General features: G+C 39.2%; 31 protein-coding genes, 2 long non-coding RNA genes and 1 gene segment (V, D, J or C); 28 read left to right on the top strand and 6 right to left on the bottom strand.

Moving 5' to 3' along the window:
• Positions 1-7,110: 7,110 nt before the first annotated feature.
• On the top strand, positions 7,111-11,013 carry LOC109992838 (uncharacterized). The gene is made up of 6 exons (XM_020645608.3): positions 7,111-7,214; positions 7,340-7,657; positions 7,775-8,119; positions 8,195-8,326; positions 10,342-10,388; positions 10,477-11,013. Exons 1-6 carry the CDS (start codon positions 7,172-7,174, stop codon positions 10,597-10,599), a joined length of 1,008 nt encoding a protein of 335 aa, XP_020501264.2. The 5' UTR covers positions 7,111-7,171; the 3' UTR covers positions 10,600-11,013.
• Positions 11,014-15,739: 4,726 nt separating this feature from the next.
• Positions 15,740-17,408, top strand: LOC136177380 (immunoglobulin kappa light chain-like). The gene is made up of 5 exons (XM_065950487.1): positions 15,740-15,926; positions 16,031-16,726; positions 16,846-16,977; positions 17,058-17,101; positions 17,188-17,408. The coding sequence occupies exons 1-5, from the start codon at positions 15,887-15,889 to the stop codon at positions 17,311-17,313; spliced, it is 1,038 nt and encodes a 345-aa protein (XP_065806559.1). The 5' UTR covers positions 15,740-15,886; the 3' UTR covers positions 17,314-17,408.
• A 3,117-nt stretch (positions 17,409-20,525) lies between these two features.
• LOC109992837 (immunoglobulin kappa light chain) lies at positions 20,526-24,218 on the top strand. Its single transcript, XM_020645607.3, has 5 exons — positions 20,526-20,656; positions 20,781-21,476; positions 21,759-21,875; positions 22,440-22,477; positions 23,943-24,218. The coding sequence occupies exons 1-5, from the start codon at positions 20,602-20,604 to the stop codon at positions 24,063-24,065; spliced, it is 1,029 nt and encodes a 342-aa protein (XP_020501263.2). The 5' UTR covers positions 20,526-20,601; the 3' UTR covers positions 24,066-24,218.
• A 2,865-nt stretch (positions 24,219-27,083) lies between these two features.
• LOC109992814 (uncharacterized) lies at positions 27,084-30,709 on the top strand. Its single transcript, XM_020645581.3, has 5 exons — positions 27,084-27,163; positions 27,284-27,985; positions 28,297-28,422; positions 28,505-28,545; positions 29,934-30,709. Exons 1-5 carry the CDS (start codon positions 27,106-27,108, stop codon positions 30,051-30,053), a joined length of 1,047 nt encoding a protein of 348 aa, XP_020501237.2. The 5' UTR covers positions 27,084-27,105; the 3' UTR covers positions 30,054-30,709.
• Positions 30,710-33,438: 2,729 nt separating this feature from the next.
• LOC109992853 (uncharacterized) lies at positions 33,439-36,944 on the top strand. The gene is made up of 5 exons (XM_020645627.3): positions 33,439-33,531; positions 33,645-34,328; positions 35,884-36,009; positions 36,100-36,143; positions 36,262-36,944. The coding sequence occupies exons 1-5, from the start codon at positions 33,477-33,479 to the stop codon at positions 36,379-36,381; spliced, it is 1,029 nt and encodes a 342-aa protein (XP_020501283.2). The 5' UTR covers positions 33,439-33,476; the 3' UTR covers positions 36,382-36,944.
• Positions 36,945-38,542: 1,598 nt separating this feature from the next.
• Positions 38,543-41,670, top strand: LOC109992856 (uncharacterized). The gene is made up of 5 exons (XM_065950549.1): positions 38,543-38,638; positions 38,751-39,443; positions 41,008-41,133; positions 41,224-41,267; positions 41,386-41,670. The coding sequence occupies exons 1-5, from the start codon at positions 38,584-38,586 to the stop codon at positions 41,503-41,505; spliced, it is 1,038 nt and encodes a 345-aa protein (XP_065806621.1). The 5' UTR covers positions 38,543-38,583; the 3' UTR covers positions 41,506-41,670.
• Positions 41,671-44,233: 2,563 nt separating this feature from the next.
• On the top strand, positions 44,234-47,023 carry LOC136177398 (uncharacterized). The gene is made up of 4 exons (XM_065950543.1): positions 44,234-44,781; positions 46,347-46,472; positions 46,563-46,606; positions 46,725-47,023. Exons 1-4 carry the CDS (start codon positions 44,364-44,366, stop codon positions 46,851-46,853), a joined length of 717 nt encoding a protein of 238 aa, XP_065806615.1. The 5' UTR covers positions 44,234-44,363; the 3' UTR covers positions 46,854-47,023.
• Positions 47,024-49,256: 2,233 nt separating this feature from the next.
• Positions 49,257-53,427, top strand: LOC109992857 (uncharacterized). The gene is made up of 5 exons (XM_020645629.3): positions 49,257-49,318; positions 49,429-50,118; positions 51,808-51,933; positions 52,024-52,067; positions 52,186-53,427. The coding sequence occupies exons 1-5, from the start codon at positions 49,264-49,266 to the stop codon at positions 52,303-52,305; spliced, it is 1,035 nt and encodes a 344-aa protein (XP_020501285.2). The 5' UTR covers positions 49,257-49,263; the 3' UTR covers positions 52,306-53,427.
• A 4,260-nt stretch (positions 53,428-57,687) lies between these two features.
• LOC109992847 (uncharacterized) lies at positions 57,688-60,154 on the top strand. The gene is made up of 5 exons (XM_020645618.3): positions 57,688-57,747; positions 57,865-58,557; positions 59,090-59,215; positions 59,306-59,349; positions 59,468-60,154. Exons 1-5 carry the CDS (start codon positions 57,693-57,695, stop codon positions 59,585-59,587), a joined length of 1,038 nt encoding a protein of 345 aa, XP_020501274.2. The 5' UTR covers positions 57,688-57,692; the 3' UTR covers positions 59,588-60,154.
• Positions 60,155-62,482: 2,328 nt separating this feature from the next.
• LOC109992817 (uncharacterized) lies at positions 62,483-63,271 on the top strand. The gene is made up of 3 exons (XR_002278351.3): positions 62,483-62,614; positions 62,705-62,748; positions 62,867-63,271. It is a non-coding gene; the product is annotated as an uncharacterized lncRNA (long non-coding RNA).
• Positions 63,272-64,801: 1,530 nt separating this feature from the next.
• On the top strand, positions 64,802-103,647 carry LOC109992858 (immunoglobulin kappa light chain-like). Of its 3 annotated transcripts, none has more exons than XM_065950739.1 (5): positions 64,802-64,862; positions 65,002-65,709; positions 65,879-65,983; positions 103,041-103,084; positions 103,185-103,647. In XM_065950739.1, exons 1-5 carry the CDS (start codon positions 64,808-64,810, stop codon positions 103,296-103,298), a joined length of 1,026 nt encoding a protein of 341 aa, XP_065806811.1. In that variant the 5' UTR covers positions 64,802-64,807; the 3' UTR covers positions 103,299-103,647. The 3 variants fall into 3 exon arrangements, with proteins under 3 accessions (XP_065806811.1, XP_065806812.1, XP_020501232.2); XM_065950740.1 differs by lacking the exons at positions 103,041-103,084; positions 103,185-103,647 and adding exons at positions 66,190-66,227; positions 66,317-66,768; XM_020645576.3 differs by lacking the exons at positions 64,802-64,862; positions 65,002-65,709; positions 65,879-65,983 and adding exons at positions 101,133-101,195; positions 101,344-102,045; positions 102,848-102,961.
• On the top strand, positions 69,192-72,554 carry LOC109992862 (immunoglobulin lambda variable 2-14-like). The segment is given in 5 exon segments: positions 69,192-69,368; positions 70,954-71,295; positions 71,450-71,575; positions 72,202-72,233; positions 72,333-72,554. Coding segments are annotated over 5 exon segments (663 nt in total).
• LOC109992807 (uncharacterized) lies at positions 75,229-83,760 on the top strand. The gene is made up of 10 exons (XM_020645574.3): positions 75,229-75,335; positions 75,473-76,159; positions 76,300-76,385; positions 76,505-76,548; positions 76,647-76,794; positions 80,858-81,047; positions 81,185-81,871; positions 83,224-83,340; positions 83,426-83,448; positions 83,541-83,760. The coding sequence occupies exons 1-10, from the start codon at positions 75,281-75,283 to the stop codon at positions 83,658-83,660; spliced, it is 2,157 nt and encodes a 718-aa protein (XP_020501230.3). The 5' UTR covers positions 75,229-75,280; the 3' UTR covers positions 83,661-83,760.
• On the bottom strand, positions 84,949-88,637 carry LOC109992832 (uncharacterized). Of its 2 annotated transcripts, none has more exons than XM_020645605.3 (6): positions 87,228-88,637; positions 86,834-87,157; positions 86,390-86,725; positions 86,205-86,243; positions 86,079-86,122; positions 84,949-85,956 (listed from the first exon to the last, which is right to left on the bottom strand). In XM_020645605.3, the coding sequence occupies exons 1-6, from the start codon at positions 87,268-87,270 to the stop codon at positions 85,837-85,839; spliced, it is 906 nt and encodes a 301-aa protein (XP_020501261.1). In that variant the 5' UTR covers positions 87,271-88,637; the 3' UTR covers positions 84,949-85,836. The 2 variants fall into 2 exon arrangements, with proteins under 2 accessions (XP_020501261.1, XP_020501260.1); XM_020645604.3 differs by having other exon boundaries at positions 86,205-86,312; positions 87,228-88,634.
• Positions 91,436-94,408, bottom strand: LOC109992842 (V-set and immunoglobulin domain-containing protein 1). Of its 2 annotated transcripts, none has more exons than XM_020645612.3 (5): positions 94,258-94,408; positions 93,431-94,126; positions 93,210-93,335; positions 92,619-92,662; positions 91,436-92,320 (listed from the first exon to the last, which is right to left on the bottom strand). In XM_020645612.3, the coding sequence occupies exons 1-5, from the start codon at positions 94,310-94,312 to the stop codon at positions 92,201-92,203; spliced, it is 1,041 nt and encodes a 346-aa protein (XP_020501268.2). In that variant the 5' UTR covers positions 94,313-94,408; the 3' UTR covers positions 91,436-92,200. The 2 variants fall into 2 exon arrangements, with proteins under 2 accessions (XP_020501268.2, XP_020501269.2); XM_020645613.3 differs by having other exon boundaries at positions 93,431-94,123; positions 94,258-94,351.
• LOC109992812 (uncharacterized) lies at positions 96,627-98,282 on the bottom strand. The gene is made up of 5 exons (XM_020645578.3): positions 98,158-98,282; positions 97,359-98,042; positions 97,076-97,207; positions 96,938-96,975; positions 96,627-96,857 (listed from the first exon to the last, which is right to left on the bottom strand). The coding sequence occupies exons 1-5, from the start codon at positions 98,198-98,200 to the stop codon at positions 96,738-96,740; spliced, it is 1,017 nt and encodes a 338-aa protein (XP_020501234.2). The 5' UTR covers positions 98,201-98,282; the 3' UTR covers positions 96,627-96,737.
• A 4,642-nt stretch (positions 103,648-108,289) lies between the features above and the next one.
• Positions 108,290-110,590, top strand: LOC109992824 (uncharacterized). Its single transcript, XM_020645592.3, has 5 exons — positions 108,290-108,520; positions 108,656-109,357; positions 109,443-109,559; positions 109,638-109,681; positions 109,985-110,590. Exons 1-5 carry the CDS (start codon positions 108,478-108,480, stop codon positions 110,099-110,101), a joined length of 1,023 nt encoding a protein of 340 aa, XP_020501248.2. The 5' UTR covers positions 108,290-108,477; the 3' UTR covers positions 110,102-110,590.
• Positions 110,591-115,831: 5,241 nt separating this feature from the next.
• LOC109992825 (immunoglobulin kappa light chain-like) lies at positions 115,832-118,025 on the top strand. Of its 3 annotated transcripts, none has more exons than XM_065950800.1 (5): positions 115,832-115,893; positions 116,042-116,743; positions 116,859-116,984; positions 117,074-117,117; positions 117,210-118,025. In XM_065950800.1, exons 1-5 carry the CDS (start codon positions 115,851-115,853, stop codon positions 117,312-117,314), a joined length of 1,020 nt encoding a protein of 339 aa, XP_065806872.1. In that variant the 5' UTR covers positions 115,832-115,850; the 3' UTR covers positions 117,315-118,025. The 3 variants fall into 3 exon arrangements, with proteins under 3 accessions (XP_065806872.1, XP_065806871.1, XP_065806870.1); XM_065950799.1 differs by having other exon boundaries at positions 117,074-117,123; XM_065950798.1 differs by having other exon boundaries at positions 117,074-118,025.
• Positions 118,026-120,743: 2,718 nt separating this feature from the next.
• LOC136177470 (immunoglobulin kappa light chain-like) lies at positions 120,744-123,759 on the top strand. The gene is made up of 5 exons (XM_065950803.1): positions 120,744-120,803; positions 120,943-121,644; positions 122,966-123,079; positions 123,159-123,202; positions 123,303-123,759. Exons 1-5 carry the CDS (start codon positions 120,749-120,751, stop codon positions 123,414-123,416), a joined length of 1,029 nt encoding a protein of 342 aa, XP_065806875.1. The 5' UTR covers positions 120,744-120,748; the 3' UTR covers positions 123,417-123,759.
• A 3,718-nt stretch (positions 123,760-127,477) lies between these two features.
• On the top strand, positions 127,478-129,941 carry LOC136176970 (uncharacterized). 2 transcript variants are annotated; one of them, XM_065950802.1, is made up of 5 exons: positions 127,478-127,899; positions 127,995-128,696; positions 128,812-128,937; positions 129,027-129,070; positions 129,163-129,941. In XM_065950802.1, the coding sequence occupies exons 1-5, from the start codon at positions 127,857-127,859 to the stop codon at positions 129,265-129,267; spliced, it is 1,020 nt and encodes a 339-aa protein (XP_065806874.1). In that variant the 5' UTR covers positions 127,478-127,856; the 3' UTR covers positions 129,268-129,941. The 2 variants fall into 2 exon arrangements, with proteins under 2 accessions (XP_065806874.1, XP_065806873.1); XM_065950801.1 differs by having other exon boundaries at positions 129,027-129,298.
• A 2,092-nt stretch (positions 129,942-132,033) lies between these two features.
• On the top strand, positions 132,034-134,720 carry LOC109992821 (immunoglobulin kappa light chain-like). Its single transcript, XM_020645590.3, has 5 exons — positions 132,034-132,093; positions 132,232-132,933; positions 133,019-133,135; positions 133,223-133,266; positions 134,131-134,720. The coding sequence occupies exons 1-5, from the start codon at positions 132,039-132,041 to the stop codon at positions 134,245-134,247; spliced, it is 1,035 nt and encodes a 344-aa protein (XP_020501246.2). The 5' UTR covers positions 132,034-132,038; the 3' UTR covers positions 134,248-134,720.
• A 3,923-nt stretch (positions 134,721-138,643) lies between these two features.
• On the top strand, positions 138,644-141,895 carry LOC136177508 (immunoglobulin kappa light chain-like). Its single transcript, XM_065950918.1, has 5 exons — positions 138,644-139,850; positions 139,990-140,688; positions 140,804-140,929; positions 141,019-141,062; positions 141,155-141,895. Exons 1-5 carry the CDS (start codon positions 139,808-139,810, stop codon positions 141,257-141,259), a joined length of 1,017 nt encoding a protein of 338 aa, XP_065806990.1. The 5' UTR covers positions 138,644-139,807; the 3' UTR covers positions 141,260-141,895.
• Positions 141,896-144,256: 2,361 nt separating this feature from the next.
• LOC109992823 (immunoglobulin kappa light chain-like) lies at positions 144,257-147,242 on the top strand. The gene is made up of 5 exons (XM_020645591.3): positions 144,257-144,316; positions 144,456-145,157; positions 145,243-145,359; positions 145,447-145,490; positions 146,354-147,242. Exons 1-5 carry the CDS (start codon positions 144,262-144,264, stop codon positions 146,468-146,470), a joined length of 1,035 nt encoding a protein of 344 aa, XP_020501247.2. The 5' UTR covers positions 144,257-144,261; the 3' UTR covers positions 146,471-147,242.
• Positions 147,243-155,744: 8,502 nt separating this feature from the next.
• LOC109992826 (uncharacterized) lies at positions 155,745-158,110 on the top strand. Of its 3 annotated transcripts, none has more exons than XM_029279639.2 (5): positions 155,746-155,984; positions 156,118-156,819; positions 156,937-157,062; positions 157,152-157,201; positions 157,288-158,110. In XM_029279639.2, the coding sequence occupies exons 1-5, from the start codon at positions 155,942-155,944 to the stop codon at positions 157,390-157,392; spliced, it is 1,026 nt and encodes a 341-aa protein (XP_029135472.2). In that variant the 5' UTR covers positions 155,746-155,941; the 3' UTR covers positions 157,393-158,110. The 3 variants fall into 3 exon arrangements, with proteins under 3 accessions (XP_065806997.1, XP_029135472.2, XP_020501250.2); XM_020645594.3 differs by having other exon boundaries at positions 155,749-155,984; positions 157,152-157,195; XM_065950925.1 differs by having other exon boundaries at positions 155,745-155,984; positions 157,152-158,110.
• A 2,052-nt stretch (positions 158,111-160,162) lies between these two features.
• On the top strand, positions 160,163-161,158 carry LOC136177553 (immunoglobulin kappa light chain-like). The gene is made up of 2 exons (XM_065951014.1): positions 160,163-160,222; positions 160,372-161,158. The coding sequence occupies exons 1-2, from the start codon at positions 160,168-160,170 to the stop codon at positions 161,088-161,090; spliced, it is 774 nt and encodes a 257-aa protein (XP_065807086.1). The 5' UTR covers positions 160,163-160,167; the 3' UTR covers positions 161,091-161,158.
• Positions 161,159-164,586: 3,428 nt separating this feature from the next.
• LOC109992833 (polymeric immunoglobulin receptor) lies at positions 164,587-167,753 on the top strand. The gene is made up of 5 exons (XM_065951013.1): positions 164,587-164,721; positions 164,871-165,572; positions 165,696-165,821; positions 165,915-165,946; positions 167,082-167,753. Exons 1-5 carry the CDS (start codon positions 164,610-164,612, stop codon positions 167,202-167,204), a joined length of 1,095 nt encoding a protein of 364 aa, XP_065807085.1. The 5' UTR covers positions 164,587-164,609; the 3' UTR covers positions 167,205-167,753.
• A 4,966-nt stretch (positions 167,754-172,719) lies between these two features.
• Positions 172,720-176,427, top strand: LOC136177324 (uncharacterized). The gene is made up of 5 exons (XM_065950096.1): positions 172,720-172,892; positions 173,053-173,754; positions 173,869-173,994; positions 174,089-174,120; positions 175,184-176,427. Exons 1-5 carry the CDS (start codon positions 172,781-172,783, stop codon positions 175,301-175,303), a joined length of 1,092 nt encoding a protein of 363 aa, XP_065806168.1. The 5' UTR covers positions 172,720-172,780; the 3' UTR covers positions 175,304-176,427.
• Positions 176,428-182,420: 5,993 nt separating this feature from the next.
• LOC109992834 (MAM domain-containing glycosylphosphatidylinositol anchor protein 1-like) lies at positions 182,421-186,265 on the top strand. Its single transcript, XM_065950950.1, has 5 exons — positions 182,421-182,787; positions 182,922-183,623; positions 183,753-183,878; positions 183,974-184,005; positions 185,067-186,265. The coding sequence occupies exons 1-5, from the start codon at positions 182,733-182,735 to the stop codon at positions 185,184-185,186; spliced, it is 1,035 nt and encodes a 344-aa protein (XP_065807022.1). The 5' UTR covers positions 182,421-182,732; the 3' UTR covers positions 185,187-186,265.
• A 1,286-nt stretch (positions 186,266-187,551) lies between these two features.
• Positions 187,552-192,757, top strand: LOC109992836 (uncharacterized). The gene is made up of 6 exons (XM_065950949.1): positions 187,552-187,619; positions 187,708-188,052; positions 188,968-189,309; positions 191,602-191,724; positions 191,825-191,856; positions 191,969-192,757. The coding sequence occupies exons 1-6, from the start codon at positions 187,577-187,579 to the stop codon at positions 192,143-192,145; spliced, it is 1,062 nt and encodes a 353-aa protein (XP_065807021.1). The 5' UTR covers positions 187,552-187,576; the 3' UTR covers positions 192,146-192,757.
• Positions 192,758-199,180: 6,423 nt separating this feature from the next.
• Positions 199,181-202,040, bottom strand: LOC109992844 (uncharacterized). Its single transcript, XM_020645615.3, has 3 exons — positions 201,901-202,040; positions 201,442-201,807; positions 199,181-200,127 (listed from the first exon to the last, which is right to left on the bottom strand). The coding sequence occupies exons 1-3, from the start codon at positions 201,929-201,931 to the stop codon at positions 199,667-199,669; spliced, it is 858 nt and encodes a 285-aa protein (XP_020501271.1). The 5' UTR covers positions 201,932-202,040; the 3' UTR covers positions 199,181-199,666.
• A 3,745-nt stretch (positions 202,041-205,785) lies between these two features.
• Positions 205,786-208,434, bottom strand: LOC109992810 (uncharacterized). Its single transcript, XM_029279659.2, has 6 exons — positions 208,373-208,434; positions 207,861-208,202; positions 207,422-207,472; positions 207,175-207,282; positions 207,004-207,038; positions 205,786-206,017 (listed from the first exon to the last, which is right to left on the bottom strand). The coding sequence occupies exons 1-6, from the start codon at positions 208,413-208,415 to the stop codon at positions 205,916-205,918; spliced, it is 681 nt and encodes a 226-aa protein (XP_029135492.2). The 5' UTR covers positions 208,416-208,434; the 3' UTR covers positions 205,786-205,915.
• Positions 208,435-217,872: 9,438 nt separating this feature from the next.
• On the bottom strand, positions 217,873-219,391 carry LOC109992816 (uncharacterized). The gene is made up of 3 exons (XR_002278350.3): positions 219,284-219,391; positions 219,129-219,163; positions 217,873-218,806 (listed from the first exon to the last, which is right to left on the bottom strand). It is a non-coding gene; the product is annotated as an uncharacterized lncRNA (long non-coding RNA).
• Positions 219,392-220,109: 718 nt separating this feature from the next.
• LOC114917174 (uncharacterized) lies at positions 220,110-223,303 on the top strand. The gene is made up of 6 exons (XM_065950264.1): positions 220,110-220,128; positions 221,021-221,362; positions 221,755-221,805; positions 221,946-222,053; positions 222,160-222,194; positions 222,883-223,303. Exons 1-6 carry the CDS (start codon positions 220,110-220,112, stop codon positions 222,982-222,984), a joined length of 657 nt encoding a protein of 218 aa, XP_065806336.1. The 3' UTR covers positions 222,985-223,303.
• An 11,119-nt stretch (positions 223,304-234,422) lies between these two features.
• Positions 234,423-236,756, top strand: LOC110002639 (uncharacterized). Its single transcript, XM_065950542.1, has 6 exons — positions 234,423-234,546; positions 234,717-235,058; positions 235,457-235,507; positions 235,648-235,755; positions 235,862-235,896; positions 236,581-236,756. Exons 1-6 carry the CDS (start codon positions 234,504-234,506, stop codon positions 236,680-236,682), a joined length of 681 nt encoding a protein of 226 aa, XP_065806614.1. The 5' UTR covers positions 234,423-234,503; the 3' UTR covers positions 236,683-236,756.
• The last annotated feature ends 9,997 nt before the right edge of the window (positions 236,757-246,753 follow it).

Here is a 246,753-nt window from a genome sequence, read left to right as displayed (position 1 = left end):
GAGATTGTTGAAAAATTAAATGATATAATCCAAACAGTGTTTCACATCACATGCTGCTGTTTGTAGAAATGCTGAGAAGTCTAACTCTGTGTTTGACCCTTTTTTTTTTGTATCACTGCAGGGTATAAAGTTACAGTCTATGTTCCAATCCATCATGTCTGTGTGTAGTATAGGTTTATACTGACACCTGCTGGTCATTTGTGTGTCTAACACACCTGGTTTCTCAAATGTTGCCGAGCAGTCTCATCATTTGTGGACACAATGCAAATTTAGGAGCAAAACATTTCTGGTTATTGTATGTTTAGATTGGAGGTAAAGACCCATAAAAGATTAGATTAGCTTTATTGATTCCCTGTGGTGTGAAATTCACTGGTTACAGCTGTTCACAAGAAGAGAACAATTACATAAAGCAAACAAGTTGTGAAAAAAATAGAAGAATACTGGGGGCAAAAAGGGATTTAGAAAATGACATAAATAATAATAGTGAAGATAATAATGAAGACTACGAATGTGACCACCATGGAATCGCTACACAGGAGTAAATGCAGAGTAAGTAATGCACATATGATGAGCAAGCAAAGGTCATAAAGTGTCATACACTCACTTCTGCTTTACGTTCAACATACCCTGACTGCTGTTGCAGTAGCAGTTTGGGCGTGTGTGAACATGAGGGTGTAATATGTGTGGGCATGCTTCAACACAGTGACAGATACTAACATTTATCCTTCTGTTATATATAAAGGTAGAACTCACAGTTAGTCATCAGCCTTAATGCCAATATTGTCCCTTAAGACAATGAGTTTATGTGATAGTCTTTAGCAAATACAACACTTTAAATTTATCGTTCATTCATTCAAAGTTGATTTAAAATCAAGAAACCATTGAGGGCTCGATTCAGTGATGTTGAGAGTCCAATTCAAACAAATACATGACAAAAAACATAGAAAAAGTTGATATATTATAAATAAGGGGGAGACTTGGCTTTTAAATAAATTATCAATCTATTTTTTAGTAATGCCTACATACATACATCTATGTGTCTAACACTGGTGTGATAGTAAGTGCATACACATAGGGCTACATGCAATCACACCATCACTTTAAAGGGATACTTCACACATTCGCATTAAGCTTAGTATCACCAGAAACTTGGTAGTATTTTTGAATGGTTGTGCATCCCGCCCCATTATCCCCTGAGACAGGAAAGCTCCGTATTTCTTGTCTGAAAAGGAGCCTCCGATGACGCAAAAATCGTAATTTTGCGTCATCAGAGGCAATACACATTCTGTGACATGCATGGCTACAGTTACCAGTACGTTGGGGCCCTCCTGTGTTTCTGTTAATCCTCCATTTTTTTTTACTAGGATCTGTGTTTCAGACACTTTTCAAAGACAACAGCCTTCTTTGTGATGATTGGTTAACACATCTGGGTGAGAAAAAACGACAACAGGAGTTCCCCAAGTCTCTGTTCTCGGAATCTTAAGCTTTTGACAGCAAGTCGTTGAAGATGTCTCACACATCCCTTTTCTTGCTCACTCACTCACAACTGCTGCTGCCATCATCTGGGGCTGTCATTGGGAAATCAGCTGTCTCATCAGCTGGTCTCATCCAACCAATAGCACAGTGTATCTCTCCCTCTTATGATTAAGCAACTGGAGCAGCTTGAATCAAAGGCCTGAACAACACAACTTGCATTGAGCAGTACTAATCGTCCAAACCTTTAACATGCTCGGCTAGCACACGCTGCTCAGGCAGGCAGCGTGAATCAGTGATTTGCATCCTTCTCTACGTCCACATTGTATCAGTGTTTTATCTCCAAAGACAAATTTCAATTAGCAATAATGGTTTAAAAAGTTTTCATTTCAACAAGTTGGGAGAATGTGTTTGCAAGTAAATTATTATAAGAAAATATCCACTAGCAATGTATAAGCAGTGGTGACAATGTACAGTATAGTGGAATGCTCAAGAACAATGTTTCCATCAACAAACTGCCCCAGATCATCTTGGGTCTACTTCCTGTACCTGTTTAGAGTCTAAGCAGGGGGAAAACAGTCTTTTTAAATGTATTTACACATATACAGTGGTGTAGTGTAGGGTATACATAGTATACCCACTTATTTTTCAGTCTCCATAGGGTACACCAACTTCTAAATCTCCTCTGATTTACACCATTGATTGATTTACAATAAGTAATAGTCTTCTACTTTTTTCCCCTGATGGTGAAGGGATGACTCTCCATACTCCGTCTCTAATTGTAGTAAACTAGTACACACAAACTAAGTATTTAGGAGTATTCTTACATGACACTGTTTGTAACAGTGGCTGTCTATCCTCTGCTGGATGTGCCATCATTTGGGGGAAAATTAAGAGTATACCCACTTCCTTAGGGCACCATTGCACATACATGAAACATAATTCCACCTGTGTTAGCTGTTGTACTTCACTGAGACTCTGTCATTTTATATCCTGATTAAACTGTTTCTAGTGAGTTGTTTTTCTTCTTAATTTTAATCAATTTGGACCCAAGTTTGGATAAAGTTTTAACTCACAATACTATTTACTAATATATATACTAAATGGTCTTTGCTTGTGCTTAGCTGAGCCAAACACATATCAGCCCTGAGCAGGCCGTGCATAAATAACCTTTCTACTGATATGGTCCTCCAAGGTACAAAGATGACTTAACCCATATGAACCCACGGTGACACAGGTGTCCCAGACTATTTAAATTTCTAAATAAACTAAATAAAGTTCCTTACACAGCTTTATCCTTTAGTTTATTGAATGAAGTCCCTGAGTGACACATGCTGAACATCCCATTTCCAAGATGGCTGTGTGTTAGGTCAACACATGGGACAAAACTAGTACATTTTAAAAGCTTGTATTTGTTACTAAAGGTAAGATTCAAGCCATTTAACCATTTTAATGCTTAAATAACAGGTCCTATAATACATTGAACCTGTTCTGACCACATTTCTTGAATAAATTGACAAAAAACAAATCACAAAATTATCGTTGGGACATATGTCACATCGGGCCTTAAACCTGAAAATAGTCTTGTAAAACCTTGTGTAATACGTATGTCACAAGAAGACAAAAGTTAAAATGATAAGACAAAATGTGCTCAGTTAATGAAGCTGATCTCATGATATTCAATTCAGCTGCACCCCCTTGTGGTCGGACTATGAACTCTTGACTTCAAGCTCTTATTATACAGTATGTACTCCGCACTTCATTTAACTTGCTACTGAAATCCCTCATTTAATCCTGTGATGCTTTAAGGTGTTTTTATGTGCTGTCCTGTATATGTTTGTTTGTATTGTGTTTAATGTGCAAGGCAAATTCACCCTAGGGGCAATAAAGGTTTCATTTATTCAGTCATTTTTAAAGAGTTCATATTATCCCCTTACATTTTCAAACAGTCCCCCTGTGGTCTAAATGGAATATCTGTGCTGTGCTTTGGTCAAAATATAACATGAATCAAGCACCAGAGGAGGTTTGTGACCCTGTATAAACCAGCTCTCTCTGAACGCTCTGTTTTGGTGTGTGTGTCTCTTTAAATGCAATGACCCCCTCCTGAGTTTTTCCCGTAGACATCACTCCTCTGTAGTGAAAAAAAAAATGGCGGACCTGCACAAAAGTTTAGCTCTAGGCTGGGGGTGGAGTCCATGGGTGAAGATATCAGGGGAGGGGATTATTTTACCAGGATCCAACTTGTGACATCACAAGGAGAGCACATTTGAAACGGAGCATTTTTCTGTGTTGTAAGACTCATGCAGACCACAAAGGACTGGATGGGTTTATTTCACATTTTGTGGGCCAGTAGACACTCAGGTTACCCAAATATATGTTAAAAAAAAATTACAGTGGATTTTTTCATAATATGTCCCCTTTAATATCGTTCAATTGAAAGGATATTGAATCAAATGTAAACATTACACAAATGTCAAACTTAATAAAAACGGATAATAAAATATTTTTTTCCTATTAATAAATAAAACAATAATCGAAAACCCTTTTTCAGTGATATTTCATTATTTATTTTTTTCTGTACTTTGAATAACTAGAGCAGGGGTGTCAAAGTTCTATTGGGTCGGGGGCCGGATTTGTTCAAATGAGACCTCAAGTGGGCTGGACTAATTTTGCAGACATCACTATAACTCAACACATGGATACATAGGCTAATGTATGATTAGAAAAAAAGACAAAAAAAGGTACTTGTATAGAAAACTGCATGTTAACGCATAAAATGTAAATGTACATTAAGCAGAGGGGTCAACTGTCATTGCAAACTGCATGTTGGCACGTGGAAATATTTAAATGTACCACATAACAGAAGAAAACATCAATAATTATGTTTTGTTTGAGATTATTATATTATGTTTTAATATTGCTGTTCAAGGTTATACAAACTTTGACTCAGGTTATTCTACCTGCCCTGGGATCAGTGCATTACAGAGAGAGAGAGAGAGACAGAGAGAGAGACTTTAGATCTGTATGTCAGGCCACAGCACAGTTTGCACTCGTTAAGGTTCATTACAGATAAAACCTGCTCACATGAATAAGTTATCACAAACAAACAGAGTGTCTTTGATACAAGACCGAAGTCATCTTTGGGTATTTTAGTGTAAGGCATTATAAAATGATAACATGTTTCCAAACCAACAGACTTGAATTGATCCTTCAGCACAGCAGTCTGATCTGCTCCGTGTGGAGTGTACGTTTTTCAACTAAGTAGACTCAGTTAAACGACATTTCATATGAGTCTGGCTGTCCGTTCTTCTCCGTGTCCGCACTATCGTGATCTAACTCTGTCACTGACTTTTTATGTGCCATGAATCTGTGCAATCTCCGTGCGCAATTCGAGAAAGTATTTTAGCTCTGCTCCGCGGTTAAACCAGCGGACCTCTGTATGATCTGGCAGCCTGTGCGTGATATCGTTTTTGGATAAGAATAAAATGTTCAGTAATAGTTATATTTTTACAGTCTGGTGAAAGCTGGTGATAAAGGCGTAACAGCAGTCTACTGCATTTAGAAGTGATGTCACGCTGAAACTTTTAGGTGATCAATACAACACGTTCACCTCTGGGTGACCTAAAAATGAACTATCTGTAATTAAAATCAGTTAATATTCATTTTAATTTACTGTTTTTACAATAAGAGGTAAAACTAGTCGGGAGATGCATCAGGCTCAACGCCGGTGTCCGCAACCTACACTTAGTGTGGATGTGTGGAGACGGTCTGGGCCATTACGCATGGCGGAGAGGATTGTTTTTTATTTGCACGAGCTGCTCTTTGTGGCTCACTCCATAGGAAGCTTTGTTATTATCAGCCAAACTTTAGTTTTATATCAGTCAAGACAGGAGAAACTGGTAAGAAGTGTGGACAGAACTGAAGACCGTCATGATGCGCGCGCAGTGCAGCGGTGTGCCTGTTACGTTAAGTCCCGTAGCTTTGATGAAATTCTGGCAACTTGTGAGTTCCTTCGATCTCTCTTGAAAACCTGTATTCTGTGTCACCTCTCTGAGGTGTTCAGTCTGTTTGCTGATTAGCGTAATGCAGGAGCAGCTCGTGGCGCGCGGCCACTCGTCTTTTTGATGATACTCCCTGCTGAGAAGATAGTTCAAAGTGCCCCGTTTCATTAATATTTGTGTCATGATATCAACCTTTACGTTGCTCATCATACATAGGTTTTAATACAATTTGGGGAAAATACGTATTACAAATATTTAATTTATAAAAAATCTCAAAATATTTTTCAATACATTTCCTCCTCCTCCATCCCTGAACTAGGGCAGTTCAGAGATGAACTGGCAGTTATTTCTGGAGATGACAGTAAAAGTCAAATGAGTCGGATTCAGAAACTAGTGAAGTAAGTGATTAAGATCCAGTAGATTCCCAAAGTGGGGGTCGGGATGCCTTCCAAAAAAACAAATACAAATTAAAAATTGTATATTTTACCCATCATTGTTTTCTATCTTCTGACTACTCAAAGCACTTTTACTGTGCAGGTCACACCTACACATTCACACACTGATTGTGGAGGCTGCTTTGTAAAGTGTCCATCAGTAATAAACTGATCAATTCATAAACGCATAAAAACACCACCGACCAAGCAGCGGAAGCAACTTGGGGTTAAGTGTCTTACCCGATGACACATCACACATGTGGCTGCAGGAGCAGTGGCTCTGCTCTACACTCACTCAAACACTAAATGTGGCCTTACCGTGTTCCTCTGACCTCATTGCTGCATATTTGAGCAGGTACAAGCAGGTCGCAGGAGAGCAACCTCGAGTCATATCCTCCGTCTTCAGAAGTGCTCAGAACAGCTTCCATAACCGGTTTAAAATCAAACCCCCGACCTTCTTTTCTCATTGAAAGATGACCGGCTCTACCATCTGAGCCACTCAGAAAAATACTTTTACCGACACAAAAAAAAGGTGACCTGTACTACAAACGAGAGCCCGACCGATTAATCAGCCAGCTGATAATATCTGCTGATATTAGCATATCCAGTGACTAACGGTTTCGACTAATTTTATCGCAGATATGCACCGATATTAGTCAAATAGCTTTCATTGTATTAGACTAGCAGTTCTCTTTCACCAGCAGAGGGTGCTATATGCATTACAACAAGCATCATCACTCAGAGTGTTAAGCGGTGATCCACGTACATGTGCAGTTAATTTCCAGTCGAGTGATGATCTTGTCTTCATTATAACTCTTTTCCACAAGTGTTTAATAACTTCCCTTGAGGAATGAACACTATAAATGTGTTTATTTAACTCTACAGATCGAACATAGATCTGAGAAAGATAACGGCGAACATATCGATCTGATTTTTTGTTTTTCCCTCCTCCATATCGATGACGGTATCGGCCTCAAAAATCACATATCGGTCTGGCCCTACTACAAGCAAAAAATAGTTTCACCATGAGTCACCAACAAATCTATAAGAAAACAAATTAAATGATCCAAGAGTCTTGTTGTGTTGAATACACTATCTCAGCATAAAGTAGCAAATCAGGGCATCTCACTTCCTCTAGTGTGAGCATTGACACCCACCTATTTGCACCCACTGGGTCAGTTACTGACAGTTTTCCGCTGCAGATGTAACTTCAGTCTTTGACCTCATTTCTTCTGGAAGAGTGTGAACAACCAAGAGTGGAGGATGCTCAAGTTGTACATGCTGTTTGTTCTTCTTCACAGAGCAGGTACGTCTCAAGTTTGTTTCTTCATGCAGAAAAAGGATTACATGTAGTGTACTTTATGAGTTTTCTGGAACTTTTAAATGTGTCAATTGGTATTTACATTTTTTTTGTTCCCTCTGTTTTTTCAGCTTGTACTCTGCTCTACGCTCACCCTGGACAGAATGTGACCTTAAGGTGCTCCTTTGACCCCAGCGCCTCATATTTGAGCTGGTACAAGCAGGTCGCAGGAGAGGAACCTCAAATAATATCCTCCTTCTTCAAAAGTTCCAAGAACAGCTTCCACAACCAGTTCCGAAACGACAAGCGCCTTTCGGTTCAAACTGGGGCCGAGTTCTACAATCTGCTCATCTTTCACGTGCAGGACTCAGATTCAGCGATGTATTACTGCGGACGCACCGTCATAGCAACCACTGAATTCTATAAAGGAATATTTTTGGTACTAAAAGGTACTTTCACTCATGTTCTAAAAAGTTTTGAACATCTTTTCCATGAATTATTGTGTTTGATTTTCCATGTCATGACCCATTCTATGCTTTTTTTTTTTTTAAAAATTTCATTTCAAGAGTCTGGTCACAAGTCTTACATTCTGCAGCCGGCGTCCGACTCAGTGAAGCCAGGAGGCTCTGTGAACCTGAGCTGTGCGGTGCGCACCGGGACCTGTGATGGAGAGCACAATGTGTACTGGTTCAAGAAGGACTCAAAAAACTCCCCGCTGGGAATCATGTACATCAACCCACACAGCAGCAGTCGGTGTGGTCGGGACCCCGGGGATGAGCCTCCTGAACACAGATGTGTGTACAGCTTATCCAAAAGGAACGTCGGCACGTCCGAGGCCGGGACGTACTACTGTGCCGTGGCTCACTGTGGAGATATTTTGTTCGGGGATGGAACCAGACTGGACGTTGAAAGTGAGTGCCAGACTTTTATAAAATATCTATAAAACATTTTCCTCACAGGGTTCATTATTTTGAATATTTTCACAGGGAAAGACGATGACCTCTCCACCGCCTTGATGTATTGCGTGGCTGCAGCTCTACTTGTGTCTGTAATCTTGAACATAATCCTCCTCTGTATCCTGTGCAAAATGTTCTGGAGGAAACTTCTTTACTCTGGAGGTAAAATGAACTTTTATTTATCAGTGGAAAAAAATATTTTCCAGTTCTGTATGAGAAGAAAGAGTAACTTACAATCTTACAAAAACAATTCTTAGTTATCACATTAGCTGCTTATTACATGTGAGATATGTCTTTGACAATTCTCTACCTCTTTATAATCAAGGTGAATAGTAAAGGTCATAGAAAATTATGATGAATGAATAAAACATTTACACCTCCTAGGGAAATTTGACTTGCACAAAAACATGCAAGAGAAATGACGTTGGCAACTGTACAGGACAGCACATCAATCAATCTATAGCCCGAATTTGTAACAAATGTAATCTCAAGACTTTACAAAAAGCAGGTAAAAGATCGTACTCGTTGATATATTATGCAACAACAGAGCAGGATAGGAGCTCAAGGGGCAGCGGCAGTCTAAACCTTCACTGCCGTCTCTTTTTACCTCCAAACTGAGGCTTGTCCCCTCTTTTTGTCTGAGGAAATCTTTATCAATCAAACATGATATTTAAAAGAAAAATTAAAGCCAGTTTGTTTAAGATATCTGATGAACTGTGTTGATTAGGTTTGTTGTTCTGTTTTGTGTTGACGTTTGTGATCTGCTTTGAATGGTATAAAGTGATTTGTTACTGAGGACTTACTCGTGGGCCGTCATTGGCTGTATGCCCCCTGTCAATTTATTTTAATTTAAATTAAAAATTGGTTTTGAATGATGTGTTTTCTTAATGAATGTGTTGTGAAAGAGGGACAGATTCTAGACCAGAATTCTGGTCTCTTTTCATTCAAGATTCATTTCAGATGTTATATTTCTATGTAATTGTTTGGTCACTGAATGGAATAGATTTACTATTAAAATAGACCTATAGCAGCATAACTAGGAGCTGGTCCATACATGCACCAACTCTAATTATAAGCTTTATCACAATAGGTATGTAAACAAGAAACAAATTAATTAATGAAAAAAATAAAAAAGCATCATTGAAGCACGACATGATTAAATGTAAGGGATGTCAACTAGTAGGCTCCTTTAAAACCACCTCAGCTGACCAAAGTGTTTTACAGACAAGACGTCAAAACGACAGGTGACAGGAATATTCATTATGTAAATAATTAGATTATGCTATACAAGCAAGAGTTCATTTGTAAAAACAAATAAATGCCATTCTGGAAAACAGTGCCCTTACAGTATAGATTAGCACTTTGAATAGAGCTTTTTTTTTAAATCCAAAATCTGTTCTGGTGCAAAAACTCAAACTGTCTTCTACTCGGTTAAAGACACACAATGTCAGTCTAAGTCATATTACCTGAAAGTGTTATGATGTTTTCTTAAACTGAGTTATCTGCTTTTGCAAATGAGCTTTTCTATTGTAAAATTAATAACAATTAAATTGACTTAGGGGATAGGATTAAATGAGTCATAACTTCTTCTTACTCCTTTTCGGGCATGTAAGAGCGAATGAAGGACGTTGACTTTTCTTTATTTGTTTTGATAACAGCTATTCTTTTTTTTATATTTGAGAAATAAAGAAATAATATATTTTTTATAATACATTTTATTTGTAATGCACTTTACATTTTAGCAAATCTCAAAGTGCTAGAGAGTAGAAAAAAAAAACAAAAAAACGTCATCAATAATAATAAACCATGGGAATAAAAATGTAATGAGTTAGCGCCTCTGATGAGGGGAGGAAATCAATTCCACCAGAGAAGGTACGTTCACCTCTGAGTTTCCGCTGAGCCCAGACCTGACAGATCATGTCGGGGTGTAAGGGGTTAAAAGTTCTGATAGAAGGTGGATAGACCTCACAGTGACTTAAGTAAAGTAGTAAGTTCAATAAAGTGCAAAGTTAATACAGTTTTATGAGAGATTATTGAGAGGCTGAATGCATTTTTCTTTCCAGATATACTTTAAGATCTCTGTGAAATATTTCTATCATTACTAATTTCTCAAGATAAACGGCTGCTAATTGTTTTATTTGAATAAAAACTACAATGATCTTTTTCTATAAATGTAGGGCTGCAGCACCAGTCCACTGTCCAAGACTTCACCGCTGACAATCAGGTAGGAAGACACAGCACATATTTAAATAAGTTTAACCTCTAATAATTCATCTTTCCTTCTTTTTTAATGTGCACTTTGTATCCTGCAGAATCCAGACTTGGATACTTTGCAGTACGTTGCTCTGGACCTCAAAAAGGGGCACAACAAGAGCCGGAGACTGAGGAGCCCAGAGGAGGAGACGGTCTACTCTGCAGTGAGAAAGTCTACGTAAAGTGAAGTTTTCTGTTTTATTAGAATCAAAGTGTGTCCAGTTATAACCCCTGCTGCTCTCCTTCTACGCCCTGCTACTTCAGTTTTTCTTATATCTTTATAATATGATCCAGATTTATGCTCCTTACACATTTGATAACATTAAATCCTGCGTTTACTCCACATCTATGTAAATAGTATATTCCTACAAGTATATAATAAATACCATTTCTATAAATAATATGTCTCTTTCATCTTAGAATAGCACCTCATGTCTCAGTCTTTTAAAGCTGCAATGCTTATTTCAGCTGCAGACCTTTATGAAATAATATGAGCAGAATATAGACTCCTTTATTTATCCTATTAATACTATCCTTATGTGATGTGTGTGAGTTCACTTCCAAAATGTGTAATATGTTTTATATTTGATTAGCTAAATAGACGGGGGAACTTGTATTCACAAAAAATACAGGTTGGAGTTGTGTCTCTGGAGGAGAGCGGAGGCTTCAGGATAGCGGAGATGTGGCCTAACAGCAGTTTGTTTTGGTTTCATGCAGGTGCTCAATGGCGACATCTACTGGATCAAAAAACATTTAATTTTTTTATGAAAGTTTTAATTATTTTATTATCAATATTAAACATAAATGTTGCCATTTGATTCATTGTACCAGAGTAAGCTCACAAAAATGCCAAAAAAGTCACGGTACACACACACTTAAAACCACAGCAGCTGAAGAATTGTAATTTGTATTCTGGGCTGTAGGCGAAGCATTTCTGATTCCTACATTTCCCATAATGCAACCTTGATGACATCATCCGGATCATTTTTTTTTTGTTGAAAATATTTCAGAAGACGCCCAGCTGTTAAAGGCATTCTCTATGTGTAAATTTGGTGGACTGACCCTTTAAATTCACCATCAGGCCTTTCTCTTAACTCTGCTGTGTGCAGTTCACCTTGTGGTCAGCAGGGAGCAGCAGTCCACCTACAGATATCACACAGGTGTTAGATCATGAACGTTTTAAATAACTGTATGCTGGTTGTATATTTAAAGAAAGGACTAAAGCCACTGTTACCGCTAGACAGTGAGGACCACACAGATTAGTTATTGATAGTAAAGTCCCGTAGAGCATCAATACAGTAGATCATTTTAGCTTCATGGCAGTTCCACCCACAGTGTGATGTGTAGATGTACTATTGTGGTTGACATATAAACAGATCTCATCTCTAACCTATTTTCAGAGCTCAGTTGGTACCATGAGAGAAATAGCTTGTGTCATTATGTGATCCTATCATGTTCCCTCAATCACTGTGGTAAAATGTAAATATGAATGTAGCTGCTTTGAGATGTTTTTACCACATTAAGTAATTAATTAGCCTTATATTGCTTTGGAAAAAAAAGACAAAAATGGACGTTTGCACTTCCTCAGATTAAACCCTCGACCTCTACCACTACAGTAAACAATGAAAGTTGACGAGTTGTTTGATTCACGCGTTTTGCTCGACTTCTGTGTTGTTTCTCCGAAATGCTCTTAATGAAAGATGTACTTTTAAGAAAGTAAAAAAAAAAAAGAAAACTCTCATCTGAGTTCCTGCTTTGGTCAAGCTCGCCCACGTTCAGTTCAGGTGTTTTTTTTCGCCCTCCCCTTCGCCTGACAGGATGTCTGTGTGGTTTTATAGTGTTTGTTTCAGTTGCTTCTCAACAACAACTCTGTTGTTTCACAGGCATACTAATGTGCTTTATATAGTCTTACACTTATAGCAAGTTAAAGATAAACAACCTACACTGACTCATAGTTTGTGACTTGAAGCAGTCGTAGTGTTGAAGGAGGAAGGGCATCTTTTGATTTATTCAGATCACTTTTAATAGAAATAATTCCGCAATAATCTGAGTTATTTTTCAACGCTTAACTGACCTGATGTACTTCCAATTCCAGGCATAAAACAATGTGCTGCCACATCATGTCCAATGAGGATCTAAGGTAGCACCTCCTGATGTGTTTGACTTATTCCTAACAGTTATGATTGACAAACCGAGTTAAACAGCAAAGACAGCTTCTGTCAAAGACATCCCAAAAATACCAAACCCCCACCATCAAGATATCCTTTCAATTGGAGGTGCTAGACTCAAAATTATGGGACTGATAAAAGATGGAAAGACAGTTTCTCATTTTGTAACCCACGGCAGATGCAATTTTTATCCATCTCCACTGACTCTCAATAGAGAGTGTGCACACAAAGCTAACAGTTTTAAAAAGGTGATTACAAGCAGTAGAGTAAGGTTTATCTGCTGATATAAAATTAAATGCTAAACATTAGCAGAAAGACAACAGATATTAATACACCAGGACAAACTGGCCTTCACAATCTAGAAATAATTATTTTTGCAAAATCAGCTCCAAATCACAATTTTCTATATTTGAGTAGTTTGCAGTAAACTTGTTGTCGCTCCGCGTGGCTCTGCAGCCCAACACCTACAGTAGGTGAAATTACTTGCCACTGTAGCTACTGTACTTTCATCTTTTAAAGCCATTGGGTATTGTTTCACAAGATGTGCCAGTGACTTAATTAAAGTGCCGTCTGATAAGAAGCATGTCAAATTTTTACAGACACAAGAAAGAGCTCAGTGACGGAGCTCCAAATATCAGTGCAGACGCCAAAGAATTCAGTTTAACAAGCAGCCGTGTCTGCAACTCGTCAAAACCACAGTAAACAACTCTTCTGAATATAGCACGATCCAGGAAGTACAGATGAGAAGGCTGATGCTGAGACTTCTGTTCTTTTACGTGCATAGAGACCGCAAAGATCAAAACACTTTTAAAGTCACACACAGAAGCTTGTTTCTGCTCGGTAAAGGTCTGCAGTGTGGCTAACATTGCTTTAGAGTCTGTTAGGCCCAACACAAGTATATGATCTTTTGAATTCTTTCAAGCTTGTGTAACACAAACAAGTCACACTCCCTTAGATTAACTAATGTTTCAAATTGCACAACCACATAAAAATGACATGAATGCAACAAATAAAGTAAATATCTGTGTATGGTTTTAAACATTTCCTGCAGTTTTCTCTCATCTGTCCATCTTGAATGGTGTGCTTGTGAAGGGGTTGAGGGGTATAGGAGCCCTCTGGTTTTATCTCCAAAAGAAATCCACATTGACTTATTGTCTTTGCCTCAACCATGACCTTTCCTTAACCTAACCAAACAAGTGTCAGAGCCCCAATCTAATCAAACCACAAATGTCCCACGCAGTTAACTACTCATAGGGAAGGTTTATGCACCACCACTACAGGGCAGATTCTTGTTTACAATGATGCAATGAAGGGAAAAACCATGCAGCAACCTCTGGTCTTGAAAAATGAAGCTGATGCGGAAGTGAAAAATCCCCTAGTTCATCGAGTGTCCATTTGAGTCTGGCTGCAGAAGCACCAGAAGTCGCACACACATCCCCATTCAAAAAAGCTTGTTTTAACAGCAGAAATAAACATGTTTACAGCCTCTTTCCAAAACAAAAATGTCTTATTAGCTCATGGCACACAGTGTACGGGGGGTGGTCCGTTTCTTTATAACTCATCTGTTTTGATTTGATGAAGGATAAGAGTTATTCACAATAAGGCACTTGGTGTGATAGACAGGTGGGCGTAGTGTAATGGTTTGTCAGAGAGGCTTAAACCTGCCTCAGCTCCAGCTCTTAGTCAGTCGTTATGTTGACTGAAAGTTTAGGTGAGACAGAATTTCCAGCATGGCGCCCACCTTAATGGGACCCTCAAGACCACTGCAGTAACAGAGGGGTGACATCACTCTGACTTCATCCATTAATTACAGTCTCTGGGAACAACTCAGATTCTTTCAGGGAAGGTTGACCTGATGTGAGCGAGCCAGGTTGATATTGATAATGAGCCGTTTATCAAGCACAATAACTGAAACGATTCATCTCAGCAGACTCATTCGGTTTTTGGTTGGCCTTCTTCCACTTTTTCGACATTCGCTGATCCACAACTATGGATAAAGTGTGGTCAAAATTCCATGAACAGCCCATGCTCAAGCTGTCTCCACATTTTTATCTATAATTTCCTTTTTTTTAATTTTTGGGACTATACAGTTAAAGCTGACTAAAACCTATAGCCAATCCTCTCCGTCGTCATGCTATGTGTGCTCAAAAGTCGCCTTAGACCGTGAGAGATTTTCACTTTTTACAGTCGGGGTCCTGTTTGTTGGAATCTGTCACAGTGTGGCGTTCTGTATTAGTCATATTGTTTCTCTCTACACACTTTAGGAACAAAACTGTTTTATCTCTCATTGTCATCATGCCGTGTGTCTGTTAAGATTTCTAAAATCTTTGTGTTTATCTCAGGCTTGAGAGAGCATGTGTTATTCCAGCTTAATGCATCTGAAACAACTTACTATTCCCTTTCTGTGGACTTCACCATTTAAATGCACAATATTTAAATCCCGCCACCAGGGGGCTCTTCAAGCAAAATGACAGAAAGATGACATCAAGGCTGGCGGGGAATCAAGAAAAAAACGAACTCCGACCGAAGGCTGTAGTCGAGATGGACAGACGAAACCCACCGAGGAAGAGAATATGTTTACAGACGATGTTTCCAAGTATAATTTACGTGACGTTTTTATCACAGCAGCACATACAGCAACAGTACGGCAGCTTTTAGTTGCAGCTCCCGCTTCCTTTAGCAGCGGTCTTTGACTTAACATCTGGTGTTTTCTTGGCAACGATAAACATTCTTTCTGTCATGGCGGCTCATTACAAGACACACCCTGTTACAACTGTAAAAAAAAGGATTTCTCTGGTTTTTATAGCTGTTGGAAAAACCTGAGGTAAATACTCACAACAAATATATATAACATGGGTTTAGTAAATTTTTAGTTAGTTTAGATATTTTAATGTAAACATTGTAATAAAATTCTACATATTGTACCTTTAAACACACACGTCCCCACAAGTACACATCCTAATCCAATGAATAATTACAATGCGTACACAAATCTGGCCAAGATAATGACAAACTTGTGTCATGGCAATGGAGGGCTGTATGTTTGCCAAATAGAAGAAAAACCTTCTGAAGACAACAAACACTGACATGCAGTTTCTTCTACACCTCCGTTCAAAAGTGGACTTGCAGCTGTAGAACAAAGTTGTGGCACTTACTGTCGTCACCTGATGAGACTCCTCTTTCATAAAAGAACAAATCGGTAGTCTGCTTCTATGTCTGACCAATCACAAACAGCCCTCGTCTTCTATAAGAGTCAGGTGCTGCCATCAACTCAAAGAAAAGAAACTGGAGCACTGCAGCGATGGTGCCACACATTTTTCTGCTGCTTCTTGGTGGAATGTGTAAGTACCTTTTTATATTTTTTGACTGTCCTGAAAAGACGTCTGAGTGAAATGTTTTAGGTTTTCTAAGGATGTATGATATGACTTTTTTCATTTCTTTGCAGGTAAGGTGGCAGCAGATATGAAGATCCCAGGTATTAATCAGGACAGTGGGGTTAAAACAGCTAGAATCGGGGGGGATGTGACTTTACACTGCTCATTTAAGAACGATGCTGTCAACTTCATTTCTTGGTACCAGCAAAGTTTGGGAGGCAAACCTGTCATCATTGCAACACGGATGAAGCTCAACACACAAGCCACCATCTCCCCTGCGTATAAAGAACGGTTTCAAGTTGATGTAGGAGTTGAAGACGGAATCAACCATCTCATGATCAAAGACATTCGACTGTCGGATTCAGCGACGTACTACTGTGGGATTTTAGAATTCAACGCCATTGAATTTGGAAAAGGGGTGTTTCTCCATGTCAAATCATCATCGTCCAACACCCAAGCTGTCGTCCATCAGCCAGCTTTGGAGCCACTCCAGGTGGGAGATTCTGTGAATTTGAGCTGTACGGTTTACGCTGAACAATGTGCTGAGCAGCAGAGCTTCTACTGGTTCAGACATGGCGCTGCTCAGCCTTCAATCATGTATCACAGTGCGGGTCAGTGCAAGTTTGACTCTGAATCTCAAGTGAGAAACTGCACTTTAAACCTACCTATAAAGGCTGCGAGCTCCTCTGATGCAGGGATGTACTATTGTGCTCTGGCTTCATGTGGGGAGGTTGTGTTTGGGAATGGAACGCAAGTGGAGGTTCGAGGTAGGTTATAATATCCAATAGGGCTTATGATAGTATGACTTAGTAATTATTGCTACATGTATCTGCACCTTGATACAAAGAAGGAATATACAATATAGTTTTCTCTTTCTCTTCGACAGGAGGTTCTGCCAAAGTCCCTTCTCTCCTGGTGTCTTGCCTGAGCGTAGTATTGGCAGGTTCCATTATCGTGCTCCTCACTTTGGCTGTCATCATTTACAAGTTGAACAAAAAGTCATGTTCTCTCTGCAAAGGTGTGATGATATCTTTCTTAAAACATTTCACACTGTCCTGCAATCATCTTGCTTTGTCATTCATGTTCTTTGATTTGCAGGGACAGATCGTCATCTGACAGTTTCTGCAGCCTCTGACACCACGGTAAGTGAAATAAATCCCTTATTGCAGTCTTATTCACAACTACTTTTCACCTCTGTACTATGTCTGACTTCTTTTGTCATTACCAGGGACAAGATGTGGATATTCTCCACTATGCAGCTCTGAGTCTGAACAGAACCAGTGAGCGACATCGCCAAGAAGAGAGCACAGAGGCCCACTGTGTATACTCCAGAGTTAAGAGCAGAAAAGTGTAAAGGACTCATCACTTCTTTCCTCAAGGTCACTTAAATCCACTCAATGTACAATGGCAAATAAATTGCAATAAAATACTTTTTCCTTTGTCAATGTATTTGCAGTATTCTCACTTAAAGGGTGCCTCTTGAAGGTATAACAGTCAAAGGGCTCATCGTGTCCGTACATAAAGTTTGATACTGGGTACAAATTTAGACAAGCAGTCTGTGAAGTATGAAAATCCCCTGCTATCTATAAATATCTTCTGCAATCAGAAACCTAGCACAGGTTCTTTCTTTCAACTTGCAATAGTCTCTCGTCGGTTACCTCTCACACTTGTGGTGAAGGTGGTGTGAGGTACTGAGTGCAAGTTTCCATTGGTGGAAACATGAGTCCTTGCAGAGTTTGAACAAAGGAAGGCCGGCCTGCAGCTTACAGGCCACAGCATCTCACACCTCTACAAACTGTGTGTGAAAGTATGAGTCTTAGATGGAGCAAACAGGCTGTGCACACAAAGTGTAACCTTTAGCAGGTAGGCTATTATCACGGCATTATAGTTACTCAAATTAAGTTAAATCGCTTTTACTTACCTCTGTCGCCAACAGACCACACTGAACTGGTCACCCATGCAAAGAAAGTTAGACGACCAAAATTTAATTTGGTGATTTGTTACCATTTCCTTTTTACATTTTTCAGTTCCCTAAAACACAACTCGAGTTGAGCTTTTTAAGAATCTCATCATAATGACAGGTCCACAGCTTTCACTCCTCTCCCAACAAGAGGACATTGTGGTTCCTAAATGTAATCAAGTCACATTGATCAGAACATACAGGAGTATTGATCAAGCACTTCAAAAAACCAACCGTGTTATTGTGTGGTTTAAAAACAGAGGGTTGCATTAGTTTTTGAGGGAAAGGGTCAAGGCAGGATGGAAGAACAATGGATCGAATGAGGTTGAAATCTCTCTGGAGCCGTGACCCTGAGGTCAAGGTTAAAAAGTAAATGTAAGTGCACGGTCACACTGGTCATCTGTACCGTGCTGCTACCCAAGCACAATTGCCCCCCTGCAGCACCATTCCCACGCTGGCCAGCATGGCCCGCAGTCACACTACACAGGACTATCCGTGCCTAAGCACGATTACCTCTTGTACATAACGTCGTAATACAACACATGCACGCTTTATGTTATTATGAAGCGTGCTCAGTTTACAAACAGGCAGACGAGAGAGAGAGAGAGAGAGAGAGAGAGAGAGAGAGAGAGAGAGAGAGAGAGAGAGAGAGAGAGAGAGAGAGAGAGAGAAGGTCTTTTGGTGTATTTAAGGGCCCCTTTGCTTACAAAACAGAGACTTCAATAGTTCTAATATGTATTAAACTTTAAGGCGCTAACCTTGAATGTATCGGTCTAATGCAGGGTTGAGTTTCCATTGCAAATATCAACCTAGCTGCATACAGACAGGACATGTTCTAGGAGTGGCAGTGTGCTAAGAAACACAAGCATGGTGACAAGACCTGCTCATTGTTGTCCAACTTATCTGCCTGATAGCAAGGGCCACACTCAACGCTTTGATAAGGCTTTCATCATTTACAAGTTGTTTACTGTAAATGCACTCTTTGTTCCCTTAAGCCCAAGGGTGTAACTATGTTTTGTTTTTTTAGTCACTGTGTGGTCGGCAAGTCAAAGACTAGCTCTCGGTAGGCTAACCTTTGTTCATGCGGCCCCGCAGCTCTTTTTGTCTGAGTGGTTTCAAACAGGAAGCGTCTGCAGTGTTTTCATGCGAAGCAGCCCAGCAGTTTCTCTCCAGTGCCCAGACGATGACAAGAACATAAGAGGAAACAATTTGAACAATAAAGGTTAAACATTGAGCTGTGAACATCTAGGCTCTTTAACAAATGTTCTTTTACCATCAAACTCTTGAAAGCTAGCTACTTTAGCACTGAGTTGGCCTTGAACTGTTAAACAAAATCCTCTTTATTAAACATAAAACAACACATATGCATTCAACTATTCTAATATGTTTCCCAAAATTGCTCAAGCAACACATTTACAGTTAAAGATTGTTGGATATCCCAAAGACCTGCCATACTGGGGAATGATTAGCTAAAGTTGGTGTTAGCCTAAATATGTTTTCATGCCTTCATATTATAACCTGATAATTCAGCCTTGCAGACAGTTAAGACAACACACTAAGTGTTTCATTTACTGTTGTATGAACCAAAAAACTCACCCTGATCTGTTTTTTTAAGGGAGGGAAATGTGATATTAGAAACATCACAGGTTACTTCTGTTAACTACATAATCTAAGTGTATCAATAATAACCACAATAGCAAAAGTAATTGCTGTCTTCTTTCTGTTGTGATTTAGTACTTATTTTGTTCATCTTTAATCTCTCTGGTTCTGTCTCACTCACTGTAAGTCTGTACACTGTCACTGACTAAATCTCTCTCAATAATCAGGAATATTGGGGCACTGTGGCGTAGTGGTTAGTGCTTAATGGTGGTTCTTTGGTCAGTACGGAGGCTATAGTCATCCAGGTGGGCGGCCCGGGTTCAATTCTGACCTGTGGCAAAAGGAGCCACGTGTCATTCCCCACTCTCTCTCTCACCAATTTCCAACTCTATCCACAGTGCTATCTTGACAATGAACGCACTAAATGCCCAAAATTAAATCTAAAAAAATTTATAATAATCTGGAATATTCTACACCATCATCAGTAGATGACAATTAATAGGGTGCTCCAATATCCTTGCTGTTGCTGTTGTTGATTTTTTTAAAGGCTGTAGAGACCATTTTGACTTGAGGTTTATTTTGGGTCTTTTTGTGCTTTTATTCTAGACAGGACAGTGGATATCGTCTAAAATCAGGGACAGAGAGAGAGAGAGAGAGAGAGAGAGAGTGGGGAAGGAGATGGGGGGAAAGGAGCCACAGTTGGGATTTACAACTCCTTACACTTGGCACTAACCACTTGACGCCTCCAACATTTTACATACCTGAACCACACTAACAGAACACTAATAAGTTACTGTCGCTTTTGGCTTTATTCCCTCCAGTTGATCATAGCAGTGTTAAAGGTCATTCATCAATACAACCACGTCAGGTTGTAGAGTAAAACAATAAAACCAGATAAAGAATGTTGTCTCTATAAATAGCTAAACTAAACAATGCATTCCAATGCAGCCCTGAATGTGTTTTCATCGTTTCAGATCAAATATTGGGGTGGCCCTTCTGACTAGCCAATCAAACGTAGTCCTCCCTTCTTCTTCACTTCAAAGTACCTAGATTCTTTTCATTCGACGCAGCAAACTCCACACGATGACACCCCTGAGCTTAGCATTGTATCTGACTTATCTGTACTTTGGAGACTTGGGTGAGTTGTTTGTTGTAAAGGTTTTTATATGCAATACCTCACATATAATAATTATAAATGTTGAATTTCATCATCATGATGAATCTATCTCTTATTTTTGGATCTCTTTCCTCCTTTCTTTCAGCTCAGACGACTGATCTGAAATCGTCCATATATGTGCGTCAAGAGAGCGGTGTTATACCAGCTAATGTGGGTGATAATGTGACACTGAGATGTTTCTATGAAGGTCATGCAGTAATGTTTTTCTGGTACAAACAAAGTCTGGGAGAGAAACCAAAGCCCATGACTGTCTTCTATCGACATCAGACAAGTGGAAACTTCCTTAATGAATTCAAGAACAATGATCGTCTCAGATTGGTCACAGGAGCTGGTGAAAATCACTTGACAATCAGGAATTTAGTAATTTCTGACTCCGCTACCTACTACTGTACAGGGAGCTTTGAAAACGATTTTGAATTTGTAGAGGGCACTACTGTTAGTGTAAAGGGTTCAGATTTGAGGATCCCAGCGATAGTCCATCAGTCAGAATCTGAGAACATTCAGCCAGGAGGCTCTGGGGCTCTGAGCTGTTCAATCAACACTGGAACCTGTGATGGAGAACACAGTGTGTACTGGTTCAAAACCTCTGAAGGATCTCATCCAGGACTCTTTTACACCCATGGAGGCAGGAATGATCAGAGGGAATCTAACACACAACTACACAGCTGCTTCTACAACTTGCCAGTGGAAAAACAGAATTTTTCTCATGATGGGACTTACTGCGCTGTTGCCACATGTGGACACATTCTGTTTGGAAATAAGACACAATTGGACTCTGCAAGCAAGTACAAAGATTGCAAGTTGCAAGAAATTACTGTAAATATATCATTTCCAGGTTTTGCATACATCTAGAAATACCAGCTAAAGGCACAGCTTTGCCAATTGCAAACCATATACTGTGCTGTTGTATCTTGTGTGGAGACATACTGTTAAGGGATGAGGAATGGATGTACATGGAGCATAAGAATCTTTAAAGGGGATGTTTTATAATTACTTCCGTTCTGATTGCTACCTCTGTCAGGCTCTAAAGTTGCCCAATGCCTCCTTTCTTCTGAATCTGCAGATGGAATTGTCCTGGAGGATTTCTTAATTGGAGCTTTGGCATTCAGCATGACACTGGTCATCATACTGGGGTATGCAACTTATACAACGTACAGAAGTAACCGCAGCCATTGCACAGGTAGGCTAACTGTCATACTGTTGGTAGTATTATCAACCTATGCTTTTGTCAAGGCAACACCATGTTTTAATGCCTGCCATAGGCTCGAAGACTTTGCAAGAACGTAAAGACTTTTAAAAGACCAACGTCTTGACGCCCACTCACATTTACAGACAATGTGTCAGTAACTCAAAGACTTTCTAGTTGAACTAAATCAAGACAAGATTATCAAACTCAAGATATTCCATGATGATGTTGAGCCGTAACATACCACCTGTTTCATTTAAAGTTTATTTAAACAGGAAAAGCTCTGAGTTTAATATTTTTCAAATGAGTGTCCTGGCTAAGACTGGAATTAGCACATTAAAAAGTTACATGCCTACAAAACATTAAAAAAACTACAAAACCCAGGTAAAAAGACCTTGTGTCACAGAGCAGAAAGTCATTATTTAAAGCATCCAGAACCTTATGCATGGTGCTCTAATACCTTCAATCTGTTTTTGAAATGTAGATTGAATCAGTGACGTATTTTCCTCACACTATGCAAAGTAAATGTATGGTTTTATTTATTTTTTCTTAAACCAGACTCGAGGACTTCAAATGGCTTGACTTCAAATGCAGTGGTGAGTTTTTTTTTTCCTTATCAATGTCTTCAACAAAATAAGTTCAAGAGCTAGTCTGCAAAGTTAAAAAAAAATGGCCCAATTCAGAACAATCGTTTTTAGTTAAACTGCTTACACTGGCATGTCTTCTTACCTGGGGTAGCTGTGGCTCAGTGGTAGATTTAGTCGTCTTTCAATTAAAATGTTGGTGGTTTGATCTCAACTCCCGTAGTCCAAATGTCCAAGTGGCCTGCGACAAGACACTGAACGCTATAACCCTATAAATTGGCATAGCCAGCGGCCTTTTAATGTGTAATACTGATGGACACTTAATATAGTGACCTCTAACATAATGGTGGGAATGTGGTGTGAATGGGTGAATGTGACGTGTAGTGGAAGTGCACTTTGAGTGGTCAGAAGACCAGAACAGTGCTATATAAGTACTGTCCCTTTACCTCTAACCTGCAAGTAGTGCACCCAGAACCTGAACGCTCAAGAACTGGAGTTTCTGGTTGTACTTTGCACTTCTGTTCTGTTCAGGACCAAAACCTTTTAGTTATTCATCATTAAATGTTAAAATGGTAAATGGACTTGAGCGTGTACAGCACATTTCTAGTCTTCTGACTACTAAAAGCGTTTTTACATCGCAGGTAACACCTACACATTAACACCCATTCACACACTGATGGAAGAGGCTGCTATATGAAGTGTCCATCAGAAGAAACCAATCACATTAATACACATTAATAAATTGCCGATGAAGCAGGGGGAGTAACTTGGGGTTAAGTTTCTTGCTTAAGGACACATTGGACATGTGGCTGCAGGAGATGGGGGTCAAAGCCCAGACATTCTGGTTGAGAGACAACCGACTTGCCTTTAATAATCTCTAAGATGTTCAGTTTAGTTTATTTGCACATTTTTTGAAAGAAGAGTCAAACAGAAAATTAAAACAAATGTGCAGGTGAGGTAGAATCTCATGAGGACTTATCTCAAAACCTCACCTTAAGAGATTAAACATGAAGACATGAATGATATATATGAGAATGCCAGTCCTTTTTTTGTGTGTGTAACCATGTGATGTTTTAGATGCTGTAAATCTGATGGAGCCTTTGTGTTTGTCTGTTTCTTTTGGGTTTTTATTCATTTATGTCAATTGTCTATTTTTAGTTATTGTAGATATGTTGTGGAATGTTTGTGTAGTGTGAAAAGAATAATATATAATGAATCTGTAAACTGTATTCTCACAATATAATCTGCGGACCCCAGGGAGAATAGCTTCTTGCTATGTTGAAGCTAATAGGGATCCAAATAAAACAAACAAACAAACGTTCTTATTGTTAACTTGTTCATTCAGTAAAAATGGCCTTTCGCAAAACCAAAAATATTCTACCTTATAAGTGCTGTTATATTAGTCTGGGTTAAAAGGCCCATTTTTTACCGGTAATGTAATACAATATTGATTAATGTTGTCATTTTTTAATACCAGGATTTCCAAGACACAGACGGCATCCATTACTCTGTTCTGAGGGTACAAAAGGTCAACAACAGACCAACAAGACATGAGTGTGACACCCTAAGCGAATGTGTGTACTCCAGTGTGAGGCAGTAGAGCTGCACATTATGACTTTGTAAACTGTAAATATGTAAGAACATGTTTAAATGAATGTGTTTATCAAGATATATAATGTAAATTTTTCTGTCAGGTGTTGCCTTGATTCACTGAATATAAAGTTCTGCCTTTCAATAAACTTGTATAAAAGAGCCTCCAGCAGCCAGGTTTTTTTTTCCATTGTGAAAGCATTTTGTTTTCCACCCTCAACATAACTGTAGTGTGCAATCTACAGACACACAACCGTAATCTACAACCTACAACAATCCAATCAACTCTCTGGTTCTCTAGTGTCAGTTTCTGGCACTTAGAGAGTTTTCATTGTAAAATAAAAAGAAGAAACATAAAAAAAACAGTACCAATGGTGGGCCTCCTGCAAAGCCCTTCAGACTTGAGTGAGAATTTGGCCGATGTTTACAGGCCACACCTATCTGCTCCATAGCCCCCTCTGAGTGATGCTTTGCTGAAATAATGACTCATGCTCATAGATACTTAGATGTCAAGTGGAAACATGTTAGAAGATGGACATATTGTCAAATTGTGTGGAATTTGTAGTTCAGGTGTGAGTATTTCCTTATACAATAATTAAACCCAGCATCTATTTGCTATTTGCTCCCAATTTGGAACTAAAGATGGAATTTATTCATAAAATTAGTCACAGAAAGAGACTAAAGCTATAGAAAAGAACAAGATAACGTGAGACCACCAAACTCAACAGAAAGTGAAACTCAGTCGTGGCATCAAAAGCAAATGAGAACTTGAATAAAACATCTTAGCAGCCATCAGGAAGCTAGACTGCTCACATTTATTGCACGAGGGTTATGGTCAGCAAAGCTCCCCAAACATCATGCAATAATTGAAACAATGGGACTAAGTAAGGCCAGCCTTTTCATAGCACAGTTGCAACACTAGCATTACCTTGAAACACATCGTGAACATGGTGGGAAAAAAAGGTGTCCACTTAAATCCATATTTGCAGGTGTATGTTATGTTGGTGATATCGTCATTTTTGTTTGGTTCTTTGAGATGTAATCTACTGGATCTATCTGATGATGTAAACCTACAAATCTTGTTCAGAATAAATGAAAAGGTCGGTCACAAAAAAGGTGTCCATCTCTAGTGTAGTTATTAGCTTTTTCCAACCACTTACCAAGTATTCCAATGTGACACTTTGTGCCAACAGAACACCACAGACCCAGAGATTTAGCTATCTTTTTATAGAGTCTCTGTATTTGTAAGTCTTCAATTCAACTACTTGGTCAGGCATCTCTTCAAGGCCCCCATCACACTCTTTGTCTGTGGTTTCAGACAGGAAGTTAGCAGTGTTTTCATGCACAGCAGCTCCACGGTTGAACTTGAATGTCTCAGTCAAATTTGTAAAAGATATTGATAAAATAAAAGCCAAGTGATCATCCCATTCAAAACTCCCATTCAAAAATTTCCATTGAATCTGACAAAGACATTCATGGTTCCTAGAAGATAAACTCTGTTGTCTTTGGTGATCCCCACGACTAAAAATTCTATCACATAGGATTAAATCTAGGAATCAGGTTTTTCAAAAGAAAGCCTTCAGAATACTGCAGGGCTACCAGGAGAGGGCTGTTTTCCAGGGCTGAGAGAAGAGGTTTCAATGGATAACGTAGAGGCTTTAAGCTGTCTCGTGAATTTCTTAGTTTCATATCAGGAGATTTGCAGAACAAGCCGTTTAGTGCGCCCCACTAGATCTGCATATTGTGTGTGTGTGTTATTTTTTTTTATTATTGACCGGACTCTCTGTGCATTTCCTTGTCTGACTTCCTGTTCGGGTTGTTATATTCTATCCAGCTTGACACGTGCCTGCATTGACTCGGTGGAAAATGGAATCACAGCATATCTGAAACGGAGCAGAGCGTAGTGGCGCTGGTGGCACGCTCCGGAAACAGACCAAGACACTCACTGTGGAAACACAATCATTGACTAGAGTGGCAGCGAACGGCGGTGTTGATCTGACACTTTTCCCATGTGGGAAGCATTCAGCCAGGAGTTTTAAAAGGGGATTAGCATAATAGGTCACTGGTTTAAACATAGAACATTGTTGAGGGCGGCTGTGGCTCAGTTGGTAGAGTCACCGCCTTTCAACCGGAAGGTCAAGGGTCGAGGGTTCGATCCCCAGCTGGGCAACATGTCCAATGTGTCCTTGGGCAAGACACTTAACCCTGAATTGCTCCCGCTGCTTCAGTGGCAGTGTATGAATGGCATTAGTTACTTCTGATGGATGATACTACATAGCGATCATCACTACCATCAGTGTGTGAATGGGTGGGTGTGACATGTGGTGTAAAAGTGCTTTGAGTAGTCGGAAGACTAGGAAAGCGCTATATAAGCTCAAGTCCATTGACCATATTGTTAAATAAAATAAGGCTTCTTGTGCATTTAAGTCCAAGCATTAGCTCGGAAACAGGCAAAAATTAATAAGTTAATATATACAAATGTGCCTATTCCTGTCATTTTTTTCTGTTGCTGTTTATAAAAAGCGAGTGACTTAAGTTGAGCAATTAGACCAGTGTTTCTCAAAATTGGGTCTCCGAGCCATTTTCAGTGGGTCACTAATACATGCCTGTAAAATATAGAGTCAAAAAGTCCATGAAGCGCTTTTTCAACATCTGTGTTTTGCTCCGTCTCATTGTTCTGTCACATGTTTTGTACCGTCTGAGGTCCAAACTGCACAATTTTTCATTGAAAAAATCTGATTGGTTAAAACAAAATCTGGAATTCGGGTCCCGTTTTTTCATGAAGGAGTTGGTGGTGGGTCCCGAGGACAGACCAGTTGAGAACCACTGATTTAGACTGTCCCATTTGATTGTGTTCATGCTGTGTGATTTGAAACATCAGTCATGTTATGGGAGTTGAGTCTCTTTAAGTGACTTTCTTCTCGAGAATGAATGAATGGAGGGGGCCGTGACCATGGGTTGTCACTTCTTGTTAGCCAATCACAGACAGTCCTCTCCTGTAAGAGTCAAGGACATTTGAGGTTATCTTCATTCATCAAGACAGTTTGATCATGATGACATCTCTGAGGTTAGCTTTATACCTGACTGCTTTTTGCCTGTGGAGAATAGGTAAGTCAAATTTATTCTGGATGTATTTCTTTCCAGCGAATGTATATTCAGTGATCATTTTCAATCACTAAGATAAACTTCCATATTACATATATCCCTTTTTGTCTTCTTTATTTACAGCTCTGACAACTGGTGTCAAAATGTCCTTTAATGTACGCCAAGAGAGAAGTTTTGTGATGGCTGACGTCGGTGACAGCGTGACTTTACAATGTTTCTTTGAGGGTGATGTGGCAGCAATGATTTTCTGGTACAAACAGGCTCTGGGACAGAAGCCGAGGCTCATCTCTAGTTTCTATAAACACAATTCAAATGGCACTTTTAGTGAAGAGTTCAAGGGCAATTCACGCTTCACATTGAAGACTAAAGATGGGAACAACCACTTGAAAATCACAAATTTGATCACTTTGGATTCAGCCACCTATTACTGTGTAAGTAGCTATGCATACAGTTTTCAATTTGCAGATGGAACTACTCTTAGTGTGAAAGGTACTGGTTGGAACATCACAGTGATGGTCCGTCAGTCAGAACCTGAGACCATCCAGCCAGGAGGCTCTGTGACTCTAAACTGTACAGTCCACACTGGGACCTGTGATGGAGAACACAGTGTTTACTGGTTCAAAAACTCTGAAGAATCTCATCCAGGACTCATTTACACCCACGGAGACAGTAATGATCAGTGTGTTAGAAAACCCATTACAAACACTTGTGTCTACAACTTGCCAATGAAGAACCTGAATCTTTCTCATGCTGGGACTTACTACTGCGCTGTTGCCACATGTGGACACATTCTGTTTGGAAACGGGACCAAGCTGGACTTAGCCAGTAAGTACAAAGTTGAAACTATTACTTACTCCAGATACTACCAGATGTTACCTAAATCCGGAAATCAATAAATTACCTGACAATATTTGGTTTCCACTCAAACACGGGGGCATTTTAAACTAGCCTATGGTTCCAATGGCCAGTTCCCTAACCAAATTTGGTATTTCTTTGCTCATATCCACCAACATCTTGATCAATATTGAGAAATCTGCAAATATCCGGAATAAAAAATATTATGGCTAAATATAGCCAGTATAAATCTGTTAATCCTACTAAAATGCTTCCTATTGTCTCATGCATACTTTCTGCAGATGTTGAAAACACTCTTGACTCTCTTGTGTTTTTCTTGAGTGGATGTTTGGCATTCACCACCATCCTGGTTGTCGCACTGATTATCTATGTATGCAAGATGAGCAAAAGAAGCAGCCAATGTTCAGGTAAGTGTTTCTGTTTCTGTCCAACAACTTGGGTTTGCTGAAGATTTCTTTTAAATAAAGAGCCTTTCCTATTTCATGACAGAGTCTCAAAGAGTGTCAGCCTCCACTACAGCAACGGCAGAGGTAAATATAATCTGTTAAAATTACTGTTGATTTAACTGAGTTAGCTTGACAGTTTTATGTACCGGTCATAACAGCTGAATTGTGTTTTCCTTATGGTTAAATAAAATTAATTTTGGGGCATCAAAACACTTAGAGCAAAACTCACAAAACAGGCAGAGGGGTTGATATTTTCACTCACTTCTAAGGCACAAAACATGGTGGTGCTTTAATAGTCAACATTATTATTTAACAAATATCTTGAAAACACCCGGGCGCTGAATCAAAAATCTTAGTTGCAAGTATTCTATATTTCAGCTACTCTTCTAAAAATGTAAAAAAAAAACCTTTGACCAAAGGAACCATACCTAAATTCTTGGAAAATTTCTATTCATCTTTTGGATTATACCAAACAAACCAGGTGTTACATGATGTGTATTTGTCATGAACCATGAAGAAATGGACAACATGATTTGTTGCGACAAGTCATAACTCCTCATTTCCGCCGCGGGGCCGTCAGCGCCATGGCTTTGCTTTGTTGGGCAGCGCGCCCTGCCCCACTGGTTCCCTGTCTGATGGACCAAAGTATGTGGGAATTGGAGTTAGACGAATACGCCTGAGTGGAGAAAAAAAGAAATTACCCAAGGCAATATCCACACCCAAATCCAGGTGGCGGTAATGCTTTGTTTGCCAAATTGCTATTAAACAACAAACTCAGAAGAAGAAGCAGACACAATAAAACACAAGAAGAAAAAGAGTAAGATGACAGCCAATCTAGAAGACCTAGACAAAAGAAAACCAGTGTCCAACAACTTATACCTGCTGTTTCTTTTTTTAAACTCCAGATATGAAGGCAGAGAGGGTCAAAGTCATGACCAAGGTTATACATATTTTAGGCTTTGCACCCATATGCAGAAGTAGAGGACATTGGCCTCAAGTGTTTATTGAAAGTACTCAATCCTCGTTACAATATCCCACCCTGTGCTCCCATAAGTCAGTAAGCGGTCCCTGCCCTTCACTGCTGTACACAAGCAGTGAGTGAGCATGAATGAACACAGTGTTGTTGCACTAACGACAGATGGATGGACTTCCTGTGACACTTAAAGCTATCCCACAGCAACTGCACACTTCATCAACACTGTGACCTCTGTGTACTGTGACGCCCCTACCAGACAGATTCATAGTGACCAAATGTAGTCATGTGAAATGCAACTTCACTGAGAGTCATCAGATACATTATAAGTTAAAGCATTAATATACCTCAACAGAGCATTGCATAATAGTGATGTAAACTTTGAATCGCTTAAAAAATAATCAAAAGGTTTTACTTTTTGGAAATTAAATGAGGCAAAAAAAAAAAAAGCTGAAAATCTGCATGTAACTTCTCTAGTTGGTGTGTTTTCTGTTGCTAGGGTGACCAAGAAGCAGACAACCTCCATTATGCTGCCCTGAGTGGTCACAAGGCCAGCAGATCAAGGAAAGAGAGGGATGATACCTGGAGTGAATGTGTGTACTCTGGTGTCAGGCAGTAGGACGGAACATGTTTTGGTCAATGAAATAAAATGTTCAGGGGATTAAACGAGGTAGTTATGTGAAAGCCATATTTAAATGTAAAAACTGATGAATGTAACACTGTGTGTATCTTGGAACAACTTGAGCTAGCTTGTGAAACCATTGAACAGCTGTTTTGTGTTTTTCTAGGGCTGTCAGCATTATCTAGTTAATCCTGATTAATAAGGTCTAAAATTAATTAAATGTTTTTTAATTTGTTGATGATATTTTGTCCCTTTAGCACACCATGGATATGTCTCTGCAGTGCCCCGTGTAGTTACAGTGATGGAAAAGAATGTCACTAGTGTGAATAATGGAATTTCAAACATCCGATTAAAGCTGCGATTAAAAAGTTGAATCGTTTTGTCGACAGCCCTAGCTTTTTGTATAATAGTTGGTGAAGACGGCATCACTGAGAGTGCTGGACTGCTAAAAACATGTTAACCATTTTATTTGAGCAAGCAAAACCTTTACCTAAACCTTTATTTGCATTCCTGTTTATGCTTAAGCATCCCCGTAGATAAATATATTGAATTTACTTGAAGATGTTTCCTTCATATCTCTTAAGCCTTTTTTTCTTCAAAGTATTTTTTTTATTGATGATGAAAGCGGTCTGAAATAAAATAATAAAATAATACTTTTTGTTTTTTGTCTCTTTTTTTAAGAAATAATTTGTTCCCTACCAAAGCAACACTGGTTTATATTTACGGTCCATCCATCCATTGTCTTTACCACTTTTCCTGTTTGGGGTCGCGGGGCGGGGCTGGAGCCAATCTCAGCTGTCATTGGGCGGGGGGCATGGTACACCCTGTACCCAGTCAATCACAGGGCTGACATATAGAGACAGACAACCAGCCACACTCAAATGCAGAACTACGGGCAATTTAGTGTCACCAGTTAACCTAACGAGCATGTCTTTGGACTGTGGGAGGAAGCCAGAGTACCCAGAGAGAACCCACTCTCGCATGCATGGGGAGAACATGCAAACTTCACATGTGTGACAGGAATTTGAAACAGGAACCTCCTTGCTGTGAGGCAACAGCGCTAACCAGCGCACCACAGTGCAGCCCATAAATGATGGTATATAAACATCGCACAAAAGGTGAGGAAATTTGGTAAATTTGTTTGGTAGATTATTTCTTTGTTGTAACAATGCTTCTTGGCAATAAATCTTATACCGTTGGAAAGCCTGTTTATTTCCCTTCTAAATGGTGCCACATTTGTAAGTTACATGCAATTGTGAGATGAGCAGCAGAGCTTAGTATGTGGGTTGCGCCCATGAAAAACTTTTGAAAAACAACTGCTGTTGACTCTTGTTTGCTGTTGTTTAGTGGATTGGATGATTGAAGTCTGAAGAAACAAGACATATTAGCAATTGAACAATTTATTCATCTAACAAACAGGAGCCTCGTTAGCATGTGGAAGAACCTTACACAGCCAGAACAGCCTGGCACCTCCTCCTCGTGCTGGTCACCAGCCTGGTCACACACTGCTGTGGGGTGGCATCCCATTCTTCAACCAACATTTGTCTTAAGTCAGCCAATGTGCTTGTGTTGGTCACTCTAGCAAGAGCTGATCCCACAAGTGGTCAATGGGGTTGTGGTCTGGACTGAAGGCCATTCCCTCCTCTCTACTCCCAAATTCTGGAGGTAGTCTCTGATAAACCCTGCTCTGTTTGGCAGAGACAGGAATAGTCTCCTGCTGTAAGGAGCCTATGTGACATTATCTAGATATTTTTAGGAGTCCTTATGTGAAAACGACGTTGGTTGATGGAACACGCCCCCTCTGTAAAATTAAAGAGCTCATTCTAAGGTTACAAATAAAAAACAATGCTTATTGCTAAGTGATAATACGATACATTTAAAATCTTACATGCCAATTACTGCCAATACTTTCACCAGGAGACCCCCCTCCCCAGGATATAGCATTCAGTTCACTTCATTGTTTAGTTGCAGTTTAACTGCTTGTGCCTGTGTCTGCTTTGGAAACGTATTTTAATGTGTATATGTCAGTGCTATTGCCCCTTATCGTTTCTGGCAGGATGTGGAGGTGTTAGAACTTAAGCAGATATCAGACCAGAAAAGTCCCTTGTAATGCATCAACACATGTAGAGCTGTGTTTGTGTGGGCTGGGGTTTGAAAGCCCCACTGACGATAGAATCAGATCTAAAAGATTTGACAGAGTTAAGTCGTATCAGATGCCAAAACAATGCACAATTATTTAAAATATTAAATGACTTGTTCACTAGGATGTGCTGGTTGTGTTTCAAAAGGTACAAAGAGCCAAAGTACATGTAATCATGGTAGGGAACTTCTGTGTTGCCTTTAAGGCAATTTTCATCTATGACCTCTTTGTTTGGGTCATATGTGAGCCAAGAGGCCAAACTGAAGATAGGTTACATCTTGACATATTCAAATGAATTCAATTCAAACAACTTTATTAATCCTTTGTGGGGCAATTGGTTTTTAGCAGCTTTTACAATTACATAAATATTAGGTTTTAAACAAACAAATTACAAAACATTTTCAGGATTTCAGTGGTTACTTCCAACTACATCTACCAGTTTGAGCCTAATATGAATCTGTAATGACGCATTAGTCGCTAAAATGGCCATTGTTATAGAAGTGACATACAAAGAATCTGACTTATGGCTAATTTAGGACATAATTTGTTACCCCAAAGGTAAATGGTTAAAATATAAATTGTTTGAGCTTGTATAGTGCTTATCTAGCTCGCTACCCATTCACACCCTGATGGCAGTGGTTGCTATGTAAAGTGACCATCAGAAGTAACTAATCCCATTCATACACATTCATATGCTGCCGACTAAGCAGGGAGAGCAACTTGGGGTTGAGTGTGTGGCCTCAGACGCCTTAGGCTACAAGGTTAACTGTTGCAATAGACACGGCTGTATGGGAATGCAAATTAAAAGTATATCTCCGTGCAACAAAAACAAAAAATGCAAAGAATGAGAAGCTGGTCGTATAGTTCAGTAAAAAAAGTTAAATGACCTACAAATTTAAGAATGCTAAGGCATGGAGTAAAACCACCCTCCGATCAAAGAAGGAGTAAGCACTAGAGCAACATGATGTCAGATACAAATACCTAAATATAGTGTAGATATATAAGTATACATTTGTATACTATCTCACCCTTGGTTGAAATTGGACACAGGTGAGCTCTTTCACCTACTATCACTGGGTGAAGGCAGCATCTGGCTGAACACAGGAAAAAGAGAGAGAGCAAACCCACAGCACAACAACCAGGAACAGTGAGCATGTGAGTATACAGTATTTCCTATATCTTAACATGCTATTTCTTTTCGGCCAATCAAACGCAGCCTGGTCTGTGAAGAGGGGAGAAACTGCCAGTTCACTGTCATTCAGAACGACAATTTGAACACGATGACATCTCCAACAGTTATTGTCTACCTGACATGTCTGGTCCTGGGGGAAATTGGTGAGTTGTTTTTTATTGTTCGTTTTTTTTTTTACTTCCATATAATTTATGAGGTTTTCAATGTAAAATTCCATGCATTTTTAACAAATGGTAACTTTGTCATTTCATTTCAGCATGGACAGTTTCTCAAAAATTGTCTCCATCAATTCGTCATGAGAGACGAGAAGCTGGGGAGAGCTTAACTTTAACATGTGACTTCAAAGGCGATCAGTCTTCCACACGAGTTTATTGGTACAAGCAAACAATCGGAGATAAATTAAGGCTTGTCTCTGAATTCTACAAATACGGAGGAACTTATCATTCTGAATTTAAAGACAATCCCCGCTTCACACTGGACGCTCAAAATGGTAAAAATCTCCTAACCATCTCAGATTTGAACATGTCAGACTCAGCTACTTACCACTGCATAAGTTGTAATTACTGCAAATTAGACATTCTAGAAACTGTGATTGTCAGTGTAAAAGGTCCAGGAGTGAACATCCCAGCTGTGGTCCATCAGACTGCATCAGAGACCATCGAGCCAGGAGGCTCTGTGACTCTGAGCTGTACAGTCCACCCTGGGACCTGTAATGGAGAACACAGTGTTTACTGGTTCAAAAACTCTCACCCAGGATTCATTTACACCCATGGAGGCAAGAATGATCAGTGTGTGAGGAAAGCTAACTCACAAACAAACACCTGTACCTACAACTTGCCAATGAAGAATCTAAATATTTCTAATACTGGGACGTACTACTGCGCTGTCGCTTCATGTGGACACATTCTGTTTGGAAACGGGACCAAGCTGGACTCTGGAGGTAAGTTACTCTTTATCACAAGTCGTCTTATTTGAAAAAAGTGGTGACATGTTGATTTTATTCATCAGGGGACAATGTTCAATGACATGAACATTTATAGGAAGAAAAATGAAAATAAAGTTTCACTAGATTTAGCTAGTCGCTAATTTCCATCTGTAGTCCCACAAAAATGTGACGCAAGACACACTGTTCAATAAAACCAGACCCAACAAAGGACAGTTATTAAAAAATGACAAAGTATATAGAAAATGTTCAATTGAACAGTGACCATGATGCTTAAACATGTTTATATTTCATGAAAACTACAAGTATTCAGTGCAGAAGTAAAAGTTGCTGCATTCATTTTACAATAACTGTATGTCACAGCTATCACTGATCACTGCCGACAAGACTGATTGCTCAAACTCTTTTTTTTTTTAGGGGGGGGGTGCGCGCTTTTTGCCTTTAGTCGATCTGACAGGAAACCCGAGGAGAGAGATTGAGTAATGAAATGCGGCACAGTAGCCGCAGGTTGGACTTGAACCCGGGTCACCCTCTTGAGCCTCTATGAGGTGCGACCAAACCACTAGCCCATCTGCGCCCCCTAATTCCTTTTTTAACGTTGCTGCAAAAACTGTGATGGTTTGCGATATCTTTTCAGATCATGTGGGAGGTTTATTCCATTCTTTTATGACCTTATATGAAAAGGCTGACTTAGAGAGGGCAGAACTTCCTTAAAGAAGATGTTTGTCTTATTAAATCAGTAGAAATGACTGGTCAACATCATCATACTCAAATGTCTAAAAACTGTTCTTCACTGTTGGGTCAAAGGCTTTACAGTCTTTGGTTTATGCAACAACAACAAAAAAGATGAAGTGAATTAGGATGTTCAAGTATTCTGAGAAAACATTATGCAGGGTACATCATTGTAGAAATAAAGCCTCGGCTAGGCAACATATCTACCATCAATAACTATCAATTATCTCTTTGACGTAAATCTGGATTCTGTAGCTCATCAAACGTACAACATGGGGTTGTGTTGTCCAGTCCTATAAATGTCCAGTTGTCTTTGGAGGGATTCTATTCTGGTTAATAAAGTGGAGTTTAGAATCAGCCTATGTAAGTGTAGAGTGCATCTTGGGGTCATTATGTTGCCATGTATGGAGGCCACAGTCCACCAAGCAGACAACCGACGGGTTCGCCTTCAACCTATGGCCCTCCACCGAATGTCATTTCTCACTCTCTCTTCCCTGTTTACGACTCTATCGACTGTCCTCATCAAGAATAAAGTCAAAAAAGCCCAAAAAGAAATCTTAGAGTACATCTTTGCATAAGATATGGATTGTGGACTTCCCATCCCAGCATTTCCCATTATCTCTTGACATTGGAGGGGGGGGGGGGCAAGGTGGAGCTTACGCCCGTTGAGTTGCACAATTTTAATGTTGGGAGAAATGGTGGGAAAATCTTTTCATCCAAGGTTATCTCATATGATGCATGACAACTGCCTAATCAAACCAGTCATGAACACTGATATAAAACTCAAAGCTCTGTGTGTCATGTCTGACTTTACCGACAGATGGCCTGAACTCTCCTGCCTTGGTGTATTTATTGAGTGGAGCTTTGATATTTGCGACCATCCTGATAGTCGTCATGGCCTTCTTACTGTACAAGATGAACAAAAGAAACCGTCTCCTATCTCAAGGTATGGTAGCTAACACTGCTTATATCTTCCTTCCTATGTCCAATAAATATTCATCTTTTATTTATGAGTGTTTTTCTGTTTCACGATCAGAGGCTCAAGCAAGATTTTCTGCTCCTGCCATAAGAAACCATGAGGTGAGACTTTTCTTCGTCTGTTGAATTACCATTTAAAAACATTTTTATTGCATCTCTTGACATGGTTTAAACCTTTCTTAAGGTCCTAACTGTGATAGACTTGTTCATATTTCTACAGGGTCACAGAGAAGCAGACAACCTCTTCTATGCCACTCTTAACGTTAATATGCCCAACACATCGAGAAGACAGAGAAACACAACCAAAGACGAGTGTGTGTACTCCAGCGTGAAGCAGTAGAAGTCAATTGTTTCTTTGTTACTATTTCAGCTTGACTTGGTTTTGTATTGTATTTTAGAAGACTTGTAAACTTTGTGAATCAAATGTCTTTGAATGTTTAATTTCTTTCGCCCTTAACTGTATGTTTTTTTAAATCAATTTTAAGTGATAAAGTATGAACAAGCATCATTCTCTGATTTAATTTTTTTTTACCAAGGTACCCTTTTTTTACCCAGCTAAACAGGTTAATTTGGGGGCTTTTATGCATTTATTTAGTGGACAGGAGAGTGGACAGAGTAAGAAATCGGGGAGCGACATGAATGACATTCAGAAAAGGAGCTAGAGGTTTTACTCCAAACTGTTACTCCCCTCCTAGAGGACTATACCCTCTGTACATGAAGCATGCAACCTAGCTGTTCGGCAAACCGTTGCTTCTTACCTAAGCAGCAACCATCAGTGTGAAAATAGAAGTCAGTGCAGAATTGCAGAAACCTGCAGTTCCTCCAGTGTCCACTGGAGGCTGGCTGCAGGAGCCCCTAAAGTCACAAACACAACCATGTCAACAAATAAAGAAATAAACATGATTACAGTCTGGTTCAATAAATGAAATTGGTCTGAATGGCTTGTCTTTAATGGCACACACTGTACCGGGGGGGATTCTTTTCATAACTCATGTGTTTTAGGAGTTATGAAGTGTAAGACACAAATTGTTTCAGCAGGTGTCACCTTTGGGTTCAGGTCAAACTCTTTACAGGGTGTCACAAGAGCAAAAACATTTGACAATTTGGACAATTGTTGGAATCTTGCAAAGCGTGTATATTAATAAATTAGCCCATCTATGTAGCTCCTCAGTGGCTTTAAGTTCAGGCTTAGCCGCTATAATGTGTATGGCTGACCTGATTGAGAAGAGCCGACTGTACAAGTGGGCTTGTGATTTCAAACATTTTGTAGGCTATATATTTTTTAAGTAAAAAAAAAAATATCATACCTAGCGACGGGGTCAACCTCACCTCCTCATTAAGATAACAGTTTCAGTCCCTTCCTCGCTTAGAGTTGCTCTGAGAATGTTCCTAAATCACCCCTAATGCTTCTCCTCTAGAGGTGTCCTCCAGTATCACACTATAGCATAGCCAAGTGTGTGAATAATGCATTTATGACACAGCTGGTTGTGTATGGGAATGCAAATTAAAAAGAAAGTATATTTCTGTCCAACATAAAACACGCTTCTTTTTTAAAAAGCAAAGAAAGAGAAGTTGGTCTATCGTTCAATAAAAAAATCACCCTCCGATCTAAGGAGTAAGCACTAGTGCAACATGATGTCAGATACTCCAAGATGACAATGCTCACCTCCACAGAGCAGGGTTTGTATGAGACTACCTCCAGAATTTGGGAGTGGAGAGGATGGAATGGCCTACCTGCAGTTCTGACCTCAAGCCCATTGAACACTTGTGGGATCAGCTCTTGCTAGAGTGACCAACACAAGCACATTGGCTGACTTAAGACAAATGGTGGTTGGAGAATGGGATGCCACCCCACAGCAGTGTGTGACCAGGCTGGTGACCAGCACGAGGAGGAGGTGCCAGGCTGTTCTGGCTGTGTAAGGTTCTTCCACACGCTAACGAGGCTCCTGTTTGTTAAGTGAATAAATTGTTAAATTGCCAATATGTCTTGTTTCTTCAGACTTCAATCATCCAATCCACTAAACAACAGCAAACAAGAGTCAACAGCAGAATGAGCTGTTTGGCATTGGCAGAGAAGATTTGTCAAGCATTTCATGGGCGCAACCCACATACTAAGCTCTGCTGCTCATCTCACAATTGCATGTAACTTACAAATGTGGCACCATTTAAAATGGAAATAAACAGGCTTGCCAACAGTATAAGATTTATTGCCAAGAAGCATTGTTACAACAAAGAAATATTCTACCAAACACAAATCTCCTTACTTTTTGTGCGATGTAAGTTTATGTATTTTCTTTAGTTATCTTGCTCACAGGTGAGCTCTTTCACCTACTATCACTGGGTGAAGGCAGCATCTGGCTGAACACAGGAAAGAGAGAGAGCAAACCCACAGCACAACAACCAGGAACAGTGAGCATGTGAGTATACAGTATTTCCTATATCTTAACATGCTATTTCTTTTCGGCCAATCAAAAGCAGCCTGGTCTGTGAAGAGGGGAGAAACTGCCAGTTCACTGTCATTCAGAACGACAATTTGAACACGATGACATCTCCAACAGTTATTGTCTACCTGACATGTCTGGTCCTGGGTGAAGTTGGTGAGTTGTTTTTTACTGTTCATTTTTTTTTTACTTCCATATAATTTATGAGGTTTTCAATGTAAAATTCCATGCATTTTTAACAAATGGTAACTTTGTCATTTCATTTCAGCATGGACAGTTTCTCAAAAATTGTCTCCATCAGTTCGTCATGAGAGACGAGAAGCTGGGGAGAGCTTAACTTTAACATGTGACTTCAAAGATGATTATTCTTCCACCTCAAACGTTTATTGGTACAAGCAAACAATCGGAGAGAAATTAAGGCTTGTCTCTGAATTCTACAAATACGGAGGAGCTAATAGTTCTCATGGTGAATTTAAAGACAATCCCCGCTTCACACTGAATGCTCAAAATGGTCAATATCACCTAACCATCTCAGATTTGAACATGTCAGACTCAGCTACTTACCACTGCATAAGCTGTTTTTCATGCGCATTAAAAATTCAGGAAACCGTGATTGTCAGTGTAACAGGTCCCGGAGTGAACATCCCAGCTGTGGTCCATCAGACTGCATCAGAGACCATCGAGCCAGGAGGCTCTGTGACTCTGAGCTGTACAGTCGACCCTGGGACCTGTGATGGAGAACACAGTGTTTACTGGTTCAAAAACTCTCACCCAGGATTCATTTACACCCATGGAGGCAAGAATGATCAGTGTGTGAGGAAAGCTAACTCACAAACAAACACCTGTACCTACAACTTGCCAATGATGAACCTAAATATTTCTAATACTGGGACGTACTACTGCGCTGTCGCTTCATGTGGACACATTCTATTTGGAAACGGGACCAAGCTGGACCCTGGAGGTAAGTTACTCTTTATCACAAGTCGTCTTATTTGAAAAAAGTGGTGACATGTTGATTTTATTCATCAGGGGACAATGTTCAATGACATGAACATTTATAGGAAGAAAAATGAAAATAAAGTTTCACTAGATTTAGCTAGTCGCTAATTTCCATCTGTAGTCCCACAAAAATGTGACGCAAGACACACTGTTCAATAAAACCAGACCCAACAAAGGACAGTTATTAAAAAATGACAAAGTATATAGAAAATGTTCAATTGAACAGTGACCATGATGCTTAAACATGTTTATATTTCATGAAAACTACAAGCATTCAGTGCAGAAGTAAAAGTTGCTACATTCATTTTACAATAACTGTATGTCACAGCTATCACTGATCACTGCCGACAAGACTGATAGCTCAAACTCTTTTTTTTTTGGGGGGGGGGGGGGGGGGTGCGCGCTTCTTGCCTTTAGTCGATCTGACAGGAAACCCGAGGAGAGAGATTGAGTAATGAAATGCGGCACAGTAGCCGCAGGTTGGACTTGAACCCGGGCCACCCTCTTGAGCCTCTATGAGGTGCGACCAAACCACTCGCCCATCTGCGCCCCCTAATTCCTTTTTTAACGTTGCTGCAAAAACTGTGATGGTTTGCGATATCTTTTCAGATCATGTGGGAGGTTTATTCCATTCTTTTATGACCTTATATGAAAAGGCTGACTTAGAGAGGGCAGAACTTCCTTAAAGAAGATGTTTGTCTTATTAAATCAGTAGAAATGACTGGTCAACATCATCATACTCAAATGTCTAAAAACTGTTCTTCACTGTTGGGTCAAAGGCTTTACAGTCTTTGGTTTATGCAACAACAACAAAAAAGATGAAGTGAATTAGGATGTTCAAGCATTCTGAGAAAACATTATGCAGGGTACATCATTGTAGAAATAAAGCCTCGGCTAGGCAACATATCTACCATCAATAATTATCAATTATCTCTTTGACGTAAATCTGGATTCTGTAGCTCATCAAACGTACAACATGGGGTTGTGTTGTCCAGTCCTATAAATGTCCAGTTGTCTTTGGAGGGATTCTATTCTGGTTAATAAAGTGGAGTTTAGAATCAGCCTATGTAAGTGTAGAGTGCATCTTGGGGTCATTATGTTGCCATGTATGGAGGCCACAGTCCACCAAGCAGACAGCCGACGGGTTCGCCTTCAACCTATGGCCCTCCACCGAATGTCATTTCTCACTCTCTCTTCCCTGTTTACGACTCTATCGACTGTCCTCATCAAGAATAAAGTCAAAAAAGCCCAAAAAGAAATCTTAGAGTACATCTTTGCATAAGATATGGATTGTGGACTTCCCATCCCAGCATTTCCCATGATCTCTTGACATCGGAGGGGGGGGCGGGGGCAAGGTGGAGCTTACGCCCGTTGAGTTGCACAATTTTAATGTTGGGAGAAATGGTGGGAAAATCTTTTCATCCAAGGTTATCTCATATGATGCATGATAACTGCCTAATCAAACCAAACATGAACACTGATATAAAACTCAAAGCTCTGTGTGTCATGTCTGACTTTACCGACAGATGGCCTGAACTCTCCTGCCTTGGTGTATTTATTGAGTGGAGCTTTAATATTTGCGACCATCCTGATAGTCGTCATGGCCTTCTTACTGTACAAGATGAACAAAAGAAACCGTCTCCTATCTCAAGGTATGGTAGCTAACACTGCTTATATCTTCCTTCCTATGTCCAATAAATATTCATCTTTTATTTATGAGTGTTTTTCTGTTTCACGATCAGAGGCTCAAGCAAGATTTTCTGCTCCTGCCATAAGAAACCATGAGGTGAGACTTTTCTTTGTCTGTTGAATTACCATTCAAAAACATTTTTATTGCATCTCTTGACATGGTTTAAACCTTTCTTAAGGTCCTAACTGTGATAGACTTGTTCATATTTCTACAGGGTCACAGAGAAGCAGACAACCTCTTCTATGCCACTCTTAACGTTAATAGGCCCAACACATCGAGAAGACAGAGAAACACAACCAAAGACGAGTGTGTGTACTCCAGCGTAAAGCAGTAGAAGTCAATTGTTTCTTTGTTACTATTTCAGCTTGACTTGGTTTTGTATTGTATTTTTGAAGACTTGTAAACTTTGTGAATCAAATGTCTTTGAATGTTTAATTTCTTTCGCCCTTAACTGTATGTTTTTTAAAATCAATTTTATGTGATAAAGATTGAACAAGCATCATTCTCTAATTTTTTTTTTTTTTTTACCAAAGTACCCTTTTTACCCAGCTAAAAAGGTTAATTTGGGGGCTTTTATGCATTTATTTAGTGGACAGAGTCGGAAATCAGGGAGCCACATGAATGACATTCAAAAAAGGAGCTAGAGGTTTTACTCCAAACCTTTATTCTCCACCTTGAGGACTATACCCTCTGTACATGTGGCCTTTAACCTAACTGTTCGGCAAAACGTTGCTACTTACCTAAGCAGCAACCATCGGTGTTGAAATAGAAGTCAATGCGGAATTGCAAAAACCTGCAGTTCCTCCAGTGTCCACTGGAGGCTGGCTGCAGGAGCCCCTAAACATACACAACCATGTCAACAATGTAAATAAATAAACATGATTACAGTCTGGTTCAATAAATGAAAGTGGTCTGAATGGCTTGTCTTTAATGGCACACACTGTACCGGGGGGGATTCTTTTCATAACTCATGTGTTTTAGGAGTTATGAAGTGTAAGACACAAATTGTTTCAGCAGGTGTCACCTTTGGGTTCAGGTCAAACTCTTTACAGGGTGTCACAAGAGCAAAAACATTTGACAATTTGGGCAATTGTTGGAATCTTGCAAAGCGTGTATATTAATAAATTAGCCCATCTATGTAGCTCCTCAGTGGCTTTAAGTTCAGGCTTAGCCGCTATAATGTGTATGGCTGACATGATTGAGAAGAGCCGACTGTACAAGTGGGCTTGTGATTTCAAACATTTTGTAGGCTATATAATTTGAAAGTAAAAAAAAAATATATCATACCTAGCGACGGGGTCAACCTCACCTCCTCATTAAGATAACAGTTTCAGTCCCTTCCTCGCTTAGAGTTGCTCTGAGAATGTTCCTAAATCACTCGTAATGCTTGGATTTTTTGCGCTTAAGTTAGCTGCTATTAAAGAGGATTCTCTGTTTATGAATACGGGCCGGGCTCTTTGCCTGGAGTGACACCCTTTTCATTATTGATGTTACTAATATCTTAGTTTTGCCATCAGAATTAAGTTAAAAGTATCCCCTATGTGTTGCCATATTTGTAGTTTTCATGCGTCATCGACTAGCACTTTCATCCAGACTGAGCTCTCCGGTCTGCCCTCTAGAGGTGTCCTCCAGTATCACACTATAGCATAGCCATGTGTGTAAATAATGCATTTATGACACAGCTGGTTGTGTAAGGGAATGCAAATTAAAAAGAAAGTATATTTCTGTCCAACATAAAACACGCTTCTTTTTTAAAAAAGCAAAGAAAGAGAGAAGTTGGTCTATCGTTCAGTTAAGAAATCACCCTCCGATTTAAGAAAGAGTAAGCACTAGTGCAACATGATGTCAGATACTCCAAGATGACAATGCTCACCTCCACAGAGCAGGGTTTGTATGAGACTACCTCCAGAATTTGGGAGTGGAGAAGATGGAATGGCCTACCTGCAGTCCTGACCTTAAGCCCATTGACCACTTGTGGGATCAGCTCTTGCTAGAGTGACCAACACAAGCACATTGGCTGACTTACGCCAAATGTTGGTTGAAGAATGGGATGCCACCCCACAGCAGTGTGTGACCAGGCTGGTGACCAGCACGAGGAGGAGGTGCCAGGCTGTTCTGGCTGTGTAAGGTTCTTCCACACGCTAACGAGGCTCCTGTTTGTTCAATGAATAAATTGTTAAATTGCCAATATGTCTTGTTTCTTCAGACTTCAATCATCCAATCCACTAACCAACACCACCAAGAGTCAACAGCAGAATGAGCTGCTTGGCATTGGCAGAGAAGATTTGTCAAGTTTTTCATGGGCGCAACCCACATACTAAGCTCTGCTGCTCATCTCACAATTGCATGTAACTTACAAATGTGGCACCATTTAAAATGGAAATAAACAGGCTTTCCAACAGTACACGATTTATTGCCAAGAAGCATTGTTACAAAAAAGAAATAATCTACCAAACACAAATCTCCTTACTTTTTGTGCGATGTAAGTTAATGTATTTTCTTTAGTTATCTTGCTCACAGGTGAGCTCTTTCACCTACTATCACTGGGTGAAGGCAGCATCTGGCTGAACACAGTAAAGAGAGAGAGCAAACCCACAGCACAACAACCAGGAACAGTGAGCATGTGAGTATACAGTATTTCCTATATCTTAACATGCTATTTATTTTTGGCCAATCAAACGCAGCCTGGTCTGTGAAGAGGGGAGAAACTGCCAGTTCACTGTCATTCAGAATGACAATTTGAACACGATGACATCTCCAACAGTTATTGTCTACCTGACATGTTTGGTCCTGGGTGAAGTTGGTGAGTTGTTTTTTATTGTTCTTTTTTTTTTTTTACTTCCATATAATTTATGAGGTTTTCAATGTAAAATTCCATGCATTTTTAACAAATGGTAACTTTGTCATTTCATTTCAGCATGGACAGTTTCTCAAAAATTGTCTCCATCAGTTCGTCATGAGAGACGAGAAGCTGGGGAGAGCTTGACTTTAACATGTGACTTCAAAGATGATTATTCTTCCACCTCAAACGTTTATTGGTACAAGCAAACAATCGGAGAGAAATTAAGGCTTGTCTCTGAATTCTACAAATACGGAGGAGCTATTCGTTCTGATGGTGATTTTAAAGACAATCCCCGCTTCACACTGAATGCTCAAAATGGTCAATATAACCTAACCATCTCAGATTTGAATATGTCAGACTCAGCTACTTACCACTGCATAAGCTGTTTTTCATGTGCATTAAAAATTCAGGAAACCGTGATTGTCAGTGTAAAAGGTCCAGGAGTGAACATCCCAGCTGTGGTCCATCAGACTGCATCAGAGACCATCGAGCCAGGAGGCTCTGTGACTCTGAGCTGTACAGTCCACCCTGGGACCTGTGATGGAGAACACAGTGTTTACTGGTTCAAAAACTCTCACCCAGGATTCATTTACACCCATGGAGGCAAGAATGATCAGTGCGTGAGGAAAGCTAACTCACAAACAAACACCTGTACCTACAACTTGCCAATGAAGAACCTAAATATTTCTAATACTGGGACGTACTACTGCGCTGTCGCTTCATGTGGACACATTCTATTTGGAAACGGGACCAAGCTGGACTCTGGAGGTAAGTTACTCTTTATCACAAGTCGTCTTATTTGAAAAAAGTGGTGACATGTTGATTTTATTCATCAGGGGACAATGTTCAATGACATGAACATTTATAGGAAGAAAAATGAAAATAAAGTTTCACTAGATTTAGCTAGTCGCTAATTTCCATCTGTAGTCCCACAAAAATGTGACGCAAGACACACTGTTCAATAAAACCAGACCCAACAAAGGACAGTTATTAAAAAATGACAAAGTATATAGAAAATGTTCAATTGAACAGTGACCATGATGCTTAAACATGTTTATATTTCATGAAAACTACAAGTATTCAGTGCAGAAGTAAAAGTTGCTACATTCATTTTACAATAACTGTATGTCACAGCTATCACTGATCACTGCCGACAAGACTGATAGCTCAAACTCTTTTTTTTTTTTTGGGGGGGGGGGGGGGGGGGGGGTGCGCGCTTCTTGCCTTTAGTCGATCTGACAGGAAACCCGAGGAGAGAGATTGAGTAATGAAATGCGGCACAGTAGCCGCAGGTTGGACTTGAACCCGGGCCACCCTCTTGAGCCTCTATGAGTTGCGACCAAACCACTCGCCCATCTGCGCCCCCTAATTCCATTTTTCACGTTGCTGCAAAAACTGTGATGGTTTGCGATATCTTTTCAGATCATGTGGGAGGTTTATTCCATTCTTTTATGACCTTATATGAAAAGGCTGACTTAGAGAGGGCAGAACTTCCTTAAAGAAGATGTTTGTCTTATTAAATCAGTAGAAATGACTGGTCAACATCATCATACTCAAATGTCTAAAAACTGTTCTTCACTGTTGGGTCAAAGGCTTTACAGTCTTTGGTTTATGCAACAACAACAAAAAAGATGAAGTGAATTAGGATGTTCAAGCATTCTGAGAAAACATTATGCAGGGTACATCATTGTAGAAATAAAGCCTCGGCTAGGCAACATATCTACCATCAATAATTATCAATTATCTCTTTGACGTAAATCTGGATTCTGTAGCTCATCAAACGTACAACATGGGGTTGTGTTGTCCAGTCCTATAAATGTCCAGTTGTCTTTGGAGGGATTCTATTCTGGTTAATAAAGTGGAGTTTAGAATCAGCCTATGTAAGTGTAGAGTGCATCTTGGGGTCATTATGTTGCCATGTATGGAGGCCACAGTCCACCAAGCAGACAGCCGACGGGTTCGCCTTCAACCTATGGCCCTCCACCGAATGTCATTTCTCACTCTCTCTTCCCTGTTTACGACTCTATCGACTGTCCTCATCAAGAATAAAGTCAAAAAAGCCCAAAAAGAAATCTTAGAGTACATCTTTGCATAAGATATGGATTGTGGACTTCCCATCCCAGCATTTCCCATGATCTCTTCATATCAGGGGGGGGGGACAAGGTGAAGCTTACGCCTGTTGAGTTGCGCAATTTTAATGTCGGGGAAATGGTGGGAAAATCTTTTCATCCAAGGTTATCTCATATGATGCATGACAACTGCCTAATCAAACCAGTCATGAACACTGATATAAAACTCAAAGCTCTGTGTGTCATGTCTGACTTTACCGACAGATGGCCTGAACTCTCCTGCCTTGGTGTATTTCTTGAGTGGAGCTTTGATATTTGCGACCATCCTGATAGTCATCATGGCCTTCTTACTGTACAAGATGAACAAAAGAAACCGTCTCCTATCTCAAGGTATGGCAGCTAACACTGCTTATATCTTCCTTCCTATGTCCAATAAATATTCAACTTTTATTTATGAGTGTTTTTCTGTTTCACGATCAGAGGCTCAAGCAAGATTTTCTGCTCCTGCCATAAGAAACCATGAGGTGAGACTTTTCTTTGTCTGTTGAATTACCATTCAAAAACATTTTTATTGCATCTCTTGACATGGTTTAAACCTTTCTTAAGGTCCTAACTGTGATAGACTTGTTCATATTTCTACAGGGTCACAGAGAAGCAGACAACCTCTTCTATGCCACTCTTAACGTTAATATGCCCAACACATCGAGAAGACAGAGAAACACAACCAAAGATTGTGTGAGTGAGTGTGTGTACTCCAGCGTAAAGCAGTAGAAGTCAATTGTTTCTTTGTTACTATTTCAGCTTGACTTGGTTTTGTATTGTATTTTTGAAGACTTGTAAACTTTGTGAATCAAATGTCTTTGAATGTTTAATTTCTTTCGCCCTTAACTGTATGTTTTTTTAAATCAATTTTATGTGATAAAGATTGAACAAGCATCATTCTCTAATTAATTTTTTTTTACCAAAGTACCCTTTTTACCCAGCTAAAAAGGTTAATTTGGGGGCTTTTATGCATTTATTTAGTGGACAGAGTCGGAAATCAGGGAGCCACATGAATGACATTCAAAAAAGGAGCTAGAGGTTTTACTCCAAACCTTTATTCTCCACCTTGAGGACTATACCCTCTGTACATGTGGCCTTTAACCTAGCTGTTCGGCAAAACGTTGCTACTTACCTAAGCAGCAACCATCGGTGTTGAAATAGAAGTCAATGCGGAATTGCAAAAACCTGCAGTTCCTCCAGTGTCCACTGGAGGCTGGCTGCAGGAGCCCCTAAACATACACAACCATGTCAACAATGTAAATAAATAAACATGATTACAGTCTGGTTCAATAAATGAAAGTGGTCTGAATGGCTTGTCTTTAATGGCACACACTGTACCGGGGGGGATTCTTTTCATAACTCATGTGTTTTAGGAGTATGAAGTGTAAGACACAAATTGTTTCAGCAGGTGTCACCTTTGGGTTCAGGTCAAACTCTTTACAGGGTGTCACAAGAGCGAAAACATTTGACAATTTGGGCAATTGTTGGAATCTTGCAAAGCGTGTATATTAATAAATTAGCCCATCTATGTAGCTCCTCAGTGGCTTTAAGTTCAGGCTTAGCCGCTATAATGTGTATGGCTGACATGATTGAGAAGAGCCGACTGTACAAGTGGGCTTGTGATTTCAAACATTTTGTAGGCTATATAATTTGAAAGTAAAAAAAAAATATATCATACCTAGCGACGGGGTCAACCTCACCTCCTCATTAAGATAACAGTTTCAGTCCCTTCCTCGCTTAGAGTTGCTCTGAGAATGTTCCTAAATCACTCGTAATGCTTGGATTTTTTGCGCTTAAGTTAGCTGCTATTAAAGAGGATTCTCTGTTTATGAATACGGGCCGGGCTCTTTGCCTGGAGTGACACCCTTTTCATTATTGATGTTACTAATATCTTAGTTTTGCCATCAGAATTAAGTTAAAAGTATCCCCTATGTGTTGCCATATTTGTAGTTTTCATGCGTCATCGACTAGCACTTTCATCCAGACTGAGCTCTCCGGTCTGCCCTCTAGAGGTGTCCTCCAGTATCACACTATAGCATAGCCATGTGTGTAAATAATGCATTTATGACACAGCTGGTTGTGTAAGGGAATGCAAATTAAAAAGAAAGTATATTTCTGTCCAACATAAAACACGCTTCTTTTTTAAAAAAGCAAAGAAAGAGAGAAGTTGGTCTATCGTTCAGTTAAGAAATCACCCTCCGATTTAAGAAAGAGTAAGCACTAGTGCAACATGATGTCAGATACTCCAAGATGACAATGCTCACCTCCACAGAGCAGGGTTTGTATGAGACTACCTCCAGAATTTGGGAGTGGAGAAGATGGAATGGCCTACCTGCAGTCCTGACCTCAACCCCATTGAACACTTGTGGGATCAGCTCTTGCTAGAGTGACCAACACAAGCACATTGGCTGACTTACGCCAAATGTTGGTTGAAGAATGGGATGCCACCCCACAGCAGTGTGTGACCAGGCTGGTGACCAGCACGAGGAGGAGGTGCCAGGCTGTTCTGGCTGTGTAAGGTTCTTCCACACGCTAATGAGGCTCCTGTTTGTTAAATGAATAAATTGTTAAATTGCCAATATGTCTTGTTTCTTCAGACTTCAATCATCCAATCCACTAACCAACACCACCAAGAGTCAACAGCAGAATGAGCTGCTTGGCATTGGCAGAGAAGATTTGTCAAGTTTTTCATGGGCGCAACCCACATACTAAGCTCTGCTGCTCATCTCACAATTGCATGTAACTTACAAATGTGGCACCATTTAAAATGGAAATAAACAGGCTTTCCAACAGTATAAGATTTATTGCCAAGAAGCATTGTTACAAAAAAGAAATATTCTACCAAACACAAATCTCCTTACTTTTTGTGCGATGTAAGTTAATGTATTTTCTTTAGTTATCTTGCTCACAGGTGAGCTCTTTCACCTACTATCACTGGGTGAAGGCAGCATCTGGCTGAACACAGTAAAGAGAGAGAGCAAACCCACAGCACAACAACCAGGAACAGTGAGCATGTGAGTATACAGTATTTCCTATATCTTAACATGCTATTTCTTTTTGGCCAATCAAACGCAGCCTGGTCTGTGAAGAGGGGAGAAACTGCCAGTTCACTGTCATTCAGAATGACAATTTGAACACGATGACATCTCCAACAGTTATTGTCTACCTGACATGTCTGGTCCTGGGGGAAATTGGTGAGTTGTTTTAATTGCTCAAAATTGTTTTACTTCCATATAATTTATGAGGTTTTCAATGTAAAATTCCATGTATTTTATCAAATGGTAACTTTGTCATTTCATTTCAGCATGGACAGTTTCTCCAAAATTGTCTCCATCAGTTCGTCATGAGAGACGAGAAGCTGGGGAGAGCTTAACTTTAACATGTGACTTCAAAGGCGATCAGTCTTCCACACGAGTTTATTGGTACAAGCAAACAATCGGAGATAAATTAAGGCTTGTCTCTGAATTCTACAAATATGTAGGAGCTATTCGTTCTGATGGTGAATTTAAAGACAATCCCCGCTTCACACTGGACGCTCAAAATGGTCAATATAACCTAACCATCTCAGATTTGAACATGTCAGACTCAGCTACTTACCACTGCATAAGCTGTTTTTCCCGCGCATTAAAAATTCAGGAAACCGTGATTGTCAGTGTAACAGGTCCAGGAGTGAACATCCCAGCTGTGGTCCATCAGACTGCATCAGAGACCATCGAGCCAGGAGGCTCTGTGACTCTGAACTGTACAGTCCACCCTGGGACCTGTAATGGAGAACACAGTGTTTACTGGTTCAAAAACTCTCACCCAGGATTCATTTACACCCATGGAGGCAAGAATGATCAGTGTGTGAGGAAAGCTAACTCACAAACAAACACCTGTACCTACAACTTGCCAATGAAGAACCTAAATATTTCTAATACTGGGACGTACTACTGCGCTGTCGCTTCATGTGGACACATTCTGTTTGGAAACGGGACCAAGCTGGACTCTGGAGGTAAGTTACTCTTTATCACAAGTCGTCTTATTTGAAAAAAGTGGTGACATGTTGATTTTATTCATCAGGGGACAATGTTCAATGACATGAACATTTATAGGAAGAAAAATGAAAATAAAGTTTCACTAGATTTAGCTAGTCGCTAATTTCCATCTGTAGTCCCACAAAAATGTGACGCAAGACACACTGTTCAATAAAACCAGACCCAACAAAGGACAGTTATTAAAAAATGACAAAGTATATAGAAAATGTTCAATTGAACAGTGACCATGATGCTTAAACATGTTTATATTTCATGAAAACTACAAGCATTCAGTGCAGAAGTAAAAGTTGCTACATTCATTTTACAATAACTGTATGTCACAGCTATCACTGATCACTGCCGACAAGATTGATTGCTCAAACTCTTTTTTTTTTTTTTGGGGGGGGGTGCGCGCTTCTTGCCTTTAGTCGATCTGACAGGAAACCTGGGGAGAGAGATTGAGTAATGAAATGCGGCACAGTAGCCGCAGGTTGGACTTGAACCCGGGCCACCCTCTTGAGCCTCTATGAGGTGCGACCACACTGCTAGCCCATCTGCGCCCCCTAATTCCTTCTTTTTTTTTTTAAAGATTTATTTTTGGTCTTTTTGTGCCTTTTTTTATTTGAGAGATAGGACAGTGGATAGTGTCAGAAATGGGGGAGAGAGGAGTGGGGAACGACACGCAGGAAAGGAGCAAGAGGTCAGATTTGAACCTCAGCCGCCTGCTTGGAAGACGACAGCTTCCATAGAAGGGGTGCGCGCACTAACCACTGTGCCACCAGTTTCCTTTTTTGACGTTGCTGCAAAAACTGTGATGGTTTGCAATATCTTTTCAGATCATGTGGGAGGTTTATTCCATTCTTTGATGACCTTATATGAAAAGGCTGACTTAGAGAGGGCAGAACTTCCTTAAAGAAGATGTTTGTCTTATTAAATCAGTAGAAATGACTGGTCAACATCATCATACTCAAATGTCTAAAAACTGTTCTTCACTGTTGGGTCAAAAGCTTTACAGGGTACATGATTGTAGAAATAAAGCCTCGGCTAGGCAACATATCTACAACCAATGATTACCAATTATCTCTTTGATGTAAATCTGGATTCTGTAGCTCATCAAACGTACAACATGGGGTTGTGTTGTCCATTACTATAAATGTCCAGTTGTCTTTCGAAGGATTCTATTCTGGTCAAAAACGTGGAGTTTAGAATCAGCCTATGTAAGTGTAGAGTGCATCTTGGGGTCATTATGTTGCCATGTATGGAGGCCACAGTCCACCAAGCAGACAGCCGCCGGGTTCGCCTTCAACCTATGGCCCTCCACCGAATGTCATTTCTCACTCTCTCTTCCCTGTTTACGACTCTACCGACTGTCCTCATCAAGAATAAAGTCAAAAAAGCCCAAAAAGAAATCTTAGAGTACATCTTTGCCTAAGTGATGGATTGTGGACTTCCCATCCCAGCATTTCCCATTATCTCTTGACATCGGAGGGGGACAAGGTGAAGCTTACGCCCGTTGAGTTGCGCAATTTTAATCTCAGGGAAATGGTGGGAAAATCTTTTCATCCAAGGTTATCTCATATGATGCATGACAACTGTCTAATCAAACCAAACATGAACACTGATATAAAACTCAAAGCTCTGTGTGTCATGTCTGACTTTACCGACAGATGGCCTGAACTCTCCTGCCTTGGTGTATTTCTTGAGTGGAGCTTTGATATTTGCGACCATCCTGATAGTCATCATGGCCTTCTTACTGTACAAGATGAACAAAAGAAACCGTCTCCTATCTCAAGGTATGGCAGCTAACACTGCTTATATCTTCCTTCCTATGTCCAATAAATATTCATCTTTTATTTATGAGTGTTTTTCTGTTTCACGATCAGAGGCTCAAGCAAGATTTTCTGCTCCTGCCATAAGAAACCATGAGGTGAGACTTTTCTTTGTCTGTTGAATTACTATTCAAAAACATTTTTATTGCATCTCTTGACATGGTTTAAACCTTTCTTAAGGTCCTAACTGTGATAGACTTGTTCATATTTCTACAGGGTCACAGAGAAGCAGACAACCTCTTCTATGCCACTGTTAACGTTAATCTGCCCAACACATCGAGAAGACAGAGAAACACAACCAAAGACGAGTGTGTGTACTCCAGCGTAAAGCAGTAGAAGTCAATTGTTTCTTTGTTACTATTTCAGCTTGGCTTGGTTTTGTATTGTATTTTAGAAGACTTGTAAACTTTGTGAATCAAATGTCTTTGAATGTTTAATTTCTTTCGCCCTTAACTGTATGTTTTTTTAAATCAATTTTAAGTGATTAAGTATGAACAAGCATCATTCTCTGATTTAATTTTTTTTTACCAAAGTACCCTTTTTTTACCCAGCTAAACAGGTTAATTTGGGGGCTTTTATGCATTTATTTAGTGGACAGGAGAGTGGACAGAGTAAGAAATCGGGGAGCGATATGAATAACATTCAGAAAAGGAGCTAGAGGTTTTACTCCAAACTGTTACTCCCCTCCTAGAGGACTATACCCTCTGTACATGAAGCATGCAACCTAGCTGTTCGGCAAACCGTTGCTTCTTACCTAAGCAGCAGCCGTCAGTGTTGAAGTAGGAGTCAATGTGGAATTGCAGAAACCTGCAGTTCCTCCAGTGTCCACTGGAGGCTGGCTGCAGGAGCCCCTAAAGTCACAAACACAACCATGTCAACAAATAAAGAAATAAACATGATTACAGTCTGGTTCAATAAATGAAAGTGGTCTGAATGGCTTGTCTTTAATGGCACACACTGTACCGGGGGGGATTCTTTTCATAACTCATGTGTTTTAGGAGTTATGAAGTGTAAGACACAAATTGTTTCAGCAGGTGTCACCTTTGGGTTCAGGTCAAACTCTTTACAGGGTGTCACAAGAGCAAAAACATTTGACAATTTGGACAATTGTTGGAATCTTGCAAAGCGTGTATATTAATAAATTAGCCCATCTATGTAGCTCCTCAGTGGCTTTAAGTTCAGGCTTAGCCGCTATAATGTGGCAAAATATGCTAGTTTCCTGCATGCCCCGGAGTAGCGCCGGAAGATTGGATGGATGGGTAGGACTTGAAAGCACAGAACAGATCAGTTGGAATTTTAAGAGGATGAAGAAAGCCGACTTGATTAGGTGTTGAGGCTCCCTGAGCAGCTGCCCGAGTGAGCAGTAGGAGCAGAAGCAGATAAAACTTTTAGATGTATTCCTATTGCAATTAATGCTCTTAGTATTGTTTTAACATACAGTAATACTTTCCTTTCTCTAGTATTCTGTCAGGTTGTGTTGCAATGTCGTATGTCATTATCTGCTATGCTCTTGTACGATGCTGTAAATCAAATGTCCCTTTCAGTGATAATAAAAGGTCAGAACTGAACACAACTGGAGTCAGGTTTGTGTGAAAAAGTGAAGGAAGGGTAGAGTAAAGGATAATGGGATGTAAGGATGTATGTGCACAGGAATTTTGTGAAGCCTGCGGACACATGGATGAAAGCTGTAAGTAGCTTGAGGGATCGGACACAGAGGGAGCAGACACAGTGGGTGATACAACCTGTCCCCCACCAGGGGGAGTTCGGCTGGAGGTAGTGGGGAAAGCAGGAAGCACGGGATCCTTGGTTGTTGCCGGTTTGTTTATGGATGTAGAGTAGAGGTGGAAAAGACTGGCTTTATTGTCATTGCTGTGAAATGGAAGCCCTTCATTTTTGAGCATCATCGGAGGCGAAAGATGGTCTAGTCCCTGATGCCGGACTCTATTTTATAACGTGGAACCGGCACGCAGCACCGTGATGGGCAGCCAGCTTCTGCATATGCACTGTGATAGCGCGAGGAGAGGGTTGGATCCGGGTGCTGTGGCTATGCCTTCTTCGGTTTGGGTGTCCCGCTGACGGTGGAGATGAGGCCCGGGATCCGCTGGGAGTTGGTGAGATTACGTTCGGGGAGTTTGAATGGAGAAGGCGGTGCACGCACCACGGGCTGCATACGGCTCTGCTATGACGCTGGATCTGTGTCTGACTGCTGCTCCGTGGGTGGACGATAACCGGTTTGGAACAGCTCGTCATGCAGGTATTTATCAGCGTCGTGCAACTGATGTTTGGGATCCGTGGTAAGTAGGCTATTTTGTTTTTTAATGTGGTCAGCATGTATGCGTGATGCGGGGTCCGTCTACCTGTCGTCGAAGAACTGAGACAAACATTGTGGAATGGGATGGCTCAGTATAAGTCGGCTTGTCAGGTGATTGGAGGTGTGGCTTGGGCGTAGTCCTGCTCCTGAACCTAAGTTAATATACATTAACTCCATTAAATGAATAAATTGTTAAATTAACAATATGTCTGGTTTCTTCAAACTTCAATCACACTGTAATAAATGATTCTGTAGTCATGTACATTTTACTTAATATATCTGATCAAATTTATTAAATATAAATGCGTCCTTGATTTTGTGGCAATTGTTTAAGTAACTTTCATACAAAAATGTTTGAGATAGAATCTGCTTATTTTGGTTACATTAAATATAATCTATGTTTATGTAATTCTAACTCAAGAGAATTTTGAATGACTCCAACTCAATAGAATTAGTCAGTGTTTAATTGACAAGCACTTCCTGTTATTTTGCACCTTTTTTCTTCTTTTGAATTCAGCAGGCTATCATCTGGTCACAAGACATAAAGAAAGTGCGGACAAATGGTGACCCCTTCCCTCCATTTAACTCATCAATTTAATTTGGTTGACAAAGGTAAGGAGAGTTATTTTATACTGTAATGTTAATGACAACTTGTGGGTGTATGCTACGTTACAAAAACGAAATTAGCAAGCAAAGTAATACAGAGAGAGAGAGAGACACAGTAGCGGCAGAAAGGTAAATTATGCATGTTATGTTAGGCTATAGTGTGATGGTATTAAGCAACGATATCAGAAAGATATCACAAGTATTTACACTGAGAAAACCACAAGCTTGTAAACGTTCAACATGGCGAGCGCGGAGCTAGTTTTCTCATTCAGCAGCTAAAGGGTACGATAAAATGTGTCGAATAATGCGAGGAAAGAAATTGGCAATGACCACGCTCCATTAAAAAACACAAAATTTATCACAAGCAAGAGCTGTTAGCCCAGAGCTGCTAAATCATGCATTGACTGTGACTGTGTCTGTGATATTTGTGCAAGCAGTTATCCCAACAAGGCCTCACGCATTACTTTTTTTTCACGTGCTGAAAAGCATAAATTGCTCCTCTTTATTTAATCCCCTCTAATTTACTGTATTTTCTCACTCGCTGCTTGCTGACACCGTGCTGTCACTAGCAGGCTACACTACATTTTTATAGTTTCCCTCTGTTCATTCTATTATTGTTTATGCAAAGAAGATGTCTTACTTTTTTTTTAAACTATGCATTAACTACTTAATAATTAGAGCTACTTACTTACTTTTTAGATACGTTGATAAGGTAATTCAAAGTGACTTTGTGAATGTTGTTAAAAACTATACTTTTGTCATACATGAAACATGCAGGATAAAGTAATCCTAGGAGGTTAACCCACTACATTAAGAATATATATTCACTCGTGGAAGTTTAGTTTTGATGTGCAAACACTTTTCATAGGCTGAACTGGGTTCTTTCTCTCTGCCTTTGCTAGTTGTGATAAAAAATATCTATTGATTTTATTCAATGTAAAAATGTAACTTAATTATTATTTTTTTACAAATCCATCTTCCTTGTTGAGTAAAATGCAACATTGATGGTTAAGACTAAATAAGTCTTATCCAAATTCTAATTTAAAATGAGATGCAATGTTTTTCATCAAACTCATTGGGCATATTATGAGCATTAGGACAAGAATTTCTACATTTCAGCTAGAATTCATGTTTATAATAGAACTAAAGAGACAAAGAGATCACTTCCAGAAGAAGTCTAAAAATCAAATTAGAACTTTTACTAGCCCTTCAATACAAGCTATAGTACACATGTAATTGAGATGGTGATGTTTTTATATTCAAATAGGAGCAAAGGCACATCTATTGTTTACATTTTTCTGTATTATCTTCTAGGTGTCTCCAGATGAGATGGCGGTGTAAAATCTGTGGATTCATAGCGACGACAAGGGGTGATCTTCTGACCCATTACAGACTACAGCACAGGACATATGAAATTGGAAATTCGGTACCTTGTCTTGTTCATGATTGTTCTGCTTATCTAGAGCTTAAGAAATGAACATTTGAAAGTGCCAGGTTTGAATGTAAGTACCAATTTGGGCACTGAAATGCAATTTCTGTTGTGATCATCAGATTCGTTGTTTATACCAGGACCACAACAGGTCTTCTGGGAGTCTCATTTGAGACAGGCATTTTATTTATTTGTAAATTAAAGTTGTGAGAACAGTTTACATAAGTCCTAATGTTTCCTGGAATACTTTGCAATAGACCCTTGTGTTTTTACAAAAAAAAGGGTTCAACTGCAGCATCTTCTGGATGCTGCTTGAAATGCTGTACCTTTAATAAAGTCTGATAAAAAGTGTTACTTTTGTCAAGCATTAAATGTCATTGTATCTTACTTAAGTAATATTTATTCTGTATTTTCTGATCGACCAATTCTAATCTCACACTGAAATGTAGGTCATAACACAAACATGTATGTAATTCCCAAGAAATGATTATATTTACATTTTAATTAATTTTATTAAGGAAATTTAAAAAAATGCACTGACTATAAAGATTAGTATTACTCAATTATATATCATTTATATATTGAATTTAATTATTTATATCAGTACCTTTTACTAATTTAGACATTTCTCTTATTGATATCTACTTAATATTTTTGTTTAAATTTGAGTAATTTGTTTTTGTGCTTTATTTGAATCTAATCAATTCAAACAGGTAATTCTTAAGGGTCTGATTTGAGTTATATTAACTCAACTTTAAATATAGTTAGATTTAATTAATAATATTGCGTGCAATCTGTTGCCTCAATTTTATTGAGTAGTTATGGTGTATCTTTTTACAGTGCATCCAATCCACTAAACAACAGCAAACAAGAGTCAACAGCAGAATGAGCTGCTTGGCATTGGCAGAGAAGATTTGTCAAGTTTTTCATGGGCGCAACCCACATACTAAGCTCTGCTGCTCATCTCACAATTGCATGTAACTTACAAATGTGGCACCATTTAAAATGGAAATAAACAGGCTTTCCAACAGTACACGATTTATTGCCAAGAAGCATTGTTACAAAAAAGAAATAATCTACCAAACACAAATCTCCTTACTTTTTGTGCGATGTAAGTTAATGTATTTTCTTTAGTTATCTTGCTCACAGGTGAGCTCTTTCACCTACTATCACTGGGTGAAGGCAGCATCTGGCTGAACACAGGAAAGAGAGAGAGCAAACCCACAACACAACAACCAGGAACAGTGAGCATGTGAGTATACAGTATTTCCTATAGCTTAACATGCTATTTCTTTTTGGCCAATCAAACGCAGCCTGGTCTGTGAAGAGGGGAGAAACTGCCAGTACTCTATCATTCAGAACGACAATTTGAACACGATGACATCTCCAACAGTTGTTGTCTACCTGACATATTTGGCCCTGGGGGAAATTGGTGAGTTGTTTTTATTGCTCAAATTTTTATTTATTAATAATTCTAATTTATGAGGTAATTTATGATGTAAAATTCCATGCATTTTTAACAAATGGTAACTTTGTCATTTCATTTCAGCATGGACAGTTTCTCTAAAATTGTCTCCATCAGTTCGTCATGAGAGACGAGAAGCTGGGGAGAGCTTAACTTTAACATGTGACTTCAAAGATGATTATTCTTCCACCTCAAACGTTTATTGGTACAAGCAAACAATCGGAGAGAAATTAAGCCTTGTCTCTGAATTCACCAAATACGGAGGAGCTAATAGTTCTCATGGTGAATTTAAAGACAATCCCCGCTTCACGCTGGATGCTCAAAATGGTCAATATCACCTAACCATCTCAGATTTGAACATATCAGACTCAGCTACTTACCACTGCATAAGCTGTTTTTACTGTGCATTAAAAATTCAGGAAACCGTGATTGTCAGTGTAAAAGGTCCAGGAGTGAACATCCCAGCTGTGGTCCATCAGACTGCATCAGTGACCATCAAGCCAGGAGGCTCTGTGACTCTGAGCTGTACAGTCCACCCTGGGACCTGTGATGGAGAACACAGTGTTTACTGGTTCAAAAACTCTCATCCAGGATTCATTTACACCCATGGAGGCGGGAATGATCAGTGTGTGAGGAAAGCTAACTCACAAACAAACACTTGTACCTACAACTTGCTTATGAAAAACCTAAATATTTCTAATATTGGGACGTACTACTGCGCTGTCGCTTCATGCGGACACATTCTGTTTGGAAACGGGACCAAGCTGGACTCTGGAGGTAAGTTACTCTTTATTACAAGTCGTCTGATTTAAAAAAAAAGTGGTAAAAACTTGATGCATCATTCATTTTATTAATCAGGGGAGAGCGTGCAATGGCATTGAACGTTTTAAGAAAGAACAGATTGTTGCACCAGAATTATCGAGTTGCTAATTTTCATCTGTGGTCCCACATAAAAGTGACGCAAGCCACACTGTACAATAAAATCACACCCAATAAAAAGCACAGTGGATTTAGTAGAAAACTGGGGGGGGATTGGGGTATGACATGCGGGACAGTATCCAAAGTCTGGACGTCAACCTACAGGACCACAGCTTCCGTACATGTGGCATGCACACTTACCGCTAAGCTACCAGCACCCCCAAAGTGTTTTATTTCATGAATGTAAAGATTTAATGTCGGGGGAAATGGGAGGTAAATCTTTTCATCCAAGGTTATCTCATATGATGCATGATAACTGCCTAATCAAACCAAACATGAACACTGATATAAAACTCAAAGCTCTGTGTGTCATGTCTGACTTTACCGACAGATGGCCTGAACTCTCCTGCCTTGGTGTATTTCTTGAGTGGAGCTTTGATATTTGCGACCATCCTGATAGTCGTCATGGCCTTCTTACTGTACAAGATGAACAAAAGAAACCGTCTCCTATCTCAAGGTATGGTAGCTAACACTGCTTATATCTTCCTTCCTATGTCCAATAAATATTCAATTTGTATTTATGAGTGTTTTTCTGTTTCACGATCAGAGGCTCAAGCAAGATTTTCTGCTCCTGCCATAAGAAACCATGAGGTGAGACTTTTCTTTGTCTGTTGAATTACCATTCAAAAACATTTTCATTGCATCTCTTGACATGGTTTAAACCTTTCTTAAGGTCCTAACTGTGATAGACTTGTTCATATTTCTACAGGGTCACAGAGAAGCAGACAACCTCTTCTATGCCACTCTTAACGTTAATAGGCCCAACACATCGAGAAGACAGAGAAACACAACCAAAGACGAGTGTGTGTACTCCAGCGTAAAGCAGTAGAAGTCAAATGTTTCTTTGTTACTATTTCAGCTTGACTTGGTTTTGTATTGTATTTTTGAAGACTTGTAATAATAATAATAATAGACTTTTTGTGGCATGGACATCACAGATACATTGGACGAACCAGATGCATTGTTTAAGTGTTTTAGCAAGCATGCTAGTTCTCAACATCTGTCCACAGGAGGCTTTTGAAAATTTTGTGAATCAAAGGTCTGCATTAATTTAGTGGACAGGACAGTGGACAGAGTAGAAAATCGGGGAGCGAGAATGAATAACATGCAGGAAAGGAACCACAGGTTTTACTCCAAACCTGTATTCCCCACCTCGAGGACTATATCCTCTGTACATGTGGCATGCAACCTAGTTGCTGGGCGAACTCCTGCCTCTTACCTAAGCGGAAACCTTTGGTGTTGAAATAGAAGCCAATGCAGAATTTCAAAAACCTGCAGTTCCTCCAGTGTCCACTTGAGGCTGACTGCAGGAGCCCCTGAAGTCACATGCACAACCATGTCAACAATGTAAACAAACATGATTACAGTCTGGTTCAATAAATGAAAGTGGTCTGAATGGCTTGTCTTTAATGGCACACACTGTACCGGGGGGGATTCTTTTCATAACTCATGTGTTTTAGGAGTTATGAAGTGTAAGACACAAATTGTTTCAGCAGGTGTCACCTTTGGGTTCAGGTCATACTCTTTACAGGGTGTCACAAGAGCAAAAACATTTGACAATTTGGACAATTGTTGGAATCTTGCAAAGCGTGTATATTAATAAATTAGCCCATCTATGTAGCTCCTCAGTGGCAAGAAGAAGAGCCAACTGTACAAGTGGGCTTGTGATTTCAAACATTTTGTAGGCTATATCATTTTAAAGTAAAATATATATAACATACCTAGCGACGGGGTCAACCTCACCTCCTCATTAAGATAACAGTTTCAGTCCCTTCCTCGCTTAGAGTTGCTCTGAGAATGTTCCTAAATCACTCGTAATGCTTGGATTTTTTAAGCTAAGTTAGGAGCTCTTAAAGAGGATTCTCTGTTTATGAATACGGGCCGGGCTCTTTGCCTGGAGTGATACCCTTTTGATTCTTGATGTTACTAATATCTTCTTTTTAAAAAAGCAAATAAAGAGAAGCTGGTCTATCGTTCAGTAAAAAATCACCTTCCGGGGGCGCTGGTGGCACAGTGGTTAGAGCGTGCGCCCCATGTGTGGAGGCTATGGTTCTCCAAGCAGGCGGCCCAGGTTCGACGCCGACCTGTGGCTCCTTTCCCGCAAATCATTCCCTTCTCTCTTTCTCATTAATTTACAACTCTATCCACTGTCCTATCTCTCTAATAAAGACACAAAAATGCCCAAAAATAAATCTTAAAAAAAATAAAAAAATAAAAATCACCCTCCGATCTAAGGAGTAAGCACTAGTGCAACATGATGTCAGATACTCCAAGTTGACAACGCTCACCTCCACAGAGCAGGGTTTGTCAGAGACTACCTCCAGAATTTGGGAGTGGAGAGGATGGAATGGCCTACCTGCAGTCCTGACCTCAAGCCCATTGAACACTTGGGGGATCAGCTTTGCTGACTTACGACAAATGGTGGTTGAAGAATGGGATACCATCCCACAGCAGTGTGTGACCAGGCTGTTGTGGCTGTGTATGGTTCTTCCACACGCTACTAAGACTCCTGTTTGTTTCAGTAGCAAGGACCACGCCACAACCAAATATGTTTTAGATATTTAATGATAGATCACGGCCCCCAAAAGAGTCAGATGGAGCTGATCTGAGCGTGAGCCTGATGCAGATCATTAGTAGGAGTGATATGCCTGAGATGACCAGGGTCCAAGGACTTGGATGGTTTGGTCGAGATGCCTAGACTGGCTGCTGTGCGCGCTGCGCTGATGCAGATGCAGATGAAGGGGAAGAACAGTGTTCGGAGGTGATGCCTGAGAGTGCAGGACCTGGTGAAAATGTTTCTGGAACCAGAAAGGATTGCTGTTTCCTGTCTCAGTGACGGAGAGCGGTTTGTGGGGTACGCGCTGCCTACCTAATGTTGATATGATTTATCAGAAGCTCATGTGGGCTGAGACAGGAGTCGAGGCCAAAGATGTAGAGGGGAAGGAAGTTCCGGGCTGATCTGTTTTACTTTGACAGAGTGTGAATACGAGAGAATCTGAAGCATGCATGGCGATGTCAGATAGCTTGGAATGGTGGGGTAGATTGAAGACGGGTGAAGGGGAGGAGAAGAGTGATTTGCTATATTAATTTGCTGTTGGTGGTGACGCCCCAGAAAGAACCTGAGCCAAGGGTGATACCTTGAACTTGATGGCGGTACCAGACTGTGAGTTTCTCTTCAGAACGAGAGACGCCAGTTCTGAGAAGGCTTATGTGAGGGTGGTGGAGTGATGACGTTGAGAAGAAAATCATTAAGGAGGTGAAGCAAACATGGGATGTTAGGAATTGTTGATCGGGATTCAACTAAACTTCTGAAACTGAGTCGAAGATTTTTGGACTGCGCCTGCTTTTGCGGCCGAAGGTGAGGCGAACGGCGAAATATGCTAGTTTCCTGCATGCCCCAGAGTTGCGCCGGAAGATTGGATGGATGGGTAGGACTTGAAAGCACAGAACAGATCAGTTGGAATTTTAAGAGGATGAAGAAAGCCGACTTGATTAGGTGTTGAGGCTCCCTGAGCAGCTGCCCGAGTGAGCAGTAGGAGCAGAAGCAGATAAAACTTTTAGATGTATTCCTATTGCTCTTAGTGTGTCCGTACAAAGTTTTAATGTCGGGGGAAATGGTGGGAAAATCTTTTCATCCAAGGTTATCTCATATGAACTGCCTAATCAAACCAAACATGAACACTGATATAAAACTCAAAGCTCTGTGTGTCATGTCTGACTTTACCGACAGATGGCCTGAACTCTCCTGCCTTGGTGTATTTCTTGAGTGGAGCTTTGATATTTGCGACCATCCTGATAGTCATCATGGCCTTCTTACTGTACAAGATGAACAAAAGAAACCGTCTCCTATCTCAAGGTATGGTAGCTAACACTGCTTATATCTTCCTTCCTATGTCCAATAAATATTCATCTTTTATTTATGAGTGTTTTTCTGTTTCACGATCAGAGGCTCAAGCAAGATTTTCTGCTCCTGCCATAAGAAACCATGAGGTGAGATTTTTCTTTGTCTGTTGAATTACCATTCAAAAACATTTTTATTGCATCTCTTGACATGGTTTAAACCTTTCTTAAGGTCCTAACTGTGATAGACTTGTTCATATTTCTACAGGGTCACAGAGAAGCAGACAACCTCTTCTATGCCACTCTTAACGTTAATAGGCCCAACACATCGAGAAGACAGAGAAACACAACCAAAGACGAGTGTGTGTACTCCAGCGTGAAGCAGTAGAAGTCAAATGTTTCTTTGTTACTATTTCAGCTTGACTTGGTTTTGTATTGTATTTTAGAAGACTTGTAAACTTTGTGAATCAAATGTCTTTGAATGTTTAATTTCTTTCGCCCTTAACTGTATGTTTTTTAAAATTAATTTTAAGTGATTAAGATTGAACAAGCATCATTCTCTGAATATGTTTAATTTGTTTTTCCCTTAACTGTATGTGCTTTGTTTTTTTTACCAAAGTACCTTTTTTTACCCAGCTAAAAAGCTTAATTTGGGGGCTTTTATGCATTTATTTGATGGACAGGACAGCGGAGTAGGAAATCGGGGAGCGAGAATGGATAACTGCAGGAGCCCCTGAAGTCACATAGATACCCATGTCAACACATAAAAAAATAAACATGATTATAGTCTGGTTCAATGAATGAAATTGGTCTGAATGGCTTGTCTTTAATGGCACACACTGTACCGGGGATTAATTATTTGACAAGAGTCAAAAATATTCTTCATGTCGGGTTTGGAGAACATTTATCTATTTCCTCCTCAGCTTGAGAAACTCTTAAGTCTGTTAAAAGTCCTCCTCACTACTCTTAACAGTTTTACACCTTAGGAGCTCTCTCACACTTTGTGAATAACTTTTATCTTTACAAGGATCTAGTCCTACCTTTGAGAGGAAATTATTAGAAAAAGTCCTGATTCTAATAATTGTTTTAGGATTTTGTCACTTGGAGCAGCTCTTAGTACTTATGAGGCTTTGTGAATACGGCCAATGGATTTTTAGCTTAGGAGTGATTCAGAGCTCCCTGAGAGGATTTAATTCTCAGTTTGTAAATACGGGCCAGGCTCTTTGCCCGGAGTTAGGTTGACCGAAACTTAGGTTTAGACAGAATTTCCACCATGGTGACCACCATTGACGGGCTTCCAAAGCCCCCTGCAGTAACAGATGGGTGACATTACTCAGGGCTTCATCCATAAATATTTACAGTCTTTGCTAAATACTTTATTTTACATGTTAACATCTAAGTCTTGTCATGAAAAGGCTAATCGTGTTTTCTGTTTTCCCCCTCTCTTCCTGTTCTTTAATCATTGTGATTTTCATTGGCTCTGCTTTTTCGCTATGCACAGCACATGTTCAGCTGGATTTACATGTTTATCCTAAATAAACTTAATTGATTGATATTGACACCTTTTTAGATTAGGTGTAACTACACTGGCCGTGTATTGTACTGACTCTAATACACAGCTGCTCTAAATCTAATACAGATGAACATCTGCTGCTGCTCTGCCTTTTGCTGAGAAGCAGATTTTCATCAGGTGTTGAAGTAACACAGCCTCTACAGAGCACACTTAAAGGTTTCATCACTGCGGTTAAGAAGAAAAAACGTGGAAAGAATATTATGCAACCATTACCCTCTGACCTGTTGACTTTTTCACCCACATACAAGTGTTAGTATGTCTTTCAGAGCACCAACGTTTGCGGTTTTTAGCAGGATGCGGGTGTGCTTGTAAGACGAAATCCTACTTATCTAACTATTAAACTAAAAAACTCAGAATTTATATTGATAAAAAATAGAAAAATGGAAAAAAAAGAACCAGAAACCGGTGTGCCTTTTTTCTTGACCTCATTATATTATATTCAAAGGTAATCTCTTAACATATGAACCTTTTCTAAATAAAAAAAAAAGAAAATGGCACTGTATGCGGCAGAGACCGTGAAGTTTCCTGAGTAGGACATTTTGCTGCGTCACTTCCGCTGACCAATCAGGCATTATCTTGTCTCCTACATGTAGCGACACCCATCAAGGTCCTTTCATTTCACACCTGAGTGGCACAATGACATCGGCAGCGCTTGCTATCCGTCTAACATGTTTGTTACTGGGGGAAATCGGTGAGTTGTGATGTTGTGACTTCTGTCTTGAAGTGTATAATCATTGAGTATTCAAATGTGTTCAATATGTGTTCAGGTTATGCTGACTTTTGTCTCATTACATTACATCTACATCACTTTGTGTTTCCTCTCATTTCAGTTTGGACGACTGCTGTAAATCTGTCGTCATCTGTTGGTGAAGAGAGTGGTTTTGTATCTGTACAATCTGGGCAGAGCTTGATCCTGAAATGTTTCTATGAAGGTAACGTTGCTGCAAGGATTTATTGGTATAAACAGGTGCTGGGACAGAAACCGAGGCTCATCTCTACATTCTACTTGTTCGATAGAAATGGCACTTTTCACGGTGCATTCAAAGGAAATCAACGCTTCTCACTTGATACTCAAAATGGTAAAAACCATTTGACAATCGCAGATCTGCGTGTTTCGGACTCAGCTACGTATTACTGCATAAACTGCTACTTGTCTGCATTGGAAATCTTGGAGAGCACTATTGTCAGTGTGCAGGGTTCAGGTTTAAACGTCCCAGCTGTGGTCCATCAGTTGGAGTCTGAGACCAACCAGCCAGGAGGTTCTGTGAGTCTGAACTGTACAGTCCACACTGGGACCTGTGATGGAGAACGCAGTGTTTACTGGTTCAGAAACTCTGAAGAATCTCATCCAGGACTAATTTACACTCAGGGAGGCGGGAATGATCAGTGTGAGAGGAACGTTAACTCACAAACACACACCTGTGCTTACAACTTGCCAATGAAGAATCTCAATCTTTCTCATATTGGAACCTACTACTGTGCTGTCGCTTCATGTGGACACATTCTGTTTGGAAACGGGACCAAGCTGGACCTTGAAGGTATGTTACTCTTTATCACAAGTTGTCTTATTTGAGAAAAGTGGTAATAATTTTATTAATCAGGGGACAGTGTGTAACTTATATGAAAGGAACTCTTTGTGCTTAAACAAATTTAGCAGAGAAAAGAGAACCCATACAACATCTGTGTTTCTCCTGTCTGTATCTGCAGACTCTTCTTTCTGGATGGTGGCTGTGACATTGACCTCCATGCTCTCTGCTTTACTGGCCTTCACAGTCTGCATGATGAAGAAGAGGAACAGCAGACACTCTCCAGGTAGGACTGTTTATTCTTCAAATCTTATCTTATTACTGTATATATGTGTATTAGTAATTTGAGTGTTTATTGCATGGCCTTGCGGAACAGTTGTTATATTTCACTGCACATCTGTATGAGCATGTGACAAATAAAAATCTTGAATCTTGAATATTTCCTTTGCACAGCTTTTAATTTGAATACAATATTCTTTGTGTCTCAATCAGAGTCTGAAAATTCAGCTTCATCCACCGCCAGAGCAGAGGTAAACAAAAATAGCTCACATTTAAATGACTATTGAATTACAGCTGCACATTTACTGCATTATTGCATCGTTGTCTATTTTGTCACTAGGATTACCAGAACACACACCACCTCTATTATGCTGCTCTCAACCTGACAAGATCAAGAGCACAGAGGGATCCAACCTGGAGTGAATGTGTGTACCACGGCTTAAGGAAGTAAAAACTGCACGGGTTACATTTCTAAAGTGAGACAGATTTTCTAACCGCCCATTAAAGAGTTAATGTAAATTTGGATCTGTGTGGAAAAATGTAAAGGAGAGAGTTTTTCTGAAATGAAGCAGGTTAAACATCCTCTGAAATTATCAAAATAATCTTGTTTTTTGTACATGTGAATTTCTTGTGAATAATGTTTACAATATAGAAAATAATTACTGTGAGTGTAATACTTTTCATTGAAACCCTATAGAACCTTGTTGTAAACTCTATTATTTGTATTTCTTTGTTATGTAAGTTTTATTTCTTAAATGATCCAATAAACTTGATCAAAACTAAATCACTGAATTTGAAACAACACGTGTGTGTATATTTAATCCAGATGTTACTTTGGGGCTTTGATTGCTCATTTTATTTATCAGAGAATATCGCTCTGCTTATCTGTACTAATCACAAGTCAGGAGTAAAACTGAGTTGGTCTAAAGCCAAAGTAAAGTGAAATAGAAAAGTTTTTTCACAGAAGGAAAAAGATTAGGTTTGTATTGGTCTAGCTACGCTTATATTAAGTGCTGAGTCTATTTTTGAGCCCACTGGCAGAACCTGTCACACTGAAAAGAGCAGATCAACCTGGACAGGAAGTCAGGCACAAGAAACGCATACAGCATTCCGGTCAGTTTAAAAATAAAACACCATAGCGGCGCTGGTGGCACATTGGTTAGTGTGGGCGCCCCATGTATGGAGGCTATGGTCCTCCAAGCGGGCGGCTCAGGTTCAAATGCCACCTGTGGCTCCTTTCCCGCATCTCATATCCCACTCTCTCTCTCTCCCTAATTTCTGACTCTATCCACTGTCCTATCTCTCCTTTAAAGGCACAAAAAGCCCAAAGATAAATCTTAAATAAATTTAAAAAAGATTAAACACCATATACAGACTGCCAATCATATAACCCTAGAGGTGTCCATGACTAAGGATTTACATAGTTGAATTGGTCTACGTTTCTTGTAGCCAGTGAAATTCTGAACACATAGATATGCTGCTTTAATCAATAAGTTGCATCCCATAATAGACTGAGTCATGAGTTTTTCAGATCATTATTACTACAAATCTCCCTACTGAACTCCGGCTTTAACTCAGGGTCATGTGAGTAGGTGACATTTCCTTTAAAAACAATTTGGCCAAGAGGAACGAGGCCCACACAGCATGATGTCACTCACCTGTCTGAAACCCCTGTGAGCTTAGCTGACCTCTACAGTACCTTCATCTACTACAGATCTCTGCAGATCTGGCTCTCAGCCTGAAACTCCAGAGAGTGGGCCCAAATCAGCCGGCAGCCACATTATTGACTTTTGAAACAGGAAGCTTAACAAGCTGCCTCTCAGCTGATTATAGACCATGATAACATTTACTTTACTCTTTTATATCAGTCAGACAAGTCTTCTTCATCCTAGAAGCATGCAACATCATGCTGAGTGTGACAGCACCCCAGCTCCTGCAGCCACATTGAAAATCAGACGTTGAAGACGCGTATAAAATGTACTAAAACTGAAATATCCAATAGTTAAGAAGGTTAAGAAAACAAAACAATTAAATACGTACACTAATGTTAACAATTTATTACAGAGGTTAAACGGTTTAAAAATACATCATCTTAAATGTCCAAAAGGTAGAAATGGCCTTGGTACAGTATATCGACGTGAGCTTATTCTTTAGTCTTCTGACTACTGAAAGCGTTTGGGGAGCTGGGGATTGAACCCCCGACCTTCCGGTTGAGATAACGACTCCACCAGCTGAGCCACAGCTGCCTTGTAACATGGAAAAGTGCATTTATGTCAATCGGTTATTGTGATTTGTTCCAGAACTTTCCCACTTCTGACTCGAGGAACATGTAACAGTCTTTTTTTTTTGAAGATCGTTTCTGATTTTCAAAAGCAAACATTTAAGAGTTGAAGAAGTCTTGAGAGGTGAGATGGTAATATCACTGTAAGCACTTTGTATTGAAAAAAAGATGCCAATGAATGTCACATCTCTCTTAGAGAGAGGACCAAGCCACCTTTCTATACAATACAATAATATGTCATATGAATCACCACTCATTAACCTTAATAGTGTTTATGGTTTTTAATGTTTGTACAGAGCAAAGTTAACCAGCGTCAAACATGTGGTTTGTTAGACTTTGTGTCTGTTCCAAGTTATTCTAGACATCACATCCTAGTTTAGATGGGTCCATGGGCAGTTCTAGGCAGGGGCCAACAGGGGCCAGTGTCCCAGTAATACTGAGCTTGGTCCCCCCTGTGGCCACCCCTACAAAAGGATATATATATATATATTAAAGCGATCATCTTTGTCTATTTTTCACCTGGGTTTAATGTTCCCCTCTGACAAAACAACTGGCCCCAGTTTGGCCCCCTCAGTAAAAGTGGTCTAGAACCGCCACTGGGTGGGTCAATATGACCCTGGCATCAATAACGTATTTTCAATATATATGCAGAGCCTTATGGAGATTTAGGCAGAATTGGCATAGCAGGGACACAACATCAACAACTTTCTGTTACTCCATATCTCTGCTTCGGAGCATTCTTGTAGGCCTATATACAAACTTTCTTCAACTTAAGCCATATGACTCTACTGAATCATTGCATGTGTGAAGTCAATTCTTAGTAATTTCCTCAACAGTGCACACACACACCCGGCCAATAAAGCTGACTGACATTTTTGACTTTAGCCGTGTAAGGATCTGTACGTGAGCAACAGAAGCCAGCGCAACGCTGCTGATAACCACAAAGCTGCTTTCCTCATATGCTGCAAGTTGAGAATGGTGGACCAATTAGGTCAGACAGTGTGGCCGCATTCAGTACAAGTTGTGTATTTGTTAAGTCAGAGCTGCTGAGGAGAAGACGCAGACAGGATGATGCTGTACTCTGTGAATGTTTGCCTTCTCTGGACTCTGTGTGAGTAATAAAAACACACTCATGTAATCTTTACAATCTCCTACTTCAGCTCTTTATATACCCTGTGTGTGTGTGTGTGTGTGTGTGTGTGTGTGTGTGTGTGTGTGTGTGTGTGTCAGGTGTGGCGCAGTTAAGCGACATCTTTCAGCCTGTGTCTTTCCAAACTGTGACGCTCGGAGATTCAGCCACTGTTGAGTGTCACATGAAGAGTGAAATGCTCAGAAGAGTGTGGTACAAACTGACAACAGGGAAGAAACTTCAGCATGTGGCAACATTCAACCCCAAATATAATCTCAGTACATTAGTCAATCAATTTGAACGCCGTCATTCAGTCAAATTCAACAGTGTCAGCAGTAATCTGAGTATATCCGCAGCGACCTGGGAAGACACCGGGACATACTTCTGTGGCGTTTTGACCTCAAACGATATTCAGTTTGGATCAGGAACCTTTTTGATGCTGAAAGGTATCATTTTATTATTCATTCAGAAAGCATTCCAGGGTACTTTGAGTGAAAGTTAACGCAAACCTCATATGAAAAAAAGAGTTGGGAAGTTGTGTGAAATGTAAATAGATACAGAATGTGATGATTTGCAAAACACTGAGAACACATTTCAATTGAAAATAGCATAAAGAGAACTTATCCAATGTTGAAACTGAGAAATTAAAAATTCGATGCCAGCAATACATTGAAAAAATAAAATTGTGACAGGGTCACGTCAAATACTCTTTTTGTATTAACAGTCTTTGTTAGCGTTTGTGGAACCAAGGAGACCAATTTCTGTCATTTTGAAAGTAGAATGTTGTCCCACCGTTGCTGAATGAAGGATTTCAGCTGCTTTAACTGTTCAGGGTTAATGCACCCCCATACCATCACAGAGGCTGGCTTTTGAACTGAGCACTGATAGCAAGCTCGATGGTCCCTCTCCTCTTTAGCCCGGAGGAATCTGAGAAAGTCAGATTTTGACTCATCTGACCTCAGGATAGTTTTCCACTTTGCTTGGGTTCATCTTAAATGACCTCGGGTGCAGAAAAGGCAGTCATCTGTGGATTAGGTTTCGATGCAGACAATGGCTTCTGGAAGTGTTCCTACCACTGCAATTATGTCGATTACAGAACTGTGTCTGTTCTCAATGCAGGGCCCAAAGATCAGGGCCACCCAATATAGTATTTTAATGCTATTTCTCCTACATACAGAGATTTCTCAGATTCTCAGAAATGTTTTAATGATTGTATGTATTGTAGATGGTACAACCCCCAGGTTCTTTACAATTTTACATTGAGAAAACTTTTGAGGATTGTTAAATTATGCTTTATACCCGATCAAATTATCTACCTGTTGGCAGATAACCTTATCTACAGTAGATGTTCCAACAGGAGTTGTTTTAAGCATTTCTCAATTTTTCCAGTGTTTTTCTGCCAATTTTTTTTAAACATGTCAGCATTTTTTCAATTAGAATGTGGGTTTCAATGTTTTACTAATCATCAGATTCTGTTTTTATATACATTTTAACAAACGTGACAACCTTCTTTGAATCTGGGGTTGTATAATGCTGCCGATTAAAATGGTCTGATTTGTTTCTCAAGGTGAGAACATGATGAGTGACTCTATTGTCCAGCACCCAGAGTCTCTGTCAGCCCAGCCTGGAGACTCTGTGACTCTCAGCTGTTCTGTTCACACCACCCACTGTGCAGCAGAATACACTGGTGTCATGTGGCTGAGAAACGCTCCTCATTCTGCTCCACAAACGATTCACCCATCCGGACAAAAGAACCAGATCTGCAGGAGGACTGAGAGTGGAAACGCTACCTGTGTGTACAACCTCGTCATGAGGAACCTCAGCTACGAGGATGATGGGACGTACTTCTGTGTTGCAACTGCATGTGAACAAACATTGTTTGGCAATGGAACCAAACTGGATTTGTGGGGTAGGTGACTTTTTATTAAATGTTTGTATCTCATTAATTATGGTTACTAGTGATGATTACTGCTTTTTTTTTTTACACACTTGTGCGTTTCTTTGGATCAAAGCACCTGCCAAAAAAATGACATTTAACATTTGTCTAATGTCTGTATTTACAGAGGACATGGAACAACGCTCTGAAGTTAAATCTAGTATCATATTTTTGGTTCTAATCACTGCCCTGGCTGTTTTAGTGACCTTCTTCGTGTGTGTGATCATCAAGAAAATCTGCAATCAATGTAGAGGTAACTTTAAAAAAAAGTAAAGTACATTTGGTATTTTCTGTACAAGGTCTGAATAGAAGACAGGTTTTTTTACCCTTGAAAAACACCTGAAAAAGTCAGGTTGTGTTACATTTTGGCTTTAGACTTTTGAATGCCAATATACACAACAATAGACAGAGCGAGTATAGTGAGTGTAGCGCTCACGACTGAGGTGTGTTGTCACTCACTGCTGCACCGACACACAGTGATTGTCCAGAACAAAGTGACTCAAAAGTAGGTCCAGTGAAGGAGTTGTGAAGCCAATTATCACAACATAGCATTCTGTCCATAGATGACCCCCCCTCTCTTTGGCCCTGCCGCAGGAAAAACATTACTCTGTGGATGATAAAGAATTTGTGACAATTTAATAAGATACAAGATATTGAAAATATGATATTGAACAGGTGTTAAAAACAACAACCTAACTAATTTAATTCCATTTGTTCTTGCATTACAACTATGTAAAAAAAAAAATGTCTCTCCTTTTGCTTTTAACTTGTCTTCAAATAGGGGTGTCCTCTTCCAATCAGTGTTTTCTTATATTCGGGCCAATAATGTATATTGTTTGTTCAGTTGACTATACTTACTCTGTTGTCTCTGTTTTTCAGAACTTTTCAATCCAAACAACACCAGCGCTGAGGTATTTGCTTTTGATGAACATTTCTCTGACAATTAAGATTACACAATGGGATTTTACCATCATATACAGTTTTTACATCCTAGTTCTTCTCCTGTGCAGAGTCTCAGAGATGACGATGTTGTCCAACGTGGAGCGGTAAGAGAGAACCAAATCATCAGATCAAAAGGAAGAAGAGACGACACCTGGAGTGAATGTGTGTACTTTGGTGTAACGCAGTAAAGCTGGGCATGTTTTCATTTCAATTCCTGAAATACAATGACATGGTGACAAAGTGTCAGTGTGAATACTTTCCCTGCAATAAAGCCACTGAACAAGCTTCTCCAATAACGTGCCATGGTGTACATTCATTTCTGCAATCGTTGTGACAACAGGCGCTGAAGTTACCTCTGTGGTTTTTGTTCTGCTTATCTTATGAGCTGATTTCCTGATTGCAAAATGAGTGTCTGAAAAAAGAAAAGACAGTTTGTAGGAGGGGAAACCCTGATTTTATAGAAGTAAAAATACATTTGTAGTGAGATAAAAAAATTCTTGTCGCTGCAAATGCATCTCCACAGACGAGTCGCATTCTTTTCTCGTGGCTTTCGAGAGCTCGATCATTTGAGGCTCTGCCTGACAATTTACACCTAAAATGTTTAAAGTGGAGCTGTTTTAACTACTATAATCATTATTTCACTTTATTTTATTTCATTTAATTTTTTGCATTGTACTGAGCAACACAAACTGGGTATAGATAAAAATGTAGCAACACCTGAATAACATTTGCTAACATGAGCCAGCAAGTAACTCTCTTTCTCCCTCTCTCATGTCATGTTCCATACTTACTTGCCCTGTATCTGTCTGTGGAACTTCCACCAGCTCATCTCTCTGTCCCTCATCATCACATGTGGCCCTACCATGCTGAGGCTGCACAACTGTCTGGCTAGCCTCAACACTCTCTTCTTCACTCATGCTGCTAACTTCTTAGATGCTGCTGCTAACGTCAACTTGTGCCTCAGTGCTGCTGCCGGCTGTGCTGCTGAACATTTCAGTGAGCTTGCGACATTTAGCGGCTTCACTTTCTAAATGTCGCATTTTTTCCCCTCGCCTTCTCAGCCCTAGCCCTAACCCTTTTCTCTACTACTACCAAAGATCGTCTTCGCTGCTACTACTTCTTTTTCTTCTTCTTCTTCTTCTTTTTAATTAGCTGGTGGGCATGGGCGGCTGCCGGCTGGCATCCAACTTAAAGACGCATTGTTGCCACCTACCGGACTGGAGTGTGAAACAGTAGATTAGCAGGAAAAAATAAATAAATGGTGATGACTGCGTGGCGGCCGCCGGCCGTCCTGGAGTACCGGCCGTTCTGTGATTCTCCAGAACACACAGATGGCCAGTCCGCCCCTGGTTTTAATTGTAAATGTTCTTGATTTTTGCAGATACTCTCAAAGAAACTAATATAGGAGAAATATAAAACTTTGTAAAACTTTACATGCAGTTTGGCCAAGTACCAAAAACATTTTGCAGCATCATTTAGAAACAACTTTTTATTTGTTCAAATGCATTTCTTCAAATTAGTTCAGAGTGGAAGTTAAGCACATTATCAGAAGTCACTCCCAGATTACCCTGTGGTGGTTCCAAACCGGAGGGAAGTGCCATTCAGTGGATTATCAAGTCATAATTGATGTCGTACATTTGCTACTTATGACTAAGACTTCATAAAATAGGTTAAAATGTGATGCTCCTTATAGCTAATGTGCATCAAATGGTGTTTTCACAAAAACACTAAAGTCCTAAAAGATTTCCACAACTTTCATGGTGCGCTTCAGGTGTGATTCTAAACAGTTATTTTTATCATCTGGACTTTACTCGCAGTTTTTCGTACTAGCCCGTTTTTTGAAATATTGTGTGAAGTCAGGGTGAACCGATGTATGCATGCAGCAGGAAGTTATCAGGAATACGAGTGCCACTGCATACGAGTGGATGATGTTATCGACAAACATCATGCGTGTAGTGAACAGCTGGTTCATCCTCTGCATGCACGTACGTACCACTCCACTAACTTGTTCCTTTTGGTATTTTCATGACTTCTTCTAGGCAGAGATGTGGGCTGAGGGTGAAGCCTATCAGTGTTTGACTCCGGTTCTCACTCCTGTGGTGAATAAGGTGTGACCAATGTGAGCAGGCTTCTGCAGGCCAACACTTCAGTCCACGCTTAAACAGGAAGAATAGCATGTGGCCTCCAAGCCATAGCCTGCACCAGCTCAGACATGAGACAAGAACAAAGATGAGGCGTTTCTTTAAGTACTGTGTGTAACTTCCCCTAATGAACATCATGGATGTTTATCCACAGATAGCAGTTTTACATTTTTTAGATCCAACTGATTTGTTGGCTCTTTTTTTTTGCCTATTTTAATTTTGTTGCAATTTAAATAAGATTAGATTTTCCAAGCTCCAGTAAAATGAAAGCGTTTATATTATCACTAACATGTCTTTTCTGAGGTAAAAACCAGCAACAGCATAAAGATTGGCTATTTCAATATCGTCATCTTTAAAGTCTTAAACAGCTTGCCTGGGGTACGTGTCAGTCCGGGCATCGTAAGGCATGAAATGCTTTGTCCACCATTTGCGGGTCAAAACAACCCAGAAATGGTGGACAAAGCAAAAGAGTCCGAGGCTATAATGACAAATGCCTTTCTATTAATGCTATGCTTTACTGGATGTATTCAGATTGGAAACAAATGTGTGGAAAAGATGGTTCCTGCATGATGGACTCCTGCTGTCTTCCCACATCAGTTTAACCAAAAGAGATGGAAACAGCCAGAATACCTAAAAATGTGGTATTTCCCAAAGAACCTTCTTATTCAGGAAACATAATCCAAAGCAAATGTTTGTTATGTTGTTTTTGTCCTTCTCAAGTACCAGCATTACCCATCCACGCTGTACTGAACATGTGCTCACTGTTTCCAAAAAAAGACAGTCAACCTGATTGGCTGATCAAATTCAAAGTCTCCTCTGTGAAGAGTAAAGAAGGTGTAGAGATTTCAGTCATTCATCACAGCAATCGCAGCACGATGGCACCTCCAATCTTTGCTTTTTATTTCACATGCCTTTTCATGGCCAATGTTGGTAAGTTGTTCACTATTTTATATGACTTTACAACAAACATGTTTTTTTTAGTTTAATGCATTATGTCATACAAGTCGTTGCAAAAGACAGGAAACATTTAAGAATTTATTTTCTTTTTGTCTTCCTTTTCTCCTCAGATTTTTCGACAACTTCCAAAAGTTCATTTTTACATTTTCTAACCGTCAGTGTTGGAGAAAGTGTGACCTTGCCGTGCGCCTGTCAAGATGAAACCGCTGTGATGTTTTACTGGTATAAGCGAACTTTGGGACAGATACCCCAGCTGATGACTACATTCTATAAGCATAATGATCTTGTCACCTTTCATGACAAATTTAAGAACAACCCACGTTTCTCATTTGATCCTAAAATCAGTAAATATGCCTTGAAGATTTTGGATTTTGGAATTTCCGATTCAGCAACTTACTTCTGCATTGGGAGTGATTTATATAACTTTGAATTTTGTCAGAGTACAACTGTCAGTACAAAGGATTTAGATATCCAAGCCATTATCCATCAGTCAGTGTCTGAGACCACCACCAAACCAGGAGACATGACTCTGACCTGTACAGTCCACCCTGGGACCTGTGATGGAGAACACAATGTTTACTGGTTCAAAAACTCTGAAGAATCACATCCAGGACTCATTTACACCCATGGAGGCAGGAATGATCAGTGTGAGAGGAACCCCACTCCACAAACACACAGTTGTGTCTACAATTTGCCAATGACCAACCTAAATCTTTCTCATGCTGGGACCTACTACTGTGCTGTTGCATCATGTGGACACATTCTGTTTGGAAACGGGACCAAGCTGGACTTTCACAGTAAGCGACTTTATGTGAAGTACTCTCATTTCTACGACAACCAAACTTAAACTGTTGTGTTATGCACAAATCATACATTTATTTGAGTTGACGTACCTAACAAATGAATGGAATTGTGTGTCTCCTGTTTGTGTTCGCAGATGACGTGGACATTATTCTGAAAAAATACTTCAATCTTGTTTTTTTGGTACTGAACACCATCCTGGTTGTCATACTTACAGTCCTTGTGAGTGTGATCATTAAGACAAAGTGTGACCAATGCACAGGTAACATGGTAAACTGTTGGTATTACCATTGTGTGTTCACTTTACATAGAATATACTTATTGTTTTTTTTGTTTTTCAGAAGCTGGTGCAGAACCTTCCACTCCCATCACAACCACTGCAGAGGTATTTACTGTTTGGATACAAAAAAATATAATTACAATATAACTTCAATGTGTTGATTTGACAATACCATATAGTAATGTACTGCTTCTAATGTGCAGAGCTTCCAAGATAAAGATAATGTGCAACATGCGGCTTTCAACGGTTCAAAAACGAAGAGAGATGGCACCTGGAGTGAGTGTGTGTACTTGTACGCAAAGCAGGAAAGTTGAGCATGATTTATTTCAGTCTCTGAATAACATGACTTTGTAAATGTATATTTTAAAGTCCAATTATCATTTTCCTCTTCTTTTCAATAGTTGTATTAGTTTTGAATTTGAATACGTCTTTTCTTTAACCACTTTTGTCAACATTATAACATGTTGTTATGATCAATGTAAAAACTTCACCTGCAATAAACCAACTGAACAAGCTTCTCCAACATGTCATGGTTCACTTCAATTTCTGCACTTTTGGTTACAAAATGCACAAAAGTTACTAACAAGGTTTTTGCTCTTTTACTCAAATATGACTCTGCGTCAGCCCGTTGTTTGCAAACTGTTGGCAATGGAGTATCTTTATGTGTATTCAACTGTTGCCATAAGGTCAATAGTCCATGGCTTAAAGGCTACATTATAGAGGTTAATTTATGACGTGTTAGTTGAGATCGGTTAGTAAGGTTCAAAATAAAGATATCTAACTTAAAGATCAGCAAAGAAAGGCGGGTTGGTGTGTATATTCATGGGTCGGGTTGCTGGTTTTCATTTTTGTTTGGACTGTTTTGGCATAAAAATATGTAAATAAAAATGATTTATTTTTTTAAATGGTAATGCCTAATTCAAAGAAGCTAATACTGGAAAACACTAGATATGATTTAGATTTAAATATAAATATGTGACCTAGTTTTCCCACATCCCTTTAAAACATGCATGATTTTTCAATGTTGCACAAGTATACAAGACATTTCTTGAAATTTGTTGTACATATTGACTTAGATGACGTGTCTTGATCTGAGGTAAAGCCCAAAATACCTACAGTATATGGTGTTCCAAGACCGATGCAGGGGATTCCTTTGGTTCATAATTGATGTTTTACTTTTGCCTCTTAAGTGTTTCTTATAGATAGATAGAGTAACTTTATTGATCCCAAAACTGGGAAATAGTGGTGTTACAGCAGCAGGTTAAAATGCGTTCTTCAATGTGTATGAAAGATCTGCAGTCTGACTAGGAAAACATGGTGTCCGGCTGTGCAGCTACTAAGAAATCTCATTGGTTTAAAAAAGGCTTTTTCTTTTTCATGTAACACTTGTAGTGTTTCTTCTTGGTTATCGCCCATGTGTATTTAACCTCTGATAATTGTGCCACTGTTCCAAATTGGATTAGATGATGAATCAGTCATGCTTCTAAGGCACTGAAAAAGTTATTCTTAAAAGTGCAATTTTCATTTTCATGAAGTTTTCTATTTGTGCCTTGAAAATGTCACAAAATAACTTTCTAAGTTGGTGCCATATTTAATATATTGTAGTATCTTTCTGCTGACATTTATTGCATGAAGGTATAAGTGCCCCACAAATCATTGAGATAGACATTTAGAGATATGACAAAGCAACAAGCTCACTGGCATTGTGAAGTTTGAACAGTAGAAGGTGGAAGGAAATAAAAAGTTATTATCCTATGTTCATAGATATAGCATCCTTAATTTCCCCAATTCAATTTGAAGCATCAAAAGGGATATGAAGACATCAAATATCACATTTATATAAACAGCATTGTGTGCAGGCATAAAGTGAGCAAAAATCCCCTCTGGTCTATTTAAACCTTCTTTTAAGCTGAGGGGAGGCTGAGGGTGCAGCCTTCATAAGTGTGAGCTTTCAGTGTGTGACTGTTGTTCTGACTCCTGAGATGAAAAAGGTGTGAGCATGCTGTGACAAAGACTCTGCAGGCGGAAGCTTCAGCCCCATTTTAAATTCAGAGAGAAAAGCCTGTGGCCTCCAAGCCACAGCCTGCAGCAGCTCAGCCTGAAGCAAAGAACAAACACAAGACATCTCTATAAGGCAGCAGTGTAAAATACAGCAAAGTACTGTATTTATGAACATCTGTCTCAAATGTTGAGTCTTAATTCGTCATGTGATGCATTTAACGCCATGATTGATAGCTCCATTGATAAACGCACACCCTAAGTGTTTTATCAGTAAGTTGAATGTGAAATGTAATACCTTGAAGGGTCAATAGGCTCCTACAGTTGTTCCCTACTGTGTAGACTTTAGCCTTTTTCATATGCACTCATGAAAATTCAAAAAACATTGGAAGGCAGCCCTTTCTGACTTGCTTGTTTGCACATGCACCTAACAGCAGGAGGCTGGGAGGGCGGGGGGGGGGGTCTGAGGAGAAGAATTGATGGATGAACAACAAATTGTAAATGGTTGAAGAAGCAACAAAAGTCTGACGCTACTGTATAATGAGAATTTTTGTTTTATATCCAAGTATATCAGTGCTTCGTAGTTCGACATATTCAAAGTATCAACTAAAGAGCGGAGAAGAACATAATGGTGAACAGAAAACATAATGGTGAACAGAAAACACAATGAAGCACTTTCAATACGTGCACGGACAATGAACTGGACAGACTCATGCATGTATGGATTCTTTGTAATGTAGAGGACAAAATAACATGGGATTAAAATTCATTAAAATAAATGAATGCACTATTCTTTTTCTTTTCTTCTTAATAATAAGAAACCACTTCTCTTTTCTTGCTTTTAGAGGTTTTACATGCTGCGGTGGACTTCTAAGTGCTCTGAAGTGCTAGCCACCTCTACAAAACTACAAATCTGTCGTCATGATCCAAGTGTAGAAAAATGAAACACTTAACATCAACCAAAAGACAAAAGAGTCTCCTGCTTGAAGAATCTGAGACAACGTCTCTGCAGCAGCTCTTCACATTTAAAAGCCTCTGAAGCGTCCGTCACTTCCTGTCACTTCCTGTCACTTCCTGTCACTTGTCACTTCCTGTCCTTGTGAACACTAGAGGTGGGGGAAAAAAATAGGTACAGCATTAGTATCGCGATATTTTGCGTGTTGATATTATATCGTCTCATGGTCGCCAAGTATCAATATTTTTTTTAGAATAATAGCAAAAATGCTTTTATTACTAAAGGGGTTGCACAACTCATTTTGAACAAGTTGCATTATTAAAAGTTCCTGCAGTCATACAGTCATCTATACATGTTTGTGTTCAGTGAAGTTAAATTAGACTGACATACTATCAGTTCAGATTGGGAGGTACATGCATCCTCTTACGGGGTTTGACTTTAATCTCAGTGGGCTTGACTCTCATTGTGTAGAAATAAAAAGACTAAAGTGGGATCAATAGACTGAGAATGTTTTCTTACTTGAAAAAACAGTTCTTGATTTAGTTAAATTTTGTGGACATGATAAGCAGTTAAAAAAGTTAAATCCCAATATATTGCATCACAATCAGCATATCGCAAAATATTTAGAATCGCAATGAATCCTTATGACTCAAGTATCGTGATAATATCGTATCCTGGGGCCTTTGCTGAGTACCCTGCAAACTTGACCGTGCATATTGTAGATCCATCAAACTCTCTATTTCCAGTTTGGCACAACTATGTAGCCATTTACCTGTGAAGCAATCAAGCAGTAAAAGTGTAAATATTCCTAAATGAGTATATGAACTGATTTCTATAACTGGCAATGTTCAGTAGAAACAGCTACTTTATGGTGAGGATATTAAAAACTTAAAGGGGATATATTATAATAATCCACTTCTACAGTGTTTTTCAACATATATTTGGGTAACCTGAGTGTCTACTGACCCACAAAATGTGAAATAAACCCATACAGTCCTTTTTTTGTGGTCTGCATAAGTCTTACAACACAGAGGAAAATGCTCCGTTTCAAATTTGCTCAACTTGTGATGTCACAGTGGGATTCTGGTAAAAAATTACCCTCCCCTCCCCTGATATCTCCACCCATGGACTCCACCCCCAGCCTAGAACAAAACTTTTGCAAAGGTCTGTCATTTTTATTCTTGCTACAGAGGAGTGATGTCTACCGCAAAAACTCAGGGCGGGCTCATTGCATTTAAAGAGACACACACACCAAAACGGAGAGTTCTGAGAGAGCTGGTTTATACAGGGTCACAAACCTCCTCTGGTGCTTGATTCATGTTATATTTTGACCAAACCACAGCACAGATGTTTCATTTAGACCACAGGGGACTGTTTGAAAAGGTGGAAAAGGGGGATAATATGTCCTCTTTAAGACAATGTTCAGGAGCTATATAATTTTTGTTCATCATTGCCATTCAGGGGGTACGAAACATGTTTACAGTGTTTCCAAAAAAAGACAGTCAACCTGATTGGCTGATCAAATTCAAAGTCTCCTCTGTGAAGAGTAAAGAAGGTGTAGAGATTTCAGTCATTCATCACAGCAATCGCAGCACGATGGCACCTCCAATCTTTGCTTTTTATTTCACATGCCTTTTCATGGCCAATGTTGGTAAGTTGTTCACTATTTTATATGACTTTACAACAAACATGTTTTTTTTAGTTTAATGCATTATGTCATACAAGTCGTTGCAAAAGACAGGAAACATTTAAGAATTTATTTTCTTTTTGTCTTCCTTTTCTCCTCAGCTTTTTCGACAACTTCCAAAAGTTCATTTTTACATTTTCAAACCGTCAGTGTTGGAGAAAGTGTGACCTTGCCGTGCGCCTGTCAAGATGAAACCGCTGTGATGTTTTACTGGTATAAGCAAACTTTGGGACAGATACCCCAGCTGATGACTACATTCTATAAGCATAATGATCTTGTCATCTTTCATGACAAATTTAAGAACAACTCACGTTTCTCATTTGATCCTAAAATCAGTAAATATACCTTGAAGATTTTGGATTTTGGAATTTCCGATTCAGCGACTTACTTCTGCATTGGGAGTGATTTATATAACTTTGAATTTTGTCAGAGTACAACTGTCAGTGCAAAGGATTTAGATATCCAAGCCATTATCCATCAGTCAGTGTCTGAGACCACCACCAAACCAGGAGACATGACTCTGACCTGTACAGTCCACCCTGGGACCTGTGATGGAGAACACAATGTTTACTGGTTCAAAAACTCTGAAGAATCACATCCAGGACTCATTTACACCCATGGAGGCAGGAATGATCAGTGTGAGAGGAACCCCACTCCACAAACACACAGTTGTGTCTACAATTTGCCAATGACCAACCTAAATCTTTCTCATGCTGGGACCTACTACTGTGCTGTTGCATCATGTGGACACATTCTGTTTGGAGATGGAACCAAGCTGGAATTAAAGGGTATGATTCTCTCTTTCATAATTTGTCTTTTAGAAAAGAAATGGTGACAGATCATTTGAGGAGGGGAGTCTCTTATCAAAATAATAGAAAATACTGGTCAAAATCATCATGACTTTAGTATTACGAAGCTGTAATAATCCTTGCATCACTCCACTGCTGAGTCAAAATGTAAACGTTGCAGCTATTTGTGCATTACAGCATTCTGAGTAAACCAGATCAGGGGGATATCTTTGTATTGATTACGCTTGTATTTGGTACTGTCAACACTATTTCTATTTTCTGCTAAGTATCATGTCTCCTCAACAGACCTCATGGAAGCATGGAAAAAGTTTCCAAGAAAACAGAAAAACTGTATTTTGTAGTATACCAACTTACACGGGAAATTAAATTGGCAGATTTGTTTGACCCTATCTTACAATTTTCAGTTAGTCAGAGGGATTTTTCTGGTCATTTATCTAGGGATGTGGCATCTGCCTATGGCCTTCATCCACCCATTGTGTCGCACAGACACCTCAACATTTTCAAAAAGAAATGCCCCCACAGGACCCACATGGGAAAAGTGATTAATTGCTGTCAAAATTAACATCAATTTCTAATTTTTCACCAATATTTAATGTTTTTTGTATTTTTTATTAAAATCCAAAAAGGATAACCCTTAGCGTAGCGTTTTACCAAAAGACCTCCGATAAACTACCTAGAAAGTGTGTTATCAGGATTTTTGTAAATATGTGCAAATCCAATTTTTACATTCTCAGAGCAGATAAAGCCATGCGCCGCTCTAGGAGTCCAAACCCCAGTGTGGGAACCAATGGTATAGAGTATGTTTTTTTCCTTGTTATATATTGATGTCAGGGGTGAATAAAGATGATAGTTTATCCCCTATGTTGTTTTGCAATAACTTAAAAATGTTGGTGTATGAAAGTAAAACTTTTAAATGTGTGGGTATGGAAGAGAAATGATAAGCATCTCTTGTTATGCAGATGACACCGCTCTATTCATTCTGAAATCTTCTGTTGCTTTTACCACTCTGCTGATTTTTTCCTGTATCTGTCCTGTGTGAGTTTTTTGTTACAATCTAATCCTGCTTTCTTTGAAAGTTGAACATATCACTCACTAGGAACCTATGCCATGGGAAATAAAAAAGGAATATTGTGCAGAGAATCAAGCACTAATTAATTATGTCGATTTTGCTAAATTTTGCTCTTTTTTTGGGTCATATACTGTCGAAGCGTAGCTATTAATTTCAGTCCATCTTTTTAACCAGCTTCAAACTCTTCACAGGAGCTTTAATGGACAAACAGGCCAAAAACACGTCCGTCTGTTAATGTGTTCTTGTGTTTCACTGTTTTCAGGTGACCCTCCTGTCTTGGTGTACATCCTGAGCACAGCTTTGACATTCACCACCATCCTCGTTGCTTTGTTGGCCTTTTCTTTGTACAAGATGAAAAGCAGAAACTGCATGTGTCCAGGTAACTAATGCTCTTGAAGCTTACATCATGTTGGGGTGCATATTGCTACGGAATAAAAGGAGTTTAATTTTGTCTTTCACAACAGAAGACTCTAGTCCAGCTACAACGGTAAGTATCCTACACTATTAAATAATCAAACAAAATATGTCACTTTTGTGCTGTACATTTCATCGTGAAGACATTTTTTTTCTTGTTATCAGTTACGTGAAGACGCAGACAACCTACACTATGCTGCCTTGAGTGTTCATAGGGCCAACAGATCAAGAAGACAAAGGGAAGACAATATGAATGAATGTGTGTACACAGGTGTACGGCAGTGACGCTGGCCTGGTTTCTTTAGATTTTACATTCTAGCAAGACGGATGTTGTTGCAGGTCCCTGAAGATCAACAAGTTCAATAAATATGAAGGATGATATGAACTGTTTTATGTTTTTATTACTTTTTGCAACACCCCGCCAATTCTGTTTCTCAAGGAGCTTCCATAATTCTGACCCATTCTCGGTTATTGTCATCATACACAGGGAGTGAGTACAAGTATGTTTTATAAGGCCAAAGTCATCAGAGAACATTATTTGAAGGATTTGTATTGTATATGCTGCAACAGACTCGAGATTGACCTCATTACACCAGACAGTAAAGACATATAAGGCCCCACCGTTTCTTTGTCTCTGTGGTTTCAGACAGGATGTCTTGAATTCTTCTCTGAAATGAGCCACTGAACAAAACCTATGCAGGTCTTTGTAAGAAGTTACATAAGATGTGCTTCTTTTCCTTTCTGCAGAGATGACACAATTTACAGGTCTTGCATTGTCAATGGGCATCTGTCAAGATTATCTTTCGAAACATAAAAAAAAAATCAAGATTTGCTTGGGAGTTTTGGAAGGGGGGAATATCTAATTATCTTGTAGTTTGTACCCTGATTTTCTGCATGTTGAAGTAAGTCTTACTTTCTGAAGAGTATGCAACTGGTAGTTAAAGAGTCTGCCTCCCTCCTATCATGATTATATTATCATGCAGAACATCATAAAAAAGCGGCCAGTGCTTTGTAATGCTGTTGTTAGAAAACTTTAAATAAAGCTTTGGGGTTTTCATCAAGCGGCAATCTCTAGTGTTGAAAAACACTAGAGAAAAATGAAGCCGAGTGCAAAATTCTAGGTTGGTTGAATGCTGGGGAGTGAGGAGTGGGTGTTGGGGGTTGGGGGGATGGACAACTCATGCATTTTGTGAAGTATAAGCGTTATTCACAATACGGCATGTGGCTGATCTGATTGACAGGTGGGCGTGGTGTAGAGGTTTGTCAAGAGGCTTAAACCCGCCTCAGCTTTAGGTCTAAGTCTGTCGTTAGGTTGACTGAAAGATAGGCTGAGACAGGATTTCCTTCATGACCACCGCCATCGATGAGACTCCAAAGCCCCCTGCAGTAACAGAGGGCGACTTCACTTCTATTACCTAACTGTAACACGATAAAATCACACAACATTTCTACCAATCACTCACCTCATGAACTGATTGAGGTCAGCTACATTCTTTGATAAACATGGTGCGATTGTTCTGATGTGAGTAAAAGCTTCAGTTACAAACAGATTAAACACACACTTTTTTCCAGCTCAAAGTGCTGTCAGCCATTTTTTATTTGGTCAATAATTTTCTAAAATACATGAAAAAATACATACATGATTTGGTCAAAAAAAAGACCATTATTACCACGGACATCATCCTAAAAACAAAACAGTGTGCTGACTGCTCTTTTGTAATCTTCCAACCACTCAAAGGGCTTTTACAAAACATCCCTCAACATACTCACCCATTCACATAAATGTCCATACACTGATGGCAAAGGCTGCTACATAAAGTGCCCATCACTACTTATCACATTGATTGTCTTGCCCAAGGACTCTTTAGGCATGTAGACTGGAAGATCTGTGAATCAACCGCCAACCGTTCCACTAAGAGACGTCCAACTCTTCCCCTGATCTCATCTTCTAATAAAATTGACAAATTTAAAAATGAATGTCCTCTCCCCGTGCTGAGCTCTGACAATAAGACAAGATTTATTTTATCAATGTCAAACAAATACAAATGCACCTCAAATAAAAAACAAGATGTTGATCAAAGAAGCAGGACACATCTCTCAAATGCTCCTTCTTTAGGCTTTTCTGTAATAACTAAATAACTAATAAATAACGACTTTGCCCTGAACACCTTAACATTCAAAACATGATCTGAATGTAATGATTTGGACTTATAACATTTTTTGAGAACCAGAGTTTGAGAGGGGATGTCTGCCAGCTCCGTGTCCGGCTCTAGTTCATATGCTAGAAACAAGGCAACATTGTAGAGATATCCTGCTTCAGACTGTACACAGAAAAACTGAATCCTATTGAATTTTGGCAGCAGACCACAGAAATTAAAAAAGCATACCTGAAAAATTCACAAATGGCTGTGAGAAAATTGCTCACCAAAGAAGACGTATCAACTTAAATATAAATCAAATTCTAATGCTTCACACTTTCATACACAGCTTCACTCCAGGTTGGATCCCTCTGGCGTCTTGTTCTGTCGGTCAGGTTGACACTTAAAGCGGCATAGTAGAGGTTGAATTTGTTTTGGTAACCCTGGCAACATATGACAATCCATATTAGCATTTTGTCATCAACATATATCCAGTCAATTATGTATCTCTGTGTGTAAAGAGACTGATTCGGTGCTTAATTAACAATGAACTGTTTATAATCACCTCTGCGTCTGTCATGGATGGAGCAGAAATTGTTGCTTGAGACTCTAGTTGTGAAAAAAATAAGAAGTTTCATTTTTTTGAACGCTCATGTTCAGTGCTAACAAGCTATAAAAAATCACCAGCTACCTGTTGATTGGCAGCTGTTTCTCTTTTTCATGAAGCACGCTGAGAGAGCAATTAAAACAGCCAGGAGGGTTGTGAATGTCAAAGTTCCAATTAAGAATTTCCCCTCATCTGCTGAGAGAAATCGTTGCTTATAGCATGTTTAATAAAGAGTCAAGACCGGCTCTAAAATGGAAAAAGTGACTTACTTATAATTTGCAGCTTGGCGCCGTTGCCAAACAGAATGCGTCCACATGCGACCACAGCGCAGTAGTAGGTCCCAGCATGAGAACGATTCAGGCTGGTCATCTGCAAATTGTAGACACAAGTGAGCGATTGTGACATAGGTTTGCTCTCACACTTGTCATTCCTGCCTCCATTGGCATAAATGAGTCCTGGATTAGATTCTTCAGAGTTTTTAAACCAGTAAACATTGTGTTCTCCATCACAGGTCCCAGTGTGGACTGTACAGCTCAGAGTCACAGCGTCTCCTTGCTTTACAGGGTCGGACGCCGGCTGCCGGATGAAAGACAAGGCACTAGAATCTGAAATCAGACATGTTAGGTTTTCAAGGACAATCAAAGAGGAATGTGCAACAAATTTAGCAATCGCAACGTAAATCGTCCACATTAAAAAAAAAACATGGAAGATACCTTTTAAAACCAAAAATATCCCCTCATGAAATTCAATGGTTGTTATGCTGGTTTGTCCACAGTAGTACATAGCCGAATCCGATTCCTGCACATTGGATATGATCAGATGGTAGAATCCTTCTCCCGTCTGAGCTGAAAACCGATTCTTGTCTTTAAACTGGTTGAAGAAACCAATAGCATCACGTGAGTGTTTGTAGAAGGAGGACATTATTTGAGGTTTCTCCCCTGCCACCTGCTTGTACCAAGACATGTATTTTGCACTAGAGGTGAAGACGCACGGTAAAGTCACATGTTGTCCGGGGTCAGCGTACAGCAGAGCTCCATCTGAAAGACAAAGAGGTTCATTAAAGAACATGAACTGACAGATTAAGAAAGTAATAATGCAGTGACTTACAGGCTGTGTGGAGAGCAAAAAAGAGCAGATAAAACATGAACATCCTTCACTCTCTGCTGTGAAGACTTTGATGGTGCTTTTGGTATTGGGGTCATAAAGAAAGTCTTCTCCTCCGGCGGAAAAATGTTTGTACCTGACCCAGATGGACCGCTTTTTTGTGTCACTTCTCGCACAAAAGGGAAGTGAGAAGTTGTGTGGTTTATTTTTAGTGTGTTTTAGCCTTTTGGACTTGGTTTCACGATATTTAGCTATGCTCTCTGGTAATTGCAAGTCGGGCTTATAAGTATGCAAAATGACATATTTACTTAAAAGCTTGTATTCAAACTCAATAAATAAAATGATTTTGTGTATGCACTATTGCCTATCAACCATCTCTTAACTATAGCTTCCCCAACTTAAAGCCTCTTCCCACGGCTCTGAATGAGGTGAATTAATGTACCTGGCAAGTTGGAGGTATAACTTATCCAAAATGGCTTATGAGCAGCCGGCTCCTCAGGGCATTTACTGCAGGTCTTTGTCAGCCATCCTTTGTGCTCCTTTTAGAGTCAGGTGGTTTACAAACCAAATTTGAAATTAATTTCTGTGTCATGCAACTTCTTTGAATGATCCAACATTAGTAAGCTACTAGTTGACATGTCTGTGTAACGTACATTGACCATGATGCTTAGGGTTATTTTATTATGAATATTTCAAATTCGTTATTATTAGTTCCCTCAATTTATTCAAGCATGTACATTTTTTGTACATACAAAGAATATTCTAAAAATATACCTTACCAATATACATTTTATTTCTTTTACATCTGGAAAATAGTGTGTGATACCTGCCTTTTCCAACACAGCAGCACCCCTACCTCCCATGGATATGACCTCATTGCCACATCATGGATTACATGTTAAAAAATGTAATCAACCTGCAGTACTTGAACTAGTGTAGTACTCAAAATCCCAAGACCGGTTTTGAAACCACTTTTTAAAGGTTTTATTCTTGTCTCTGAATCAAAAGCATTTTTACTTTGTCTTGTCTCGGTCTAAGAGCACTCTGGTCTTGGGTATGTCTTCTTTTTTTGCATATTGTAGTGTCTTTAGCTTCAAAAACACTTGAGTCTGTAATTCCCTTAATGTGATGACATCATCAAGGTTGCATTTTCAGACTTTGGAAGGTTTTACAGAAGAGTTACACGTCTGTTTTCACAGGCTGAGCATTTATATCTTTATAGAGAGTTAACTAAACTTTATAAACCTGGTGGGCTGCTCTTTATAAATCATCAACAGGGCCTTTCTCTTCAGCTTGGTGCATGCACTTCAACTCTTGTTCAGTAGGGGACAGTAGTCAACCTGCTACTGAAACTCTTCTCACATTTTCAGTCCACACCTCTAAGGCAGAAGAGGGGGTGGAGGTGAGAGTGAAGCCCGGAGAGGGGCGCTCAGAGCTGGACACGGAGCTGGCAGACATCCCCTCTCAAACTCTGGTTCTCAAAAAATGTTATAAGTCCAAATCATTACATTCAGATCATGTTTTGAATGTTAAGGTGTTCAGGGCAAAGTCGTTATTTATTAGTTATTTAGTTATTACAGAAAAGCCTAAAGAAGGAGCATTTGAGAGATGTGTCCTGCTTCTTTGATCAACATCTTGTTTTTTATTTGAGGTGCATTTGTATTTGTTTGACATTGATAAAATAAATCTTGTCTTATTGTCAGAGCTCAGCACGGGGAGAGGACATTCAAGTATGCACAAATCTTTCAGCACCCACAGCTCCCCATCCCTCATGTGTAACAATCCTGTTGTTAATGTCACAGATAAAAACCTTGTTTCAGCTGTACATGAAAATAATCAAGTGGTGAACTTCTGAATGAAGGTTGAGTTTTTAGCTTGACATTAAAGTTGCTATTCTTAAATGCTCACAAAGACAAAGATGTGTTTTCAAGTTCTTCAGCCAAATGAAGAAAAAAAAAGAAACTCGCTCCACCTTGGTCAAGCTTGCTCTCGTCAACTTCAACCCATGTGGTTTTGTCGCCCTCATCTCTCTCTCTCTCTCTCCCCCTGACAGGATGTCTTTGTGGTTTTGATAGTTTTCGATGCTGTTGTTTGTTTCAACTGTTGGTAAAAAAAAAAAAACCTCTGCTTCTCAACCATCATTCCCCTGTACTCACGTGAATGTCTTTGAATAGGTAAAAAACCCCCACAAAATCCAGCTTTTCATCACATCACATAAAAAAACATTTGATAAAGCTGACTTGAAGCTGTCATGAGATATAGAGAAAGGTGGAGGAGAAGACTTAAGACAAAGTACATGTGACCGAGCTCTTCCTTCTGTTCATCGCTTCTGATTGGTCGAACGACGCACACAATGACACAGTGTTCAATCAATGCATGGTGTGCATGTGGCCGATCACTGAGCATCAAATATCATCTCTTTACTCTGCCGTCTTTATTCTGTTGTCTATCACATAAAAGAGCAGGCGATCTCTTGACTAGTACCATGTGGCTCTGTGGTTTACAGGCAGCATAGGTGCTGTACTGGGAGCATTATTAGATTGTCCATTGAGATGTACTTCCCCTGAAATCTTAAGTAATAGAGTGCCGATTTGCCCCTTGCTCCCTGATGATGCAACATGAGGTGACATCTGGGAGCTAGTTCAGACAGTCAACTCGAGAATTACAAACTAGACATGCCTCATTCTCAACAATCACACAACAACGCCTCCTTCCATTAGCTGTCTTTTTAGGCTGCATGATTTCTGCCCTCTTCCTCTGCTCTTTCGTTGCCAGACCTGCACCATACTGCACTCTCGCTCAGCCCCACCACCACCCCAGCATCCACCTGTAGGCTCTGACTGGGGGTGGGGGGTGGGTTAAGATGTCATCTCAACACGCCTCAACTTCCTGCATGTACATTAAAACTGTGAGGAGTGATTAGGTCGGAACATAAACTACGTTCTGCTGCTGAAAATAAGCGATACAAACGTGGGCTGTCTGACTGAAATGAGTATATTTCAACAAGGCACGTCACATCTGAACACCGGCTCATAGAGCTGACTCATTCACAAGATCAATACATAAATTAAAACTTAAGTCGACAACTTCTGCATCAGAGTGTGCAAAAAAACATCAGAATATCCTGACTGCTGTTGACTTGTTGGAGTCATATGAGGATTCCCAGTCTTCTTTTGGTGTTTTGCAGAGTCAAGTTTTGACTTTCTGCCCTCATCCTGGACACCACCAAGTGAGTCTTGACCACCTTGTCTCCTGTGAGGGCTGAATCACCCTAAAGCAAAACGTGTGTTACTTCTGACAAGATGAATGTTAACTTGACTCCTCCTCTGACTGCTCAAGGCACTTGAAGATGAATCTGCTGTCCGGTGTGGTGCTCTGATCCTCGCACACACAGCTCTGACCTTTTTTTATTCAGTAATCTCAAACAAATGTAACTACACACTTGACCCTCTGGACCTGAGAGGTTTTGGGAAGCAGAGCATTGCACTGCACCCCAAATGTAGAGATTTTGAGTAAAAAAAAACATAATTATGTGCATATGCACAAATATTACAATGTCGCTAGTTTTTACTCAAGCTGTTAACAACAACTTTACACTATTTGAGCCTCCTTTCTTTCATCTTCAAATGATATATGTAAGAGAGATTATCTGAGATTGCAGTTGTGCGAGAAAACGCAGCAAACACTTGTTGTTTTTTCTGACAGACAGAACAGATGAGCGGAAAAGTGTTTGACCAAAGTTTACTGTGAACTTCAAACTCTGACGTCTGAGCACACGGGAGCCAAGAAAAAAAAACGTCCTTTGTGTTTGTTTGTGGTGTCCAATCCTCATTTCACAGAAGGACGGCCCTTTTTACTTTCAGCTATGCAGCATGGAGTCTGCAGCTCTTGTCGCCATGATGTCTCTGAGCATGCTGCCACGCTGAGTGTCATGTCTAAATAAAACACGATGTAGTTTCAATGACATATTGATCGTGTTTGCCCGACTTTGAAACAGTGTTGCTGACACTTTGATGGAAGAGCACAGAGGTGTTTGTGCATTTAGCAGAATGATCTTTCTTCCTGTTTATTTGCCTCTTCAAGTACCAGAGCCCACAAAGACCACACACAGGCTTCAGTTTGTGTGGTTTATGTGTTTGTGCACTGTTGAACATGAGTGTAGTGAGAGTGGAAATATAACACCTAGATCACATGAATGAACAGTTAACGGCTTAACGGTAGAAAAAGAAAGTGTTTTATTTGATCTATGCTGAGTGAATCTTCACTTCAAGTGCACATCATTACATTTACACATACAGTCCAATGACTACTGAAGCGGCAGCCTCCGGGGGTGAAAACTGAAGCCTAGTAACTGCAGTTCCTCGAGTGTCCACTTGAGGCTGTGTCTAAAAAAGGCAGAGAATCTCCACTTGGTCTAATGTTAAAAAGCCCATTTTTTTTACAACAGATATAAACATGATTACAGCCTAGTTAAAGAAAGAGTTTTGGGATGGTGTTTTTCAAAACTCATGCGATTTAATTTAAAGGAAGAGTGTGCGACAGTTTACACCTAAAAGGAGCAGAAATCCAGTAAACCCTGTGTAAATGTTTCTCTGAGTCATGACTGTCTTCAATGAATGAGAAGTGTGAGTCCTGCTGGCTGTGTTGTTGTCTCCTCCCCTTGTGTATAAAATCTGTTTTAGTCAACGACTAGAGAAAAGAAGAATAACATACTCACTGATTATTCTGAACGTCAAGTAGGCCTAAGCGTTTTTAGATCACGGTCATTCTGTCTCAATTTGCAAGAAATGTGAAGCTACAGTCTAACTAAAGCTTGCTAACATTAGCATGCTAACACAACAGTGCAGGCCACGGGCAATTGCAGCTAAGCCAAGAACAATTATGTCCGCTGATTGGGCTTAGTGGTGTTTAATTATGGTGCATTCTAATTGATAACTCCTTCATGTGAACGCGAGGAGAGAGGGGTTGCTATGGTTTTACTGCCTGACACCAGAATAAACACATTCACTCGAGCTGTCGTCCCTCTGTCTTGTTGATCTGTTGGCCTTGTTCCTCCTTAAGGCAGCATAATGGAGGTTCTCTGAATCCTGGCCACCCTGGTTATAATATAAAATAGAATTATTGGCTTTATATTGTCTTATAGCTTAAACAGACAAGTAACCACATGTGTGAACTTGAATTAAAGTCACAGCTGCACCTCTGAGATGGAAGTGATGTGTTTAGCTGAGGTTTACTAAGAGAGGTGTTTCCTCACCTTTAGAGGTTGTACTGAATGTAAATGAAGAGCTGTACAAAATGGCACAACAGGGCTATACATGATACATTGAAAGAGGTATACTTGTTTATTCCAAACTAATTTTTCAACTGTTTAAGTCAATAGGGAAACATACACACCTCTGCGTTGGGATCCAATGCAGCTGAGGTTCTTGCTTCAGGGCCTGGATGTAAATAAACAAATTATTTTCATTTAATTTGGACTGAATGTCATTGCATTGTGCTTTCTTTTCAGTGTTTTGACTTATGATTAAACAAACCAGAGGATAAATTTATGGAAGCCCTTGTGATCATACATCCATACATTTTATTTTACTCTGTTTTACCATGATAAGAAGTAAATTTTGGTTGCTTTCTCGAGACATCGACTTATTCATCCCGTTATTTGGGATAAACATGCTCGGTTTTACAACAGTATGAAGTTAATTTCTCAAGAGCTTGAGACAACAGTTGATATTAAGTCGTTAAGCAAAGCTATGTTTCTATAAATGGCCTTCCCAAGAAAAAATAACAGTTGTGTTTGTATCTAATTTCTACATTCAATCACGTTCTACATTGATGCAAAACTGTTTAAAATCAAATAATGGCACAGCCATATGATTGGGCTGTTTGGGCACTTTTTTCAGTCTTCTGTTGGTTGACAAAATGGATTGTATAAATTTTTATTTCCTGAACACAGAAACAGATTTAAACAACATCAGTGTGGCCTACCTGTGCATTTGTGGCTGGTCGCCTTGTATGTTGTAAATGCCTTGTAAGCCAGCAAAACAGCAAGGATGGTAGTAAGAGCCAAAGCTGCACTCAATATATACACCAAGACGAGATTGTCTACACCATCTGCAGATTAACATAAAGAGATTTTAAAGATTTCTTATTTCTTTTCATCAAATATAAAGCACTCCGCAACAATGCTTTGTCCAAAACTTCCTTACCTTCTATGTCCACCGTGGTCCCGTTTCCAAACCGAATGCGTCCACATGAAGAAACAGCGCAGTAGTAGGTCCCAGCAAGAGAACGGGTCAGGTTCTTCATTGGCAAGTTGTAAACGCAGGTGTTTGTATCTGTGTCGGGGTTCCTCTCACACTGATCATTCTGGCCTCCACGGGTGAAAATGAGTCCTGGATTTGTTTTTTCTGAGTTTTTGAACCAGTAAACACTGTGTTCTCCATCACAGGTCCCAGTGTGGACTGTACAGGTCAGAGTCAAAGAGTCTCCTGGCTGGATGGTCTCAGATGCGGACTGGTGGATGAACAATGGGACGTTCAAATCTGAAGTCTTGACGTGGACAATAATGCCCTCCATAAATTCGTACACATAGGAATAGCCACTCATGCAGTGGTAAGTAGCCGAGTCTGAGATTTGCACATCTGTGATCCTCACATTATATTTCCCAGGGCTAGTTTCCAGTTCAATGCGTTGATCATTCTTAAATTCACCAATCAGAGAGCCACTTTTGTCATGCTTATAGAACTTAGACACCAGCTCTGGTTTCTGACCCAGACTTTGTTTATACCAGAAAAACATTAACGCCAAGCTGTCTTCATGGAAGCATTCCAAGGTCACGTCTTCACCAACACTGACCGACAGGAAACGTGAATGCGAGGACGATTCCAGGGTAATCGCATCTGCTAAGGAGAAAATGGAGACAAAGCAAATGTATAACTCTCCTGGGTGAATATGTTAAGAAACAAAAGCATTGCAGAACATATCAAAGATAAAGAAAATTAGATAAAATGCACTTGAAAACAACATAACTTACCCATCCTCCCCATGAGAAGACACGTCACATACAGAGCAAACTTAGCTGCTGTCATTGTTGAAGTTGATGTGGTTACTTGAGAGAACTCTATCTGTTGTCTCCTTTTTATAGACGAGACTTTGTTTGATTGGACAGTCACGATTGGTCACATGGCAAGTGACCAAAGTACAGTGTTCATTTTGGTCTATGTGAATGAACTGGAATTTAAATCAAATCAGAATTTGGACGAATGACTCACTCAGAGAGGCAATTAATCTAGATTTACTGAGTACATTGCTCATGTTACAGCTAGTTTAGTTTGCACATGAAATGACATAGAAGAAACTTCTTGAATATCTCAAGACGACAATTAAAAACTGAAAGTGTGTGAAGAGGAGGGACTAGTGAATCAGGAGCTTGATTCACTAAGAATGGATTGCAGTCACAAAAAGCATAAAGCTTTATTTGAATTTTTTTTTCAATTGTGCTTTTTTTTGCATAGAAAGGAGGCCGTTTTTTGTGACTTTGTGTCTTTTTAATACATTTGTACAGGTTTAGCAGGCGCAAATGCCCCACAATCCTTTTGTCAGTCTTACCCTTAACTTGATTTACACATGGTCCGTCAGGCACTCTAGTCAATGATTATGTTTCCACAGCGAGCGCTGCAGTCCGTCTCCGGATCTTGCCAGCAGCGCAACTACGCTCTATTTTCTACTAGTCCATCTTGTAATGAGCATGCTGCAAGCACGTGTGAAGCTAGACAAAATAGAACAACCCGGGCAGGAAGTCAGGCATGCAAACGCACAGAGCGTTCAGTCAATTTCAAAATAAAACACAATATACAGACTCAGGATTGTATTTTTCGTCACTTTATTAACATAACGTTAAAACAGGCACTGAATGTCCAACTAATCATTCTCAGAAAGACAAAGTAACATGTTGTTTGCATATTTTTCTCTTAAATCCAGCCTGATCTTGAAGTTCTTGTAGTTCTTACACTTGGCAACAAACACAGTGTAGCAGTAAGTGTTGTTGCTTTTTTCCTTCTTTCACAGTGTGCATATTCAGATTCAGACTTTGCGCCATGTGGTTGAGACCAAGATAGAATGTTTGTTAAAGGGCCTTTTCACATAGACCTCTGATCTCCTAATGGGGCGGCTGTGACTCAGTTTGTAGAGTCAGTTGTCTCTTAACCAGAAGGTTGAGGGTTTGATCCCCAGCTCCTGCAGCTACATGTCTGATGTGTCCTTGGGCAAGACACTGAACTGCAAACTGCTCCTGCTGCATCATTGGTGGCATATGCATGTGAATGAATGTGTATGAATGGAAAAAGTTATTTCTGATGGTCACTTTACATAGCAACTTCTGCCATCAGTGTGTGAATGGGTGTGAATGTGTAGGTGTGACATGCGGTGTAAAACTGTTTGAGTAGTCAGATGATTACAAAGCGCTATACAAGCTCAAGTTCATTTAGCATGTACTGCTTAATGGTAGCATGTGTTTAATCATGTTTTCTTTATATTGATAATATAATAAAGAAGATATTTAGTGCCTGACTAACACAGATGAAAATGTATGTTTGTCTAGAGGAGACGGATGTGTCAAGTACACAGTAGACTAACTTTCTGTTAGTACAGTATACTGTTTTTATGTATTTAATTATGCACATGTTTTTCATCATGTAATCCAAAAAGAAAACTTATTTTTGACTAAAAAGAGCTTCCCAGGGGATTCAAATAGTCAGTATACAGCTTAGCTAATAAAAGAAAGCCAATAAAAAATACATAAATAGCTGTAGCGTAGTAGATAGTGTAATAGCCACTCTTTTCTACTGAATGAAAACTTCACAGACCATGTTCACAGAAGCCTGGAGGTAAACATGGTTCTGTGAGAGATGTAGGTAGGTCTCCCCAACTCAATAATTGTATTCTTGCTTCTTTGTTTTTACAAATCATCAATTGCAAAAAAAAAGCTGCCTGCTTTTAGTTGAGTGCTGTGTCTGATGGTGTGCAGAGTGTCGTTTTATTTCAAAGCCTTGCTTTTTTTTTTCACGACGCTATGTGAGAACAGCTTTGCAGAGGTGCTACATGTTGAGGCCTGAGAGCCACAGGCCGGCCTTCCTGTGCTCAAGCCCTGCAAGGGCTCGTGTTTCCTCCAATGGAAACTTAGTGTTTTACCACCTTCACCACATGCGTGAGAGGTATCTGTTGAGAGCTGGCTGGAGAGTGAAAGAAAACAACCTGTGCGCATGAAGGTGGTTTAGGAAGTTATTTATAGATCACAGGGGGTTTCATAAGCATGCTTTGTCTATATTTGTGTCCAGGCTCATACTCTATGTACAGAAATGATCACCCAACTGTCATTTTTTCAATAAAATCACTACAAACACATCACTCTAAATATTGTTTATTTTCTTCAACTGAATTTTCTGTTACATTTAGTCATGTGAAATGACTGACAGATTAGTTAAAAGGGATAAAACGTAAAGACAAAGTCCTTTTTCACTCTCTTCTCACTCTGGAGTAAACACAGTCTGCCGTCACGTTGTCCTTTTGGCGATGTCGCTTAGTCGTTCTGTTCAGACTCAGAGCTGCATAGTGGAGATGGTCTGCATCACGGCTCTGGTAATGACAAAGCGGGAAAAGACAACGTGAGAGATATCACCCCAAAAAGTAGCTTGTGAATTTTGCTGTTGGCTTACATTTAATTCACCTCCCGTGGCCTCAGAAGCTGCAGAACCTGCAAGATGAGAAACAGTTCCTGTAAATCAAAGTGCGTAACGGATCGAGAAAAGGCCAACACAAAACAGTTCTTGGCAATTTTATTCTAAAAATCTTACCTTTGCAGGTGGAGCATGACTTGTTCTTCAACTTTTGCATGATCACAGTCAAGACAAGTAGCACGATGATGAAAACTGCCAATGCCACACTCAAGAAATACGCAAGGAGAGAGGGGACGTTGGCTGAATCTCCTAAAATGCAGTCAAGAAAAAACAAGTCTCACATCACCATCTGTATTTGATCTGATGGATATAAGATAAACACGGGCTACAAATTAGATTTTTTGTATTTGTACAGAATGAGGAAAAACAAAAGCTTGCATTATAAGCTGTAAGAACTCACCTCCAATCTGTACTCTTGTTCCATTTCCAAAGACAACCTCCCCACATGAAGCCAGAGCACAGTAGTACATCCCTGCATCAGAGGAGCTCACAGACTTTAATGGGAGGTTTAAAGTGCAGTTTCTCATGTGAGACCCTGGGTCTTTAATACACTCCCCTGCATTGTGATATATAATTGCAGGCTGAGCTGCACCATGTCTGAACCAGTAGAAGCTCTGCTGCTCAGCACATGATTCAGCGTGCACTGTACAGCTCAAATTCACAGAATCTCCCACCCGGAGTGGCCCTAACGCTGACTGATGGACGACAGTTTTGGCTTTGGATGATGATGATTTGACATGTAGAAAGACTCCTTTCCCAAATTCAACTGTGTTGTATTCTAAAATCCCACAGTAGTATATCGCTGAATCTGACAAGAGAACGTCTCTGATTACAAGATTGTTGACGCCTCCTTGTCCTGCCACTTTAAACCTCTCTTTGTACGCTGGAGAGATGGAAGCTTCTTTTTTGTGCTTCATCAGAGTTGATATGATGACAGGTTTGTCTCCCAAGTGCTGTTGGTACCAAGTAAAGAAAGTCACAGCATCATTTTCACACGAGCAGGGCAGAGTCACATTCTTCCCGAGTGTTGCTGTTATCACCCCGCTGCCCTGTTTTACATCAGACGTAGCTGCTGAAAGCTGATCTGTAAGGAAATTAATACATATTCACTCAAATTGAATTAAAGAACCTCATCCCTCTCACTCACAATATAACTTTTGTACATAGATTCAGGAAATAAAGTCTTAAAGTATACTCACAGATTTCACTGAGAAGGAACAGAAAAATGTGAAGTGGCATCATCGCTGGAGCCTTGCGGTCGGTGGCTGCACTGTGTTCTGACTGACGCTCTCAACTTTTTTAGCATGAGATGAAGGCTTCTTCGTGATTGGCTTATGGTTTGGTTTAGACTCAGACGAGTGATTCATCCTTTTGTAAAAGGCAGAATCTGATCAGGTGACCAGAGGTGATGGGTGAGTCTCTTTGGTTACATCATTTCTGTTTGTTTGTGAATTGGAGGACAGTGGATGTGATATGTTTCTACACAATGCGAGGGAAATTCAACTCACAGGTGATTCCCTCAATCAGGAGAAACTTGCTCTGCTCTTCAGTGATGACAGTGAAGTTTTTCATTGCCAGTCAGTTGAAGATGTGCTCATTTGATTATTTAAAGGATGTAGAAAGAGATGTGTGTTTTTGGGGGAATGTGTGTTTAAATGGTGTGGGGTTGGTAGAAAGGAAGGGTGTTGGATGGATGCAGAGCAACAGAAGACGGCTTATTATTCATCAATAGACTGTATAAATCTTTCTGCAACCATGACATCAATATGTTTGTTACCTTCTCTTTGCGGCTGTGGCTCAGCATTAGAGTCAGTCGTCTCTGAACGGAAGGTCAGGGATTTGACCCATAGCTCCTGCAGCCACATGTCCGATGTGTCCTTTGGCAAAACTAACCCTAAGTTTCTCCCGCAGCATATGAGTGTGTATGAATGGACGAGTTAAAACTGATGGTCACTTAACACAGCCTCTGCCATCAGTGTGTGAATGTGTGTCAATCAATCTTTATTTGTAAAGCGCTAACAGTTTATTTGAGGAAGTATAATTCAGGGTGTGAATGTGTAAATGAACTTGAGCTTGTGTAGCGCTTTTCTTGTCTTCTGACTACTCAAAGCACTGTTACACCGCAGGTCAAACCCACACATTCACACACTGATGGTAGAGGCTGCTGTGTAGTGAGACCATCAAAAGTAACTAATCCCATTCAGACACATTCTTACGTGGGAGCAACTCGGGGTTAAGTGTCTTGCCCAAAAACACATCGGCTGCAGGAGCTGGGGATTGAACCCCCGACCTTCCGGTCGAGAGACGATGACTCTACCAACTGAGCCCACAGGTGTGAACAGTGGTGTAAAAGCGCTTTGAGTAGTCAGATGACTAGAACAGTTCAAATCCATTTACCATTTGCCATGTCTTAAAGCATCAAGCTCCAGCATTTGGTCATTGTCTTTTCTCTTTTTTTTAACCAAAAGGGACATTATTTGGAGACAGGGTTGATGCTAATCACTACGTACCCATCACAGGAAGCCATGGACACATACCCTGATTCATCATCCATTTTTATCCAATCTCAATCCATCTGACATAATCTGACAACGATCAGAGGTCGCGTTAACCGAATATTCTCCGTCTTTGACAGAATTTTTTGAACGACGACGGGAAAATCTGAGGGCTGTCTGTCATTTTGACGGATTAGAATCACCGAGTGTCAACCACTCCTTTCTAATTCTCACACAGCACTGTCATTAACCACATATAAAGCACCTGTCGTAGAACTGCCAGTCCAGTTGGTGGAGAGTGTGCATAATTAATTAGTTATTGTTTTGTTCTGTAGGCTCTCTGACCTCACGTGGTTGACATCGTTGTCTAGCCAGTGTTGCAAACTGGGAGACTTTCTCGCTAAATCTGGTGACTTTTTATGTTAAAAGCTACTAGCAGTCAGTCTCACAGTAGCGTCACGCAGCAGTCCCAGCTGCAGTCAGAGCAGAGAGGAGTCTAGCGGCTGGTTGTTTTCAATTTTTAAAAAATCAGAGAATTGAAAAAGACCAAGTACTTTGAGTTTTCTGTTGTATCTTTCATCACACTGATTTACACAAGTCTTAAGGCGGAAGTTCTTCATGGTTAAGCTATACAGTTCATGCACGAGCACAAACACGCAGGTACACAACGCTGACAGACTGTTTTGTCTATATCTGACTAAAGTGACTCAAAAAGACAGTAAAGCAGCTCTCATGATCTCTGTGTTGTTGTGCAATATACGGACGCGGACCGGACAGCACGTTCCTTTTTTTAAACTCAAGTCCGTCTGTCTTGTAAACAAAACACACTTCATGATAACATAAAGCCATGCATGAGCTGTATTACGACGTTATGTACAAGCAGTAACCATGCTCAGGCCTCGTTATTCCTGGAGCAGTGTGAGTGCAGGCCAGTGGGGGAATGGGGAGGGGGAGGGGGGGCAATCGTGCTTAGGCACAGTACTGCGCATCTTTGCTAGTGAGTTCGTCCTAAAATTGTTCAGCAAATTTAACGTAACATGTGATCGACTTGTTTCTAAAATCAAATGCTAAAATAAATTGTTAATAAATAAATAGGCAATGTCTCATTATTATAAAAATATAAGAAATGAAAAAGACGGATCATTATAGATTATGGCGGTAAGATTAAAGCTGAAGCTTTCTGGTTCATTACATCATTACATACCCCTGAATCTCGCCCAGTAATCTGTTTCTGGTGAGTCTCTCTTTCTCTGTAAATAGTAATTTTTTTCCGTCTAACTTCAGTGGTAAGTGGCCAAAAATATCACAGATTTTCTATCGATTCACGTCATTTGACTTAACCTTGTATATGCTGGATTAACCTTTAAACCATTTTATAAAGTTGACAACCCTAATGAAAATCAGTCCATCACTTAAATTTGAAAAAGATTAGACACTACTGCACATAATTACTGTATTCTCTATAAACCCAATTTGAATTATGCTAGGAAAAGGAAGAGCCGTTGTATTCTTCAAACAACTCTCCCCAAACCAAACTATTAAGTTTAGGTGGCAGTGAATATGTGATCTTGTTTCCTGAGTAGGACGTACAGCGTCACACCAGGCTGACCAATCAAACGCAGTCTTGTTATTTGAGAGTGGAGAAGGTACTGAGAGTCTTTTCATTCAATACAGGAACTCCAACACGTCGACATCTACAATGTTTGTCTGCTTTTTGATTCATTTGTTCTTTGGGGAAATGGGTAAGTTTTTCTAAGACTGCACTTTTTATGCTTCAGCTTTTAGCAAATTTCTTAGTTTTCTTTAGATCATTTTTTGAAAACAGCGTTTTCACAGCGTTCCGTCATATTGAACTGATTTTCTATCTGTTTTCTCTTTTACTGACTTAAGCTCAGCTGACTTATCAGGAATCATCCATCTCTATTCATCAAGAGAGACGTTTTGTCTCAGCTGAAGTTGGACACACTGTGACACTGCAATGTTTTTATGAAGGTGAAGATGCAGCATGGCTTTACTGGTATAAACAAAGTCTGGGTCAGACACCAAGGCTTATTTCTACATTCTTTGTGTATGATACAAGAATAACTTTCCAGGATGGATTTAATGACAAATCACGTTTCACACTCAACACTAAGAACAAAACAAATCACTTGATAATTTTGAATTTGAAAGTTTCAGACTCAGCTACTTACTACTGCGCAAGTAGCTTTAAATTTGTATTACATTTCATGGAGGGCACTATAGTCAGTGTAAAGGACTCAGGTTGGAACGTCCCAGCTTTAGTCCATCAGTCAGCATCTGAGACCATCCAGCCAGGAGGCTCTGTGACTCTGAACTGTACAGTCCCCACTGGGACCTGTGACGGGGAACACAGTGTTTACTGGTTCAAAAACTCTGAAGAATCTCACTCAGGACTCATTTACACCCAAGGAGACAGGAATAGTTCATGTCCGAGGAAACCCAACCAACAAAGCTGTGACTACAACTTACCAATAAAGAGCATCGATCACTCTCATGCTGGGACTTACTACTGCGCTGTCGCTTCATGTGGACACATTCTGTTTGGAAATGGGACCAAGCTGGACTTTGAAGGTATCAACATTTTTTTAAGACATAAGAAAGGAACTCATTGTTCAACCCATTATTCTTACAGTCCAAATTATTACAATTTACTGACCTAGTCCAACTAAAAACACACAGATATTGTTTAAAGAGAGGATTAAATCTTCTTTCTCGCAACATTCAAGAATTGTTTTGTGACAGAGATGGGGGTTATGAATTAAGAGGGCTTTTAGACTTTAAGACACGTAGTATACGCACTACACAGAAAAGTTTTTGTTTGTCCATTTCTGGTGTATGGAATAATCTGAGTGAAGAGCTGAAGCAATGTAGTACTACAATTCAAAAATACATTTAAAGAAATTGTTTTCATGAGGTACAGGGAGGATGAGGAATGGTAATCACAATCACTGGGGTGTGTTTGTGATTATTCATTTACTTTTTGGTTTAGTTCATGAGTTTGCAGGTATTGTATTCGTAATATTGGTGATGGTACACTGTACATAGTTCTATTATGGTGATGGGAATATGCTTTATTGGTGTAATTAATTAGATAATGGCATACAAGTAATTATTTCTATATTATATTATATTATATACTATTGTATAATTATTACCTATTAAATTGAGTTAAAAGGGGTAGGATTAGATAAGATAATGTGCTTTCTTATGTTTATTTATTTTATTTGACATATTTTTTAATTAAAGCATTTATTTATTTGTTTTGTTTTTTTACAAATTCGAAATAAAGTAATTAATCAATTGTTTGTTAATAAACAAAGTTAGCAGAGAAAAGAGAAAGAATGCAACATCTGTGTTTCTCCTGTCTGTACAGTATCTGCAGACTCTTTCTTCTGGAGGGGAGCTGTGACATTGACCTCCATGCTCTCTGCTTTACTGGCCTTCACAGTCTGCATGATGAAGAAGAGGAACAGCAGCCGCTCTCCAGGTAGGACTGTTTATTGAAGGCTCATATTACATTTGCACAACTTTTAATTGAAATACTGTTTTCTTTGTGTCCCAACCAGAGTCTGAAAACTGCTTCTCAGCTTCATCTACCACCAGGGCAGAGGTGAGCTCACCTATTCAATTACCACTTCATATGTATTATTTCATCAATATTGTCTTAATTGTATGAAATTGATTATATGAAAAATATATTTTGTCACTAGGGTTACCGAGAAAAACTCCACCTCTATTATCCCGCTGTCAACCTGACCGACAGATCAAGAGCACAGAGTGATCCAACCTGGAGTGAATGTGTGTACCACGGCTTAAGGAGCTAAAAGTACACCTGTTACATTTGTGCTTTTAAAGTGAGACACTTTTTCTATCGGTTGGGTCTCCAGGAAATGTAACAGATTTTTTTTTTTCCAAACTGAAGAAGGTAAAACATCATCTGAAATGATTTAATTTTCTTTTATTATACATATTCATTTCTTGTGAGTAAGAAATTCATTCTTGCATATTATTAGCCATATTTTGAAGTTCCATTATTTGATGCTGTAGAAGCTTTTAAGGACTTGTTTTAAACTGTATTATTTGTTTGTACTTTTTTAGATTTTAACTAGACCAATATCATGAATGTAAATTGTATGACATAAATGATCCAATAAACTGCTAATTAAAATGGAATCACTTTAAAGTTGAAAAAAAGAAAGTGTTTGCAGTCAGAGAAAGAAGTTGACTTCACATACATCATTTAGTTAGTGCAAAAAAATTTGATAGAATTATATTTTTAGATAGAAAATAGAAATATATATATATAACTTTGTATTGGATATTACAGTTCTGTAAAATGTTTAGCTTCAAGTTCAGCTTATGGACCAAAACATCATCCTCAGAGGTGAATCGCTGTGTTTGGGTTATCCACGGGTGTTTGTTTCAGGTTGGTTAATGTATTTGTAGCAGAGAGCTCCTGACGTGCTCATTGATAAATGTATTAGCTCACTAGCGTTAGCCGCAGTCAGCTCACATGCTACCTTTATCTATTCAGCGTTAATCAGCAGTGTATGTCTTAGATCATGGCTTGGGCCCAAAACATCCAGCCCAAAACAACCTCAGCTCATGCCCAAGGTAGGGCTTCAGGTGTGGGTACATTGAAAGAAAACACTGCACTCAGCGTCTTCTCCAGAGCGCTCAGGTATTTTTAGCCTCAGGTCGCTACTGAGACATCTTGGCCTGTACTGTTCAGAAAGGCCCCATCTGGCCACTCTTACAAAAAAATTCTAATTTCTATTGCATAGAGCCCTTGTTTTGCAAATAATAGCAAAGTACCAGATGTGGGGAGAGAACCTGGGGATGTACTCAATGCTGACAGTTTAGAAATGAATCCTCATTGACTTCGGCAGGTTGAACACTATCAACATTTGCAGGAGGTGCATGCTTTGTTTTCGTGATGTAGCTGATTGTCAACAACATTGATTTGGTGGACTTGAGACGTAGCATGAGAGGAGCTACTGCAGATAACTTGTCATTTTATATGATAGTTGAACTTTTATGGGTTTTTTTTTGTCTCTATGCGAGCAGCTACTGTTGTTTTCAGCAGGAAGTGGAAGTGGTCCGCCCTCTCATAGAAGCCCCTTAAGTCAAAGACCACAAAGCATCTAAAAACAGAGGAGTTTTTTTAACAACTAATTTGATCTTGAGTCAGAGGTGCCAACAGTAACAACACTATGAATGCAAATGTATACAACACTTAAGAAAAATTAATCAAAACAATGAGTAGAATACATTGGTTACAGAAGGCAGTTTGAAAAAGGACATTTAAAATTAGACATTAGCGTTAGTGGTAACAGTTCACCCAATCAGAAAAGATTTAATGTATTTTATCTTTAAAACTCAGATTTCCCAAATCATAAGCTTCCACTATCACAACTGGTATCAAGCAATTCAGGCTGTATTACACTCAGCTGTTTGTTGACACTTGGTCAACATTTCAGGCCAAATGCCAATGTGTTGACAAAATCTAAATATTTTTAATTATTATGATAAATGCTTAACATTACTGACCCTGTTTTGACTGTTCTAAATAATGAAACCTACATGTTGCTGTTATCTGATGGACATAACAATCAATCCATCCAAAAGTTTAGAGAATAATTAGACACTAGTGTTGCATGTTATACCAACATTTTTGTACTGACACTGTAGGCAGGGGAGTCAAGCAGTCGTGCGCCACTCATTCATTCACATTATACAGTGTGAGCCTCAGCCATGAGAGAGAAGCATTGCCTCTGCCTCAAAAGATCCACTACCCACAACAACAGTGAGTCAGGGTGATGGTGAACCTAAGGATTTATCAAACCTGTATGTGAAAGATGCTATGACCGAGTACCATACCCACGAGCTAAAACTTCAAGCCTCACCAAGCACCTTAGGCTTCTCCTTGTAGTACAGAACACGAACGATTAGCACATTATAGCTAGCTAACCCACAAGTAGGATGGTGATGAGCTGCTATATTATGTTATCTGTGATATGTAACGTTAGCGTGTCAGGATGGTGTTAGTATCACCCTCATCCTGCACCATAAATAGCATGTCAAGCTTATCAGAACCTGCTAGTTCCAAATGATACATATTATTAAGCTACAGTTATTCAGGGATACAGTTAGCCCTACGCTAAATTACATAGGGCTATTAGCTAACCTTACATGTCACTTTTACTACGGTGGCTCATTAACGTCAGGCTGAACGGCCAGGAAAAAGGCAAACTCCAACCGTGAACTAAGCAAATGAAACAATGCCCAAAGTGAAGCTAGTGTTCCTGGTTTAAAACAAAGAGAATGATTGGGTTGCTGGAGCAACATTTCAGGTGAAATGGCTTTTTTATAGATTCATAAATTCTATTATATTTATTAAATAATAAATGGGCAATGTGCAGGGCAGGTTGATAATACATACATTTATTAACAATGTCCCAATTAATATAACCACCAATCAGAAATTGGCCCTGATATATATGAAATAAAAATGAGACATTGAAGATATCTTTGAAAAAGTATTTTGTACATTATTTTGTGAGTAGGGTTTTCTGGCCGACTTCACCAACTACCAAGGTGCACGGAGGATGAAAGGTTTGAAGAGGTCAAAAGGGCTCCAGCAACACTTGAAGTATAAAGATCAACTTTATTAACTACATAATACTGTAAATAATAATATAATCCATAATTTTAATCTATATACTGCAAGTAATACTGGAGCTTTTTGACCTCTTCACTCTTTTGTGAGTTCATAGATAGTAAATATTTAAGGATTAGGCCTGAAGACATCACCCATCTGTTCCTGCAGGGGGCTTTGGAGTCCCATCGGTGGCAGTCTCCATGCTGGAAATGCTGTCTCATCCTAACTTTCAGTCAACCTAATGTTAGGCTGAGAACTGGAGCTATGGCGAGTTTTAAGCCTCTTGACACACTTCTGCACCGCACCCTCCAGTCAATCAGGTCAGCTACATACCTTTTTGTGAATAACGCTTAGCTTTCATGAAATCAAAATTAATTAATTATAAATGAATTCATCCCCCATACAACGTGTGACAATGGAGACATGAGTTAAACAGGCCTATTTTGTTTATACCGGGCTGTAAATATCTTTCTGCTGTAAAAACAGGCATTTTTGAATTGGTGTGTATTTGACTTCCGGTGCTTCTTCAGCCAGCCTCAAGTGGACACTCGAAGAACTGCAGCTTTGGCATTTTTCAACACCGGAGGTTACAACTTGTGTGAGTCTCATGGTTTTGCAAAAACACACTGGATTTGTCCATATAAATATATTATACTTACTATATATATATCCTTTAATTATTTGTCTTGATAAATATGAAATAAATATGAAATGACAAAAACTTCATTGTTAATGTAATTTTTACACTTCAGGTTGTTAAAGGGATACTTCACCCATTGAAACATGAATCTGTATTGACATTGGGTCATATATGTAGAAATGTGAAATCCTTTTTGAAGTTGGTGCCTTCTTGGCCGAGAAAAGGCAGAAAGTGTCTGTTTGGCTCATGTGGATGAGAGACACCAAATCCCAGAATGCACAGCACCGCAGGCCACTCCCACTAAGGTCAGGTTTACAGACATATTTACTTCAACACATAAGGCCGTTTACACAACTGATTCTGAGATTTCTTCAAGAAGGAATTAGCATCTTGGAAATTCCTGGCAGAAAACAGACTCTATGTCTGTGTCCATAGGCAAACAGTGAGAGGACCGACACTACCAGTCCGCCCCAGCTCGAGCCGGCCCTAGCTCCTCGTCCTCACAGCCGCGGACATGCAGGCGGCCAGCAATATAGTAATATAGCGGCGAGACGGTTGCTGCTGACTGGCCGGTTTTGTTTCTCGGCTGCTGTGAATAGCGGCAGCCAGCAGCCGAAGCACAAGACCGGCCTGTCGCAGCAGCCGTCTTGCCGCTATATTTATATTTTGTCGCCATTATCACCTTTCTCCATAGAGCCTATTAGCATATCAGGCCTTATGTCTCAGCTGCTGAGCTGGCAGCGGCCGGCGGCGGCCGGCAATACAGCAATATAGCCGCAAGACGGTTGCTGCCGACAGGCCGGTTTTGTTTCTCGGCTGCTGTGGTCAGCGGCGGAAGCATCAAAAACACAAGACCGGCCTGTCGCAGCAGCCGTCTCGCCACTATATGTATATTTTTTCGCCATTATCAGCTTTCTCCATAGAGCCTGTTAGCATAGCTTCCAAGCAATATGGCGGACGTTAAGTTTTGATTCTGGGAGTGAGTTCCCACCCACTGATCTGTGATTGGTCTGGAGCTTCAGTGGTCGAAAATATGAAGAATTAGCGTTGTAGTTTCACCCCGATAACCGCAACAGCTTCCAGTGACGCAAAATGATGCGTCACTGGTATGCAATTTTGCGTCACTGGTAGCTCCTTTTCAGACTTAGAAATACACAGATTTCCCATCTCAGGGGAAAATGAGGGCGGGATGCACGACCATAAAAAACCATCAAAAATACTACCAGGTTTCTAAATACAAAGCTTAATGCAAATGGGTGAAGTATCCCTTTAATAAACTTTGAATTCCAAGTTTTACCAACCTAATGTGTACATCTTTCTGATTCATTAGGTATAGAGTATCAAACCAGTAAAGCTTCAGTTTCAAGTATCGTTTCAGTAACAAGTATCATGACAATGAACTTGTAATCGGAATAAAAAATGTTGTATCAAGACAACACTACTGTACAACATTACTGTTAACAGACTATAAATATTTGTGAATATCCTACCAAGATAAAGAACGGTTATTTCCTTCATAAAACTCTCCCCAAACCAAACTATTAAGTATAGGTGTCAGTGAATATGTGATCTTGTTTCCTGAGTAGGATGTACAGCGTCACACCAGGCTGACCAATCAAACGCAGTCTTGTTATTTAAGAGTGGAGAAGGTACTGAGATTATTTTCATTCAATACAGGAACTCCAACACGTCGACATCTACAATGTTTGTCTGCTTTTTGATTCATTTGTTCTTTGGGGGAATGGGTAAGTTTTTCTAAGACTGCACTTTTTATACTTCAGCTTTTAACAAATTTCTTTGGATCATTTTTTGACACGATTTCACAGAGTTCCGTCATATTGAACTGATTTTCTATCTGTTTTCTCTTTAACTGACTTCAGCTCAGCTGACTTATCAGGAATCATCCGTCTCTATTCATCAAGAGAGACGTTTTGTCTCAGTTGAAGTTGGACACACTGTGAGTCTGCAATGTTTTTATGAAGGTGGTGATTCAGCATGTCTTTACTGGTATAAACAAAGTCTGGGTCAGACACCAAGGCTTATTTCTACATTCTACGTGTATGATACAAAAATAACTTTCCAGGATGAATTTTCTGACGAATCACGTTTCAAACTCCACACTGAAAACAAAACAATTCACTTGACCATTTTGAATTTGAAAGTTTCAGACTCAGCTACTTACTACTGTGCATGTAGCTATAAATATGTATTCAATTTCACGGAGGGCACTATAGTCAGTGTAAAGGACTCAGGTTGGAACGTCCTAGCTTTAGTCCATCAGTCAGCATCTGAGACCACCAAGCATGGAGATGCTGTGACCCTGAGCTGTACAGTCCTCACTGGGACCTGTGATGGAGAACACAGTGTTTACTGGTTCAGAAACTCTGAAGAATCTCACTCAGGACTCATTTACACCCAAGGAGACAGGAATAGTTCATGTCCGAGGAAACCCAACCAACAAAGCTGTGAATACAACTTACCAATAAAGAGCGTCGATCACTCTCATGCTGGGACTTACTACTGTGCTGTCGCTTCATGTGGACACATTCTGTTTGGAAATGGGACCAAGGTGATCATCACAGGTGCGTTACTATTTTAGAAGGGGTTGTCTTTTTATTTCTAAGAATAATTCTGCCTTTTAAAACTCTCATGTCTGACTCTCTACAGATGTAGAGCATCTGGTGTATATCTTGAGTGGAGCTTTGACTTTTACCATCATCTTGATTTTATTGTTGGCCGTCATTACGTGCTTGATCTACAAGAGAAACAACTGCAAGTGTAAAGGTACTGTCACTGTGTTTCTTTCTTGTTGACTCATTTGATACATTTCAATAGTAAAGGAACTTTTTCATTCTTTTCTAGAATCTGGTGCAAGAATTTCAGCTCCCTCCACAGCAGATGAACAGGTACTTTGTGATTAGATTAACTTTTCTGCCAATTTAAACATTTTGAAAACAAGTTACATATGCAGTCACGCAGTGGGTGATGTGGCTCCACTTATAGTTATAATGGTGCATGTCTGTGACTAAGCTTTAGTCTCTCTCTGCACTTATTTCCTACCTGTATATGAGTTGGAAGCTGCCCACTTTTAAAATTAAAATAAATTAATAATAATGGTTTTTATACACTGATTCTTAAGGTTATTTTTTACTCTGAGATGCTCTTTGGTGATTTGCTGATATTTACTAAGACTCATATCTTATTACCAGGGTGACCACAATGACGAAGACATCCATTATGCAGCATTGAGGGGACACAGAGTCAACAGATCCAGAAGACCACGAAACACTGAGGATGAATGTGTGTACTCGGGTATAAAACAGTAGACAAAGTGATTAGTAATTATGTTATAAATGAGCCTTTTAGACATCGTGGTCATCTTAATAGTATCTTTTTGGATTGGTAAACAGAGCCCATTTCGATTAGGCCAGATCGGCAGGTCAATCCGTGTCAGTCCAGAACATAGGACTCTGTAGTCGGGGACTTCAGAGCAGATACCATCTTTACATTTCATATGAGGCTATTTATTTATTTTGTACTTTATTGTCATATTTCTTTATTTCTTTTGGATTTTTATTTAAACATCTTTTCATTTTTATTTCATTTTGTTTTTTTTATCAGTGATGTGATGGTTTTTTAGTGATTTTAAAATAATAAATTTTTACGTCTCTTATTCTCTTAGTCATGAGGCTTTTGATGTCTTGTGTGAAGCTCTTGTGTGAATTGCCTTGTTGCTGAAATGTGCTATTTAAATAAACCTGACTTGACTTTAGATGCTGTAGTTCTCTTTTCAGACCTTCCTATTTCATGGATACTTGCATAATAAATATTGTACACACAGCCCCAATAGCTTGATGACTTTCTGTCTTTTGAGACTTTACCTTTACAAGCTTAAGATCAACTATTTTGTTGTTTTCAAGGTTCATCATCGTGTAGCTTCATAATTCTGCAGTAACGATAGTGACATCATCCCAAAGCCGGCTGTCGTCTGTGAACTTCTGCACACACTGTTAAACTGTTAGACTGTTAAACAGTGCTGCAGCGTTATATCCAAACAGTAAAAATACAGGCTAGTGCACACTAAATGTCCTTTTCATTTATGAAGGGGAAGTTCAAGAGGGAAGCAGTGGGGATCTGGGCACTTTTACCTTATAAAAAGCAAATATATTTTTTCATAATTTTCCAAATTCTTGACCTGATCTAATAAAATGTTCCAAATCAGTGATCTGATCCAATGAAACACAGCATTCAGGAAAAATAAATGAAAAAAAAATGAAATTAGGAAGAAGAGAAAAACAATCAGTAACATTGGTAATGTTATTTTAGGTAGGCTAAATACAGTATTTCAAAAAGCAGTCATCATTTGTGTAATTGTAACAGAATCTGACTCTGTAAAAATTTATTTTATTTGGTGAAGAGAGCTAATGACTTGTTTAGGACTCAAAATTCAAAGGTTAGCAGTTGTGACTCGACTTGAGGCTTGCTTGTCATTACTTTGGACTTCACTCCGGACTAGAGGTCAAAGACTTGAGACTAACTTGTGACTTGCAAAACAATGACTTTGACCCACCTCTGGTGTTAAGTAAATTAAGTTATTGAATATTTTTAAACTATTCACCTGGTGAGTCTGTCCTCGTGTCTCCATCCAATGCAGTGCTCTGTTTAAGGTCCGGAAGTACTTCACATATGATTTACTTTTATTCCCTTTTTTATCTGTCTGACTTTTCTTTCAACAATATGCAAATTCACAAAAATAATGTCTGTTGATCTATGTTCTGTTTGTGGTTAATGACTGGTCCAAAAACATTCTGGCATGCCTCCTGAAGGTGTTGTATTTCAACATATGTAGAGTAATAGCTGTGCAGATCTGCTCATACAGAAGAGCACATGTTAGTGTTTGGAGAAAACCAAGTTTCTTCTGTTATGTAATACATGGAGTATATTCAATATCATTTCTATCTGAATGAAGTACGCCCCTGTAAAATATACACCATGCAGATATCTGTACATTTCTGACAGGTGTACTGCATCTGATTGGCTGGCTCTGCCATTTCCTGGTAAATCTACTGGAAGTTTGGACATTGAGGATGTAAAGGCCCCAACACACCAAGCAGACGGTAAAGAACTAGTGGCGACGAAGGCCGTCTGTGGTGTCGCTTTGCATTGCCTCACATCTTAGCCAAAAAGTTGCACTTAAAAAAAAGTTTATTTATACAGTATAATGATGATAATAATAATAATAATAATAATAATAATAATAAATAATAATAATAATAAAGTTTATTTATATAGCACTTTTCGCAGGCCAAAAAGTTGCACTTGAATAAAGTTTATTTATATAATAATAATCATAAATAATAATAACAAAGTTTATTTATATAGCACTTTTCACAGACAAAGGTCACAAAGTGCTTTACATCAACAAAAAAACAACAACAGCATGCATACAATAAAAGAATAAAAAATAAAAAATGAGTACATCGTGGACGACATTATAAAATCCTGCTATAACCAGGAACAATAATTGGCACAATAAAACATAGATGAGAAGGTACACTGGGTGGACCTGATTACCCATAGGTCTGTCTAAACATTAACATTTTTAAAAAAAATGTAAAAGACTCAACAGAGTCAGAAAGACGTAGGGAGATGGGTAGAGAATTCCAAAGGATTGGTGCTATGGACTGAAACCCACGATCCCCACGAGTCTTAAAATGTGTCTGCGGGACAGACAGCAGGTGTTTGACCTTAGTGAACGGGTGGGTGAATACGGGTGAATGAGTTCTGACAGATAATCTGGGGCCTGACCGTGAATGGCTCTGAAGGTGAGAATGAGAATTGTAAACTTAATCCTATATGCCACAGGAAGCCAGTGCAGTGTTTTCAGTATCGGAGTGATGTGAGACCGTTTGTTTGACCTGGTGAGTAATCGAGCAGCAGCATTCTGGATTGATTGGAGACGGTTTAGGGCGGATGTGCTAAGTGAGGTGAAAACAGCATTACAATAATCGATACGAGAGGAGACAAAGGCGTGCAAAATAGTCTCAAGTTCTGCCAAAGACACTAATGTTCTCAGCTTACTGGTATTTCTTAAATGAAAAAAGCATGATTTGGTTAGCTGTTGGCTGTCTAGTGATAATGAAGAATAAATTACTCCCAGATTACAGAGGTTGGTGCGAACAGCAGAGGAGAGGGGCCCAATGTATTGCATGATTGTTGAAACATACTTGTCTTGGGCTTGTTTTTTCTGCATTTAATTGTAGGAAATGATCAGTTGCCCAGTCGTTGATAGCATTTATACAGTCTAGGAGCCTGGACAACGTAGAGGCTTCGCTAGGTTTAAATGAAAATTGCACATGGATGATATGCAATATTAAAACTTTGTATAATCTTTCCTAGGGGAAGTAGATAGAGAGAGAACAACAGAGGTCCCAGGACTGAGCCTTGCAGGATTCCACACAATAAAGGAGAGGAGTCAGACATAAACTCACCAACAGAGACAGTGAAGGTCCTTTCACTTAGATACGAAGAGAACTAGTCCAGGGCTGTACCTGATAATCCCACCCAGTCGAGTAGTTTCTTTGTGAGATTAGGGTGGTCAACCGTATCAAAGGCGGAGCTGAGGTCAAGAAGAACCATCACTGAAAAATCACCTCCATCAGCAGACATTAAAATATCATTGGAGACCCTCAATAGAGAGGTTTCAGTGGAATGCCCTTTCCGGAACCCTGACACAGAGTCCAACACAGCAGTGAGTTGATGGGGCCACAACCTTTTCCAATATTTTGGACATAAATGGCAATTTTGAAATTGCCCTTTAGTTCATAGACAGTGCTGGGTCTAAATTGTATTTCTTTAAGATGGGCTGAATCGTTGCATGTTTAAAATAAGTAGGAAAACATCCTGTAAGCAATAAGGAATTTACAATGGATAAAACAGCAGGACCAATAGTAGGTAAAAGTTTTAAAAACAGTGAAGGTGGCAAGACATTCAAGGAGCTATTAGTCAGCTTTGTTTTCTTTGTCAAATCCATGAGATCCTCCAAGCTAACAAGGTGGAAGGAGACCAAGACAGTAGGGGTAGCAGAGGAGCTGTCTCTAGGTGGGTGAGAGTTCAGCTGCATATTGGACCTTATAGCCAATACCTTATCAACAAAGAAAGAGAGGAACTTTTTACAGTCATCAGTTGAACAGCATGGTAAGGTGGATGGAGATGGTGAGACAATATTGTTGATTGTGTCAAATAAAACTTTTGGATTTCTTCTAGAGGAAGAGATTAAAGTGCCAAAGTAAGCAGTTCTGATTTCCTGTATCGCTTCATTAAAGGAATGCCGCAAATCTTTGAGATAAAGCCGATGTACCTCTAGTCCAGTGGATTTCCATAGTCGTTCAGACTTGCGACATTGCTGTCTCAGGCAGCGGACAGAAATGTTAGGAATGGCCTTAGTCCTCGCCTTTAAAGCTGCCACTGTGTCCAATAACGTGCCACAATGAAGATTAAAAGATTGCAATAAAAGGTCAGTATTGTTTAGGTGTGAATAACAATACCAATCATATTGTGCTAAGAACTGATCAGCTGTATTTGTTGTAATGATGCGGGAGTGAAAGGTTCTTACAACACTGGGAGGATCAATGGTTATACAAAGATCAAAGAAAATACTTCTGTGGTCACTGATCAGCAAATCTTCACATCGGACATGGTTGACATCTATCCCTAGAGAAAAAACCATGTCCAAGGTGTGGCCTTTTATGTCCGTGGGGCCTACAACATGTTGCTTGAGGTTAAAAGAATCTATAATATTGAGAAATTAACATATATTAACAATGTCCCAATTAATATAACCACCAATCAGAAATTGGCCCTGATATATATGAAATAAAAATGAGACATTGAAGATATCTTTGAAAAAGTATTTTGTACATTATTTTGTGAGTAGGGTTTTCTGGCCAACTTCACCAACTACCAAGGTGCACGGAGGATGAAAGGTTTGAAGAGGTCAAAAGGGCTCCAGCAACACTTGAAGTATAAAGATCAACTTCATTAACTATATAATACTGTAAATAATAATATAATCCATCATTTTAATCTATATACCATAAGTAATACTGGAGCTTTTTGACCTCCTCACTCTTTTGTGAGTTCATAGATAGTAAATATTTAAGGATTAGGCCTGAAGATGTCACCCATCTGTTCCTGCAGGGGGCTTTGGAGTCCCATCGGTGGCGGTTTCCATGCTGGAAATGCTGTCTCATGAATTGAATTAATTATAAATGAATTCCCCCCCGTACAACGTGTGACAATGGAGACATGAGTTAAACAGACCTATTTTGTTTATACCGGGCTGTAAATATCTTTCTGCTGTAAAAACAGGCGTTTTTGAATTGGTGTGTATGTGACTTCCGGTGCTTCTGCAGCCAGCCTCAAGTAGACACTAAGAACTGCAGCTTTGGCATTTTTCAAAACCGGAGGTTGCGGCTCTTGCGAGTCCTATGGTTTTTCAAAAACACACTGGATTTGTCCAGATAAATGTATCATACTAACTATATGAATATCCTTTAATTATTTGCCCTGATAAATATGAAATAAATATTCAACGACAAAAAACTTAATTGTTAATGTATTTTTTACCCTTCAGGTTGTTAATAAACTTTGAATTCCAAGTTTTAGCAACCTATTGTGGAGATCCTATTATAGATTCATAAGGTATCAAGTATCAAACCAGTAAAGCTTCAGTTTCAAGTATAGTTTCAGTAACGAGTATCTTGACAATGATCTTGTTATCGGAATAAAAAATGTTGTATCATGACAACACTACTGTACAACATTACTGTTAACAGACTATAAATATTTGTAAATATCCTACCAAGATAAAGAACGGTTATTTCCTTCATAAAACTCTCCCCAAACCAAACTACAAAGTATAGGTGTCAGTGAACATGTGATTTTGTTTCCTGAGTAGAGCAAATGATGTCACACCAGGCTGACCAATCAAACGCAGTCTTGTTATTTGAGAGTGGAGAAGGTACTGAGAGTCTTTTCATTCAATACAGGAACTCCAACACGTCGACATCTACAATGTTTGTCTGCTTTTTGATTCATTTGTTCTTTGGGGAAATGGGTAAGTTTTTCTAAGACTGCACTTTTTATGCTGCAGCTTTTAGCAAATTTCTTAGTTTTCTTTAGATCATTTTTTGAAAACAGCGTTTTCACAGCGTTCCGTCATATTGAACTGATTTTCTATCTGTTTTCTCTTTTACTGACTTAAGCTCAGCTGACTTATCAGGAATCTTCCGTCTCTATTCATCAAGAGAGACGTTTTGTTTCAGCTGAAGTTGGACACACTGTGACACTGCAATGTTTTTATGAAGGTGAAGATTCAGCATGGCTTTACTGGTATAAACAAAGTCTGGGTCAGACACCAAGGCTTATTTCTACATTCTTTGTGTATGATACAAGAATAACTTTCCAGGATGGATTTAATGACAAATCACGTTTCACACTCAACACTAAGAACAAAACAAATCACTTGATAATTTTGAATTTGAAAGTTTCAGACTCAGCTACTTACTACTGCGCAAGTAGCTTTAAATTTGTATTAAATTTCACGGAGGGCACTATAGTCAGTGTAAAGGACTCAGGTTGGAACGTCCCAACTTTAGTCCATCAGTCAGCATCTGAGACCATCCAGCCAGGAGGCTCTGTGACTCTGAACTGTATAGTCCACACTGGGACCTGTGACGGAGAACACAGTGTTTACTGGTTCAAAAACTCTGAAGAGTCTTACCAGGAAATCATTTACACCCACGGAGACAGTAATGATCAGTGTGAGAAGAATACAAAAACAGACAGCTGTGTCTACAACTTGCCAATGAAGAACCTGAATCTTTCTGATGCTGGGACCTACTACTGCGCTGTTGCTTCATGTGGACGCATTCTGTTTGGAAACGGGACCAAGCTGGACTTTGAAGGTGGGTAACAGCTTGAGACATTTGAGGTGTAGTTATCTGTAAGTCTTCAGGAAAAATGCACAAACTTAGAAATTAAAACCTGAAATCTCTGTTTCCGATGTCTGTCTCTCTGCAGATAACGTGGACTCTCTTGCCTTAGTGTATTTCTTGACCGGAGCTTTGACAGCCACCACCATCCTGGTTGTTGCGCTGGCTTTCTCAATATACAAGACAATCAAGGGAAACATCTGCCAATGTAGAGGTAAGTGTTACTTTCTTTATTTTGTCACCTATTTTATTGACAGAATTTAGCTTTAAAATAATGGAACATTTTCTGCGTTTCACATCCAGAGTCTCAACCAGAATTGTCTGCTCCATCCACTGGAGACGACGAGGTAAATGTAATGTCTGTTCACCTTCTTGACATGTTCATAATTTCTGTAAAGGACTATATAGTGATTTCATTTTCAAATTTCTATATTGCTAGGGCAACCTCCACTATGCTGCTTTAAGTGTTCATCAGCCTGAACGGTCGAGAAGACAGAGACACATCGAAACGGGTGATTGCGTGTACTCCGGTGTGAAGCGCTAGGAATGTGCTTTTCACGCCTATATTACCATATTTAGAAATAAATGATCTTGTCTAAAATTGAAGTGTTTACAAAGGTGTTTTAAAGCAGTGAACAATTTTACCCATAATCACAGTGATTATATTTTGTAATTAAAAACAATGTGCACCAAGTGGAAATACATTTTAATTTGTTGACTGTATTCATTATTTTTTTTAATTACTTTCATAATTAAACTGAGTTTTAGTTACATGATTTATATAGATAATTAATTGCTGCCAAACTGGGTCATTAACACATGCCTTCTTATTGGGGAAACATGTGATCTCTGGTTTTAATAATTGAAATGTCACCATTGTCTCAAGGACACATCTAGAAAGATTTACCTTCTATACTGTCAATCACATCTCGGTCATTGATCTAGTTATTCTGTGTTTTGGATGGAGGTTAAAGACGAGCAAAGGCAAAAACAGACGTCTCGGACATTGAGAGTCATTTGTAAAAAAAAAAGACAACTTTTAAGTCATGTGAATTTTATGATGAGACTTAAGTGTTTTCAGTGCGTTAAACCTGACAACATCTATACTGAAAATACTGTTTAATATAATCAACCTATCAATTCATTTGATGTACAAGAAAGTTTTTGTGGAGTAATTTGGGTTTTTATTTTCATTAGAAACAAACTGAAATCTTTGAACTTTTTTTTTAACTTTTACAATAAAGCCATTCCATTAAGAAACCAGATTTCTCTGTTTATTCTTTCCAAAAAAAAAGCTGTTCTTACACGGTGATGTCCATGAATACAAGCTAGTGGTACTGTTCCTTTTTTATTAACATTGTATTGTCTTTGTTATTTGTCAGTTGTTAATTCAATTCAATTCAGTTCAAAAAACTTTATTTGTCCCCAGGGGGCAATTCAAAGGCACACAGAGCAGTAAATTAACAACAGTGCAGGTAGACGAAACATTTTAACCTAAATATAAAGTGTCAAATGTGTGTAATGTGACCATGTTTACTGGAAAAGTGTGTCATATCATACACATCACAACGCAGGAGAAACTTACAAAGACAACTTTAACTGATGAGTGATAAAGAATAAGATTAGTTAAATTTTTTTCACTTTTTTAAAAAGCTGATTTGTTGTGTTTTTGGGCATGAAGGACATCAGATCCTGAAAAAGTGGCCTTGGCAGTGACTGAGTGAGTACTGTGGTTAAGATAACATTTCAGAGCCCCCCTGGGATCTTGCGTTGGGGGACATGAGTTAGTTAAACAGGACAGATTCTTGTTAAATAGTCTGATTTGAAAAGACTCCTTCTACATCTACCTCAGCATCAACATGAAAATATTATAACCACCTTCTTTGTGTAAACCCAACTACACTTGATGCTGAAGGAAATAATCATCATGACGACTCAGAGGAGTAATGAGGCCAACAGGATAAAGCCCTGATGGGTTCTAGACACTGGTGGTGGTGCTGGTGAAGAGGAAAACAGGAAGTGACAAGTAGTGGGTTTTTGAGGCAGTATCTGAACTCTGCTGAGCTGGAATGGAGGGGACTGGGGCGGAGGAGGGTCGAAGCGAATGCAAAAACATTTTTTTGACTGCAGCACGATGATTAGTTGAGAGAGATTGTGGCAGAATCTGGTTGGTTAGTTACTTGATTTAAAAATTTATTTTTATTTATTCATTTTTCTGCACCACCAGAAGGTACCTCCCAACAACCATGGCATTTTGAAAAATGTGTATATTCTTTTATCATACAATGTGAAGCTGTGGCTACACAGGTTTTACAAGTCATCGCCTTGACTCCTGCGCCCTCGTCAGAGGCCCTGACGACTCCTGCACCCTCATCAGAGGCCCTGACGACTCCTGCACCCTCGTCAGAGGCCCTGACAACTACTGCGTCCTCGCCAGAGGTACTGCTGACTCCTGCGCTCTCGTCAGAGGCCCAGCTGACTCCTGCATCCTCGTCAGAGGCCCTGCTGACCCCTGTGCTCTCGTCAGAGGCCCAGCTGACTCCTGTTTCCTCGTCTGAGGCCCTGACGACTCCTGCACTCTTGTTTGAGGTCCTGGCGACTCCTGCCCCCTCGTCGGAGGTTCTGGTGATTCCAGTGCCGTCTGCCCGTTCGGTCGGCCTCCTAGCCGTCCACCTGAACTTTCCGGGCTATGTGCCCTGCCTCCAGGCCGTCTGCCTGATGGTTCGTGTTGTCAGTTCATTATCGTATGTCGAATGTTGTTTGTCAGTATTGTAGTTCAGAGTAGTTGTCCGTCAATGTCAGAGTTTCCTTGTTTTCCTTTTTTTGATTTTGTTATTGTTTTGCATTTTGCATCTAGCCTTTTTGTTAAAATAAATAGTTTTTGTTAAGCATCTGCACTTGGGTCCAGTGTGTTATCAATCCTTGACAGGTTGGATGCATACAGAGAGGAACATTTAAGTGTTTCAAAGTGCATTGTGGTAATGTAATTTAACCCAGATGCTGGTACTGTGGAAGGTTACTATATGCCTGTTAAAGGGAAGATTCACAGCAATGGATTGCTTTGTAAGGTTTTGTCTGAAGATAAAGGCTAGGCAACACTTTCTTGCGCGGAGCAAGACTGCATCCTATCTGAAATGCCCTTTATTGTCTATTGGCAATATTGGTACTAATGGTACCAATGTAGCATGTCCTTTATCTGAGCTACTTTTAGATCTCATAGACCTAACAGTCTACCCTTTTTCTTTGTCTGTAGTTTCTGCCTCTTTTAGTGGAAATAGCTTTGTGGTTTTTCTGTCTCTTTAGATGAAGACCTCTAAAACACCCAAAAAGTCACTGCAGCATGTCTGAAGCTGAAAATACTAATTCAAAATATCACAGTGAAACAAAGAAAACTGGGATCACATTTACAGAGGGTGTCTATAAAAAAATAGATTAAAAGTGAAAAAACAGTCTTCACCTTTGCTATGCTTTTAGTTTCTTCCTCTTTAGGTGGAAAACGCTTTGTGGTTTTACCAAAAAGATGTTGCAAGACTATGCCACATATAAGAAACCTCACATCCTCACCCTTGCGTACAGCGTCAATTTGTTCTTGAAAATTGCAGAAAATCTTATAATCTTTGTTCTTTGTATTTCTTTACTTATCCTTTTTAATTACATTAAATACATTTAATTCAGTCTCTTCCACAACGGAGGTCTAGCGATGACGCAATTTTAGAATAGCTTTGGCACAAAGACATGCAAATCTCTCAAATAACTGAGCAATAATGTCATTGTTTGTTCGCTTTAAATCCAATATTTTTAAATACCCTTGGCAAAATAAGATCCCAATTTTATTTGTTTCCCTGCTGTATTTCAAAGAAGAACATTCTGCAGAAATGTATTGTGTCACTTCTCACTGGCCAATCAAATTGTGTCCTCCCTCTTAAAAGGGAAGAGACCACTAAGGTGTGTTTCATTCGACACAGTAGTTTGAACACCATGACACCTCTCATGATTGCGTTCTTCCTCGAATGTCTGTTCTTGGGGGAGATAGGTGAGTTATGTTTTAGAATTGTGTCTTTAAGACTGTCTGGTTACTTTTCATAGCATTTACTCAAAAGTTGTTTTATGTGCAGATTAAGAACATTTTGACAGTGTGAAATCATTTCAGCATTTTGTTTTTCTCATTTTAGCTCAGACATCGGATCCAAAACCGTTGATAAAAGTGCGCCAAGAGAGTGGACTCATATCAGCTAATGTTGGTGAGGAGGTCACTTTGAGTTGTTTCTGTGAAGATGAATTTGCATCAAAGTATTACTGGTACAAGCAAACTCTGGGACAGAAACCAGAGCTCATCTCTATGTCCTACAAATATGAAACAAATGTAAACTTTCACGGTGAATTCCAGAATAATTCACGCTTCACACTGGATAATACAAATGGTCGTAATCACTTAAGGATCACAGACGTGCGCATTACAGACACAGCTACTTACTACTGTGCACGTAGCAGTTTGTCCTTGTTTGAATTTATGGAGGGTACCACTCTCAGTGTAAAAGGCTCAGGTTTGAACTTTCAATTGTTGATCAATCAATCAGCATCTGAGACCACCAAGCATGGAGATGCTGTGACCCTGAGCTGTACGGTCCACACTGGGACCTGTGATGGAGAACACAGTGTTTACTGGTTCAGAAACTCTGAAGAATCTCACTCAGGACTCATTTACACCCAAGGAGACAGGAATAGTTCATGTCCGAGGAAACCCAACCAACAAAGCTGTGAGTACAACTTACCAATAAAGAGCGTCGATCACTCTCATGCTGGGACTTACTACTGCGCTGTCGCTTCATGTGGACACATTCTGTTTGGAAACGGGACCAAGCTGGACTTTGAAGGTATCAACACTTTTTGAAGGCATAATAATGGAACTCATTGTTCAACCCATTATTCTTACAGTCCAAATTATTACAATTTATTGACCTAGTCCAACTAAAAACTGCACAGATATTGTTTAAAGAGAGGATTAAATCTTCTTTCTCCCAACATTCAGGAATTGTTTTGTGACAGAGATGGGGGTTATGAATTAAGGGGGCTTTTAGACTTTAAGACACGTAGTATACGCACAACACTGAAAAGTTTTTGTTTGTCCATTTCTGGTGTAAAACTGTGGAATAATCTGAGTGAAGAGCTGAAGCAATTTAGTACTGTCATACAATTCAAAAATACATTTAAAGAAATAGTTTTCATGAGGTACAGGGAGGATGAGGAAGGGTAATCACCATCACTGGGGTGTGTTTGCGATTATTCATTTACTTTTTTGTTTAGTTTATTAGTTTGCAGGTTTTGTATTCATAATATTGGTGATGGTACACTGTACATTGTTACGACCAGTTAGTTTCGGACACATAAACAGAGGGGTTGATTGGTAATGAGGTTTATTGTGGCAAATGGAGATGATGATGGGTTAAAGATTCCAGAAGTTAGCAGAGGGAAGGGGACGAAGGCTGACCAGACCAGAGTAGGGGTGTGAGTGTGGCTGAGCAGTTCTGAGTCCAGAGAGCAGGTTGAGGCAGAAGGCTGAGCAGGAAGACAGGTGGGTGATTAGTGATCCTGAAGCAAAGGAAAAACAAACAGGGTGAGACTCAAAAAAACAAAACAAGCACAAAAAGATTAATTCAAAAGGTTCTTTTCAAAATCTTAATTTTGCCAGAGCCGCCGTCTACCGCAGTAGTTGAAACAACGATCTGGCGATGAGTGGATGGAGATCCGGGGTATATATACTGCTGAGTTGATGAGGAGAGGGATAGCTGGTGTGCAGGTGAAAGCAGGTGAAAGGAATGAACCCCAATCAGGGGGGGGCAGAGTGAGAGGGCCATGACATACATAGTTCTATTATGGTGATGGGAATATGCTTTATTGGTGTAATTAATTAGATAATGGCATACAAGTAATTATTTCTATATTGTATTATATTATATACTATTGTATAATTATTACCTATTAAATTGAGTTAAAAGGGGTAGGATTAGATAAGATAATGTGCTTTCTTATGTTTATTTATTTTATTTGACATATCTTTTAATTAAAATAATTTATTTATTTGTTTTGTTTTTTTACAAGTTCGAAATAAAGAAATTAATCAATTGTTTGTTAATAAACAAACTTAGCAGAGAAAAGAGAAAGAATGCAACATCTGTGTTTCTCCTGTCTGTACAGTATCTGCAGACTCTTTCTTCTGGAGGGGAGCTGTGACATTGACCTCCATGCTCTCTGCTTTACTGGCCTTCACAGTCTGTATGATGAAGAAGAGGAACAGCAGCCGCTCTCCAGGTAGGACTGTTTATTGAAGGCTCATATTGCATTTGCACAACTTTTAATTGAAATACTGTTTTCTTTGTGTCCCAACCAGAGTCTGAAAACTGCTTCTCAGCTTCATCTACCACCAGGGCAGAGGTGAGCTCACCTATTCAATTACCACTTCATATGTATTATTTCATCAATATTGTCTTAATTGTATGAAATTGATTATATGAAAAATATATTTTGTCACTAGGGTTACCGAGAAAAACTCCACCTCTATTATCCCGCTGTCAACCTGACCGACAGCTCAAGAGCACAGAGTGATCCAACCTGGAGTGAATGTGTGTACCACGGCTTACGGAGCTAAAAGTACACCTGTTACATTTGTGCTTTTAAAGTGAGACACTTTTTCTATCGGTTGGGTCTCCAAGAAATGTAACAGAAATATTTTTTTCCAAACTGAAGAAGGTAAAACATCATCTGAAATTATTTAATTTTCTTTTATTATACATATTCATTTCTTGTGAGTAAGAAATTCATTCTTGCATATTATTAGACATATTTTGAAGTTCCATTATTTGACGCTGTAGAAGCTTTTAAGGACTTGTTTTAAACTGTATTATTTGTTTGTACTTTTTTTAGATTTTAACTAGACCAATATCATGAATGTAAATTGTATGACATAAATGACCCAATAAATTGCTAATTAAAATGGAATCACTTTAAAGTTGAAAAAAAGTGCAGTCAGAGAAAGAAGTTGACTTCACATACATCATTTAGTTAGTGCAAAATATTTGATAGAATTATATTTTTAAATAGAAGATAGAAATATAACTTTGTATTGGATATTACAGTTCTGTAAAATGTTTAGCTTCAGGTTCAGCTTATGGACCAAAACATCATCCTCAGAGGTGAATCGCTGTGTTTGGGTTATCCACGGGTGTTTGTTTCAGGTTGGTAAATGTTTTTGTAGTAGAGAGCTCCTGACGTGCTCATTGATAGATGTATTAGCTCACTAGCGTTAGCCGCAGTCAGCTCACATGCTACCTTTATCTACTCAGCGTTAATCAGCAGTGTATGTCTTAGATCATGGCTCGGGCCCAAAACAACCTCAGCTCATGCCCAAGGTAGGGCTTCAGGTGTGGGTACATTGAAAGAAAACACTGCACTCAGCGTCTTCTCCAGAGCGCTCAGGTATTTTTAGCCTCAGGTCGCTACTGAGACATCTTGGCCTGTACTGTTCAGAAAAATTCTAATTTCTATTGCATAGAGCCCTTGTTTTGCAAATAATAGCAAAGTACCAGATGTGGGGAGAGAACATGGGGATGTACTCAATGCTGACAGTTTAGAAATTAATCCTCATTGACTTCGGCAGGTTGAACACTATCAACATTTGCAGGAGGTGCATGCTTTGTTTTTGTGATGTAGCTGATTGTCAACAACATTGATTTGGTGGACTTGAGACGTAGCATGAGAGGAGCTACTGCAGATAACTTGTCATTTTATATGATAATTGAACTTTTATGGGTTTTTTTTGTCTCTATGCGAGCAGCTACTGTTGTTTTCAGCAGGAAGTGGAAGTGGTCCGCCCTCTCATAGAAGCCCCTTAAGTCAAAGACCACAAAGCATCCAAAAACAGAGGAGCTTTTTTAACAACTAATTTGATCTTGAGTCAGAGGTGCCAACAGTAACAACACTATGAATGCAAATGTATACAACACTTAAGAAAAATTAATCAAAACAATGAGTAGAATACATTGGTTACAGAAGGCAGTTTGAATTAGCACATTATAGCTAGCTAACCCACAAGTAGGATGGTGATGAGCTGCTATATTATGTTATCTGTGATATGTAATGTTAGCGTGTCAGGATGGTGTTAGTATCACCCTCATCCTGCACCATAAATAGCATGTCAAGCTTATCAGAACCTGCTAGTTCCAAATGATACATATTATTAAGCTACAGTTATTCAGGGATACAGTTAGCCCTATGCCAAATTACATAGGGCTATTAGCTAACGTTACATGTCACTTCTACTACGGTGGCTCATTAACGTCAGGCTGAACGGCCAGGAAAAAGGCAAACTCCAACCGTGAACTAAGCAAATGAAACAATGCCCAAAGTGAAGCTAGTGTTCCTGGTTTAAAACAAAGAGAATGATTGGGTTGCTGGAGCAACATTTCAGGTGAAATGGCTTTTTTTTAGATTCATAAATTCTATTATATTTATTAAATAATAAATGGGCAATGTGCAGGGCAGGTCGATAATACATACATTTATGAACAATGTTCCACTTAATATAACTATTAAAGATATTGAAGATATCTTTGAAAAAGTATTTTGTACATTATTTTGTGAGTAGGGTTTTCTGGCCAACTTCACCAACTACCAAGGTGCACGGAGGATGAAAGGTTTGAAGAGGTCAAAAGGGCTCCAGCAACACTTGTCGTAAAAAGATCAACTTTATTAACTATATAATACTGTAAATAATAATATAATCCATAATTTTAATCTATATACTGCAAGTAATACTGGAGCTTTTTGACCTCTTTACTCTTTTGTGAGTTCATAGATAGTAAATATTTAAGGATTAGGCCTGAAGACATCACCCATCTGTTCCTGCAGGGGGCTTTGGAGTCCCATGGGTGGCGGTCTCCATGCTGGAAATGCTGTCTCATCCTAACTTTCAGTCAACCTAATGTTAGGTTGGTTGAGCTGGAGCTATGGCAGGTTTTAAGCCTCTTGACACACTTCTGCACCGCACCCTCCAGTCAATCAGGTCAGCTACATACCTTTTTGTGAATAACGCTTAGCTTTCATGAAATCAAAATTAATTAATTATAAATGAATTCACCCCCCGTACAGCGTGTGCCGATGGAGACATGAGTTAAACAGACATATTTTGTTTTTGTACTGGGCTGTAAACATCTTATATTTCTGCTGTAAAAACAGGCATTTTTGAATTGGTGTGTATTTGACTTCCGGTGCTTCTTCAGCCAGCCTCAAGTGGACACTCTAAGAACTGCAACTTTGGCATTTTTCAACACCGGAGGTTACAACTTGTTTGAGTCTCATGGTTTTGCAAAAACACACTGGATTTGTCCATATAAATATATTATACTTACTATATATATATCCTTTAATTATTTGTGAATAAATAATAATAATAAATATTAAATAAATATGAAATAAATATGAAATAAATATGAAACGACAAAAACTTAATTGTTAATGTAATTTTTACACTTCAGGTTGTTAAAGGGATACTTCACCCATTGAAACATGAATCTGTATTGACATTGGGTCATATATGTAGTAGATATGTGAAACACATTTTGAAGTTGGTGCCTTCTTGGCCGAGAAAAGGCAGAAAGTGTCTTTTTGGCTCATGTTGATGAGAGACACCAAATCCCAGAATGCACAGCACCGCAGGCCACTCCCACTAAGGTCAGGTTTACAGACATATTTACTTCAACACATAAGGCCGTTTACACAACTGATTCTGAGATTTCTTCAAGAAGGAATTAGCATCTTGGAAATTCCTGGCAGAAAACAGACTACGTCTGTGTCCATAGGCAAACAGTGAGAGCAATGACACTACCAGTCAGCCCCAGCTCGAGCCGGCCCCGGCTCCTCGTCCTCACAGCCGCGGACATGCAGGCGGCCAACAATATAGCAATATAGCGGCAAGACGGTTGCTGCCGACAGGCTGGTTTTGTTTCTCGGCTGATGTGGGTAGCGGCGGCCAGCGGCCGAAGCAGCCAAAGCACAAGACCAGCCTGTCGCAGCAGCCGTCTCGCCACTATAATTATATTTTTTCGCCATTATCAGCTTTCTCCATAGAGCCTGTTAGCATATCAGGCCTCATGTCTCAGCTGCTGAGCTGGCAGTGGCCGGCCGGCGGCCAGCAATATAGCAATATAGCGGCGAGACGGTTGCTGCCGACAAGCCGGTTTTGTTTCTCGGCTGCTGTGGTCAGCGGTGGCCAGCGGCCAAAGCATCAAAAACACAAGACCGGCCTGTCGCAGCAGCCGTCTCGCCGCTATATTTATATTTTTTTGCCATTATCAGCTTTCTCCATAGAGCCTGTTAACATAGCTTCCAAGCAATATGGCAGATGTTAAGTTTCGATTCTGGGAGTGAGTTCCCACCCACTGATCTGTGATTGGTCTGGAGCTTCAGTGGTCGAAAATATGAGGAACTAGAGTTGTAGTTTCACCCTGCTAACCGCAACAGCTCCTTTTCAGACTTAGAAATACAAAGATTTCCCATCTCAGGGGAAAATGAGGGCGGGTTGCACGAACATAAAAAACCATCAAAAATACTACCAGGTTTCTAAATACAAAGCTTAATGCAAATGGGTGAAGTATCCCTTTAATAAACTTTGAATTCCACGTTTTACCAACCTAATGTGTACATCTTTCTGATTCATTAGGTATAGAGTATCAAACCAGTAAAGCTTCAGTTTCAAGTATCGTTTCAGTAACAAGTATCATGACAATGAACTTGTTATCGGAATAAAAAATGTTGTATCATGACAACACTACTGTACAACATTACTGTTAACAGACTATAAATATTTGTGAATATCCTACCAAGATAAAGAACGGTTATTTCCTTCATAAAACTCTCCCCAAACCAAACTATTAAGTATAGGTGTCAGTGAATATGTGATCTTGTTTCCTGAGTAGGATGTACAGCGTCACACCAGGCTGACCAATCAAACGCAGTCTTGTTATTTAAGAGTGGAGAAGGTACTGAGATTATTTTCATTCAATACAGGAACTCCAACACGTCGACATCTACAATGTTTGTCTGCTTTTTGATTCATTTGTTCTTTGGGGGAATGGGTAAGTTTTTCTAAGACTGCACTTTTTATACTTCAGTTTTTAGTTCTGTCAGATTGAACTGATTTTGCGTCTGTTTTCTCTTTAACTGACTTCAGCTCAGCTGACTTATCAGGAATCTTCCGTCTCTATTCATCAAGAGAGACGTTTTGTCTCAGCTGAAGTTGGACACACTGTGACACTGCAATGTTTTTATAAAGGTGAAGATTCAGCATGGCTTTACTGGTATAAACAAAGTCTGGGTCAGACACCAAGGCTTATTTCTACATTCTACGTGTATGATACAAAAATAACTTTCCAGGATGAATTTAATGACAAATCACGGTTCACACTCCACACTGAAAACAAAACAAATCACTTGATAATTTTGAATTTGAAAGTTTCAGACTCAGCTACTTACTACTGCGCATGTAGCTATAAATATGTATTACATTTCACGGAGGGCACTATAGTCAGTGTAAAGGACTCAGGTTGGAATGTCCCAGCTTCAGTCCATCAGTCTGCATCTGAGACCATCCAGCCAGGAGGCTCTGTGACTCTGAACTGTACAGTCCCCACTGGGACCTGTGATGGGGAACACAGTGTTTACTGGTTCAAAAACTCTGAAGAGTCTCACCAGGAAATCATTTACACCCACGGAGACAGTAATGATCAGTGTGAGAAGAATACAAAAACAGATACCTGTGTCTACATCTTGCCAATGAAGAACCTGAATATTTCTGATGCTGGGACCTACTACTGCGCTGTCGCTTCATGTGGACGCATTCTGTTTGGAAACGGGACCAAACTGGACTTTGAAGGTGGGTCACAACTTGAGTCATTTGAGGAGTAGTTATCTTTAATTCTTAAGGAAAAATGCACAAACTTAGAGATGAAAACCTGAAATCTCTGTTTCCGATGTCTGTCTCTCTGCAGATAACGTAGACTCTCTTGCCTTAGTGTATTTCTTGATTGGAGCTTTGACAATCACCACCATCCTGGTTGTTGCGCTGGCTTTCTCAATATACAAGACAATCAAGGGAAACATCTGCCAATGTAGAGGTAAGTGTTACTTTCTTTATTTTTTCACCTATTTTATTGACAGAATTAAGCTTTAGAATAAAGGAACATTTTCTGTGTTTCACATCCAGAGTCTCAACCAGGATTATCTGCTCCATCCACTGGAGACGACGAGGTAAATGTAATGTCTGTTCACATTCTTGACATGTTCATAATTTCTGTAAAGGACTATATAGTGATTTCATTTTCAAATTTCTACATTGCTAGGGCAACCTTCACTATGCTGCTTTAAGTGTTCGTCAGCCTGAACGGTCGAGAAGACAGAGACACATCGAAACGGGTGATTGCGTGTACTCCGGTGTGAAGCGCTAGGAATGTGCTTTTCACACCTATATTTAATTATCTAAAAATAAATTGTCTTATCTAAAGTTGCAGTGTTTACCTTTAAAGCAGTGAACAATTTTACCCATAATCACAGTGATTTTAGTTTGTAAATAAAAACAATGTGCACCAAGTTGAAATACATTTTATTTTTTTGACTGTATTTATTCATTTTCCAAATTACTTTCATAATTAAACTGAGTTTTAGTTACATGATTTATATAGATAATTAATTGCTGCCAAACTGGGTCATTAACACATGCCTTCTTATTGGGGAAACATGTGATCTCTGGTTTTAATAATTGAAATGTCACCATTGTCTCAAGGACACATCTAGAAAGATTTACCTTCTATACTGTCAATCACATCTCGGTCATTGATCTAGTTATTCTGTGTTTTGGATGGAGGTTAAAGACGAGCAAAGGCAAAAACAGACGTCTCGGACATTGAGAGTCATTTGTAAAAAAAAAAGACAACTTTTAAGTCATGTGAATTTTATGATGAGACTTAAGTGTTTTCAGTGCCTGACAACATCTATGCTGAAAATACTGTTGAGGATAATCAACCAAACAATTCATTTGATGTACAAGAAAGTTTTTGTGGAGTAATTTGGGTTTTTAATTTTCATTAGAAAATAAACTGAAATCTTTTAACTTTTTTTTTTAACTTTTACAATAAAGCCATTCCATTAAGAAACCAGATTTCTCTGTCTATTCTTTATTTAAAAAAAAGCTGTTCTTACACGGTGATGTCCATGAAGTAATACAAGTAAGTGGTACTGTTCCTTTTTTATTAGCATTGTATTGTCTTTGTTTTTTGTCAGTTGTTAATGTGACCATGTTTACTGGAAAAGTGTGTCATATCATACACATCACAACGCAGGAGAAACTTACAAAGACAACTTTAACTGATGAGTGATATACAGTAAGATTAGTTAAAGTTCTTCTTCATTTTGTTTTTAAAAGCTGATTTGTTGTGTTTTTGGGCATGAAGGACATCAGATCCTGAAAAAGTGGCCTTGGCAGTGAAGACCTAGAAATATTTCCAATAAACAAGCTGCAGTGCTGTGGATAAGATAACATTTCAGAGCCCCCCTTGGCTCTTGCGTTGGGGGACATAAGTTAGTTAAACAGGACAGATTCTTGCTAAATAGTCTGATTTGAAAAGACTCCTTCCACATCTACCTCAGCATCAACATGAAAATATTATAACCACCTTCTTTGTGTAAACCAACAACACTTGATGCTGAAGGAAATAATCATCATGACGACTTCATGTACTCAGAGGGGTAATGAGGCCAACAGGATAAAGCCCTGATGGAGTCTAGACACTGGTGGTGGTGCTGGTGAAGAGGAATAGAGGAAGTGAAGAATAGTGGGTTTTTGAGACAGTATCTGAACTCTGCTGAGTTGGAATGGAGGGGACTGGGGCGGAGTCACAGCGAATGCAAAAATACAATTTTGACTGCAGCAGGATGATTGGTTGAGAGAGATTGTGGCAGAATCTGGTTGGTTAGTTACTTAAAGAATAAATGCCCATAATGATCACCAGAGCAGGGTGACAGAGGAAGTAGTAGAGGTAGTGGTTAAATTGAATGAAGAGATGAATGAATGTGTGAGAGAATAAGCACAGTCTTCCTGGTTGAACTTATACTCAACATGTTAGAACAAACTAGATGGCACCTGGATTAATGAATGGTTTTATTTATATTTATTCAGTTTTTCAAAGTGCATTGCGGTAATGGCATTTAACCCAGATGCTGGTACTGTTGAAGGTTACTATATGCCTGTTAAAGGGAAGAGTCACAGCAATGCATTGCTTTGTAAGGTTTTATCTGAAGATAAAGGCTAGGCAATACACTCTTGCACGGAGCAACACTGCATCCAATCTGGAAGGCCTGTTATTGTCTATTGGCACTATTTGTACTAATGGTACCAATGTAGCATGTCCTTTATCTGAGCTACTTTTAGATCTCATAGACCTAACAGTCTACCCTTTTTCTTTGTCTTTAGTTTCTGCCTCTTTTAGTGGAAATAGCTTTGTGGTTTTTCTGTCTCTTGAGATGAAGACCACTAAAACACCCCAAAAGTCACTGCAGCATGTCTGAAGCTGAAAATACTAATTTAAAATATCACAGTGAAACAAAGAAAACAGGGATCACATTTACAGAGGGTGTCTATAAAAAAATAGATTAAAAGTGAAAAAACAGTCTTCACCTATGCTATGCTTTTAGTTTCTTCCTCTTTAGGTGGAAAACGCTTTGTGGTTTTCTGTCATGCTTCTTTAGCTGAAGACCAAGTTAACACCACAAAGATGTTGCAAGACTATGCCACAAATAAGAAACCTCACATCCTCACTCTTGCGTACAGCGTCAATTTGTTCTTGAAAATTGCAGAAAATCTCATAATCTTTGTTCTTTGTATTTCTTTACTTATCCTTTTTAATTACATCAAATACATTTCATTCAGTCTCTTCCACAACGGAGGTCTAGCGATGACGCAATTTTAGAATAGCTTTGGCACAAAGACATGCAAATAACTGAGCAATAATGTCATTGTTTGTTCGCTTTAAATCCAATATTTTTAAATACCCTTGGCAAAATAAGATCCCAATTTTATTTGTTTCCCTGCTGTATTTAAAAGAAGAACATTCTGCAGAAATGTACTGTGTCACTTCTCACTGGCCAATCAAATTGTGTCCTCCCTCTTAAAAGGGAAGAGACCACTAAGTTGTGTTTCATTCGACACAGTCGTTTGAACACCATGACACCTCTCATGATTGCGTTCTTCCTCGAATGTCTGTTCTTGGGGGAGATGGGTGAGTTATGTTTTAGAATTGTGTCTTTAAGACTGTTTGGTTACTTTTCATGGCATTTACTCAAAGTTGTTTTATGTGCAGATTAAGAACATTTTGACAGTGTGAAATCATTTCAGCATTTTGTTTTTCTCATTTTAGCTCAGACATCGGATCCAAAACCGTTGATAAAAGGGCGCCAAGAGAGTGGATTCATATCAGCTAATGTTGGTGAGGAGGTCACTTTGAGTTGTTTCTATGAAGGTGATATTGCATCAAAGTATTACTGGTACAAGCAAACTCTGGGACAGAAACCAGAGCTCATCTCTATGTCCTACAAATATAAAACAAATGTAAACTTTCACAGTGAATTCCAGAATAATTCACGCTTCACACTGGAAAATACAAATGATCGTAATCACTTAAGGATCACAGACGTGCGCATTACAGACACAGCTACTTACTACTGTGCACATAGCCGTTCATATGAGATTGAATTTATGGAGGGCACTACTCTCAGTGTAAAAGGCTCAGGTTTGAACTTTCAATTGTTGATCAATCAGTCAGCATCTGAGACCACCAAGCCTGGAGATGCTGTGACCCTGAGCTGTACGGTCCACACTGGCACCTGTGATGGAGAACACAATGTTTACTGGTTCAGAAACTCTGAAGAATCTCACTCAGGACTCATTTACACCCAAGGAGACAGGAATAGTTCATGTCCGAGGAAACCCAACCAACAAAGCTGTGAATACAACTTACCAATAAAGAGCGTCGATCACTCTCATGCTGGGACTTACTACTGCGCTGTCGCTTCATGTGGACACATTCTGTTTGGAAACGGGACCAAGGTGATCATCACAGGTGCGTTACTATTTTAGAAGGGGTTGTCTTTTTATTTCTAAGAATAATTCAGCTTTTTAAAACTCTCATGTCTTACTCTTTACAGATGTAGAGCATCTGGTGTATATCTTGAGTGGAGCTTTGACTTTTACCATCACCTTGATTTTATTGTTGGCCGTCATTACGTGCGTGATCTACAAGAGAAACAACTGCAAGTGTAAAGGTACTGTCACCGCGTTTCTTTCTTGTTGACAGTGTTTACTCACTTGATACAGTTTGATAGTAAAGGAACTTTTTCATTCTTTTCTAGAATCTGGTGCAATAATTTCAGCTCCCTCCACAACAGATGAACAGGTACTTTGTGATTAGATTAACTTAATCTTAACCAATTTAAACATTTTGAAAACAAGTTACATAAATCTAGGATATAAGTCGATCTGGTATATAAGACATGGTCTGTTTTGGGGGTCTCCCAGAGGGAAAAAAATGTTTTCCATTGTGCGCAGTGAAGTCCACAACTTACTGTTTCTGTGCAGCTGAGTAGATCTTTCTAGTACCATCTGTTTTCACCAGGTGGAGTTTGCAATCCTGCTAGTTGACCTCTCATCCTACTGTAACATTGATAGTTGGGAAGTAAGGACCAGCAGCACTCAACCAATTTGCCAAGCGTTGTGCTTCCCACCTTTGATGGTCACATGTTGTCTTAAATTGAAGAGCCTTTTGAATCAAACTGGCATCTAGCAAACTAGGCTTATTCACTCAACTGTTTACCACTGTTTTCTTTAAGTGTATGGTCATGACCCTAATGAGGGAGTAAAGTTGTTAAGAAGTGTTGCCAGGGACGCTGATTGTCCAGCGGTTAGGTTGCTCCCCATCTACAGAGGTTACAGACCTCTAAGTAGGCACCCCTGGTTCAAGTCCGACCTTTCCCCGCATGTCATTCCCCAATCTCATAAATTTTCATATTTTCAATCATATCGGGTCACGCAGTGGGTGATGTGGCTCCACTTATAGTTATAATGGTGCATGTCTGTGACTAAGCTTTAGTCTCTCTCTGCACTTATTTCCTACCTGTATATGAGTTGGAAGCTGCCCACTTTCAAAATTAAAAAAAAAAAATAATAATGGTTTTTATACACTGATTCTTAAGGTTATTTTTTACTCTGAGATGCTCTTTTGTGATTTGCTGATATTTACTAAGACTCATCTTATTACCAGGGTGACCACAATGAGGAAGACATCCATTACGCAGCGTTGAGGGGAAACAGGGTCAACAGATCCAGAAGACCACGAAACACTGAGGATGAATGTGTGTACTCGGGTATAAAACAGTAGACAAAGTGATTAGTAATTATGTTATAAATGAGCCTTTTAGACATAGTGGTCATCTTAATAGTATATTTTTGGATTGGTAAACAGCGCCCATTTCGAATAGGCCAGATCGGCAGGTCAGTCCAGAAAATAGGACTCTATAGTCAGGGACTTCAGAGCAGATACCATCTTTACATTTCATATGAGGCTATTTATTTATTTTGTACTTTATTGTCATATTTCTTTTGGATCTTTATTTAAACATCTTTTACGTCTCTTATTCTCTTAGTCATGAGGCTTTTGATGTCTTGTGTGAAGCTCTTGTGTGAATTGCCTTGTTGCTGAAATGTGCTATTTAAATAAACTTGACTTGTCTTTAGATGCTGTAGTTCTCTTTTCAGACCTTCCTATTCCATGGATACTTGTATAATAAATATTGTACACACAGCCCCAATAGCTTGTTGACTTTCTGTCTTTTGAGACTTTACCTTTACAAGCTTAAGATCAACTATGTTGTTGTTTTCAAGGTTCATCATCGTGTCGTAAAAAATAGCCAGGACCAGTAAAAATATAGGATAGTGCATGCTAAATGCCCTTTTCATTTATGAAGGGGAAGTTCCAGAGGGGAGCAGTGGGGGTCTGGGCACTATAACCTTATATAAAAAAAGTAAAGGAGAGCAAATATATTTTTTGTGATTTTTTTCAAAATTCTTGACCTGATCTAATAAAATGTTCCAAATCAGTGATCTGATCCAATGAAACACAGCATTCAGGAAAAATAAATGAAAAAAAAATCAAATTAGAAAGAAGAGAAAAACAATCAGTAACACTGGTATTGTTATTTTAGGTAGGCTAAATACAGTATTTCAAAAAGCAGTCATCATTTGTGTAATTGTAACAGAATCTTACTCTGTAAAAATGGCTTTTATTTGGTGAAGAGAGCTAATGACTTGTTTAGGACTCAAAATTCAAAGGTTAGTACTTGTGACTCGGCTTGAGACTTGCCTTTCATTACTTTGGACTTCACTCCGGACTAGAGGTCAAAGACTTGAGACTAACTTGTGACTTGCAAAACAATGACTTTGACCCACCTCTGGTGTTAAGTAAATTAAGTTATTGAATATTTTTAAACTATTCACCTGGTGAGTCTGTCCTCGTGTCTCCATCCAATGCAGTGCTCTGTTTAAGGTCCGGAAGTACTTCACATATGATTTACTTTTATTCCCTTTTTTCTCTGTCTGACTTTTCTTTCAACAATATGCAAATTCACAAAAATAATGTCTGTTGATCTACTCCTGAAGGTGTTGTATTTCAACATATGTAGAGTAATAGCTGTGCAGATCTGCTCATAAAGAGCACATGTTAGTGTTTAGAGAAAACCAAGTTTCTTCTGTTATGTAATACATGGAGTATATTCAATATCATTTCTATCTGAATGAAGTACGCCCCTGTAAAATATACACCATGCAGATATCTGTACATTTCTGACAGGTGTACTGCATCTGATTGGCTGGCTCTGCCATTTCCTGGTAAACCTACTGGAAGTTTGGACATTGATGATGTAAAGGCCCCGACACACCAAGCAGACAGCAGTGGCGACGAGGCCCCCTGTGGTGTCGCCTTGCATTGCCTCACATCTTAGCCAAAAAGCTGCACTTGAATAAAGTTTATTTATACGATAATAATAATAATAAAAAAGTTTATTTATATAGCACTTTTCGCATACAAAGATCTTTACATCAACAAAAAACAACAGCATACATACAATAAAATAATAATTTAAAAAAATGAGTACGTCATGGACGACATTATAAAATCCTGCTATAACCAGGAACAATAATTGGCACAATAAAACATAGATGAGTAGGTACACTGGGTGGACCTGATTTCACAAAGGTTTGTCTAAACATTAACATTTTTAATTGTTTTTTAAAAGACTCAACAGAGTCAGAAAGACGTAGGGAGATGGGTAGAGAATTCCAAAGGATTGGTGCTATGGACTGAAACCCACGATCCCTACGAGTCAATGTATCTGCGGGACAGACAGCAGGTGTAGGGTGTTTGACCTTAGTGAACGGGTGGGTGAATACGGGTGAATGAGTTCTGACAGATAATCTGGGGCCTGACCGTGAATGGCTCTGAAGGTGAGAATGATAATTTTAAACTTAATCCTATATGCCACAGGGAGCCAGTGCAGTGTTTTCAGTATCGGAGTGATGTGAGACCGTTTGTTTGACCTGGTGAGTAATCGAGCAGCAGCATTCTGGATTGATTGGAGACGGTTTAGGGTGGATGTGCTAAGTGAGGTGAAAACAGCATTACAATAATCGATACGAGAGGAGACAAAGGCGTGCAAAATCATCTCAAGTTCTGCCAAAGACACTAATGTTCTCAGCTTACTGGTATTTCTTAAATGAAAAAAGCATGATTTGGTTAGCTGTTTAACATGGCTGTCTAGTGATAATGAAGAATAAATTACTCCCAGATTACAGAGGTTGGTGCAAACCGCAGAGGAGAGGGGCCCAATGTATTGCATAATTGTTGAAACATACTTGTCTTGGGCAATAACTAGGACTTCTGTTTTTTCTGCATTTAATTGTAGGAAATGATCAGTTGCCCAGTCGTTGATAGCATTTATACAGTCTAGGAGCCTGGACAATGTAAAGGCTTCGCTAGGTTTAAATGAAAATTGCACATGGATGATATGCAATATTAAAACTTTGTATAATCTTTCCTAGGGGAAGCAGATAGAGAGAGAACAACAGAGGTCCCAGGACTGAGCCTTGCAGGATTCCACACAATAAAGGAGAGGAGTCAGACATAAACTCACCAACAGAGACAGTGAAGGTCCTTTCACTTAAATACGAAGAGAACCAGTCCAGGGCTGTACCTGATAATCCCACCCAGTCGAGTAGTTTCTTTGTGAGATTAGGGTGGTCAACCGTATCAAAGGCGGAGCTGAGGTCAAGAAGAACCATCACTGAAAAACCACCTCCATCAGCAGACATTAAAATATCTTTGGAGACCCTCAATAGAGCGGTTTCAGTGGAAAGCCCTTTCCGGAACCCTGACTGGAATTTGTCATAGATGTTATGTTCCTCCAACACAGCAGTGAGTTGATTGGCCACAACCTTTTCCAATATTTTGGACATAAATGGCAATTTTAAAATTGCCCTTTAGTTCATAGGCATTGCTCGGTCTAAATTTGGTTTCTTTAAGACGGGCTGAATCGTTGCATGTTTAAAATAAGTAGGTAAACATCCTGTAAGCAATGAGGAATTTACAATGGATAAAACAGCAGGACCAATAGTAGGTAAAAGTTTTAAAAACAGTGAAGGTGGCAAGACATTCAAGGAGCTATTAGTCAGCTTTGTTTTCTTTGTCAAATCCATGAGATCCTCAAAGCTAACAAGGTGGAAGGAGACCAAGACAGGGGTAGCAGAGGAGCTGTCTCTAGGCGGGTGAGAGTTTGGCTGCATATTGGACCTTATAGCCAATACCTTATCAACAAAGAAAGAGAGGAACTTTTTGCAGTCATCAGTTGAACAGCATGGTAAGGTGGATGGAGATGGTGAGACAATATTGTTGATTGTGTCAAATAAAACTTTTGGATTCCTTCTTGAGGAAGAGATTAAAGTGCCAAAGTAAGCAGTTCTGATTTCCTGTACCGCTTCATTAAAGGAATGCCGCAAATCTTTGAGATAAAGCCGATGTACCTCTAGTCCAGTGGATTTCCATAGTCGTTCAGACTTGCGACATTGGCAGCGGACAGAATTGGTCATCCATGGGGAAATGTTAGGAATGGCCTTAGTCCTAGTCTTTAAAGCTGCCACTATGTCCAATAACGTGCCACAATGAAGATTAAAAGATTGCAATAAAAGGTCAGTATTGTTTAGGTGTGAATAACAATCCCAATCATATTGTGCTAAGAACTGATCAGCTGTATTTGTTGTAATGATGCGGGAGTGAAAGGTTCTTACAACACTGGGAGGATCAATGGTTATACAAAGATCAAAGAAAATACTTCTGTGGTCACTGATCAGTAAATCTTCACATCGGACATGGTTGACATCTGTCCCTAGAGAAAAAACCATGTCCAATGTGTGGCCTTTTATGTGCGTGGGGCCAACAACATGTTGCTTGAGGTTAAAAGAATCTGTAATATTGAGAAATTCTTAACATATGTTAACAATGTCCCAATTAATATAACCCCCAATCAGAAATTGGCCCTGATATATATGAAATAAAAATGAGACATTGAAGATATCTTTGAAAAAGTATTTTGTACATTATTTTGTGAGTAGGGTTTTCTGGCCGACTTCACCAACTACCAAGGTGCACGGAGGATGAAAGGTTTGAAGAGGTCAAAAGGGCTCCAGCAACACTTGAAGTATAAAGATCAACTTTATTAACTATATAATACTGTAAATAATAATATAATCCATCATTTTAATCTATATACCATAAGTAATACTGGAGCTTTTTGACCTCCTCACTCTTTTGTGAGTTAAGAGATAGTAAATATTTAAGGATTAGGCCTGAAGACATCACCCATCTGTTCCTGCAGGGGGCTTTGGAGTCCCATCGGTGGCGGTCTCCATGCTGGAAATGCTGTCTCATCCTAACTTTCAGTCAACCTAATGTTAGGCTGAGAGCTGGAGCTATGGCGAGTTTTAAGCCTCTTGACACACTTCTGCACCGCACCCTCCAGTCAATCAGGTCAGCTACATACCTTTTTGTGAATAACGCTTAGCTTTCATGAAATCAAAATTAATTAATTATAATTGAATTCGCCCCCCATACAACGTGTGACAATGGAGACATGAGTTAAACAGACCTATTTTGTTAATACCGGGCTGTAAATATCTTATATTTCTGCTGTAAAAACAGGCGTTTTTGAATTGGTGTGTATGTGACTTCCGGTGCTTCTGCAGCCAGCCTCAAGTGGACACTCTAAGAACTGCAACTTTGGTATTTTTCAACACTCGTGCGACTTCTATGGTTTTGCAAAAACACACTGGATTTGTCCAGATAAATATATTATACTTACTATATGAATATCCTTTCATTATTTGCCCTGATAAATGTGAAATCAATATTCAACGACAAAAAACTTAACTGTTAATGTATTTTTTACACTTCAGGTTGTTAATAAACTTTGAATTCCAAGTTTTAGCAACCTATTGTGGAGATCCTATTATAGATTCATTAGGTGTCGAGTATCAAACCAGTAAAGCTTCAGTTTCAAGTATAGTTTCAGTAACGAGTATCTTGACAATGAACTTGTTATCGGAATAAAAAATGTTGTATCATGACAACACTACTGTACAACATTACTGTTAACAGACTATAAATATTTGTAAATATCCTACCAAGATAAAGAACGGTTATTTCCTTCATAAAACTCTTCCCAAACCAAACTACAAAGTATAGGTGTCAGTGAACATGTGATTTTGTTTCCTGAGTAGAGCAAATGATGTCACACCAGGCTGACCAATCAAACGCAGTCTTGTAATTTAAGAGTGGAGAAGGTACTGAGAGTCTTTTCATTCAATACAGGAACTCCAACACGTCGACATCTACAATGTTTGTCTGCTTTTTGATTCATTTGTTCTTTGGGGGAATGGGTAAGTTTTGACTGCACTTTTCATGCTTCAGCTTTGAGCAAATTTCTTAGTTTTCTTTGGATCATTTTTTGACACGATTTCACAGAGTTCTGTCATATTGAACTGATTTTCTATCTGTTTTCTCTTTAACTGACTTCAGCTCAGCTGACTTATCAGGAATCATCCGTCTCTATTCATCAAGAGAGACGTTTTGTCTCAGCTGAAGTTGGACACACTGTGACACTGCAATGTTTTTATGAAGGTGAAGACTCAGCATGGCTTTACTGGTATAAACAAAGTCTGGGTCAGACACCAAGACTTATTTCTACATTCTACGGGTATGATACAAGAATAACTTTCCAGGATGGATTTAATGACAAATCACGGTTCACACTCCACACTAAAAACAAATCAAATCACTTGATAATTTTGAATTTGAAAGTTTCAGACTCAGCTACTTACTACTGCGCATGTAGCTATAAATATGTATTACATTTCACGGAGGGCACTATAGTCAGTGTAAAGGACTCAGGTTGGAATGTCCCAGTAGTCCATCAGTCTGCATCTGAGACCATCCAGCCAGGAGGCTCTGTGACTCTGAACTGTATAGTCCACACTGGGACCTGTGACGGGGAACACAGTGTTTACTGGTTCAAAAACTCTGAAGAGTCTCACCAGGAAATCATTTACACCCACGGAGACAGTAATGATCAGTGTGAGAAGAATACAAAAACAGACAGCTGTGTCTACATCTTGCCAATGAAGAACCTGAATCTTTCTGATGCTGGGACCTACTACTGCGCTGTTGCTTCATGTGGACGCATTCTGTTTGGAAACGGGACCAAGCTGGACCTTGAAAGTGGGTAACAGCTTGAGACATTTGAGGTGTAGTTATCTGTAAGTCTTCAGGAAAAATGCATAAACTTAGAGATGAAAACCTTAAATCTCTGTTTCCGATGTCTGTCTCTCTGCAGATAACGTGGACTCTCTTGCCCTAGTGTATTTCTTGACCGGAGCTTTGACATTCACCACCATCCTGGTTGTTGCGCTGGCTTTCTCAATATACAAGAAAATCAAGGGAAACATCTGCCAATGTAGAGGTAAGTGTTACTTTCTTTATTTTTTCACCTATTTTATTGACAGAATTAAGCTTTAGAATAAAGGAACATTTTCTGTGTTTCACATCCAGAGTCTCAACCAGAATTGTCTGCTCCATCCACTGGAGACGACGAGGTAAATGTAATGTCTGTTCACCTTCTTGACATGTTCATAATTTCTGTAAAGGACTATATAGTGATTTCATTTTCAAATTTCTATATTGCTAGGGCAACCTCCACTGTGCTGCTTTAAGTGTTCATCAGCCTGAACGGTCGAGAAGACAGAGACACATCAAAACGGGTGATTGCGTGTACTCAGGTGTGAAGCGCTAGGAATGTGCTTTTCACACCTATATTACTATATTTAGAAATAAATGATCTTATCTAAAATTGAAGTGATTTTATTTTATAATTAACAACAATGTGCACCAAGTTTGATTATATATTTTTTTTTTGACTGTATTCATTCATTTTCCAAATAAATGTTATAATTAAACTGAGTTCTAGTAACATGATTTATATAGAGAATTAATTGCTGCCAAACTGGGTGATTAACTTATGCCTTCTTATTGGGGAAACATGTGATCTCTGGTTATAATAATATAAATATCACTATTGTCTCCAGGACACATGTAGAAAGATTTACCTTCTATACAATCAATCACATCTCGGTCATTGATCTGGTTATTCTGTGTTTTGGATGGAGGTTAAAGACGAGCAAAGGCCGTTGGGAGTCATCTGTAAAAAAAAAAAAAAAAAAAAATTGAAGTCATGTGAACTTTTTTGATGACACTTAAGTGTTTTCAGTGCGTTAAACCTGACAACATAGGAGGATAATCAATTAAACAATTAATTCTATGCCCAAGAAAGTTTTTGTGGAGTAATTTGGGTTTTTATTTTCATTAGAGAATAAACTGAAATCTTTGTACTTTTTTTTTACTTTTACAATAAAGCCATTCCATTAAGACACCAGATTTCTCTGTTTATTCTTTATAAAAAAAAGCTGTTCTTACACGGTGATGTCCATGAATGCAAGTAAGTGGTACTGTTCCTTTTTTATTAGCATTGTATTGTCTTTGTTATTTGTCAGTTGTTTATGTGACCGTGTTTACTGGAAAAGTGTGTCATATCATACACATCACAACGCAGGAGAAACTTACAAAGACAACTTTAACTGATGAGTGATATACAGTAAGATTAGTTAAATTTCTTCTTCATTTTGTTTTTAAAAGCTGATTTGTTGTGTTTTTGGGCATGAAGGACATCAGATCCTGAAAAAGTGGCCTTGGCAGTGAAGACCTAGAAATATTTCCAATAAACAAGCTGCAGTGCTGTGGATAAGATAACATTTCAGAGCCCCCCTTGGCTCTTGCATTGGGGGACATAAGTTAGTTAAACAGGACAGATTCTTGCTAAATAGTCTGATTTGAAAAGACTCCTTCCACATCTACCTCAGCATCAACATGAAAATATTATAACCACCTTCTTTGTGTAAACCAACAACACTTGATGCTGAAGGAAATAATCATCATGACGACTTCATGTACTCAGAGGGGTAATGAGGCCAACAGGATAAAGCCCTGATGGGTTCTAGATACTGGTGGTGGTGCTGGTGAAGAGGAATAGAGGAAGTGAAGAATAGTGGGTTTTTGAGACAGTATCTGAACTCTGCTGAGTTGGAATGGAGGGGACTGGGGCGGAGTCACAGCGAATGCAAAAATAAAATTTTGACTGCAGCAGGATGATTGGTTGAGAGAGATTGTGGCAGAATCTGGTTGGTTCGTTACTTAAAGAATAAACGCCCATAATGATTACCAGAGCAGGGTGACAGAGGAAGTAGTAGAGGTAGTGGTTAAGTTGAATGAAGAGATGAATGAATGTGCGAGAGAATAAGCAGTCTTCCTGGTTGAACTTATACTCATGTTGTTGTATGTTAGAACAAACTAGATGGCAAATGGATTAATGAAGGATTTTGTTTGTATTTATTCAGTTATCTTCACCACCAGAAGGTACCTCCCCAACAACCATGGCATTTTGAAAAATTAGTATATTCTTTTATAATAAATATATCATGTGAGGCTGTGTCTACACAGGTATTACAAGTCATCGTCTTGAGATCATGAGTTCTGTACCAAAGTTAAAGTCCTAGATAATTGCAGAAACTTCTACTTTAAAGCTTCCCGATCAAATTATTGGTTTCACTTGAAAAACTAATGCAGATTTTAAGAGGTGGTTGGATACATACAGAGAGGAACATGTATATGTTCTCAAGTGCATTGTGGTAATGGCATTTAACCCAGATTCTGGTACTGTTGAAGGTTACTATATGCCTGTTAAAGGGAAGATTCACAGCAATGCATTGCTTTGTAAGGTTTTATCTGAAGATAAAGGCTAGGCAATACACTCTTGCACGGAGCAACACTGCATCCTATCTGAAAGGCCTGTTATTGTCTATTGGCACTATTTGTACTAATGGTACCAATGTAGCATGTCCTTTATCTTAGCTACTTTTAGATCTCATAGACCTAACAGTCTACCCTTTTTCTTTGTCTTTAGTTTCTGCCTCTTTTAGTGGAAATAGCTTTGTGGTTTTTCTGTCTCTTGAGATGAAGACCAATAAAACACCCAAAAGGTCACTGCAGCATGTCTGAAGCTGAAAATACGAATTTAAAATATCACAGTGAAACAAAGAAAACAGGGATCACAATACAGAGGATGTCTATAAAAACAATAGATTAAAAGTGAACAAACAGTCTTCACCTTTGCTATGCTTTTAGTTTCTTCCTCTTTAGGTGGAAAACGCTTTGTGGTTTTCTCTCATGCTTCTTTAGCTGACGACCAAGTTAACATCAAAAAGATGTTGCAAGACTATGCCACAAATAAGAAACCTAACATCCTCACTCTTGCCAACAGTGTCAATTTGTTCTTGAAAATTGCAGAAATTCTCATAATCTTCGCTTTAAAGAAAATCTCAAGAAGACAACCGATCTTTGTATTTCTTCACTTATGTTTTTTAATTACATTAAATGCATTTCATTCAGTCTCTTCCTCAACAGAGGTCTAGTGATGATGCATTTTTATAATAGATTTGGCACAAAGACATGCAAATAACTAAGCAATTATGTTATTGTTTGTTCGCTGTAAATCCAATATTTTTAAATACCCTTGGCAAAATAAAATCCCAATTTTATTTGTTTCCCTGCTGTATTTCAAAGATGAACATTCTGCAGAAATGTATTGTGTCACTTCTCACTGGCCAATCAAATTGTGTCCTCCCTCTTAAAAGGGAAGAGACCACTAAGTTGTGTTTCATTCGACACAGTCGTTTGAACACCATGACACCTCTCATGATTGCGTTCTTCCTCGAATGTCTGTTCTTGGGGGAGATGGGTGAGTTATGCTTTAGAATTGTGTCTTTAAGACTGTTTGGTTACTTTTCATAGCATTTACTCAAAAGTTGTTTTATGTGCAGATTAAGAACATTTTGACAGTGTGAAATCATTTCAGCATTTTCATTTTCTTATTTTAGCTCAGACATCGGATCCAAAATCGTTGATCAAAGTGCGCCAAGAGAGTGGATTCATATCAGCTAATGTTGGTGAGGAGGTCACTTTGAGTTGTTTCTGTGAAGATGAATTTGCATCAAAGTATTACTGGTACAAGCAAACTCTGGGACAGAAACCAGAGCTCATCTCTATGTCCTACAAATATGAAACAAATGTAAACTTTCACGGTGAATTCCAGAATAATTCACGCTTCACACTGGATAATACAAATGGTCGTAATCACTTAAGGATCACAGACGTGCGCATTACAGACACAGCTACTTACTACTGTGCACGTAGCAGTTTGTCCTTGTTTGAATTTATGGAGGGCACCACTCTCAGTGTAAAAGGCTCAGGTTTGAACTTTCAATTGTTGATCAATCAATCAGCATCTGAGACCACCAAGCATGGAGATGCTGTGACCCTGAGCTGTACGGTCCACACTGGGACCTGTGATGGAGAACACAGTGTTTACTGGTTCAGAAACTCTGAAGAATCTCACTCAGGACTCATTTACACCCAAGGAGACAGGAATAGTTCATGTCCGAGGAAACCCAACCAACAAAGCTGTGAGTACAACTTACCAATAAAGAGCGTCGATCACTCTCATGCTGGGACTTACTACTGCGCTGTCGCTTCATGTGGACACATTCTGTTTGGAAACGGGACCAAGGTGATCATCACAGGTGAGTTACTATTTTAGAAGGGGTTGTCTTTTTATTTCTAAGAATAATTCAGCCTTTTAAAACTCTCATGTCTGACTCTCTACAGATGTAGAGCATCTAGTGTATATCTTGAGTGGAGCTTTGACTTTTACCATCATCTTGATTTTATTGTTGGCCGTCATTACGTGCGTGATCTACAAGAGAAACAACTGCAAGTGTAAAGGTACTGTCACCGCGTTTCTTTCTTGTTGACAGTGTTTACTCACTTGATACAGTTTGATAGTAAAGGAACTTTTTCATTCTTTTCTAGAATCTGGTGCAATAATTTCAACTCCCTCCACAACAGATGAACAGGTACTTTGTGATTAGATTAACTTTTCTGCCAATATAAACATTTTGAAAACAAGTTACATAAATCTAGGATATAAGTCGATCTGGTATATAAGACATGGTCTGTTTTGGGGGTCTCCCAGAGGGAAAAAAATGTTTTCCGTTGTGCGCAGCGAAGTCCACAACTTACTGTTTCTGTGCAGCTGAGTAGTTCTTTCTAGTACCATCTGTTTTCACCATGTGGAGTTTGCAATCCTGCTAGTTGACCTCTCATCCTACTGTAACATAGATAGTTGGGAAGTAAGGACCAGCAGCACTCAACCAATTTGCCAAGCCTTGTGCTTCCCACCTTTGCTGGTCACATGTTGTCTTAAATTGAAGAGCCTTTTAAATCAAACTAGCATCTAGCAAACTAGGCTTATTCACTCAACTGTTTACCACTGTTTTCTTTAAGTGTATGGTCATGACCCTAATGAGGGAGTAAAGTTGTTAAGAAGTGTTGCCAGGGACGCTGATTGTCCAGCGGTTAGGTTGCTCCCCATCTACAGAGGTTACAGACCTCTAAGTATTCACCCCTAGTTCAAGTCCGACCTTTCCCCGCATGTCATTCCCCAATCTCATATATTTTCATATTTTCAATCATATCGGGTCACGCAGTGGGTGATGTGGCTCCACTTATAGTTATAATGGTGCATGTCTGTGACTAAGCTTTAGTCTCTCTCTGCACTTATTTCCTACCTGTATATGAGTTGGAAGCTGCCCACTTTTAAAATAAAAATAAATTAATAATAATGGTTTTTATACACTGATTCTTAAGGTTATTTTTTACTCTGAGATGCTCTTTTGTGATTTGCTGATATTTACTAAGACTCATATCTTATTACCAGGTTGACCACAATGAGGAAGACATCCATTACGCAGCGTTGAGGGGACACAGGGTCAACAGATCCAGAAGACCACGAAACACTGAGGATGAATGTGTGTACTCGGGTATAAAACAGTAGACAAAGTGATTAGTAATTATGTTATAAATGAGCCTTTTAGACATAGTGGTCATCTTAATAGTATATTTTTGGATTGGTAAACAGAGCCCATTTCGAATAGGCCAGATCGGCAGGTCAATCCGTGTCAGTCCAGAAAATAGGACTCTATAGTCAGGGACTTCAGAGCAGATACCATCTTTACATTCTATATGAGGCTATTATTATTGTACTTTAATGTCATATTTCTTTATTTCTTTTGGATCTTTATTTAAACATCTTTTCATATTTCTTTCATTTTGGGGTTTTTTATCAGTGATGTGATGGTTTTTTAGTGATTTTAAAATATTACATTTTTATGTTTCTCATTCTCTTAGTCATGAGGCTTTTGATGTCTTGTGTCAAGCACTTGTGTGAATTGCCTTGTTGCTGAAATGTGCTATTTAAATAAACTTGACTTGACTTTAGATGCTGTAGTTCTCTTTTCAGACCTTTCATGGATACTTGTATGATAAATAATAATAATAATAATACATTTTGTCCACAATAGCTTGTTGACTTTCTGTCTTTTGAGACTTTACCTTTACAAGCTTAAGATCAACTATTTTGTTCATTTCAAGGTTCATCATCGTGTAGCTTCATAATTCTGCAGTTTCCTTAAATTTAGTATGAGAAAAGATTAATGGCCTTACTACAAATAGTTAAAAAAGGACTCGAGTCACATGACTTGGACTCGCACTGTGTCTGCATTTATCAACGATCAGCAACTTAACGATAGTGGCTATTATTTGGTGAAGAGAGCTAATGACTTGTTTAGGACTTAAAATTCAAAGGTTAGTAGTTGTGACTCGACTTGAGACTTGCTTGTCATTACTTTGAACTTCACTCCGGACTAGAGGTCAAAGACTTGAGACTAACTTGTGACTTGCAAAACAATGACTTTGACGCACCTCTGGTGTTAAGTAAATTAAGTTATTGGATATTTTTTACTATTCACCTGGTGAGTCTGTCCTCGTGTCTCCATCCAATGCAGTGCTCTGTTTAAGGTCTGGAAGTACTTCACATATGATTTACTTTTATTCCCTTTTTTCTCTGTCTGACTTTTCTTTCAACAATATGCAAATTTACTAAAATAATGTCTTTTGATCTATGTTCTGTTTGTGGTTAATGACTGGTCCAAAAACATCCTGGCATGCCTCCTGAAGGTGTTGTATTTCAACATATGTAGAGTAATAGCTGTGCAGATCTGCTCATAAAGAAGAGCACATGTTAGTGTTTGGAGAAAACCACATTTCTTCTGTTATGTAATACATGGAGTATATTCAATATCATTTCTATCTGAATGAAGTACGCCCCTGTAAAATATACACCATGCAGATATCTGTACATTTCTGACAGGTGTACTGCATCTGATTGGCTGGCTCTGCCATTTCCTGGTAAACCTACTGGAAGTTTGGACACTGATGATGTAAAGGCCCTGACACACCAAGCAGACGGTAAAGAACTAGTGGCGACGAAGGCCGCCTGTGGCGTCGCCTTGTGTTGCCTCACATCTTGGCCAAAATGTTGCACTTGAATAAAGTTTATCTATATTATAATAATCATAAATAATAACAACAAACTTTATTTATATAGCACTTTTCACAGACAAAGGTCACAAAGTGCTTTACATCAACAAAAAAACAAGAACAGTATACATACAATAAAATAATAAAAAATGAGTACGTCATGGACGACATTATAAAATCCTGCAATAACCAGGAACAATAATTGGCACAATAAAACACAGATGAGTAGGTACACTGGGTGGACCTGATTATCCATAGGCCTGTCTAAACATTAACGTTTTTAATTGTTTTTCCAAAGACTCAACAGAGTCAGAAAGACGTAGGGAGGTGGGTAGAGAAATCCAAAGGATTGGTGCTATGGACTGAAACCCACGATCCCCACGAGTCTTAAAACAGATAATCTGGGGCCTGACCATGAATGGCTCTGAAGGTGAGAATGAGAATTGTAAACTTAATCCTATATGCCACAGGGAGCCAGTGCAGTGTTTTCAGTATTGGAGTGATGTGAGACCGTTTGTTTGACTTGGTGAGTAATCGAGCAGCAGCATTCTGGATTGACTGGAGACGGTTTAGGGCGGATGTGCTAAGTGAGGTGAAAAGAGCATTACAATAATCAATACGAGATGAGACAAAGGCGTGCAAGATCATCTCAAGTTCTGCCAAAGACACTAATGTTCTTTGCTTACTGGTATTTCGTAAATGAAAAAAGCATGATTTGGTTAGCTGTTTAACATGGCTGTCTAGTGATAATGAAGGATTGAAAATTACTCCCAGATTATGGAGGTTGGTGCAAACAGCAGTGGAGAGGGGCCCAATGTTTTGCATGATCGTAGAAACATACTTGTCTTGGGCAATAACTAGGACTTCTGTTTGTTCTGCATCTAGTTGTAGGAAATGAGCAGTTGCCCAGTCGTTGATAGCATTTATACAGTCTAGGAGCCTGGACAACGTAGAGGCTTCGCTAGGTTTAAATGAAACTTGCAGTTGTATATCATCTGCATAAAGATGATATGCAATATTAAAACTATTGTATAATCTTTCCTAAGGGAAGCAGATAGAGAGAGAACAACAGAGGTCCCAGGACTAAACCTTGCAGGACTCCACACAATAAAGGAGAGGAGTCAGACATAAACTCACCAACTGAGACAGTGAAGGTCCTTTCACTTAGATACGAAGAGAACCAGTCCAGGGCTGTACCTGATAATCCCACCCAGTCATGTAGTTTCTTTGTGAGGTTAGGGCGGTCAACCGTATCAAAGGCAGAGCTGAGGTCAAGAAGAACCATCACTGAAGAATCACCTCCATCAGCAGACATTAAAATATCATTGGAGACCCTCAATAGAGCGGTTTCAGTGGAATGCCCTTTCCGGAACCCTGACACAGAGTACAACACAGCAGTGAGTTGATTGGCCACAACCTTTTCCAATATTTTGGACATAAATGGCAATTTTAAAATTGCCCTTTAGTTCATAGGCAGTGCTGGGTCTAAATTTGGTTTCTTTAAGATGGAATAGTTGCATGTTTAAAATAAGTAGGAAAACATCCTGTAAGCAATGAGGAATTTACAATGGATAAAATAGTAGGACCAATAGTAAGTAAAAGTTTTAAAAACAGTGAAGGTGGTAAGACATTCAAGGAGCTATTAGTCAGCTTTGTTTTCTTTGTCAAATCCATGAGATCCTCAAAGCTAACAAGGTGGAAGGAGAACAAGACAGTAGGGGTAGCAGAGGAGCTGTCTCTAGGCGGGTGAGAGTTTGGCTGCATACTGGACCTTATAGCCAATACCTTATCAACAAAGAAGGAGAGGAACTTATTGCAGTCATCAGTTGAACAGCATGGTAAGGTGGATGGAGATGGTAAGACAATATTGTTGATTGTGTCAAATAAAACTTTTGGATTCCTTCTAGAGGAAGAGATTAACGTGCCAAAGTAAGCAGTTTTGGCTTCCTGTACTGCTTCATTAAAAGAATGCCGCAAATCTTTGAGATGAAGGCGATGTACCTCTAGTCCAGTGGATTTTCATAGTCGTTCAGACTTGCGACATTGCTGTCTCAGGCAGCGGACAGCATTGGTCATCCATGGGGAAATGTTAGGAATGGCCTTAGTCCTCATCTTTAAAGGTACCACTGTGTCCAACAATGTGGCACAATGAAGATTAAAAGATTGCAATAAAAGGTCAGTATTGTTTAGGTGTGAATAACAATCCCAATCATATTGTGCTAAGAACTGATCGGCTGTATTTGTTGTAATGATGCGGGAGTGAAAGGTTCTTACAACACTGGGAGGATCAATGGTTACACAAAGATCAAAGGAAATACTTCTATGGTCACTGATCAGTAAATCTTCACATCGGACATGGTTGACATCTATCCCTAGAGAAAAAACCAGGGCCGTATCCGAATTGCCAAGTACATACTGAATCTTTCAGTAGGCAGTAGGCAGTATGCAGTACGTACTATCCGTGCTGCATACTGTTAGTACCTACTATTCAGTATGCACACACAGTAGGCAGATATTTGTTCCTACTTCTTCTGATTCATTCAGTATGGAAGTGACGTCATTTACGTTTCCCGAACCAGCCGCATTCACCCGTTTTTGTTTTGTTTTTTTGTTTAGCTTTATGCAGTCAGGTAAACAAAAAACAATACCACAATGTAAATCAAGTAAAAGGCAGATTAAATAACTAAATAACATACAGTACATAAAGAAAAGTACAAATGAAATACAGTAATATACAGAATATAAAATAAACCAATACAGGCACATTTAAATAGTGAAATCATTATTTAAATAGAGGGGGAAAGCTTTTATAATAATGCAGATATTTGTTATATTTTCTGTTGTTAATTAAAAGTAGTGATTTCAGTCGGGATTTAAACTCTAGATTAAAAATTGATTAAATTAATCCACGCTCGTTTGTTTTGATTTGGAGGCAGACGTGAAGTGACGATTTACCTTTAATTTCACACAGCATTGTGGGTGGTAAAACACAATTGATTTCCTGTAAGCATGCATCCGATCCATACTGCATAAAACCCGGAAGTTAGTATCCATACTGAAATGTGCAGTATACTGCGCGGACCCAAAAAATGCATACTGAATGACCATGAAAGTTCAGTATACTGAAACTCCATACTGAATAGTACGTACTGCATACTGAACTGTGACAATTCGGAAAGGGCCCAGGTCAAAGGTGTGGACTTTTAAGTGCGTGGGGCCTACAACATGTTGCTTGAGGTTAAAAGAATCTGTAATATTGAGAAATTTTTAACATATGTTAACAATGTCCCAATTAATATAACCACCAATCAGAAATTGGCCCTGATATATATGAAATAAAAATGAGACACTGAAGATATCTTTGAATAAGTATTTTGTACATTATTTTGTGAGTAGGGTTTTCTGGCCAACTTCACCAACTACCAAGGTGCACGGAGGATGAAAGGTTTGAAGAGGTCAAAGGGCTCCAGCAACAACTTTAATTAACTATATAATACTGTAAATAATAATATAATCCATAATTTAAATCTATATACTACAAGTAATACTGGAGCTTTTTGACCTCTTTACTCTATCCAAGATGGCGGCGCCCTGCTCGGCTGTGGCTGCAGTGGCTCGTGATAGCAACAGGAATATAATGGCAAATAACCCAGTCAGTTCTGATAATTTCACAATAAACCTGCAGCGTAGTTACTCTAAAGTAATATACGACCGCCAGGCAATTTTAGTTTTAGGTAAATCAAACAGTTTCAGTCCGGTAGATGCGACTACTCTGGACCTTCTACGTAGCCTCGGAATACTACGCCGGCTACAACCAGCGGCCTGTGAAGCAGCGGAGCCTCGTACCAGCGGAGTCCGCCAGCGGAGGAGACGGAAGCGGTGTGACCGGAAGCAAAAACGGGGATGCCGAGCGGGGCTAACAACCAAGCTAAAAGCTAACCCGCACAGAACGCCGCTTCCTTCCATCATGCTTTCTAATGTCCGCTCCCAGGAGAACAAACTGGACTACCTGAAGCTGGATTTAACTGAAAAACGGGAGATGAGAGACTGCTGCGCCATATTTCTCACAGAAACGTGGCTGAAACCATCCGTTCCAGATGAGGCAGTTAGCATAGAGGGGCTAACATTATTTCGGTCGGATAGGAGCAGCTCTCTCACTGGTAAATCCCGAGGCGGCGGTGTTTGCATATACACCAACAACAACTGGTGCAACAACGGTGAGATAGTCTCAAGTCACTGCTCTCCTGATGTAGAACTACTGACTATAAAATGCAGGCCTTTTTATTTACCCCGGGAATTCACTGTTATGATCTTCACAGCAGTGTACATTCCTCCCAGTGCAAACACCAGAGAAGCCCTGAATGTTTTATACCGCTCCATCAGCGAACTGCAATCTACACATCCAGAGGGAGTTTTCATTGTGGCAGGGGACTTTAATCAGGCCAATATGAAAACTGTTTTTCCTCATTTCCATCAATATGTGGATTTTGCAACCAGGGGTGGGAGCACGCTGGACCTGGCCTACAGCAACATCAAGAAGGCATTCAAGGCTGCACCCCGCCCCCACCTTGGCTCCTCAGACCATCTCTCTGTGATGCTAATTCCTGCATACAAGCCCCTGCTGATCAGGAAAAAACCTACAGTGAAGCAGGTGAGGGCCTGGCCTGAGGGAGCTATGGAAGCATTACAGGACTGCTTTGAATGCACGGACTGGGACATGTTCAAGGCAGCTGCTACGGACAATCACCAGACGTGTGTGGAGGAGTATGCCGAGTCTGTGTCTGCATACATTCAGAAGTGCATGGAAGATGTTAGTGTGATCAAGAACATCTCCACACGGGCCAACGAGAAACCCTGGATGACTAGTGAGGTACGTGCAATGCTGAAAGCCCGGAACGACGCTTTTAAATCTGGCGACATGGTGGCACTAAAAACAGCCAGAGCCAACCTGAACCGTGCCATAAAGGTTGCAAAGCGTGCTCACAGTCAGAAAGTGCAGGACTTCTTCGAGGACCCCATGAACCCCGGACGAATGTGGCAGGGCATCCAAGTCATCACAGACTATAAAGCTACTCCTCCTCCCTGTGACAACAACATCAACTTTCTCAACGACCTCAACAACTACTTTGCAAGGTTTGAGGCACTCAACACCACTCCAGCGAGGAAATCTATTCCTCGCTCCGATGAGCAGCCAATCAGCCTGGACACAGCTGATGTCCGGAGAACCCTGAGGAGAGTGAACACCCGGAAAGCAGCGGGCCCTGACGACATACCGGGACAGGTGCTGAAGGAATGTGCTGACCAGCTGGCTGGGGTTCTCACAGACATCTTCAACACCTCGCTGATCCAGGCTGTGGTACCTTCAGGTATAAAGACTGCTACAATTATACCAGTACCTAAAAAATCCACAATCTCCTCGTTCAATGATTACCGCCCTGTAGCACTAACCTCCATCATGATGAAGTGCTTTGAGAGGCTGGTAAAGCACCACATTGTCTCCAGACTTCCCCCCACATTTGACCCGTACCAGTTTGCTTACCGCCCAAACCGCTCCACAGAGGATGCCATATCCTCTGCACTCCACCTGGGCTTACAAAATCTGGAAGAGAAGGACACATATGTGCGGATGTTGTTTCTGGACTTCAGCTCAGCGTTCAATACAATCATCCCGCAGCATCTGGTGAGCAAACTGGCCCCCCTTGGTTTCAGCACCCCCCTATGTAACTGGCTGCTTGACTTCCTCACAAACAGACCCCAGTCTGTGCGGGTGGGCAACAACACCTCCAGTGTCATCTCCCTGAGCACCGGCTCCCCTCAGGGCTGCGTCTTGAGTCCGCTGCTGTTCACCCTGATGACCCATGACTGCTGCGCCAGGACCACTACTAACCACATCGTGAAGTTTGCAGACGACACAACAGTAGTGGGCCTCATCCGTGACAACAACGACATGGACTACAGAGAGGAGGTGAAACATCTGGTTGACTGGTGCAGAACCAACAACCTGACCCTGAATGTCGATAAAACCAAAGAGATCATCGTCGACTTCAGGAGGCGCCAGCCCAGCCACACACCACTCCTCATCAATGGCACAGCAGGGGAGAGAGTTAGCAGCACAAAGTTCCTGGGGGTGCTGATAACAGACACCCTGACCTGGTCCCTTCACACCGGCGCTCTTGTGAAAAAAGCGTAGCAGCGCATGCACTTTCTGCATCGGATGAAGAGAGCACACCTCCCTCCTCCTATTCTCACCACCTTCTACAGAGGCACTATAGAGAGCATCATAACAAACTGCATCTCTGTCTGGTCCGGAGCCTGCAGTGCCTCCGACTGGAAGTCCCTGCAGAGAGTGGTGAGGACGGCGGAAAAGATCATTAAGACTCCACTTCCTCCCATCCAGGAGATCGCAAGGATCCGCTGTCTGACCAGGGCTCAGAAAATCAGCAGAGACACCTCCCACCCCCACCAAGGACTGTTTTCGCTGCTGGACTCTGGAAAGAGGTTCCGCAGCCTCCGAAGCAGAACTTCCAGGTTCTGTAACAGCTTCTTCCCACAGGCCATAAGACTTTTGAACAGGAAAAAATAATCCCTCCATTCCCCCTCAAACCCCCACACAGGACTACCTCACTGGACTGTAAAACACAATATAACGTGCAATATATTTATCTGTATAGTATTTTTACTCATAGTTTTTCTTTTTATATCTATTTATATCTGCACCTTATTTTTATTTTTTATATGTAAATACATGCTGCTGTTTTTATCCTGCACTACAACGGGCCAAATGCAACGAAATTTCGTTCTTATCTGCACTGTAAAGTACAAGTTTGAATGACAATAAAGAAAGTCTAAGTCTAAGTCTAAGTCTAAGTTTTGTGAGTTCATAGATAGTAAATATCTAAGGATTAGGCCTGCAGACGTCACCCATCTGTTCCTGCAGGGGGCTTTGGAGTCCCATGGGTGGTGGTCTCCATGCTGGAAATGCTGTCTCATCCTAACTTTTATTCAACCTAATGTTAGACTGAGAACTGGAGCTATGGCGAGTTTTAAGCCTTGTGAAACACTGTTGCACTGCGCCCTCCAGTCAATCAGGTCAGCTACATAACTTTTTGTGAATAACGCTTAGCTTTCATACAGCGTGTGCCTATGGAGACATGAGTTAAACAGGCCTATTTTGTTTTAGTACTGGGCTGTAAACATCTTATATTTCTGCTGTAAAAACAGGCGTTTTTGAATTGGTGTGTATGTGACTTCCGGTGCTTCTGCAGCCAGCCTCAAGTGGACACTCTAAGAACTGCAGCTTTGGCATTTTTCAACACCGGAGGTTGCAGCTTGTGTGAGTCTCATGGTTTTGCAAAAACACACTGGATTTGTCCAGATAAATATATTTTACTAACTATATGAATATCCTTTAATTATTTGCCCTGATAAATATTAAATGAATAGGAAACAACAAAAACTTCATTGTTAATGTAATTTTTACTCTTCAGGTTGTTAATAAACTTTGAATTCCAAGTTTTACCAACCTAATGTGGAGATCCTATTATAGATTCATTAGGTATCGAGTATCAAACCAGTAAAGCTTCAGTTTCAAGTATAGTTTCAGTAACGAGTATCATGACAATGAACTTGTTATCAGAATAAAAAATGTTGTATCATGACAACACTATTGTATAACATTACTGTTAACAGACTATAAATATTTGTAAATATCCTACCAAGATAAAGAACGGTTATTTCCTTCATAAAACTCTCCCCAAACCAAACTACAAAGTATAGGTGTCAGTGAACATGTGATTTTGTTTCCTGAGTAGAGCAAATGATGTCACACCAGGCTGACCAATCAAACGCAGTCTTGTAATTCAAGAGTGGAGAAGGTACTGAGAGTCTTTTCATTCAATACAGGAACTCCAACACGTCGACATCTACAATGTTTGTCTGCTTTATGATTCATTTGTTCTTTGGGGGAATGGGTAAGTTCTTCTAAGACTGCACTTTTTATACTTCAGTTTTTAGCAAATTTTTGGCCTTTTTCTTGACACAATTTCACTGAGTTCTGTCAGATTGAACTGATTTTGTGTCTGTTTTCTTTTTAACTGACTTCAGCTCAGCTGACTTATCAGGAATCATCCGTCTCTATTCATCAAGAGAGACGTTTTGTCTCAGCTGAAGTTGGAAAAACTGTGACTCTGCGATGTTTTTATGAAGGTGATGATTTAGCATGGCTTTACTGGTATAAACAAAGTCTGGGTCAGACACCAAGGCTTATTTCTACATTCTACGTGTATGATACAAGAATAACTTTCCAGGATGGATTTAATGACCAATCACGTTTCACACTCCACACTAAAAACAAAACAAATCACTTGATAATTTTGAATTTGAAAGTTTCAGACTCAGCTACTTACTACTGTGCAAGTAGCTTTAAATTTGTATTAAATTTCACGGAGGGCACTATAGTCAGTGTAAAGGACTCAGGTTGGAATGTCCCAGCTTTAGTCCATCAGTCAGCATCTAAGACCATCCAGCCAGGAGGCTCTGTGACTCTGAACTGTACAGTCCACACTGGGACCTGTGACGGGGAACACAGTGTTTACTGGTTCAAAAACTCTGAAGAGTCTCACCAGGAAATCATTTACACCCACGGAGACAGTAATGATCAGTGTGAGAAGAATACAAAAACAGACAGCTGTGTCTACAACTTGCCAATGAAGAACCTGAATCTTTCTGATGCTGGGACCTACTACTGCGCTGTTGCTTCATGTGGACGCATTCTGTTTGGAAACGGGACCAAGCTGGACCTTGAAAGTGGGTAACAGCTTGAGTCATTTGAGGATTAGTTATCTGTAAGTCTTCAGGAAAAATGCACAAACTTAGAAAAATGAAAACCTGAAATCTCTGTTTCCAATGTCTGTCTCTCTGCAGATAACGTGGACTCTCTTGCCTTAGTGTATTTCTTGATCGGAGCTTTGACATTCACCATCATCCTGGTTGTTGTGCTGGCTTTGTCAATATACAAGAAAATCAAGGGAAACATCTGCCAATGTAGAGGTAAGTGTTACTTTCTTTATTTTGTCACCTATTTTATTGACAGAATTTAGCTTTAAAATAATGGAACATTTTCTGTGTTTCACATCCAGAGTCTCAACCAGGATTATCTGCTCCATCCACTGGAGACGACGAGGTAAATGTAATGTCTGTTCACATTCTTGACATGTTCATAATTTCTGTAAAGGACTATATAGTGATTTCATTTTCAAATTTCTACATTGCTAGGGCAACCTCCACTATGCTGCTTTAAGTGTTCGTCAGCCTGAACGGTCGAGAAGACAGAGACACATCGAAACGGGTGATTGCGTGTACTCCGGTGTGAAGCGCTAGGAATGTGCTTTTCACGCCTATATTTAAATATTTAAAAATAAATTATCTTATCTAAAATTGAAGTGTTTACCTTTAAAGCAGTGAACAATTTTACCCATAATCACAGTGATTTTAGTTTGTAAATAAAAACAATGTGCACCAAGTTGAAATACATTTTAATTTTTTGACTGTATTTATTCATTTTCCAAATTACTTTCATAATTAAACTGAGTTTTAGTTACATGATTTATATAGAGATTTCATTGCTGCCAAACTGGGTGATTAACTTATGCCTTCTAATTGGAGAAACATGTGGTCTCTGGTTATAATAATATAAATATCATTATTGTCTCCAGGACACATGTAGAAAAATTGACCTTCTATACAGTCAATCACATCTCGGTCATTGATCTAGTTATTCTGTGTTTTGGATGGAGGTTAAAGACGAGCAAAGGCAAGAACAGACGTCTCGGACATTGAGAGTCATTTGTAAAAAAAAAAAAAAAAAGGCAACTTTTAAGTCATGTGAATTTTTTGATGAGACTTAAGTGTTTTCAGTGCCTGAAACCTGACAACATCTATACTGAAAATACTGTTGAGGATAATCAATTAAACAATTAATTCTATGCCCAAGAAAGTTTTTGTGGAGTAATTTGGGTTTTTATTTTCATTAGAAAATAAACTGAAATCTTTGTACTTTTTTTTTTTTTAATTTTACAATAAAGCCATTCCATTAAGACACCAGATTTCCTCGTTTATTCTTGACAAAAAAAGCTGTTCTTACACGGTGATGTCCATGAATGCAAGTAAGTGGTACTGTTCCTTTTTTATTAGCATTGTATTGTCTTTGTTTTTTGTCAGTTGTTAATGTGACCATGTTTACTGGAAAAGTGTGTCATATCATACACATCACAACGCAGGAGAAACTTACAAAGACAACTTTAACTGATGAGTGATATACAGTAAGATTAGTTAAATTTTTTTCACTTTTTTAAAAAGCTGATTTGTTGTGTTTTTGGGCATGAAGGACATCAGATCCTGAATAAGTGGCCTTGGCAGTGAAGACCTAGAACTATTTCCAATAAACAAGCTGCAGTGCTGTGGATAAGATAACATTTCAGAGCCCCCCTTGGCTCTTGCGTTGGGGGACATAAGTTAGTTAAACAGGACAGATTCTTGCTAAATAGTCTGATTTGAAAAGACTCCTTCCACATCTACCTCAGCATCAACATGAAAATATTATAACCACCTTCTTTGTGTAAACCAACAACACTTGATGCTGAAGGAAATAATCATCATGACGACTTCATGTACTCAGAGGGGTAATGAGGCCAACAGGATAAAGCCCTGATGGAGTCTAGACACTGGTGGAGGTGCTGGTGAAGAGGAATAGAGGAAGTGAAGAATAGTGGTTTTTTGAGACAGTATCTGAACTCTGCTGAGTTGGAATGGAGGGGACTGGGGCGGAGTCGCAGCAAATGCAAAAATAAAATTTTGACTGCAGCAGGATGATTGGTTGAGAGAGATTGTGGCAGAATCTGGTTGGTTAGTTACTTAAAGAATAAACGCCCATAATGATCACCAGAGCAGGGTGACAGAGGAAGTAGTAGAGGTAGTGGTTAAGTTGAATGAAGAGATGAATGAATGTGTGAGAGAATAAGCACAGTCTTCCTGGTTAAACTTATACTCAACATGTTAGAACAAACTAGATGGCACCTGGATTAATGAATGGTTTTATTTGTATTTATTCAGTTTTTCAAAGTGCATTGCGGTAATGGCATTTAACCCAGATTCTGGTACTGTTGAAGGTTACTATATGCCTGTTAAAGGGAAGATTCACAGCAATGCATTGCTTTGTAAGGTTTTGTCTGAAGATAAAGGCTAGGCAATACGCTCTTGCACGGAGCAATACTGCATCCTATCTGAAAGGCCCTTTATTGTCTATTGGCACTATTGGTACTAATGGTACCAATGTAGCATGTCCTTTATCTTAGCTACTTTTAGATCTCATAGACCTAACAGTCTACCCTTTTTCTTTGTCTTTAGTTTCTGCCTCTTTTAGTGGAAATAGCTTTGTGGTTTTTCTGTCTCTTGAGATGAAGACCAATAAAACACCCAAAAGGTCACTGCAGCATGTCTGAAGCTGAAAATACTAATTTAAAATATCACAGTGAAACAAAGAAAACAGGGATCACATTTACAGAGGGTGTCTATAAAAAATAGATTAAAAGTGAAAAAACAGTCTTCACCTTTGCTATGCTTTTAGTTTCTTCCTCTTTAGGTGGAAAACACTTTGTGGTTTTCTGTCATGCTTCTTCAGCTGAAGACCAAGTTAACATCAAAAAGATGTTGCAAGACTATGCCACAAATAAGAAACCTCACATCCTCACTCTTGCCTACAGCGTCAATTTGTTCTTGAAAATTGCAGAAAATCTTATAATCTTTGTTCTTTGTATTTCTTTACTTATCCTTTTTAATTACATCAAATACATTTCATTCAGTCTCTTCCTCAATGGAGGTCTAGCGATGACACAATTTTTATAATAGATTTGGCACAAAGACATGCAAATAACTGAGCAATAATGTCATTGTTTGTTCGCTTTAAATCCAATATTTTTAAATACCCTTGGCAAAATAAGATCCCAATTTTATTTGTTTCCCTGCTGTATTTCAAAGAAGAACATTCTGCAGAAATGTATTGTGTCACTTCTCACTGGCCAATCAAATTGTGTCCTCCCTCTTAAAAGGGAAGAGACCACTAAGTTGTGTTTCATTCGACACAGTAGTTTGAACACCATGACACCCCTCATGATTGCGTTCTTCCTCGAATGTCTGTTCTTGGTGGAGATGGGTGAGTTATGTTTTAGAATTCTGTCTTTACTTTTACTTTTTTTTTTTTTTTTTTACTTTTCTGGGCATTTACTTAAGTTGTTTTATGTGCAGATTAAGAACATTTTGACAGAGTGAAATCCTTTCAGCATTTTGTTTTTTTCATTTTAGCTCAGACATCGGATCCAAAATCGTTGATCAAAGTGCGCCAAGAGAGTGGACTCATATCAGCTAATGTTGGTGAGGAGGTCACTTTGAGTTGTTTCTGTGAAGATGGATTTGCATCAAAGTATTACTGGTACAAGCAAACTCTGGGACAGAAACCAGAGCTCATCTCTATGTCCTACAAAGATGAAACAAATGTAAACTTTCACGGTGAATTCCAGAATAATTCACGCTTCACACTGGATAATACAAATGGTCGTAATCACTTAAGGATCACAGACGTGCGCATTACAGACACAGCTACTTACTACTGTGCACATAGCCGTTCATATAAGATTGAATTTATAGAGGGCACCACTCTAAGTGTAAAAGGCTCAGGTTTGAACTTTCAATTGTTGATCAATCAGTCAGCATCTGAGACCACCAAGCCTGGAGATGCTGTGACCCTGAGCTGTACGGTCCACACTGGCACCTGTGATGGAGAACACAATGTTTACTGGTTCAGAAACTCTGAAGAATCTCACTCAGGACTCATTTACACCCAAGGAGACAGGAATAGTTCATGTCCGAGGAAACCCAACCAACAAAGCTGTGACTACAACTTACCAATAAAGAGCGTCGATCACTCTCATGCTGGGACTTACTACTGTGCTGTCGCTTCATGTGGACACATTCTGTTTGGAAACGGGACCAAGGTGATCATCACAGGTGCGTTACTATTTTAGCAGGTGGTTGTCTTTTTATTTTAAAGTATAATTCTTCTAATTAAAACTCTCATCCCCGACTTTATACAGCTAAGGAGCATCAACTTGACCTAGTGTATACCTTGAGTGGAGCTTTGACTTTTACCATCATCTTGATTTTATTGTTGGCCGTCATTAAGTGCGTGATCTAAAAGAGAAACAACTGCAAGTGTAAAGGTACTGTCACCACGTTTCTTTCTTCTTGACAGTGTTTACTCACATGATACAGTTTGATAGTAAAGGAATCTTTTCATTCTTTTCTAGAATCTGGTACAAGAATTTCAGCTCCCTCCACAACAGATGAACAGGTACTTTGTGATTAGATTAACTTTTCTGCCAATTTAAACATTTTGAAAACAAGTTACATGAATCGAGGATATAAGTCGATCTGGTAGTATATAAGACACGGTCTGTTTTGGGGGGTCTTCCAGAGGGAAAAAAACTTGTGCGCAGCGAAGTCCACAACTTACTGTTTCTGTGCAGCTGAGTAGTTCTTTCTAGTACCATCTGTTTTCACCATGTGGAGTTTGCAATCCTGCTAGTTGATTGATTGAACATTGATAGTTTGGAAGTAAGGACCCTCAGCACTCAACCAATTTGCCAAGCGTTGCGCTTCCCACCTTTGATGGTCACATGTTGTCTTAAATTGAAGAGCCTTTAGAATCAAACTAGCATCTATCAAACTAGGCTTATTCACTCAACTGTTGACCACTGTTTTCTTTAATTGTATGGTCATGACCCTAATGAGGGGGTAAAGTTGTTAAGTGTTGCCGGGGGCGCTGATTGTCTAGCGGTTAGGTTGCTCCCCATGTGCAGAGGCTATACAGACCTTTAAGTATTCACCCCTGGTTCAATGCCGACCTTTTTCCACATGTCATTCCCCCAATGTCTCTCCCAAAGTCCTACTATATCCACTTTCCTGTCTAGACAAAAGCTAAAAGCCCCAAACATAAACCTTTTGGGGGATAAATTAGTGCCGCCAGTCGGGACTGTGTCGCCATGTATCCCAGGATGCTGTACGTAGCAAAGTGACTGATTGTTATACACAATGAACTGGGGCATATTTTCAATCATATCGTGTCACACGCAGTGGGTGATGTGGCTCCACTTATAGTTATAATGGTGCATGTCTGTGACTAAGCTTTAGTCTCTCTCCGCACTTATTTCCTACCTGTATATTAGTCGGAAGCTGCCCACTTTTAAAATTAAAATAAATTAATGACACAGGGTCAACAGATCCAGAAGACCACGAAACACTGAGGATGAATGTGTGTACTCGGGTATAAAACAGTAGACAAAGTGATTAGTAATGATCTTATAAATGAGCCTTTTAGACATAGTGGTCATCTTAATAGTATCTTTTTGGATTGGTAAACATTTCGAATAGGCCAGATCGGCAGGTCAATCCATGTCAGTCCAGAAGATAGGACTCTGTAGTCGGGGACTTCAGAGCAGATACCATCTTTACATTTCATATGAGGCTATTTATTTTTTTTGTACTTTATTGTCATTTCTTTATGTCTTTTGGATCTTTTATTCAAACATCTTTTCATATTTTTTTTTAATCAGTGATGTGACAGTTTTTTTGTGATTTTAAAATATTACATTTTTACGTTTCTCATTCTCTTAGTCATGAGGCTTTTGATGTCTTGTGTCAAGCACTTGTGTGAATTGCCTTGTTGCTGAAATGTGCTATTTAAATAAACTTGACTTGACTTTAGATGCTGTAGTTCTCTTTTCAGACCTTCCTATTCCATGAATACTTTTATAATAAATATTGTCCACACAGCCCCAATAGCTTGTTGACTTTCTGTCTTTTGAGACTTACCTTTACAAGCTTAAGATCCACTATTTTGTTCATTTAAAGGTTCATCATCGTGTAGCTTCATAATTCTGCAGTTTCCTTAAATTTAGTACGAGAAAAAATGAATGGCCTTACTACACATAGTTAAAAAAGGACTCGAGTCACATGACTTGGACTCGCACTGTGTCTGCATTTATCAACGATCAGCAACTTAACGATAGTGACGTCATCCCCAAGCCGGCTGTAGTCTGTGAACTTCTGCACACAGACTGTTAAACAGCAATGCTTTATATCCAAACAGTAAAAATATATGCTAGTGCACGCTAAATGACCTTTTCATATATGAAGGGGAAGTTACAGAGGGTAGTGGTGGGGGTCTGGGCACTATTACCTTATACTGTAAAAAAAAAAGTAAAGGAGAGCAAAAATATTTTTTCATAATTTTCCAAATTCTTGACCTGATCTAATAAAATGTTCCAAATCAGTGATCTGATCCAATGAAACACAGAATTCAGGAAAAATAAATGAAAAAAAATGAAATTAGGAAGAAAAGAAAAACAGTCAGTAACACTGGTATTGTTATTTTAGGTAGGCTAAATACAATAATTGAAAAAGCAAAGTTGTTGTTGTTGTTCTTTGTACTTCAACTGTAACTTAATTAAATACATGTTTAAAATAATAATCTGACACTGCATTCCCAGACCTCTCCCGGTAATGAGTGGAACTTAAATTCCCATAGACAGTCAGGAGCAGGCATTTACTGACCTGGCCAATGTGAGCGGGATCTGAAAGACACTACCATAGTCTTGTAGTCAAGACCACACTGACCTAGACCGAGATATACTAGAGACCAGTGCTCCGAGACCAAGGCAAGACCGAGACATCTAGGGATCCAGACAGAGACAAGACCAAGACCTAGACATGGCGAGGCCGAGAGAAGACCAAGACCATGAATATTAGTGGAAAACCATCAACTTGTTTGCAGCAGGCTTGTCACTGCGGCCATAACCTGAGGATAAAAATCAAATTTAGGAGTGAATTTAAGTTAATTTTTCTTTTAGAAAGGGGAATTTTCCTTGGATAAAGAGATTACGCAGCAAATAAACAATATCATTGACTAAAACCAACATTACAAAACCCATTTTCTACTGGGTTACAATTCCACAATATGAATGCAATAGTCGAAAACATAATATATGAAACAAGCAGAAAATATTATGAAGGAGAGAAACTCTACCCATTGTGAATGGCATCATCACCCTACTAATTTCACACCCTAGCATGAACAAGGACCTCTGGTGGCGCAGGTCAGTTTGCAACCTAGACTTGTTCCTGGATTAAAATCTCTCCCACCAATACCCTCTTGTGACACTTGCATCAGTGAGATGTAATTACACACAGCATTGCTGAAAAACATACAAATTATCTTGTTACTTACTGACACAGCTATGATACAACCCATCTTCTGGCGAATACAACATTTTACAAAGTTTAAATACATAAAATGTCATAACAGAAAGTATTAGGAAAGAATTTGGTCAAGTAAAAAAAAGGTTGAAAGTTTTTAAAATGAACACCAAACTGAGCTGCTGAGATCAGTTTGATGTGGCTGTTGCTGGCGGTGAACATCTTCACTTGTTTCCATAATAGGACATGAGGTGTCACTACAGGTTGACCAATCAAAAGCAGTCTTCTCTATGAGGTGTCGAGAAGAGATCAAGAGTCTTCTCATTCAGCACTACAATTTGAGCACGATGACAGCTCCAAAGTTACTTTTCTATTTCACATTTCTCATCTTGGACAAAAGTGGTGAGTTGTGTTTTTTTTCTTTTAGTGTGGGGTCAATCTACCTGATATTTCCTCCAATTGTGCTTCTCTGATATTGCAGATAGTACATTAGACTTAAACAATCTATTTACATTCTTTGCATCTTTACTTTTTCTCTCTTGTCACTTCAGCTCAGATGACTGATCAATCCTCATCTTTTCATCAAGAGAGAGAACTTATATCAGCAAATGTCGGAGACAACATAACTTTGAAATGTATCTATGAAGATAAAACGGTACAACGTTTTTTCTGGTATAAGCAACCTCTCGGACAGAAACCAAGACTGATGTCTACCTTCTATGGGTCCATTAAGAACATTGCATTTCATGATGAGTGGAAGAACAATCCACGCTTTACACTGGAAGCCGTAAATGGTGGAAATCACTTGAATATCACAGATTTACACATTTCAGACACAGCTACTTACTTCTGTGCAGTTAGCTTTTCAGTAACTTGTAAATTTGCAGTAGGTACTTTAGTCAGCGTTAAGAGTTCAGGTTTGAATATCCCGGCTACGGTTTATCAGTCAGAATCTGAGACCATCCAGCTTGGAAGCTCTGTGACTCTGAACTGTACAGTCCACACTGGGACCTGTGATGGAGAACACAGTGTTTACTGGTTCAGAAACTCTGAAGAATCTCATCCAGGACTCATTTACACCCATGGTGGCAGCAATAATCAGTGTGTGAGGAGCCCCAACACAGAAACAAACACCTGTGTCTACAACTTACCATTGAAGAGTGTCAATAGCTCTCATGCTGGGACTTACTACTGCGCTGTTGCCTCATGTGGACGCATTCTCTTCGGAAACGGGACCCACCTGGACATTGAAAGTAAGGAACTTTCCTGCTGAAACTTTCTGATAAATAGTTATAATTGCTATTTGAATATACCTTGTCCAGCAAAGACTCTAAAAAGCTGATCTGCAAAGTCTCCTCTTGTCTCTCTCTTTGCAGAAGAGGACTACTCTCATATCTTGGTGTATTTCTTGAGTGGAGCTTTGACATTAACCACCATCCTTAGTTTTTCACTCACTGTGATACTGTTCAGTATTAGGAGGAAAAGCAGCTTTCACTCTGGAGGTAATTAGTACTTTTTTTTCTGTGTATATTGATTGAACATTGGATCTTAAAAACTTAAAAAAATTGAATGAAATGCTTTTTATTATTTTTCAGGAACTTCTGCTTCTTCTGCTACGAATACACAGGTATTTACATCAAATTTATTATAAATTACATTTCAAACATATCTTAATATAAGAAAAAATTAGAGGGATTTTGGTTTTGTATTTACTCCATCAGTGCTCCCTAATAGTCAAAATATTGAGTAGAAAGTAGAAATGTCCAGAATAACGTTGAACTTTCGGTATGACTGCCAGATTTAAGTCATGTTATTTATCATTTGGAGAAGATGTTGAAATGTAAATGAAAAAAAACCTTTCTCTTCTGCAATTGAAAGCAACTGGTGTTCATGAAAAGTTAGACCTTATTCTTGACTTACTCTTCACAGTTATCACTTTTACGCTAATGACCCTCAGTTGTACGTCTCTGTTAACCCGATCGTCTACAGCAACTCAATCTCTCTAGAAAACAGCAGGGCAGCTATCAAGAACTAAATGTCCCATCATTTTCCTCAGCTTACTTCAGACCAAACTGAGCATCTTATTTTTGGCCTTGAACTTTTCTCAAATAACATTCTCAATTGTATTTGTCCTCTCACAGTTTGAAAAACCCAACATTTTACTCTGTGCATTTTAGTTGACCCTGAGCTAAAAATCCGATTGTCACACTAACCCCATACATCACGGAGCGACCACCTTTGTCATCCATGTTGTTATTTCTTAAATAAAATTCAATACAAAAGGTGGCTGCTGTTTTATCTCAAATACTTTAAAGTTCACATATTATACTCCTTTCCAAAAGGTTTAAAAAATCTTAGCGCTCCTCAAATCAGGTCTGAAGTTCCTTGTTCTAAATCCACTCTGATCCTGTATTTGATTATGCCAATGAACCCCTCTATTTCAGCCCTGCTCAGAACAGGCTGTTTTCTGTGTCTGTAGTTTTAAATGCAAATGAGCTGTGTCTGATCACTCCCCTCTGGAAGGAGATGTGGCTCAGGATTTCTGACTCCATGCCCTATTGTTTACAGTGACAATGCCAACTCAGAGGGCAGAACAAACACCTAGCTGTAGGAGTGTAGGTTACTGCCCTATGTGATGTCACGAAGGGGAAATCTCCACAGCCTGTTTGAGTACACATTTTCTGAAAAGTGGAGCAGGCAATAGAAGTTTTTAACTTTTAGTTTTTTGTTGGTTAATTATTGTGATTTATTTTTCTGTATAGGGTTACATAAATGAAGATAATCTTCATTACGCTGCTTTAAGGGTAAACCAGGCCAGCAGATCAAGAAGACATGTGGACAACACACTAGCTGAATGTGTGTACTCCGGAGTAAAGAAATCATGACGCTTCATCTTTGGCTACCTGTGGCAGGCCATAAACTATTGACTGTGTAATCGGTTATTTGGCTTTTCAGACAACAGGGATCTTTCAAATGTTTTACCATGAATTTCTATTGTAAAACAGTAATACTATACTCGCAACTGGAACGTGGTTAATTGGGCTGTGTGGTCATTCCCAGATCCGAGTTCTGAAGTAAAAGGAACGGACCATAAATCTCAGCTGTTGCAGCCTGCTCTCCTTCCTTCACATCACACTTTTACTAATACCAGCATTTAGCTCTGAGATCTCCAGTCTTTAGATCATTGAAAGTTATGGAGGCCTGAGTTTTTTAGATTGTGTGTGATTGATAATTTTAGTGATAATTTGTATATAACTTTTGAAAAACAGATCATTGAACACTTGATCAGCAGTGTAGGAATGACTAGCCTTTTTTGATTTTGCTGTGATGTGTAAATTGTTTAAACTTGTGTTTTGGTTGGGGGCCATTGGGGATTTTATTAAATAACTTTTGCTTGATGTTTTAGGCACTGCCCAGCTCTGTATTCAAATAAACAGCTGCTTGAACTCTGAATTTGACTGGTGCTGCTGGCTTTCTTGGGAGTAGGAAGAGAGGGGGTTACTTATTACAGTGTGTATATAGTTCCCCTAGACAGTGGGGACATTACAACAGTAACTTAACATCTTTGCGCCATGTCGCACCCATAGACTATAAATGTTAATGGACGAAGCCTGAGTGTCGTTAGCCATCTGTTACAGCATGGGGTTCTGGAGGCTCATCGACAGCTGCCGCCATGCTGGAAATCCTGTCTCAGCCTAACTTTCAGTCAACCTAACAACATGCTTAGAGCCGGAGCTGAGGCGGGTTTTAAGTCTCTTGACAAACTTTTCCATAACGCTTATCAATTATGTCAGCTGCACTCCTAACTATGGATAACGTATTATTTTTCAAATGAAAACGCAGCCGTTTAAAAAAAATTCACCCCCTGACAGTGTTTGCCAGTGTTGACAATCACTAATCAGACCTATTCCAGTCTTTTGTACCAAGCTGTAAACATGTCCATTTAGGCTGTAAAAACTGCTTTTTTGCCAGTCATATGTATGAGACATCCCGTGTTTCTGCAGCCTTAAGCAGACACTTGACGAACTGCAGGAATTTGCACTTCCGCATTGGCTTAATTTTTCAAGACCGGAGAGGGCCTCTTGTTCGTACCACAGTTGAGAGTAAAATGCAGTATAGTGAGTCTTTTTTGAAAGGATAGAGGTATTAACACTGTTTCAAAACAAAAAAATAAAATAAGATATTAAAAATAAAATAAATTTTTTAAAATAAAAAAGTGACTGTGTCTAGAAAGGAGTTGGTAGAAGTAAAACTTAGATATCACTTTTCTTCTATTATTTCATATACCATTCCAAGAAATGCTTAAATCTATTTATTAGCGTAGTCTCGCCTGCCAATTCAATTTCAATAAACCTTAATCTTAAATAAAGTAATAAGTGTTGGGACCAGCCATGTGCCGGCATAGGACTCGGGCCTGTAGCCCAATTCAGCTTTACAGTTTAACCTCAAAAGAACTGAGGTTTCTCCGTAGGTGCTCTCTATCTCTCTCACATGCTTCCAACAAAAGAGGACTTACACTTCCAAGGAACAATTTTAAGAGTTTTGCGCATTCAGCATTTGGCTGGTCGAGCACCAGGACTTTTCTTTCTTTCGTTTACTTCGACGTCATTGAACACAACCGGAGAGGAGTACTGCAGACAGCCCCACAGGTAGATGAAGAAGAAAACATAAATCTCTTTCTGCAACAAGGAAGACAATAAAACATTGCTCTTGTCGAAGGTCTGTCTCCTGCTGTCCCCTCTTCATCTACCATGGAAAAACCTGCCTGAATCATTTAATCAACATTCAACAGATTGAACATCAGACCAACCTCGCAACAATCACCAAAAATGATCCCAAGTAAGAGGCTTTTGTCTGCGCAGAAATAGCTTTAGGATGTGTTTCTATTCTAACTGATAATTGTCCATTATTGTTGATGAAACGTCACTTGCTGTTTATTATCTTTTGTAAGCTGCTGCATTTGTTTCATTGTAGTCGATCCGCCGTATTCGCCTTTATGTGTTTTATTCACTGCTGTGCTAGCCTACTTTCAGTTAACTGCTGAACTGCTTTCACTATCAGGAAAACCAGTGTACATGCCGTTGAATGAAATCCAGCTACTGGCTTCCTTGTGTTTAACTCAGAGAGCTCAAGCTGCTTCAAAGGCCAAGCCACACGGCTCCCTTTGTTCTCTGTCCACCCATTTGTGCCCATGTGACATCACCACATGATGCTTTTTCTTTCTCACTCTGCCTCCCCCAACTCTCTCACTCTCTCTCCCACACACACACACACACACGCATAAACACGTGTGCTACTCTGTTTGTTTGTAAATACTTTGTTGCTGTAGCTTAGTTTATAATAGACATTTGTTTGATTAAGTTTTATTGATTGCAGTTAATGTTGCTTGTTATATTTCAAAGAGCAGTTGTCTGTGATTACTGGTGTATGCTCATTGTGATATAAGCTGGTTGTGAGGGTTTGTGTTTGGATCTACGCTTTCCATTTTTTCAAATACAGATACTTATTAAATATTAATAATATTGGTATTTAACTATTTAATTTGAGACTGATTTTGTGATATTTTGTTAATGTTCCCTGATTTCAAGGAAGTGCCCCATTTTAAAGAACTAATTTTAATAATATTGTTAATTTAAATCAATAATCAATTCACAATAATTATTAATATTAACTTACTAACCAAATTTGACTGATAAAAAACCCAACATAATTATTGCCCGCATATTAGCTCTGCCAAACCCTAAGATAATTGGTGCCCCATGTGAGGTTCTCAATTAACCAGCTTTATTGAAGTGTTTATGCACAATAATCCAGATTTTAATCCTGAAGTAATTCTTCTAAAGAAATGTATTTCTTGTGAAAATGTACTTCTCATTTCAAGCAAAGCAAACATCAAGTTGTGTTTTAGTTTGTGTTGTTTGCTGTTGATGAGTTGGTTAGTTTAATAACTTTATTTTTTTGCTTTTTGTTGTTTGAGACAACAATTTAGACATTTGTACAATGGAGAGTGTGACCTAAATAATTGTTGTGTAGCCAGTTGTCTGACAAGCGCGAGTTACCCCAATCCTCAGTGGACTTGAGGTGTGAATTCCATCACCTAGCTTCAACTGAAACTTCAGATTTGCTCTTCTGTTGATTTAGCTTTGTTTAGCTTAGCAGCTTAGTTTTTGTCTTTTGCCTGCCGATTTTGGATTAGTTTGCTACTCTTTATGCTTACCTGTGTACTGACCTGGACTGGTTATTGAGCTCTACTTATACTGAACCCTGCCTCGAGAGAGCCAGCATTATGGGTCATTTAATCAGTCTCGTTCAGTTTAAATTTTAACAGCGTTATTACATTTTAAAAGTAACTAGATTCACTACTTGTTACCACAAATAGTAATGAAATTACAGTAATGCAGGCTTTCCCATCAGACAGACATTGTTTGGCAGTGGAAGGAATATTTTGAGGAACTCCTAAACCCAGGCAACATGTCCTCTGAAGAGGAGGCAGAGTTTGAAGATCCTGGCGAAGACTAACCACTAACCTTGGCAGAGGTTACTCAGGCAGTTAGAAAGCTCCTCAGTGGCAATGTGCATCAGTAGTAATACAGGATTTGTGCTGGATTAGGTAAGAGGGTGCTAAGCCTAAAGGCAAAGCATTCAGTTTTCTGGTCGATCTTTGTCCCAACCCTCCCCAATGGTCATGAACTATGGGTAGTGACCCAAAGAATGAGATTGCGGATAAAAGCAGCCAAAGTGATTTTCCTCCGGAGGGTGGCTGGGTTCAGCCTTAGAGATATAGTGAGGAGCTCAGACATTCAGGGGAGCTCGGAGTAGATCTGCTGCTCCTTCGCATCGAAAGGAGCAAGTTGAGGTGGTTTGGGCATTTGATGAGGATGCCTCCTGGACGCCTCCCTTTGGAGGTCTTCCGGGCACGCCCAACTGGAAGGAGACCCCAGGGTAGACCCAGAGTTGGCTGGCAAGATTATATATCCTGCCTAGCCTTGGAACGCCTTGGAATCCCCCAGGAGGAGCTGGAAAACATTGCTGGACAGAGGGATGTCTGGTTTAACTTACTGCCCCTGCGGCCACCGTGACCCGACCTCAGTAAGGCGGGAGAAAATGGATGGATGGATGGAAGGGTGGTTGGAGGCTTTCCCATTGGTTTCCCGACTTCACAGTGTTCGGAGAGCTGCCGAAGCTCAGCCATAAAATTTGCCACAGACTGACCTGGCTTCCTGAAATGAATGTGAAACTTAAACCTTTGGACGATCACAGAAGGCTTTGGATTGTTGTGGTTCCCCACAAGCTGGACCAGTTCATCATGTGGAATTTCCTCTAGTTTTCGCGGTGTGGCCAAGTTGCTTATCAGCTTGTAAGTCTTCGCCCCATACCCACTCGGAAGAATAGAGCACTTCTTAGCCTCCTCTGTAATTCCATTAGCAGAGAAAAAGTGTCCCAACCTCTCTTCATGCTAGGTCCAGTCCTTGTGTCCCTCCACACGAGTCTCTTCTTCCCCAAGCAGCTTCACTGCAGCTAACAGCGCACTCTGCCTCTTGTCCCTGCTCGGCTCCTCCTGGTCCCCGCTGCTCATGTAGTCACCTAGCTTACTAGCACACTGTGACATAGCTCCAGCTAAAAACAAAACAAAACAGGGCGCCAGGACTTAGGAAACCAGTTCACCTTGTTGCCAAAAATATGTGATAACTTCTACTATAAAAGGAACCAGTCAAAAACTTTATGTCAAGGTATTTACTCTTTATCTAGAACAGCAGGAGTTTGTTTCCAGAATGTGGCCGAGACGGAACCATGCTGCAATCAAGGGTATTATCAAGTAACATTCAAATACATAGCAGCAAATAGGATAACATATACCTTTACAAAACTAATAACTTAAACAACAGCTCCCCTTTGTGGTAGTCGGCTATCATGTGATTGACCTAGTTAGGTTTAGCATTATTTTATAATGCTCACGTTACTACAGGAAAGAAACTCTACCCATTGTGAATGGTATCATCACCCTGCTAAATTCACACATTAGCATAAACGAGGACCTCTGGTGGTGCTGCTCAGTTTGAAACCTAGACTTGTGCCATGTATGAAATAGGAGCCCATTTCTCAATGAAAGATCTCCCACCAATACCATCTAGTGACACTTGCATCAGTGAGATATAATAACACACAGCATAGCTGAATAACATCTTGTAACTTAAAACGGGCACAGTTATGATACAACCCATTTTGGATGAACACCATGTTATTACAATGTTAAAATACATCAAATGTCATAACAGGGAGAAATAATGGAGACATAATTAGGTCAAATAACAAAAAGGTTGGAGGTGTTTAAAATGAACACCAAACTGAGCTGCTGAGATCAGTTTGATGTGGCTGTTGCTGGCGGTGAACATCTTCACTTGTTTCCATAATAGGACATGAGGTGTCACTACAGGTTGACCAATCAAAAGCAGTCTTCTCTATGAGGTGTCGAGAAGAGATCAAGAGTCTTCTCATTCAGCACTGCATTTTGAGCACGATGACAGCTCCAAAGTTACTTTTCTATTTCACATTTCTCATCTTGGACAAAAGTGGTGAGTTGTGTTTTTTTTCTTTTAGTGTGGGGTCACTCTACCTGACATTTCCTCAAATTGTGCTTCTCTGATATTGTAGATAGTACAACAGTACATTACTACAGTACAGACTTAAACAATCTATTTACATTCTTTGCATCTTTACTTTTTCTCTCTTCAGCTCAGTTGACTGATCAATCCTCATATTTTCATCAAGAGAGAGAATTTATATCAGCAAATGTCGGAGACAACATAACTTTGAAATGTATCTATGAAGATAAAACGGTACAACGTTTTTTCTGGTATAAGCAACCTCTCGGACAGAAACCAAGACTGATGTCTACCTTCTATTGGTCCATTAAGAACATTGCATTTCATGATGAGTGGAAGAACAACCCACGCTTTACACTGGAAGCCGTAAATGGTGGAAATCACTTGAATATCACAGATTTACACATTTCAGACACAGCTACTTACTTCTGCGCGGTTAGCTTTTCAATAACTTATAAATTTGCAGTGGGTACTTTAGTCAGCGTTAAGAGTTCAGGTTTGAATATCCCGGCTACGGTTTATCAGTCAGAATCTGAGACCATCCAGCTTGGAAGCTCTGTGACTCTGAACTGTGCAGTCCACACTGGGACCTGTGATGGAGAACACAGTGTTCACTGGTTCAGAAACTCTGAAGAATCTCATCCAGGACTCATTTACACCCATGTCGGCAGCAATGATCAGTGTGTGAGGAGCCCCAACACAGAAACAAACACCTGTGTCTACAACTTACCATTGAAGAGTGTCAATAGCTCTCATGCTGGGACTTACTACTGCGCTGTTGCCTCATGTGGACGCATTCTCTTCGGAAACGGGACCCACCTGGACATTGAAAGTAAGGAACTTTCCTGCTGAAACTATTGCCTTCTGATAAATAGTCATAATTACCATCCAGCAAAGACTCTAAAAAGCTGATCTGCAAAGTCTCCTCTTGTCTCTCTCTTTGCAGAAGAGGACTACTCTCATATCTTGGTGTATTTCTTGAGTGGAGCTTTGACATTAACCACCATCCTTAGTTTTTCCCTCATTGTGATACTGTTCAGTATTAGGAGGAAAATCAGCTTTCACTCTGGAGGTAATTAGTACTTTTTGTTTCTGTGTGTATTGATTGAACATTGGATCATAGAAACTTAAAAAAATTGAATAAAATGCTTTTTATTATTTTTCAGGAACTTCTGCTTCTTCTGCTACGAATACACAGGTATTTATACCAAATCCATTATAAATTACATTTCAAACATATCTTAATATTAGAAAATACGACAGGGATTTGGTTTTGTATTTACTCCATCAGTGCTCCCTAATGGTCAAAATATTGAGTAGAAAGTAGAAATGTCCAGAATAATGTTGAACTTTCTGTAAGACTGCCAGATTTAAGTCTTAAGAGGAATGATGTTATTTATCATTTGGAGAAGATGTTGAAATGTAAATAAAAAAAACCTTTCTCTTGGCAATTGCAAGCAACTGGTATTAATGAAAATTTAGACCTTATTCTTGACTTACTCTTCACAGTTATCACTTTTACGCTAATGACCCGCAGTTCACCGTCTACAGCAACTAGAAAACTGCTGGGCATTTATCAAGAACTGAATGTCCCATCATTTTCCTCAACTTACTTCAGACCAAACTGAGCATCTTATTTTTGGCCTTGAACTTTTCTCAAAAAACATTCTTCATTGTATTTGTCCTCTCACAGTTTTAAAAAACCAAACATTTCACTCTGTGCATTTTAGTTGTCACCCACCTGGGGGAGGGGTTACTGCCCTTTTTGATGTCACAAAGGGGAAATCTCCATGGCCTGTTTGAGCACACATTTTCTGAAAAGTGGAGCGGGCATTAGACGTAGAGGATAGACTTTTCTCATAATGCACTCTCCCCTCCCATTAAATCAACTGAAATGTTCATTGTTTTATAAAACTCTAAAACCCACTTTTTAAATTTGTCTGATCTAACTCCTTTGATCTGTGTGCTCATGTCTGGTATTTTTGTGTTTATTGGATCACTTGAAGTGCATCGCCGCGTATGATATTATTTATCATTTTTGTCTTTTTATTGCTACTTCTATTCTTGTTTTTAATTTTGATCTGCCTTATCTCAACTCATTGATGTAATGCACTTCTTAATATGGATTTAGAAATATGCTTTATAAATTCAGTTCATGATTTGTATTGTTGTTGTTGCTCTTTAGCTCAGAAGAATGACTTTGAAGTTTTTAACTTTTAGTTTTTTGTTGGTTAATTATTGTGATTTTTTTTTCTATATAGGGTCACATAAATGAAGATAATCTTCATTATGCTGCTTTAAGGGTAAACCAGGCCAGCAGATCAAGAAGACATGTGGACGACACACTAGCTGAATGTGTGTACTCCAGAGTAAAGACATAAATCATGACGCTTCATCTTTGGCTACCTGTGGCAGGCCATAAACTATTTACTGTATTTACCGGTTATTTGGCTTTTCAGACAACAGGGATCTTTCAAATGTTTTACCATGAATGTCTATTGTAAAACAGTAATACTATAATACAAATCAAAATAATACAAATAGTGTGACATACAATTTATTTAGTACAATGATTTTCAGTTTCTCTCTAATTGTATGTTACAGTGTTATGACCCTGGGTCATGTTTTTTTATTGTGGTACAGTATGTTCAGTTCTTTCTCCTCCCTTACAGTGTGTGGGTGTGTATTTGGGAAAATGTGTCTGTGTGTGTGTGTGTGTGTGTGTGTGTGTGTGTGTGTGTGTGTGTGTGTGTGTCTGTCAATCAGATGCTGGTGCAGGTGCTGCGTCTGATTGGTCAGTTCAACGAGTATTCCTGGATTACACCTGACATGACAACTTTTAATGTTGTATTCCATTAGATCTCAGAACTCAGAAATTCAGAGTTGCTGGTCTGACACGTAAACAGGGACATGTAATTAAATCGATCACACCTATAGTGTCGTGCAAGTTGTATCTGTGGACATGTTGTCATGTTACTAAACTATCAGGTAGTGTGTTGTTATTGCCTGGTATTAGCTAACAAAACAAAGGTACTCAAGGAGGAGTCCATGTTTCTTGTCCGACTTGTTGCAGACTCGCAACTGGAACGCGGTTAATTGGGCTGTGTGGTCATTCCCAGATCCGAGTTCTGAAGTAAAAGGAACGGACCATAAATCTCAGCTGTTGCAGCCTGCTCTCCTTCCTTCACCTCACACTTTTACTAATACCAGCATTTAGCTCTGAGATCTACAGTCTTTAGATCTTTGAAAGTTATGGAGGCCTGAGTTTTTTAGATTGTGTGTGATCGATATTTTGAGTGTTATTTTGTATATAACTTTTGAAAAATAGATCATTGAACACTTGTTCAGCAGTGTAGGAATGACTAGCCTTTTTTGATTTTCCTGTGATGTGTCAATTGTTTAAACTTGTGTTTTGGTTGGGGACCATTTTCTTAAATAACTTTTGCTTGATGTTTTAGGCACTGCCCAGCTCTGTATTCAAATAAACAGCTGCTTGAACTCTGAATTTGACTGGTGCTGCTGGCTTTCTTGGGAGTGGGAAGAGAGGGGGTTACTTATTACAGTGTGTATATAGTTCCCCTAGACAGTGGGGACATTACAACAGTAACTTAACATCTTTGCGCCATGTCGCACCCATAGACTATAAATGTTAATGGACGAAGCCTGAGTGTCGTTAGCCATCTGTTACAGCACGGGGTTCTGGAGGCTCATCGACAGCTGCCGCCATGCTGGAAATCCTGTCTCAGCCTAACTTTCAGTCAACCTAACAACATGCTTAGAGCCGGAGCTGAGGCGGGTTTTAAGTCTCTTGACAAACTTTTCCATAACGCTTATCAATTATGTCAGCTGCACTCCTAACTATGGATAACGTATTATTTTTCAAATGAAAACGCAGCCGTTTAAAAAAAATTCACCCCCTGACAGTGTTTGCCAGTGTTGACAATCACTAATCAGACCTATTCCAGTCTTTTGTACCAAGCTGTAAACATGTCCATTTAGGCTGTAAAAACTGCTTTTTTGCCAGTCATATGTATGAGACATCCCGTGTTTCTGCAGCCTTAAGCAGACACTTGACGAACTGCAGGAATTTGCACTTCCGCATTGGCTTAATTTTTCAAGACCGGAGAGGGCCTCTTGTTCGTACCACAGTTGAGAGTAAAATGCAGTATAGTGAGTCTTTTTTGAAAGGATAGAGGTATTAACACTGTTTCAAAACAAAAAAATAAAATAAGATATTAAAAATAAAATAAATTTTTTAAAATAAAAAAGTGACTGTGTCTAGAAAGGAGTTGGTAGAAGTAAAACTTAGATATCACTTTTCTTCTATTATTTCATATACCATTCCAAGAAATGCTTAAATCTATTTATTAGCGTAGTCTCGCCTGCCAATTCAATTTCAATAAATCTTAATCTTAAATAAAGTAATAAGTGTTGGGACCAGCCATGTGCTGGCATAGGACTCTGGCCTGTAGCCCAATTCAGCTTTACAGTTTAACCTCACAAGAACTGAGGTTTCTCCGTACACTCTTAGAAATGAAATGTTGATTTTACTTAACTAAGTTATGCCAACCGGTTCCACACAACTGGGTTGTTTAAAATGGAAAAGCAAAACACTATTAATATGAACAACACATATTAAGTAAATCTTACTTAATTATCTTACTTTAAAGCTACATGATATTACTACATTGCATAACCACAACAACATTATGTTGGATTTACTGACACAACATTAAGTTAACATTGAGTTCAACTAACTTAATACAAATGAACATTATTAATGTGGTAGATTTGTGTTAATGCAACACCTTTGTTGTACTGGTTAGTTAGTTAAGTTAAATAAATACAATTTAAGTTGCTTAATTTCACTTTAGCCTTTATTATACTCTGGAAACATTAGTGGGGCTATTACAAATAAAACATGTGTATACATACACATTCACATAAACTGAAAATGTGCTTATGAAATAAAAAAAAGAGTATAGATGTATAAATGTTACTCTTAACCCCACACTTGATTAAATCTGCACATGTTGAACCATCTAAGATAACATAAACATTTGGTTCACTATAAACTGGTCGAAAAATGTCAAAAGCTGTACTGAGTGATATAGAAAGCACTGCTGAGGTAAAAATGAAATGTAACTCCTCAAGCAACCCATCAATTGCTGAACATGGTACATGTGAAGAAACCTCTAATTTCAAAAGAACAGTTGCCAACTTTTTAATAATTGTTTCTTGCAAGTTCTTGTTTGGTGTGTCAGTTTCAATCAAATTATCACAATCCAAGTCTGAAGCAGTTTCTACAAGATCACCTGGATGGTCTTCAGATGCATGATGGTCACCATTTACATTACTACCTTTCACTACTTCAACTTTAAAGTCTTTAACTGTGCAATGTGGGTGCCTCCTGCGCTTGTGTGATTTGTAAGTACCATATATATTAGTTTGAAATGTACAATTCTGAAACACATAAGTTACTGTTTCATAACACTTAAGATGGTTGTTGATGTGAGAAAAGTACTCTCTACTAGATGGTATTTCACTTCCAGGGCACAAAAGGCATGTAAAAACTCCTAGTTCTGCACTTCTGGTATGTAACACATCAACATGACATCGACTCAGATGAGTTTTAAGAGCACTCCATGTTTTGAATGGGCATGGACATTCATAGTATGTGCATGGATATCAGTGTCTCTGACCATAATGACCATGTTTCAATTTGTAGTGTTTTAGTAACTGGTACCTCGTAGATTCAGTCTCAGAGCACTGTTTGCATCTCCACATTCAGAGCCTAAAAAGAAGAGAGACAGTGATTAGTAATCTCGTCAGCGGTCAAAATTAGTACTGCTTATAAAACAGATATAGAACATAGTAAATAACAGTTAGATATTGTTACATTGTGCCTCTCTGAGTCAATTGCACCAGACCTATATATTTTTACCAATTACAAATAATGGATTTAAATTACGATTTTTTTTGCAATTGCATGTAGGCCTCTGGCTTTGTATCTATCAGGTGAAAAACAAAGCAAACAAAACACAACAAACAAAAACCTCTTTCATGGAAATGAGGCAAATTAAAATTACACGTTTAGTATTACTCTAAGATAATTCATTAGATTTTAAAATATGATATGAAATTTCAAATGTGCACTATATGCACAACATGAAAGCACATAACAAAAATGAACCAGCTCAGGACAGCCTACCACATCCCTTGACAATGGAGGGTGCTAAGAGAGACATGACAACAGCCAATCATTTAACAGACAGTCCCACGTGTGCGCCCTGTGACGTGTCAAGTTAATAAAAAGCAGATCGAGCGGGACAGGAAGTTGTGCACGGAAACCACCAAAAAACGCCAATTGACTTTCAAAATAAAACAAACCGTGTCAAAACCACATCGTATTTAACTTGACTATAACAACAAACCGAAATAATGAGCGGAGCCAGACCAGGAGTCAACAGATTGGAGGTTTTACAGCCCAAACAAGAATGAGGAGAGGCTCATTGATGGATTGGGAAGCGCGGACACTCCTCATTCTCGCGACTCCAGCTGTCTGGTGTCCTGCAAGGTGCCAGACTGAACACGCAGCCGGTGTGAGTTGACGTACGCAGTCAACACACAACGGAGCGGAGCCGGACTGGCCATCATAAATGTAACTTTATAACAAATGTGAACTAAATTGAATATAGTATCAGTATTTCTAGCTTATGCCTGCTATGTATTGTCCTCAGCCAAACAAACACAATATTCACTATGTATTTCATTTAAAGTCATTCTTTATATTATCTTAAAAAATATTGAGTGTTGTTTTAGACCTTCGAGAATAAAATTAAAAAAACACATTAGCAAGAAACTGCGTGCGTGTGTGTGTGTGTGTGTGTGTGTGTGTGTGTGTGTGTGTGTGTGTGTGTGTGTGTTTGATTTAAGCTAGCATTGACCGTTTTCCAAACTCTACCAAAATACAGGACCTAGAGCAATAAAAACTGAAAACACTTAAAGTCGGTTGACACAATGTACAGCTTCACACAGTATTATTAAGGAAACATTTGTACTTACCAAACTTTTCAAGGACGACGGTTTCCCCCAAATCACAAGGCGCGCAAGTGGCGACGGTTGCTTTGCTCCGTGGTTACTGCGCATGTCCGAGAATGCGTCATAGTAGAGTATCTTTGCGTGCTTGTTTGATTTAACAATGGTTACGTTCGTTTAAAACTCCTGTGTTTTGTAGCCTTGAAATCTATTACTATTACGTTATTCCAAGGAAACCTTGTTAATTTTTCTGTAAAAACTTAAAAGTTATAGTAATTTTACCACAACAAAGTTACATAATATGAACAACATCACTAATTAATTTCTTAGAGTGTAGGCGCTCTCTATCTCTCTCACATGCTTCCAACAAAAGAGGACTTACACTTCCAAGGAACATTTTTAAGAGTTTTGCGCATTCAGCATCTGGCTGGTCGAGCACCAAGAGTTTTCTTTCTTTCGTTTACTTCGACGTCATTGAACACAACCGGAGAGGAGTACTGCAGACAGGCCCACAGGTAGATGAAGAAGAAAACATACATCTTTTTCTGCAACAAGGAAGACAATAAAGCATTGCTCTTGTCGAAGGTCCGTCTCCTGCTGTCCCCTCTTCATCTACCATGGAAAAACCTGCCTGAATCATTTAATCAACATTCAACAGATTGAACATCAGACCAACCTCGCAACAATCACCAGAAATGATCCCAAGTAAGAGGATTTTGTCTGGGCAGAAATAGCTTCAGGATGTGTTTCTATTCTAACTGATAATTGTCCATTATTGTTGATGAAACGTCACTTGCTGTTTATTATCTTTTGTAAGGGTATATGTTATTCTATTTGCTGCTATGTATTTGAATGTTACTTGATAATACCCTTGATTGCAGCATGGTTCCATCTCGGCCACATTCTGGAAACAAACTCCTGCTGTTCTAGATAAAGAGTAAATACCTTGACATAAAGTTTTTGACTGGTTCCTTTTATAGTAGAAGTTAGAGCAGCGGAACCAGAGGAAATTCCACATGATGAACTGGTCCAGCTTGTGGGGAACCACCACAATCCAAAGCCTTCTGTGATTGTCCAAAGGTTTAAGTTTCATAGTCATTTCAGGAAGCCAGGTCAGTCTATGGCAAATTTTATGGCTGAGCTTCGGCAGCTCTCCGAACACTGTGAAGTCGGGAAACCGATGGGAAAGCCTCCAACCACCCTTCCATCCATCCATCCGTTTTCTCCCACTTCACCAGGTCGGGTCACAGTGGCCGCAGGGGCAGTAAGTTAAACCAGACATTCCTCTTTCCAGCAATGTTTTCCAGCTCCTCCTGGGGGATTCCAAGGCGTTCCAAGGCTAAGGATAATCTTGCCAGCGAACTCTGGGTCTACCCTGGGGTATCCTCCCAGTTGGGCGTGCCCAGAAGACCCCCAAAGGGAGAGGCATCCTCATCAAATGCCCAAACCACCTCAACTTGCTCCTTTCGATGCGAAGGAGCAGCGGATCTACTCCGAGCTCCCCTGAATGTCTGAGCTCCTCACTATATCTCTAAGGCTGAACCCAGCCACCCTCCGGAGGAAACTCACTTTGGCTACTTATATCCGCAATCTCATTCTTTGGGTCACTACCCATAGTTCATGACCATTGGGGAGGGTTGGGACGAAGATCGACCAGAAAACTGAATGCTTTGCCTTTGCCAAAATTAACCGCAATCAGTGAAACTCAATCAAACAAATGTCTATTATAAACTAAGCTACAGCAACAAAGTATTTACAAACAAACAGAGTAGCACACGTGTTTATGCGTGTGTGTGTGGGAGAGAGAGTGAGAGAGTTGGGGCAGAGTGAGAAAGAAAAAGCATCATGTGGTGACGTCACATGGGCACAAATGGGTGGACAGAGAACAAAGGGAGCTGTGTGGCTTGGCCTTTGAAGCAGCTTGAGCTCTCTGAGTTAAACACAAGGAAGCCAGTGGCTGGATTTCATTCAACGGCATGTACACTGGTTTTCCTGATGGTGAAAGCAGTTCAGCGTTTAACTGAAAGTAGGCTAGCACAGCAGTGAATAAAACACAGAAAGGCGAATACGGCGGATCGGCTACAATGAAACAAATGCAGCAGCTTACAATACTAATAACTTAAACAACAGCTCTCCTTTGTGGTAGTTGGCTATCATGTGATTGACCTAGTTAGGTTTAGCATTATTTTATAATGCTCACGTTACAACAGGAGAGAAACTCTACCCATTGTGAATGGTATCATCACCCTGCTAAATTCACACATTGGCATAAACGAGGACCTCTGGTGGTGCTGCTCAGTTTGTAACCTAGACTTGTGCCATGTATGAAATAGGAGCCCATTTCTCGATGAAAGATCTCCCACCAATACCATCTAGTGACACTTGCATCAGTGAGATATAATAACACACAGCATAGCTGAATAACATTCTAATTATCTTGTAATTTAAAACTGGCACAGTTATGATACAACCCATCTTTGGATGAACACCATGTTATTACAATGTTAAAATACATCAAATATCATAACAGGAAGAAAGAATGGAGACATAATTAGGTCAAAAACTAAAAAGGTTGGAGGTGTTTAAAATGAACACCAAACTGAGCTGCTGAGATCAGTTTGATGTGGCTGTTTCTGGCGGTGAACATCTTGACTAGTTTCCATAATAGGACATGAGGTGTCACTACAGGTTGACCAATCAAAAGCAGTCTTCCCTATGAGGTGTTGAGAAGAGATCAAGAGTCTTCTCATTCAGCACTGCAATTTGAGCACGATGACAGCTCCAAAGTTACTTTTCTATTTCACATTTCTCATCTTGGACAAAAGTGGTGAGTTGTGTTTTTTTCTTTTAGTGTTGGGTCACTCTACTTGTCTTAGACTCTAAATGTGTTCCTCTAATATTGCAGATAGTACAACAGTACATATTCATTGCATCTGTACTCTGTCTCTCTTGTCACTTCAGCTCAGATGACCAATCTATCCTCATCTGTTCATCAAGAGAGAGAATTTATATCAGCTAATGTCGGAGACAACATAACTTTGAAATGTTCCTCTGGAAGTAATAGGGTAAGACGTTTTTCCTGGTATAAGCAACCTCTCGGACAGAAACCAAGACTGATGTCTGCCTTCTATGAGTCCAATAAAAACATTGCATTTAATGATGAGTGGAAGAACAATCCACGCTTTACACTGGAAGCCGTAAATGGTGGAAATCACTTGAATATCACAGATTTACACATTTCAGACACAGCTTATTACTACTGCGCAGTTAGCATTTCAATAACTTATAAATTTGCAGTGGGTACTTTAGTCAGCGTTAAGAGTTCAGGTTTGAATATCCCGGCTACGGTTTATCAGTCAGAATCTGAGACCATCCAGCTTGGAAGCTCTGTGACTCTGAACTGTGCAGTCCACACTGGGACCTGTGATGGAGAACACAGTGTTCACTGGTTCAGAAACTCTGAAGAATCTCATCCAGGACTCATTTACACCCATGTCGGCAGCAATGATCAGTGTGTGAGGAGCCCCAACACAGAAACAAACACCTGTGTCTACAACTTACCATTGAAGAGTGTCAATAGCTCTCATGCTGGGACTTACTACTGCGCTGTTGTCTCATGTGGACGCATTCTCTTCGGAAACGGGACCCACCTGGACATTGACAGTAAGTGACTTTCCTGCTGAAACTATTGCTTTCTGATAAATAGTCATAATTACCATATGAATATACCTAATCCAGCAAAGACTCTAAAAAGCTGCTCCGCAACATCTCCTCTTGTCTCTCTCTTTGCAGAAGAAGACTACTCTCATATCTTGGTGTATTTCTTGAGTGGAGCTTTGACATTAACCACCATCGTTAGTTTTTCACTCACTGTGATACTGTTCAGTATTAGGAGGAAAATCCGCTTTCACTCTGGAGGTAATTAGTACTTTTTGTTTCTGTGTGTATTGATTGAACATTGAATAATAGAAACTTAAAAGATTTGAATAAAATGGCTCTTTATTATTTTTCAGGAACTTCGGCTTCTTCTGCTACGAATACACAGGTATTTACATCAAATTTATTATAAATTACATTTCAAACATATCTTAATATTAGAAAAAACGAGAGGGATTTTGGTTTTGTATTTACTCCGTCAGTGCTCCCTAATAGTCAAAATATTGAGTAGAAAGTAGAAATGTCCAGAATAATGTTGAACTTTCGGTATGACTGCCAGATTTAAGTCTTAATCAAAGAGGAAAGATGTTATTCATCATTTGGAGAAGATGTTGAAATGTAAATGAAAAAACCTTTCTCTTCTGCAATTACAAGCAACTGGTATTAATGAAAATTTAGACCTTATTCTTGACTTACTCTTCGCAGTTATCACTTTTACGCTGATGACCCTCAGTTGTACGTCTCTGTTAAACCGACGGACTACAGCAACTCAATCTCTCTAGAAAACAGCTGGGCAGCTCTCAAGAACTGAATGTCCCATCATTTTCCTCAGCTTACTTCAGACCAAACTGAGCATCTTATTTTTGGCCTTGAACTTTCCTCAAATAACATTCCAGTTTGTAAAACTCAGCATTTTAATAATCCCATACATCATGGAGTGACCACTTATGTCATCAAGCAACAATCCCTTTGTGATTTCACAAATAAAATTCCAAACAAAAGATCACTGCTGTTTTAGTTCAATGACTTTAAAATGCACTCTCCCCTCCCCTTAAATCAGCTGAATCTGTTCACTAACTTGAAAAAACGTGGATGATCTGTCGCCTTTGATCTGTGTATGTGAGCAGGATTGGAGCAGCCATTTTAAATGTATTGGTGTTTTAAGACCACTATTATGAAATAGTAAATCTCCCCATCTGATATGTTTGATTTGCAATTTTGTGATTTTATTAACTCCTATTCTTGTTTTTTCTGTTTTAATTTTTATCTACCTTATCTAACTCATTGATGCAATGCTCTTCTTTAATTTGGGACTAGAAATGTGCTTTATAAATACAGTTTATTATTATTGTTGTTGTTGTTTTCCAGCTCAGAATAATTACTTAGAATTCTTTAACTTTTAGTTGTTGTTGGTTACTTATTGGGATTTTCTGTTTTTTCTGTGTCTAGGGTCCCATAAATGAAGATAATCTTCATTACGCTGCTTTAAGGGTAAACCAGGCCAGAAGATCAAGAAGACATGTGGACGACACACTAGCTGAATGTGTGTACTCCAGAGTAAAGACATAAATCATGACGCTTCATCTTTGGCTACCTGTGGCAGGCCATAAACTATTTACTGTATTTACCGGTTATTTGGCTTTTCAGACAACAGGGATCTTTCACTTTTTTGTGTGCAGCCCTTTCTCCTCCCCTGTAGTGTGTCGGTGTTTACTTGGGAGAATGTGTCTGTGATTGCTGGTGTGTGTCAGTCAATCAGACGCTGGTGCTTGTGCTACGTCTGATTAGTCAGTTTAAATAGAATTGCTGCCTCCTGATTGGATCAAGCCTGACATAACAGCTTTTAATGGTGCCCTTCATTAGATCTCAGAACTCAGAAATTCCGAGTTGCCGGTCCGATACGTAATCAGGAACGCCCCCTGAAGTCGTAATTCTGACTTGGAAGCTGCTGTACGTCAGCAGTAACGTTTAAACTGTAACTATTGTGTTAATTAGCAGCTTAGTCCTCTTTTTGTGTAACTAAATCGATCACACCTATAGTGGTGTGCAAGTTGTATCTGTGGACATGTTGTCATGTTACTAAACTATCAGATAGTGTGTTGTTATTGCCTGGTATTAGCTTACAAAACAAAGGTACTCAAGGAGGAGACCATGTTTCTTGTCCGACTTGTTGCAGACTCGCAACTGGAACTCGGTTAACTAAGGTGTGATGTCATTCCCAGCTCTGAGATCTTAGTTCTGAGGTAAAAGGAATAAACCATAAATCTCAGCTGTTGCAGCCCGCTCTCCTTCCTTCACATCACACTTTTACTAATACCAGCATTTAGCTCTGAGATCTACAGTCTTTAGATCGTTGAAAGTTATGGAGGCCTGAGTTTTTTAGATTGTGTGTGTTAGAAACTATATTTAGATTCTGATAGATTTATTGAGTGTTAGTTTGTAAATAACTTTTGATAAATAGATTATTAAACACTTGATCAGCAGTATAGGAATGAATAGCCTTTTTTGATTGTTCCTTTTTTTTCTCCTTTTTATGAGTCAATTTATTAAACTTGTGTTTTTGGTTGGGAACATTGGGGATTTTATTCGATTTTGCTTGATGTTTTAGGCACTGCCCAACTCTGTATTAAAGTATACTGCTACTTGAACTAGTGCTGCCTGCTTTCTTGGGAGTGGGAAGGGTGGGGGTCACTTTCACATTGTGTCTATGTTCCCCTAGACAGTGGGGACAACAGTAACTTAAAATAAGAAACAAACAAACCAAAAGTAACTGTGTTTGTATCTCTACACATTTCTAATTTTTCTTTTAATAATTCATGTATCATTCCAGCTGACGTTAGCGTAAACTCGCCCACCAAATCAATGTCAATAAACCTTAATCTCACATAAAGTAACAAGTAACAAGTGCTTTTATATTCCTGTAGCCTAGTTAAACAGTGTGAATTTGAAGTGAGGATGAGAGGGCATGAGACGACAGGCTTCAGTCGGCAGCCATACACTCACACGTTTTAGGCTATGTGAAGGCATTTGCGGATCTTGCAAAGCAGGAATGTGGCAAAAGTTATGTGTAAGATGAGCCAATGGAGAGGCCCGCCTCAGTTGTAACCGATGATTTGTGTGAATTTTCAGGGCTTACAGCAAAAAAGCTAACTTTTCTGCCATTATTAAATAACTGAAATTTTCAAAATTGGTCTGCATATCTGCAGATCTGTGTGAGCATTTGTTGATCTTTGTATGTATTTTCAAATAGTTTTCCACAATAATAGCTCCATATGGGCCCCTCTGGGGGGAAGCCAAAAATCTCAGGGAGGGCAGGAGTCTTTGTCTGCTCTGTGGCTCTCAAATGAGATTTTAACAAACTAAAACCATGATAACACACTTACGTGATAATTTATACAAAGGATTTTAAATAAAAACTGGTGTGTTTAGGCCTTTTCAGTTCAGATTTTTTTCATGAAAACATTTTAGCTAGACTCCATATTTTGATAGCAATGTCTTAATTTTTTCCTTGTGGCCCCTGGTGGTTAGTGGTGGTGGGGGGTTCAGCCTTTCTTAGATACAAGTAGTTCCCTTCTGCAAGGGAAAAGGGTTAAAAACCACTTAATTTAATTCAATTGAAATACTTCTTTCGAGGACACTATGTGGCTAAAGTTTAACTAAAATCCAGGACCTTCAGTTCAAGACTAAATTGCAATCTCTATTCTGCAAACCTCATTGTGGTTTACCTGTTTGCTGCCAGTCAATGTCAAACACATCACAACATATTGTCTTCAATCTACTGCCACTGATATACAAAGGGGTCATGGTGAGGTTTATTTCTGCTTCACTATCAACCACCCAATCATGTTCTAGTTTTTTTTAAACAACTGAGAGGTGTGGCCTGATGAAGGAGTGCTGAATCTGTTAGTTTTGCTGCCGCTCCAGTAACTGAGAATAGCTGTGGAGGAGAAGCCGACAGGATGATGCTGTTCTTTGTGAATCTCTGCCTGCTCTGGACGTTATGTGAGTAACACAAATCTACTTGTGGAAAACTTGTACTGCCCACCCTTACACATAAAGCTGATGATTGTCTTCTGTTTCCGTGTTTCAGGTGTGGCACAGTTAGATGACATGTCTCAGCCTGTTTCTTTTCAAACAGTGAAGCTTGGAGAATCAGCTTCTATTGAATGTCACATAAAGAATGAAACGCATAAAAGAGTGTGGTACAAATTGAATACATGGAGGAGCCTACAGCTAGTGGCAACATTTGATACTAAATATAACAAGAGTCAAATTGCTGATACATTTCATCAACGTTACTCAGTCAACTTTAACAGAATCAGCAGTAATCTGAGCATCTCTGCAACCACATGGGAGGACACTGGAACATACTTCTGTGGAGTATTGTACTTAAATGATGTTCGTTTTGGATCAGGAACCTTTTTGATGCTGAAAGGTATTTATCACTCAAGCATTCCATGTGCTCTAAACCTCGAAATATGACAATCCAGATATTTGTCTTTTGCATGAGTTTTATAGCAATGCAATGCTTAGTTAACCTTCTTAAATAAAGCAGACAAGTTAGCAGTACCTAATAGGAAACATCTACTTACCTAACCTACATGTTATGTAACCACTATATGATATGTTTCAGATTGTCAGTTATGTTATCATAGACTGTATATCAACATTGACGGAGCAAAAGCATCCTGCTGACTGGCTGCAGTATTGGTCATAATTTCTGCCTCCTTCATGTTCACAGATGGAACATGGGTCAAACTATTGAGTTAAATGAGTCCTGCTGATTTACTTTACGTTGCATTTTACATGAGCGTCTGCCTAATAATCTGTTCTGCTATGGACTGTACTCTGGACTGTGTCTAAAAGGTTATATCAATGAGTTAAACGAAAAGGGTGTGAGTTCAATTCTACGTACCCAGCAAGCTCAAATCTGCACGTCTTGGCTTCAAACACTGCAAGATGTCAGCAGCCGCTTCTCTTGTACAACGGAAGGAGACAGAGACATGTTGTCCATTTTGATAAACACCTCAATGCATGCTACCAATGTACCTAGCCCTAACCCTAACTCCATGAAAAAAGTAGACTTTACTAAGACACCAAACATTGTCTTTTCAATGAAGTAGACGCTTGCCCCCAGACTAACACAACATGTTAAACTATATCGCCTACCTTTAATTCCATATACAAGCAATGAGTCATGAGGATGCAGTATCCAAAATTGATGCTAGTGTGGCGCATCGTATATTTTGACAATTTTGGTCAATGATGGAGCAGGCTTTAAATATGAATGTAATTTTAGTTAAGAGAGGCTTTATGCTAATGTTCCCATATTTTGTTACTCCTTTCCTAGGTGCAAATATGATCAGTGATTCTGTTGTCCAGCAGCCAGGGTCTCAGACAGTCCAGCTAGGAGACTCTGTGACTCTCAGTTGCTCTGTTAACACTGGGCATTGTGCAGGTGAACACACTGGTGTCATGTGGCTGAAAAACTCTCCAGATTCTGGGGCACAAATTATTTCCTCATCTGGATATAAGAACCACAGCTGTGACAGGACTGAGAGTGGACAAACGACCTGTGTGTACACCTTGCTCATGAGGAACATCCGCTTTGATGATGAGGGAATGTACTACTGTGATGTGACTTTATGTGGACACATGCTGTCTGGGAACGGGACCAGGATTAACATTAACAGTAAGATGAAATCGATTTTGTATTAAGAGTTGGGGCAGAGTCTCTACTTCAGCGATGGTGTATAAATGTGTATGAATGGGATTAGTTCAAACTTATGGCCACATAGCTCTCTATGCCATCAGGTAGTGAATGGGTAGTTGTGACCTGGGGTGTAAAAGCACTTAGGGCACGGTCACACTGGTCATCTGTACCGTGCTGTACCCAAGCACAATTGCCCCCCGCTGCACCATTCCCACGCTGGCCAGCACGGCCCGCGGTCATACTGGCCAGGACTAACCGTCCCTAAGCACGATTACCTCTAGTAGTACATAGTACAAGAGGTAATACAACACATGCACGCTTTATGTTATTATGAAGCGTGCTCAGTTAAGGAAGTTAAGTTGGTTAATAAAACTATATTTTTATCCATGAAAAAATAGCTTTGATTGTAGTACAAAATGGAAAAGATACAAAACTAAACTTTTAAAGGCTGGTAAAATGAACCTCAGGCTCTACGAGTGTCCTTTACTTGATGTAGTTGGAGCCTGGGTTGAACATCTATCGTGCTGAGAGAGAGAGAGAGAGAGAGAGAGAGAGAGAGAGAGAGAGACACGCGCAGTCGAGTCCGCATCTGCACATCAGAGAAAAACACAGAGAGCATGACAGCTACTTTACTGACTTTGCAGCTTATTTTAAGCCATTTTAATTAGACACAGCAATACATAAATAAAAAAATAAAATAGAGTCTGTGCGCGAGTCCGTGCGTGAGTCCGCCCGGACACACTGGTCAAACGAACTGAACTTTAGGGTTGAAGCGTGCTTGGGCACGGTACGGATGGCCAGTGTGACCGCGCCCTTAGAGTAGTCAGAAGACTTTAAACTATTGATACCCACTTTTACAGTATTTAATTAATTTCCACACTTGAAGGTTAAATTACAGACACTGTAAAATCCAAGATTAAGTCCAAAGCAAACTGAAAAGATGAATCAATTAAGGTTTCAATGGGTCAACATAGAAATATTAGACAGCTATACTACCATACCTCATTAATTGTTTTAGTCATTTTGGAGTAAACAATGAAAATGTTCCTTTGTTTTTACATTCTCAAATTTTATCATTTGTACTTTCTTCTGAAACATCTTTGAGGTTTCCACTTTTGGTTAGTAATTGGTAAATGGACTTTAGTCTTCTTACTACTCAAAGCTCTTTTAGACCACAGGGCACATCTACCCATTCATACCTATTCACACAATGATGGCAGAGATTGCTATGTAAAGCATGTGGGGTGGCTGTGGCTCAGTTGGTAAAGACACATCAACCCAAGTTTGTCAACAGCGCGTGCATGTGTATGAATAGGATTAGTTATTTCTGATGGTCACTTTACATACCTCCATCTGTGTGTGAATGGGTGTGAATGGGTAGATGTGAACTGTGGTGTAATGGCACTTTGAGTAGACAGAAGACTAGAGAAGCGCGATACAAACCCAAGTCCATTTACCATTTAAAGTGACCGTCAGTCTTTACTTCTCCCAATAACACAAATTTATAAGCTGCCAATGAAGAAAGTGGAGTTACTTGGGGTTAAGTGTCTTGCCCATGGACACATCAGACATGATGGGGATCAAACCCCGGACCTTATGATTGAGAGACAACCAACTCTTACCACTGAACCACAGCCGCCACGAGAATACAACAAATTTTTTAATAACATTTTACAAATCATTAGAATTGATGAGCCATCGGATGGTCAATTAAATGTTAAAATAATCATTATTGCAGCCTTCAGTCAAAGTTTAAAAACAGGTCCAATTAGAACAAAAATGCATAATCTGTAGGCACAGTATACTCGATTTGTCAGAATCAGAAGTGTTTCTGTTTCATAGTCCACAGGTATCGTTCTTGCAAATTATTGAGCATTGCCAGCACACAACTCTTCTGCAACACCTAACGGATATTCAGCTGTAAATAAAGTCTACAAATCCCAGCCTAGATGTTGTTTTCTAATTCCAACACCATTCCCGCTTTGATACGGACTTTAAACAACGGCAAGTGAAACAGAAATCATGACTGAATCGCTAATGACTGGTTACACTGTTGGCCACAAAAAGTTAGCTATGGCTGCAGATAGCAAATGGGTTCCATTACTGAAGATATGGAAATCAATACAATTGGGGTGAAATTACCCTTTAAATATCACCTACTAATACTGGCTGTCATAAGCAAGTGCGTCCAGTTTGTTCAAAACTGAGTAAATCAGCACTGTTATGAAAAAATATATGTTTTTAACCAAGTTTGTTTACTTTTTTCTGCAGACACAAAACCAGTGGCATTAAGTCCAGCTGTTATTGCCCTGATCCTGTCAAACATCGCTCTTGGGATTGTGACACTCGTTCTTTTATGGAAATTCTACACAAGTCGGAGAAATAATTCCACAGGTATTTCAATCTAAATGTTTAATCAGAATAGCGTCCATGTTTTCTTTCTTTCTGCAGTAACTAAGTAAGTCACTGTCTTTATTTTTGATTGCTCTTTCAGAGGTAACAGGTAGACGTTCTGAAGACTGTCAGGTAAGAGTTTGTCTTTGCACTCACAGCACCTTTTCTCTGATTTTTAATGATACTGTTTCTGTGTCTGTGGTTCTTCACTAACCATAATCATCTTTATTTAAATTTCTCCCAGGCTAGTGATGGAGTACTCTATGAATTTGAGTCTTCAGCCCCTGAAATCCTCCAAAGAACACCTGAGGAGAAAACGAGTGTAGATTCTGTGGTTTATTCTGATGTAAGACACTGCCAGAAGAACAGGAAGCCTTGTTTCAGTAATACAGAAAAACACGTACAGCTCAGCAATATGTAGCTTATATTAAATGTATATATGATATTTAGAGGTATACTGATATGTGTAATTTAAAACAAAATAACTATTAGGTCTCATCAGACTTTAGAGGAGCTTGGACATTCGGGGGGAACTCCTAAAAGAGCCGTCACTTCAGAAAGGAGACAGTTAAGGCGGTTGGGCGTCTTAAAAGGATGCCTCATGGAGGTTTCTGGGCATGTCTGACTGGGAGGAGTCCCTAGGTAGACCCAGAGTTCACTGGAGGGACTATATATGGCAACTGGCCAGGGAATTGCTGGGAAGAGGGATGTCTGGATTGACGTATTTTGCCTGTTGCCACTGTGAAACACCCTCGGATAAGCGGAAAAAAAATGGATGGATGGATGTTGTACCCGGCAAACAGTCTGGCTAATGTTCACAAATTACATAAAAATGTTTATAATATGACTGACATAAATAAATAAAGACTATTTTTGTATATTCATATTGATTGTGTAAATTACAAAATAATGTATTTACTAGCATCATTGGTGCTAAATGTAATCAATAATTGTAACACCCCACCCTGCTACCCTGCTAACAGCTTAGCACTTCTATATGACTCCAAATAAAGCTGCAATGAGCAACGTCGCATATCTGCAGTGCAGATTGTATATTTAGTCCTAGATGACTTGAATTTGCCAAATCCATAGGCTGTATAAAAAGATGGACAACATGACGGCCTCTTGTGACTGGCAGTATGAAGCCTGCCTCCTCCATTTTAACAGATGGGTCAAACTATAAAATCTAAACACACAACATCATTTTTTTTTTCAAACACTGATTCTGCAATTACAGTGAGTTCTTATCATGCTCATTTACCTCAAGTGTTACTTTTTGTTTTTGAGAGGTTTGCTTAAACAAAATGGGTTCATGTTACAGCTTTGTTGTTGAACAATGCAGCTCTTGCAAAGTTCTGTACCACAACAGCAGAGCAGAGGAGGGATGCTGAGAAGAGACATAACCAAGCCTTACAGGCAGTTTCCATTTTGTACAAGAAATAAAGAGAAAGAGTTCAGAGATCACTACTTTAAAGCATAATCTGTCAGGATGTGAGCTTAGTCTCTCCCCGAGATACACCTCTAACAACTCTTACTTAATGCACTGCTGTGTCTGGATGTCATAAGCTTCTGGTTTTGTATTTTGTTTCTATCAGAGTTTAGATTTCCTTTCTTGTTTTATTGTCTCATTCTTCCTTGGTGTTTCCCTTGGTGTGTTTCTTTATTTTTAATGTTTCCCAGTTTAGTCTTTAAGGTTTCCTGTTTTACTTTGTCATTTCTTATCCTTCTGTTTCTCTCTGTCCTGTGTGTAAAGTAACAATAGTGTCACATACTTGAGTTCTCTGTGTGTCTGTAGTGTTTCCTGTTTTATTTTGAAGGTCTTGTCCCCATTCTTGCCTTGCCTTACTTCCGACCTTTGTCTGGTTTCCCACCATGTTGATTGCCCTGATTGTCTTCACCTGTGTTGTCTCACCTGTCACCTGTCACGTCTCAAACATCCGTTGTCTTAAGTACTTTTCAACCCTGTCATGCTTTTTCTTTGTTTTTTTTAACCTGTGGCTTCTCTTTGTGATTTTCCTGTTGTTTTTTTTTTACGTAGGAGTTTTGTTTGACATTTATGGATTATTTTGGTCTCCTGATCAGGTAAGCTTTGCCTTTTGTTTCATTAGACCTTTTTGAGCTCTGCAGTTGAATGCTTTAAATTCAGAACTGTGACACTGGATTTGACCAGCAGGCTTAAGATATTGATACAGTATTGCGGCCTTTAAATGAGCTTGTCATTTCCTTGAACTGCATTTCCCAATATATTGGTCTCATCTTGTCTCACACTGGTAGGTGTGAATTTTTGCCAATTGTTATTATGAAAGAGTTGAGCCACTTTCTTGGTTCACTTTGGCCTGTTCTAACTTATCTGGAGTCGACTAACTGCTGCTTTAAGTTGAAGTACATGTCAAATGTCTATGTGGAGAAAAATGAATGAATGGCCATGCTAATTGACTTTGGCTTGTTTAAATAAAGTTTAAATTTGAAATACAAAGCAAGGGCTTTGTGGTCAGTCCAGTCTGTCTCACAGATTAAAGCATCTTAAAAATTTCCACCGTCTATAAATACCTTCTTCTAACCAGAAATGCAAGTGCAGACTGCAGCTTTGGTTTTGACTCCTGTGGTGAATAAGGTATGAGCTACTGAGAAAAGCTTTCTGTTGGTGGGAACTTCAGTCACAGCTCGAACACAGGAAGACTGGCCACTAGAAGCCACAGCCTGCAGCAGCTCAGAATGAGGTCAAGAGCAAAGATAAGAAGCCTTTAGAAAGAAAGCTATATGTGATTTACAATTACAAACTGCCTCGACTTGATTTGAATAAAGAATGCTTCGATAAATATAGAATCGCTGAGTTGATTTTCACTGTCTTTGCACGGAGCTGCACATTGTAGCCATTTGGTAAAGTGACATAGACACCTTTTGTCACCTCAACTGCTGCAGCAGAAACTGCAGAAGCACCCCTGCTTCATCTATGACTAATCTGCAGACAGTGGGTGATTAAATACTGAACAGAAAAAGGCATGCATGATAACACAACCATAATATTTTCTGTCCCCTGACTAACAAATTTGCAGATGCATTTCCTCTGAAGGATGCACAAATTTTTATTTTTCAACCAAAAGATTTGTATTTGATCAACAATTAAACAATGTGTGCGCCAAATGTTTGTTTTTTTTAATTTAAAAGTTACTCTAATATATCAAGTTCGTTGTAGAAAACAGGTCACATCTCCCCGCCTCAGTGTGACTCTTCTTCTTGTGTCGGCTTGTGGTGGTCGATTTAAAAATGAATAAATAAAAGAGAACTATATACTTTGGTAGAGTTTGGTCATGTTCCTGTTTAAGACCCTGTGCTCTCTTTGCAGTGGTATGTTGGTGGTTTTAAGCAGGATGTCCTCCTTTTGTTGCAGAGTACCTGAGTTACTCATCTCTGAGACTGTCAATAAACACAGGAACCTGTTTGTGAGATCAAAATGCATGTTTAGAAGCATAAGAGATGCTTCACAATGTTACTCTGTTTAAATGCAAACAGCTTGTGAGAAGACAACAACAGAGCTGTTATGCAGCCCTGTGGTTAGAGAAAGTTTATGATAAATGGAGTTGAGCTTGTTTTGTGCGTTTCTAGTCTTCTGACTACTCAAAGCACTTTTTTTTTTAGTTTAGATAGTTTAGATGTTTATTGCCATTTGTACAGGACAGTACAGGTACATTGGAATTCTTGTGCATTTCTCCCTGAGTCAGCTTCTACAAAAAAGTTAAAATTATATATAAAATAGACTAGCATTGTAAGAAAAAAAGCAATTACAAAAAAGTAAAAATAAGTAAGTTGTATTAACAGCTAAGCAAATTAAAATAAACTGTACAGAAGTTATACACTGTATTAAAGCAAAGATATAATACAAATTAAAAATAACAAGGGGAACACTGTACAATGAAATGAAAATATAAATATGTTTTCTTATTGCACTTATTATCTCTTATTGCACCTGAGATTATTGCACACATATTTTTCACATTATATAATTGCACTGTTTTTTGTTTTTAAGGTTAATATTGAACACTTGTATTGCACTGTGAGGTGGTCAGCTGTCCATTTAGTCTGTGAGGTGTGGGGTGAGGCACTTCCTTCCCATCTTAATGTCCTGTGCTACAAGTCTCACAGCAGCAGGGAAAAAGCTGTTGTGGTAGCGGGCCTTGTGGGTGGAGATGCTCTCTGGCCTGTGATGTCGCAAGTTATAGCCCGAGTTCTTCCACCTGAACAGAGCATGAGCTGGGTGCTGTTTGTCCTTGAGGATGCTCTGTGCTTTTCCCCTGCTGTGTGTGTCCATGTGTCCATGTGTGTGTCCATGGAGGGGAGGTTGGAGCCAGTGATTCTCTCTGCAGTCTTTATGACCTGTTGAAGCGATTTCCTCTCAGACAGTGTGGTGTTTCCGAACCACACAGTGATTCCACTGGTGAGGATGCTTTCAACGAGTCCTCTGTAGGCCTGGGTGAGGAGCTGACGTTTAAGTCCAGTCTTCTTCAGCAGCCTGATAAAGTAGAGCCGCTGCTGTGCTTTCTTCACTGTTTTAGCAGTGTTTTGGGCCCAGCTCAGGTTTTCCGCGATGTGAAGACCAAGGAACTTGTAGCTGTCAGCCCGCTCTACCACAGTCCCCTTGATGGTGAGAGGCTGCAGAGGGGGGGGGCTTTCCTCCTGAAGTCCAGAATGAACTCCTTTGTCTTGTCTATGTTCAAAACTAAGTCGTTGTCCTCTCCATAGACAGTGACTTTGTGGACCAGCTCCCTGTAAGGGGACTCATCCCTTCATCTGATGAGGCCAAGGATGGTCGTGTAGTCTGCATATTTAATGATGATGCTGTTATTGTCCTGGGGGGAGACGCAGTCATATGTGTACAGTGAGAAAAGTTTTGGGCTGAGGCAGCAGTTCTGGGGGGTTCCTGTGCTGACTGTGAGCTCAGCAGAGACCTTTGTTCCCATCCTCACCACCTGTGGTCTGTCTAGAAGGAAGTCCAGGATCCAGTTGCAGGTAGGTGTCAGTACTCCAAGGTCTGCCAGCTTCCCAATCAGCTTCATTGGCCAAATGGTGTTAAAGGCGGAGCTGTAATCCAAAAAGAGGAGGCATGCGTACGTGTTGTTAGTGTCCAGATGTTCCAGTGTGGAGTGGAGTGCCAGGGCCACCGATCTGTTGGTGCGGTAAGCAAACTGTAGGGGGTCTACAGTGTCTGGAATCACAGAGTTGATGGAGTGTAGGACCAGCTTCTCCAGGCACTTCATGGCCACCGGCGTGAGTGCCACTGGCCTGAAGTCATTCATTGTGGTTGTATGTGGTTTCTTAGGGACTGGAACTATGACAGATGATTTAAAGGTGCGTGGGACGGTTTCCTGCATGAGAAGGTCTTGATGATGTCTGTGTACACCTCTGCCAATTGTTCAGCACAGGCTTTTAGGACTCTTGGTGCCACCCCATCAGGGCCAGCAGCCTTGTGGGGGTTCACCTTCTTCAGAGCCCGAAGGACCTGTGTCTGTGTTACTTGTAGTGCGGTCTCCTCTGGGTTATGGGGGGACTTTGTAGGGGTGTCGCTGTTCTGTCTGTCGAATCTGCCATAGAAACTGTTCAGTGTGTCTGGTAGGGTGGAGTCACAAACTTCGACTCTGTTTGTGTTACTTCTGTAGTTGGAGATGGACTGTATTCCCTGCCACATACTCTTCGTGTCCATGTAGCAGCTTTCAAGTTTTTGGGAGTATGTTCTTTTGGCAGCTCTGATGGACTAGAGTAGCTCGTACCGAGCATGCTTGTACTCCACGGTGTCCCCTGACTTGAAAGCTGCACACCGGCTCCTGATCTTCATGCGTATATCTGCATTGAACCAGGGCTTTTGATTAGGAAACACATGAATGGTCCGGGAGGGAATACAAACAGAGGTGCACCAATCTATATAGCTGCTTCCGATGTCCGTGTACTCATCAATGTTTGTTGTGGCTTCCTTAAAAATATTCATGTCTGTGGCCTCTAAGCAGCCCTGCAGTTCTGCCAGTACAGTGTCAGTCCACATCTTCACAGTTCTGACTGTGACTGGGTTTGCTTTCAGCTTTGTGGTGTAAGTAGGCTGTAGCAAGACTGCTAGGTGGTCAGACTTTCCTAAGTGAGGTTTGGGGACAGCAGCATAAGTATTTTTGATGTTACTGTAGCAGTGATCCAATGTGTTGTTACCCCTGGTGGAGTTTGTGGATACTTTCCCAGAGGTTACAGTGATTTAAAATCCCCTGAGATAATAAAAGCAGCATCTGGGTATGAGTTCTCATTTCTAGAGATCATGTCGTGCAGTTCTTTGAGTGCGTTATCCTCGTTAGCAGAGGGGGGGGGATTTACACTGTACTCAATATAATGCACTGCAGTTCTCTAGGTAGGTAAAATGGTCTGCACTCCACGTCTTCAGTACACAACTGCGATATTACCGTGTTGTTGGTGCTCCAGGACTTTTTGACAAGAATCGCTGTCCCTCCCCTGCGGGTCTTGCCGCAGTACGCTGTCTTGCGGTCGGCTCTGAAGAGCGTGTAGCCTGCCGGTGTTATGGCTTCATCGGGAGTCCTGTCTCTGAGCCACGTTTCACAGAAACACAGCACAGAGCAGTCCTGAATGTACCTCTGTGTAGCCATCCTACTGAGAAGGTCGTCCACTTTATTTCCAAGCGACTGGACGTTGACAAGAAGTATAGCCGGGAGGGTTAGCCTACCCTTGCTAACCAGGTGTCGAAGTCTTTGCTCAGCGCCTCCCCGCCTGCCTCGCCTCCGTGTCGGTCTTGGGGTGCCAAGCAAACCCCCGGCTGCGGCCTGGCCCTGCGTTGTTCCGGCAGCTCCGGGAAGGAGTCAAGCAGTTTGGCGTTAAAATGTCCTTTGTGACTCATCTCACCAAGCTGTATCAGTGTCGCCCGATCATATTTAACACTGGCCCTAATGTATCGCACATTAAACGAAAGAAAAGAAAACAATACCACGAAAACTACAAAAAATTTGACTCGGAGACCTAAGCTATGTCGCCCACAGGGGAGCGCCATCTTGGATTTACAGGATTTTACACCACAGGTCACACCTCCACATTCACACACTGATGGTAGAGGCTGCTATGTAAAGTGTCCATCAGTATTAGCTAATCCCACTCATACACATATATATGCCACCGATGAAGCGGAGGGATTGAACCCCCGACCTTCCTTTTGAGAGACGACCAACTCCTCTAACTGATCGTTGGGGTTATGCAGAGCTCATACAGGCATTAATTACTGTATGTTGGGGTTTTATGTCGTCAATTTGACGTGATTATTAATAGATTTGAGGTATTCTCAGTTCCTGAAATAATTTTTTTGGATGGGGATTTTGCCAAACGTATCTAATGGAAGCCCTAAATATGTACAAATTTAACTTATCACAAAAAAAACACCATTTCTATCTTGGAATAAGAAGAATTGGTCAAGATATTCAGTTTTAAACCAGATTTTTTTTATCAAGGGGAATATGTGTAAATAAAAAAATCTGTATTTTTATAATAATAACTTTATTTATATAGCACCTTTTAAAAACACAGGTTTACAAAGTGCTTTGACAAACAGCAAAGACAAGAACAAAGTAAACTAAACCAAACAGAAGAACATAAACAACAGCAAGAATGAACCAAATACAAAATACTAAAAATAATAAAAGACAATCCAACAGAAAAGAACCCATATAGCAAGATACCCAACAGACATATATAACCCGACCATTACAAGAAGCCAAGCAGGACAAGAACCCAACAGCTGTTCATATATAAATGAGACTGACAGTAGCTTTGTTAGTTTTATTCAGTAAAGTGTAATATACAAAACAGAAAGCGTGTCTAATATTTGGTTTAGCTATTGTGATAATCTGTAATGTAATGGAGAGTCTATTAGGTCAAAGTTTTGAACTGAGAGGCAAACCATCGATCATTTGGGACTTTTTCTGCTCTTCTTGAGGTAAACCAAGAGACAAATCGTTGCAAAAAACAAGAGGATCCCAATCCTAGTAATGGAGAGATAGACCAAGATTCTCATCTGGGCCATCTGCTCCTCAGCATCATCTTTGACGAGCAGCTTGCTCCCATCGCCGAAAAGTATTTCCCCGCAGGAGGCCACAGCGCAGTAGTAAGTCCCAGCATCAGACGAGCTCACGTTCACCTTCTGCAGATGGTAGACGCAGCTCTGTGGAGGGGAACCCTGTGCAGAGACTTGTTTACACCTGTTGCTCTGTCTGTGAAGTACTCCATTGTGAGATCCCTTTCTGAACCAGTAAACACTGAGTTCTCCATCACAGGTCCCAGTGTGGACTGTGCAGTTCAGAGTCACAGAGCCTCCTGGCTGGATGGTCTCAGATACCGGCCCCTGGTCTATTTCTTTAATGCTGGCTCCTATAATCCACAGAGGGGGTAAAAAAACAAACAAAGAATCAGTCAAATAAAAAAACACTTTTCCTGTATTTACAATAATGAGTGTATTAGATTCGTTCGATGAGACTTACCACATACCAGTATAAAACGACTTCATAACCCTTACTGCAGCCGCCAGCATCAACATGTCACATGACGCTATTGAAAATTCACCCCCACTCATTGAGTATTGCAAAGGTCTGCTGAACAATGTGATAGGATTCAAAGCGACTTGGATATGGCTCGTGGCATCACTTTTTTTATTTGACATCTTTTCTCCCTCATTAGGTCATAATGGTGCATTTAAAACGGTGGCATCCTGTTAAGTTGACGAACTTTAAGGATTGAAAATGACTTCTCAGTTTAAGAGAAGTGACATGAGGATGTGGGCAGTGTACGCCTTTTTTTTTCCCCCTGAGAAAAGACTTCGTCCTTTATATCTGTGTGACTTACATTCTTGATTTACAGTTATTTTAAGAGGCATAAATGGCATTTAAAGCTTCTCATGATGATTTTTTTTTGGTTTTGAAACAGAGTTTTATTTATATTTATGTCTCTGTAAAACCTTGCAAAAGCAAACTAGCCCATAAGCAATGAGATCAATTATTTATATTTAGTTTATTACTTGTTTTTAATGGCTGATAGGTCAGACAAAGCAATAAACAGCACAATGCTGAAACAGTTTTTTACATTTTCCACCACAAGCATTTAAGATGATTTATATGTTTGACTGTCTAAAATTAGCAATCGTATGCGTGTACTGGACAAGATCAGAAAAAATGTAAAGCGTACTAGTTTGGCCACAGGGGGTGTCAAATTCAAAACAAATTTAACCAGGTTCATAGTTAGCTTTAAATGTGTCATTTCTGCTATATTTTGGTTTTTAAATTTGTTGTCATAGAATTTTATATATGGGCCCTAATTCTTCATCTAGTTGTTTCTTTGGGAAAATAAATGAAAACAAGTAAATATGCACATTTATAAAGAGCCTGAAGAAAGTGTAGGCACCTTGACTGGTCGTAGACTACAGACACTGATTTTTGGGAGCCTTTGGTAAATATTTGATGTTCATTATCAGGCACTTTGACATACAGATTAGAGGAGCCAGTATTTTGCCTATTAAAACTAGTTATTGCCTAATTACTAGTTTTTACATGATATTTAAGATCTTACAAACTAATTGGCAAGAAAAGTGGCAATTATGCATGTGCAGGGCAATAAAGAAACGAGCAGATCTTTGCTCACCTCTGTAATATAGCTACAGTCAAAAATCGAAAACAAAGACAAGCACTGTACCTTTAACACTTAGGAAGACCCCATCTCCAAATTCCACTATGTTGGAGTGTGAGCTTCCACAGAAGTATGAGGCCGAATCTGAGAGTTGGACGTCAGTGATGTGTAAATGATTGGCCGACTCCGTCCTCTTCAGAGAGAAACGAGGGTTCTTCTCCATCCAGGGGAAGACTTTGGAGGGCTTATCATACTTATAAATAGTAGACATGAGCTCAGGTCCACGTCCTGGGGTTTGTCGGTACCAGGAGAAGTGCACCGACACCTGGCTGTCATAGAAGCATTTTAAAGTCACGTTCTCTCCAACAGTGGCGGATACAACCCCAGTGTCCTGTTGGATTGCTGGCAAACAGTCGACAGCTGACAGGTGAACTAGATAAACAAACACGAAGAAATTAGCTCACATTTTATTTTAGGCGTTAAATCATATGATACATTGGCTGAATCTTACATGAAGAGACTTACATACTCCACAGAGGATCATATACAGATGCATCGTCCGAGACTTTGAAAGCACTGACAGTCTTGAGCCAAGAAGCGTGCAGCTAAAAAAAATGGTGTTACATTTGATTGGTGCCAAACCAAAGTAGGCCAAACCAAATGACCTTTTAAACAACCGCCGACTCAGCAGAACATGAATTCACAGTAAAAAAAAAAAAATATGGTTATTGTATGCTGCCATTCTACCAACTATAGCACAGCACAAAATAATGATTACGTTTCTGTACTGGCTGATTTTTTTTTTTTGTCATTTGAGGTTAAGTCAGCGATGTTTACTAAAATAAGGACATTTTAAATGTTTCTCCAAGCAGGTTAATCAGCTGCTACTGACCAGTTGAATGAATTCCAGGCATGTTTGAAGTTTTGGTCGTACTACCGGACATACAGTGAGAGCAGCACATAGTGATGATTCTAGAGACGTTGGGGCCCTAGGCAAAAATCTATTTGGGGCCCTCCAACTGGCGTTCATCACCATCATGTCCCCCAGTGTCCCAATGCTTACTACTCTTCCTCTTTTTTTCCTGATAATTCCTCTTAATTAAAGTTTGTCAGCCTTTGGGGCCCCCTACTGATCTGAGGCCCCAAGCAGTTGCCTGCCTTGCCTGTTGACAAGCAGTGCCTCTGAGAGCACAGCCAAGAGTTAAATCCCCAACTTCAGGGGGTTTTTTTTGTCCTGATTACACCTGTGCAAACTAGCAGAAAGTGTCTGAAATCACCATGGCAACAGCAAACAAGCCTTTTAGATCATTTTTAGATCAAACAAGCCTCATTTAGATTCTGATAGTCGTGCCTGATGATCAGATCATACAGTGTGAGCACGTAAATCTTGAGCTTTGGTCATGTGTTGTAAACGATTCAACCGTACAGGGTGAGCTGACAATCCACCATGACTTTAACACATCTGTTCAGTTTACAATGCGCTGGAGATGAGTTTGATATTAATATCAATATTAATTAATATTATCAGTTCCCTCGTGCCAAACTCAAAATGAAACACGCCCAAGGTCTAGTCAAGTCATGTGACCACTCATAGCACTCTTACACTGCATGTCATATTCACCCTTTCACATGCACATTCGTAGACTGACAGCCATTAGGATAATACAATGAATGTTTATGTTACCATGACGACTGTATTTGGTATTGAACAACAATCAATTTAGTGTGGCTAACGATGCTTTTACAACTAAAGAAGTTACAATAATATTCATTTTTTAAGAGTCTTGTGGTTTTCTGTGAAGGAAGAGATAGTTTTATTCTTTGAGAGTGTTTGGTCATATGTTTGTTTTTGACTCTGTGCTCTCTTTGTGGTGGTATGTGGGTGGTTTTGAGCAGGATGTCCTTATTTTGCTAAAAGGAACGTGTGTAACTCTAACTCTGAGGCTGTCAATAAACACAGGACGGGTTCTACCACTGAGCCACAGCTGCCCCCAAATACCAATCCTCATAAATATCACATTGGAAAGCATCTATGTGATTATAATATCAAGCTCCAAACTTCAGTAAAATCATACACACTGTAAGATATTCAACCCTACACTTCAAACAGACACGCAGTCATTTACAAAAAGATAAAGATCTGTACTGCCCCCTAGAGGGTGTAGTATTTGTTCATCATAAACTGTGATTCTGCCTTCTCTGTTGTTATATGGTTACAGCATAACACAGTGATTTTGTTGATTACAGATTAAGATCTTGTAGGATCAACTCCACTATGCATTAAGTCCTTATGTATAAAGGGAGAGAATGGCTGTGTGAACAGTCAATACAGCTACCTCTGAGTAAAATCACAGCACCAGGACATTAATATTCTGACTTAACAGGGTTCGATGTAAAAGTACAAAAGCAGAGAGGTGGTGGAGCATCGTCATAATCTCAGTTTAAAATATCTAGAAAGGGCTTATGATACGTGATGGTCATCAAATTGGAGAATGGATGACAACTTAGTCTGAATCTCATTTAGTGTAGTGCTAAAGTTTTTGCAGAGGCAAGTTTCTTTCTCTATTGCTCTCCGTTTCTGTCTTTTTTTCTATTTGTTGAGGTATTTGTTGACGTATGAGTGAAGCATCTTGTGTGTGTGCAGTTTGAGACCCTATGTCTCCTCCCCCTCTGTCATTTTCCATTGTGGTAAAATTAGTTTCAGTCGATGTGAAAACAAGAAGAAGACTGGCCTTGAGCTCTCTGCACAAGACCACAACCTATCACACTAAAAATAACATCCACTTCCCTTTCTGGAAGCCTTGTGTTGCCTCTTGCATGCACAGGCAGGTGCATGCAACTTTGCTATATTTTATAACCGGAACAAGGTGGCTAAACTTTCATTGCAAGTATGAGACCAACACTTAAATTGCCTCCACACCCAGCATCCACATTGTGTAAGCAGTGAGTGTAATGCATCCATCTGTGGGCATGTTGGTCCTTAAATGAGGTGAGGGTAGAGTAATCAGAAACTGAAAAGACAAGATAAGGTGAAAATCAGGAACATCAGGCCATACTTCAAGTTCAAACATTAGCTGACGTTAGGCAAATTTTTGTTTCATTTACGTATGACAATAGATAAGGATGTTTATAATGATATAGTAGTGCCTACTTATATACTCCTACGTGTCCTTTACATTGGGGAGGGTGGATGTTAAAGGGATACTTCACCCATTTGCATTAAGCTTTGTATCATTAGAAACCTGGTAGTATTTTTGAATGATGGTGCATCCCGCCCTCAATTTCCCCTGAGATGGGAAGTCTTTGTTTTTTTTAAGTCTGAAAAGGAGCTTCAATCGGAAGCTGTTGTGATTAGCGGGGTGAAACTACAACGCTAGTTCCTCTACAGCTACAGACTTATGACAGATCAGTGCGGGGAACTCACTCCCAGAATCAAAACTTAACGTCCACCATATTGCTTGGAAGCTATGCTAACAGGCTATATGGAGAAAGCTGATAATGGCGAAAAAATATAAATATAGCGGCGAGACGGCTGCCGACAGGCAGGTCTTGTGTCTTGGCTGCTGAGTTGGCAGTTGCCGGCGGCGGCCACTGCCAACTCAGCAGCCGAGACACAAGGCCTGCCTGTCGGCGGCAGTGAGGACGAGGTGCTGGAACGGACTGGTAGTGTCAGTGCTCTCACTGTTTGTCTATGGACACAGACATAGAGTCTGTTTTCTGACAGGAATTTCCAAGATGCAAATTCCTTCTGGAAGAGATCTCAGAATCAGTTGTGTAAACGGCCGTATGTGTTGAAGTAAACATGTCTGTAAACCTGACCTTAGTGGGAGTGGCCTGCGGTGCTGTGCATTCTGGGATTTGGTGTCTTTCATCCACATGAGCCAAAAAGACACTTTTTGCCTTTTCTCGGCCAAGAAGGCACCAACTTCAAAATGTATTTCACATTTCTACTACATATATGACCCAATGTCAATACAGATTCATGTTTCAACGGGGGAAGTATCCCTTTAAAAAATGTAGAGTTGACGGACCTTGCTGTCATGTAACTGACATTTGGTTCCTGTCCGATCTCTGCCCAGCTGTTCTGTTGTAGGTGTCTCTTCTGAGGGCATTTTTGCACTCAAGAAGCTGAGTTCTTAAAACCCTGAACTGCACTGGTTGTGTATTGGTGGAGGCCTTTGATCTACCATGGCCTCTCGGTTTGGCTTAGACCACAGTGTGCTGATATTTCCTGTCAAAGAAGTGTTGTGTACTCACACCTTGACTGCTTGACACATCTATATCTAACTCTGGATATAAAATACACTGACTGTCAAATATATCGTTAATGGCCCCTCCTTCAAAAACCACCAAACACACTTTTATTGGCTAAACAGACTTTGACTGAAAGAATGGAAATGGAGAATTAACTCTTTGCAGATCATCAATCAGTTCTTTATTTGAAAGCACAGATTGGTTAACTCTCACCAACAAGCCATGCAAAAGTACAAAGCATTGTAATACTATATGATACAAGATCATGTCCAGCCACCTCCTTACTCTATCTGGTAGCAGCATACAAGACATTTGGCTCCGGCTCTCTTCTTTTGGCTTTAGATCGAAATGTCACTGCTGCGTAGTTCAGTTCATCAGAGGCCTCAATCTGTGAAAGAGAGTATTTATAGTCATAATGTGATCACTTGAAATGAGTTTTATTCCCAGAAAAGAGCAACATATTCTGGATCTTATAAGTGATACTTCAGCCATTTGCTTTAAGCTTTGTATCTTTAGAAACCTGGTAGTATTTTTGAATGGTTGTGCATCCCGCACTCATTTTCCCCTGAGGTGGGAAATCTTTGTATTGCTAAGTCTGAAAAGGAGCTTCCGATGACGCAAAAATCATTATTTTGTGTCATTGGAAGCTGTTGCGGTTAGTGGGGTGAAACTACAACGCTAGTTCCTCATATTTTCGACCACTGAAGCTACAGACTTATCACAGATCAGTGGGTGGGAACTCACTCTCAGAATCGAAACTTAACGTCCGCCATATTGCTTGGAAGCTATGTTATGGAAAAAGCTGATATGGATGAAGGGGATTTTGAATGTCTTGTGCTTATTAGACCCAGAGAAATCCTTAGTTTTATAGCTGAAATGGGATGTGTCTTGAGATGCCATGGCAGACACATGTTTATTGTTTCCGTGGAAACACCGGATGTTATGTCAAAGCCCGCTGCGTGAATTGCTACTAAAAGCTGCCGATTGTTGCTGTATGTCCTGCTGTGATAGAATCCTAATGTAAATTATATTTGTCGCTAATCATATTCTTTTCCTCAGGCCAGTTTCGCCCGTTCATTTTCACTACAATAAACTCAGAATTAGTTTTTATCGGGGATAGGGTTGTTGGGAGTAACAGGGACAATCACTCCCATGATTCCCTGCCAGCCTCAGCGCAATCTTTTGTAATTGGTTGTGCACAAGAGCCCCTTGGTGGCAGAAGTTACATATTGTGCCTTTAATGTATATGGACAGGAAGTATGTAAGTCTATCAATACACAAATATTTCAGGAACACATTAAATTAACACCAATGAATATCATGTCATTATTCTTCAATCACAAACTGTGTTGAAGTAAATTGAGTTGTATTTACCTCAGTGTGTCCTGGATTCTGTCTTTCTTCAGCAGCTGAGTGACAAAATAAAACATCTTGGTTAGAGGTTAGGGTTCATTGAACGTTGTCTTTGGTAAACTTGAAGACCATGAATGGACAGAAATTCAAAATAATTTACAAATGCAATAAAAAGTACATTATAAAACATACCTGTCTGAAGTTTCCTAATTTTAGCACCCAGACCGATGACAACCATGACAAGCAAAAGAGTCAAACCACCCAGGATCATGCTCACCAGAGTCGCTGCTCCATCACACTCTTCAACAAGAAAGATCATTGTGTCAGAATACTTTTTTTTTTTTGGAGACTTAAAACCTGACAAGATCAAACCAAATTCATTAAGCTTTTAAAGATATAAGAAGTCTGTGCATTATAGAAATGATAATAATAATCGTACTTGAAAGGTTACTGTCCGTTCTGTCCATGTCTTCATCTGCCTCGTTGCTTCCTATTAAACATATTTAAAGAAGCTTAGGTCTTTAGTTGCTGTTCCATTAGACTCTTCTACAGAGAAAGATCATTTCTTCAGACTCTGTTTTCCTTTTGGAGACTTCAAATCCAGCTAGCTTTTTAACATGAAGGATTTAAAATGTCAGAAGTCTGTTGAATAAAGAAAACTTTTGGAGAATATTACTTGTAGAGTTGCTGTTCATGCTGTTATGAACGTCATTGCTGCCTATAAGAGAAGGATTTAATCTTAACTGATTTACATCAAAATATAAAAGAAGATTTGATAATAGAAGATATTTTAAGATTTTTTTTCTTTTCAACATAAGCTGAAAAAAATAATGTGATGATGGGATCCAAGAGAAGGAAAAAACTTAAAAATATCTTACCTTTGATCTTTAGATGTATCGTAGTAAGAAATGGATGTCCATCTTTGTTAAATCCACAGTAATAAATTCCAGACTTGTTTAAGTCCACTGAACGGACTTTGAGAAAGATGGTAGAGGTGTTGGACGACATAGTGAATGTATGATTACTGAATCCATCATGATAGCGCACTGTGCTGGTAGGATTGGTCATAGCAGAGACACACTGGATGTCGGCTCCTTTGACAACTTTCAGCCAATATCTGACTTTTAAATTTTCGTCCATGCCAGAGCACATCAGTGTGACATCTTCACCAGACTGGACCTCCACAGTCTGAGACTCAGAACTTGAGACAGAGATCCAACCTGGAACAAACAGATGAGTGACCGAGATATTAAGAGTCAGAACCTGAAGGTAAAACACTTCTCTTCACATGAGTTAACAAATATGAGATAAGTGGATAAGATGCATTTAATGCAGATGAATCAAACAATATTAAACATATCAATGAAGTCACAAATGATGAAACACTTACTGAGGCTGCAGAGAAGGAAAGCTTTTATCAGCGCTTGGTTCATCGTTGTGCGTATGACTGTGGCTTTGAAGTGTCCGTAATTTTGAAGAGAGCAGTAGAAAAGAGAACCATAGGGCAAAGAGGAGGGGCGTTTGATGTCACTTATCCTGTTCCTGTATGTGATGTCAAACATGCTGCAAGTAAAGTAAGTCAAGACACAAACATTGAGTTGTTTAAAATGTTTCAAAAGCGCTATTTTAAATATGTCTTCACACCGAAGTACAAACATGCAACACTCTATGTACAGATAGAGAAAGGTGTTTAACTTTAAATGAAATGTACTTATCAGGAAAACATATGAAGTATGTCTTTAATTAGTCAAACGTTCAAATGTGTTATAAGTACACTTTAATTGTCTGAACATTTTATAGTATTTTGTAAGGTTTCCTGATGGATATGTTGTGGTTTTATCTAGTCAAATTTGGTTATATTATTAAAATGTATATTCAATTATTTATAAATATAAATAACAATGTTATTAAACTATGTTTAATTGACTCGGGGGCACCACCCTGATACCAGGGAAAAATAACCAAATTATCACTAAAATCAGTCTGAAACTAGTTACTTAATTACTAATATTATTAATAATTACTGTATTCAATAAATTGGAGGCATGAAATCCGCACTCAAAGCCCTCACACCCAGCTTATATCACAATGCAAATACACCAGTAATCACAAACAATTGCTCTCTTAAATTACAACAGAATTTATTTAAACAAAGCACTATCAATCCAAAATCAATGAACTTAATCAAACAAATAACTATTATAAACTAATCTAAGCAAACAAACATTATCAAGCAAACAGGGTGGGGGTGTGCGTGTGTGTGTGCGTGCGTGCGCGTGTGTGTGTGTGTGTGTGACTGAGGCTGGTGACTCGCAGTCTCACTCGTTCACGTTCAGTCAGTGGTTCATTCGCTGAACGAACTGAGAGGAAGAGAGTGACTCGGAGGCGGAGCTCTCGTTCAATTCGTTCACTGAACGAACTGAGAGGAAGAGCGGAATTCTCGTTTAGTGAACGAACTGAACGTGTACTGAACAGAACGGTCGGGGAAAATAAATGTGATTGTTTTAAGCAGCTTTCAGTTTGCAAACTGTAGCTTTATCCAACTAAATAAAGCTTTTGACAAGATTATATTTTGGGTAAAATCAAAAGACAGTTTATTTCTTACTTTCTAGGCTTTGCTTGTTGTCCAGCTGCTGTGGGGTGCCCTTCTTGTCCAGAGTCACTGAAGCTCCTCCGAAAAATACTCAATAGGCAATGAACATAAAAGGGCATCAAATCATGAATTACAGATGGTGGCACAATATAGTGTAGTAGAAAATACGATCTGGATTCTGTATGTTGTGTTCCATTTTGAAATTTAAAAGGATGCTCTGTGCGTTTCCTTGACCGACTTCCTGTCCAGGTCAATCTTTTCGGTTCAGCCTTGTTTGCAGCTAGGTCTGTACAAAAACACTTGATTGATTAGATTGGAGTAGAGCGTAACACCGCTGCTGACAGCACTTGCTGTGGTAATAGGAGCACTGAGTACAGTGGCAGCAAACAGCGACTGACTGCGATCTGGAAGTCGCTGCCTTTAACCCTGAGTGTTATGGGGCTATTTTTTAAGTGTTTAATATAGCCCCATATGTGATATTAATTATAAGCAAATAGTCAGATTGTGTAAATCCCTGCTCCTCACCGCTCCCTCTCTCTCTCAGTCGCTCGACAACTCATGCTGCAAGTCACTCTGCCCGACCCTGATAACAGCAGGTGAGATGACAGAGCGCTGAGAAGGTGTTCTAACTATGTGAGTTGTTGCATGTAATGTGGTAAAATATATAAATGGATGCTCATTTAGATCTATTAGTAATGTGGTTGGGTGTAGACAGGCTACATAAACTTAATTGAAGGGCTCAAATATATTTTTCGGCTCCAGAGGGATTTTTTTTTCTTCTTCACATCGCATGTCCTTGCGATGTGACTATTGCGCATGCGCTCATCACGATGACGATGCTGAAAGGATCTATCATGCAGCCCTACTTTGGATGCAAATGAACCACCCCCCTTAGTGCGGAGTTTGTGCAGCCAGATCCAAAATAATGAACTACAGCCTCTTCTCAGAAGCTTTTTGGGACACTTCAAAACATCCTGTAGACCGCAGGATAGTTTTGTTATGCCACACTGAATGCTAGTAACCTACACTTTCCTAATCCTGCCACCTTTTTAATGTTAGTACAGTCAATATTGAACATTTGCAATTAAAGCCACTTTGCTAGGTGTGATCCCCTCACACATATTTGTTGTAGCAGGTTGATTTTGTCCAGAGGTACAATTTATATCTGAATCAAGTTTTTACTCACATTTTACAGCTTTGCCTTACTAAAAAATACTGTGAATTAGATGCACCTTTATCCTTATTCTTTAATCTAAAAGGTTGGCTGCCTTTAATACACTGGTGCAACCACTATACAGACTTTACGGTAGTCTTAATTTATTGTTTTTGAATTATTCTATTACCTGAGTATTTACATTTTTAACCTTTGTTGAACGAACATGTTATGGAATAACAATAAAACACAGAAACCTTCAAAGTTACCTTATTCATGTTGGGTCAAGTGTCACAATATGGCTGCACATTTATTCTAACTAATCACATCCTGCAAAAAATAACATATTGTTGTGTAGTCTGCAATAATAATGTCAGAGTCTCTGTGTTGTTACCTCTAGAGGCTCTTTTTCGTCCGAACTGCCGCTTTGAGGTACTCTGTCTTTTGTCACCGATAACTCTTCTGGAAAACATTCATAAGCAAAGAAATCAGGCATATGGCCAGACAGCAATGTGCTACAGGTGGGGTCTAAAAACTCCAACTGCATATGCTGCGCTTACCTTCTGAGCTTTTCTCTTCCTCCTGATGTTGATTTGAGGTGTCCTTTTTCCCTCTGGCTACTGAGGCTCATTCTTAAACACTGGTGTTGACTCTGCTCTCAGATCACTGCAAGACAGATTTGAGACCTTTACTGAGGTGAAGGAGAATTTTGGTGTGCTGCTTGATTTCAGACAGCTTCAAGGGATGCCCAAAGACACCTTGCAGAAACACTGCACCAAGGTGGACTGTAGAGGGAGAGTCTGATATTGATGGTGCAGAGATGGCCCAGGAAATCATGAACCTCTCAGAACTGCCAACACAAACAACTGCTCTGGAGATGTTGTCATTTCTCCATGAAAATCATTTGCAAGAACTGTATCTAAATCTATGGATTGCCCTCTGCATTGCAGTAACTCTCCCTGTTACAGTTGCCTCTGCTGAGCGAAGCTTTTCAAAACTGAAGCTCATCAAAACATACCTCCGCTCATCAATGGCACAAGAACGCTTGAGTGGCCTGGCTATCATGAGCATCAACTCAGAAGTGGCACAGCAGCTGTCTTATGATGACCTCATTGATGACTTTGCATCCAGAAAATTCAGACTTGTGCATCTGTGAAAGGCTTGTTCCAAGGTAAAATGGTAAAATACTTTATTGATGCTACATCAAGATGTTAAAACTAAGTCATCAGAGCAAGCTTGGAAACCTGCTGGACTAATCCATTTAAGAGTTTAAAGATGATGGGTTATCTGACCTCTTTCTTCTGTTCAGGGGCAAAGCTTTCTGTCACATGAGTGGCTGCAAACAAATTGCAGAAAATAAACATGAATGTATGCAGTTTAATCTTTAATCAATTTGTTTCCTGAGGACAGATAGTTTAAGTATTAGTGATAACAATCAAAAGACTAGTTACAGAAAATGCCCCGAATGCGGACCCCATTTACTTTAAATATCATACAACTATGTAACTATTTATTGTTACGAGAATACAACTAAATGCAGTGTGTTAACCACTATTGACAGCATTGTGTCCACTGAAACTGACTCCACATGTTTTTTTCTTTTACATCTCCGACAGATATATTATGCTATGCTGTTATGAACATATTAGGTCCATTTAAAATTAAGAAGCTTTAAGATAATATTTACCCACAAAAAGGTATACATTTCTCACCTGTGCTTTGAGAGCAGCCACCTGTGAGCAGGGTACTTAGGACATCCTCCTGTAAGCACATGAGCCAAAGTTGGTCAAGCATCACTATACATTGAGTAGCCAATAGGAGGACACATCAAAGAGGCATTCTTGCATGATAGCTACTTTACTGGCTTTGTGTCTTATCGTGAGTCTTGTTAAATACAGACACAACATTTAGACTGTCCACGTTGTGCTTGTGCATGAACCTCTTTCACGCGTGCCAGGGAAAACCAGTTGATAAAAACAGAAATAAAAGATATGCACATAAAAACAACAGATAACTCCCATAGATAAAAAATAAAGACATTGGTCTTTTATAAGTCTTTACAATATTTTAGTTTCGCTAATGGAAGTTATTTTTTATGCAATATAACGTCCTTTCGTCTTTTCAGTATAAGCACAAATGTATTTCCTCCAGTAATTCGGCTTTAATTTGACCGAGTCAGTCTACTTGACTGTGCTACTTGGCAATGAAGCTTGAACAGGCTGAAGGCTAGTTAGCTGCCACTGCATGTAGCTGATTTCAGTTAGCTAAGTGTTAGCTGAAATTAGCTTCACATCTTCGTATAATTCTCCGTATTTCAACAAGGCTCATTTATGTTGTAAAATACAACACAGTATCACTATATTTTGAACATCGTAAAATGACTCAAAACTTACCATTAAATGTCAAAGATCCACCGCTAGAATCCACTATAAGCTCTCTGCTCGGTGCATCGTCTCCGGGCGTCTCACTGGTCTGACTGAGCTGAAGGTGTTGGAGCTGCAGCGGCGGAGATCAAACGGGAGCGCTACATTTACGACAGCGCATGCGCCGGAATACCAACGCAGATAACGTTTAGAAGACAATGAGAAATGCTGGAAGCAGGACATTTAAAATTGGTTATATAATTTGAGATGTTAAAGCAAAACTTGATATTTTTTTTAAAAGTCATGTGACGACAGAACAGTTGTCTTTGCCCTCTAAGTCACCGTGTTAACTCTGTGAGATGTATCACGTGGTCTACATGTCTTATTAAGCACAAATTAAACAAACCCCTTCAAACACACACTCTGCCTGTATGAAAAGATATTTCCTATTAGGACCGACATAGTCCATGTTAGGACCGGGGGGAGGGGAATAGTTCATATTCGGACCAAAACGTGTGTCTCACACACACACTCTTTTTTTTGTAGAGCTTGGGTTTATTAGAAAAAGAGGTGTGCATACCTGACCAAATTGCTAAACATTTACACGTTGGGCCAAAAAATGCCTTGTATGGTATTCGGGTCTGTGGGACCTGTTTTAATTTTTAATTACAAGAAAAATTAGACGTTTGATTAAAGGGATACTTCACCCATTTGCATTAAGCTTTGTATCATTAGAAACCTGGTAGTATTTTTGAATGGTTGTGCATCCCGCCCTCATTTCTCCCTGAGACTGGAAAGTTCTGTATTTCTAAGTCTGAAAAGGAGCTTCCAGTGAGACAAATATTGTCATATTGCATCATTGGAAGCTGTTGAGGTTAGTGGGGTGAAAATACAACGCTAGTTCCTCATTTTTTTGACCACTGAAGCTACAGACCAATCACAGATCAGTGGGTGGGAACTCACTGATCGCCAGAATCAGAGCGCCAGAATCGAAACTTAACATCCGCCATATTGCTTGGAAGCTGTGCTAACAGGCTCTATGGAGAAACCTGATAATGGCGAAAAAATATACAAAAGCAGCGAGATGGCTGCTGAGGGCGCTGACCATTGCTGGCCGCTCGGGCCGCCGCAAGACACTTGACACCGAATTGCTCCTGCTGCTTCATACGTCGGTGGCTTATGAATGCGTATAAATGGGAGAAAAATAGGTGTAAAGCTATGTAAATTTTGTGATGACTGAAATGAGTTATTAATCCTCAAACATAAAGACTGTGTTGAGCTCCATTTTTGATTTTATTGTATCTTTTAGATGGTACGATATGTTCTCCAAGCCAGGGGGGGATCATGTTGGAGTATGACAGAATTAACACTTTGATATGTGTACATGGTGAAATATGGTGAACCTGCTGGTGGCTTACATTATTTAAGATTATGGTTAAGCACTGAACCTGGTACCACTCATGTTCCTACAAATAATCTATTATTAGAGGATGTTAATGTCCATTTTGGATAGTGAGCAGGGTGTATTGAAGAAACTTACTCAGTAGTTGAAAGATTACTGCCATATTCTAATGCAAAAATAAAATATAAGTGGCTTTTTGAATTGAGGAAGACATTTAAACAGGACCATAAGCTTCTTATAAAAAGAAGAAAAGAAAAATTGAGAGGCCAAAAATGTAAACTGAAGCAAGAAATTGTAATCTCACAAGTAAAGCGCCCAACACATAAATAATGTGTATACTTTGCCAATTATTCTCAGGGTTGTCCAAGTTCCAGTTTAGCATGTCTTAAAACATGTTTTGTACCAAAACACAAAGATATTTTGTTTAATATGTGTGGAACAGAAAAAAGTGGAAAAATTATTAATTGAAAAATATCTGAAATTTCTTAATGAAAGTAACTTAAACAGTAAATCAGCTATTAAAAAATATCTGGCCTTAATTGGTTTTATGTTTTAAATTACAAAGTTCCATGGACTGTTAAAATTCCAATTAATTAAATTTCCATAGTCAGTTGCATGAAAGATCATCGTGCCTTTATTTTGAAATCATAAGATACAGGAAGACCATAGACACAAAAGAGCATGGCTGTATCTGTTTGTGTTGAATCTGAAGTAATCCCTTGTGTGAATCGATCTTAAAGTAATGGCTGTAAGTGATACACGTTGTTAATATACCTGTTCATTTATATTGATGATTTTTACAGACATTTTTCTAAGTTTGTAAGAATTTAATAATTTAACATGTTCAGGCTTAGAAGACGATTTTATTGTCATATATTTACTTACTCATCCCCTAATTTGTAATTTATTTTATTCTAGTGCTCATGTGAACTGTTGCATAACTAAGAATTTTACCTATTAGTATAATATAAGGCTGTTTGCAAGTTATCATTGGTCATTAAAGGAGCAAGCATGCTCTGAGTCTTAAAAAGGGGGGGTGTTAGCTTCATTTAATAGCTGAAGAGAGACAGGAAATTCAAAGGGCCAATGTTGGATTTCATCCCATGGCCGTTGCACTGAGGACTACAGCCTCCATATATGGGGCGCATGACATAAGCTCTAAGTGACTCTCTCACCTGTGCAAAAAGATGAGGTGCTGGTACAAGAATGCACCATCTCATGAAATCTTGTATTTGTTTGTACAAACTAATTTTTGTAGTAACTTAAATACTTGCAGTTCCAATAAAAAAAGGAATATGGTTCTCAGTACATGGGGGAGCACAAGGAAGACTGCCATGTATGTTACTTATCATTGGTCAACTCTCAAATTTGCTTTAATTAGAGGGATACCAGGGAGATGTGGAAATGCTAGTTATAATTAAGCACAGACTGACCAGTCTTCTAACCAATCCCATAAGCAATTGTTGAACCTTGAAAATTGAAAATAAAATAATAATCTTTAAAGCTAATGATTATATCCTCAGAATAACAAAAAGTAACACATTTTTAAGTGAGTCAGTAATATGACATGTGCAGGAAGTGTCCTGTATATTTTTGCTTCTAGTCAGGAACATTAAACCAGACTTGACTTCCACTGTAATATGTAATGTATGATTGAAAATGATTAATCAAGCAAATAATCAATAGAATTTTTATTTTAGCACCAGTAACCAAAACTCACACATTTTAAGTGTTTTAAAAAAAGAAAGATCAATCCAGTTGTGAATTCAGTCCACTTTTGAAATTGATGGATGAGGATGAATTTGTACTGCTTTATGTTTTGAACATTTTGATAATAAAAAAACAATATCAATATTTATGTCTAGCAATGATTTTTGTGTATTTAGTGCCATATATTACCTTGATTTTATTTAATATATTTCATACATTGCTTTTCTTTTTATGGTTCATATTGTAAATCTTAAGCAATCTTAAATTAAAATCTACACAAAAAAGTTTTAAAAATTTTAAAATATATATATTTTTAAACTGTGTATTACTAAATTCTACTAATGTCTACTATTAATAATCTCCGTTTTGTGTGACAAACCTTAAAATTCCACACACACATGCAATTACATGAGTTGGCCAGAGAGGTCACACAAGTCCGATACACACTTTGAAACATAAACAAGTAAATAAACCTACTTCTCAGGACCATACCAACTTTTGTAGTTTTATTGCACAGGGCATATTAGAATGGCATTTCCTATCTGTTTCAGTGCTTCTCTTTATCAAGCCCATGGTTTTGGTCCTAACAAGTCCTCTGGTCCTAATATGGAAGGTCGTTTTAGTGGTCATGGTCTCAATAAGAGTAGAAAAACCAGAACACACACACACACACACACACACACACACTGTACTGACTGAGGAGAGGAGGGAGGGCGGGCTTTGAGAGAGACAGGAGAGAGGAGAGCGTAACTGAAGTTGAGAAATGAACGACTCTTTTCAGTAAGTGATTCAGTTCAGTTTGTTCACCCAGATGATTCGTTCGTTTTGAACGAATCGTTCACGAACTACACATCGCTACTCAGATCACAGCATCACCCATCTTCCCCATCAACCCCAGTCTTCACAGTGTAATCAGCTACTTCATCCCATCAACAGCTGTGCAGCCATCATTTTCATACACATGAAGACAGAAACAGACACATCTTGTGAGATTCAGTTGGTCAGTTTGTGTTAGGTGAGGGACGAAGGAGTTGGTTGAAATGTATATGACAGTGGAAATAGATGGGAAAGTCCCCTGCTGTGTTTTTTTCTGTCATTTGTTACCTCTAAAAAATGATGCATCCTTTAGCAGAGTAAATGTTTTGATATGAGACTGTACAAGAGTCACTTTGCAAAATGTCTTTTAAAAAGACAGAAGTGATGTTAGTATGAGCGTTGAGTCTGAAGTGTGACCTCTGATAGGAGGAGCTGTGATACAGTTTGATGTTTGTTCATCACTGACTAGATTCTCACCTCTCGTGTCTTTGAACGTGACTTTAAAAATATCTTCACTTCTTCAAGTCTTCGTATTCTTTGGGAACACGACACCTGTTGGGTGTGGTCATGATGCAGGGGATTTTGTACCTTCTGTGTTTTAATGACTTTACTACAATGTAGAGATGCTTATTGTTTTGTACAACCAACAAAAGACAGTCAGCCATTTGCTGCTTCATTTCACACTTTATTCTCAAAGAGGTTGGGGTCCACAGGCCTCGTGGTTTTTGCCACCTCAGACCACACTGTGCTCTCTTCCTGTCTAACAAGTGATGTGATCCTCACTCACTCATCTACTTCTGCAGACAGAAGTGCTGCAGACAATGTTCCTTTTTCTGAACTCATTATAATCATTAAAAAGTCACAGGGACAGACCATTGCTGATGAAGATTTTGGGATACAAGGGGACAAACAAAGATGGCAACTCATCACATAACTCGATCTTTTAATGGATGAATGAAACCTTTATTGCCCCCAGGGGAATTTGTCTTGCACTGAGAGCATACAAACACAAAATAAGTGACAAAAACTGTATAAAAAAACAAATTCAGTACAGCACATAAAAACAAATCATTTAAAAAAGATATACCTAAAGCATCACATGGATGACATGTAGGGATTTCTAAAACACATCACAAAAGAGATGCAGGGAGCCACAGACAGTGTTGATTCAGCAAAAGTAAATAGTAAGTAAAAGTAATATCAAGAGGATAAATTTGTCTTGCACTGAGAGCATAAAAACACAAAATAAGTGACAAAAATTGTCAAAAACCAACTTCAGGACAGCACATCAAAAAGAAACTTTAAAAAAATCTAACTAAAGCATCAGCAAGTATTACAACAGACATGTGGGCGTCATATTAATGAAACTGGTGTACAACAATAACAATTTTTTTAAGAAATCTCTGTAACACTTTGATTTAAGGTCACAATATTCACCATTAACTAATTTCTTATGAGCATGCTAATTATTAGCATATCTGCTTATTAGTCATTATCAAGTGCTTATTAGTACCTTATTCTACATGACCATAGTCTACAGCTAATAGGTCATTAACTAAGAGTTTGCCCTCCATACTTCTCCATTATAACTTCTTATTGATAGTAAGTTAGAAAGTTGTTAAACAAAAGTACAAAGCATTGTAATACTGTTTGATACAAGATCATGTCCAGTCTCCTCCTCACTCCATCTGGAAGCAACATGAATAACATCTGGCTCTGGCTCTCTTCTTACGGCTTCAGGTCAACTCTACAACTTCTTCATAGTTCAGATCATCAGAGGCCTCATTCTGTGAAAGAGAATATTTACAGTCATGATGTGTTCACTGGACATGAGTTTTATTCCCAGAGTAGACCAACATATTCTGGATCTTTAAGCAGGTACAGATCAGGATATTTGGTTGTTGGTCATTGATAAAAGGTAATTCAGCCGATAATTTAAAGACATGTTGACTAGTGTTGTAGTCCAGACCGCACTAACTGATAAAAATCAAATTATGAATGAGTTGAAGTTTTTAGTTTGTTTAGAAAAGGGGTGTGTTCCTTCTAATCAAAGTAATGACATGGAACTTATTCATAAACTATAAAAGTAAACATTCAAATGTGATTCACCTCACAGTGTCCTGGATTCTGTCTTTCTTCAGCAGCTGAGAGACAAAATATAACATCTGGTAAGTTCATTCAACATTATGTTTGAGTCATTTTAAAGACCATTGAAGGATCTTGAATGAGTTTTCTATTGTGATAAAGAAAGATATAAAACATACCTGTCTGAAATGTCCTGTCTTTAACAACCAGACCGATGACGACCATCACAAGCAAAAGAGTCAAACCACGCAGGACGACACTCACCAGAGTCGCTGCTCCATCACACTCTTCAACAAAGAAAGATCATTGTGTCAAAATACATTTTCCTTTTGGAGACTTTAAAACCTGACAAGATCAAAATAAATTATTTAAGTTATTTGAAGATATAAGAAGTCTGTGCATTATAGAAATAATAATAAAAATCGTACTTGTACGGTTTCTGTCCGTTCTGTCCACGTCTTCATCTTCATATTTAAAGAAGCTTAGGTCTTTAGTTGCTGTTCCATTAGAGAGACAGAGACAGATCATTGCTTCAGACTCTGTTTTCCTTTTGGAGACTTCAAATTCAGCTAGCTTTTTAACATGAAGGATTTAAAATGTCAGAAGTCTGTTCAATAAAGAAAACTTCTGGAGAATATTACTTGTAGAGTTGTTGTTCATGCTGTTATGAACGTCACTGCTGCCTATTAGAGAAGGATTTAATCTTAACTGATTTACGTCAAAATATAAAAGACAATTTGATGATAGAAGATATTTTAAGATAATTTTTTTTTCTTTTCAACATAACCTGAAAAAAATAATGTGATGATGGGATCCAAGAGAAGGAAAAAACTTAAAAATAATCTTACCTTTGATCTTTAGATGTATCGTAGTAAGAAATGGATGTCCATCTTTGTTAAATCCACAGTAATAAATTCCAGACTTGTTTAAGTCCACTGAACGGACTTTGAGAAAGATAGTAGAGGTGTTGGACGACATAGTGAACTTATGATTACTGAATCCATCATGATAGCTCACTGCGCTGGTAGGACTGGTCATAGTAGAGACACACTGGATGTCGGCTCCTTTGACAACTTTCAGCCAATATCTGACTTTTAAATTTTCATCCATGCCAGAGCACATCAGTGTGACATCTTCACCAGACTGGACCTCCACAGTCTGAGACTCAGAACCTGAGACAGAGATCCAACCTGGAACAAACAGATGAGTGACCGAAATATTAAGAGTCAGAACCTGAAGGTAAAACACTTCTCTTCACATGAGTTAACAAATATGAGATAAGTGGATAAGATGCATTTAATGCAGATGAATCAAACAATATTAAACATATCAATGAAGTCACAAATGATGAAACACTTACTGAGGCTGCAGAGAAGGAAAGCTTTTATCAGCACTTTGTTCATTGTTGTGCGTATGACTGTGCCTTTGAAGTGTCCGTAATTTTGAAGAGAGCAGTAGAAAAGAGAACAATAGGGCAAAGAAGAGGGGTGTTTTATGCCCCATATCCTGTTCCTGAATGTGATGTCAAACATGCTGCAAGTAAAGTAAGTCAAGACACAGATATTGAGTTGTTCAGAGCTCCGCCCTTCAACATGTTTCAAAAGCGCTATTTCAAATACGTCTTCACACCAAAGTACAAACGTACAACACTCTGTGCACAGATAGAGAAATACGTTTTCCTTATTACCAGCCTCCGCCCAACTATGAACCAAGTGCTGATAAAAGCTTTCCTTCTCTGCAGCATCAGTAAGTGTTTCATCATTTGTGACTTCATTGATATGTTTAATATTGTTTGATTTATCTGCATTAAATGCATCTTATCCACTTATCTCATATTTGTTAACTCATGTGAAGAGAAGTGTTTTACCTTCAGGTTCTGACTCTTAATATCTCGGTCACTCATCTGTTTGTTCCAGGTTGGATCTCTGTCTCAGGTTCTGAGTCTCAGACTGTGGAGGTCCAGTCTGGTGAAGATGTCACACTGATGTGCTCCGGCATGGACAAACATGTTTCAGTCAGATATTGGCTTAAACTAGTCAAAGGAACCGACATCCAATGTGTCTCTACTATGACCAGTTATAACAGTGAAGTGACATATCATGATGGATTCAGTAATCATACATTCACTATGTCGTCCAACACCTCTACTATCTTTCTCAAAGTCCGTTCAGTGGAATTAAACGACTCTGGAATTTATTACTGTGGATTTAACAAAGATGGACGTCCATTTTTTACTACGATACATCTAAAGATCAAAGGTAAGATTATTTTTAAGTATTTTCCTTCTCTCTGTTCCCATTATTACATTGTTCATTTTGTCAGCTTATGTTAAAAAAATAAAAGAATCTTAAAACATCTTCTATCAGCAAATTGTCTTTTATATTTTGATGTAAATCAGTTAAGATTAAATCATTCTCTCATAGGCAGCAGTGACGCTCATAACAGCATGAACAGCAACTCCACAAGTAATATTCTCCAAAAGTTTTCTTTATTCAACAGACTTCTGACATTTTAAATGTTACATGTTAAAAAGCTAGCTGAATTTGGAGTCTCCAAAGGAAAACAGAGTCTGAAGCAATGATCTGTCTCTGTAGAAGAGTCTAATGGAACAGCAACTAAAGACCTAAGCTTCTTTAAATATGTTTAATAGGAAGCAACGAGGCAGATGAAGACGTGGACAGAACGGACTGTAACCTTACAAGTACAATTTTTATTATTATTTCTATGATGCACAGACTTCTTATATCTTCAAATAACTTAAATAATTTAGTTTGATCCTGTCAGGTTTTAAAGTCTCCAAAAGGAAAATGTATTCTGACACAATGATCTTTCATGTTGAAGAGTGTGATGGAGCAGCGACTCTGGTGAGCATGATCCTGGGTGCTTTGACTCTTTTGCTTGTCATGGTGGTCATCGGTCTGGGTGCTAAAATTAGGAAACTTCAGACAGGTATGTTATAATGTACTTATTATTGCATTTATGGTCTTTAAGTTTACCAAAGACAACGTTCAATGAACCCTAACCTCTAACCAAGATGTTTTATTTTGTCACTCAGCTGCTGAAGAAAGACAGAATCCAGGACACACTGAGGTAAATACAACTCAATTTACTTTAACACAGTTTGTGATTGAAGAATAATGACATGATATTCATTGGTGTTAATTTAATGTGTTCCTGAAATATTTGTGTATTTATAGACTTATGTACTTTTTGTCCATATGCTTTAGAGGAACAGTATGTAAATTCTGCCAGGGGTCTCTCATGTAAAAACAATAATAAAAGATGATGTTGAGGCTGGCGGGGAATCATGGGAGTGATTCTCTCTGTTACTTGACCCGATGACTCAGAGTTGACCATAGTAAAGACAAGCGGACGAAACCAGCCTGAGAAAGAGAATATGTTTATCGATGAGTTAAAGTATCCAAGTAGAATATACATTGCATTTTTATCACAGCAGCACATGCAGCAACAGTACAGCAGCTTTTAGTAGCAGCTCCCGATTTCCTTTTGCAGCGGGCTTTGGTGTACCATCCAGTGTTTCCAAGGCAACAATAAACTTGTCGTCCCAACAAGACACGTCCTGTTACAACTATTAAACTAAGGATTTCTCTGGCTTTGATAACTGTTGGTCATATTTTAAGAACGTTGAACTGTTTTTAAATCAAAGTCTTAAATTACCAACAACCATCTGCTTAAAGATCTAGAATATGTTGGTCTCTTCTGGGAAGAAAAGTCATTTCAAGTGAACACATTATGACTGTAAATATTCTCTTTACAGAATGTGACCTCTGATGAACTTAACTACGCAGCAGTGACATTTCGATCTAAAGCCAAAAGAAGAGGGCCGGAGCCAAATGTCTTGTATGCTGCTACCAGATAGAGTGAGGAGGCAGCTGGACATGATCTTGTATCATACATTATTACAATGCTTTGAGCTTTTGCATGGCTTGATGGTGAGAGTTAGTTGAATTATCATCTTAATATTGCTTTTACTTACTATTTACTTTTGCTGAATCAACACTGTCTGTGGCTCCCTGCATCTCTTTTGTGATGTGTTTTAGAAATTCCTACATGTCATCATGTGATGCTTTAGGTAGATGTTCTTTTTTAAATGACTCATTTTTATGTGCTGTACTGAAGTTGGTTTTGACATCGTTCATCACTTATATTGTGTTTGTATGCTCTCAGTGCAAGGCAAATTCCTCTAGGGGCAATAAAGGTTTTATTCATCCATTAAAAGATCGAGTTATGTGATGAGTTGCCATCTTTGTTTGTCCCCTTGTATCCCAAAATCTTCATCAGCAATGGTCTGTCCCTGTGACTTTTTAATGATTGTGATGAGTTCAGAAATAGGAACATTGTCTGCAGCACTTCTGTCAGCAGAAGCAGATGAGAGAATGAGGATCACATCACTTGTTAAACAGGAAAAGAGCACAGTGTGGTCTGAGGTGGCAAAAACCACGAGGCCTGTGGACCCCAACCTCTTTGAGAATAAAGTGTGAAATGAAGCAGCAAATGGCTGACTGTCTTTTGTTGGTTGTACAAAACAAAAAGCATCTCTACATTTGTAGTAAAGTCATTAAAACACAGAAGGTACAAAATCCCCTGCATCATGACCACACCCAACAGGCGTCATTTTCCCAAAGAATACGAAGACTTGAAGAAGTGAAGATATTTTTAAAGTCACGTTCAAAGACACAAGAGGTGAGAATCTAGTCAGTGATGAATAAACATCAAACTGTATCACAGCTCCTCCTATCAGAGGTCACACTTCAGACTCAACACTTGCATTAACATCACTTCTGTCTTTTTAAAAGACATTTTGCAAACTGACTCTTGTACAGTCTCATATCAAAACATTTACTCTGCTAAAGGATGCATCATTTTTTAGAGGTAACAAATGACAGAAAAAAACACAGCAGGGGACTTTCCCATCTATTTCCACTGTCATATACATTTCAACCAACTCCTTTATCCCTCACCTAACACAAACTGACCAACTGAATCTCACAAGATGTGTCTGTTTCTGTCTTCATGTGTATGAAAATGATGGCTGCACAGCTGTTGATGGGATGAAGTAGCTGATTACACTGTGAAGACTGAGGTTGATGGGGAAGATGGGTGATGCTGTGATCTGAGGCTGATGGGATGAAGTGTCTGACCAAACTGTGAAGACTTGGTGGTGATGTGGAGGTGGAAAAACACACGTCACAATGGCATGAATGATCTGGTGGAAGAGAGAAAGCCACATTTTTAAAAAGACAGCAGCAATATGATAGACTAACCACTAGGGAGTGGAGCATAGCCACAGAGATTCATATTGCATTGAGGCGTCTTGTAAAGGAGAGTTGAACAGCCCTACTCATAACAAATAAGAACCTGGTGTTGACCACAATAGAATCATTCTAGGTGCAGTAACTGGTTTCAGATAACACAAATAAAACCATTTCACACATGCACTGTAATCTGAAAATGTCCTGACATTGTCGCAGGAGGCGAGCATGTGTGAAGTTTTTCCCTCTGACTCCGACATGACTTTGTCCTGCCAGTCCCTGAGTTGTAAATTCCACATTAGTTCAGGTTGAGTTGATGTGTGAATGCAGCAGGTAATAGTCTGGATTCTTCCCTGAAAGTGAGCGGGCACGTTGATGACATTGTCAGTGTGAGCAGAGTTTCTCCTGCTGTAGACTTCACTGCTCGCCTCAGTTGTCAGTTTGTTGTTTTCTTTTATTGTGTTTGTATTGTATAAACATCTTTATACATGTTGCAGGAACATATCACCAAAACTGTTCATATTACTGAAGACTCCTCCTCCTCTTATCTTACCTAAACCATACAGAGTATGTAAGATAGTGAGAGACGCTCCAACATAGATCATTCCCCACTCTGTCCAACACTCTCAGATATTAGTGCAGGAATCTAAGACCTGGTCCACACATAGGCAGGTATTGTTTTAAATGGAGGGTTTCCTCACATCCACATTACGCTAAGTTCTCAATAACATCTTCATACACATGAAAATGCAAAAACTCACTGTTCTGGCTGTCATGAGCATGCAATCTTCTCGCCGGTCCTCTGCGATGACCACCAATAACCTTAAGTCCAACCGGCTCTCTTCCAAATCCATCAACTTTGGCGGCTGTATGAGTGTTGTATGAATCAGCAGTGACCTCCGTTGTCCATTCAGACGTCTCTGCTCGTCAACATAAATAATATCATCAGTAAACTGAAAAAAATATTATAAAGTGTTCAGAAAGTTGATGTGTGCTGATAACAACATTTCAACTTCTCAATATTAAAGACATACTTCTGACAATGTTTTCCTGATAAGTACATTTCATTTAAAGTTAAACACCTTTCTCTATCTGTGCACAGAGTGTTGTATGTTTGTACTTAGGTGTGAAGACGTATTTGAAATAGCGCTTTTGAAAAATGTTAAAGGGTAGAGCTCTGAACAACTCAATGTCTGTGTCTTGACTTACTTTACTTGCAGCATGTTTGACATCACATACAGGAACAGGATAAGTGTTTCAACATTTGTGACTTCATTGATATGTTTAATATTGTTTGATTCATCTGCATTAAATGCATCTTATCCACTTATCTCATATTTGTTAACTCATGTGAAGAGAAGTGTTTTACCTTCAGGTTCTGACTCTTAATATCTCGGTCACTCATCTGTTTGTTCCAGGTTGGATCTCTGTCTCAGGTTCTGAGTCTCAGACTGTGGAGGTCCAGTCTGGTGAAGATGTCACACTGATGTGCTCCGGCATGGACGAACAGGTTTCAGTCAGATATTGGCTGAAACTAGTTGTTGCACACTTGTACACAAAGAACCAAGCAGCCATGGGTTTTATGATTATTCTTTTACTTCGGTCTGAAACACAGAGACACAAACACATCAACTCAGCGTGGCTGCACACTCTCGGACATCTGGGTCGACTGAGCAACGCATGGCATCACAGATCTGCTCATCAAAGATGATGCTGATGACTCTCTCACACACTTATACAAATATTCTGCGCACACACACACACAGTAAATATTAAAGAAGGCTAACTGTGAATTTCCTACTGTCACTTTTATCACTTTTGCTCACCTGAAACACAGAGACACAAACACATCAACTCAGCGTGGCTGCACACTCTCGGACATCTGGGTCGACTGAGCTATGCATGGCATCAAAGACCCCTGTGCTGCCCAGAGCTGCCCCAAAAGTGCCTGTGTGATACTTCTTCAATTTGACCCACAAATATACCAACTAAAATATCACAGTGCCTTTGTACAGGAACATCTAACAGTATGATTGAACGACATAATAAAATAAAATATCAAAAACCATATATATGAGACTAGGGGGGTGCCTAGTGTCCATGAACATGCCTGATATTAATACGGGCCCCACACTCTCCCCTCCAAAATAAATGTTGTCTCGATATTAAGAATTTCCCAGAGTCTTTCAGTCTGCAACTTATGAGTTAGAGAGGTAAGTTAAATGGAAGTCAGTCTTTCGTGATACTCTCTGCACAACAACAGTTTATTACATGACATAGATCTCCCTCTTCATGTCATGTGTGAGCAACAGACATCACTGGCCAGGTGACACCTGAAGTTCTACTCCGCCATTTTTGCGGGTTAGTATCTTGGACTGCAAGGTGAAAACCCTGTTACTACCAATAACCCATTTTATACAGACCCACATACACAACTGTATGCCTCACACAAATCTCAGTGTCTTTAAATGTGTTAGCGGCCTACTTTCTGGTACTAAACTTAATATATCAAGTGCATTTACATCCTATGCTACATGAATTTACATTTTAACACTAACCTTAAGTGCTTCCATGAACGTATTTACTTTTTTTTTCTGTCACTACCATGAACATGTGACTCTAAACTTGTCTTTCACTTCCTCTCGTAAAAATTACTGATTTCTATGTGTAACTGATGGTTGACCTAATGTGTTGTATGTCAGTGTTTTAGGTGGGTTTCTTTGTCGCAAAGGATATTTTCTTGTAGAAGCTGGCTGCGTCTCAGGTTCTCTCTCGTCTGCTTTATCAGATTTGACCAGTCTATGGATTTGACCCACAAATGTACCAACTAAAATATCATGGTGCCTTTGTACAGGAATATCTAACAGATTGATTGAACAAGATAATAAAATAACATATCAAAAACCATATATATGAGACTAGGGGGGTGCCTAGTGTCCATGAACATGCCTGATATTAATACGGGCCCCACATAGTCAAAGGAACCAACATCCAATGTGTCTCTACTATGACCAGTTATAACAGCACAGTGACATATCGTGATGGATTCAGTAATCATAAGTTCACTATGTTGTCCAACACCTCTACTATCTTTCTCAAAGTCCGTTCAGTGGAATTAAACGACTCTGGAATTTATTACTGTGGATTTAACAAAGATGGACGTCCATTTCTTACTACGATACATCTAAAGATCAATGGTAAGATTATTATAAAGTTTTTTTCTTCTCTCTGTTCCCATTATCACATTGTTCATTTTCTGCTTATGTTTTTAAAAAAGTAGTAAATGATCTTGAAACATCTTCTATCATCAAATTGTCTTTTATATTTTGATGTAAATCAGTTAAGATGAAATCCTTCTCTAATAGGCAGCAGTGACGCTCATAACAGCATGAACAGCAACTCTACAAGTATGATTTTGATTATTATTTCTATAATTCACAGACTTCTTATATCTTTGAATAGCTTAGAAGCTTAAATAATTCAGTTTGATCTTGTCAGGTTTTAAAGTCTCCAAAAGGAAAATGTATTCTGACACAATGATCTTTCTTTGTTGAAGAGTGTGATGGAGCAGCGACTCTGGTGAGTGTCGTCCTGCGTGGTTTGACTCTTTTGCTTGTGATGGTCGTCATCGGTCTGGTTGTTAAAGACAGGACATTTCAGACACAATATTTATATATATATTTATTTTCACAATAGAAAATTCATTCAAGTTCCTTCAATGGTCTTTAAAATGACTCAAACATAATGTTGAATGAACTTACCAGATGTTATATTTTGTCTCTCAGCTGCTGAAGAAAGACAGAATCCAGGACACCGTGAGGTGAATCACATTTGAATGTTTACTTTTATAGTTTATGAATAAGTCTAGTGAAGAATACTGATGTTAATCATTGATGATAGTTTAATGTGTTTCAAAAATATTAGTGTGTTGATAGACTTACATACTTCTTGTTCGTATACAGAGCTACATGAACATTGAATCAGTTTAGGAGAGTCAACATTAGTGTTGTAGTACTCCAAATCACTCTCCAGACCACTTTTTGAAGGTCTCAGTCTCAGAATCAAAGCATTTTAACTCAGACTTGTCTTGGTCTCAGACTGGGCGACTCTGGATTTTAAATCAAGACCAGTCAACACCACCACTGACTGGTTGTTTTTCCATGTCATTACTTTGATTAGAAGGAATGGGGTCCATTTAAAGAAAAAAAAACAAAAAAAAAACAACCTTTCAAATGTTACACTCAGTAAGTGACACGCCCACACAAGATGATGATTTTTCAGTGATATGTATGGTCTTGGTCTTGATCTTGACCATAGACTGTAAAAATAATGGACGGGACAAGATCCCCGGTCTAGTGAAGCTTTTATTTTTAGAGCTCCCCCTGCTGACTGGCTGCAGTATAGGTCATAAACCCCGCCTCCTCAATGATAACAGATGGGATGTGGGTCAAACTGTAAAGCTAAAATACTCGTCACATAATTTTTTTCCAAACCTAAACTCTGCTGTGATCATTAGTTATTATCACCCTACATTGTGTTCAAGTGCTAATTTTTCTGTGAAGTTTGTTTGAAATAAGTTATTTGAGGTTGAAAAACGAGATTTTACGTCATATTTGACGATGATTGACAGCCGCCGATCTTGCGTAGCTCTCTTTGGGAATAACAAAAGTTACGTAGTGAAGGAAAGCCGAGACGCCATTGAATTTTTCCGTTCAGTTTTTTCGTCTTTTTTTTGAGCTGGAAAATGAGTTGTTCTGCAGTAAACTGTTCTAACCAACCTATGGGAGCTAAGGGATCTTTGCAGTTTTTTCGGTAAGTAAAAAAGTGATTTATGTGTCATTGGTTAAAGTCGTTATCTAGCTAGCTAACACATAAGCAGTCTAAGTTAGCTGAAATGTTGTAAAGCTAGGTTACTTATCCGGCATGATTTATCTTTTTATTTTATTTTTAAAATGAGCAAAACTAATAACTGACATGCTGTGTTTCTTGATATTGTTATATAGTTATTGTGATTTAAATTGTATTTAAAACCAAGAATCATAGATGCGGTTCATTGACTGTACAGTTATTTTACAGTAAAAATAAATACGTCTGGTAAGGTCTCAAAAAGTATCTAGGGCAAAAACAAAGTCACATGATTGTAATCTGGCCTGCATCATTACTAATGTTTACAGTCTGAGTGATAAGTGGGCTATACCGAGAGTAACAGGTTTTACTTTCACCGTGCAGGCTGAAATTCATAGGACTATATACGAGGGGAGAATATTTCTCTATGTATCCAGATAAAACTAAAGGTAAGATCTGATTTAATATAACTGTTACTGATTTAAGAGACTAACCGAAACATGAACGCAAACATCAACAACCGGCGGCGGTGTAATGTAATATTAACCGAGCATCATGCTGCTTAAACGTGATAAATATTCTGCATTGTCTTCCACACACCAATTCAACAGTAACAAGTTGATCATATTGTAAATTTAATGACGCTCATTGAGAATTTGCACTAAAAATTGACAAAACCTGACAAAAACTGCGGTGATTGTGACGGTGTCTGTATTTAACACCTTTGAAAGGAAGGTGTTAATGCAGGAGACCAGTGTTACACACAACATGCTGCTGTTATTGAAGTTAGGAGGAGACATAGGCACAAACAAAGAAGACATAAAGATCGTGTTTTCCCCCACACATTAACGAAGAGAAACACCATGATTAAACTACAGGCTATTGTTGCCTTTTTATAGCCAAAGAAAAGTGAACATTCACAGCCTCTGCATTCAAAAGAATTTCAACATTGACATTTATGTCGTCCTATTTCCCTCTTTTCGTCAACATTATATTTTAAACTGGGGATTTCCTTTTTCTCTGGTCTCTCGTCTCTCCCCCAGCTCGCCCCCTCCGGTGCGCTCCTCTCCATAATGCGCTCGTCTCCTCACTCTAAAGCTGCTGCTACTCTGTAGGACGCTTTGATTGGGGCACCTCACCAATAAAATACTATTTTATATTTTATAAGCAGTTTGCCACCACACTGTACTTTTACTCTCCAAAGGCATATGAGTATGTGCATGACAACTTTAACAAAGCTTTACCACACAGTCACACCATCCGCACAGCTGATCCAGGATTTACTGTAGCATCTTTTACAGCACTAAAAGGTCATGTACAGGCAAACAGAGAGAAGGGAAAAGAAACAATCTGTGCTCTCAAATAACAAAGCAGTCTCAAATCTTTTTGAGGAATTACAGCTAAAAAAAATTCTACTTTGCATACAGTACATCCTCTGATAAATACATTGAAGTACTTTGATTACATTTCTGTGGTGTTCCTGTAGGTGACCATGATGCAGCCAGACTGAAGCAGCAGGTTGTGAAGGTGGACACCATCATCTTGTCTTTGCAGTGCTGATTCTGAAGAGAATGCCTTCACATAGGACTCAAAGTTAAAATGATCTCTCATATGATTGGACCGTGTTATTGTAACCGCTATCAGCATCAAAGTAATTTTAGTAACAATTTATAATCCTTCTTAAAATGTAAGGAAGACTAGCAGAAGATTTTAACAGCCTCTATGGTTCTACAAGAAGTCTAGTTCATGTTTAAATTGTTCTTCTTTCTGTCTTCAAGGAAATCAATGCTCAAAGGAAACAGCAGTCCAGAGTCTGATTCCAGTGAGGTTCAGCACACAAATTGGCTGTCTGATTATATGAGAATATTTAACATTAGTTTAATTTATCAGGCTGGCCCATGTGATGACAGTTTAAAATAATCTTCAATAGAAAGTGACAGGAACACTTTTGTCTTCAAACATAAATTCATAAAGCTGATCATATTATTGGATTCATCCAGTCTTATTATATATTTTGTTTTTCCTCATAAATAGTTATCCTGTCTTAAAAACAAACTTTAGAACCTGAAGTTTAGCAGAACCTGAGGACAGATCTGATTTCAGGTCTGAGGCATAAACATCACAGTAAAATTCATTATACTTTACATTTAACTCCATGATTGTTTTTCTTTATTACAGAAGATGCTCTCAGATTCAGATCCATCAGCAACCCCTGACAACATGGAGGACTCGTCCCCTGAGCGTTTCCTGTCCTCTCTCCATGGTCTTCTTCTCTTCAGTTATTAACTCAGCAGCACAAAATGCCAGACTGTTTGACAAGTCTGTGATTGAATAAATGGAAATTGAATCTCATACGTATCTTGCTATGCTTATTGGCTTTAAATGTTTAATATTAAATAAGTTTGAAGGCCATTTATCTCAAACGAGACCGGCTGTGACAAGCTGAGCTCGTCTGTTAGCTTTGCTGTTCTCTTAGCTGTTGTTGGTCAAGAAGAAATGAATGTCAGTTCAAGGCCTTTTCAAATGTGAGCTATAAACTTAATTGCTAAATTATTTTACTTTGACCAACACATTGCTCCAGTTAATCAGAGACAGTCATATCAGATTTTTAAAAAGTTTATTTAAACATTTTATGAAAAAAGAAAAACTTCAATAAACAACCCCTGGCTTCATTAACCATGTGGAAAATAAGTAAGGGAGGCCATCAGGTCAAATTGCTGGGACATAGGAGAAAGTATAAAAAATAATTTAAGAAAGAAATCCAAACAAAAATCAAATAAAGTATAAAGATCCTGGATGATTGTTTGACTGTTAAAATATGATGGAAAAGCAAATCCAACACAACCCTCCAGCATCTGGCCTTTCAAACACAGGGCAACATCATGTAAAGAAAAATAAATTGAATATTGACCATGATCTGTGTTTTATCTGAGGATGACTATGGTAGCCTTCTCACTGTTCACTGTCACAAAGCACCAGACTCTGTCCACCTTCTTCAGACGTCGATCAGCTCCTCTGGGTGATGGCAGAGAGGACTCTTCATCTGGGAGAGCTGCTGGTGGAAGGTAATTTCTACCACAGTGGATGAGCAGGGCATCTGGCACAGCTCTTAGTCCAAGTACAGGTGAAAAGAGGAGGAGGTTCCTTCAAACTAAGCGACCCCAGCCTGACCTCTGTAACAGGTGTGCAGATAAAGGTTGACATTAGTCATTTTTAGGTTCTGTTGATTGTAAAATGGAAAAGAAAACATTACCTTTCTATTTAACATTTAGCTGGTGTATGACTCAGTGTGATTTTTATTTTTAGAAGACTGTATTGTTAACAATAGCTTGTTTTTACAATCCTCTTATGAAACTTCAAAATAATCACAGGATATATAACTTTTAACAGATGATTTTCACTTACACTTCACCTCTGTGAAATATGTCAGACCAGCTGCTTTTATCTCTTCTTTGCCTAAATGAAGACACAAAAAACAATTGATTTACAATTGATCATGTGATGCTTTAGGTAGATTTTTAAAAATGATTTGTTTTTATGTGCTGTACTGAATTTTTTTTTTTTTTTTTTTACAGTTTTTGTCACTTATATTGTGTTTGTATACTCTCAGTGCAAGGCAAATTCCCCTAGGGGCAATAAAGGTTTCATTCATCCATTAAAAGATCGAGTTATGTGATGAGTTGCCATCTTTGTTTGTTCCCTTGTATCCAAAAATCTTCATCAGCAATGGTCTGTCCCTGTGACTTTTTAATGATTATAATGAGTTCAGTAAAAGGAACATTGTCTGCAGAAGTAGATGAGAGAATGAGGATCACATCACTTGTTCAACAGGAAGAGAGCACAGTGGGGTCTGAGGTGGCAAAAACCACGAGGCCTGTGGACCCCAACCTCTTTGAGAATAAAGTGTGAAATGAAGCAGCAAATGGCTGACTGTCTTTTGTTGGTTGTACAAAACAATAAGCATCTCTACATTTGTAGTAAAGTCATTAAAACACAGAAGGTACAAAATCCCCTGCATCATGACCACACCCAACAGGCGTCGTGTTCCCAAAGAACATGAAGACTTGAAGAAGTGAAGATATTTTTAAAGTCACGTTCAAAGACACGAGAGGTGAGAATCTAGTCAGTGATGAGCAAACATCAAACTGTATCACAGCTCCTCCCATCAGAGGTCACACTTCAGACTCAACGCTCATACTAACATCACTTCTTTGTTTTTAAAAGACATTTTGCAAAGTGACTCTTGTACAGTCTCATATCAAAACATTTACTCTGCTAAAGGATGCATCATTTTTTAGAGGTAACAAATGACAGAAAAAAGCACAGCAGGGGACTTTCCCATCTATTTCCACTGTCATATACATTTCAACCAACTCCTTCATCCCTCACCTAACACAAACTGACCAACTGAATCTCACAAGATGTGTCTGTTTCTGTCTTCATGTGTATGAAAATGATGGCTGCACAGCTGTTGATGTGATGAAGTAGCTGATTACACTGTGAAGACTGGGGTTGATGGGGAAGATGGGTGATGCTGTGATCTGAGGCTGATGGGATGAAGTGTCTGACCAAACTGTGAAGACTTGGTGGTGATGTGGAGGTGGAAAAACACACGTCACAATGACATGAATGATCTGGTGGAAGAGAGAAAGTCACATTTTTAAAAAGACAGCCGCAATATGATAGGCTAACCATGAGGGAGTGGAGCAGTGCTATTGGATAGATGTGAACAGCTGATGAATATGATTGCGCATAAATGAAAGAGCTATGTGATACACAATACATGATGTAGGAACATTACGTCAAAACTGTTCATATTACTGTAGACTCCTCCTCCTCTTATATTACCTAAGCCTAACAGAGTATGTTAGATTGTGAGAGTCGCTGCAACACGGAACTAAAACGGAGGTTTTTCCTCTATTGAAAAAAATGAACACATTTCAACTTCTCAATATTAAAGACATACTTATGACAATGTTTTCCTGATGAGTACATTTCATTTAAAGTTAAACACATTTCTCTATCTGTGCACAGAGTGTTATATGTTTGAACTTTGGTGAGGGAATCATTTGAAATAGCATTTCTTTTAAATGTTAAAGGGCGGAGCTCTGAACAACTCAATGTCTGTGTCTTGACTTACTTTACTTGCAGCATGTTTGACATCACATACAGGAACAGGCTAAGTAACATCAAACACCCCTCTTCTTTGCCCTATTGTTCTCTTTTCTACTGCTCTCTTCAAAATTACGGACACTTCAAAGCCACAGTCATACGCACAACGATGAACCAAGCGCTGATAAAAGCTTTCCTTCTCTGCAGCCTCAGTAAGTGTTTCATCATTTGTGACTTCATTGATATGTTTAATATTGTTTGATTCATCTGCATTAAATGCATCTTATCCACTTATCTCATATTTGTTAACTCATGTGAAGAGAAGTGTTTTACCTTCAGGTTCTGACTCTTAATATCTCGGTCACTCATCTGTTTGTTCCAGGTTGGATCTCTGTCTCAGGTTCTGAGTCTCAGACTGTGGAGGTCCAGTCTGGTGAAGATGTCACACTGATGTGCTCCGGCATGGACGACCATGTTTCAGTCAGATATTGGCTTAAACTAGTCAAAGGAACCAACATCCAATGTGTCTCTACTATGACCAGTTATAACAGTGAAGTGACATATCATGATGGATTCAGTAATCATAAGTTCATTATGTCGTCCAACACCTCTACTATCTTTCTCAAAGTCCGTTCAGTGGAATTAAACGACTCTGGAATTTATTACTGTGGATTTAACAAAGATGGACGTCCATTTCTTACTACGATACATCTAAAGATCAAAGGTAAGATTATTTTAAAGTGTTTTCCTTCTCTCTGTTCCCATTATCACATTGTTATCTTTGTCCGCTTATGTTAAAAAAAGAAAAGAAAAGAATCTTAAAACATCTTCTATCACCAAATTGTCTTTTATATTTTGATGTAAATCAGTTAAGATGAAATCCTTCTCTAATAGGCAGCAATGGCGCTCATAACAGCATGAACAACAACTCTACAAGTAATATTCTTCAAAAGTTTTCTTTATTCAACAGACTTCTGACATTTTAAATCCTTCATGTTAAAAAGCTAGCTGAATTTGGAGTCTCCAAAAGGAAAACAGAGTCTGAAGCAATGATCTGTCTGTGTAGAAGAGTCTAATGGAACAGCAACTAAAGACCTAAGCTTCTTTAAATATGTTTAATAGGAAGCAACAAGGCAGATGAAGACGTGGACAGAACGGACTGTAACCTTCGAAGTACAATTTTTATTATTATTTCTATGATGCACAGACTTCTTATATCTTCAAATAACTTAAATAATTTAGTTTGATCCTGTCAGGTTTTAAAGTCTTCAAAAGGAAAATGTATTCTGACACAATGATCTTTCTTGTTGAAGAGTGTGGTGGAGCAGCGACTCTGGTGAGCATGATCCTGGGTGCTTTGACTCTTTTGCTTGTCATGGTGGTCATCGGTCTGGGTGCTAAAATTAGGAAACTTCAGACAGGTATGTTATAATGTACCTATTATTGCAATAATGGTCTTTAAGTTTAACAAACACAACGTTCAATGAACCCTAACCTCTAACCAAGATGTTTTATTTTGTCACTCAGCTGCTGAAGAAAGACAGAATCCAGGACACACTGAGGTAAATACAACTCAATTTACTTTAACACAGTTTGTGATTGAAGAATAATGACATGATATTCATTGGTGTTAATTTAATGTGTTCCTGAAATATTTGTGTATTTATAGACTTACATACTTCTTGTCCATATGCATTAGAGGAACAGTATGTAAATTCTGCCACCAGGGGGCTCTCATGTAAAAACAATAATAAAAGATGATGTTGAGGCTGGCGGGGAATCATGGGAGTGATTCTCTCTGTTACTTGCCCCGAAGACTCAGAGTTGACCATACTAAAGACAAGCGGACGAAACCAGCCTGAGAAAGAGAATATGTTTATCGATGAGTTAATGTATCCAAGTATAATATAAATTACGTTTTTATCACAGCAGCACATACAGAAACAATACAACAACTTTTAGTAGCAGCTCCTGCTTCCTTTTGCAGCAGTCTTTGACATAACATCCGGTGTTTCCAAGGCAACAATAAACTTGTCGTCCCAACAAAACACGACCTGTTACAACTATTAAACTAAGTATTTCTCTGGCTTTGATAACTGTTGGAAGTATTTTAAGAGAGTTGAACTATTTTTAAATCAAAGGTCTTATAAATTACCAACAACCATCTGCCAGAATATGTTGGTCTCTTCTGGGAATAAAAGTCATTTCAAGTGAACACATTATGACTGTAAATATTCTCTTTACAGAATGTGACCTCTGATGAACTGAACTACGCAGCAGTGACATTTCGATCTAAAGCCAAAAGAAGAGAGCTGGAGCCAAATGTCTTGTATGCTGCTACCAGATAGAGTGAGGAGGCGGCTGGACATGATCTTGTGTCATACAGTATTACAATGCTTTGAGCTTTTGCATGGCTTGTCTGGCTCAAAGTCTTCTTAGCCAAAAAAAAAGATGTTTAGGATTCATGCTGTAGGGGCCTTTAAAGATGTATTTGACAGTCAGTTTCTCTTATAACCTTATATAGAGTTTGATACCTGTGTGTTGCAGTTAATGTGTGAGGGATGCACACTTCACTTGTTTGACAGGAAATAACAGTAGAGTTTGGTGTCAGCCAAACTATGAATCAAACCACAGGCTTTTAAAAATAAATCTGAATGAAGGTATTACAGCTTCCCAAGAAAGAATTCTGAGCCTCTCTAGATTCATACAATGTGGAAAACATACAGTATATCAATGTCTAAACAGAATCTTTAACTGTGATAGTATATTAACATGTGAAATGAAATGCTGTGTGTATGAGGCAATAGGAGATAGGACCCAAAAGCAGACTCCAAGGTAGGACAGGTCAAACAAAGAGGACTAGTCTTAATCAATGTAAATCAACTAACAGCCCACAGTCAGGAATTACATTAGAAGTCAGACCAACCAAGGAAATAAAGAGAGGCAAGATCCTCAAAGAAAGGCAAGTTCAAAATATAGACTGTATATAACGTAGATGTGGTCTCAGTGACATCACCCATTGGTTTCTGAAGAGGTGTTTGAAGCCCAAAGATGGTGGCCACCATATTGGAAAAGCTGTCTCAACCATACTCTCGATCAATCTTTAAAACAAGCAAAAAGCTGGAGTTGAGTCGAGCATTTAGCTTCCTGACAAAAAGATAAAACGCATCCTCCTGTCAATCAACTAAGCGCCATTAATTGTGTGAATGTATGAATAACTCTCAGCCTTAGTTTAATCAAAACAGTTGATGAGTTGTAAAAAATGTCGCCCCTGTACAGCGTGGGCCAAGAAACAAGTGTGCTATCAATATTACTTCTTTTTTTTACCAGGCTGTAAAATGTGATATTCTGCTGTTTTCATGCTATTTTTAAATATGCAGCATTAGTGTTCAGAAAAGGGAACATTGTCTTCAGCACTTCTGGCTGCAGAAGTGCATTAGTGAGAAACACGTGTTTGACAGGAAGAGAGCAGAGTGTCGTCTGGGGTGGCAAAAGCCTTGAGGCCTGTAAACCCCAATTACTGTGAAAATAAAGTGTGAAGTGAAGCAGCATGTACTGTATTTCACTGTCTTTTGTTTAGGGGGGTGCAATCAGCTTTTCTACACTCAGCAAAGCCATCAAAACACATAATGTATAAAAAAAAAAGTATATGGACTACATATCTTAATTGTTGTCACAGTTTATGTTGAGGATTATTAAAGTAAATCAGCAGAGAATGTAATACTTTTAGTTCAGGATTTGAAATCTATCTGCTTTTTTCTGTCCAGAGTGGGAGTGACAGCCAACCTTTCTTGACTTGGGAACTTGGGAAGCATGAATGGAATTGGAGTTGAAAGGTGACATTTAGAGTTCATATAGCTGCATTTGCATGAAGTATTCGTATTGTAGGGATTAATAAAAGCAATGAAGTTCCAAAGGGATCTATGATTGAAGTCTGTCTCCTTTGCTCTCCACGCACATGGTTCTCCTGTATACAGACAAAGCCTCCTGATTCTGAAAAAGTTGACAATGCTACCAGGCCTGCCAACGTAAACATAGTGATTCTGGGCATTAGTCACAAAAGGATTGTGCAGCTTAACCCTGTGCAAATGACACAAAGGGACATGGTATGATTTAGAAAATAGACAAAGGGTTAAATGTTCTACAAACTGCATCTTTGAGCTCCAGTGCTGTTTTCATGTATTTTAATGAGCCATTATTCATTGGTGACCATTTCTCCACAAAATGAATCTAATTCCAAAAAAGCATCAGATTCACAAACATTAACAGCCAAGTCAATCAATCAATTCTGTCATCTCGAGACACAGGTAAAAGACCTTAGTCTTTGTTATTAAATATTACAAAAGAGCAGGTAAAAAGACCATCCTCATCATGTTACAAAAGGCAGGTAAAAGACCTTACTTGTGGCGCAGTGGTAGGGCGCTATCTTGAGCAAATCCAGGCTCATGACAAAACAGCCATCTACCGAAACTGCTCCGGGCTTGAAAATGGGATAGGGGGGAGATGGGATAAGATGCAGGAAGAGGGATAGGGAACAAGGAGGGGGGTTGGTTGTTCAGGCAGGCTATCTACCAACAATCCAGAGGAACCTAAGAGATGTCAGGAGCTCCCCAGTGCAGTTAGAGATAAATATTACTGTCATCTGAGAGGTGTGGCAGTAACCGCACCGTAGTATTTAAAAAGGCTCTCAACTTTGATGGTGATCATGAAAACAATTCCACCTCTGAATGAGGTTTTAAAAATTAAACGTCAGTAATTGTATAATACTTTGACGCAACATAATAACACGTAAAAAGCCTCATGTTCCCCAAAGAAAACAAAGAGTTAATGAATTGAAAAGATCTTTTTAAACTGGGTTAGAAGACATGAGAGGGATGAGAATCTAATCACACCTTACCCCCAACACTTGCACAGACTCAAATCACTTCTCTCTTGCCTGTTGCAAGGTGACACATGCACGGCCTCATATCAAAGCAGTCACTCTGCTGAAGGCTGAATGTTCAGAAGAGGTGACAGACAGCAGCAAAACCACAGCAGGTGAAGTTCACATTCATTTGAGATGAGATGAGATTCAACTTTATTGTCATTACACATATACAAGTATAGAGTAACGAAATGAGGTTTGGCATCTCACCAGAAGTGCAAATAAGCAGAAAGTGCAAGAGTCTGTGCTATGTACAGTAATTGAGTGCAAGAGTCTGTGCTATGTACAGTAATTCTGTGCTATGTACAGTAATTGCAAAATTTACAAATGTAGACAAGAAAGTGAATTATTAGGTAAATCTGGATGGCTGGATTAATGGGATGCAATAAATATAAATAAATGCTATAAATAAGTAATGCTACAAAATAAGTGTGTTCTTAGGATTATAATATACAGATTAAGATGCAGTGAGCATGCTATACTAATAATATACAGATTAAGATGCAGTGAGCATGCTATACTAATAATATACAGATTAAGATGCAGTGAGCATGCTATACCAATAATATACAGATTAAGATGCAGTGAGCATGCTATACCAATAATATACAGATTAAGATGCAGTGAGCATGTTATACTAGTTTACAGATAATATAAGAATATGGACATAATATGAACATACTATAATACAATAATACAGATGGATAATATGAGCATACTATAATAAAATAATACAGATGGATGAGAGATGTGTGTGTGTGACCAGGAGGAGTGGTGGGGGGATGATGGGTGTGAGGTGATATGCAGGGGAAAGGGGGGGGGGTCAGCAGGGGGCGGAGAGAGAGAGGGAGAGAGAGAGAGAGACAGAGTTTAGAGTTCGGGGGGTAGAGTTCAGTAGAGAAACAGCTCTGGGGAAAAAGCTGTTCCTCAGTCTGCTGGTTCTGGTCCGGAGGCTTCTGAAGCGCCTGCCGGAGGGCAGGAGGGTAAACAGTCTGTGGGCAGGGTGGGAGGAGTCTTTAAGGATGCCATGAGCTCGCCGCAGACAGCGTTTTCTTTGGACATCCTCAATGGCAGGAAGTGGACACCTTGTGATGCGCTGGGCGGTTTTTACCACCCGCTGTAGCGCCTTACGGTCTGCGACAGAGCAGTTTCCGTACCAGACTGAGACACTGCTGGTCAGGATGCTCTCGATCACACAGCGGTAGAAGTTCATCAGTACAGCTGAAGACAGGTGGTGTCTCTTCAGTGTCCTCAGGAAAAAGAGGCGTTGATGAGCCTTCTTAACCAGACTGGAGGTGTTAGTGGAACATTTCCACTGTCATGTAAAACTCAATGTACTAAGCATTGCACACATAAATCTGGCAGGTGCAATTTCAACTGCTATGATTTATACATCACTGTACAGCTATTTGGATTTTTTATTCTGATTGGTCAATTAAAGCCCTCCACTCTGAGATTTATAGAAGACTGCTGCATACTGATCTGATGCTACAGACACAGTTTTGGTTGCAGATTACTTCTGTAACGTAGATGAAGACAAAGCAAAACAGTCGTCAGGCGTTATTCAGAAGATTCCAGGATTGTATTTCAGTTCAGTATGTTCTGCCTCTGTAAGTCCTGCAAAAAAAACAAAAACAGCATTTTTGCAGATACTGGGGGTTAGTAAGCTTGAGGTAGTTGGATCATCTTGTGTTCCTTTCTGTCTCTTACTGTCTGTGTGGAGAGCGGTGAAGCTGGGGAGATTAACTGGAGGACTGACACATGAAGCAAAAAATAAATTTAAAAAACTGAATGAAATATGTGATCTATCTTTGTCAAAGTTAGTCTGAGAAACTGGATTGACAAAAGGACGCTCCGCCTCTTCACACTGAGCCCACCTTCACTGGGGCACCGTTGAGTAACAAACATTTCAGTCGTGCATTCATACTGTACGTACAATGATGAGCCTTACCTTGATTGCAGCTTTACTCTTCAGTAAGTACTGAGTAGTAGTCTGTTTGTTTTTTTTGTTTCTTTTTTTAGTACAAACATTTTCAGCTTCCTTACAGTTAACTACAAATCGTTTTTCATGTTGTCCCCCTTCAGGTCTGCTGTCTGTCTCAGTGTCTGAGTTTCACACCATGGATGCTCAACCTGGTGAAGAAGTCACACTGCTGTGCTCCAATTTCACCCTTTTCCCCTTGCACATAACCTGGTTCAGACTGAACAGCACATCCAACACCAGCAGAATCTCCACTCTGTCCAGCACCGATAAGAAAGCTTCTTTCTATGGTGAATTTCAAAACAGCAGCTTTGACGTGACATCCAACAGCACTCATCTGTTTCTCAAGATGAAACAGGTGGATTTTAGTCACTCTGGACTTTATTTCTGTGGATTTACCTCAGAAGGAAATTCAGTTATTGTAAGTGCAACGTACTTCAAAGTTCAAGGTAAGATGGTATTTCTTTGTTGCCTTTTTTTAATCGATGGAAACAGATTTTTATACAAAATAATGACATGTCTTATAATTTCTCTCGCAGAAGCATTCATTGGTAGAGACAGCTATCTGAATATGATCCTGGGTGCTCTGGTTGTTTTCCTCTCTGCTGTCATCTTTACTCTGGTTGTACTCATCAGAAAACCTCAAACAGGTTGTGTTATCATTTGGACTGCAAATGCAAAACTTTCTGTGTGCCACAAAGTGTTAACAGTAATATGAAGCAGCAGTTTATTGACAGGATGTTCTGCTTCTGTCATTTAGCGCGTAAAGAGGACCAGGATCCACAGCAAAGTGAGGTATTACATTTTTTGGCTTAGATTAAAGGTGCACTATTTAGATTTTGTAGTGAAATTTGAACGTTTGAAAAGTTAAACAATTTTTATATTTTCTGAACTAAAGACACAAACTTTATACCCAGGAAAAAAAGGGTGTCTGGAACACTGTTTGGAGCTAAAAAGCTACCAGGATAGTTATGTTTTCAATGTTGCGGGCCCACCACCATGACTTCCCGCTTAGCATTTTATCTTCAAACAGTGTTACAGGGACCAAATGTTCCTCTGATGAGTTTGTGTATAGAGTTATGAACATATACCACCTGTACACTTCTCCAACTTTCACATTTCTCTACCAAAACTCCACAGTGCGCCTGTAAGTTTGACTGAAGTCTATTTCTTTACGTTTTCTGCTTCATTTATCTTTTCATGTCGTGTTTGATTTACAGAATGTGGCTTCTGAGGACGTCAATTACGCAGCGCTGAGTTTTCATCCACAAGCAAAAAGCAGAAGAAGGCCTGCAGCTGAAAACGAGCTGGAGACACATGTTCTTTATTCAACAACCAGATAGACTTTCCAAATCTGTTTGGTTTCAAACTGTAAGGATAGAGTTTCTCTCCATATACCATTGTCGACTCTCTCTTTTCTTTTGAAGTTTGAATCTTTGGTCAAAGATTACAACAGCCAGTAAAGACATGTATGTCCTTTGTACTATTTTTTTTCTTGCATAACAGCACTGTGCTTTAGATTTGCTGAAAATGAAACTTGATTAAAAGACAGCAGGAATTTGCATGGGGGACACACAGGCAGGGAAGAGTTGGTGTTCTATCTGCATACAAGACCCTATCCTCTGCATCTGGTATGCTAACCTTTTATGTGTGAAGTGGATGGACCCCAGAGAAGTGTCCATGTGCACCATTGTAAAGTTGGGAGGCATGGAGTACAAAGACCAAAAAGTGGGGAAAGGGGAGCTAAAACATTTACCAATAGCACATTGTATGACATTATTCGAGTAAAAAAAAATGTTTAAAAAAAAATCCAGGCAGCCTGTACGAGATTTAGTTGTTATAGTTAAGAAGGGGGGGGGCTTTTCAAATAAAGTATGTAAATTGTTGAAGTTTGAATCATGTTAAAACATACAAATACAACTGGTATGTGGTTGTTGTGTTTTAAAGAAAACATCTTTGGCTTTTTTGTGTCTGTCAGAGGTCTCAACCACCGAAAGACTGGCCTGCAGTTGCATGCTTATGCACCAGTGTCTGACTTGCAAGCAACAGCAATTAAAATAGGAAATGAATTTCATCTTATCAAACCATCCAAACCACCAAGCTCTGAGCTGTACATGTTCACCACATAAAGACCACTGCAAAAGTCAGTTCCCATGCATCTACAGTACCACTATCACATGCACCCAGTTTCTCAGTACAGCTGTGAGTGTACTAATAAAAAGCTTCACACCACAACAACCAGCTTTTGAAAGCACCCTTAGGCTTATTTTAAAACTGAACCTTTTTTTTACTTTTGTTAAAGACTTACTGATGTCTGATCCAAAAGTTGAAAGTCTCTTTAAGCTAGGTCTGATCCTAGCTACTGATATTCCTGATCATTTATTATTGCAAATTTAAGTCAACCAGTCTTGAAAATCTGTCAAAATCAAGCACTTTATATGTATCATGGCTAAACACGGTTTGAATGTGTCTGCACATAAAAGATGTCAAAGTGTTGTGCTGGGTGTTGCTGATGTTAGCAGTGCCAGCACCTCCAGCCTTCAGTCCTAACTGTGCTGGTTATCTGCCATTTTAACTTATATAACAATTACTGACTTAATCTTAATCTGTGAATAGAAATATCCCATTTGGGACAATAAACTATCTATCTACATAAAACTTTATCTCCATTTACGTTAACAAACCCCTGCGGATACGCTCCATAACATGAGATGCTGTCCGGCCACTGTGCTTGTTTACATCCAGTTAGCAGAGCTTTGGCAGTAGCCATTAACCAGAGCTGAATTTTATGTTGACTGAGATGCTGTTATGTACGATACATTTAACAACCTCAAATCACATAGTTAGAAGGCCATTGACAATTTGGCATTTATGGTTTGGTCATTTTTATAACCTCAACAAAACGTGTGTATGATCACACAACCTGATTTCTGCTTCATTTGAAGATCCTTGCAGTATATATCGTCTTTTTGCATCTTATTTAAAACATATGAAGGACCTAAGCTAGTGAAGAAACTTTAAATGGTGTAACGTAAAGTTTAAGAATAAGACTCATTGGATTTAAAATAGCCCCAGCATGTTATTTCCTGAAAACAACTTCAGTAAATAAGCTGCAGTATATTCTAAACGTAAAAGAATAGGAATTACACTTTATTTTTTTGGATATTATGTGGGCAGAGATCCAGTGATTGTTGATACAACATTTCTAGAGGTTCAAGGTAAGTTCCCTTCAAAGTTTGGTCCGTCTTTTTATTGATGATGGAATCAACTGAACCTGATAAAAGGTAAAGTACAGAGTCTAATTAAATGATCTTTTTTTGTAGAAGTGTATTATGAAATGACGAAGCTGGTGATCGTGGTCCTGGTTGGTCTGATTGTTTTCATGGTGATGATCGTCATTTGTCTGCCTGTTAAAATCAAACGGCTTCAGAAAGGTAATCGTATTTAGTATTGTTGTATATTTCCAAATGTACCCTATAACAGACAAAACCATAGAGTCCTATTCTCAAAACTGCATCAAAAACAGTGTTGTGCTATGTTGTACATCAAAGTTGACCAAAAACTTAAGTTGTTTAAATATTAAGTCTTATATATGTGAGAAGAGTGACTGAAAAAAAATCTATTCACAGAATCTTGGCGCAGACGGCCTAATCTATTCGGCTGTGACTATTCGTCCAAAAACCGAGCGAAACCTCAGGCCTGACCCCAACAGAGAAGACGACAAGAGTTGTATTTATTATTATTATTATTTACCGGGTATTACTCTTCTGATCAGAAAGGCCAGTGTAAACCGTATATTAACTTGAATTTGGCCATTGGTTTGTTTCTGTGAATGATGGGAATTACTCCAGAGTTGTGGCGCGGAATTCGGACTGTGATCCGGCCTCTTCAGGCACGCATTTCTCTCCTCCTCTACTCTCCTCTTTTCTCCCCTTTTACTAACACACACACATACACATTCCCGTGTAGACGCACATCTGGAGACTAACTCTACCACCACGCCATTACACACATAGGCTACACACACACAAACACACACACACACACACACACACACACATAGAGATCTGTACACTCGCGGCCATTCAAACACCTCAGAGACACAGATCGTGTAGGGCCGAACTCGGCCTCTTTTAGACAATAAGACCACGCTAGGTCTTTGTTAGGTGTGCACCATCAGAAGGGCGACCACGTGGGACGAAGCAATCTCCCCTCTTTTCCCCCTCCTCTCTCTCTTTCATTCACACACACACACACACACACACAACTACACTTTTACACCTCATCCACAAGCCTTGCTTGATAATGTTTGTTTGCTTAGATTAGTTTACAACAGTTATTGGTTTGATTAAGTTCATTGATTTTGGATTGATGTTGCTTTGTTGAAATACATTTTAAGAGAGCAGTTGTTTGTGATTACTGGTGTATTTGCATTGTGATATAAGCTGGCTTTGTGTACGGATTTCATGCCTTCAATGTATTAAATATAGTTATTAATTATTAATAATATTATTAATTAAGTAACTAATTTGAGACTGATTTGAGTGATATTTTGGTTATATTTCCCTGATTACAGGGTGGTGCCCCAAGAGAGATTAAACATAGTTTAATGATATTTTTTATTTAGATTATTAATAATTATATATAATATAATTATTAAAGAATATAACCAAAGTTGACTTGATACAACCCTAACATAGGCCTACATCACCACAGCAAAGTCAGTTTCCATCTGTTAGTATGAAATTTCATGAATTCATTCCTCTTGATAATTTTGTGGATATATCATTTAATTCTGTCTTCCATCCAAGGGTAATTCTTCTTTTAGGTCTGTGTAGATGTAATGTGTTAGAAACCTCATAGCAGCTGAGCTATACTTGGATTGGAGCCAATTGTATGTTGTGAGCTTAAAAGGAAATTTGATTCTCTGAGGAAGGAATTTGTAGGCTCTTCCTTCCAACAATATAAGCAACACTGTTAACATGAAAACTCTGTCATCAGTTTGTGTTCTGTTGTGTTGTCAGGCCACGGCCGAATAAATGGACGAAAGATAATCTACAGTCTGTTTCACGATTTTCTCATTGAACATTTACAGAACAGAAACACCCCCACCTAACACCATCCATCTACACTAGAACTATCACATGCACTCAGTTTCTCAGTACAGCTGTGAGTTTTGCTAGAATGTACTAGCTTCAAACCACAACAATCAGCTTTATAAAGCTACTCATCATAAAAGCAGAGGAAGGCGTGCAGCTGAAAACGAGCTGGAGACACATGTTCTTTATTCTTATTGTAAAAACTGAACCTGTTTTAACCACAGTTAACTTTTGACCCTAAGACCCTGGAAATTGTGTCAAACTAATGTCTGATCCAAAAGTTGAAAGTCTCTTTAAGCTAGGGCTGATCCTAGTTACTGATACTCCTGTTCATTAAATGGAAATTTAAATTTGGACAAGTCAACCAGTCTTAAAAAAAACTGTCAAAATCAAGCACAATACAAACAAACATGGC

The sequence above is a fragment of the Labrus bergylta genome, chromosome 22 (genome assembly GCF_963930695.1).
Source record: "Labrus bergylta chromosome 22, fLabBer1.1, whole genome shotgun sequence".
NCBI classification, from domain to species: Eukaryota; Metazoa; Chordata; class Actinopteri; order Labriformes; family Labridae; genus Labrus; species Labrus bergylta.
Note: the sequence above shows the minus strand (reverse complement) of the source record. Positions and strands in the feature narration are given on the sequence as shown.

What these genes read in the sequence shown, in the direction of transcription:
- LOC136177508 (XM_065950918.1), top strand. Translation starts at nt 139,808, where the DNA reads ATGTTTGTCTGCTTTTTGATTCATTTGTTCTTTGGGGGAATGG. An exon ending in GACCAAGCTGGACCTTGAAA is followed by an intron (nt 140,689 to 140,803) that starts GTGGGTAACAGC and finishes GTCTCTCTGCAG; the next exon opens with ATAACGTGGACTCTCTTGCC. An exon ending in CATCCACTGGAGACGACGAG is followed by an intron (nt 141,063 to 141,154) that starts GTAAATGTAATG and finishes CTATATTGCTAG; the next exon opens with GGCAACCTCCACTGTGCTGC.
- LOC109992821 (XM_020645590.3), top strand. Translation starts at nt 132,039, where the DNA reads ATGACACCTCTCATGATTGCGTTCTTCCTCGAATGTCTGTTCTTGGGG. An exon ending in AAACAACTGCAAGTGTAAAG is followed by an intron (nt 133,136 to 133,222) that starts GTACTGTCACCG and finishes ATTCTTTTCTAG; the next exon opens with AATCTGGTGCAATAATTTCA. An exon ending in CCTCCACAACAGATGAACAG is followed by an intron (nt 133,267 to 134,130) that starts GTACTTTGTGAT and finishes TCTTATTACCAG; the next exon opens with GGTGACCACAATGAGGAAGA.
- LOC109992844 (XM_020645615.3), bottom strand. Translation starts at nt 201,931, where the DNA reads ATGCATCTGTATATGATCCTCTGTGGAGTAT. An exon ending in TATGATCCTCTGTGGAGTAT is followed by an intron (nt 201,808 to 201,900) that starts GTAAGTCTCTTC and finishes TTGTTTATCTAG; the next exon opens with TTCACCTGTCAGCTGTCGAC. An exon ending in GGTCTTCCTAAGTGTTAAAG is followed by an intron (nt 200,128 to 201,441) that starts GTACAGTGCTTG and finishes TGTGGATTATAG; the next exon opens with GAGCCAGCATTAAAGAAATA.
- LOC109992826 (XM_065950925.1), top strand. Translation starts at nt 155,942, where the DNA reads ATGTTTGTCTGCTTTATGATTCATTTGTTCTTTGGGGGAATGG. An exon ending in TTTGTTCTTTGGGGGAATGG is followed by an intron (nt 155,985 to 156,117) that starts GTAAGTTCTTCT and finishes AACTGACTTCAG; the next exon opens with CTCAGCTGACTTATCAGGAA. An exon ending in GACCAAGCTGGACCTTGAAA is followed by an intron (nt 156,820 to 156,936) that starts GTGGGTAACAGC and finishes GTCTCTCTGCAG; the next exon opens with ATAACGTGGACTCTCTTGCC.
- LOC136177553 (XM_065951014.1), top strand. Translation starts at nt 160,168, where the DNA reads ATGACACCCCTCATGATTGCGTTCTTCCTCGAATGTCTGTTCTTGGTG. An exon ending in TCTGTTCTTGGTGGAGATGG is followed by an intron (nt 160,223 to 160,371) that starts GTGAGTTATGTT and finishes TTTTCATTTTAG; the next exon opens with CTCAGACATCGGATCCAAAA.
- LOC114917174 (XM_065950264.1), top strand. An exon ending in AATTAGGAAACTTCAGACAG is followed by an intron (nt 222,054 to 222,159) that starts GTATGTTATAAT and finishes TTTGTCACTCAG; the next exon opens with CTGCTGAAGAAAGACAGAAT. An exon ending in AGAATCCAGGACACACTGAG is followed by an intron (nt 222,195 to 222,882) that starts GTAAATACAACT and finishes TTCTCTTTACAG; the next exon opens with AATGTGACCTCTGATGAACT.
- LOC109992834 (XM_065950950.1), top strand. Translation starts at nt 182,733, where the DNA reads ATGACAGCTCCAAAGTTACTTTTCTATTTCACATTTCTCATCTTGGAC. An exon ending in AATCCGCTTTCACTCTGGAG is followed by an intron (nt 183,879 to 183,973) that starts GTAATTAGTACT and finishes ATTATTTTTCAG; the next exon opens with GAACTTCGGCTTCTTCTGCT. An exon ending in CTTCTGCTACGAATACACAG is followed by an intron (nt 184,006 to 185,066) that starts GTATTTACATCA and finishes TTCTGTGTCTAG; the next exon opens with GGTCCCATAAATGAAGATAA.
- LOC136177398 (XM_065950543.1), top strand. Translation starts at nt 44,364, where the DNA reads ATGTCAGACTCAGCTACTTACCACTGCATAAGCTGTTTTTCATGTGCA. An exon ending in GACCAAGCTGGACTCTGGAG is followed by an intron (nt 44,782 to 46,346) that starts GTAAGTTACTCT and finishes CTTTACCGACAG; the next exon opens with ATGGCCTGAACTCTCCTGCC. An exon ending in AAACCGTCTCCTATCTCAAG is followed by an intron (nt 46,473 to 46,562) that starts GTATGGCAGCTA and finishes TTTCACGATCAG; the next exon opens with AGGCTCAAGCAAGATTTTCT.
- LOC109992857 (XM_020645629.3), top strand. Translation starts at nt 49,264, where the DNA reads ATGACATCTCCAACAGTTATTGTCTACCTGACATGTCTGGTCCTGGGG. An exon ending in AAACCGTCTCCTATCTCAAG is followed by an intron (nt 51,934 to 52,023) that starts GTATGGCAGCTA and finishes TTTCACGATCAG; the next exon opens with AGGCTCAAGCAAGATTTTCT. An exon ending in CTGCCATAAGAAACCATGAG is followed by an intron (nt 52,068 to 52,185) that starts GTGAGACTTTTC and finishes ATATTTCTACAG; the next exon opens with GGTCACAGAGAAGCAGACAA.
- LOC109992814 (XM_020645581.3), top strand. Translation starts at nt 27,106, where the DNA reads ATGATGACATCTCTGAGGTTAGCTTTATACCTGACTGCTTTTTGCCTG. An exon ending in AAGAAGCAGCCAATGTTCAG is followed by an intron (nt 28,423 to 28,504) that starts GTAAGTGTTTCT and finishes ATTTCATGACAG; the next exon opens with AGTCTCAAAGAGTGTCAGCC. An exon ending in CCACTACAGCAACGGCAGAG is followed by an intron (nt 28,546 to 29,933) that starts GTAAATATAATC and finishes TTCTGTTGCTAG; the next exon opens with GGTGACCAAGAAGCAGACAA.
- LOC109992833 (XM_065951013.1), top strand. Translation starts at nt 164,610, where the DNA reads ATGAGGTGTCGAGAAGAGATCAAGAGTCTTCTCATTCAGCACTACAAT. An exon ending in TCTCATCTTGGACAAAAGTG is followed by an intron (nt 164,722 to 164,870) that starts GTGAGTTGTGTT and finishes TTGTCACTTCAG; the next exon opens with CTCAGATGACTGATCAATCC. An exon ending in CTTCTGCTACGAATACACAG is followed by an intron (nt 165,947 to 167,081) that starts GTATTTACATCA and finishes TTTTCTGTATAG; the next exon opens with GGTTACATAAATGAAGATAA.
- LOC109992823 (XM_020645591.3), top strand. Translation starts at nt 144,262, where the DNA reads ATGACACCTCTCATGATTGCGTTCTTCCTCGAATGTCTGTTCTTGGGG. An exon ending in GACCAAGGTGATCATCACAG is followed by an intron (nt 145,158 to 145,242) that starts GTGAGTTACTAT and finishes GACTCTCTACAG; the next exon opens with ATGTAGAGCATCTAGTGTAT. An exon ending in CCTCCACAACAGATGAACAG is followed by an intron (nt 145,491 to 146,353) that starts GTACTTTGTGAT and finishes TCTTATTACCAG; the next exon opens with GTTGACCACAATGAGGAAGA.
- LOC109992832 (XM_020645604.3), bottom strand. Translation starts at nt 87,270, where the DNA reads ATGTTCATGTTTTATCTGCTCTTTTTTGCTCTCCACACAGCCT. An exon ending in TTTTGCTCTCCACACAGCCT is followed by an intron (nt 87,158 to 87,227) that starts GTAAGTCACTGC and finishes TTTGTCTTTCAG; the next exon opens with ATGGAGCTCTGCTGTACGCT. An exon ending in CGCCAAGCTGCAAATTATAA is followed by an intron (nt 86,313 to 86,389) that starts GTAAGTCACTTT and finishes TTCTCTCAGCAG; the next exon opens with ATGAGGGGAAATTCTTAATT.
- LOC109992853 (XM_020645627.3), top strand. Translation starts at nt 33,477, where the DNA reads ATGACATCTCCAACAGTTATTGTCTACCTGACATGTCTGGTCCTGGGG. An exon ending in TCTGGTCCTGGGGGAAATTG is followed by an intron (nt 33,532 to 33,644) that starts GTGAGTTGTTTT and finishes ATTTCATTTCAG; the next exon opens with CATGGACAGTTTCTCAAAAA. An exon ending in AAACCGTCTCCTATCTCAAG is followed by an intron (nt 36,010 to 36,099) that starts GTATGGTAGCTA and finishes TTTCACGATCAG; the next exon opens with AGGCTCAAGCAAGATTTTCT.
- LOC136177324 (XM_065950096.1), top strand. Translation starts at nt 172,781, where the DNA reads ATGAGGTGTCGAGAAGAGATCAAGAGTCTTCTCATTCAGCACTGCATT. An exon ending in GACCCACCTGGACATTGAAA is followed by an intron (nt 173,755 to 173,868) that starts GTAAGGAACTTT and finishes CTCTCTTTGCAG; the next exon opens with AAGAGGACTACTCTCATATC. An exon ending in AATCAGCTTTCACTCTGGAG is followed by an intron (nt 173,995 to 174,088) that starts GTAATTAGTACT and finishes ATTATTTTTCAG; the next exon opens with GAACTTCTGCTTCTTCTGCT.
- LOC109992838 (XM_020645608.3), top strand. Translation starts at nt 7,172, where the DNA reads ATGCTCAAGTTGTACATGCTGTTTGTTCTTCTTCACAGAGCAG. An exon ending in TGTTCTTCTTCACAGAGCAG is followed by an intron (nt 7,215 to 7,339) that starts GTACGTCTCAAG and finishes CTGTTTTTTCAG; the next exon opens with CTTGTACTCTGCTCTACGCT. An exon ending in AATATTTTTGGTACTAAAAG is followed by an intron (nt 7,658 to 7,774) that starts GTACTTTCACTC and finishes TTTCATTTCAAG; the next exon opens with AGTCTGGTCACAAGTCTTAC.
- LOC109992836 (XM_065950949.1), top strand. Translation starts at nt 187,577, where the DNA reads ATGATGCTGTTCTTTGTGAATCTCTGCCTGCTCTGGACGTTAT. An exon ending in CTGCCTGCTCTGGACGTTAT is followed by an intron (nt 187,620 to 187,707) that starts GTGAGTAACACA and finishes TCCGTGTTTCAG; the next exon opens with GTGTGGCACAGTTAGATGAC. An exon ending in GACGTTCTGAAGACTGTCAG is followed by an intron (nt 191,857 to 191,968) that starts GTAAGAGTTTGT and finishes AATTTCTCCCAG; the next exon opens with GCTAGTGATGGAGTACTCTA.
- LOC109992810 (XM_029279659.2), bottom strand. Translation starts at nt 208,415, where the DNA reads ATGAACCAAGCGCTGATAAAAGCTTTCCTTCTCTGCAGCCTCA. An exon ending in TTTCCTTCTCTGCAGCCTCA is followed by an intron (nt 208,203 to 208,372) that starts GTAAGTGTTTCA and finishes TGTTTGTTCCAG; the next exon opens with GTTGGATCTCTGTCTCAAGT. An exon ending in AACGGACAGTAACCTTTCAA is followed by an intron (nt 207,283 to 207,421) that starts GTACGATTATTA and finishes TTCTTGTTGAAG; the next exon opens with AGTGTGATGGAGCAGCGACT.
- LOC109992856 (XM_065950549.1), top strand. Translation starts at nt 38,584, where the DNA reads ATGACATCTCCAACAGTTATTGTCTACCTGACATGTCTGGTCCTGGGT. An exon ending in GACCAAGCTGGACCCTGGAG is followed by an intron (nt 39,444 to 41,007) that starts GTAAGTTACTCT and finishes CTTTACCGACAG; the next exon opens with ATGGCCTGAACTCTCCTGCC. An exon ending in CTGCCATAAGAAACCATGAG is followed by an intron (nt 41,268 to 41,385) that starts GTGAGACTTTTC and finishes ATATTTCTACAG; the next exon opens with GGTCACAGAGAAGCAGACAA.
- LOC136177470 (XM_065950803.1), top strand. Translation starts at nt 120,749, where the DNA reads ATGACACCTCTCATGATTGCGTTCTTCCTCGAATGTCTGTTCTTGGGG. An exon ending in TCTGTTCTTGGGGGAGATAG is followed by an intron (nt 120,804 to 120,942) that starts GTGAGTTATGTT and finishes TTCTCATTTTAG; the next exon opens with CTCAGACATCGGATCCAAAA. An exon ending in GAACAGCAGCCGCTCTCCAG is followed by an intron (nt 123,080 to 123,158) that starts GTAGGACTGTTT and finishes TGTCCCAACCAG; the next exon opens with AGTCTGAAAACTGCTTCTCA.
- LOC109992824 (XM_020645592.3), top strand. Translation starts at nt 108,478, where the DNA reads ATGTTTGTCTGCTTTTTGATTCATTTGTTCTTTGGGGGAATGG. An exon ending in TTTGTTCTTTGGGGGAATGG is followed by an intron (nt 108,521 to 108,655) that starts GTAAGTTTTTCT and finishes AACTGACTTCAG; the next exon opens with CTCAGCTGACTTATCAGGAA. An exon ending in CCTCCACAGCAGATGAACAG is followed by an intron (nt 109,682 to 109,984) that starts GTACTTTGTGAT and finishes TCTTATTACCAG; the next exon opens with GGTGACCACAATGACGAAGA.
- LOC109992842 (XM_020645612.3), bottom strand. Translation starts at nt 94,312, where the DNA reads ATGACAGCAGCTAAGTTTGCTCTGTATGTGACGTGTCTTCTCATGGGG. An exon ending in GACCACGGTGGACATAGAAG is followed by an intron (nt 93,336 to 93,430) that starts GTAAGGAAGTTT and finishes GTTAATCTGCAG; the next exon opens with ATGGTGTAGACAATCTCGTC. An exon ending in GACCAGCCACAAATGCACAG is followed by an intron (nt 92,663 to 93,209) that starts GTAGGCCACACT and finishes ATTTACATCCAG; the next exon opens with GCCCTGAAGCAAGAACCTCA.
- LOC136177380 (XM_065950487.1), top strand. Translation starts at nt 15,887, where the DNA reads ATGGTGCCACACATTTTTCTGCTGCTTCTTGGTGGAATGT. An exon ending in AACGCAAGTGGAGGTTCGAG is followed by an intron (nt 16,727 to 16,845) that starts GTAGGTTATAAT and finishes TCTCTTCGACAG; the next exon opens with GAGGTTCTGCCAAAGTCCCT. An exon ending in CTGCAGCCTCTGACACCACG is followed by an intron (nt 17,102 to 17,187) that starts GTAAGTGAAATA and finishes TGTCATTACCAG; the next exon opens with GGACAAGATGTGGATATTCT.
- LOC109992858 (XM_065950739.1), top strand. Translation starts at nt 64,808, where the DNA reads ATGACATCGGCAGCGCTTGCTATCCGTCTAACATGTTTGTTACTGGGG. An exon ending in TTTGTTACTGGGGGAAATCG is followed by an intron (nt 64,863 to 65,001) that starts GTGAGTTGTGAT and finishes CTCTCATTTCAG; the next exon opens with TTTGGACGACTGCTGTAAAT. An exon ending in CATCTACCACCAGGGCAGAG is followed by an intron (nt 103,085 to 103,184) that starts GTGAGCTCACCT and finishes TTTTGTCACTAG; the next exon opens with GGTTACCGAGAAAAACTCCA.
- LOC109992847 (XM_020645618.3), top strand. Translation starts at nt 57,693, where the DNA reads ATGACATCTCCAACAGTTGTTGTCTACCTGACATATTTGGCCCTGGGG. An exon ending in TTTGGCCCTGGGGGAAATTG is followed by an intron (nt 57,748 to 57,864) that starts GTGAGTTGTTTT and finishes ATTTCATTTCAG; the next exon opens with CATGGACAGTTTCTCTAAAA. An exon ending in AAACCGTCTCCTATCTCAAG is followed by an intron (nt 59,216 to 59,305) that starts GTATGGTAGCTA and finishes TTTCACGATCAG; the next exon opens with AGGCTCAAGCAAGATTTTCT.
- LOC109992837 (XM_020645607.3), top strand. Translation starts at nt 20,602, where the DNA reads ATGACACCCCTGAGCTTAGCATTGTATCTGACTTATCTGTACTTTGGA. An exon ending in TCTGTACTTTGGAGACTTGG is followed by an intron (nt 20,657 to 20,780) that starts GTGAGTTGTTTG and finishes CCTTTCTTTCAG; the next exon opens with CTCAGACGACTGATCTGAAA. An exon ending in GACACAATTGGACTCTGCAA is followed by an intron (nt 21,477 to 21,758) that starts GCAAGTACAAAG and finishes CTGAATCTGCAG; the next exon opens with ATGGAATTGTCCTGGAGGAT.
- LOC109992812 (XM_020645578.3), bottom strand. Translation starts at nt 98,200, where the DNA reads ATGATGCCACTTCACATTTTTCTGTTCCTTCTCAGTGAAATCT. An exon ending in GTTCCTTCTCAGTGAAATCT is followed by an intron (nt 98,043 to 98,157) that starts GTGAGTATACTT and finishes ATTTCCTTACAG; the next exon opens with ATCAGCTTTCAGCAGCTACG. An exon ending in AACAAGAGTACAGATTGGAG is followed by an intron (nt 97,208 to 97,358) that starts GTGAGTTCTTAC and finishes ACTGCATTTTAG; the next exon opens with GAGATTCAGCCAACGTCCCC.
- LOC109992825 (XM_065950798.1), top strand. Translation starts at nt 115,851, where the DNA reads ATGTTTGTCTGCTTTTTGATTCATTTGTTCTTTGGGGAAATGG. An exon ending in GACCAAGCTGGACTTTGAAG is followed by an intron (nt 116,744 to 116,858) that starts GTGGGTAACAGC and finishes GTCTCTCTGCAG; the next exon opens with ATAACGTGGACTCTCTTGCC. An exon ending in AAACATCTGCCAATGTAGAG is followed by an intron (nt 116,985 to 117,073) that starts GTAAGTGTTACT and finishes TTTCACATCCAG; the next exon opens with AGTCTCAACCAGAATTGTCT.
- LOC109992807 (XM_020645574.3), top strand. Translation starts at nt 75,281, where the DNA reads ATGGCACCTCCAATCTTTGCTTTTTATTTCACATGCCTTTTCATGGCC. An exon ending in CCATCACAACCACTGCAGAG is followed by an intron (nt 76,549 to 76,646) that starts GTATTTACTGTT and finishes TCTAATGTGCAG; the next exon opens with AGCTTCCAAGATAAAGATAA. An exon ending in CAGAAACTGCATGTGTCCAG is followed by an intron (nt 83,341 to 83,425) that starts GTAACTAATGCT and finishes CTTTCACAACAG; the next exon opens with AAGACTCTAGTCCAGCTACA.
- LOC110002639 (XM_065950542.1), top strand. Translation starts at nt 234,504, where the DNA reads ATGAACCAAGCGCTGATAAAAGCTTTCCTTCTCTGCAGCCTCA. An exon ending in TTTCCTTCTCTGCAGCCTCA is followed by an intron (nt 234,547 to 234,716) that starts GTAAGTGTTTCA and finishes TGTTTGTTCCAG; the next exon opens with GTTGGATCTCTGTCTCAGGT. An exon ending in AATTAGGAAACTTCAGACAG is followed by an intron (nt 235,756 to 235,861) that starts GTATGTTATAAT and finishes TTTGTCACTCAG; the next exon opens with CTGCTGAAGAAAGACAGAAT.
- LOC136176970 (XM_065950801.1), top strand. Translation starts at nt 127,857, where the DNA reads ATGTTTGTCTGCTTTTTGATTCATTTGTTCTTTGGGGGAATGG. An exon ending in TTTGTTCTTTGGGGGAATGG is followed by an intron (nt 127,900 to 127,994) that starts GTAAGTTTTTCT and finishes AACTGACTTCAG; the next exon opens with CTCAGCTGACTTATCAGGAA. An exon ending in AAACATCTGCCAATGTAGAG is followed by an intron (nt 128,938 to 129,026) that starts GTAAGTGTTACT and finishes TTTCACATCCAG; the next exon opens with AGTCTCAACCAGGATTATCT.